General features: G+C 45.4%; 1 long non-coding RNA gene across 1 annotated transcript; it reads left to right on the top strand.

The window, feature by feature from the left end:
- The first annotated feature begins 120,247 nt into the window (after positions 1-120,247).
- On the top strand, positions 120,248-254,221 carry LOC137570771 (uncharacterized). The gene is made up of 3 exons (XR_011031175.1): positions 120,248-120,482; positions 237,018-237,138; positions 253,690-254,221. It is a non-coding gene; the product is annotated as an uncharacterized lncRNA (long non-coding RNA).
- The last annotated feature ends 34,137 nt before the right edge of the window (positions 254,222-288,358 follow it).

Below are 288,358 nucleotides of genomic sequence, written 5' to 3'. Positions count from 1 at the left end.
AATTTGACCACCCAACCTTCTTCCAATCACCAGTGTCTACCTTCCCTACGCGTTACCGCTTTTTGACCTGTACTGTGCCCAATGGGCTTGCACTGGCTAGTTAGTAAAGAGTCATTTTCTGCTTGGAAGGTATACAACTTTGCCAGCTGCTTCTATTTGTGAGATGTAAAATTCCACTTTAGTCATAATCACTGTCCTTCTTCAGTTTCACTGAAATTCACTGTTTGTTAAAACAAATAAAATAAATTATATCTAATGAGTCATTTGTGTGTTATGTAAGGTGGATTTGCTCTAAATGCCCTAACTACTGACTTATGTAATCATGATCTGCGTGCTTCAAGTCAGGCCTTCCAGATAAACTCAGATGAAACTTAATGTCATTAGGTTACATCACTTCCACGGATGACTTCTGTGAAGATTAGGTGATACAGTTAGGTCTGTTTGTTGATCTATAATGTTTGTTTAGCTTATTGGAAGGTGTGCTGTACTGACTAGCAATGAAAGGTTAAATAAGGGCTACATAAAAAACTGCAACTATTTAAAGTGGCATAAAACTTTGATATAACATTCAATACAAATGTGTCTTCCTACTTTATTACCCATACAGTTATATTTGCTTTTGTGCACTAGTAATATTGTCTGTCTACAAATTGCAAATTCCTGAAGAACAGTTTATCTGCTCTGAAAGCTGCCATTGCATTTTATTGCATAGCTGCTGTATTTTTATATTAAAATCTATATAGTGATCACTTCTCAGCTCTTTTTGCTTCTCAGCTCAGTGCAGTTCAGTTTCAGCAGTTTGCTTTAGTGTTGGGCGAACACCTAGATGTTCGGGTTCGCGAACGTTCGCCGAACATCGCCGCGATGTTCGGGTGTTCGCGCCGAACTCCGAACATAATGGAAGTCAATGGGGACCCGAACTTTCGTGCTTTGTAAAGCTTCCTTACATGCTACATACCCCAAATTAGCAGGGTATGTGCACCTTGGGAGTGGGTACAAGAGGAAAAAAAATATTTAAAAAAGAGCTTATAGTTTTTGAGAAAATTGATTGTAAAGTTTCAAAGGAGAACTGTCTTTTAAATGTGGAAAATGTCATGTTTCTTTGCACAGGTAACATGCTTTTTTTCGCCATGCAGTCATAAATGTAATACAGAGAAGAGGTTCCACGAAAAGGGACCGGTAACGCTAACCCAGCACCAGCAGCAGCACACGTGATGGAACAGGAGGAGGCGCAGGAGGAGAAGGCCACGCTTTGAGACACAACAACCCAGGCCTTGCATGAGGACAAGAAGCGTGCGGATAGCATGCTTTGTACCGCCATGCAGTCATAAATGTAATAAAGATAAGTGGTTCAATAAACAGGGACCACGCGGCAACGCTAACCCAGCAGCAGCAGACATGATGGAACAGGAGGAGGCGCAGGAGGAGAAGGCCACGCTTTGTGAGACACAACAACCCAGGCCTTGCATGAGGACAAGAAGCGTGCGGATAGCATGCTTTGTACCGCCATGCAGTCATAAATGTAATAAAGATAAGTGGTTCAATAAACAGGGACCACGCGGCAACGCTAACCCAGCAGCAGCAGACGTGATGGAACAGGAGGAGGCGCAGGAGGAGAAGGCCACGCTTTGTGAGACACAACAACCCAGGCCTTGCATGAGGACAAGAAGCGTGCGGATAGCATGCTTTGTACCGCCATGCAGTCATAAATGTAATAAAGATAAGTGGTTCAATAAACAGGGACCACGCGGCAACGCTAACCCAGCAGCAGCAGACGTGATGGAACAGGAGGAGGCGCAGGAGGAGAAGGCCACGCTTTGTGAGACACAACAACCCAGGCCTTGCATGAGGACAAGAAGCGTGCGGATAGCATGCTTTGTACCGCCATGCAGTCATAAATGTAATAAAGATAAGAGGTTCAATAAACAGGGACCGGCAACGCTAACCCAGCAGCAGCAGCAGCACACGTGATGGAACAGGAGCAGGCGCAGGAGGAGAAGGCCATGCTTTTTGAGACACAAAAACCCAGGCCTTGCATGAGGACAAAAAGCGTGCGGATAGCATGCTTTGTACCGCCATGCAGTCATAAATGTAATAAAGATAAGTGGTTCAATAAACAGGGACCACGCGGCAACGCTAACCCAGCAGCAGCAGACGTGATGGAACAGGAGGCGGCGCAGGAGGAGAAGGCCACGCTTTGTGAGACACAACAACCCAGGCCTTGCATGAGGACAAGAAGCGTGCGGATAGCATGCTTTGTACCGCCATGCAGTCATAAATGTAATAAAGATAAGTGGTTCAATAAACAGGGACCACGCCGCAACGCTAACCCAGCAGCAGCAGACGTGATGGAACAGGAGGAGGCGCAGGAGGAGAAGGCCATGCTTTTTGAGACACAACAACCCAGGCCTTGCATGAGGACAAAAAGCGTGCGGATATAGCAGCAATGCTTTTTGCCGCCATGTAGTCATAAATGTAATACAGATGAGAGGTTCAATAAACAGGGACCGGAAACGCTACACCATCCCAGATGTTCATTGGTCATGTTACTTGGTTGGGGTCCTGGAGTGTTGCGTAGTCATTTCCAATCCAGGATTGATTCATTTTAATTTGAGTCAGACGGTCTGCATTTTCTGTGGAGAGGCGGATACGCCGATCTGTGACGATGCCTCCGGCAGCACTGAAACAGCGTTCCGACATAACGCTGGCTGCCGGGCAAGCCAGCACCTCTATTGCGTACATTGCCAGTTCGTGCCAGGTGTCTAGCTTCGATACCCAATAGTTGAAGGGTGCAGATGGATTGTTCGACACAGCTACGTCATCTGACATGTAGTCCTTGACCATCTTCTCCAGGCGATCGGTGTTGGATGTGGATCTGCACGCTTGCTGTTCAGTGGGCTGCTGCTGCATGGGTGTCAGAAAATTTTCCCACTCCAAGGACACTGCCGATACCATTCCCTTTTGGGCACTAGCTGCGGCTTGCGTTGTTTGCTGCCCTCCTGGTCGTCCTGGGTTTGCGGAAGTCAGTCTGTCGGCGTACAACTGGCTAGAGGAGGGGGAGGATGTCAATCTCCTCTCTAAAGTCTCCACAAGGGCCTGCTGGTATTCTTCCATTTTGACCTGTCTGACTCTTTCTTCAAGCAGTTTTGGAACATTGTGTTTGTACCGTGGATCCAGAAGGGTATAAACCCAGTAATTGGTGTTGTCCAGAATGCGCACAATGCGTGGGTCACGTTCAATGCAGTCTAGCATGAATTGAGCCATGTGTGCCAGAGTCCTACCAGAATCCTCATCATCCTCTTGTGAGCGTTGTGATAGTTGTTGTGATGCATCATAGTCGTCACCTTCCTCCTGGTCTGCTTCTGCTGACCATTCGCGCTGAATTGTGGAAGTCCAACGTGCACCACTCTGGCCCTCGTCAGTGGTGGCATGAAATTCCTGCTCCAACTCCAGCTGTTCCTCCTCCTCTTCTTCGTCATAGCTGCTGGGGCCAGCGTTCCCTGAGGCGGATGGCCTGATGTTGGTACCATCACGCTGATCGTTTTCTCCTTCAGATTCCCCCAGTTGCATCATGACAGCTGTTTCCTTGATTTTCAACATTGACCTCTTCAGTAAACACAGCAGTGGTATGATAATGCTGACTGAAGAGTTGTCACTGCTCACAAGCAACGTGGATTGCTCAAAATTTTGGAGGACTTGGCAGAGGTCCAACATGTTGGCCCAATCGGATCCACAGAAGCTTGGCAGCTGTCCGGATGCGCCTCGGTACTGCGCCGTCATGTACTGGACCACTGCACTCTTCTGCTCACAAAAGCGGGCTAGCATGTGCAGCGTAGAATTCCAGCGCGTAGGGACATCACACAGCAAGCGATGGGGGGGGAGATTGAAGCGCTCCTGCATCTTGGCGAGTGCCCCCGAAGCAGTACTGGAATTTCTACAATGTTTGGCCACTCGACGCACCTTCAACAGAAGATCGGCCACGCCTGGGTATGTCCTCAGGAACCGCTGAACTACTAGGTTCATCACGTGCGCCAGGCAAGGGATGTGTGTCAGCTTAGCCAACCTTAAAGCGCGAATGAGATTACTCCCATTATCACACACAACCATGCCCGGTTTCAGGTCCAGCGGTGCCAGCCACAAATCCGTCTGTTCCTTTATTCCCTTCCAAATTTCCTCCCCTGTGTGCTGCTTATCCCCAAGGCAGATCAGCTTCAGCAACGCTTGCTGACGCATGCCAACAGCTGTGCTGCACTGCTTCCACGATCCTACTGCTGCTGGGTTAGCGTTTCCGGATGAGGTACAGCTTTGAGATGCGTTGGAGGAGAAGGAGTCAGAGAGGTAGGTGCTGCTGTTGTGATCCAGTGGGAGGGACGGCGGTGCAGCTGTTTGCGGCGTGGGCAACACCCGCGCTGTAGCAGGTGAGGAATCGCTGCCAGGCTCACAAGGTTCACCCAGTGCGCGGTAAGGGAGATGTATCGACCCTGGCCGAACGCACTCGTCTAGGTGGTGAGGTGAACCTTGCAGGCAACGGCATTCTTCAAGCTTCGGGTTATTTTGCTGACCACGTGCTCATGCAACTCAGGCACTGCAGAGCGCGCAAAGTGGTAGCGGCTGGGAACCACGTAACGTGGGATGGCCACTGACATCATGCCCTTGAAGCTGTTTGTCTCCACCACTCGATATGGCAGCATTTCGCAGGCCAGAAGCTTGGCTATGCTGGCTGTTACTGCCACGGCCCGGGGGTCATTTGCTGGCAATTTCCTCTTGCGCTCAAACATCTCCGACACAGACAACTGAACCGTAGCGCTGCACACGGAAGGGCTGTTGGTTGTTGTGTTTGATGAACACTGGGAGACCTCAAGAGCACTACTCCGGAAAGTGACAGTGTCAGCGTCGTCTGATGTTTGTGAATGTTGTGAACCACGCAATGGCTGGGCTACTGCTGCTGCTGAGGCGGGTCTGGTGGTGAGTCTGGTGAACCCAAGGGAGGCAGTGTTGCTGGTACCCTGTCCTGCCGCGTTTGCCCACAGAGTGGGATGTTTGGATAGCATGTGGCGGCTCATGCTGGTGGTGGAGAGGTTGTTAATACTTTTCCCCCTGCTCAGGCGGGTCTTGCACACCTTGCAAATCGCCATGGTAACATCCTCAGTGCAGTCTTCAAAGAAAGCCCAGACTTTGGAGCACCTGCCTTGCTGGCGATTTCTGTTTGCTCCTCTTTTGCCTCTCACTTGAACTTCCACGCTTGTGGTGCCTGAAATTGTGCGCCGCCTACCTTGTGGCACAAGGCGAACTCGTGCAGCAGTGGGTTCTTCAACAGACTCATCTGTGCTGCTGCTACGACGGCGATGTTCTCGTTCACAAACAAAATCTGGGTCTCTGTCCACATTGTCCATACCCTCCTCTTCCATCTCCAGAAACTCGTCATATGTCATTGTGGGGGGCCGCCACCGTGGAGTAGAGCTCCCCAGAACAACCTCTGCGCAGCTCACTCCAACGTCGTCTTCCAGATCTTGTCGGCCGACCTCCTGCAATTGCAACCCCTCCTGCCCAACTTGCTCTGGGATTTGGGTTTCCGAGTCCTCCTCGGACTCGCCTTGTATTTCAGTGCGCGGTGCATTTCCCACAGTTAATGGTTGTGAATCCAGGCACAACATTTCTGGCTGTTCCTCCATTGACCTTTGAAAGGTGGAAGTTTGTTGGGCTGGGAATAGCTCCTGCGAATACCCCATTGTGTCCTGAGGTAATTCATCGGACTGGTTATCTGGCAGTTGTGTGCGTGGTGTCGCTGCCGGTTGTGTCAGCTTTGTGCCCACTGGCTCCTTGTAACTGGCTGAGGACTCGGACCTCGTGCGTGATGTGCTGGTGCTGCTTAACCCACTGCTGGACGCTTGAGAGGTCATCCAAGTAATTATCTGGTCCTGTTCTTTTGGATTTGTGAGGGTTGTTGTCCTGGACAACATGGGCGGTATTGAGTGGGTTTTCTTGGGTGCTCCCCTGTGGCCTGTACGTGAACCGTCAGGGGAAACACCTCTTCCCTTGCCCCTCCCTCTTTCACCGGATTTCTTCCTCATTTCACTTATCCTTACAGTACACGCTGACTGGCAGCAGTACAGTGGCAGTACAGAAATGCTATACAGTACCACTATTCCCAGCAGCGACACAGAGCACAATGCTATACAGTGGCGGGTGAGCGGTGTACCACTATTCCCAGCAGCGACACAGAGCACAATGCTATACAGTGGCGGGTGAGCGGTGTACCACTATTCCCAGCAGCGACACAGAGCACAATGCTATACAGTGGCGGGTGAGCGGTGTACTACTATTCCCAGCAGACACAGAGTGGCAGTAAACAGAATGCTATATAGTGTGGCTGAGCGAGGTACACAGAGTGGCAGTAAACAGAATGCTATATAGTGTGGCTGAGCGAGCGGTGTACTACTATTCCCAGCAGACACAGAACAGTAAACAGAATGCTATATAGTGTGGCTGAGCGGTGTACCACTATTCCCAGCAGCGACACAGAGCACAATGCTATACAGTGGCGGGTGAGCGGTGTACCACTATTCCCAGCAGCAACACAGAGCACAATGCTATACAGTGGCGGGTGAGCGGTGTACCACTATTCCCAGCAGCGACACAGAGCACAATGCTATACAGTGGCGGGTGAGCGGTGTACCACTATTCCCAGCAGCGACACAGAGCACAATGCTATACAGTGGCGGGTGAGCGGTGTACCACTATTCCCAGCAGCGACACAGAGCACAATGCTATACAGTGGCGGGTGAGCGGTGTACTACTATTCCCAGCAGACACAGAGTGGCAGTAAACAGAATGCTATATAGTGTGGCTGAGCGAGGTACACAGAGTGGCAGTAAACAGAATGCTATATAGTGTGGCTGAGCGAGCGGTGTACTACTATTCCCAGCAGACACAGAACAGTAAACAGAATGCTATATAGTGTGGCTGAGCGAGGTACACAGAGTGGCAGTAAACAGAATGCTATATAGTGTGGCTGAGCGAGCGGTGTACTACTATTCCCAGCAGACACAGAACAGTAAACAGAATGCTATATAGTGTGGCTGAGCGAGGTACACAGAGTGGCAGTAAACAGAATGCTGAGCGAGCGGTGTACTACTATTCCCAGCAGCGACACAATGACTGGGGGGACCCTGGCTAGCGTGGCTGGAGCGCGAACTACCCTGCCTGCCTACCCAAAGCTAAACCCACAGACAAATGGCGGAAATATGATGTGGTTCAGGTCAGGGGCGTCGCTAGCCCTGTTTTAGGGGGGCACGTGCCCCCAATCTTTCCTGGGGTGCCACGGATCTCCGCCTGCCACCCCCTATGTCAAGACTCAGCGGCTCCCTCCAGCCGCCGCGTCACTGACAGTCTCAGACCTCAGGATCAGGCGGCGAGCCGGCGACCAATCGTGCGGGCGCTAGGACCCAGCGCCCGCACTGATATGCGGAAGTGACATCACTTCCGCATATCGAGCGGGTGCGTCCAGCGCCCGCTCGTACATCTGGTCGGGCCGCCGCTGATCCTGAGGTCTGCTGAGAGGTAGGGGGGGGAGCGGCGGCGGCTAGAGGGGGGGCCTCCCTGTCACTCACTCACTCACTCACTAAAGGGGCTCCCTGGCACGCACTCACTCCCTAAAGGGGCTCCCTGGCACGCACTCACTCCCTAAAGGGGTTCCCTGTGACTCACTCACTGCCTAAAGGGGCTCCCTGTCACTCACTCACTCACTCCCTAAAGGGGCTCCCTGTCACTCACTCACTGCCTAAAGGGGCTCCCTGTCACTCACTCACTCCCTAAAGGGGCTACCTGTCACTCACTCACTCCCTAAAGGGGCTCCCTGTCACTCACTCACTCCCTAAAGGGGCTCCCCTGGCACTCACTCACTCCCTAAAGAGGCTCCCCTGGCACTCACTCACTCCCTAAAGGGGCTCCCTGGCACTCACTCACTCCCTAAAGGGGCTCCCTGGCACGCACTCACTCCCTAAAGGGGCTCCCTGGCACTCACTCACTCCCTAAAGGGGCTCCCTGTCACTCACTCACTCCCTAAAGGGGCTCCCTGGCACGCACCCACTCCCTAAAGGGGCTCCCTGGCACGCACTCACTCCCTAAAGGGGCTCCCTGTCACTCACTCACTCCCTAAAGGGGCTCCCTGGCACGCACCCACTCCCTAAAGGGGCTCCCTGGCACGCACCCACTCCCTAAAGGGGCTCCCTGGCACGCACCCACTCCCTAAAGGGGCTCCCTGGCACGCACTCACTCCCTAAAGGGGCTCCCTGTCACTCACTCACTCCCTAAAGGGGCTCCCTGTCACTCACTCACTCCCTAAAGGGGCTCCCTGGCACGCACCCACTCCCTAAAGGGGCTCCCTGGCACGCACCCACTCCCTAAAGGGGCTCCCTGGCACGCACTCACTCCCTAAAGGGGCTCCCTGTCACTCACTCACTCCCTAAAGGGGCTCCCTGTCACTCACTCCCTAAAGGGACTCCCTGTCACTCACTCACTCCCTAAAGGGGCTCCCTGTCACTCACTCCCTAAAGGGGCTCCCTGGCACGCACTCACTCCCTAAAGGGGCTCCCTGGCACGCACTCACTCCCTAAAGGGGCTCCCTGGCACGCACTCACTCACTAAAGGGGCTCCCTGGCACTCACTCACTTCCTAAAGGGGCTCCCTGGCACTCACTCACTCCCTAAAGGGCCTCCCTGTCACTCACTCACTCCCTAAAGGGCCTCCCTGTCACGCACTCACTCCCTAAAGGGGCTCCCTGTCACTCACTCACTCCCTAAAGGGGCTCCCTGTCACTCACTCACTGCCTAAAGGGGCTTCCTGTCACTCACTCACTGCCTAAAGGGGCTCCCTGTCACTCACTCACTGCCTAAAGGTGCTCCCTGTCACTCACTCACTGCCTAAAGGGGCTCCCTGGCACTCACTCACTACCTAAAGGTGCTCCCTGTCACTCACTATCGGGGTCCCTGTCACTCACTACCTAACTGGAGGCGCCTGTCACTCACTAGCTAACCTGGGGGTCCCTGTCACTCACTACCTAACTTGGGGGGGCTACCATATTAAGGGGGCATTCTGCCTATTTATGTGAAATGCTGTCAATTTATGTGCCTCATGACTGCTGAATGTGTCTTGTTGGGAGCCTTATGATTTGTTGGGGGCCTCATGATTGCTGAATTTGTCTTGTTGGGGGCCTCATGATTTGTTGGGGGCCTCATGATTGCTGAATTTGTCTTGTTGGGGACCTCATGATTGCTGAATTTGTCTTGTTGGGGGCCTCATGATTTGTTGGAGGCCTCATGATTGCTGAATTTGTCTTGTTGGGGGCCTCCTGATTTGTTGGGGGCCTCATGATTGCTGAATATGTCTTGTTGGGGGTCACATGATTGCTAACTGCGAGACTATGGGAAAAGCTGAATCCTTATCATATGAGACAATAGCATTAAACCTACTTTTTTAGCATTTTAAAACAGAAAATAAAACTGGGAGGTTCTAAAAAATTGAATACATTTTTCAGGAGTAGGATGGATGAAATTGTTTATCTTCACAGTTTATTTTCAACTTGGATTTTCCATAATGTTCATGTATGAGTTAAAACGTTTGTACAGTATTTAGTTTAAATTGCTGTTGCCACTTTGCGATAGATACCGGTAAGTGACTTTTGGGTTGCAGTTTGGGCACTCGGCCTCCAAAAGGTTCGCCACCACTGTCCTAATCTGATGTCCCACCATTGCTAGGTTCATGTAAATTTGTCTCCACCCGTTACCACACCTATATTCTGGTCCATGGCCCACCCATTTTTTGGTGCGGCGCGATAAGCACGCCGCACAACGTGATCGTCATATTTTTGGCACGCTAGCTGCAGTGTGCTGAATTCTGCTGCCTACAGTATGTACAGTATACGCTGTTCTCTAGTGCTTGCACTGTGTGCTGATTTACCTCCAGTGTGTACAGTGTAAGGTGTTACTCTGTGCCTTTATTGATTGTAAACCAGCTGTATTGTATGCTGATCCCTGCTACTTTCAGTATGTACAGTATTAGCTGTAAAGCTTGGTACACACATACAATTTTGATTAGCCAATTTTAGCTCTGTTCATAAAATTCATTGTCTGTTGGCCCACTTACTGCACGGGGGTGGGAAATTGGGGGTCAGTGATTGACCAATCAAAATTGTATGTGCGTATACATCTTTGATCTATGCCTATACAGATTGTAAATGATCGAAATAAAGGACAGGGGGCTCCGTCCAATATTTCGATGGGTAGGCCCGTTATCCGTAGCTTACACCGCTGCTAAGTTCATGTACATTTGGCCCCACCCATGGCCACGCCCACTCACCGCATGGCCACGCCCATTTTTTGCCACCTCCCCGCCTGGTGCCCACAGGTGCCACTGATCTCCAAGGACCCTAGAAACGCCCCTGGTTCGGGTATTTATTTACCCGAACCACGTGACAGTTCGGCCAATCAGAGCGCGTTCGGGTCCGAACCACGTGACCCGTTCGGCCAATCACAGCGCTAGCCGAACGTTCGGGGAACGTTCGGCCATGCGTTCTTAGTTCGGCCATGTTCCCGAACGGTTTGGCCGAACACCATCAGGTGTTCGACCGAACTCGAACTTTACCCGAACAGGGTGATGTTCTGCAGAACCCGAACAGTGGCGAACACTGTTCGCCCAACACTAGTTTGCTTATGTTTACTAAGGGCTGGGGCACACCGAGCAGCTTTCTGAGCGTTTTTGCAGCCGCTTGCGGCTGCGGATACGCTAGGGTAATGTATTTCTATGGGGGTGTGCACACCACAGCGGGAGGCGTTTTGAAGAAACGAATCCTCCCGGGGTGAGGCATTTTTTGGATTGCGGAGGCGTTTCTGCCTCAATGTTAAGTATAGGAAAAATGCAAACCGCTCTGAAAAACGGCAGATCAGAGCGGTTTGCCAGGCGGTTTTGTTACAGAAGCTGTTCAGTAACAGCTTTACTGTAACAATATATGAAATATGCTACACTGAAATCCACAGCAGCAATCCACAAAACGCTAGCAAAACGCCTCATAAAAATAAAAAAAAAGCGTTTAAAAATCTGCTAGTATTTTGCGGATCTGCCAGCGGGTTTTGGTGTGCATCGGGCCTATATGTATCTGACAAAGGAATGTAAAAAAAGATAATGTTATCACCTCTTTGGATGTGACCAGAAGCTGCTCACTGAAGCAAGGAGCTTTCCACTGAATAACAAAGTGCTGTGTTTAAATGTTTGAATGCTGTTCTGCTACATTTTTTTTTTCTTGTTGTACAGTTTGTTGTAAATAATCTTTTAGAGCAAAGATGAAATGCTGAGTTTCATATCACTTCAATGGTTTGTAGCATCAACTTAAATGGACCCCAACAAATCCCAAACATCTTTAAAGCCTACGTTCAGATTTCAATTTTTAAAGGAGCAGTATCGCGAAAAAAGTAGGCAATTAAAATCTGACAAAACTGACAGGTTTTGGACCAGTCCATCTCCTCATGGGGAATTCTCAGGGTTTCCTTTGTTTTCAACAGCTTTCCTGTACAGCAGTTTAACTGGCAAAATAGTAAGATACCAGACAGCCTCCCTAATCACTTGCACACAATTTTGTCAGTTAGACTTGGCAGCTGCTGTTCAGGAAATGCTATTGAATACAAAGAAAACCATGAGAATCCCCTATGAGGAGATGGACTGACCCAAAAACCTTTCAGTTCTGTCAGATTTTAACTGCCTACCTTTTTTGTGTGTGATAGTGGCCCTTTAAATGTGTATGATCATCCAATGATTTTTCATTGCTGACTTTAGATGGACTTTAATCTGAAAGATAATGGATACCTTTTGTATTTGATCGCATATAATTTTCTGTATATTTCTGCTACTATGGAGGTGCAGCTTTTCATTTAGTAGTTTTATATTAAACTGCGCTCAAGATAATGTATTTATTTAGTTCGGAAGCTAGCGATGGCGCATTCCAACTCATCAAGGGTAATGCGATCATTGAGTTTGGTTCTTTGGGCATCAGTCTTGGCATATTTCAGATAGTCTTGGCATGTCTATTTCTGTAAGGTAGATTTCAGAGTTTGATTGTGATGCCTCGGTCTTACTAGCCCTTGGACATGTGCCCCTATACCTTGGACATGTGTCCTAGTAAAGTGCCTGCTTTTTCAGCCTGTTTGTTATATAGTTGTTTGCTGAAGAACATTTTACTAAGGGTGAGTTATTTTAGTATGGATTTGTGCTCACGCTGGACTCTTTCCCATTTTTGTTTGGTTTCTGGGGTACGGTTCCTAATATAAGTAGATTCAGCCTTTGCAATTTGAGTTGACAGAAGCTGCTCTTGTGTCACCTTTGCATTTTGCCAACGCCAGTATCAGAACCCCCCGGAGTAATGCCTTATAGGTATGCCAAATAAGAGAGCAATCCTCATCATCATCTCTGTGTGTAAAAAAAAATCATTGATTTGTTTTGTTAGCTCGTCATCATTTTTTGAATGAATCTAGCCAGAATGGATTGAATTTACAGAATTTATTAGAACACACACCCCATTGGAGGAACAAGGAGAGCGTGAGTGGTCGGATACAAGGCGTGGCAAAATTGACATGTCCAGAACGCATCCATCTGAAAATGGTGCCTGTGAATAATGGCGCACAGTGTTGCCGCTAATCCATTTGCCGCTTATCGCTATTTAACGTTAAAGCCTTATTGTTATTTAGCGTTAAAGCCTTATCGTTATTTAGCGTTAACACACAGAACCCTCTCTGTACCTATCCCTAACCCCTAAACCCCCCCGGTGGTGCCTAACCCTAACCACCCCCCTGGTGGTGCCTAACCCTAACCACCCTCCTGGTGGTTTATATTGTACTGTAACTATACCTAACCCTACTCTCACACAGAACCCTCCCTGTACCTAACCCTAACCACCACCTTGGTGGTGCCTAACCCTAAGACCCTCCTGGTGGTGCCTAACCCTGAGACCCCCCCAGTGGTGCCTAACCCTAACCTTGACAGTGTTACATTAAATCCATTCACCGTTTTGCAGTTAAATAACGTCTGCAGTTTGGCTTATGTAGGGCGCTATTGATAAATAACGTTAGTGTGTGCCACTATTGATAAATAACGTTAGTGTGTGCTGTTTTTCTTCTTTTTTCCCTGTGCGCCATTATCATGCAGTACTAACGATAAATAGCGATAAGCGTATCTTTTTAATGCGGCGCTATTTAATGCATAGGCGCTGTGCGCCATTATTCACTGATCCCGTCCAGAACTTGCGGGATTAAATAACAGTATTTAACTCCTCTTTGCAATGTAGTTATAGAACAGTAACATTAATAGGTACTTATCCGTTAGCCGGGCGCATCCGGCAGGTGGCGCTAATTACTATTCCCCCTCCAGGCCGACATGGATAGTAGGGAAAGCTGTAACTCTGGTGGAGTTTTGTCGCCACCTAGAGGATGCGCCCGGCTAACGGATAAGTACCCATTAATACAGTATGTCAAAGAAACAAATTGCGCAAATTTTCCCTTTTTTTCCTTTAAAATGTGTAGAAATTAAGTAATTTGGGGGAAAACATACTGCCTTAAAAGGAAGGAACCTGAGATGAGAGACAAATGGAGGCCATATTTATTTCCTTTGCCTGGCTGTTCTGCACATCTTTCTGGTCAGTAGTGTCTGAATCACACACATGAAACAAGCATGCGGCTAATCCACTCAGACTTCAGTCAGAAACACCTGATCTGCATGCCTGTTCAGGGTCTACTGTATGACTTTGGAGTCAGAGGATCAGCAGAACAGCCAGGCAATGCATATTATTTAAAAGGAAAAAAGTATGTCAGCTTCCATATGTCTCTTATCTTGGGTTCTCTTTAATCTGAGAATACACGTCATGTTTTCAATTTGTTCCTCACAAATACGTGTCTTATGATAGAATCAGCTTTTATTTGCATTACAGAGAAATCTTCCCATTGATGTAATATGTGGTAATCATTTCCTAAAATGATAGCTGTCCGGACAAGTACTTTGAAATGACGAGTCTTGTTTGCATGTAGTGCGATGAATAAATGAGGTTTGGTTGATTAACATGATGGCATGCAAATTATCCTGATAACTCACTTCCCTCTTCCCCTTGTTTGTAAGATTAAAAGCATGTGTGCTTTTAAATATAGTAAAACAACCCCTACTGCCTAATGATTAACAACGCAATTATGACACAGTGCTGATTTTGTGAAACTGCTTTTTTTCTCCATGCCCAAAGTACACCCATTTAGGTTTCAGTAGTATCGTTGCTAAGTAGCCCAGGAAAGCTTGGTAGTGTGGGGAGATAGTAAATGGGTTGGGGGAGGTTGTTGTCAAACTTTAGTGCACAGTAATGGAAAAGATAAACTAAGGTCAGGGTTAACAGTTAGGGCTAAGTGAAACTGCATGTTAATGATGTATCCAGAAATAAGTTAAAGTTAGAAGCAGTTTAACCTCTCCACAACAACTAGAGGTTATTACGCACGCACGCACGCACGCACGCACACACACACACACACACTTTTATTCTTTCTATGCCTGAAAAAAAGTTAAAAATCAGGTATGGAAATAACAGTTTTTTGTCCGGGTCGGGACTGGGTCAGACTATAGCATAACCCTCACTGACAAGGCAGGTGACCAGGCAGCTTCTCTAGCAGGGGGAGGGTTCTGGGCAGCGGCAACCCCCAGCTGCAGGAGGGCCGGCTGTCATCCCTCCCCCCTCATGCTGAGACCCCCTTTGGACGCCACTGGTCTGGATTACATATCTGAAACAAGTATGCAGTTAATCTAGCCAGAAACATCTGATCTGCATGCTTGTTCAGGGTTTATGGCTAAAAGTGTTTGAGGAAGATGATCAGCAGCACTGCCAGGCAACTGGTATAGCAGCCACCATATTCACTCTCTGTTCAGTGTACGTTAAGGGGGAATAGAAAAAATACAATACTTAATAGGTTTAACCATTATAGCCATTCTAGTGAAAAGTGCTACTGTAGATAAAAGACAGTAATTATTTTTCTGGTGCAATGAATGGGGTACTTTTGCTGCATTGTGTTCTTTTCTTCTCCCTGAACTGTAACAACGTTAAACATTTTTTTGAATGGTACCAATGGGGAAGAGGAGGTTATTAAAGGGGGTAACTTACAGTGCTTCTATTACATGTCCTCATTCCAAGCTTTGCTCTTTTAGCTGCCTTCATTAAAGTGTCTTTCCATTACAGTGCCCCCCCCCATAGTATTTCCATAATAGCACCCCTCCCCCATAGTGCCTCCCTTATATTTCCTATGTATTTATTGCTCACTGTGCTGTGTCCCCTTGTAGTAGCCCCTGTGCCGAGCCCCCATTATAGTGGCTTCTCTGCTGTGCTCTACTTATGGTGTGCAGTTTAAACAGAATATTCTCCTGGAAATCTAGTCAGGGTTGCAACAATTGCCATAGCAGAGCCCATTTAGGTGTTAAAATTACCATTTACATCTTTCTTAATGGAACTAGCAAATGGCTATAAGAATTCTATAAAGTACAAGTACAGTGTGCTAAGACACCACAGCGGTGACGCCTCCTAAAGTTGTCACCCTAGGCATCTGCCTGGTTTGCTAATGCCTAAAATGGCCCTGCCCTCCAATGTCCCCTTACTGTCCCCTTGGGCCTCCTCTGCACCACCTCCTGTCCTTCTTTGCCTCCTTTGCCCTTCAGTGCCGTTGCCAACTCTGTGACTTCTTCAATTCTCCTGTGCATCCTCCTGTCCATCTGTGCCAAATTACACCCCCCTGTGCCCCTATGTGCATCATTTTTTTTCCTCCTGTCCCCCTCTGTGCCTCTTTCTATCCAATCATGCCTACATCGTGCGGCCTCCTTGCCGCAATAGCGGCATAGAGGGCGATATACAGGCTGGGAACGCGAACAATCACTCGCGTTCCCATGCCTGTCGGCCGGTGATGGCCAAACCGGAAGTGTTCGCCGGCGGGTGCAGAGGCATCGGAGCGGAGCTGCGAGGGCACCGATCGGCTGCAGGCGGCTGAGGGAAGCCCCAGGTGAGTTAATCTCATTTTTTTTGTATGGCTTTAGGTTCACTTTAAGTGCAATACATTCAATTCATTTCTTCCCAAACCGTTGCTTAAAGCAAACCTGCAGAGAAAGAAGAAACAAAAGTTACCTAAGCAATTAGAGAAGCCACTGGATGATCAAGGGGGCTTCCCATGTCCAGGGCCGGATTTGTGGAAAGGACACCAAGGCCCATGCCTTTGGTCGCTCCAGCCCATGGGGGCACCTGGACATGAAATAGGGGTGGCTACGTATGAAAGAAAGAAGCTTCAAATGGGGAGCAACACATGAAAAGGGAAGCTGATGTGCAAGAGAGCTGTGCATGAAGGAAAGGGTACAGGGATGATACACATGGAAGGGGGTGGGGGGTTTACATGGAGTGGGAGTAGAGCCGGCGCTACCATAGAGGCAAAAGGGGCAAATGCCCTGGGGCCTCTGACCTCTGCTGGGCCCCCCGGTGGTCTTTCAGACTGTTCCCATATGCCTGCATGTTCAGCTCAGCTGCAGTGGCAGGCAGACCCACACTGGCCAGGGGGAAGGGGGGCCATCTCCCCCCAGGCTTCATTCAGTGATTTAGGGCTGGTCTGGTGTCTGGTGTATTCAGGTTTGTTGTTGTAAGGCAATGTGAAACACAAGGCTAGCTGATAAAAGCAATTAGAGGGCAGGAAAGCTGGTAAATATACACAGCATGATGCAGAGCTTGCCTGGAGGGTCCGTGGGCAAATATCTGTCTAGTCTCTCCCCATTGTTATAATGACTAGATGTGTGGATAAGATGTTATACAAGTTGAAAAGTTTTTGACAGTCCCTAGACTCCAGGAAGGCTGCTTTCTGACTTGTGTGAGAGACTGGCAGGGACAGGAATCCTATTGCAGCCAAGTAGCCTCTGTGTGATGTGGGACTGCAATACAGATAAGCTCTCTGCTCCATCTCAGGCTATTCTCAATTTCTCTCCACTCCTCCTCTCTCTGGGATAGTACACGCCAAAATCGCAATAGCAATGGCTAGCAATTTGTGAGTGCGATTTTGTGAAACGATTTTCAGAGCGATTTTTGAATGAATCACTCAAAAAAATGCTACATGCAGTGTGTTTGTGATTTTGAAAAAATCACAACACTGCTGTGAGAACACTGTCATAGTGTAACATTAGCCAAGTGCTTTCCAAATCACTATTGATTTGAAAAACGCTCAGAAGCCCTCTTGGTTGGCACCTGCCCTCCCTCTTTCACCTTTGTTTCCTTCTTCCCCTAGTGCTGGCTGTGTCTTCTTGTCATACAGGACAGCTAAATAAAAAAAGTGCAATCCTGGTGATTTTTTTAAAATGTCTGAATAGTTGACTGAATAGCTTGTTGGAACATGGCATACGTAGCTTTGTGGGACATTCTTGGGCGACACTCTTATTTTCTTTACTGATTGATTCTGCTGGTATGTCTCTGTTCTCGTCCAAGGGGAGTGTCCACGAACAAATCTCTGCAGAGGGGCCTGATCTAGTTACATCCCTACCCATCTGCCTTGTAATAACTCACCTGTCCCTGCAGCAGCTCCATCCTGTACTCCCTCTTCATCCGCACTGCCTGCCTCTATGACCCTGTGCTTGTTATTTACACGTAACATGTGCCGGATGGAGGAGACACGGGCAGCAGGGCTGAAGGCAAAGCACAGGATGGAGCAGATGATACAGGCGAGTTATTACAAGGCAGCTGAGCTACACAATGTGCGGGGGCTATGGGAGAAGTCTATGCAAGACCACGAGGGTCAGCAGTCGGTTCGGGGGCTGACTTTGCTGGGGGGGGGATGTAGGGGGGCCCCAAGTTACTTTTGCCCCAGAGCCTACCGTGTGGCTTAACCCGGCCCTGAGTGGGAGAGGGTCTGTAGTACAGAGATAATACACATAGAAAAGGAAGCAGCACATGGAGTGGGAGGGTCTGCATAGGGTTACAAGTAAGTCAAAGGGGGCAATTGCCCCCTGATGCGAGGGGAGGGAGAGATCATACAAATCTGATCCCTGGCAGTTCTGGCTTCAATTGCTCACTCTCTGCTCTGTTTGGGGGTGGGGGGGGGAGGGGGGTTCACTTGAAACCTGGCAGGTAAATCCTAAGAGTGACAGGGATGGCTGGAAGGGGAGGAGGGATGGTTCAGACTTGTACATCCTAAAAGTAATTGGGGAGGGGGGAAGCCTGCTATATTAAACCCTAAAAGTGACCCTGTGGGTGGAGAAGGGGGCTGTGGCGAATATACATGACAGATGAACTTGCAGCCTGCTATGTAAATCATAAAAGTGACACTGTAGTGTGTGTAGGGGGTGGACTGGTTTAGTTAGGCTTCAAGTTCATATTGCATGCCTATCCCTAGTTCCCCACCCCAAATATAGGTTCACTTTTAGGGTTTTTAAATAGCAGGTTTCAAGTCCGTACATCCCCAGGGTTCAGGCGGCAGAATTCAAGTCCACCTTGCATGCATATTGCCAGTGCCCCCCGCCACTACAGGGTCACTTTAATTTTTGGTTCAGATGGTAGGCTTCACGTTCATCTTACACAGTTCACAATTCTCCCCCTAAACCCTAAAATAAACTGACCCAGTAGTGGAGGGGGAATTTGCATACAAGATGAACTTGAAGCCTATCTAAACCATAAATTAACCTTCTGCCGCCCGCGTCACGCCAGCAGGCGTGGCCGCGGCGGCAGCCCCAGGACCGCCTAACGCCAATTGGCGTAAAGTCCTGGGGCTCTGTTTTGCATGAGATCGTGCGCATGGTGCGCGCGCATCTCATGCTCGGAGGGCGGAGCTCCGCCCCGCCTTCAGTCTCCGAGCAGCTATTGCCGCTCGGGAGACTGTTAGACGGCGATCACGCCGTCTATTTACATGGTGCAGCGCTGCGATGAGCAGCAGCGCTGCACTGGGGACAGCCGTGTGACACGGCTGTCCCCATGGGGGACAAGAGAGCGATCGGCTCTCATAGGCAGAAGCCTATGACAGCCGATCGCCATAATTGGCTGGCTGTGGGGAGGGAGGGAGGGAGGGAATAAACTTAAAGAAACAGGGTTTTTTTTTTAAAAAAACAAAACAATAATATTTATTTTAAAAAAAATAAACATGGGGGAGCGATCAGACCCCACCAACAGAGAGCTCTGTTGGTGGGGAGAAAAGGGGGGGGGGGATCACTTGTGTGCTGAGTTGTGCGGCCCTGCAGCTTGGCCTTAAAGCTGCAGTGGCCAATTTAGCTAAAAATTGCCTGGTCACTAGGGGGGTTTAGCCCTGCAGTCCTCAAGTGCTTAAAGTGACGCTGTAGTTCGGGGGGGGGGGGGGGGGTCACTGGGGGTATGCAAGCAAGATGGACTTGATGTCTGCCATCTAAACCCTAAATTAAAGTGATCATGAGTTTGTTTTGGAAATGGCACGGTACATGGAATGGGAGGGTCTGCAGTACAGGGATGGCACACATAGAAGAGGGGGCGGCACATGGAATAGGAGCGTCTGCAATACAGGTATGGTACACATAGAAGAGGGGACAGCACATGGAATGGGAGGGTCTGCAGTACAGGGATGGCACACATAGAAGAGGGGACAGCACATGGGATAGGAGCGTCTGCAGTACAGGGATGGTACACATAGAAGAGGGGACAGCACATGGGATGAGAGGGTCTGCAGTACAGGGATGGTACACATAGAAGAGGGGACGGCACATGGGATGAGAGGGTCTGCAGTACAGGGATGGCACACATAGAAGAGGGGACAGCACATGGGATGAGAGGGTCTGCAGTACAGGGATGGTACACATAGAAGAGGGGACAGCACATGGAATGGGAAGCTCTGCAGTACAGGGATGGCACACATAGAAGAGGGGACAGCACATGGAATGAGAGGGTCTGCAGTACAGGGATGGTACACCAGAGGCGTAGCTATGGGGGGGCAAGGGGGGACACATGTCCCCGGGTGCAGCACTGTAAGGGGGCGCAGAGCATGACCACCACACCCCAAGTGAGTAAGAGGCGGCTCGCTGGCTGCCCAAAGTGCTCCTGCTTCTCTCCCTCCCTCTCCAGAGGAGTGCAGAACTGTCAATAGCAGCAGAACAAAGGGGGGCACATGTGGCTAATTATAGGGGTACATCTTGCTATCTAAACGAGGGGAAGGGAGGCACATCTGGCTATCTAAAGGTGGGCACATTTGGCTATCTAAATGGGGGCAAGGGGGGCACATCTGTCTATCTAAACAGCATTTGTACATTTGGCTCCACCCATGACCACACCCACATTCTGATGTGTGGCTATGCCCAATTTGTCCAGGGGGGAGGGGGGGGGGGCGCAAAAACTGTCTTTGTCCCCAGGCGATGAAAAGCCTAGCTCCGCCTCTGTGGTACACATAGAAGAGGGGACAGCACATGGAATGGGAGGATCTGCAGTACAGGGATGGTACACATAGAAGAGGGGACAGCACATGGAATGGGAGGATCTGCAATACAGGTATGGTACACATAGAAGAGGGGGCGGCACATGGAATGGGAGGGTCTGCAGTACAGGGATGGCACACATAGAAGAGGGGACAGCACATGGAATGGGAGGCTCTGCAGTACAGGGATGGTACACATAGAAGAGGGGACAGCACATGGAATGGGAGGGTCTGCAGTACAGGGATGGTACACATAGAAGAGGGGACAGCACATGGAATGGGAGGGTCTGCAGTACAGGGATGGCACACATAGAAGAGGGGACAGCACATGGAATGGGAGGGTCTGCAGTACAGGGATAGCACACATAGAAGAGGGGACGGCACATGGGATAAGAGGGTCTGCAGTACAGGGATGGTACACACACATAGCCGTAAATTCGACTTCAGTCACCGCCGCATTCCATGCCATGCTGTTAGCCAGAGTTAGGCTATATAATACACACATCGTACCCAAATTACTTTAACATTGCCATAGCTGCTATTTATATTGAGGGCACCCAAATCACCATGTGCGCCATGTGCAAACCATCCCCAGATTCCCTTGTTCATAAACTGGTAGGTAGGTTTGGGAAATACCCTTATGCAGCATATCTGTAATGTCCCACACGCAAGTTACAGGGTGACTGAGAGATTTCTTCCTTTTGCAGGACCTTTATGCATTCTGCACCCTCCACCCTCATCGATCTTCGTTCTGTTGTTGCAAAGTCATTCTAGGATTTTGCTTCTCTGTGATTCTGAGAAAAAAGCCACCAAAGCTGCTCTTCAACATACTGCCCTTTATTTCCACATCAGGGTGACCAGTTTTGGCTTGCTTTAGTTAGACTGTAAAGTCTGAATTCCTCCTACTCATTTAAGACTGGTTCAAGCTGCTTATATACATTAGTTTCTTAGCACGCCACATGAAGAGCACATTCTGCCCTTGAACACATATATAAAAAGCCAGTATGGACTGAACCTTTGACTCCTGTATAGGAGACATTTGTATAAGAGCCCATCATTTACAAACGTAAGAAAAGAGACACATTAGGCAGGCAACACACACTGATTTGCTCCCATTTTGTCAAATAAGGTAAATGTGCACCACTGCACTAGCAATTAAAGTCAATGGCCCGCTTGGAAATGTGAGATTTTTTGAGTTCTTCCGCAAACCGCTTGCACGTTTTTTTTCCACAGCAATTTATTGGAGAAACTTCCCCCCCCCCCTTTTTTTTCCTGCACATACCAAATATTCCAATTACAATGTATTTCACCACAAACGAAAAAAGTGCAAACTAACGCAAAAAATTAGCTTGATGAAAACATAATCATAAAGCACAAGAAAAACAAAACAAAAAAAAACTCCAGCAAAATCTCAAGGACAAGTGTGATCCCTGCCTTAGGGCTCTTTCACACTAGAGGCTGCAGTAGAAAAAGCTAAAACGCTGCATTTTGCTGTCAGCGTTTTGGTGCTTTTTGAAGGCGTTTTAACGCCAATACATGACTATCAATAGAAATGAGAAACACCATGGTCGGCCCTGAAAAAGCGCTGGGGAGCTTCAAAACGCAACGCTCAAAAACGCTGCGTTAAGTGTAAAAGGTCAAATGAAAGTCTATGGACTTTCATTTTACCATGCAAAACGCTAACTATGGCCGTGGCGGTAAAACGCCGAAAAAGGCCTCTAGTGTGAAAGAGCCCTGGAATTTCATTCTGCATGCTGATAAAATAAATTGACAGGTAACCATGCTTATTTCAAAGACAGCACAAGTACACTGACTCATAGCAACTGCCGTTGCCATCCAGATTTCACTTAATTGTAGGCAGGAGATGATCATACACCTTTCAAACAAAATGTAAAATTTTTGTTGATGATTGAAAATCTAAAATGTATAATTTTTTTTCGATCTGAAAAATTGATTTTTCTCAATTTTTTTGATAATTATCTATTGGCTGTGGTGGAAAATTTTGATTTTTAAAGGGAAGTTCAGGGAGTGTGAAAAAATAAAATAAAAATCCATATCCACTTACCTGGGGCTTCCTCCAGCCCGTGGCAGGCAGGAGGTGCCCTCGACGCCGCTCCGCAGGCTCCCGGTGGTATACGGTGGCCGACCCGACCTGGCCAGGCCGACTGCCAGGTCGGGCTCTTCTGCGCTCCAACGACGGGCTCTTCTGCGTCCCACGCGGGCGCGCTGATGTCATCGGACGTCCTGCGGGCTGTACTGTGCAGGCGCAGAACTACTGACGTCCTCCAGCCCTCCGGGCTGGAGGACGTCCGATGATGTCAGCGCGCCCCGTGAGGCACAGATTGGAGCGCAGAAGAGTCCGACCTGGCAGCTGGGCCTGACCAGGTCGGGTCGGCCACCGGAGTCCACCGGGAGCCTCTGGAGCGGCGGTGAGGGCACCTCCTGCCTGCCACGGGCTGGAGGAAGCCCCAGGTAAGTGGATATGGATTTTTATTTTTTCTTCACACTCCCTGAACCTTCCTTTTAAACAAAACTAAGTATTGTATGGTAGTAGATTGGTTTGATTTTTTCCAGCAGTACTGTCAATAACAAAAACTGATTGAATAAAAAAAATGTATGATATATAGCCACCTTTAGGGCTGAGACCCACTATGGGTACACCACGATAACAATGCTGCTAGTGGGACCACCCTCATAAGGATCCACTGGAGCAGCTTTGACAATTGCTGTTGATCGACAAGTGCTGCAAAAGCGTTCCTAGTGGGTCCCAGCCAGGGACGGATCTAGGGGGGGGGGGGGGGGGCAAGCGGGTCTTTTGCCCTAGGCGCAGTTTGTTCAACTCTTAAAAAGGCGGCAAAATGTGGATGGGAAATGGCAGATTAGGAACCAAAACCTGACCTTGCCCCAGGCGCAACTTAGGGCAACTTGGTCTAGATCCGTCCCTGGTCCCAGCCCTTAAGCTAGGTACCCATGTGAAGACTGCAGAAGATGGATTGGGGAACTTCTGGCTTCCTGCGATCTGATGAACGCTGCCCCAATTCTTAGATCTTGTCCTCCCACTTACCCATAAGCTGCCCTACTCCCTCTCCAGCCTGGAAGCCACTAGCAGTGCTTTTTTTAAGGGCTTGTGATATGAAAAGCTCTTGCTAACAATCACATCCCTCCCTCAAGTGGGATCACACACAGCATCATTACGTTAGCAAGAGCCTTAGAAAAGTGCTCCTAGTGGGTTTCCCGGCCTCAGTCTGGAGACATGGAGTCATTCAAGAGACTGAGGCATGGGACCCACTAGCATCTCTTTTCTAAGTGCTTGTGATTTGTAAAGCTCTTGCTAATATCATTTTTTTTAAAAATCACATCCCTCAAGTGGGATTACACACCTAGCATTATATTAGCAAGAGCTTTTCAGATCAAAAGCGCTCAGAAAAGGCTTAGGAGATTGCTACTAGTGGGTTCCAGGCCTGACAGCTGTTATGGTACATCAGGGAGGCTTTTAAATACATATAAAAAAACTGTATCAAGTGCAACTTTAATGGAGAAGTCACTTTGTTTTTATGAAAGCAAAGGTAAATAAGCGTTTAGGATTGTAAGTTTTCTTTATTGTATAGAAGAGACTAAGCACATCCTCCGCATTTCAAAGTGAGTTATCATTTTTATGTATAAATATTATGCATTTTTGTTACTCACTTCCAGCAAGTGAAAGTTTTGCCTGTATTGAGTGTTTATGGGTACAGCACAAAGTTAAAGCTCAGAGGAGCTCACAGTCTAAAGGTGGACCACACACGATACAATAAAATGATCCAGTTTTACAACAATTCTAAAAATCAGATTTTCTGAAAAGTCGAAAGCTTTTTTTATTCGAGCAAAAAATCCAATCAGATTCCTGTTTTTTATTTGATAAAAGTTGATTGGAAATGGTGGATTTTTTCTGATCATTTTTTTCTGAAAATTGAATGGTGTGTAATAGATTGTCAATTTATTAATATACACCCCAGCAATTTTCTTAGTTTCCAATCCATTTTTTATCATAATTAAGGAAAAGTTGAACATAGGCGTGTGGTACATTGGTCAGATTTGTGAAATGTTACAATCAGTCAGAAAAATTGATTGCTATTCTTGAATTTAACAGATATTTAAAAAATTGTATGGTGTGTGGCCACCTTTTTAACCCCACCAGTGTCACATGCCCCATGCCAACACTTATCAATCAGTTCCGACATTACTATGAGAATTACGCATTGTTGGCAAGGACATGTTTTGGTGGTTCCATCACGACAATCTGGAAATTTGAAACACTGAGCAAAATTTGACTTGGTGCCCCTGACTTACTGACAAGCAGCCTAGCCAGACAAGGAGCATTCTCAGTTGTGTTGCGCAGAAACCATAACAAATACAGAAAGGGAAAGTGTGTAAGTAGCACAGGTTTTTTTTTTTTTTTACAAGACCTCAGGACGTTTGTTGTGTTTTCAAGGTAAATGTAAAAAATGCAAAGAGTTCATGCTCTGAGAGTCAAGTTTAAAAGAGCGAGTTGTAAAAAGTATAAGCAGTCTAAGCAGACTAAGCAGTCTGTAAAATGTATGCATAGCAAATAGTAAAAGGAATGCGAAAACGACTGTAAACAATTTACATACAACGTGAATTATTTCTATTTTTTCTTTGTATTGTCAAGGGCAGCATTTTTTTGCATTGTTTTGACAACAGGGTGGGAGGGGGAGCTGGGAAAATAGACGAGATTACCTGCAATCAAGCTAATCTAAATTGCCTGGAGCTTGCTTCTCTGCTCACTATGGAAATCGGATATCAGCACCTGTATCACTAGCTTCTGCAACAGCAGACTGCCCTGCATTATTGATTAATTACTCTGATCAGGATAAATAATCAATAGTCTAGGGCACTCTGCAGTGGTGTAGCTATGGAGCTATGGGCCCCGGTGCGAGGTTTACATTTACCCTGCCCCCCCAGCACTCCATACATAATACTTGATACGGCGCAACAAACCCTGCCAAGGTCATCCACGGTATTAGAGGTGCCAGAAGGGGATGGGGAAAAGTTTGTTAATGATTGTTACCTCTGGCCCAAGGGCCCCGATGCAGTCGCTACCTCTGCAACCCCTATTGCTACGCCACTAGCACTCTGGTATTACAGCCGCCAGTGCTACTAATGACAGGCAACTTCTGAAGCACTAAACACATCCTGCCACCTCTCCCTGCTAATATCCCATCTGCAGCACAGAAATCATTCTCTCTACTCACCCTGCTGCTCTGCACATTCACTAACTGAAGAGAGCGAGGAGACACATTGCCCATGGGGCAGGAAGGGGGAGTGGTGCTACCTCTAGTTCAGGTAGTAGTACAGTCCCATGCACTGCCTGCTGCTATTTTCCTAAATGTTGCCCAAACTATGAAAAAAGGTCCAAGGTGGAAGAGCAAAGTGACTGAGCACCACAGCTAGCCATGCTTACACCCGGTGCTGTGAACGCCTGCAGCCTTATGGGTAGGTACACCACTGCAGAATTTGCATAATCTTGCATTAAATTGGAATTACTTGCATCTCATTGACTATGACCATCTTTGCTTTTCATATGATTGCTTGTTGGCTGCAACGCATGGTGCTTTCTCGAATTCACTTTTCTCCTACGTTTTCACCTAGGGGATGTTTCTCATCTTATTGATAATGCCTTTTAAGCCACCAGCAAGCAAGAATAATTTTTGACAGTACTTTTGCACCTGAAAAAAATCTCCTAGGAGAAAACTTGACTTAAATAAGGGCTCAAGAATCTAACCCAACTGCAAGCGCATGTGCACTTTCCTACTAACCTCTATAGCAATCTCGTGAATTTAACTCCTGACAAGTTAGGGTACCTCCTTGATGACCTGTTCTATTTTTCCTTTTTTCTTTTGTTAAAGTGACACTTAAGTCATCCAAAAAAAGAGTTCTACTCACCTGGGGCTTCTACCAGCCCCCTGGAGCCATTCTGTACCCTTGTAGTCTCGATCAGATGCTCTTGTCCCCTGCCGGCAGCCACTTCCATTTTCGGCGACAGGCCTGGGAACGCGAGTGATTCTTTGCGTTCCTGGCCACAATAGCAGTATGGAGAGCGCTATTGCGGTCATGAACGTGCATAATCGCTTGCGTTCCCAGGCCTGTCGGGCCTGTCGCCGAAAACAGAAGTGGCTGCTGGCGGGGGAAAGGAGCATCTGGTCGAGAGTACGAGGGCACACGATGGCTGCAGGGGGCTGATAGAAGCCCCAGGTGAGTAAAACTCATTTTTGGATGACTTAAGCATCCCTTTAAAGTTTGCCTGAAGTGACGTGACATGATGAGATCAACGTGATGAATCTCATTTTTTTTCACTGTGAGGCTAGGCTCGCATTGGCCATTGCTTTGTGTTTCCTGTGACAGCAGAAATGCAAGGCAATAGATCAGGAAAGTGGTGTCCCACGTTATCCTAGTGTTGCGTCGGATACAGTGAAGCATGCAGTCAATGAAAAGGAATGCTTCAATGTTACTGGTAAAGCACACGTTTTGCGGTAACACACTGCCTGCAGTGCGTTTCATCGGCGCATGCTGTTATAACACAATGCACCCGCAGCACTGTGAATGCCGCATAGGTGGTGCATTGCATTACAATGTGGTCATTCTGCTGCAACTGCAATGACCCACTGTGAACATGGCCTAAGAGCCAAAATTCCAGGGCTTTATATTTTCTTTCCAGAAGACCAGTATCATAAAACCTTAGGTCTGCTGCTTTTTCTGCAAGTCTCGCCTGGTAATGACTTTTGCAGTTCCTGACAATAATTCAGTTTCACTTGTCAACTTTTGCTGTTTCTGACACTCCTGTCTGCCTGGTTTTACCCAATGACTTTTGCTATTGCTGCAACTCGTCGCTGGATGAGTTTGGCCATTTTTGCCATAACTCATCAGATTCCACTTTTGCCCAGCCTCACCTCACCTATTGACTTTTATTGCTCCAACTGCTTCTGTTCAGCTTCATCAGATGACTTCTTTCACTCCCACCCATTCTTGCTAGTCACCAGATGACCTCTGCCCAGCCTCACCAGATTACTTCTGTTGCTCCTACTTCTCCTGCTAAGTCGCAGCAGATGACTTCTGCTTTTTTTGCCCAGCCTCACCAGAATGTCTCCTGAGCACTTGCTCCCATGTCCTCTATTTTACAAATTACTAGATCCAGATTCTCTAATCATCTAGCTTCCAGGCCTCTTCACCTTGACCCTGGGGATTCTGAGTTCCAGCAAGCTTCAGATGGCTTCTTTTTTTTTTACTGCCCAGCCTCTACCACCCAGGCTCGGCAATTGATATCCATCTTAATAAGGCCTTCTTTTGTCCATGTTAATAGGGCCACACTATTTCCTAAGGAGTTTGTGGTGACTGGGGTAGCTGTTCCCTGTTTGAAGACATAGCCATTCATGTCACCAGCTCTTTCAGCAATGTTGCCATTTGCCAGAGCTACTGGTTTTCACCCAGTTTGTATTGTACTGAGATGTCTGCTTTGGTGGCCTCTCAGGTGCACTGGGAGCTTGTGCCAGACTTTTCTCTCTTCTGACTGGAATTATTCCACTTCCAATGTATTTCTGGTTCCCTGGGGTACTAGTAGACAGCTGTAGTGGGTGGTACTGGTATGGCTCATGGCACCCTGGTAGTGCGATATTGCCTGTTTGAATTGCATTGGTCAGTTTTACAGTCAAGGTTCAGGTTAGTAGTAAACATATTTACTGTATAGCTGTGTTTCTTTAATGTATAAATAGTAATGTAACTTCTTAAAGTATAAATTGGCCACTGTAACTCAACTGTATGCAGAGTACACATTACATCTTTCTTTGTGGTCAGTTTAACCTGATGCTTGTGGGAAAAGAGTGAGGTTACTGAGGTTTACTGAACAGTCTTGCTTAATAAACATTAATGTTATCATCCTGTGCTGTACCAGCATTTTGCGAAACACTTGCCAATGGAAGGCTTGTTCTGCCTGCTTGATTTTGATTGGATAGCTTGTGTAACACACTGCCACACACCCTAATAAAGAGCAGCTTGTATTTTCCCTGCAGTCAGACAATATTGGCACATTTTGTCTGCTGTCAGTGCAAGGCGTTCCGCCCAGAAAAGTGATAGGACAATTTGGCCTATTGTCCACATGCCAGAGGATGAAAATAACTGCTGCAATCACACCTAGATATTACTAATAGTGTTTGTTTAGAAAGCATGTAAAGAACATTTTCTAAGGAAAAAAAAAAAGCAAGAAATCAGCTGATGAAACACACAGGCTAGATTTCATAAGTGTATTAATATAATTTAACTAAAAGTTCAGTTTTCTGCTTCACTGTATTTAAATGTTACAAGTGCTAAAACAGATTGAATAGGTAGAATAACCACATACCTGTCTGCATCTTCTGTTATGTACTAAACAATATAATAAAATTTAGTTTTGCTTTCCACTTTAAAGCTGAACTTCAGGAATCTTTTTAAAACCTCAAATAATATTTGATAAAACATTTTTTAAATACCTTATTTTGCCATCAACAGTGTGATTATGTGGCCTGTGTTCTTGTTGTTCAGACTCTGTTTAGTCATATCCAACTCTTTGTGACCCCACGGACCACAGCACGCCAGGCCCCTCTATTATCTACTGACTCTCGAAGCTTGTACAAGCTCATGTTTGTTGCTTCCATGATACTCTATAGCCACATCATTCTCTGCCGCCCCCTCCTCCTTTTCCCCTCAATCTTTCCCAGCATCACTGTCTTCTCCAATGAGTCCCGCCTTCTCATTGCATATCCAAATTATTGCATCTTTATCTTTAGCATTTTTTCCTTCCAATGAACAATCAGGGTTAATTAAATTAAGGCTAGACCAATAGTATCTTCTCGCAGTCAAGCACCCCAATTCAAAGGCGTTGATTCTTTGGCGCTCAGCCTTCTTTAAGGTCCTGTTATCACAACCATGCATTACTACTGGAAAAATAATAGCTTTGACTGTATGGACATCTTTGTTTTATTACATTGTACAAGTTTGTCATTGCTTTCTTCCCAAGGAGGAAACGTCTTTTAACTTCATGGCTACATTCTTCATCTGCAGTGATCTTTGAGCCCAAGAACACAAAGTCTGATACTGCTTCCATTTCTTCCCCATCTATATGCTAGGGGAGATGGGACTTGACGACATGATCTTATTTTTTTTAATTGTTTTAATATTGAGACTTTAGGCCAACATTTGCACTCTTCTTTTTCACCCTCATCAAGAGGTTTCTTAATTATTCTTCACTTTCTGCCATTAATTATATCATCTCTGTTGTTTCTTCCAGCAATCTTTAAGTGGTCTGAAAGTCATCATTTCTACTTAGCTCTAAAAGATTCCTTACAGCTTTAAAGCTACTATCCCAGAAAAAAATTCTAGCAGAACATCACTGAAATGGTTAAACAAAGCATTTTGTCCTGCTATTCGGCTTCATGTCCACATCCAAACTGGAGATAACAGTATCTTTTTTACTTGTTAAACTCAAATGTATCAACGCTGGAATGTAAACAAACACTCTCTGAAAATCTGTCTATGCTTCAGGGACACACAGAGTTCAGAATAGCTCATTAAAAGATTTTCATGTATTATAAAAAGCAGTTATAATACAAAAAAAATAAAATAAAATGCAATGGCAGCTTTCAGGGCAAGATAAACTACACTTTGGAAACTTGTAATTTGTAGGCAGACAATATTACTTGTGCACAAAAGCAAATATAATAACTGTATGAGTAAAAAAAAGTAGGAAAACACATTTTTGTTGAATGTTATGTCAGAGTTGCAGACCACTTTAATTCCTGCTTTTGCTTCATCCAATGAAGAATTTCAAATGATACACTCTGCATATAAGTTAAATAGGGTGACAATATACAGCCTTAATGATCTCCTTTTTTCCAAAACTGATCAGTTGTTCCATGTTCAGTTCTCACAGTTGCTTCTTTTTTTTTTCTTTCCTGATTAGCTGAGTCTAGACACAGTTTATGAAGGCCCAATCATATTGATAGGCTTCATCACCACGCTCTTGGTGTTGGGCATAAAGTCTCATCATTGGAGTACAAGAAAAAGTATGTGCACCCTCCGTCCGTTGCTGTGGTTCTTTATTGGCAGTGGCTTACATCCATTACAGTAGATACCTTACGTCTTGGTCATGATGTGACATTGACCTGTGTGGCGTCAGTGGTGGAGGAGGTGGGTGGCGGATGAGAACGGGGGACAAGCGATGGCAGTTTCGTGTCAAACTGACACTTGGTCGCGCTGCGTTCCACCTGATCAGACCAAAGGGAGAAGGAAGAGCTGCTTTTAGAGAAGGAGAAAGAACCGTATTCTCTGGCGTACGTCACAGTTTCTTGTTGACCTGCATACAAGTTTCTCATGAGACATGTTGGGTGATCCGGTACTCCCATCTCTTTAAAACTTGCCATAATTTACTGTGATCCACACAGTCAATGGCTTTGGCATACAGCACTACCTAGACATTACATCTAGCTCGTCCTCTACAAACGATATTTTTTACCACCTGTGTTCTTACTTGGTGGTAAACCCTCCTTTTGTAGATAACGAGCTAGAGGTAATGTGTTCTCTGGCTGATATTGGCACACTAATCTAAAGGTTGGCCAAAGAACCACTATTTAAACATGTGGTAAAATCTCCTTTCCTCAATGTGTAGTTCATGTCCTCTTGTCCTTTATACAGACCTAATGATAAAAAGCACATTGGTCAAACTTTTATATTGCTGCTTGAGGTATTTATACACATATTAATGAAGTTGGCTCTAAGTTGCATATTTTCCAAGCTAAATAAGCCTATTTTTTAAATGTCTTTGGTAAGTGAGACCTTCCATCTTTTAAATTCATTTAGTTGTCTGTATTTGTTCAATGTCATTCATGCAATGTGGTACTCAATAATTGCATCCCACAAAAAATATTGGTAGAAATAGCAAAAACTGTTACAGCTGACAATCATATCCCAGATTTTTTCAAAGCCAACACAATGGTATTGAAAGGCTACCTATATATGACCTATGGCTGCAAAAATTGTTGGAATTGATAGTGTCGTTTTTGCTTTTTCCTTCTTTCTTTAGCAGTTCTTCTTGATGTAAGTGTGCCCATTGCCTAGTCATAGAAGATTATAAACAAGAATCCCAGGAGAGCTGTAGCAATGACCATTCACAGATACCTTAGATTTATTATATTGTGGTGATTGTGATACATCTAGGATCATAAAATTCTGTAGTCTTCTCAATAACAGTTCCTCTGAGAGGTTCACAATCTAATCCCTACCATAGTATTATATCCAATGTAGTCTAGGGTCAATTTATGGTCAAGCCAAGTAACTTACCTTATCTGTACATTTTTTGGGATATGGTAGGAAACCGGAGCAACTGGAGAAAACACATTCAGACATTGGGAGAATGTACAAACGCCATGCAGGTAGTGCTATCAACTACCCAACTATGCTGCATGATTACTTTGTAACTTTGCCTATATTCCATTATTGCTTTCCTTCCATGTGCAGCAACCCTCTCCAATTCCAAGCCCCTCCCTTCCATGTGTAACATCCTGTGCTGTTGCCTTCTCTTTCAAATACAGCTCCCTTGGGCAGTAGCTCCCCTCTTTCATCCACATACAACTCCAACTGAAAAAGTGAATTGAATATGGGGTCAGGTCCACTGTGGCCAGTGGAGGTTGTTGGGCAAAACGTCATCTGAATTGGGGAATACCTCCTTGTGCCAGCTCTGTGCCAGATAAATAATCGTAAAGCCCACTCTAATTTTGTAAACGCATATATTGTCACATTCGCTATATTAAATAAAAACGGAATCGCACTATACACACGCTTTCTCTTCCCCTTTGTTACATCATAATGCTGCCTATTTTTTGCTATTTGCCTGCATTTCCCCTTTCAATCTCACCCCTAAAGGCTTATTGCAATTGTATTGTGTTCAGATCACGGAGAACTTGGCAGGTACAACCAATGCCAAATTATTATTTTTTAACTACAACTGAATTGGAAGTGCTGAAAAGTGATAGATACTGTAAGTGAAACTAGAATATGAGTATGTAAAATCAAATGCCGGAGAGAAAAAAGACAGCCACTAGTGATGAATAACTGCTTTGGCACAGAAACTGTCATAACCTTGCCCAAAGTCCAATTCAGCAAGATAGGAATTCACAGGGAGCCAGAAACAGAAATCTGTTCATGCCAAGAAGCTTGATTTCCAAGGTACACCAGCCTAGAGAATAAATGTAGCTCGACTGCAATACATGAAAATACCTTGTTTTATCACTGCACAAATAGAACAGCATACAGAAATAGTAGGCTTTCAATGAACATTTAATAGTTGAAATGTGGGATTGCAATTGTTGACTTTTAAAAGCTGTTAGTTCTTTGGGTGTCATGATCCTCCTATGGCTTCACTATCAATGAACTGTATACCTCTAGCTTCCTATGAATGCGTACATCAAAAAAAGGCACTCAGAAATGTGGGTGTCCAGTAATACCAATAGTAACATATTGATATTTAATACCGATATTTTACTATTAACCACTTGAGGACCACAGTGGTAAACCCCCCTAAAGACCAGGCACATTTTTACTAAAATGGCCACTGTAGCTTTAAGGCCAAGCTGCAGGGCCGCACAACACAGCACACGAGTGATTCCCCCTCCCCTTTTCCCCCCACCAACACAGCTCTCTGTTGGTGGGGTCTGATCGCCCCCAAGTTGTTTATTTTTTTAAATAAATATTTATATCTTTTTTTTTTTGGTATTTTTTTTTATTTTTTATTTTTTTAATCCAAGCCCTCCCACCCCCCCAGCTGGCCAATCCTGGCTTCTGCCTATGAGAGCCGATCGCTCTCTTGTCCCCCAGGGGGACAGCCGTGTCCCCAGTACAGCGCTGCTGCTGATCCCAGCACTGTACATGTAATTAGATTACGCCGTCTAACAGTCTCCCGAGTGGCAATCGCCGCTCGGAGACTGAAGGCGGGGCGGAGCTCCGCCCCCCGAGCAGGAGATGCGCGTGCAGCCTGCGCGCGGATCGCCTGCAAACTGCAGCCCCAGGACTTGATGCCAATTGGCGTTAAGCGGTCCTGGGGCTGCCGCAGCAGTCCCGCCCATTGGCGTGGGGCGGTCCTAGAGAGGTTAAAGTGTAAAAATGATAGTAAAATAGCAGTATTAAATACCAATATTTCACTATAGCTAAACCTAAGCCTATTCTCACACAGAACCCTTCCCTCCAATGCCTAACCCTAACTGTTCCCCCTTGGAACTAACACTTCCTGATGCCTAAGCCTACCCCCCCCCCTGCTGCACAAACACTCTTCCTGATGCCTAACCCCTCCCCCAACACTGTTCCTAATGTCTAACCATCCCCCCCATTGCACAAAACACCCACCCTGACGTCTACCCCTAACTGCCCCCCCCCCCCGGACACCCTTCCTGATGCCTAACCCTAACCCCCCTTCCCACACAAACACCCTTCCTGATGCATAACCATAACTGCCCCCCCACAGAAACCCTTCCTGATGTCTAACCCCCCTCCCGCAGAAACACCCTTCCTGATGCCTAACCCTAACCCCCCTCCCGCAGAAACACCCTTCCTGATGCCTGACCCTAACTGCCCCCCTACACAAACACCCTTCCTGATGCCTGACCCTAACTTCCCCCCTACACAAACACCTTTCCTGATGCCTAACCCTAACCCCCCTCCCGCAGAAACACACTTCCTGATGTCTAACCCTAACCCCCCTCCCGCAGAAACACCCTTCCTGATGCCTGACCCTAACTGCCCCCTACACAAACACCCTTCCTGATGCCTGACCCTAACTGCCCCCTACACAAACACCCTTCCTGATGCCTGACCCTAACTGCCCCCCTACACAAACACCCTTCCTGATGCCTGACCCTAACTGCCCCCCTACACAAACACCCTTCCTGATGCCTGACCCTAACTGCCCCCTACACAAACACCCTTCCTGATGCCTAACCTTAACCTCCCCGCCCCATTGAATACCCCCTAATCCCCCCCCCCCCACACACACACACACTGCTTAACCTTAAAACTCTGTCCACTGTCGCCCAACCTTAACCCTCCCCCACAATTCCGCCATACATTTTTAATTTGTTTTAAAGATAACCATCTGGCAGCCCTATAGGCTTCCATTGTAAATATAGGCATGTGTAACAAAATGTGGTCGCCCTCGATGCCCAATTTTCACACGCATGCCGATATTTACAATGGGCACCTATGGGGCACCCAAATCTCTGCCGTAATGCGATGCCCTAATTTCCTGCTTCACCTATGTATTATAGGTCATTCATTTATTAAGCTGGTGGTTTTTATACCCTTCAACTTCAGAACTGCCTTTGTGGTTTAGAAATACCAAACTGTGTTTGCAAACATATAAAATATATGCAACCACACAGTAATTAACTAGTAAATAATAATAAAACTAATTAAAAAAGAATACAAAAATAACAATTTCCAGCATGACCAAAGCTACAACAAAAGGACTGTTTCCAGAGCTGTGATGCTGGTAGTTGTCATAGGGCCGGAGAGAAAGCAGCAAAGTATGATTTTTAAGGAATAAAGTGAAAAAATAAAATAAAATAAAATGGAAATGTATGGAACTCTTTAAGGGCACTAGAGATGTTTTCGGCCTTTTTTCAACGCTTGTGCAAGTCGGAGAAGGTACATATCAGCGCAGTCCGTGCACTGTGCGTTCTGCAAAGCGGTGCCTGGACCATTTTTGGGGCGATTTTGCTATAATGGAGGGTATAGGAAGAGCGCTAAACGCTCACAAGATCGCTTTGTGGGGCAATTGCGTTCATGTTTTAAAGAATAAAAACATTGTATTAATTATTTTCCAAGTCAAAGAGTTAACTTCCTGACTTGCGTCAGGGAGTGAATTTAAAAACCGCTCAGGAAAAGCGCTTAAAAAAGCGTTTTTCACAAAAAAAAAGTGGGGGACCCAAGCACAGGGAATCTAAAAAAAAAATTTACTACAAAAAAACCCCAACGTGAATGCTAACACGAGCGGAACACAATGTGAACGAGCCCTCAGGGCCCATTCACACTAGAGCGTTTTGCCGGCGATTTTGGCAAAACGCTCATGTGCTAGCGCTTTTTAAAGCGCTAGTGCTACAATACCCTATGGGCCCATTCTCACTTTGGCGATTTGCGTTAATCGCCGATGATTAACACAAATCGCCAAACGCAAATGTGTAGCCTGCACCATTTTCAGGCGATTTCCCGGGGATTGCGTTTCAGTGCTATAGAAGCGCTAAACGCGATCGCGGAAAAATCGCTGCAGTGTCCAGTGAAAAATCACTCCCGCAAAACGCGGGCGACAATCGCCGACATTTTGCGCTTTTAAGTGTGAATGGGCCCTAAAACCTTTTATTGACATAAAATCCAGGAATGGATTTTCGAGTGATCTTGGGTCTTGCAGGTAGTCTGCTGCAATAATGACCAGGCTAGGCTTGGATACTTTCTTGTTAACCAATCTTTATTGGCATACTTTAATAAACGTATGCCAGAATACAGATAAAAATGCATATAATATAGAGCAGAGAAAGCTGCAGAGGGGGAGGATGAATGAACATGGATTTGATCCAAGCACTGAGAAAGGTAACTTGGAAGAAGGTAAAGGAGTGAAAATGAAACATAAAAAGGGACCTTCTGAACAGTGGCCAGCCTGATAAGAGCACAGATTCCACACGGAATATATCCTAAGGGCTCTTTCACATCAGAGAACATGTGCAGGAGCCGATTTCCTGCACGCGTTAATGGCCTGCGGCGTGACATCGGGAAGTTGCGGTGTGACGCTGATTAGCGGCAACAGGTTTCATTAACCCAATGAGAAAATGCAGCGGCTGGATGTTACGAAGCTCCCAGATGCGTTTGTAACACAACTCTCTGGAACGCTTAGTCTAATGTGAAAGTTAACATGAAAGTCAAATAGACTTTGCGATCCGTCAAAGCACTCGGATCAGCTCCTAGTGTGAAAGAAGCCTAAACCCTTGTATATGTGGCCAAATGCATTAGTACAACAAACAGTTTACGAAATCGGAATGTTACATGCTCTTCCTAGACAACACTAAATCTTATACTGAAACCATCCTAGTACTGTCTAGTGTTGGGCGAACATCTAGATGTTCGGGTTCGGGCCGAACAGGCCGAACATGGCCGCGATGTTCAGGTGTTCGACCCGAACTCCGAACATAATGGAAGTCAATGGGGACCCGAACTTTTGTGGTTTGTAAAGCCTCCTTACATGCTACATACCCCAAATTTACAGGGTATGTGCACCTTGGGAGTGGGTACAAGAGGAAAAAAAAAATTAGCAAAAAGAGCTTATAGTTTTTGAGAAAATCGATTTTAAAGTTTCAAAGGGAAAACTGTCTTTTAAATGCGGGAAATGTCTGTTTTCTTTGCACAGGTAACATGTTTTTTGTCGGCATGCAGTCATAAATGTAATACATATAAGAGGTTCCAGGAAAAGGGACCGGTAACGCTAACCCAGCAGCAGCACACGTGATGGAACAGGAGGAGGCGCAGGAGGAGAAGGCCACGCTTTGTGAGACACAACAACCCAGGCCTTGCATGAGGACAAGAAGCGTGCGGATAGCATGCTTTGTACCGCCATGCAGTCATAAATGTAATAAAGATAAGAGGTTCCATAAACAGGGACCGGCAACGCTAACCCAGCAGCAGCAGCAGCAGCACACGTGATGGAACAGGAGGAGGCGCAGGAGGAGAAGGCCACGCTTTGTGAGACACAACAACCCAGGCCTTGCATGAGGACAAAAAGCGTGCGGATAGCATGCTTTTTACCGCCATGCATGCAGTCATAAATGTAATAAAGATAAGAGGTTCTATAAACAGGGACCGGCAACGCTAACCCAGCAGCAGCAGCACACGTGATGGAACAGGAGGAGGCGCAGGAGGAGAAGGCCACGCTTTGTGAGACACAACAACCCAGGCCTTGCATGAGGACAAGAAGCGTGCGGATAGCATGCTTTGTACCGCCATGCAGTCATAAATGTAATACAGATGAGAGGTTCAATAAACAGGGACCGGAAACGCTAAACCATCCCAGATGTTCATTGGTCATGTTACTTGGTTGGGGTCCTGGAGTGTTGCGTAGTCGTTTCCAATCCAGGATTGATTCATTTTAATTTGAGTCAGACGGTCTGCATTTTCTGTGGAGAGGCGGATACGCCGATCTGTGACGATGCCTCCGGCAGCACTGAAACAGCGTTCCGACATAACGCTGGCTGCCGGGCAAGCCAGCACCTCTATTGCGTACATTGCCAGTTCGTGCCAGGTGTCTAGCTTCATGCCCGGTTTCAGGTCCAGCGGTGCCAGCCACAAATCTGTCTGTTCCTTTATTCCCCTCCAAATTTCCTCCCCTGTGTTCTGCTTATCCCCAAGGCAGATCAGCTTCAGCAACGCTTGCTGACGCATGCCAACAGCTGTGCTGCACTGCTTCCACGATCCTACTGCTGCTGGTGCTGGGTTAGCGTTTCCGGATGAGGTACAGCTTTGAAATGCGTTGGAGGAGAAGGAGTCAGAGAGGTAGGTGCTGCTGTTGTTATCCAGTGGGAGGGACGGCGGTGCAGCTGTTTGCGGCGTGGGCAACACCCGCGCCGTAGCAGGTGAGGAATCGCTGCCAGGCTCCACAAGGTTCACCCAGTGCGCGGTAAGGGAGATGTATCGACCCTGGCCGAACGCACTCGTCCAGGTGTCAGTGGTGAGGTGAACCTTGCAGGCAACGGCATTCTTCAAGCTTCGGGTTATTTAGCTGACCACGTGCTCATGCAACTCAGGCACTGCAGAGCGCGCAAAGTGGTAGCGGCTGGGAACCACGTAACGTGGGATGGCCACTGACATCATGCCCTTGAAGCTGTTTGTCTCCACCACTCGATATGGCAGCATTTCGCAGGCCAGAACCTTGGCTATGCTGGCTGGCTGTTACTGCCACGGCCCGGGGGTCATTTGCTGGCAATTTCCTCTTGCGCTCAAACATCTCAGAGACAGACAACTCAACCGTAGGGCTGCACACCGAAGGGCTGTTGGTTGTTGTGTTTGATGAACACTGGGAGACCTCAAGAGCACTAGTCCGGAAAGTGACAGTGTCAGCATCGTCTGATGTTTGTGAATGTTGTGAACCACGCAATGGCTGGACTACTGCTGCTGCTGAGGCGGGTCTGGTGGTGAGTCTGGTGAACCCAAGGGAGGCAGTGTTGCTGGTGGTACCCTGTCCTGCCGCGTTTGCCCACAGTGTGGGATGTTTGGATAGAATGTGGCGGCTCATGCTGGTGGTGGAGAGGTTGTTAATACTTTTCCCCCTGCTCAGGCGGGTCTTGCACACCTTGCAAATCGCCATGGTAACATCCTCAGTGCAGTCTTCAAAGAAAGCCCAGACTTTGGAGCACCTGCCTTGCTGGCGATTTCTGTTTGCGCCTCTTTTGCCTCTCACTTGAACCATGCTTGCGGTGCCTGAAATTGCGCGCCGCCTACCTTGTGGCACAAGGCGAACTCGTGCAGCAGTGGGTTCCTCAACAGACTCATCTGTGCTGCTGCTACGACGGCGATGTTCTCGTTCACAAACAAAATCTGGGTCTATGTCCACATTGTCCATACCCTCCTCTTCCATCTCCTCAAACTCGTCATATGTCATTGTGGGGGGCCGCCGCCGTGGAGTAGAGCTCCCCAGAACAACCTCTGCGCAGCTCACTCCAACGTCGTCTGGTTATCTGGCAGTTGTGTGCGTGGTGTCGCTGCCGGTTGTGTCAGCTTTGTGCCCACTGGCTCCTTGTAACTGGCTGAGGACTCGGACCTCGTGCGTGATGTGCTGGTGCTGCTTAACCCACTGCTGGACGCTTGAGAGGTCATCCAAGTAATTATCTGGTCCTGTTCTTTTGGATCTGTGAGGGTTGTTGTCCTGGACAACATGGGCGGTATTGAGTGGGTTTTCTTGGGTGCTCCCCTGTGGCCTGTACGTGAACCGTCAGGGGAAACACCTCTTCCCTTGCCCCTCCCTCTTTCACCGGATTTCTTCCTCATTTCACTTATCCTTAAAGTACACGCTGACTGGCAGCAGTACAGTGGCAGTACAGAAATGCTATACAGTGGTGGGTGAGCGGTGTACCACTTTTGTCAGCAGCGACACAGAGCACAATGCTATACAGTGGCGGGTGAGCGGTGTACTACTGTTCCCAGCAGACACAGAGTGGAAGTAAACACAATGCTATATAGTGTGGCTGAGCCGTGTACACAGAGTGGCATTAAACACAATGCTATATAGTCTGCTATATAGTCACCCCGAACAGGGTGATGTTCTGCAGAACCCGAACAGTGGCAAACACTGTTCGCCCAACACTACTGGGAGGGAACGCAGATTTTAGTACCTAAACACACGATACAACATGTTTTCCGGGGTCAGACTCTGAGGCACATACAGATGGTCCCGATCATCATCCTCATCATACAACTCTTCTCCTGAGTCTGACCCACCCACCACCTCTGCCACCCCAACATCCCCAGACATAGACCCCTCATCGTCCTCAACATTAACTTGGGATGCTGGCCTGAGCCAGACCTCCTCCTCCACATCAGGCCCCATCATCTCCTCAATGGCAGCCCTCATTAATCGCTCTGGCGCCGGACCGATGGACACAACGTTCTCCTCCGGGGAGGGCTGCTGCTGACCACTGGCTGCTGGGGTGGATGTTATAGCTTGCGTGGGGCGTTGGCTGTTGCTGTTGTTGGGAGTGCTGCTCACAGCGGAGGTCTCTGGGGAACTCATGTTGAGCTCATATAGTGGTTGACGGTGAGTGGAGTATTACTGATCCCAGCAATATACACACTGACTGGCAGAGTACGCAATGCTATATAGTGTGGCTGAGCGGTGTACACAGAGTGGCAGTAAACACAATGCCATATAGTCTGGCTGAGCGAGCGGTGTACTACTGTTCCCAGCAGAATCAGAGTGGCAGTAAACAATGGTATATAGTCTGGCTGAGCAGTGTACACAGAGTGTCAGTAAACAATGGTATATAGTCTGGCTGAGCGGTGTACACAGAGTGTCAGTAAACAATGGTATATAGTCTGGCTGAGCGGTGTACACAGAGTGTCAGTAAGCAATGGTATATAGTCTGGCTGAGCGGTGTACAGAGAGTGTCAGTAAACAATGCAATATAGTCTGGCTGAGAGGTGTACACAGAGTGTCAGTAAACAATGGTATATAGTCTGGCTGAGCGGTGTACACAGAGTGTCAGTAAACAATGGTATATAGTCTGGCTGAGCGGTGTACACAGAGTGTCAGTAAACAATGGTATATAGTCTGGCTGAGCGGTGTACACAGAGTGTCAGTAAACAATGGTATATAGTCTGGCTGAGCGGTGTACACAGAGTGTCAGTAAACAATGGTATATAGTCTGGCTGAGCGGTGTACACAGAGTGTCAGTAAACAATGCAATATAGTCTGGCTGAGAGGTGTACACAGAGTGTCAGTAAACAATGGTATATAGTCTGGCTGAGCGGTGCACACAGAGTGTCAGTAAACAATGGTATATAGTCTGGCTGAGCGGTGTACACAGAGTGTCAGTAAACAATGGTATATAGTCTGGCTGAGCGGTGTACACAGAGTGTCAGTAAACAATGGTATATAGTCTGGCTGAGCGGTGTACACAGAGTGTCAGTAAACAATGGTATATAGTCTGGCTGAGCGGTGTACACAGAGTGTCAGTAAACAATGCAATATAGTCTGGCTGAGAGGTGTACACAGAGTGTCAGTAAACAATGGTATATAGTCTGGCTGAGCGGTGTACACAGAGTGTCAGTAAACAATGGTATATAGTCTGGCTGAGCGGTGTACACAGAGTGTCAGTAAACAATGGTATATAGTCTGGCTGAGCGGTGTACACAGAGTGTCAGTAAACAATGGTATATAGTCTGGCTGAGCGGTGTACACAGAGTGTCAGTAAACAATGGTATATAGTCTGGCTGAGCGGTGTACACAGAGTGTCAGTAAACAATGGTATATAGTCTGGCTGAGCGGTGTACACAGAGTGTCAGTAAACAACGGTATATAGTCTGGCTGAGCGGTGTACACAGAGTGGCAGTAAACACAATGCTATATATAGCGTGGCTGAGCGAGGTGCACAGTGGCAGTACACACAATGCTATATTAGTCAGGCTAAGCCGTGTACACAGAGTGTCAGAAAACACAATGCTATATATAGCGTGGCTGAGCGAGGTGCACAGTGGCAGTACACACAATGCTATATATAGCGTGGCTGAGCGAGGTGCACAGTGGCAGTACACACAATGCTATATTAGTCAGGCTAAGCCGTGTACACAGAGTGTCAGAAAACACAATGCTATATATATAGCGTGGCTGAGCGAGGTGCACAGTGGCAGTACACACAATGCTATATATAGCGTGGCTGAGCGAGGTGCACAGTGGCAGTACACACAATGCTATATATAGCGTGGCTGAGCGAGGTGCACAGTGGCAGTACACACAATGCTATATATAGCGTGGCTGAGCGAGGTGCACAGTGGCAGTACACACAATGCTATATTAGTCAGGCTAAGCCGTGTACACAGAGTGTCAGAAAACACAATGCTATATATATAGCGTGGCTGAGCGAGGTACACAGTGGCAGTAAACAATGCTATATATAGTGTGGCTGAGCGAGCGGTGTACTACTGTTCCCAGCAGCGACACACAATGACTGGGGGGGACCCTGGCTAGCGTGGCTGGAGAGCGAACTACCCTGCCTGCCTACCCAAAGCTAAACCCACAGACAAATGGCGGAGATATGACGTGGTTCGGGTATTTATTTACCCGAACCACGTGACCGTTCGGCCAATCAGAGCGCGTTCGGGCCCGAACCACGTGACCCGTTCGGCCAATCACAGCGCTAGCCGAACGTTCGGGGAACGTTCGGCCATGCGCTCTTAGTTCGGCCATGTGGCCGAACGGTTTGGCCGAGCACCGTCAGGTGTTCGGCCGAACTCGAACATCACCCGAACAGGGTGATGTTCTGCAGAACCCGAACAGTGGCGAACACTGTTCGCCCAACACTAGCTACTGTCCATGCTCCCATCTATGTACGAGCACAGCCATGCTGCGCATGTGTGAGTACAGACAGCGTCTGAGCAGTAGCACACAGCTGCTTGTGGACATAGATAAAGCTGAGAAATAGCATCTTTGTGCTACTGTGCAGACATGGACTGTATTCCCACATACACAGTACCGCCACACTCGTACTCAGATGGCAGCACAGCCACAAAAACATACTTGACTCGCATCGAATATATTCAGAGGGTTGCAGCCCTAGATAGGTGGAGTTGAGGAGAATGGGGATTCCTCTGGAAACAATGATAGTTGTTTGAAAGACCTTTGTGTGCCTGGCCAATACAAGGAGTTTCTGTCTTGTGACACCTGTGTATGCATAAGTAAGATAATACCTCAAAATTAGATACACACAAGCCCACAGTGACTTATCATTTTAAACAGGTTTACAGTAGTGGGATTAACTTTACACAAATCCTTTTCATGTTAAAAACAGACCATGAACTTTAAATGGTAATCCGTGGGCACTTTACAGTTCTATAAACAGCAGCAATATCATTAACCAGCAGTTGGAAGGTGGATTACTAACTTTTCCACTGGAAAAATTGTGGGTAGAACAGCTAAGATGACAGATTGTAATAGCATGTCTACAGTTTATGTTACAGTTGTTTTGCATTATGTAGAAGTTAGAACCAGTCTGAAGAGGCAGAACAGATTGTAAGCTTGCAAGGTCAGGGCTCTCTCCCGTAACTTGCTGTACATTTTCATAGTCATAATTAGTCTCTGTAATATTTATATTATCTTCCAGTTCTGTATTGTGTAGCAATGTCTGTATTTTTATGTACCCGTGTTTGTCTAAAAGTGGCCACACACCATACAATTAAAAGATCAAATATTACACCAATTCAATAAATACGATTGGTTGTCCCAAAAAATCGAAAGCTTTTTTTGTTTTCTATCAAGAAATCCGTTTGAATTTCACATTTTTAGCATTTTTTTTTTGAGATTGGACATATTGGAAAATTCAGACCAATTTTATCAAGAATTGTATGGTGTGTGATGGATTGTGAAATTGTATTCAACTAGAAAAAATTTGTATATAACTATTTACTACATTTTTCTGTCGATTTTTCTAACCAACCAATTTTTTCAGACTTTAGGCAGGGAACGCACTTGACTGTTCTCTTGCGAGTTTTCTGCACAGAAAAACTGATGAGAACTCGTGTAATCAACAATGATCAAAGTTCACTCTTCATGTGTTTTTCACGTGCAGAAAAAAAACTGACACTATGCATGATAATTCTGCACATTTTGTCAGTTTTCTCTGTCAATTACATTAGCTGCTGTGAAAAATCGCACACATTTTTCTGCATAGAAACACACTTGGTGTGCAGAAAACGCATGCAGAGAAATGGAAGCAGAAAACTGAGAGACATTGAAAGTGTGTTCTCCTGCCTTACGATCTTTTATCCCGAAATTGCGGCAGTCTTGAAATTATGTGTGTGATACCTTTCCAATTCGAAGTTTTAGAATCTTCAATCGGAAAATTGGATCAAAATGCTCAAATCGAATCATAATAAAAACATTGTATGGTGTGTGGTCACCTTAAAGGAATCAAACACAACGGGGGTTGTCCACAGACCTCAGGAATCACTCTGTTAATCTCGGGGAGTCACAGATCATCGTAGGAGGTCCATCAAGCCTCCAAAAGCACAACGTTTTGGGCTACATGCCCTTTCTCAAGCACTTGAGAAAGGGCATGTAGCCCGAAACGTTGTGCTTTTTTGTCTGCTGTATAACCGCATACATTATTACAACAAATTCTGAAGATTATTCGTGCAAGGGTTGAGTCCGGAATCGATTGATTGTGTATACACCTTAAAGGAATCATCAGCCAAATTACCTGAAAACCCATGTACTTACCTGGGGCTTTCTCCAGCCCCTTGAAGCTGACATGTCCCACGCCGCACCTCTGCTCTCCGCCGCCAGCCTGGGGTCCTCGCACGGTGTCTCGCCAGGCATCTTGTAGTGCGCCTGCGCGAGCGCTGCTGCCAATCAAGGCCAAGTTGTCCACGGCTTTCTGTACAGGCGCAGAACTACTGCGCCTGCGCAATATGCCGAATACAACGTGGGCTTGATTGACAGTGGTACTTTACGCAGACGCAGGAAGGACGACATCTAGGTCGGCCTCTGCACCGTGCGAGGACCCGCGGGCGGCTGCGAATGGAGCGGTCAGTGTAGGACAGTCGACTGCAAGGGGCTGGAGAACTTTCTCATAGAGAGTCATTGCACAACCGTTTTGTGCGCAATTTTGAAAATTGTCTGCGCTTGAAAAAAGGCCGAAAATGCCCTAGGGGTTTGATTCACTAAACTGTGATAACTCATATCACGCTCGTTTTCACGCGCAATTTGTGCATGCAATCACGAATTTTCGCACAAAAACAGCCACGTTTTCACACGAAAATTTGCAATCATACGTGAAAATTCGAGATCGTGCGCGCAAATTCGCAATAGTGTGCAAACGTGAAAACACGCACGAAAATGGTTGTGATATGAGTTATCACGGTTTAGTGAATCAAGTCCTAGGTGTGAACGAGCCCTAACTCTGTACAGCACCATATATCATTCATAATAACAATGCAATATGTTATTATTATTGTTAATACTACCCAGGAAAGGTGTCTTTATTATTATTATTATTGATTTATAAAGCTCCAGTATATTCCGTGGCTCTACAAAGTAAGAAACAAACACGGGGTACATAATACAGACAATGGTATACACCAATATACAATATATAGAACTGGTAAAACAATACCTGTACAGAATCGATACAAAATACAGTGACAAAAGTAACATGATGAATAAAATGTATACTGAATGAAGGGGAAACGAGGTTGTTATATGATCTAATCTAACCAAACAGCATTCACCATTTTTCTAGAGTAAAAATAGAGACATAAAAAAAGTTATCGAATACGGGGACAGGACTTGAGTGAGGGTTAGGCCCCGTTCACACTTACAATCGCAAACCGCTAGTGATTATCGCTAGTGTTTTGCTGCTGCAGTTTTTTTCACGATACATGCTAAAAACCCACTGTACATTTTTGCAATTTTTCAGCAATCGCGATTCGTGGTTTAAATGCAACACAAATGCTCAAAATCACAAAAAAAATGCTTCATGTAGTGTGTTTGCAGGCGAATCCCCTGCAATCGTGGTAGTGAGAACACTGCCATGTACTTTTAATTGCACTAGCGCTTTTAAAAGTGCTAGCGATCGGTGGTGATTATCTGTAAATGCCAGCTATTTGCCCAAGTGTGAATGGGCCCTAAATCACCTTAGTCAGGGTAAGAACATATGTAAAAGCCTGGTCAATGAAAATTGAGTTTCACTTACCTGGGGCTTCTACCAGCCCCATGCAGCCATCCTGTGCCCTGGTAGTCACTCACTGCTGCTCTGGTCCCCCTCCGTCAGCTAGTTTTGTTTTTTGCCGACCTCGGGGTCAGAGTACATTTTTACGCATTTCCGCTGGTGCAGGAACATGAACACATACATTTTTACGCATTGCTCCACTAACGTGTAAAAATGTATGTGTTAATGTTCCTGCACCAGCGGCAATGCGTAAAAATGTACTCTGACCTCGAGGTCGACAAAAACCAAACTAGCTGCCAGTGGGGGACTGGAGCAGCAGTGAGTGACTAAGAGGACACAGGATGGCTGCATGGGGCTGGTAGAAGCCCCCCGGTAAGTGAAACTCAATTATTTTTTTTTTGCCTGACTTTTTTTGCGATTCCTTTAATGCTAACTAATTTTAGTAGAATAAAAATAAACTAATTTGGCTTGTTTTACTTTAGTGCCCATTTTCAGGGGCATTTATAAAAATACCGTCTGATAGCTTAGTAAGCTGGGTGACCAAATGTTACTGGCAAGATATGTGATGATTCATATGCCTTTATATAGCTTATCCTCTGATCTAGATTCATGTGACAATCAGAAAATCAGGAAAAAATGATCGAATATTAAGATTTTTCCAACAGGTCCGATCAGATTTTTATTGAAAAAATGGCATAATCATTGTTTTTTGCTTGATCGAAAAAATGATTCTTTTTGACTTTCATTTAATTTGATCATTATAGTCAAATACTTGGGAAATCAAATGTTTTTATTGTACCGTGTATAAGCACCATTAGCAGGAGATCTATACCACCATAATATTATTGTAGGTAGTGATTCCTAAGGATGAAATGACAAATGAAAATGATTGACATAGAATTATGGTAAATGTTTTTTATTTCATAGGAAAATGTCTTTTGTTGAATCTTGCATCCCAAAGCAATATGTGTCAGTGACACAAGCTGAAAGGTTTGCCTCAGGAGGGGGATTATGTAACACCATGCAGGACCAGTGTTGAAAGATACAACATCCCCTAGGTCACCGGCAAACCTTTTGTTTTGGATGTTATTGTTAAACTACTAATTATAGTGAAAGTATTGGGGCATGTATGTAATTCTTGGAAATACCGGTATGCGGTCAAGGTGACTCCATAATAACCCAGTGCACTGGATTTTACTTTTGTTTTGAAAATAGAAATTATTGTTTTATTTAATACCAGTGCCAGATGGATGTGCATGCTGGGGCTGCCTGGGCTGGTTGTGGCAGCATGATAAAGGCATGATTTTACTGTGACTTCCCAAAATGGTACAGGAGACAGTACAGCTTTCTTAAAATAAATTATTTTAGCAGCTTCTTTAAGCTAAAATAGAGCTAATTTTAAAAGTTAGCACTTTTGGGGGGCAGCCCTATTCATGTTATTATCATTATACATCTTGCTCCATTCCATTACTCATTTATTTATTGTAATTATAAAGCGCCAACATATTACGCAATGCTGGACATTAGTTAATGTCATAGACAATATTAGGGGTGACATACAGCGATAAGACAATACAGGAATACATGCAAACCAGATCACACAGCACAGTATGAGTACAAGGTAATGCTTAGACAGTCACTGGATGGGAGCATGGAGATTAGGCAAGTCGAGTTGACTGGAAAGTAGGATGGATGTACGGTGATGGAGGTGCGTGAGCTGGTAGGAGACTCAAGGAGGAGGACCCTGTCTGAAGGTTTACAATCTAGAGGAATGTTGTAAAATGCACATATGAACAATGTTGTAGAAATGCAGGATGCAGGAGATGCAACTGCACCAGGGCCTCTGGACCAGAGGGGCCGACCAGGAACCCTCCTTCAATTGCTACATTGGCTCTTCATGAGTTCTGTGCTGCTACTGGTCACCTCTCTTTGTGCTTTGACCAGCGGTTATCTTTAACAAACTGTTCTGCTCCTCTGCTTGCACTTCTCTGACACTGCCGCTGCCCTTGGAAGGTTTCGTACAGAGTTCTTGAGGGTGCCTAATGTGAAACTTGCACTGGGACCCATAGCTACTTAGCCAAATCACCACATATCCATTAACACATAAAATTACATACATATGTAGCCTGAGTCCCAATGTCTCCTTACAGCAGCACTATCAAGATAAATAAAGCTTCAGTCCTTCTTGGTAGAATAGGTATGCGGCTTGCCAAGTATAGCAGTCTTTCTGGCAAGTGGAGGTACACCTGAACCAGAAACTGTGGAAAGGTGGCATCCGGGATGGCAGTAAAATGTTGGTTTCTAAATGACAAAGTGCTTGCACAGTACTTGGAGAGACTTTAACCTGCCATAAGCTGCAGCAATTATGGGCACATTTCCTACTATCTTACTTCAGCAATTATTCCTCTTGACTTCTTCCAGTTCTGCAGAAGAGGTTAGAAATGACAGACTGCCCAGGATGCCCATTTCCATAGATCAGACTATATATGTATTGTGGCGCCACCACCTGACTAGGGCGCCGGGTGGTGCTGATGGTAGAAATATTGGTAATTTAAATTCCCTATATATTATTATTCAAACAAATGCATTCACAGATTTACTCATCCAGGCACAACTGTTATCCCTACAGCTAAATTAAAAGCCAGGGTTTTAGTTCACAGAAGAATGCATTCTTATGCTTAGTCACCTATACTGCGTAGAAGTACCCAGGTAAATATAGGTGTCCTAACTCTGGCCCTGTAACATGCATAGTGCAAACATGTAAACACATTCATTGCATCAAACCTATCAATGGATTAGGAGCACACATCCTAACTTCCTCTCCTGGGAAAGACAGTGCATCTTACCAATCGCACAAGGGAGCTAACGTTGTATGTCCTAACTAGAGGCGATGTGCCTGGATATATGTATGTTTATTCTTATCATTGACCCCTGTGGCTAGGGTCCAATTCTGTGCACTCCCCCTTCCCCTGTATGTTTGTCAGCATGCAGACAGCTTATGCTGGTGTATGCGCATGGTGCACATGGACACGCAACGTTAGCTCCCTTGTGCGATTGGTAAGATGCACAGTCTTTCCCAGGAGAGGAAGTTAGGATGTGTGCTCCTAATCCATTGATAGGTTTGATGCAATGAATGTGTTTGCATGTCTGCACTATGCATGTTACAGGGCCAGAGTTAGGACACCTATGTTTACCTGGGTACTTCTACGCAGTATAGGTGACTAAGCATAAGAATGCATTCTTCTGTGAACTAAAACCCTGGCTTTTAATTTAGCTGTAGGGATAACAGTTGTGCCTGGATGAGTAAATCTGTGAACGCATTTGTTTGAACATTTGCATGTGAGAGTGCGAAGGGTTAATTGATTTTTGCTGTTTCTAGCCACACCCCCTTCAGCACCTCCCTTTCCCTAATAATGTATTTAATGTCCTAACTAGAGGCGATGTGCCTGGATATATGTATGTTTATTCTTATCATTGGCCCCTGTGGCTAGGGTCCAATTCTGTGCACTCCCCCTTCCCCTGTATGTTTGTCAGCATGCAGACAGCTTATGCTGGTGTATGCACATGGTGCACATGGACACACAACGTTAGCTCCCTTGTGCGATTGGTAAGATGCACTGTCTTTCCCAGGAGAGGAAGTTAGGATGTGTGCTCCTAATCTATTGATAGGTTTGATGCAATGAATGTGTTTGCATGTCTGCACTATGCATGTTACAGGGCCAGAGTTAGGACACCTATGTTTACCTGGGTACTTCTACGCAGTATAGGTGACTAAGCATAAGAATGCATTCTTCTGTGAACTAAAACCCTGGCTTTTAATTTAGCTGTAGGGATAACAGTTGTGCCTGGATGAGTAAATCTGTGAATGCATTTGTTTGAACATTTGCATGTGAGAGTGCGAAGGGTTAATTGATTTTTGCTGTTTCTAGCCACACCCCCTTCAGCACCTCCCTTTCCCTAATAATGTATTTAATGTCCTAACTAGAGGCGATGTGCCTGGATATATGTATGTTTATATATATTATTATTGACTTCTACAGTAAAATATACAGGTTACAATTGATTGTCTGAACCATAGGCAGGGCAGTGCAGAGGGTCCTTAAGTGGGGGGTGCTCAAATTTAAAAAAAGGGGCCTCACCCCCCCCCCCCCCCCCCCAAATCCACAGTAGTACCTACAAGTGGTGGAGGACCTCTCTCCCCCCCCCCCCCCCCCCCTCCCAACCTCCTTGCCCTGCAGTAACATGTGAATTTCACCCCCACAACACTCAAAATGTCCCAAACCATACTGCTGAGCACCTCCGCTTGACACGTGCATCCAGTCACAGAAGCACAAGCTGCATTCAATGGTGTGGAGTCGGACCTGTCACCGGTGGCTGTACGTTCCCCCTTCTCGTTTCTGGCTAGGGTGTACTGGTTGTCATGTGGGAGCTGAATGCTGATGCTGAGTGCTATGTGGGTTTTGGGTGTCGGTACAGGGTGTCATGTGGGTTCTGGCTATGGGTGGGTATCGAGTGTCATGCGAGTGTTGATTGCAGGTACTTAGTGCCATGTGAGATCTGGGTGCATGTACTTGATGTCATGTGGGTTCTGGGTGCAGGTACTGGGTGTGACATGGGTATGAATACTTGGTGCCATGCCTGTACTGGCTGCTGGCTATGGGTGGGCATTGGGAGTCATGTGGGTTTTAAATGCAGGTACTTTGTGCGTGGGTACTGGTTAAGTGGGTGCTTGGTGCAGAGATAATGGGTGCCATGTGGAGGCTGTATGCAGGTGTGAGTACTGGGTGCAATGTTAGGCTGGGTGCAGGTACTTGGTTTTATGAGTACTGGGTGCCCACTATGGGGGAAATTGGTGTGGGTGGATGTTGGGAGGAGTAGAGATCGGTAGACGTCAGTGTGCGTGCTGCAGGAAGGGAAAGTAATTGAGGGCACTGGGGGAGGGAGAGGTCAGTTTAGGTGCTGAGGGAGGTCACTATGGGTGTTGCTCGGGACAAGAAGGGTGCCATTGGGGGAGGGAGAGGTCACTGTGGGTACTAGGGAAGGCAGGATCACTACAGTGCTAATGCTGGGGAGGGTGTAGTCAGTATGGGCCTTAGGTGAAGGGAGAGGTCACTGTGAATGCTGGAGGAGGGGAGCGGTCACTGCTGTCAGGGAGACACCATCTTTGATCCCAAACAGCTGCAGAGATAGTTACACTAGGAATCCTGTATGGGACCTCTTTACTCCAAAGTGTTCTAGACGGGTGTGGAGTTTCCAAGGGTGTTGGGTGGGGTTTCCCGCATGAGATGGGTAGAGCTAATCACGGCTGGGGGGGGGGGGGGACGCTTATTTTTCACAGCAAAGGAGCCTTTTAATGATGCCTGACCATAGGACATGACCATAGGAAAACATAGATAGGCTGGATATGGGTAAGTACTGTATTTTTCGGGCCATAAGACGCACCTGACCATAAGACGCACCTAGGTTTTAAGGACAAAAATCAGGAAAAAAGTATAACGTCACCTAGGTGCATCTACGGTGCAGGGGTGTCTTATGGAGCTTCGCCTTCCCCCAAGCTAGCGCTATCTACTAAGCTACACTGCCCATCTAAAGTAACCCCTGCTGCCTTCCCCAGCTACAATAATCCCAACTGCTTCCCAGAACTTTTTTTATTAGAATTAGATTCAAGAGCCATTATTTTAATAAAACTGATGCTATTAAACAGTCGTAGTGTTGCTATTGCTGTTTGGGTCAAAGTTACATATTGTACCAAATATCAAGCTATTCTGTTCAATTTGGCAAGAGCCAAATAGCCTGTCCAGGTGGGCCCTGAGAGGTAAACAAAGGCCCTGATTAGTTTGCTTGTCACTGGCAATCAGAGGTTTTATTCATGCTGGAGTCTGCAGCAGATTGGGTAGTCAGACAACGAAGGAGTCTGCAGCAGATTGGGTAGTCAGACAATGAAGGAGTCTGCAGCAGACTTGGGTAGTTAAGGTCCATACCCACGACAAGATTCCATCGCTTGTTTTCTGTGACAATCGTTTGTTCTGTGCGATATTGTGGGACCATTGTTTAACATAAATTTGTTGAATGATGGTTAAAGAAGGCTTGAGCCCTTCATATTAAATCCCCCATTTTACCAAACTGTAACCATTCCATGTGGGAGAGGGCAGAAGGAGAAAAAAAGATTCTGAATTCCCTGGGTAAGACCAGACAAATAACATTTATATCATGCTTTTCTCCTGGTGGACTCAAAGCACTTCAGGTCTGAAGTCTGGTCACTAAGGGCACACTCCACGGGCAACCAGAATCATTAGGGAGTCTTGCCAAAAACTCCTTACTGTTTTACATACTGACTTGAGTCCAGGACATTATCCAGCGGACACAGTAAAGGTGGCCATACACTGATCGATTTGCCATCAGATTCGACCAACAGATAGATCCCTCTCTGATCGCATCTGCTCAGAGAGGGATCGTATGGCCACCTTTGCTGCAAACAGATTGTGAACCGATTTCAGCCTGAAACCGTTCACAATCTGTGGTGGTGGTGGTACTGCTGCCGCTCCCCCCCCCTGCATACATTACCTGCTCCGCCGGCGCGAGTCCCCGCTGTCACTGCTGTCTTCTCCGCTCTGGTCTGGTCTCTGGCATGCTTCACTTCTTCCTGCCCGGCAGAAAGTTTAAACAGTAGTAGAGCGCCCTCTACTGTTTAAACTTCCAGCCGGGCAGGAAGAAGTGAAGCATGCCGGAGACCAGACCAGAGCGGAGAAGACAGCAGAGACCAGGGGACTCCCACCGGCCGGAACAGGTAATGTATACCCGCTGTATTGCGTCGGTCGTCGGGCATTTGAACGCCGCTATCGACGCACTCACGACCCACCGGCGACTGAGGGAAATCTTCCGCACGGATGGGTCGACGAGAATCGACGGTAACGATCGATTTCGGACGGAAATCGATCGTTCTGTCAGCGGTGTGCGCGGCGATTTCACAGCCGTTTCGATCACTGTGATCGAAACGGCTGTATATCGGCGGTAAAATCATTAGGTGTATGGGCCCCTTAAGGGAGTTACACATCTTTAGAAGGGATATCCCATGCTGTATTTTTCTACCTTCTTTGGCTTGATTGTTTTAAGGTCAATTATGTCAGCCAGAGTAAGATAACATTTAAAAATCAAAGGTTCAGTACACAGTTAGGGCTGGTGCACACCAAAACCCGCTAGCAGATCCGCAAAATGCTAGCAGATTTTTAAACGCTTTTTTTTATTTTTATGAGGCGTTTTGCTAGCGTTTTGCGGATTGCTGCTGCGGTTTTCAGTATAGTAGATTTCATATATTGTTACAGTAAAGCTGTTACTGAACAGCTTCTGTAACAAAACCGCCGGCAAAACCGCTCTGAACAGGCGTTTTTCAGAGCGGTTTGCGTTTTTCCTATACTTAACATTGAGACAGAAATGCATCCGAAATCCAAAAAATGCCTCACCCAGGCATTTTTCGTTTCTGCAAAACGCCTGCCGCTCTGGTGTGCACCACCCCATTGAGATACATTGACCAAGCAGATCCGCAGCCGCAAGCGGATCTGAAAACGCCCAAAAAGCCGCTCGGTGTGCACCAGCCCTAAGTGGTTGAAAATAAAACAGCATAGTATTTCCCCCCAAGAACTTTTAGCCCTCAACCCAAATGCAGGTTGCTGTTCCCCAGGGAATTAGGAGTCTGTGAACAGCGGGCTCTGCCCTTGAGCAATTTGAATCCACTTTGGCAAAAACAATGTGGAGTACCTTGCAATATTTACAATATTGATTAAAGAGCATGTTGCATGGTCTTAAGATACACATGCTACCCTACAAAGTGGTTAGCAAACTACCTACCAGGGGCGTAGCTAGAAATGACTGGGCCCCATAGCAAAAATAATTATGCCCCCCCCCCCCCCGACCTTCCAACCCCTCGGACCTCCCACCCAAACATTTTGTGGGGAAATCTGATTTCCCCACAAAACGCAACCAGATTGTCGGCAGATTTCCACACAATATGCAACCAGATTGTCGGCAGATTTCCCCACAAAATGCAACCAGATTGTCGGCAGATTTCCCCACAAAATGCAACCAGATTGTCGGCAGATTTTCCCACAAAATGCAACCAGATTGTCGGCAGATTTCCCCACAAAATGCAACCAGATTGTCGGCAGATTTCCACACAATATGCAACCAGATTGTTGGCAGATTTCCCCACAAATTGCAACCAGATTGTTGGCAGATTTCCCAACAAAATGCAACCAGATTGTGGGCAGATTTCCCCCCCAAAAATGCAACCAAATTGGCAGCAGATTTCCCAAAATAATGCAACCAGATTGTCAGCAGATTTCCCCACAAAATGCAACCAGATTGTTGGCAGATTTCCCCACAAATTGCAACCAGATTGTTGGCAGATTTCAACACAAATTGCAACCAGATTGTGGGCAGATTTCCTCAAAAAATTCAACCAGATTGTGGGCAGATTTCCCCAAAAAATGCAACCAGATTGTAGCATATTTCCCCACAAATTGCAACCAGATTGTCGGCAGATTTTCCCACAAAATGCAACCAGATTGTCTGCAGATTTCCCCATAAAATGCAATCAGATTATCGCCAGATTTCCTGACAAAATGCAGTATATGTAGCCAGGTCTATAGTGGGCTAACATTAATTACCTGGAGGGAGGGTGGTTGGGTAGGCTGGCACGCTATTTGCGGTGCAGGCACTGCACTGGGTAGGCAGTTAGTAGCTGGGTGGGAGGGTAGGCAGTTAGGTAGCTGGGTAGGCAGATAGGTAGCTAGGTGGCAGGGTAGGCAGATAGGTAGCTAGGTGGCAGGGTAGGCAGATAGGTAGACGGTAGGAAGTTAGGTAGCAGGGTAGGCAGATAGGTAGCTGGGTGGCAGGGTATGCAGATGGCTAGCTGGGTGGCAGGGTAGGCAGTTAGGTAGCTGGGTGGGAGGGTAGGCAGTTAGGTAGCTGGGTGGGAGGGTGGACAGTTAGGTAGCTGGGTGGGAGGGTGGGCAGTTAGGGTGGGCGGTTAGGAAGCCGGGCGGGCCGATAGGTATCTGGGTGGGCAGTTAGGTATCCAGGTGGGTGGGTGGGCAGCTAGGTATCCGGGTAGGAGGGTGGGCGGTTAGGTAGCCGGGTGGGAGGGTGAGCAGTTTTGTAGCCGTGTGGGCAGGCGGGCAGTTTTGTAGCCAAGTGGGAGGGTGGGCGGGCAGTTAGGCAGCTGGGTGGGTCGGCGGGTGGGCGGGCAGTTAGGCAGGCGGGGTGGGCCGGCGGCCAGTTAGGCAGCCAGGTGGGCGGGCGGGCAGTTAGGCAGCCGGGTCGGCGGGCAGTTAGGCAGCCGGGTTTCGGGCGGCCAGTTAGGCAGCCGGGTGGGTGTGTGTGCGGGCGGCCAGTTAGGCAGCCGGGTGGGTGGGCGGGCAGTTAGGCAGCTGGGTGGGTGGCAGCTTTAGTTAGGCAGCCGGGTGGGTGGGCAGCTTTAGTTAGGCAGCCGGGTGGGTGGGCGGGCAGTTAGGCAGCCGGGCGGGCGGGGGTTGCAGTTAGGCGGGCGGGGGTTGCAGTTAGGCGGGCGGGCAGTTAGGCAGCCGGGTGGGCGGGCGGGCAGTTAGGTGGGTGGGTGGATGGGCGGGCGGGCAGTTTGGCGGGCGGGCAGTTTTGGGCGGGCAGGCAGTTAGGCAGCTGGGTGGGCGGGCAGTTAGGCAACCGGGTAGTTTAGTGGGGTAGGGGCCCGACTCCTATCCTCCCCTGCCTCACCTGGCATCCGGGGTCCCCCCTCCTTTTACGAGCGGCGGGAGGTGCGGCATATTCAGCAGGCTCCGGCGGGGTAATCAGAAGCTAGAGGTTCAGCTGCCTCCCGGGCTACGGTGTCTTCTCTGTATGCCGCGCGCAATAAACCAGGAAGCAGTGCGCGCGGCATACAGAGGAGACAGCGTAGCCCGGGAGGCAGCTGAATCTCTAGCTTCTGATTACCCCGCCGGAGCCTGCTGAATATGCTGCACCTCCCGCCGTTCGTAAAAAGAGGGGGCCCCGCCGAGGTGAGGGAGGGGGCAGGGGGGCCCGGGCCAGCAGTATAATTAAAAATTTTTTAAAAAGTCCTTCTCAGGCAGCTGCGGGCCCCCTGTGACGTAGGGCTGCCGTTGGGCCCCATAGCAACGGCTATGGCTGCTATCCCCATTGCTACGCCTCTGCTACCTACCCTTTTGTGCAGCAAACTTGTCCAATGTTAGGACAATAGCACCCATTCTTAGTTCTGTGTAAAAACTCTTAGTAGTGAATTGGAGTAGCGATGAAATCTGGAAGCCCCCTTTCATAGTGGCACTTTAAGATATTTAACTCTCCGAGCCAAAGGTGTAGCTAGAGATTATGGGGCCCCTTAGCAACACTTTGATGGAGCCATCAGATGCAGGCAGGCTTGGGCTTCCCAGTAGCTCTGTGTGTGTTAAGCATTCCACTTCACTACTGTAGTAGTGCTGTAGTGATGTGGAATGCTTTACACTTGTTGCAAATGAAGCACATATGATCACACAGACTTCTGAGTAAGTTAACCTCCCTGTCTCCCGCAGTCACAGCTGTATCATTACCATTTCAAATCAGAGTAGCTACGAACTCGTAGCTACTCGTAAGCCCATCCCTGGATGCAGGTTTTCTTGAGCAATGCCACCTTCACCTACCCTATGGATATGAATTAATTGGGCAATTTACATTCTGATGCAATCAGTCTACACTGCATGTAGTCCATGCGCACTGAGATAAAGTCAGATGGGGGAGAAAAACAAGTTAATAGTGAATACATCAAGTAAAACCTGGGCCCCCTCTGCTCCAGGGCCCCATAGCAGCTGCTGTGGATGCTATGGGTATTGCTATACCCTTGCTCTGAGCTTTAGGGCCCTTTTCCACTAGCGCGTTTGCGCTAGCTGAATCGCAAAACCGCAAACCGCTAGCGATTTTACAATCGCTACGGTTTGCTTTTTAACATAGGAATCGCGGTAGGTCATTTCCACTACCGCGATTCGTTTTTTACTTGATCGGGATCGCGCCGCGGAGCGACTTTTGCCGCGATTTTGCTATGCAGTGCATAGCATAGCAAAATCACGGCCGCAAACGTCGGGAAAACGGCGGAATTGCGATTCAGCAATCGCTAGCGTTCAGCGCAAACGCTAGCGACTGCTAGTGGAAAAGGGCCCTTAATGTGTATAGGGGTTCATCCAATCTTAAACAGGGTTAAAAGAAAACTACCAGTACAAAAATAGGTAGATGAACCACCATCAAGGATACATTAAGGTACAAGGTACAAGGTACAAGGATAACTTTGCTCTGCACCCGAACAGCAGCACTTCCCATGAACCGAACATGAACATTTCTAGGTCTGTTTTTGTCTAAATTTGGGGGAAATCTCAGATATATTGGTTGCTGCAGACACAGCTGTCCTGTGTTACCATTATACTGTCTCTTGTGCCAATACATGGTACCATTTTTTTTCGATTAGATAATTTTGTTCGATTATTCCGTTAGATCGAATATAAAGATTTTTCCAACATGTCCGATCGGATTTATATTGAAAAAACGGGATAATCGTTTATTTTTTTTCTTGATCAAAAAAGATTCTTTTAACCACTTCAGCTCTCAGTTGTTTTTTCCCTTTTGCATCTGAGCAATTTTCACCACCCATTAATTCGCCAATAACTTTATCACTAATTATCACAATGAATTGATCTATCTATTGTTTTTTCCACCACTAATTAGGCTTTCTTTGGGTGGTACATTTTTGCTAATAATTTTTTTCTAAATGCAGTTTAATGGGAATATTAAGAAATCATTATTTCTCAGTTTTCGGCCATTATAGCTTTAAAATAATACATGCTACCACAATTAAAACCCACATATTTTATTTGCCCATCTGTCCTGGTTATTACACAATTTAAATTATGTCCCTATCACAATGTATGGCGCCAATATTTTATTTGGAATAAAGGTGCATTTTTACAGTTTTGTGTCCATCACTATTTACAAGCTTATAATTTGAAAAATAATAGAAATATTTCCTCTTCCCATGCATATTAAAAAAGTTCTTGTAATTTTTTTTTTTTTATTAAAACATTTATTTAGGTATTTTTGGGAGTGTGGTGGGTAAATAGTTAATTTTAAATGTAATAAATTGTATTTATTTAACAAAAAAAAAAAAGGTATGTAGATGCAGTTTTACTATTTCGCCACAAGATGGCCACAGTCCCCCCAAAATTTTTAAGTGCTGTAAGCAAGCTCTCTCGCTTACAGGAAGTGAAGGGAGGACGGGAAACTTTTTTTTTTCTTTAGAAAGATCGCGGCTTCTGAAAGAAGCCTGTCGGTCTTTCTAACGGGGACTTTGATCAATGAATGGGAACTGTGTTCCAATTTCCCATTCATTGAACTCTGGGAAACCAAGCGGCGGCACGGGAGCACGCAGGCGCGAGCGAAAGCGCGCAGCCGCGCGCAACAGCATTAGCAGCCATTTGGACGAAATAGCAATATCCAAATGGCAAAAGTTTTAATTCGATTCGATCATTTTGGTCAAATAAATGGGAACATTTAAAGTTTTTATTGTACCATGTGTGGGTACATTGTTTGCAAATAGCGTCAACTGCAAGTGTTAATAGCCTTCACAGGCCTCCAACATTTTATAACGGTTTAGAGACATGAGATGATATTCATGCAACCTGACCATTTACAAACTGACGTGACAACTATCTGATGACCTTGTGGCATCCCCTGAGCTTCTGTAATCTAGATTCTAGAAGCTATTTCTCAGATCAGCATGTGGCATCATTGTTCTTAATAAAATTATTAAGTGGGTTGGATTTGCTAAGACAATCACTGTTGATTTTCCTTAAACAGTTTGGTGTGGGGGAACCCCTCTTCCATAGCAGTGAACCTGTTTGGCTGTGGTCAGTTTGTACATTTAGGCTATGTTCACATTATAAATCGCCAGCACTATTGCAAGGGCTGAGCGATTTATTAAGAGTTTTGTCATCGCTTTTCCCTGCGCTTTGAGCTTAGAAAAGTGCTTTTCTAAGTGCTTTTCTAAGCGCTTTTGCAGAGCAATTCATTTTTTCACTTCCTGACGTCAGTACAATGTATTTCTTCATAGAAGTGCACGGGAAATCACTATACAAAGCGATTTTTCAAGTGATTTGCGATTTCCGTATACCTTACATTAAGCCAAAACGCTTAGGCAGCGCTTTTGAAAGCGGATCGCAATCTAACTGCTCATACTGTATGTGATCACTCTCAAAGGGAATAATTGCACAAGCGCTTTTAGAGCGATTTCTAACATCGCCAGTGCTTAAAAAAAACGCAAACGCTCATAGTGTGATAAAACCCTTATAGTTCAGTCACTGAGATGTTTCTCTGTCTGCACATTCACCTAATAGTTCAGCCAATCTTTTCATGTATGCCACACATCTCTTTAGGAAACCTAAAAAATAAAACCTTTTCTTTCTATAAAATAAAAAAAGCTAGTTTTACTGACCACCACTCCAATCCACTGTATGTAATAGTTTGCAAAATTAATATGCAGATCAGTGGATCTAAAGGTCCATATACATGCAAGATGAGTCGGCTCGGCACACACAAACATGTTGCGCAAACACCATTACCTGGGAAAAAGAAACCAAAAGTAGTTTAGACAATGTTGTTCACATATACCAATATTCCAAAAGATTATGTCGTTCAATAACTGCACATGCAAGCTGAAGTGAGATTTCACGTGACATGCGCTTACACTGGAACAATGTTGTTTGAATGACTACAATTACATTCTGAATACACCATTAGGCAGACTACCCAATATCACTTGTCATTTTGCTACATTTTTTACTGCGATTGTCGTCTGAAACATCTGATGAACATTGAACAACAGATTTTGCCGTTTCAAACAACTTTTATCTAATGTGTGTACAAAGCCATTATCAAAATTACCATTTTCAAAATTAGAGCTAGCAATGCTACACTCCATCTCAGTCCATATTTATCCAAAACACGTTTCCTTTAACCACCTCTGTGCATAAACCCCCACCACTCAAAGCCTACTCTGTCTTCATACTCTCCTAGGAACACATTTGTGTGCTGTAATATTTTTTGTATAAAGTACTTGTTTTGTGCTGTCTAGTAGCTGATATATGGCATATTCTACAATAAAGATAGTTAAAATGAAAGCGGATAATTTATTGATGTCTGGTTCTAGCTTTATTATGAGAATATTAGTGGGAGAGTCTGAACGTTCAAGGTTATCTATGAAAAGAAATATATTCTCAAAACAGACTACTGTGCTGTATGACCTTCTGCACTGCAAGGTAACAAACTAGAACATTAGACTGCTTTACAGAACAATTACTGTTGTCTTTACTGTTCAGTGAAAAGTTGAAATTAGAAGGTTTATTATCCCCAAATAGACCAATGAGGTTACTTACCTTGGAAGTATGTCAACAATTTTGCCTGAAAAGCCAACCACAACTGGTGGAAACCTGATTGCTCATTGGTGCTATCTACATGATCAGTTTGTGTTTAAAGGGCTTCTCAGATAGCTAGAAAATGTGGGCGTGGAAGAGAGCTATAGATATACAGATATACAGAACCGAAAAATAAACACCAGGCCTTTTAGTGCTCACTCTAGCATATCTTTCAGTAAAATCAAATTATTAAAATACTCTTTTACGGCTGTCTTTCCAGCCTGCAAAGAATGTGGTTATTTTAAGTCAAAGCCAGTTTAATATTATTTATGGAACTCAATCTGGGTTAAGTGAGATGAACTTTGTGGGAAAAACAAATGCATATCGACTTGAATTCTGAGAACATGGTAAATTTCGACATGGACGTTCACCTACTGATCATGCACCATGACTACCAAGGCTGTGACTTGATTAAATATGATAGAACAGGGGCATTACTAGAGCTTAGTGCCCCTACTCCCCCGGGTAACTGAGGCGGCCGGGCCCCCAGAAAAATCTTACCACCCCCGCACCAGGATCAAAAATCTATCAGTCTTCCTGCACCCCCAAACCCCCTGAGTGAGGAGAGCATGGCAGAAGACTTGTCATTGGAGCTAGCAATACATCCCCTTCTCCTGCACTGCCATACAGTGTAACTACTTGCGGCACTCTGATGCACGTCACATGACATGCAGTAACGGGAGCTGCAAGGAGTTACACTGTACAGTGCGGCTGAAGAGAAGAGTGAAAAGGACATGCCGCAGCTCTGTTGACAGGTAATGTATGACCCTTCAGCTGCCATGCTTGCTCTGCATCTCCGTCATGATAGCCAGGCGCCCTTATTCCCTGGGTTAGCTGGCTCTACAGTGTACAACTCTATATACAGTGGCTTGCAAAAGTATTCGGCCCCCTTGAAGTTTTCCACATTTTGTCACATTACTGCCACAAACATGAATCAATTTTATTAAAATTCCACGTGAAAGACCAATACAAAGTGGTGTACACGTGAGAAGTGGAACAAAAATCATACATGATTCCAAACATTTTTTACATATAAATAACTGCAAAGTGGGGTTTGCATAATTATTCAGCCCCCTGAGTCAATACTTTGTAGAACCACCTTTTGCTGCAATTACAGCTGCCAGTCTTTTAGGGTATGTCTCTACCAGCTTTGCACATCTAGAGACTGAAATCCTTGCCCATTCTTCTTTGCAAAACAGCTCCAGCTCAGTCAGATTAGATGGACAGCGTTTGTGAACAGCAGTTTTCAGATCTTGCCACAGATTTTCGATTGGATTTAGATCTGGTCTTTGACTGGGCCATTCTAAAACATGGATATGTTTTGTTTTAAACCATTCCATTGTTGCCCTGGCTTTGTTTATGGTCGTTGTCCTGCTGGAAGGTGAACCCCCGCCCCAGTCTCAAGTCTTTTGCAGACTCCAAAAGGTTTTCTTCCAAGATTGTCCTGTATTTGGCTCCATCCACCTTCCTATCAACTTTGACCAGCTTCCCTGTCCCTGCTGAAGAGAAGCAACCCCAGAGCATGATGCTGCCACCTTCATATTTGACAGTGGGGATGGCGTGTTCTGAGTGATGTGCAGTGTTAGTTTTCTGCCACACATAGCGTTTTGCGTTTTGGCCAAAAAGTTCCATTTTGGTCTCATCCGACCAGAGCACCTTCTTCCACATGTTTGCTGTGTTCCTCACATGGCTTGTGGCAAACTGCAAACGGGACTTATTATGCTTTTCTGTTAACAATGGCTTTCTTCTTGTCACTCTTCCATAAGAGCCAAGTTTGTGCAGTGCACAACTAATAGTTGTCCTATGGACAGATTCCCCCACCTGAGCTGTAGATCTCTGCAGCTCGTCCAGAGTCACCATGGGCCTCTTGACTGCATTTCTGATTAACGCTCATCTTGTTTGGCCTGTGAGTTTAGGTGGACGGCCTTGTCTTGGTAGGTTTACAGTTGTGCCATACTCCTTCCATTTCTGAATAATCGCTTGAACAGTGCTCCGTGGGATGTTCAAGGCTTTGGAAATCTTTTTGTAGCCTAAGCCTGCTTTAAATTTCTCAATAACTTTATCCCTGACCTGTCTGGTGTGTTCTTTGGAATTCATGGTGTTGTTGCTCCCAAGATTCTCTTAGACAACCTCTGAGGCCGTCACAGAGCAGCTGTATTTGTACTGGCATTAGATTACACACAGGTGCACTCTATTTAGTCATTAGCACTCATCAGGCAATGTCAATGTCTATGGGCAACTGACTGCACTCAGACCAAAGGGGGCTGAATAATTACGCACACCCCACTTTGACGCACACCCCACTTTGCAGTTATTGATTTGTAAAAAATGTTTGGAATCATGTATGATTTTCGTTCCACTTCTCACGTGTACACCACTTTGTACTGGTCTTTCATGTGAAATTCCAATAAAATTGATTCATGTTTGTGGCAGTAATGTGACAAAATGTGGAAAACTTCAAGGGGGCCGAATACTTTTGCAAGCCACTGTAACTGTGGAGAGGGAAAGTGGATTGTAAATCTTTTTGGAGGGCGGGGATTGATATGAAAGAATAATTCAGTGTCATCTCTTAAGCTTCATACGTACAATCTTCATTGCGAAAAACCCATGGGCGTCCGCAGCATAGGGTAAGAGGGGTTAGGCGCCCCCATCCCGGGCTTCAGATTGCCTCCACCTCTCCCTCCTCCCCCCCCACCCCCCCGGCAGGGGCAGACATATGTTGCTCGCTGCCTGGATAGTCTAAGCACCTGCTTATGGCTCATGCCATAATCGTCAGAGGGCCTGCTACCCCTAAGCAGTTATGAGATTAACTTGTCCCGGAGTGTCAGTAAACCGGCGGTACCATCCGTTAATACAGCACCGGCACCTGTTGCTATGGCACTTGATGCTGCTCACTTCAGCCAGGATTGCAGATGTCACCCTCACCCAGCATGCAATCAGCTTGTGTTACATCCTTTTCCTCTTTTCTGTTTCTGCCTCTGTTGCACCACCATGACTGCACTTCAGGAGGCTCAGGCTGCATGGTGCATATACTGTATTCAAAACAGTTCCAGCTCAACCGCTGGATTGGGCAGTCAGGGAGCCGCTACTGCCATCTTTGAGGCAGAAGAAGATGTCATGCCAGCTGGACACGGAAATAGCTCGGAGCTGTGTCAGTGCAGGTCAGGGAGCCGCTACTGCCATCTTTGAGGCAGAAGAAGATGTCATGCCAGCTGGACACGGAAATAGCTCGGAGCTGTGTCAGTGCAGGTCTGTTGTCCCTGGAGCTGCAGAGCAGAGGGTGAGTGGAAACAAGTAAGGTGGTGAGTATAACTACACTTGTATTGCCCTCACAGTGTACTACTCCAGGAACCTACTACAACTCTTCCCAGCATGCTGTTTAGTGCATGGGGCTTCTAAGCTCTCACAGGTGGTCTGCCCTGCCCCTGTTGATTAGCTCCTGCTTGCTACACACACCATCCTTCCTTGACAGACGTGCACACACACCATTCTTGACGCACACCAATATGTACATCCTACACACACACACACACACACACACACACACACACACACACACACACACACACACACACACACCCCCTCCCTCGCCTGGGTCCCCCGTCCTCCGCTCCCCTCCAGCCTTAAATAGAAGCAGCCGCTATGTGTAAGAGGAACGGGCGGGGAGGACTCACCTCTTCCTCGATCCAGCGTGCGCTCCACTGACGTCACTTCCTGCAACGCTGCAGGAAGTGACGTCAGTGGAGCGCACGCTGGGAAGAGGTGAGTGTCCTCCCCGCCCGTTCCTCTTACACATAGCGGCTGCTTCTATTTAAGGCTGGAGGGGAGCGGAGGACGGGGGACCCAGGCGAGGGAGGGGGGGTCCGACCCCCCTCCCCGCCGCTGGCCCAATACCCCCGTCCTGCCAGCTACCCCTCCAGCTCGGCGCCCCCCCCCCCCACGGGGGGAGGGGGGGGCGGCGGCGGCAATTTTTTAAAAATTTGCCTCAGGCGGCAAAAAGTCTAGGGCCGGCCCTGCACACACACACACACACACACACACACACACACACACACACACACACACACACACACACACACACACACACACACACACACACCCCATCCTTGTCTCACACAAACACACACACACGTGCTTTTGGAACATACAATAAGGGAAGGGGTCTACAGAGAACAAGCGTTTTTGTGCAGAGTTTTTGAATGCTTTTTGTGGCACAATTTCAGCCTGCAATTTCTTAGTTTTTTTTTTAAATCTTTCTACATTTTCTAAATCTTAATAGGACACAAAGGCATGTTCTGCACAATGATAAGCCTCTGTGTCGTTCTGGTGCCACTGCCAGTCCCCCCCATAGGGTAAATAATAGTACAGACGATGGTGTACACCAATATACAAAATACAGAATCGATAAAAAAAATACAGAATTAGTAATTACAGTGGGGGGGGTAAAGGCTAGGTCCTCAAGTGGTTAATAAAATGTATAATGAATTCCAAGACACAAAAGGGTGCGAGAGCCCTGCTCTTGTGAGCTTACAATCTGTAGTTTGCAAATCATTGTATTAACTTTCATTTACACTTTACTGTGTTAAAACTTGTTGGTTGAAAGGATTTTCTGTGATTAAGGCTGGGAACACACTTGCCAAAATCGCATTTCAACTGAAAGCCAATGTCAGTCAATGGGGTGGTTCACAGTTGAATGCAATTTTCGCATACAGGAAAAAGATTTTTTTTGTTTCAAAATATTGCCCATCATATGCATATTTTCCATTGAAAAACATCAGTTGCTGCTGAAAAATGTGTGCATTTAAATGCACAGAAACACGCAATGTGCAAAAAAGGCGTGTGGAAAAATGTGTGCGTTTTCCGCATGGACAAGTGTGTTCCCAGCCTAAATAGTGAGGTGACCTCGTCTGATAAATATTGCAGCTATGTGTCTGTAGAAACCTGCCAGTCAGTGCTTCTGTGTTTTCATACAATATAAGTGTCTTGAAGCATGTTAAGTAGCTACTTTTTCTGTAAACCGCCCTTCATTGCGCTCAAATTGTTTTAAAGTACCTAGTTCTCCCCAAACTTCTTGGCTGCATCTGTGATATGTATCAAAGTAATATTGTTTATTTATATCTACTGCTTAGCAACCAGCAGCAATGAACTGTGGTTTTCTAAATGATACTTAACTTATTTAACTTCCGGGTCTCATTAAATACAGCTCAAACCAGAGCAGACTAGCTCTTTCTAGCGGGTAAAGATAGGTGCTCCAGGTTGTCCGACAGGTTCTTAGCAGCGGACTAGTTCTGAGCGGAAACTCAGCACTGAGCTTTTCCTTGAAAATGCAGAACATTCAAAACAATTATTGATGAGGATGACCTTAGAAAGAGTTCATCTAAGATCTCTAGAAGCATTTGGGGTCAGATTATGACAGATATAAATAAACATATTATTAATACAAAGAAGTTATTATGAACAGTAATTGCAGCCTACATTGCCTTTTTCATTTATGGTAACTTCCAACCAAAGCTGAACCTGAGAAAAAGTGAACATTGGGGACAAGGCTTAGGCTATCATTCATAAAGCTTTATCGCATGCGGTAATGCTAATAAACAGCTGACTTTACCGAGCACTTAGCAAAATGTAAATTCATAAAAGTTGTTACCGCGTGAAAAGCTCAAATTACCGAGCAGTAAGGTAAATTACCGCCTTGTGCGGTGATTATCTCAACACATGTCACTAAATGTCAATTCATAAAAATTAGAGCAGGCGGTATTGGGACGGAGAATACCGCTTGCTTGGAGGAGGCGATAAGCATGCGGATAAGATCAAAGTAGGCTGTGCAGGGAGCCGAAGACTCTGCGAGTCTGTGCAGGGAGCCAAAGTCTGTGTGAGTCAGTCTGTTCGAGTCTGTGCAGGGAGCTGAAGTTTGTGTGAGTCATCTGTGCAGGAAACCATAATTACAGCTTGTAACAAAAGAGAGATATCGCCACATTTCTGCTGTACTGCTCAATGGGCTACGGTAATTTACCGAACTTCAAAGGCAGCTGTAAAAATGTTTATGAATTGGCACACAAAGTCTAAAATACCGAATGCGGTATTTTCCCACCCAGATTTTTTTTACCGAACACATTTCTATGAATGATAGCCTATGTCTCAAATGGCAACTATGGTGTGCCTGTAGCAGGGAGTGCTATTGTTCCAGCACTGTCATCTGTGTGTATCCTACAATCCCAGCACCTGCAGTAGTGACTCGCAGCTTTGTAGTACCCCGTAGTGTGTTCTGACAGCCTAGTGCCTCCCTCCAGCTTTGTGCTTCTATTTTCTAGTGTGCCCTGCATTGTGTTCTGGTTTATTTAAAGAAATCTGTAGTGCCCCACTCTTGTATTGTGTTAGTCTTTGGCACCAGTTTTCCAAAGCCTTCAGTAGTAAACTCCACCTTTTCAGCACCCCCTGTAGTGGGTGCCAAATTTGCAGTGCTCTCCCATGTTTTTTACTGGCTTTTCAGTTACCCAAAACCCTAGCAGTGGGTCTTAGCATATGCGTTCCTCATGTATGTATGTCTCAGCTTTTCATAGCCCCTATGATATTTCCCAACTTTTTCTTTGCTACCAGTAGTGTGTCCCTAGCCACGTGTGCTAGGATAGTGGTGCCTCACAAGTGTATATGACCAGCTACCACGATGTGTCCCAGATAGTGATGCTCATGTCCAGGAGAACTCATGAGTCATGGAGAAGCATGTGATCAGTTTGGTCAGGCGAAAGACATATAAGTCTCTGATTTGCTAAATGTGATCATGTGCTAAAACAGGACCTGATCACAACAAATTAGAGCTTTGCAAATCTATAAGCTGATCAAACAAATCACATGCTTCTCCAAGAGTTCTCCTAGACATGACTATAACTAGTCCCAGCTTCCCATTGCTCGTAAGTAGTGTGTACCAAGCAGTGTGCTAGAATAGTAGTGCCCCATATGTATCTCCCGTGATGTGTCCCAGATTTCCATTGCCCCAGTGAACCCAGTTTGCTGTCCCTAGCATTGAGCCTTAGAAAAATTCAGCTGCCAAAATTCATTCTATAGTACTACAATGTTTTGCTTTGTTTCTTGTTTTATATTTACAGCTTTAAAACTCGGAGCATTTGTGCATTAAATAACAGTGGGAATTGGGGCAGATTAGTAGAAGCAGAGGATTTGCCTTTTACCCACAGAGTACATATGGGATTCTATTGTTACATGGGTTTCATCATGTTAATAATATTTATTATGTTAAACAGGTTTATAAATTGGTCTAATGATGGCCACTCCCATCATGATGAATTTCTCACAGTAGGTAAAGCTATTCCATGTCAGATATACCTATGTTGCACTGACAGCCAATCAGCTGCAGGCATGGAATATATCACATCTTGCACAGTAAGGGCAGGGACCCACTAGCAATTGCAAACGCGAAGCTTTTCTGATTTGTTAAACATTTTCTTAGCGATTCTTGTTACAGTTTGAAGGAATGCGATTTTTTTCCCCTGCATTTCTTCAATTGCGCTCACTCTGAAAATGCTACATGCGGCATGTTTTCAATTTTATACAAATCACAAGCGCTGTAGTGGGATTACCTTCATAGGGTTCCACTGTCCTAGCGCATTGCCGATCGCTGCCAAACAGCAAGCGCACAGGGAGCTCTGCTAGGGGGTCCTGGCACTAACACCGAAGGAAAGTTCTGCATGGTATGGAACAGAGTATGGTGTTATGGTATGTGAAGCAAAGGGCTGCTGGTTTCTTTGTTGACTACATTTATACCACCAGGTGCAACTACATGGTTCAGAAGTCCGCTCTGTTCTCTCGGTAGCCAGTTTAGCCACATGCGCCTGTGCTATGTGCTGGTAGCATACAAAAAAATTGTAGACAGGAGTCCTATTATATGATTATTTATGTATTGTTATGAAATATGAGTGTCATAATATACATGTTATGCATACATGCATATAACTATGAAACCTGAAAGTATCAATACTTTAAGATTTCACAACTGGCTATGAAGTCTGTTTGCATAAATAATTCATAATTCCAAGGTTTATAACTATTTGTACATATTGTACCCTGACCAAATACTTGAACCGTAAGTCATCACTATCAGTATGATGAAAGCAAGCAGGACAGACACATGTGCGTAAAGCTATGATTGCTTCAAGCAGGATTGTACTGAGAGTTCGTGAAAGCTGCCTGATTCTAAAAAGGGGCTAATTGCCTGTCAGTCATTCTGACCTCATGGCTTGAGTCATACACCTGGAACAAGCTAGCTGTCAGCTGCGGAAGTATAGAGTCCTCACACCTGAAAGACGTATAACTGCCAATGCAATCCCCTGTAGCCAGATGGATTTGGTAGCATAAACAGTTACATCCCTTTAGTAAGTCTAACTCCAAAAACATTTCACATAATCGGATGTCTTAATCTTTCACTTCTTGACTACTTTGCTGTATAAAAAGTAAAGATCGAATCTGTAAAACCCTTTTTGGCAGTAAGAAATCAGTGTAGATAATCTCAATACAAGAAATGTTTCTGGGATGGAAGAAAGAGAGTTTTGTTTTTTTTTGATGTGACAGCAGATTTTTTTTTTTTAATTTTCACCCTTGATAATTAATAATTAGTGGGAAAGTTAGGGTTAGGTTATGAAAGGGGACACGAGAGCAGAAGATGGTTATTATAGTGAGCTAAAAATACAAATCTGTTCCAATTCACTCCTTTAGGGCTAGTTCTCACCAAAAATTGCTAAGTGTAATCGCAAACGCTTAACATTTATTGTAGCGTTTTGCAGTAGCAATTACCGGCATGTACCTATTTTTATGCCTAGAGATTTTGGAGCATTGGCATTTAGCGGTTGTAGTTCTTGTGGCAAAATGGGAAGCACACTTTGACCTGGAAGTGAACAGCTTTTGACAAAAAATACTTTGAAAATTGCTCTGTTCATCGATTTTTAAAGAGATTTTACAGTTTTTCTATACTTTCCATTGAGGCATAATCGCCTCCAAAATGTTGCAGGACCCACATTTGCGTTTGGGCAGAAATCACATCACTCTGGTGTGAACTATCCCATACACACACAATAGCCAAGCGCTTTTCGATTTGCTGGCACTTTTTAAAGCGCACCAAAAATGCTCTTGGTGTGAACCAGATCTCATAGATACTTTATCGTAAGTGTTGCCAGTAGGGCAGTTTACAGTGAATAACAGTATTTATTATTGCTCAGTGAATGCAAGTGGAATGACCAGACTTTAAAGGTGCCCATTTAACGATACAATCCAGCTACAGATTATTCATTTCTGATTGCCATGGTAATCAATCAGAAACAATCAATCATGCCTATTAACGATCAAATTGTTTTTTTCATTAATGATTGAATTCGTTATTGTTTCTGAACGATTACTGTGGCGATTAGAAGTGATTGATCGGCTTCTGGATCGTATCAATAGGCTAACCACAGATTTGTCATTTGTAATCGTCATGTGTCTCTGCGTCTTTGGGGGTACACCACTTGGGGGACATAGAGTTAATAACAGGCCAATATAAACTATCATTTCATCTCTCTATAGGTGCCCAATAACGGTACACGTTTTTTCATCAGATATGATGTTTGGACGCGATTTGAGCGATCGTAACTAACGATCGTAACTAATCACAATTATGGCAATTGTCGATTGTTCCGATTAACGGAACGATTTAAGAAGGTTTTACATTCCAATTCATCATAAAATCCAACTTTTGGATTGATAATTTTTCCTTTTCCGATTGACCAAAGAACCGTATCACATCAATTTGCACCACAACGGTGCAGTTTTCCATACAATTCGATCATAAAAAGTGTGTCAAAAGATCAAATCATTTGTGATTCCATGTTAATTATAGGAGCGTTGCAAAACTGCTTTGCAATTGAAGTACAAAAGAGATTTTGCATCGATTTTACTACCTGAACCACAAAAAAATAAAATAAAATAGAAATTGCAAATTGCTCTACAAATCTCTAGAACTAATATAAAATCGCCTCTAAAGGCGCGTACACATGCCGGTTGGATTCCTGCAAACGACGGGTCATCCGGCCCGCCCGCGGGGTAGCCTTTCTACCGACAGTTTGCCAGTGTGTACATTCTGTCGGCAGGCTGATAAGGCTGGTTATGACTGATCTGCTCGGCGGATCTGTCAAAACCATCCTTAACCAGCCTGCCGACAGACTGTACACACTGGCAAACTGTCGGCAGAACAGCCACCCCGCGGGCAGGTCTGACGACCCATCATTTTCAGGAATCCGTCGTATGTATGCACCTTAAAAGCGCTGGAAAAGCAAAACCGCTGAGCAATTGCAACAGCAATTAGCTATCTGTAGTGACCCTGGCGTAACTATGGTGAAGTTATTTGTTTAAACTCCTTACAAAGTTAACATTCTTTACCCCAATGTATGAATATTTTTCTTGGATATTAAACCCATGCGATTGATGATGCTATCTTGACTCCTAAACTTCCTAATCAACCAGTAACAGCTGGATTAGATACAATCACGGAGTCTTGGAAACTGCTCAGGAGATGTTATACTCAAATTCCAACATTTCCTGACTCTGACACATCATACATACATAAATGACAATTCTGTAAGCCCCAGAAAGCAGAATGGAGTCTTTGCTGGAAACTTGACCTTTTAACTTATCCTGCCTGACCTGGGAACCTTTCAGGATTGACCAGTAAGGCTAAGTATTGTCCCCTATGCTTCTAGTTGCAGCAATAGCAGACAAATCATTCCGCTGTCAGATAAGCATCCTTTTGGAATGTCAACAGGCTCTACAGCCTGTTGCAGATACTTCTGGTTTGGGCCAGTTTTTTTCAGTTTGGTTACAAAGGGAAGTTCTCATTTTTTTTTTGTTTTGTTTACCACTAAGGGGTTTTGCCATTTATCTACACTCCAGCTAATTAACAGCTGTCTTTAGAACATCAAAGAACAACTAAGCAGAAGAAATGGCTGAGGGCAAGGTCCATTTGAGTAAAACATATAGGATTACGGTAATAAAACAAATTAAACACCTAGAGGAGATTGTCAGTAGCTATAAACGTTACTAAAGTTCAGTCCAAACTGAACTAGCTTTTGAATCCTAAATAAATATGTCCTACTAAGTATCTAGATAATGTTGTGCGATTGCCAACATTGCATGTTTAGACAAGTGGAGAGCTGCCCTTTGTGTTCACCAATCAATGTTCTGACCTTTTTTTTTGGGGGGGGGGGGATGATCCAGTTAGATTGAATGAACTATTATCCAGCTGTTAAAGCAAACCTGTAATGTTCAAATGCCAAGATGTGGTGCGCGAATCAATCACAAACTGTCAGTATTGCAAAAGTTATCACTTCAAAAATGACCACGCTCATAGGTCAGTAGAATTATGAGAAAAAGTCACACATTACCAAATGAGTACACTCCTGGACAGTCCAAGTCACGGGAGAAGTTTATGATGAGATCCATGATCAAGACCAATCTCCTTATCCAGACCAACACGTTACACATGTAAGAGAGTAGAAGAAAAGGCACATAGCGTAATCAACTCTAATCACTTTGTCCGTCACCACTCCAGTGTAAACCAAATACCTCCGCAATCACCTCCGTGTGTGGGTGCCCCCCGTTTGACCCACACTCACCTTAAATGGCCTCCACGAATCCAGAGGTCAGGTTCAAAGGCGTATGGGGGCGAATGAGGCACTGTGTAGATAGACCGATCGCAGCAACCACTATGCAGCTTGAAAGTCAAACAGGCACTAGGATTAAAAAGCTCCACATAGCATAACACCCTGTAATAAATCCTCTTAAAAAATTCACAAATGCACTCACAAGAGTAGAAGATCGCAGCACATTGTACAGGCGGTATTCTAGTCCCGGGTACCACTCACACGCTCACACGCATGCCGCTTCAGCAGGGCCGGCCGTAGACTTTTTGCCGCCTGAGACAAATGTAAAAAAAAATTGACGTCGCCCCCCCCCTCGGGGCCGCCGAGCTGGAGGGGTAGCAGGCAGGACGGGGGTATTGGGCCTAGCGGTGGGGAGGGGGTTGGACCCCCCCTCCCTCGCCTGGGTCCCCCGATCGGCGCTCCCCTCCAGCTGTAAATAGGAAACAGCCGATGCCCGATAGTAAGAGGCACGGGCGGGGAGGACTCACCTTTTCCGCGTTCCATCATGCGCTCCACTGATGTCACTTCCTGCAACGCCGGCCACTGTATTGTAAGTGGACGGCGTTGCAGGAAGTGACGTCAGTGGAGCGCACGCTGGAACGCGGAAAAGGTGCCGCCCCTAGAAGTTTGCCGCCTGAGACAAAAGTTTCACCCCGCCTCATGACCGGGCCGGCCCTGCGCTTCAGATCCACACGTCCTGCGTGCTGATTCCTGTCGGCCGGTCACGTGAGATGTAGCTCCGCTGGTCACTCATTCGCCCCCATATGCCTTTGAACCCGACCTTCGGATTTGTGGAGGCCATTTAGGGGGGAGTGTGGGTCAAACGGGGGCACCCACACACAGAGGTGATTGCGGAGGTGTTTGGTTTACACTGGAGTGGTGATGGGCAAAGTGATTAGAGTTGATTACGCTATGTGCCTTTTCTTCTACTCTCTTACATGTGTAACGCGTTGGTCTGGATAAGAAGATCTTGGATCTCATCATAAACTTCTCCCGTGACTTAGACTGGCCAGGAGTGTACTCATTTGGTGACTTTTTCTCCTAATTCTACTGAACTATGAGCGTGGCCATTTTTGGAGAGAAGGTTCTTATTTTGCTGTGATGACTTACTGGTTTAATGCATGATTATGACTAGCAGACCATAGCCTTAAGGTACCCATACACTTATAGAATTTCAGCAGATTCGACCATCAGATTCCTGTCAGATGCCTGTCAGGTTGAATCTGACATGAATCTATCTGATGTGTGCCACACACACTAGGAATAGATTTCCAATAGATTTCAGTATGACATCTATTGAAAATCCATTGAAATGCAGCGTTGCACTATTCGATCCAATGAAACGCGATGGGCCATTTATCTGCCGCCCGCATCCAATCGACCTAGAAATCTATCATTCAATCGATCATGCTGCCTGCTGCATTGATTTCTAGCTGATTCAATCAGAGCAGTCGCATCGGTCGTATATCAATGGCAGAAATCGATGAGTGTATTGGGTACCTTTACACATTTATCAGCTGATCAAACTGATCACATGCTTCTCCATAGGTTCTCCTAGCCTAGGCAGAGCCATCCCTAATAGGGACTGGTGTGTATGGTTTCATGTTCTATGTACTCTGTGCAGCATTGCATAACATGGTTTGTATCATATAAACAGAAAAGGATGAAGACAAAATGGAGCCCTAGGCAAGCTAGCAGTATTTGCCCACCGCTGATGATCACCTGTTTTTTTTTTTTTTGTGTGTAAAATTTGGTGGAGGCTAGCGTCCACCAGGCCCCTAGACTCTCTCCAGGCCCTAGGCAACTGCCTAGGTTTGCCTTGTGGATGACCCGGCTCTGCATATAAATGCAGTAGATAAACATACAGTATATGTATATGTGTGTGTTAGAATATCTGAGAATATAGAGGTCTTATAAAATGTGCATGAGCCGGTATGGTCATCAGTTAGGTAAATCCCTAGAGATGCGGAGAAGACCAGTTCTGACCACATTGTCTAATTTGTTTGCCCATTAACTGACGCAGGAAGACAATGCCACTTAACATGTTGTCTTACTATTAAATAAACTGCTAAATAAACTCAGAGACAGTAATCTATGTTTTAGTGAGAGGTTATTTTTAGTGGTGCTTATGGATTGTAAATTCGCTGTCTTCAGTAAATGTATGACATTACCTGATTCTAAATTGCCGTTAGATAATAGGTTATTGTTGATATAATTATGATTTATTGTTAACATGTATCTGTAAATCACTAAAATGAAGTAAGGGGGTAGATTACAGACTTGTAGCCAACAAGTGCAAACACTGAAAGAGGAGGTGATGAACACTAGACAATTTGAAGGCTCGTACACACCTTTGACTGTTGTTGCCCGTTGGGGGTTGTATGACATTGCTGGGCCAGCCTGTACAGAGCCATGTAGCTGACAACACATTATGTTGCTATGCAGGGTAGGGGACAGGAGGAACAGAGGGGAACGTATGTAATGTCACGCGGAGAGGAGGGGGGCTGGGCGGCATACACAAAGGGGTTGGCTCGTCGCTCGACCAAGTTGATCTGCCACGTGGATTAGTTGCGGGAGCAGTGGTCAGGAGCTACTGCACACATGCCTGACTATCGGCTAAGTCGGTCGTTATTGGCTGCCTGAGCCGACTTTAGTAGTGTGTATATGTATGGAGCTTTAGACCTACATACTGTTTTTTTTTGTGTGAGATTATGAAAATTATGGTTGGGTACAGGACCGGATTTGTACTCTTTACCGCCCAAGGCCAATGTCACCAGCCGCCCCCCTTCAGTATAGGTAGCAAGATGAGCCCTTCCCTCCAGTATAGGTAGCCTGATGACCCCCCCCCCTCCAGTATAGGTAGCCAGATGACCCCTCCCCTCTTTCCCTCTAGTATAGGTAGTCTGATGACCCTTCCCCTCTTTCCCTCTAGTATAGGTAGTCTGATGACCCTTCCCCTCTTTCCCTCTAGTATAGGTAGTCTGATGGCACTTCCCCTCTTTCCCTCTAGTATAGGTAGCCAGATGACCCCTCCCCTCTTTCCCTCTAGTATAGGTAGTCTGATGACCTTTCCCCTCTTTCCCTCTAGTATAGGTAGTCTGATGACCCTTCCCCTCTTTCCCTCTAGTATAGGTAGTCTGATGACCCTTCCCCTCTTTCCCTCTAGTATAGGTAGTCTGATGACCCTTCCCCTCTTTCCCTCTAGTATAGGTAGTCTGATGACCCTTCCCCTCTTTCCCTCTAGTATAGGTAGTCTGATGACCCTTCCCCTCTTTCCCTCTAGTATAGGTAGTCTGATGACCTTTCCCCTCTTTCCCTCTAGTATAGGTAGTCTGATGACCCTTCCCCTCTTTCCCTCTAGTATAGGTAGTCTGATGGCCCTTCCCCTCTTTCCCTCTAGTATAGGTAGCCAGATGACCCCTCCCCTCTTTCCCTCTAGTATAGGTAGTCTGATGACCTTTCCCCTCTTTCCCTTTAGTATAGGTAGTCTGATGACCCTTCCCCTCTTTCCCTCTAGTATAGGACCCCTTCTTCACCCCCTCCAATATAGGTAGCCTGATGAGTTGACCCCCCCCTCCAGTATAGGTAGCCAGATGACCCCTCCCCTCTTTCCCTCTAGTATAGGTAGCCTTATGACCCCTTCTTCACCCCGTCCAGTATAGGTAGCCCACGTGGAGGGAGGTTTAGAATTATGTTGACCCCCCCCTCCCCGCTGCTTCCCTGGGGACATTTTGCAAACTAACGTACGGCGTACGTTGTTGGCAGTTAAAGCCCTTCCCTGCCAAAACGTACGCCGTACTTGCACTGGCACTGATAGCTCCTCAGCTACACCACTGCACTTTAACATGAGTTGTGCAGTGCCTTTTCTACTTAACTGGAACAGTATAATTTATTTACTAAATCTAACCTGAGTTTGAGGTCATTGAGGAAAGTAATGCTGAATATAATTTTTGCCTTTTTAAAACAGAGAGTATTTGCAATAATTCAGCCTTAAATGACCACAATGCATCACTCCTCAATAAGTGATGTTGAAATATTATTTGTTGAAAAGTCAATTTGGGTAGATTACAAACTTTTACGGGTGTAATAGCAATTTCTCATAAATCCGATATGGATTTTAAGGTTATCCTATGCTCTACAATTTTGATAACCACTTCAATAAATGAGGCCCTATGCCATTTTCAGAGCGATTGTCCAGAATCACCAAAGCCAAGAGGAGATGTAAGATCGTATTTTTTGTATTTATGAAACGTAATATTTGTCTATTCCATTTAGCACCGTATTTCAGATTCATTTTGCTATAAGGAGAAAAGGTGAGCGATTTAAATACGTTTTAACTGTACAATTCAGACATTAGCAATAAAAGCTTTGGAGTTTATAAAGTTTATCATTACATGAGGTGAAAAATGGGAAAAGTCAATTAAGCTAAAAGTTTGGCAATACCAGCGTCAGCCAGGAGAGGGTGTAGAGGCTTGCATTCAAGCTGTAATTACTACTGTGCAAGTTGAAAAAAAATGGTTCAGTCGCATCATGTTTTGGTACCTTGAGTCTGAAGCCATTTTTGACCAAATTATTCCAACCATCCATATATTTAACCACTTGAGGACCCACCCTTTACCCCCCCTTAAGGACCAGCGCTGTTTGTTTGGATCTGTGCTGGGTGGGCTCTGCAGCCCCCAGCACAGATCCGTGGCCACACAGAGCGATCAGATCGCCCCCCTTTTTTCCCCCCTATGGGGATGATGTGCAGGGGGGGTCTGATCGCTCCTACTTGCAGGCATTTTGCGGGGGGGGGCACCTCAAAGCCCCCCCCCGCGGCGACATTCTCCCCCCTCCCTCTCCTACCTGCTCCCCCGGGAGATCTGGGCTGCACAGGACGCTATCCGTCCTGTGCAGCCAGTGACAGGCTGTCTTCTGTCACATGGCGGCGATCCCCGGCCGCTGATTGGCCGGGGATCGCCGATCTGCTTTACGGCGCTGCTGCGCAGCAGCGCCGTACAAATGTAAACAAAGCGGATTATTTCCGCTTGTGTTTACATTTAGCTTGCGAGCCGCCATCGGCGGCCCGCAGGCTATTCACGGAGCCCCCCGCCGTGATTTGACAGGAAGCAGCCGCTCGCACGAGCGGCTGCTTCCTGATTAATCAGCCTGCAGCTGGCGACGCAGTACTGCGTCGCTGGTCCTGCAGCTGCCACTTTGCCGACGCACGGTATAAGCGTGCGGTCGGCAAGTGGTTAAACTCTATAAAATAGAATTGTTATTTCTTTATGTCAATAATTGTTTTCTCAGCATCTGCTGACTGTACTCATAATAGAAAATGCCAGTTCTAATGCCAATTTGTGTTATTTACTTTGTTTGAGCACTATTTTTAGTAGTATTAATTTAAAGATCGCAAATAGGTTGTGGCAGGGGACACACTTTTCTTTCAGTTTTCTGGACGCTTTTTTCTGCGTACGTTTTCTGCACACTTTTTTTGTGCGTACGTTTTCTGCACACTAAGTGTGTTTCTATGCAGGAAAACGTGTGCGTTTTTTCACAGCAGTTAATGTAATTGACACAAAAAAACTGACAAAATGTGCAGAGTCATCATGCAGAATGTCAGTTTTTTTTCTGCGAACGAAAACCATGTTAAAGAGAAACTCCAACCAAGAATTGAACTTTATCCCAATCAGTAGCTGATACCCCCTTTTACATGAGAAATATAATGCTTTTCACAAACAGACCATCAGGGGGTGCTGTGTGACTGATTTTGTGCTGAAACCCCTCCCACAAGAAGCTCTGAGTACCGCGGTACTTTTGGCAGTTTGTTACAATGTAACAAGGCTCACAGAGAGGAATTAGCTGTTCACAGCTGTCTCTAACAGCCAAAACAGCTAGGAGCAGCTACATAACCTGCCCACAGTAAAAATGTCACCATGTAATACATGTCAGAATGTAAATCGGGGAGAGGAAAGATTTTACAATGGCCAAACACTGACTAAATCATTTATACATAATTATTGTAAAAATGAAGCACTTTTTTTTATTACATTATTTTCACTGGAGTTCCTCTTTAAGTGTGAACTAGCCCATCAACATGAATTCTCAGTTTTTCTGTGCAGAAAACACGCACGAAAACAGTCAAGTGTGTTCCCTGCTTGTATGTTAGTGCCCAATGGAGCATGTTGATACACATTACAGTATTGTCCCCTTCAATGTACAGTAAAGACAAATAACATTTATATTGTGCTTTTCTCCTGGCGGATGCAAAGCACCAGAGCTGCAGCCACTAGGATGTGCTCTATAGGCACTAGCAGTATTAGGGAGCCTTGCCCAAGGTCCCCCTCACTGAATATGTGATGGCTTACTGAATAGAAAGAGCCGAGATTCAAACCCAGGTCTTCTGTGTCAGAGGCAGAGCCCTTAACCAGTACACTATACAGCAAGTAATATTAACCACTTCAGCCCTCAGTCGTTTTCACTTTATGCATCCGAGCAATGTTCACCTCCCATTCATTAGCCTATAACTTTATCACTACTTATCACAATGAACTGATCTACATCTTGTTTTTTCCGCCACCAATTAGGCTTTCTTTGGGTGGTACATTTTGCTAAGAGCTACCTTACTGTAAATGCATTTTAACAGTAAGAATAAAAAAAAACAACAGAAAAAAATCATTAATTCTCAGTTTTTGGCCATTGTAGTTTTAAAATAATGCATTCCTCCATAATTAAAACCCACGTATTGTATTTGCCCATTTGTCTCGGTTATTACACCATTTAAATTATGTCCCTATCACAATGTATGGTGACAATATTTTATTTGGAAATAAAAGTGAATTTTTTCCGTTTTTTGCATCCATCACTATTTACAAGCTTATAATAATAAAAAAAAGAAATATTTCATCTTTACATAGATATTTAAAAAGTTTAGACCCTTAGGTAAATATTTATGTGTTTTTTTTTTAATTGTAATGTTTTTTTTTTATTATTAAACATTTTATTTGGGTATTTTTGGGAGAGTGGGATGTAAATAGTATTTTTTTTAATGTAAATATGTTTATTTTTATTTTTTTTAATGTAGATGTAGTTTTACTTTTTGGCCACAAGATGGCAACCTTAGGTTTGTTTACATGAAGTAACTCTAAGCGTAACATGTACACTTAGAGGGACGTAGGAGGACGTAGGAGGCAAAAAAAGCAAGGCTCCCAAGAGAAGCTGTCGCTTTTTCTGCGGCGGAGAGGAATCAGTTATCGGGCACAATGGCCCGATTCATTGATTCCTGGGCTAACGATCCGCGGCCGGGAGCGCGCGTGCATGCACACGATCAGCCGCGGGAGCGCGCGGAGCGCACATGGCCTCCTGGACGTAGCTCTACGTCCAGGAAGAGAAAGTGGTTAAGTAGCCATGTGTGTGTTCCCCACTTAATGATATTAGGGACCCATGTGGGTCCCTCAAACAATACTAACAACAGATTAAGAACAACAGGTATCCGGCAATGCTGATAATGTTACTTTAATTGATCACACTTAGAAATGAAATGCAGCAGGTAACATGGTGACAAACCACAGTATTGCAAGTTCAATCCTACCGTGCAAGAAAGGGTGCTGTGGGTGCTGGGCAGTGAACACTGGCCTGGCGGCTGTTTTGCACTTCTTCCGAGGACAATCCATTGTAATGTAATGTGCTGATGAGGCAGCAAGAGTTTGTCAGCTGGACAGTTGAGTATTCTATCAGCATGCTCCACTGTACAATCTGCATGTCCTAACATTTCCATATCTCTTTTCTCCTGTTGGACTCAAAGCGCTCAAGAGATGCAGCCACTAAAGGAGCCACCCTGCAATGTTAGGAAGTCTTGCCCAAGGACTTCTTACTGAATAGGTACATACCCTAGCCAAGATTCAAACCCTGGTCTCCCATGTCAAAGGAAGAGCCCTTAACCAGTACAACATGCTGGCGAGGGTGTAGCAAGGGTTACATTCTTTATTTCACACTGAGCTGGGGGAAAAAGAAGGAAGAGAGTGCAGAGCTGTAGTCCTGGCCACAAAGAGATAATCTTTCTGAGCAGAGAAAGGTGGGTGAAAGTCCCAATATGATGTAATCACTGGAGCTTTTGGAGGTCCTGATGAGCATAAGAGAGTGTTGTGGAGGTATGGGAGACAATGTTTTAGAAAGGTAGGAAAGCAAATCTTTTTTTAAAATTGTAGACTTCAAGTGGAGTTGAGCAACAGTAAGACTTTAGATGTGATTGGCTGTGAAGTAACCTGGCAATATGGTCTCATTTCAGGAAGTATGAGTTATTTCAACATTTTGTCCTCTGGGAAAATAGCAATACAGAAGTTTTAATCATGTTGAAAATGTTATGCTTAAATTTCAGCACACTATGTACTGGATTTTTTTTCCAGAAATTGTTCCAATTTTGTTCTCTGCAGAATTATTTAAGAACATTTCCACAGCTTGATGCTGCTACTGTATCTCTGCTATGCCTGGCTACCTATACTGGGGGGGGGGGGGGGGGAACCTATCGCTGGCTAACTATACTGGGGGCAACTAGACCTGGCTAACCTATACTTTTGGCACCTATACCTGGCTCCACAGGGAGGCACAATTTTTACACTCTCGCCCTGGGTGCAATTTAGCCTATAAACTGCCCTGACCAGCACCCAGAGAAAAACTTGTTCAAAGTAACAAATCTAGCAAGTTGCAGGAAGAGATTCAGAGGCATGAGACTGTTTTGGGAAAGAAAGAACAAAACACAAAGACACCAAAAGCCCCATATGGTGAAGTAGAGGCGCAAGCTCGGCACCCACAGTAATGCACTTGTGAAGGTTGTGAAGATGGTGGTCTTCAGGGTGTGGATATGGTCACTCTCCAAAAACAAAAAAAATGAACTACTGCAACCCTCCATGGGTGTGTGCAGAGTGCAGGAGGGAGGAGGCACCTCTTAAGAAATACAATATTTGGAAACGGTTTAAAAATGGTAAGAAATAGCTTTGCTCATAGATGTACAACCAACTGGGTAATTCAAAGTATATTTTATTAGTACTACTTATAAAGTAAATTAAATATTTTTTATCCCCACTTTAATGGTTGGCACCAACATCTCCCTACCTGGCTGATTGGTTGAAAAGTGTCTGTCAATGTTGGTTTACCGCTTATTAAATTGGTATATACGCAGAGAGGTTGCCTTCAGAAATGCACCAAGTGGCAGAATTCACTACTTACTTCAAAAGATACTGCTCTTATATACAGTAGTATTAGGATAGACTATTGATAATGGCTAGGTCATTCAAGTAGAGCCTAAAATCTTGTTCAATGAAATCTCATAATGTGCTGTGTTGGCATTAGACTTGTTCTTCCTTAAGTGTATATAGTTGATATTGTTAAATTTTGATACTATTGCTCTCCCAATGCATACAACAATCGGATCTAAGTTGTTCTTTATGCTATGTGACTATAACAAGATATTATATCTCAACTGGACAAATTATATCTGTCGATATTACTGTGGACGTGTGAGCTCATAGCTGAATAGATTTATACCTCTGTAAGCAACACATTCCGGCGCCAACAGGGCAGCCATGGCAACTACTGTTCCGCTCCTTTTGCGTTTATTTTACTACTTTTTTATTTCCTTTTTTAATTATGCTTAATTCTTCACTCTACACTACTCTACTTTTTTGCCTTCCTGAACTCGGTCTTCTCTGGCACTTTGACAGACAGCAAGGCACTTTACTGTTACCTGCTCCGCCCATGTGGTGAGGTCCTCCACATCTTTGGCCCTGCCGGGCCACCTCCGCAGCGCTGACACCACCAAGACTACTGAAGTATGGGCTGCTCCTTTGACAGCCTCAACAGATCTCACATCCTCTGCAGCTGCAGCCTTAAAGAGACTCAGTAACAAAAATGTCATCCTGTTTTCTACCATTCTACAAGTTCCAAAACCTATCCTAATGTGCTCTGGCTTACTGCAGCACTTTCTACTATCACCATCTCTGTAAGAAATCAGCTTACCTTTCCCCTTTCGGACTTGTCACCCTGTGTCTGGAAGGCTGCCAAGTTCTTCAGTGTTGTGGTTCTGTGATGCATCTTCCCCCTCCAGGCCCCTCTATACACACTGCCTGTGTGTTATTTAGATTAGGGCAGCTTCTCTCGGCTCTATTATCTTTTACAAGCTGGATAAATCATCCTCTGAGCTGGCTGGGCTTTCACATACTGAGGAATTACAGACGGGTAGAGCTGTCTGCACTCTGCAGGAAGAAACAGCCTGTCACTATTCAGTGGAAGATAGCTGCAGGGGGAAAGAAACACACAAATGATCTCTTGAGATTCAAAAGGAAGGCTGTATACAGCCTGCTTGTGTATGGATGTATTTTCTATGTGTGGACATACTGTACATCAACCTACTTCCTGTTTTGGTGGCCATTTTGTTTGTTTATAAACAAACTTTTAAAAACTGTTTTTAACCACTTTTAATGCGGCGGGGAGCAGCGAAATGTATTTTGTGCGATTTTAACAATACAGATTCTCTTTAAAGAGAATCTGTACTCTAATATTCTTACAATAAAAAGCATACCATTCTATTCATTATTTTCTCCTGTGCCCCTCTGTGCTGTTTCTGCCACTCTCTGCTGCTTACACGCCTGGCTTGTAATTAACAGTTTTAGGCAGTGTTTACAAACAAACTAACCAGCTTCTAATAGGCTCAGCTAAGCATAGTGTGTGAGTCATTCATAGTATGCAGGGGGCCTGCAGAGGGTGTGTATCGCTTCTACCAATCACAAGCAGCCCTGCACATTCCACACAATCAAGCTTTAGCCCGACAAACAGGACAGAGGAAAGATACATTGATTTATTACAGAGACAGTGCAGTTAGGAAAGACTGCAGTAAGCCAGAGCAGATTAGAACAGGCATAGGAACTTATAGGATAGAAGAACTAAGGCTGAAAAATTTGTTACAGAGTCTCTTTAAGGTGGCCACTAACTGTCCAATTTCTAGTGAAAATTTGTTCGAGCGATCAGAAATTCTGATCGGATGAAAAATCGTTCACTACACCATCAACTAACCAATCTTTGCTTCCTATCTATCACGACCACCAAGAAAATCCAAATTTTCATTCGACAAAAATTCATTCGGGCGACATTTTTTCACTCGTTCATAATCGATTGTGTCCACCACTGGAGATTATTTACAACTAATCCGATCAGAATTTCTGATTGCTCGAACAATTTTTCGCTAGAAATTGGACCGTTAGTGGCCAGCTTTACGCTGTCAGGTCCATCGCCATCACACAGTCGCGGCTGCTCATCAGACTGCTGCTGCGGCTGCTCCTCTTACTGCTGCCAGTGCCACAATAGTTCCGGCTTTCCTGAGGTCCCCCACAGCTCCAGCTCACCTGCAGCCAGATCAGTGGTGCCTCGCTGCGATCCGTTATCTGCAGCGCTGATCTTCTGCCTCGGGAGTCCCATGCCGCCTCAGCTACATAATCTCAGCCAGTGTGGTCTGACAACACCACCCACGTGGGATCATCCTTCCGGCATGCAGCACACTGCATTCCACCACCTGAGCCTGCTGCAGGAGCCCTGGACTTGCTACAATCCGCTGCTGGCCAGCTCCCCTGGTAACCAGCGGCCTGCTCTGGCCCCTGGACTGTGACCCGACCAGAAGAGCACCCATCTTCTCAGGCCCAGCAACAGCCACACAACATGCCTCATCCACTGAAGCGAAGATAAGCAATCCACCATATTCTGCCACTCTTGTGCCTTAGCATGCTATCTGCCCTGATGCTCTGCCTGCCCACATGTACAACCCTGCACTCTCTCTGCTACATTGCCACCTTGAATGCCCATATGCTGCCTCTCTGTGCCTAGCCTGCCACACTAACCTGATGCTCTGTCTGCCTGCGCATGAAACTCTGGTCACCCACTCAGTCACAAACTTGCCACCGAAATTGGCCCTTCACCATTGCTGTGCCACTCCAGGACAACGGCATATCTGTGATGTTCCCCTGAGGTCACATGCTGCTGCTTGAGGACTGTTCTGAGATCTTATGCTCCATTGTTGTTGTTTTTTTTAATTTCAAAGTTTTATTGAAATTTTTGACAAACAAACAGTGCATAAAAGAAAAAACATCATGGCAAGAACAAGGGAAACGCCTGATAAGCTCATCATACAAACATTGCATAGTAGGAGGGGGGGGGGTGGGGTCATACTCCTAATAATTATTGACCAACTTGCTTGTAGAAAACGAGGTATCACTGCCTGGAGGTTATACTGAGCCCTCAGGGGATTTAGTCCAGCTACCTGGGGCTTGCTGAAGGAAATGTAGGGGCATGGGGAGACCCAAGTCAATATTGGGTCTTTCTAATTTCGGTCCTGGGAGCCTGCCGTCTAGTGATAGGCAAGCAAGACAGGAAGGATTATAGCCAGTAGCATCATTACAGGGGTGGTGAAGATATGGGGAGGGGGAAAAAAAAAAAAACAAAAGGAAAGAGAAAGGGGGGGAAAGATAAGTGAGAAGGAAGAGGAGGTAAGAGCAGAAGGAAGAAGAAGAAGAGGAGGGGTCCACCCTACAGCCTAGAGATAAGAGATGCCTCTAGATTTGGATGTTCCAAGCGAATCCAAGGATCCCAGATTTTTTCAAACTTTTTGTGGGTGTCTTTAAGAATACTGGCTAACTTCTCGTTCACCATTATCATATTGATTCTAGATTTCACTTCAGTGATTGAGACCGAGGGCTTTTTCCAATTTCGTGCAATTGTCATGGTAGCTGCTGAGAGAACTATGGAGGCTAGTTTGTTTTGTGTTAAAGTTAAACCTTCTATCTTTTCATGTAGTAAGGCTTGCCATGGGTTTCTAGAGATAGGTTTATGGAAAAGGGAGGAGAGTATCTTATATACTTGGCACCAAAATCTCATAAGTCGTGGACAAGTCCACCAAGTGTGCAACATGTCACCAAGTACCCTGCAGCCCCGGAAGCAGTACGGGTTGGCGGATGGGAATACCTTAGCTATGCGTGCTGGGACCAGGTACCAGCGGGTCATAACTTTATAAGCAGCTTCTACTATATGTAGTTGCAAGAGCAGTTGGAGACTCTGCTCCATATATCAAGCCAATCTTCCCTGTCCTTAGGGTCACCCAGGTCTGCTTCCCACCTAGAGGTGTAGAGGTGTGTTACAGGTGGGGATGGGCGGGTTAAAAGGGCATATATCTGGGAGATTAGCCCTTTGGCCATAGGGCGGTAGCGACAGATGTTTTCGTAAGGCGTTACGGTATAGGGGGGATCTATGCTTTGAGTGAGGGATTTGACCCAGTGTCGGATTTGCAGGTAGCGAAAGTATTTTCTGGGGGGAGCCTGAAATTTCTCTTGAATATCTGGCCAGGAGAGAATACCCCTAGGCGTAAGGAAGTGTGTCACATGGGTGAGGCCTTTCGTGCTCCACCATGAGAATGCTGTTGGGTCCTCGAGTCCTGGCAGAAATAAAGGATTGTTAATCAGGGGAAGCAATGGTAAAAATGGGGATTGTAGGTGTGCTGAATAGCGAATGGAGTCCCATACTTGGAGGCAGTGGGTCAAAGGGGGGCTAAGTGAGGGAGGCCTCACCTTCAATGGAAGCCATAGTAAGGTACTAGGGAGCAAGGGAGCACAGTTAGGTATTTCCAGGAAAACCCAGAGGGGAGTATCTTATATTTGAAATAAACGAGCAAGTTGGGCTATGGTTGCCGCGCGATAATATGACGAGATTTGTGGGACTCCTAGGCCTCCATCAAATCTGTGAGCAAAGAGAGTAGTTTTGCGGACTCTGGGACATTTACGTCCCCAAATGAATCCCATGATTTTATTTTGAAAGATGCGTATGTAATGGTTTGGGACTTGGACTGGAAGGGTGCGGAAGTAATAAAGGAGTTTGGGCAGGAATGACATCTTGATGGCGTTGATCTTCCCTAGCCATGATAGGGGGGAGTGGGACCACCGGTCGGTTAGGGCTGAGAGTGATTTTAATAAGGGGGGGGGGGTAATTGGCTGAAAAGAGGGAGGCATAATTGGGGGTAAGAGTGATGCCTAAATAAGGTAAGGACTGGACCCATTGAAAGGGACAGAGGTCTTTGATTCGCTCAAGGTCTTGGGGGGGTAAAGAGATGCCTAAGGCCTTGGATTTCTCAACATTAATTTGTAGGCCCGACACCTGGGCAAAGCGAGCAAAGGCTGAAAGGGCATTCGGGATTGAGATGTGGGGCTGTGTTAAAAATAGTAGGGTGTCGTCTGCAAACATAAGAAGCTTGTGAGATAGGCCAGCGCAGTCTACCCCTTTAATGTCTGTAGCATTGCGTAAATAGCATGCAAAGGGTTCGAGGGCTAAAATAAAAAGCAGTGGGGATAGTGGGCAGCCTTGTCTCGTACCTCGTTTGATAGCGAAGGTTGGAGAACTATGGCCAGAAAGTTTTACTGAGGCTGTTGGATCTGTGTACATCCCTTGAATCCAATTTAAAAAGTGGGCATCCAGGCCCCATTTATTCAGGGTGAGCTTTAGGTAAGACCAGGAGAGGGTATCAAAGGCCTTAAAGATGTCTAAGGATAAGGCTACCCCTGGGGTTTTATGTGAATTGAGATAGTGAGTTAAAAGGATAGCTCTTCTGGTGCTGTCTTCAGCTTGCCTTCCCGGAACAAATCCAACTTGATCACGGTGGATCAAAGCTGGGAGGAGTTTATTTAATCTCAGGGCCAGGATTTTACCTAGTATTTTGAAGTCTACATTGAGGAGGGATATGGGGCGAAATTGGTGGACTGCGTGGTGTTCTTGGTCTGTTTTGGGGATCATCGAGATGTGAGCTACAAGCATAGATCTCGGAGGAGATTTACCTTCTCAGAGTTCGTTGTAACATTTCGCTAATGCTCCATTGTTGTTTTTTTTCCCTTACTGAATGGACTTAAAATGCATGGACTGTAAATGATGCTAGCCGGGTGCTCGACGGCTTATGCTCAACATACCCCTGTATGGACTGCAAACCTATGGACTGTTAATGTATTGTGTATCTGCCCCGTTGTATGGACTGTAAATGCACCATGCATCTGCCACGCTCCCCGTGGGCCTTTGGGAAACTCCAGGCCGGTTTTTGGGTCATCACCCCAGATTGTGCTGCAACTCTCCATCCCCACTTTCTCCTTCTCACCAGCAGCCTGCGCCTCACTGTTTCTCACATGTATCTGGTCCACCCATGCCACCCCATTCCCATTACATCACTTAGTCCTGGGCAGTGGCCTACCTACCATAAGGCTTCAGGTGCTCACAGCACCGGGTATAGCCATGGCTTGGGGTGCCGCTGTGTTGCTCAGTCACTGTGTTCTTTCCCCTGGGACCTTTTTCATAGTACGGGCAACATTTGAGAAAATAGCAGCAGACAGTACAGGGGCCTGTACTACTTCCTGCAGTAGATGGAGCACCCCTTCCCCTTCCTGTCCCGTGGGCAATGTGCCTCCACGCTCTCTACACACAGCTTACCGTGAGTGAATATGCAGAGCAGCAGGGTGAGTTGAGAGAATGAATGCTGTGCTGAAGCTGGGACATTAGCAGGGAGAGGTGGCAGGATGTGTTTAGTGCTTCAGAAGTTACCTGTCATTAGTAGCTATGTGCACTGGCTGCTGTAATACCAGAGTGCCCTAGACTATTAATTATTTAGCCTGATCAGACTAATTAATCAATAATGCAGGGCAGTCTGCTGTTGCAGAAGCCAGTGACAGCCAACTTCTTTAGTGAGCAGAAAAAGCAATATCCAGGCAATTTAGATTAGCTTGATTGCAGGTAATCTTATCTCTTTTCCCAGCTCCCCCTCCCACCCTGTTGTCTTCCTCCATGACCCTTTACTCTTTTCAGATTTCAGCAGCTTCTTTTAACAGCATGTCCCTGCCAAACTGCAGTCCTTCCTGCCATTTCTCCTCTTCCATCAGGCTCTCTGTCTTGTTCCTCTACCTCTTTACTCACCCCCCCTTCTTATGCATCCCCCGACTGTCCTCAGAGGAGCACGCAATCTAATCGTACCATAGTCATAGTCTAAATAGTCTAATGTCCTACCATATTATTATTGTGTATTCATGTAGCACTGACATATTCTGCAGCACTGTATCACTGTATAGAGTACAGAGTTTCATAACAAATAGCTCCGTCCACATCCTAAAGACCCCCTTTCCCCAAAAATCCCCTAAAATAAGCAGCAACATGCTCGGCGCCCCAACCCGTCAACCCTCCCATCAAAAAAATTGGCTGTTGGGGGGGGGGGTTCTGTAAATAATCATCACCGGATGTCAAATCCCGTAGGTACGCCACTTTTCCTGGGCACAGCTGAGTAAGTGGGAACTGTTCAGCGCCCCTCACTTTGAGGGTGGGCGCCTATACGACTCTGTCTGGCACCACATTCTAAAACATCGCTGGCACTGCCTCAGGGGTATGGACACAACAACGGCGGAGGGGAAAATGAGAGCGGGGGCCGTGATGAGGCTAAAGAGAAAAGGACTGCGTTCTGAAATTCCCTCATCCTTCCTCGCAAATGTCCACTCCCTCCCCAACAAGCTAGATGAACTGCACTTGCTCTGTAACAAGAGGGAGATAAGCAACAACACCCCGGTCCTATGCTTTACAGAAACATGGAGAACATGATGGCATCCCAGATAATGCCCTCCATCTCCCTGACTTCAACCTCACAAGGGCGGATCGTGACACTGCTCTCTGGGAAAAGCAAAGGTGGGGACATTTGCTTCTACATCAGCTACACATGGTGTCCTAGCATGACAGTACTAGCTAAGAAATGCACCCCCTACATCGAACTCCTACTTATCAACTGCAGGCCGAGATACTTGCCCAGAGAGTTCTCTTCTTACGTCCTCGCAGGAGTGTACATCCTGCCTAATGCGGATGTGAAACAGGCTCATTGGGATCTCAGCGGCACCATCATGCAGTGGGAGGCGGCCCTTCCGGACTCCCTGTTCATCGTAATGAGAGACTTCAATAAAGCCAACCTCCGCCAATAACTGCCACGTTACCACCAGCACATTGCCTGCACCACCAGAAACTCTAACACCCTGGACCACTGCTACACAGACCTGAAGGATGCGCACAAGCCTGTCCCTTGGGCAGCTCTGGGTTCCTCCAACCACTGCCTCACTCACCTGATTCCCACCTAAAGGAGACTACTGGAATCAGCTAAGCCAGTCCTCAAAACCACCAAAGTGTGGTCGAGTGAGGCCAAGCTCAAACTCCAGGTCTGCTTTGACTGTACGGACTGGAATACCCTTGAAGCGCAAGATGTGAACAAGTGGGCCAACATTCTCACCTCCTTCATTAGCTTCTGTGAGGACTTCTGTGTACCAACAAGAACTTCAAAGTGTATCCAAATAATAAACCGTGGTTCACAAACTAACTACTGAATGTGCAAAGAAGTGGCATTCAAGTCTGGCACCCAGGAGGACTACAGAGAAGCAAGATAGAACCTCAAACGCGAATGGAGATCTGCAAAAAAGGCATATGCAAACAGGATAAGTAACAACCTCTACTCGAACGACCCACGAGCTGTCCGGAAGGGGCTCAAGGCTGCCACCAACACAAGCCTAATGCTGGGAATACACGGTACGTTTATTCCCGCATAATCGAGCTGCTGATGGCTTGATTGATAATTTCCGCCGTGTCCGCCGGATTGATTCCGCGCTCGATACCGGGGGGCAGGACAAAAGAACAAACGAGCAGAAGATAAGGAAGCGCCCGCGGGGACGAGTGGGAATCGATCCGGGTGCCCGCGGGGATGAGCGGGGACACGCTGGAATCGAGCCAGCGGCTCAATTATGCGGGTATAAACGTACCGTGTATTCCCAGCATAATGCTGGGAATGCACCATACAATTTTCTGTTAGATTTACCTGCCAGATAGATAAAGTTCAACATGTTGGAAATGTATCTATTTTACCATCTATCTGCCGAGCAATTAGGCATTGTTCTACTCAGCAGGAGATAAACAGAAGACAATGCACCAGAGATAATGACCATTCTCTACAGAAAATAATCTAATTATGCATTCTAATGCTGGGAATACACGGTTCGTTTTTGCCTTCGTTTAAACCTTCGTTTCGATTGTGCCTTTTGTCCTTTTCGATCCCGAAATAATCGGTCATACGGTTAATATCACCACCCACGGTTTCGTTTTTTTTTTCGATTCTGATGGTTTCGTTTTTCCAATGATCGAAGGCTGCAAAGAAACGAAACGAAAATCCCTTTTTACAGGGACGGACTAGCATAAACGAATATATAATCGATCTGAACAGCCATCAAGCCTACCAATGGTTCGATTAGATGGATAAAGAGAGATAATATCAAACATGTTCGATCACTAGTCGTTCGTTTTTGGGGTCTATTAATCGAAACTATAATGAGATTATGACTATTTTCACATACGTTTTCAACACTCGATTCGTTTACCGAACGAATCGAAGGTTTAAACGAAGGCAAAAACGAACCGTGTATTCCCAGTTTAACAGAAAATGTAACAGAAAAATCTAACAGAAGAATCTAACAGAAAATTGAATGGTGTATTCCCAGCATAACTCTCTAAATGCAATACCAAGCATTGGGTTCACCAAGGAACTTAGTATCTTCTACTGCAGGTTTGAGAACTTAACGGCCCCTGCAGGGAACTTGCCACCACGCCTCCTGACCCACAGCTCACGGCTCCCGATCCAAGGCTGAGTAAACCTCTACTGACTGTGTGTGGGGTCGATGTGCTGCGCAATCTGTCAGTGCTGAATGCAAGAAAAGCCCCTGGCCCTGATGGCGTATCATCAGCCTGCCTGAAAGCCTGCTCACAGCAGTTGGCTCCAGTCCTCACATCCATCTTCACTAAGTCCCTCAGTGAAGGCACATGCTTCAAGAAATCCATCATCATCCCTGTCCCCAAAAAGGTGTTTGCGACCTCAATAACTACAGGCCTGTGGCACTCACTTCCATTATCATGAAAACATTTGAGTAGTCCTGTCTTTTCTCAAGTACTCTACATTGGTTCTCCTGGACCAATTCCAGTTCACATACAGAGCTAACAGGTCCACCGATGATGCCATAAACATCTGCCTGGAGCTCATTTGCGACCACTTGGACATACCTGATACGTATGCTAGGATTCTTCTTCTTGACTTTGGCTCAGCATACAACACCATCTGCCTCCACAGACTAAATGACAACCACACAGAGCTGGGCGTCCATCCCACCCTCCGCCTCTGGATCACCAACTTTCTTACAGGTCACAAGTAGTGTTGGGCGAACACCTAGATGTTCGGGTTCGCGAACGTTCGCCGAACATCGCTGCGATGTTCGGGTGTTCGCGCCGAACTCCGAACATAATGGAAGTCAATGGGGACCCGAACTTTCGTGCTTTGTAAAGCTTCCTTACATGCTACATACCCCAAATTTGCAGGGTATGTGCACCTTGGGAGTGGGTACAAGAGGAAAAAAAATATTTGAAAAAGAGCTTATAGTTTTTGAGAAAATTGATTGTAAAGTTTCAAAGGAAAAACTGTCTTTTAAATGCGGAAAATGTCATGTTTCTTTGCACAGGTAACATGCTTTTTGTCGCCATGCAGTCATAAATGTAATACAGAGAAGAGGTCCCAGGAAAAGGGACCGGTAACCGTAACGCTAACCCAGCAGCAGCACACGTGATGGAACAGGAGGAGGGCGGCGCAGGAGGAGAAGGCCACGCTTTGAGACACAACCCAGGCCTTGCATGAGGACAAGAAGCGTGCGGATAGCAATGCTTTTTGCCGCCATGCAGTCATAAATGTAATAAAGATGAGAGGTTCAATAAACAGGGACCGGAAACGCTAACCCAGCAGCAGCAGCACACGTGATGGAACAGGAGGAGGCGCAGGAGGAGAAGGCCACGCTTTTTGAGACACAGCATCCCAGGCCTTGCATGAGGACAAATAGCGTGCGGATATAGCAATGTTTTTTGCCGCCATGCAGTCATAAATGTAATAAAGATGAGAGGTTCAATAAACAGGGACCGGAAACGCTAACCCAGCAGCAGCAGCAGCAGCACACGTGAGGGAACAGGAGGAGCCGCAGGAGGAGAAGGCCACGCTTTTTGAGACACAACATCCCAGGCCTTGCATGAGGACAAATAGCGTGCGGATAGAGCAATGCTTTTTGCCGCCATGCAGTCATAAATGTAATAAAGATGAGAGGTTCAATAAACAGGGACCGGAAACGCTAACCCAGCAGCAGCAACAGCAGCACACGTGAGGGAACAGGAGGAGCCGCAGGAGGAGAAGGCCACGCTTTTTGAGACACAACATCCCAGGCCTTGCATGAGGACAAATAGCGTGCGGATATAGCAATGCTTTTTGCCGCCATGCAGTCATAAATGTAATAAAGATGAGAGGTTCAATAAACAGGGACCGGAAACGCTAACCCAGCAGCAGCAGCAGCAGCACACGTGATGGAACAGGAGGAGGCGCAGGAGGAGAAGGCCACGCTTTTTGAGACACAGCATCCCAGGCCTTGCATGAGGACAAATAGCGTGCGGATATAGCAATGCTTTTTGCTGCCATGCAGTCATAAATGTAATAAAGATGAGAGGTTCAATAAACAGGGACCGGAAACGCTAACCCAGCAGCAGCAGCAGCAGCACACGTGATGGAACAGGAGGAGGCGCAGGAGGAGAAGGCCACGCTTTTTGAGACACAGCATCCCAGGCCTTGTATGAGGACAAATAGCGTGCGGATATAGCAATGCTTTTTGCCGCCATGCAGTCATAAATGTAATAAAGATGAGAGGTTCAATAAACAGGGGCCGGAAACGCTAACCCATCACAGATGGTCATTGTTCATGTTACTTGGTTGGGGTCCAGGAGTGTTGCGTAGTCGTTTCCAATCCAGGATTGATTCATTTTAATTTGAGTCAGACGGTCTGCATTTTCTGTGGAGAGGCGGATACGCCGATCTGTGACGATGCCTCCGGCAGCACTGAAACAGCGTTCCGACATAACGCTGGCTGCCGGGCAAGCCAGCACCTCTATTGCGTACATTGCCAGTTCGTGCCAGGTGTCTAGCTTCGATACCCAATAGTTGAAGGGTGCAGATGGATTGTTCAACACAGCTACGCCATCTGACATGTAGTCCTTGACCATCTTCTCCAGGCGATCGGTGTTGGAGGTGGATCTGCACGCTTGCTGTTCTGTGGGCTGCTGCTGCATGGGTGTCAGAAAATTTTCCCACTCCAAGGACACTGCCGATACCATTCCCTTTTGGGCACTAGCTGCGGCTTGTGTTGTTTGCTGCCCTCCTGGTCGTCCTGGGTTTGCGGAAGTCAGTCTGTCGGCGTACAACTGGCTAGAGGAGGGGGAGGATGTCAATCTCCTCTCTAAAGTCTCCACAAGGGCCTGCTGGTATTCTTCCATTTTGACCTGTCTGACTCTTTCTTCAAGCAGTTTTGGAACATTGTGTTTGTACCGTGGATCCAGAAGGGTATAAACCCAGTAATTGGTGTTGTCCAGAATGCGCACAATGCGTGGGTCGCGTTCAATGCAGTCTAGCATGAATTGAGCCATGTGTGCCAGAGTCCTGCCAGAATCCTCATCATCCTCTTGTGAGCGTTGTGATAGTTGTTGTGATGCATCATAGTCGTCACCTTCTTCCTGGTCTGCTTCTGCTGACCATTCGCGCTGAATTGTGGAAGTCCAACGTGCACCGCTCTGGCCCTCGTCAGTGGTGGCAGGAAATTCCTGCTCCAACTCCAGCTGTTCCTGCTCCTCTTCTTCGTCATAGCTGCTGGGGCCAGCGTTTCCTGATGCGGATGGCCTGATGTTGGTACCATCACGCTGATCGTTTTCCCCTTCAGATTCCCCCAGTTGCATCATGACAGCTGTTTCCTTGATTTTCAACATTGACCTTTTCAGTAAACACAGCAGTGGTATGGTAATGCTGACTGAAGAGTTGTCACTGCTCACAAGCAACGTGGATTGCTCAAAATTTTGGAGGACTTGGCAGAGGTCCAACATGTTGGCCCAATCGGATCCACAGAAGCTTGGCAGCTGTCCGGATGCGCCTCGGTACTGCGCCGTCATGTACTGGACCACTGCACTCTTCTGCTCGCAAAAGCGGGCTAGCATGTGCAGCGTAGAATTCCAGCGCGTAGGGACATCACACAGCAAGCGATGGTGGGGGAGATTGAAGCGCTCCTGCATCTTGGCGAGTGCCCCCGAAGCAGTACTGGAATTTCTGCAATGTTTGGCCACTCGTCGCACCTTCAACAGAAGATCGGCCACGCCTGGGTATGTCCTCAGGAACCGCTGAACTACTAGGTTCATCACGTGCGCCAGGCAAGGGATGTGTGTCAGCTTAGCCAACCTTAAAGCGCGAATGAGATTACTCCCATTATCACACACAACCATGCCCGGTTTCAGGTCCAGCGGTGCCAGCCACAAATCCGTCTGTTCCTTTATTCCCCTCCAAATTTCCTCCCCTGTGTGCTGCTTATCCCCAAGGCAGATCAGCTTCAGCAACGCTTGCTGACGCATGCCAACAGCTGTGCTGCACTGCTTCCACGATCCTACTGCTGCTGGGTTAGCGTTTCCGGATGAGGTACAGCTTTGAGATGCGTTGGAGGAGAAGGAGTCAGAGAGGTAGGTGCTGCTGTTGTTATCCAGTGGGAGGGACGGCGGTGCAGCTGTTTGCGGCGTGGGCAACACCCGCGCCGTAGCAGGTGAGGAATCGCTGCCAGGCTCCACAAGGTTCACCCAGTGCGCGGTAAGGGAGGTTATCTGGCAGTTGTGTGCGTGGTGTTGCTGCCGGTTGTGTCAGCTTTGTGCCCACTGGCTCCTTGTAACTGGCTGAGGACTCGGACCTCGTGCGTGATGTGCTGGTGCTGCTTAACCCACTGCTGGACGCTTGAGAGGTCATCCAAGTAATTATCTGGTCCTGTTCTTTTGGATTTGTGAGGGTTGTTGTCCTGGACAACATGGGCGGTATTGAGTGGGTTTTCTTGGGTGCTCCCCTGTGGCCTGTACGTGAACCGTCAGGGGAAACACCTCTTCCCTTGCCCCTCCCTCTTTCACCGGATTTCTTCCTCATTTCACTTATCCTTAAAGTACACGCTGACTGGCAGCAGTACAGTGGCAGTACAGAAATGCTATACAGTGGTGGGTGAGCGGTGTACCACTATTCCCAGTAGCGACACAGAGCACAATGCTATACAGTGGCGGGTGAGCGGTGTACCACTATTCCCAGCAGCGACACAGAGCACAATGCTATACAGTGGCGGGTGAGCGGTGTACTACTGTTCCCAGCAGACACAGAGTGGCAGTAAACACAATGCTATATAGTGTGGCTGAGCAAGGTACACAGAGTGGCAGTAAACACAATGCTATATAGTGTGGCTGAGCGAGCGGTGTACTACTATTCCCAGCAGACACAGAGTGGCAGTAAACACAATGCTATATAGTGTGGCTGAGCGAGGTACACAGAGTGGCAGTAAACACAATGCTATATAGTGTGGCTGAGCGAGCGGTGTACTACTATTCCCAGCAGACACAAAGTGGCAGTAAACACAATGCTATATACTGTGGCTGAGCGAGGTACACAGAGTGGCAGTAAACAGAATGCTATATAGTGTGGCTGAGCGAGCGGTGTACTACTGTTCCCAGCAGACACAGAGTGGCAGTAAACAGAATGCTATATAGTGTGGCTGAGCGAGGTACACAGAGTGGCAGTAAACAGAATGCTATATAGTGTGGCTGAGCGAGGTACACAGAGTGGCAGTAAACACAATGCTATATAGTGTGGCTGAGCGAGCGGTTTACTACTATTCCCAGCAGACACAGAGTGGCAGTAAACAGAATGCTAAATAGTGTGGCTGAGCGAGGTACACAGAGTGGCACTAAACAGAATGCTATATAGTGTGGCTGAGCGAGCGGTGTACTACTATTCCCAGCAGACACAGAACAGTAAACAGAATGCTATATAGTGTGGCTGAGCAGTGTACCACTATTCCCAGCAGCGACACAGAGCACAATGCTATACAGTGGCGGGTGAGCGGTGTACCACTATTCCCAGCAGCGACACAGAGCACAATGCTATACAGTGGCGGGTGAGCGGTGTACTACTATTCCCAGCAGACACAGAGTGGCAGTAAACAGAATGCTATATAGTGTGGCTGAGCGAGGTACACAGAGTGGCAGTAAACAGAATGCTATATAGTGTGGCTGAGCGAGCGGTGTACTACTATTCCCAGCAGACACAGAACAGTAAACAGAATGCTATATAGTGTGGCTGAGCGGTGTACCACTATTCCCAGCAGCGACACAGAGCACAATGCTATACAGTGGCGGGTGAGCGGTGTACCACTATTCCCAGCAGCGACACAGAGCACAATGCTATACAGTGGCGGGTGAGCGGTGTACTTCTATTCCCAGCAGACACAGAGTGGCAGTAAACAGAATGCTATATAGTGTGGCTGAGCGAGGTACACAGAGTGGCAGTAAACAGAATGCTATATAGTGTGGCTGAGCGAGCGGTGTACTACTATTCCCAGCAGCGACACAATGACTGGGGGGACCCTGGCTAGCGTGGCTGGAGCGCGAACTACCCTGCCTGCCTACCCAAAGCTAAACCCACAGACAAATGGCGGAGATATGACGTGGTTCGGGTATTTATTTACCCGAACCACGTGACAGTTCGGCCAATCAGAGCGCGTTCGGGTCCGAACCACGTGACCCGTTCGGCCAATCACAGCGCTAGCCGAACGTTCGGGGAACGTTCGGCCATGCGCTCTTAGTTCGGCCATGTGGCCGAACGGTTTGGCCGAACACCATCAGGTGTTCGGCCGAACTCGAACATCACCCGAACAGGGTGATGTTCTGCAGAACCCGAACGGTGGTGAACACTGTTCGCCCAACACTAGTCACAAGTCATTCTCCAGCTTAAGGGTCACCAGCACCGGTGCCACACAAGGCTATGTCCTGTCACCTATCTTGTTCTTCCTCTATACGAATAACTGCACATCCATGGCGAACTCTGCAAAAACCATCAAATTTGCAGATGACACCACCATCGTTGGCCAAAAACAATGAGGCAGCCTACCGTCGGGAGGTACACAGAATATGCCTCTGGTGTAGAGAGAACAAGTTGGTACTCAACACTGTCAAAACTGTAGAGTCAATCATTGATTTTAGGAAGCATGCCCCCAATCCTATCCTCCTCCGATCCCCATCGATGGAGTCGAGGTTGCAAGAATTAAGCGTACTACTCCTGGGAACAAGCATTTCTGAGGACTTGAGCTGGAAGGTAAACAACATCCCCATCCAGAAGAAGGCACAGCAGAGACTATTTTTTCATCACCAACTCAAGAAGTTTGGCATGGCACAGGAGCTACTAAGGTACTTCTATTCTGCAAACCATTGAATCTGTCCTCTGTTCCTCCATCCTGGTCTGGCTCGCCGGAGTTCCATGGCCAGTGACAGCTATAGACTTCAGAGGACCATTAAATTGGCGTAGAGGTTAATTGGTATGCCCCTGCCCACTCTGGAACTCCTTCACAACACTAGATTGCACTTGAGAGCAATAAGGATTGCTAACGACCCCTCCCACCCAGGCTCTCGTTACCTCAGACAACTCCCATTAGGCCGGAGACTCCAGGCCATCTCCACCAAGACTGCTAGATACACAAATAACTTGTTCCCCATGGCTGTCAATCTTTTAAACTCTCTCCACATCCTAACTCCATCAGTTAACACTCTTCCTTCTCCTCCCATCATGGCAGCAGCCATGCCACTGCCAGTGGTGCTGCCATATATCCAGTGTGTATTTTTGCTGCCGCTTCATGGCAGCTGCTTGCCGACATCGTTATGATTGACGAAATAAAAACAAAAATGATTCCAATTTGAGCGCACTGTTGTATGTGTTTTACACATTCTGCCAATGAGGAGTTTAAAAACAAATATTATATATCCGTTGAGGCACCTCCCCCCTCCCGCAACTCTAGCAAGTGTGTACATATTTTAGGCTAGGTTCACACTCTCACACCAGTGTTCCAGACACTTATAGTGCAGCCAGGCCCAGATTTACATCCCCACCAAACTGCACCACAAGTGTGCTGGCTGGCCCAGCTGTCACTTCTCCCTTAGTCACCTTGCCTGTCATAGGTAGCTACAGATGCCCCTCAGTATTAGGTAGCCAGAGCTATCCTCAGTATTAAGGTGAGCACCTCTAGTATTAGTTAGCTAGAGGTGCCCCCGATTGAAGGTAGCCCCTTTCAGTGGAATGCTGAGACCTGGGCAAGTAACCACTCATTTACACTCCACTCGGGACTCTGTATAGGCAAGGCAGGAAGGAGGCACTTGGAGAGGGGAGTGAGCCATCACTTGCCCACAGTGCCTTGTGGTAAATCTGGTCCTGCTTCCTGCCTCAAATCATGTAATGAGATGTTGTTTTCTTACAGACTGCTATCATAGTATTGACTATGATCAGAACACAAACAGCTTGTCAAGAAATAAACAGTCCTGTTACCATTAGAAGCAGAATTATTATTTTTCAATTTATACCACTTACACATTGGCTAAACATCCTTTTGCGATTCTGATCATTTCTGTTTAATATCTGTGATATCAGAGTAAATATGTCTCATGGTGCATCCATGACTAAATGCTTGTATTCCTTAGCAGCAATCTGTGACACAGTGTTTGAATACTGGAATAAATGCCATGCATTAGCCAGGCTGTCATTCATCGAGAGCAGCTGTACGGTGATGATAACACTGACATCATAGTAACATGATTTATTGTATTTTCCCTTCTATCCTCAGCATTAGTGTATCCATTATCATAGAGTAAATGAAGGCAATATCTACTAGTGTCCCTGTTTAGTAACTCCAAATGGTTTTTCAATGGAAGGCATCATTGTACATCAATATTTTATGTACAAGAAAACAAATGGAAAAGTCTGAATCATATAGATAATTATTCTGGTTTCATATTACATTTATTTACACAAAGTGATAATCAACAGATTTGCACTGCCTTACAACAGAGACAATTATAGCCAGAACAAATGCTGAAAAGACCAGCACTCTAGATATTTGCATTACTGTTGGTGTTGGCCTGAGCTGTTCTCAGAATTCACTTCTTGTATTATGTCAAAACCTTACAAATAAGTTAGTTTCCTCTCTAATTAGTCCTAGACTATGATGGACATCTACGGTAACTATAGAAGGGATTAGATTGTGAGACAAAACTACAGTTAGGTTCATAAATATTCAGACAGAGACGACCCTTTTCTAATGTTGGTTCTGTACGCTACCACAATTAATTTTAAATGTAAAAACTCAGATGCAATTGAAGTGCAGACTTTCAGCTTTAATTCAGTGGGGTGAACAAAACGATTGCATGAAAATGTATAAGGCACAAAAGCATTTGTTGTGGTAATGTACAGAACCAAAATTAGAAAAATGTTGTCTCTGTCCAAATATTTATGAACCTAACTGTATATAATACTATGTGTGTACAGTGTTCAGAGATTCAGAAAACAGTTAGCTTATATTTTGTAGTGTAATGAAGATTATTTATCCTTCACATACCATATCACACAGATCATTCCGGCTTTCCAGAAACCTGTTGGGCCATATCCTATTCCAGGTGATAAGTAGCTTGCACATGCGAGCACTTGGCCATTGTACGAGGACTACCGACAAATCCAAGTGCTGCTTTCACCCATGAAATGACTGAGCGATAGAGAGCATTACTCTGGCAAAAGCTCCTCTACGCAATGCTGCAATTTGCATTTCCGCAAGCTCCTGCTGCCTGCGATTCTATATGGTACCTCCAGGCACCAAAATGTACCTTGTCTAGAGCTATTCGGCACCAAAATCTACCTTCCTTGCCGCATATTGCGGCAAAGAAGGTACATTGAGGCACCCAATAGCAAGCGCTGTCGTGCACCCAAATTTCTGTCCTTTGCCGCAAATTGTGCCTTTCATAATAGCTGCCTATGCAGCACAGTTTTTTTCTGTAAGGGCTTCTGCTCCCTTTTTTCCGATTTTTTTGGTTGCTGTCCTGCAGCACTATGGCATTGCTGCCTCCCCAAAGGTTTGCGCGCACCAGACAACTACCATGAGAGCCAACAGTCTCACAAACACTTACAACATCCATGCTGTATGCCAGGCATTGCTGGCACGTCACTCTCGTCATTTTGTGCCACCCCCATGGGACCCGCCGTGACTGCCTCTGCTGCTGTCCTTTTCTTCCTTTCATGCAGTCCCAGCAGAAGTATCTTTGAATGTCCCCCTGGGAAATTCCATTCGTCCACCGAGGAGAATCAAGACGATTCTCATTGGGCCACCTATTGGAGGTGGGCAGCGAGCAGCTGGGAACAATGTGCCAGCAGTGCTTGGCATATAGCAGCATGGGTACTGGCAGGCAGGTGGCGGGAACGGTGGGTGAGGACCCTTCAATCAGCATTGAAAAGAGAAGAAAGAAGTAAAAGGAGAGTTAAAGGTGAAGAAAGGAAGAAGAAGAAAGGAGTAAAAGAAGAAAGAGGTAATAGATGAAAAACCGAAGATTAAAGAAGAGTTTTTTTTCTCCCTTATAAAGTTGATTTGTACTTTTATTCAATAAATAAGTATAGGGTCAAATTTGACCCTCTACATATTTGCTTGAAAAGGGCAGGACATATGGGGTTCACCTTATTAAAAGGGGCTCCCAGATATCGCATAAGCCCACCAGGGTGTACGCACCCTCCACCTCCTCCTGGGCACTGGAGGTGGAAAAGAGCTCCCTGTCCATGATATGAACTCATATCATCTCATACAAAGCTCCCTATATTATGAACCATGTGGGCTGGTTTGGCTACTATAGCGGAGCTCCACGCAGGTTGACTAAGCCATCAAGGCTATTTCAGCCTGCACGGGTGACAAGGGGTTAATAAAATCTATGTGTTGCTTATTATTTTATTCTAAATGCATTTTAATGGGAATAATAAGAAAAAATGTTTCAGTTAAAACAGTTTTCAGTTAAAACCTGCACATTTTATTTGCCCATTTGTCCCGTTTATTGCAATGTTTAAAATATGTCCCTAGTACAATGTTTGATGGCAATATTTAATTTGGAAAGAAAGGCAGCCCTTATTTGCAAAAGTAACATTAACTCCTTCCTGACCACCTAATTGGGTGGCAGGCTGTAAATTAAAAGGCTGCAAATACTTGTATAGCGCTGCAATCTAGTGCATTGCTGTACGGGGGGCAGCTCTGTCACTGAGCTGTCTCCAGGAAAGGGTCACAAACAGATCGCTCTTATAGGCTGATGCTTATGAGAGACGATCACACTGATGGGGGGGGGGGGGAGGCAGCATGAGAAAACAAAAAAGTCATTTTTATTGAAAAAATAAAAATATTCAAATGAATAATAAAAATAAGGTTGCAGCAGCAATCAGTTGCCACCAACAGAAAGCTCTGCATACATATTAAAAAGTTGAGTCCTTAAATGAGTCATCAGGGAAAAAAAAAAAAATCAACCTTACTCACCTGCGGTTTTCTTCAGCCCCACGCTGACCGCTCCGCTATCCGCCGCCGTCCCAGGCTCCCCGCACGCTGTTCAGGCCAACCTCGAGGTCGACCTTACTGCGCCTGCGTGAAGCCGGGACGGTGGTGGAGAGTGGAGCGGTCAGTGTGGGACAGTTTGCTGCAAGGGGCTGGAGAAAGCCCCTGGTGAGTAATACTGATCTTTTTTATTTTTCCCTGATGATTCCTTTAAGGTAACCAGTTATAATTTTTTTTCAAATGTCACTTTCTTTTTTTTTTTTTTTTTTTAATTACAAGTGTTTTATTTTAGTAATTATGGGGGGCGGGAGGCGTTAATTAATGGGTTATTTTATTTATTTTTATTTAATTTTATGTATGTAGGTGTAATTTTACTATTTGGCCACTAGATGTTGCCCATCTTATATTCCTGTGTACTGTGTGAACAGTACACAGGAAAAGCTTTGTGTGTGGTTTTACTTTCATTTTGTCAACAGGCACCGGCATCTCATTGATGCTAATGATCATTGATCACAGACACTTTGATCAAAGAATGGGACATGCACTCCTATTCACCACTCAGTCTAGTAAGGTGGTGTCATGAATGTGCGCTGGAGCATGGTCAATGAGGATCGTGGCGAGGTACGTATATCTACGCCCCTGAAGCTAAAATAAAGTCATAGATATACTGTACTATATGCATTAACTGGTTACATTTTCATTGACCCTTTGTCAAGCAATGCCTTCTAATACTGCCATCAGTCTGATCTTAGAAAAGTAGGTGCTGTTTCACTGTACTCTGATGATTTCAGACACCTTTTCAGGGTGACCTCAGCAACTCTTCCATAGTTTTTCCTACAAAGAGATCTGCACTGTAGTCAGCCATCTGTTCTCCTGGAACATTTACAAAGTAGTATTTTCAAATGACTGCTAATGTTACTGGGGAATGGGTCTAAAATATATACTTAGAGCAATTTCTCCAGAACAAGGTCTGGGGTTCTGGAGTTTACATTGTATGGAGACCCTATATTCACTCTGCATGTGGCCTGGGAAACTGTAATGGTGTCACTCACAGCTGATAAATGTGTGGGGAAAGGTAGGGCAGCGGATCTGTGCAAACATATTTTCTCAATCTGACCAGCCTTCATAAAGGAAACAATAAACATTCAGTTTGTGGTTGATCCGCGACAAAGAAAATAAATACATACTGGTAGTCAAAATATTAATTTACTAGGAACGTGACATCCAACAGAACATTATTAGCTGAATTTAGTTTCCATTTATTGTGGAACATGTAACCTATAGTCTCTCTTAAATCTCTTAGGTCAGGGTAATCTTTCAACAAAAAAAAGATAAGCTGAATATGCTCAGTCTGATTCTCAGAACCTAAAAGCATCTTCCACAGTTTAATGTAAAATAATCACTTCAAAGAATACTGTGTGAGTTCTAAGATAAAGAGCTTACATGAAACAGATTCTGTTAGTGGAAGGCTGCTAGGATGAATCTGAATATGTGTAGAAGTGGGACAAAGATATCATAGTATTAATTTGCGCTGTTTTGATTACTCCAATCTTAGATGACATAATCATCACGACTCATACCTTCCAAAAAAACCTGAACTGATATGCAATGAAAAATTGCTTACAGCTCACCTTTCTTACAAAGCAGGAAAACAGTGTTCAGCTTCAGTAAGGAATATTAGAACTGAAGTCGAAATAGACTTATGAGATAATGATTTATGTGTGTAGTACGCATAATAAACAAAACATTAGTAGGTCATATTTTATTTTCAGTTTTATAACTTTATTTATAACATTGCATCATACTGTCACAGCTGCAGTTTAGAATCCACACTCTGCCTTTTTAGCTGTAAAACAAGCATAACTAAGGACTCTTAGAACTTTCCTGCTGTAAATCCTTGTGCCCAGCTGTCTTTCACTGTTTCTTGGCTGCTTAAAGGGACCCTGACCTCTGAAAATAATCAAAATTGGTACTTACCTGGGGCTTTCTGCAGTCCACCGCAGGTCGGGAGGTCCCACGTCGGCGTCCTGGCTCCTCTCCCAGTCTCTCCACACAAATGGCTCCCAGCGAGTGTCGGGCCCTCTCTTCCTGGAAAATGACGTTAGTCGTCATCAGGCCGGCCACCTCACGTCATCATGCCGGCCGGTGTGACTGTATTATTTTTAGAGCCCGGAGTCCCTTTAAGCTCTTCGGAAAAGGGGACTGACTTTGACAAGCTGTCAACAAGCTCTGAGAAGATCTTTTGCATAGATACCAAATTAAGTTGAGGGGTTTTTTTTTGTACTCTTCCTGTACTGGAAAACAAAGAGGGACTCCTATGCATATATGTTTGTCTCATCATGTCGTTTTGGTTAACTATAAGCACGGCCGAATGTTAGACTTTTGTTGCCTGAGGCAAACTTGGGAGGATGCCCCCCCATCCCCCCGAATTGGAATGATCGCACAGCACCTGACAATTTGCACTGCACATTATAGCTGTGGTGAGCCCCCCAAAAAACACCCTCAGTATAGGTAGGTAGCCAGTTATAGGTGCCTGGAAGCAGTAAAAAAGGACGCATATGGCTAATGGACAAAAAGGGCGCCGCCATAGACTGCAATGCAAAATATTGGCTATTGGGCGCCTGACAGGAAATTAGGGTGCCCTAGAAATAGCGGTTGCAGGGATCGTGTTAACAAAAGTTTTCGTTTACAGAATAAGGTTTATTACAAATATCGTTTACAAATTCGTTTTGACTTTGTGTTTTACTTATTTTTTAAATTTCGCTTTCAGGAGGTTTTACTTATTTTTCCATTTTTAAATTTCGCTTTCAGGACTGTAACAAGTAAATTTTCGTTTACACTTATTTTATCATTTTAAAATTTGTTTTCATACGTATAATGCTTAACCACTTCACCACTGAGGGGTTTTACCCCCTGACCACCAGAGCAATTTTCACCTTTCAGCGCTCCTTCCATTCATTCGTCTATAACTTTATTATTACTTATCCCAATGAAATGAACTATATCTTGTTTTTTTTTTGCCACCAATTAGGCTTTCTTTAGGTGGGACATTATGCCAAGAATTATTTTATTCTAAATGTGTTTTAATGGGGAAATAGGAAAAAATGTGGGAAAAAATTATTATTTTTCAGTTTTCGGCCATTATAGTTTTTAAATAAAGCATGTTACTGTAATTAAAACCCATGAAATGTATTAACCCATATGTCCCGGTTATAAAACCATTTAAATTATGTCCCTATCACAATGTTTGGCGACAATATTTTATTTGGAAATAAAGGTGCATTTTTTTCAGTTTTGCATCCATCCCTAATTACAAGCCCGCAGTTTATAAAGTAACAGTGTTATACCCTCTTGACATAAATATTTAAAAAGTTCAGTCCCTAAGGTAACTATTTATGTTTTTTTTTTATTGTATTTTTTTTTTTTTTTAATTACAAAAAAAAAATAATAATTGGGGAGTGTGGGAGGTAATGAGTTAATTTATTGTGTAAATGTAATGTTTGTATATGTAAAATGCTTTTAGGGTGTAGTTTACTATTTGGCCACAAGATGGCCACAGAGTGTTTGTTTACATGCGACCTGTAAGCGTCCGGAAGGCGCTTACAGGAAGCAGTAGGAGGCTGGGAGACGCACAATGATCTCGCTGTTTCTGAAAGAAGCAGCAGATCATTGCGGGGGCTAGATCAACGAACGGGAATGGATTTTCCCGTTCATTGATCTCCGGGCGAGCGGGCGGCGACGTGCACGAGCGGCGGGTGCGCGCGCACGAGCGGCGGGAGCGCGGACAGCGGCGGTAGCGCGGAAGGTACGGATTTCTCCGTCCCTGGTTTTTTAGGAGGGAAAAAAGGGGCGGAGAAATTCGTACCGCTGGGGGTAAAGTGGTTAAATATCGTTTTCAATCTTATTCTTTTAGAAATGCATCACTTTTGGTATGGTAACGTTTTCTATTTATAATATTATTAATGTGCACGTGATTTTAAGGCTATTTATTCTATTACAATTCATGTTATTTATAGTGAAGTATTTTAAGGATTACATATATTATTGTTTATATGTGTGTGAGGGTGTTTGTGGAGTGGAGATGGTTAGGGTTAGGCACCACCAGGGGGATGGTTAGGTTTAGGCACCACCAGGTGGGTGGTTAGGGCTAGGCACCACCAGGGGAGATTTAGGGCCCGTTCAGATCAGAAATGCGGATGGCCATGCGTGCGGAACACGTGCGGACCGCAACGCGTACGAACGCATGGCCATCCGCGTTTGTGTGCGTTGCGTGGCTGATCCCATCACTGAAAAGTGAATGGGACAGCCACGCGTTTTTGCAAAATCTGCGTGCAGCATGCGTTCCCGGACCGCACAGGTCCGGAACGCATGCAGTGTGAACATCAGACATTGCACTCTATGCAATGTCTGATGTCGTGCGTTTTGGCCACCTGCACGCGTTTCCAAAACGCGGCTGGAAACGCGTGCAGTGTGAACGGGCCCTTAGGGTTAGGCACCACCGGGGTGGTTAGGGTTAGGCACCACCAGGGGGGTGGTTAGGGTTAGGCACCACCAGGGGGGTGGTTAGGGTTAGGCACCACCAGGGGCATGGTTAGGGTTAGGCACCACCAGGGGGGTGGTTAGGGTTAGGCACCACCAGGGGGATGGTTAGGGTTAGGCACCACCATGGGGGTGGTTAGGGTTAGTAATATATACCATTTATTAAATTATACATACATACACAAAGGGGGGGGGGGGTCTAGGGGTTAGGGATAGGGAGAGATCTGTGTGAGCCTACAGTTAGGTATAATTGCAGTAAAATACCTGTAAAATCTACCATTGTATTACTATGCTTGACCTCCCTGGAGTTCAGTTTCTGAAGGATTTCTGTGCAAAAAGTGTTCCAATTAATTTTCATAACCCTTTTTCCTGTAACTTACCAAAATGTGTCAAGCAAGGGTCTAGTAAACATTTTGAGTATAATAAAAGCTTGAAACACAAAATAAAATCAAAACTAAAATTTTAAAATTACTCCCCAAAATCTCTGATCATTTACACTTCTGAGCTGCAGCTGCTCAACCTACACTAATTCAAATGTAAAGGTAACCATACACGTAGCGATGATGGGCAGATTCAACCAAGAGACAAATCTCTCTCTGATCAAATCTGATTAGAGAGATCTGTCGTCTGCCCATACACCACAGGCCGATTCACGAATGATTTCAGCATGAAATCTCTTGGGAATTGGCCTAAGTCTGCCACATCCGCCACCTCGCCGCTGCCCCCCCAGTGTATAAATGTACCCCCCGTGTGTGCATTTATACATTATCTGTCCTGCGTCACCCACTGTGCAGTGCTCACCCGTCTTCAGAATTCTTGCAGGTTACTGTAGTGAATTCAATGTAACAACAAATTTGTTTGCCGCCTGATGTTGTTGACGGTGCGTGACCCTGGCGTCATCAATATTGATCGCCAGGGAACATGTCACTATCGGAGGCAGACAACAAGGGATCAGCATGCCAATGAGTATAAGTGCCCCCAGTATAGGCAGCTAAGTATAGGTGCCCCGGTATAGGTGCACCCCTCACTGATTCCCCCCTCCTCCCTCCCTCCCTCTCCAGTGATAGTGGGTGGCTGATCTGCCCACCCCCCCCATCTCTCTCTCTTCCCGCATCCATCTCTCCCTAAGGGCCTGTTTCTACTAGAAGCGGTGCGATGCGGCTACATAGCCGCATCTCACCGCAGGTGTCCTGAAACCAATGCATGGCAATAAAACAGTTTATATTACGTGCGGAGCGATCTGAGAATCTGCAGCATGCTGCAGATTCTCGCATGGCCGCATCCATCCGCTGTCCCCTCCATACACTTCCACTTCTGGACATGCGGAAGTGACGCAGACGTCAGCAGAAGAGATGCGATGTGGCTAGGTAGTCACACACTCATCACTTCTTAGTGGAAGAGGGCCCTAAAGCTGCGTACTCTCCACCCACGGGTCCTGCGACGCCTCTTCCTGTCAGCGGTTGCACACGACATCACAAGGCGCTACACGCCGGGAACAAACAAGACTTCAAGTGATCGCGATACTTTGTGGGGGAATCATCGGGGATCTTAGCGATCCGATCTGCTGTGACAGTTGTTATTGCGACGCGATGCTAAGTGATGTTACGCGGTCGTGCGCCTGTACCCACATCACAATACCGCAGAAACGACCGCTCGGCGCTCAAAAACATTTTTGGTCTTCGGGAAAATTGCAACGTGGGTACTTACCTTACCTCTCTCTCTGCAGCTCTGGCTGACCACCTCCCCCATCTCTCTCTCCCCCCCCCCCCCCGCCCCTGCCTCCGTTCCTTCCTCCTACCTCCCTTCCCCTCCCTCCCCTCCCTGGCCGATCCCTATCCCCCCAGAATAAGTTAGCTAGCTAGAAGTGACCCATATAGCTATAGCTTAGCTAACTATATGAGACCTATTATATAGCCCCCCTCTGATATTCACCTCCCCTCCGAGTGATTCTCCCAGGGCAGTTTCTAGGCTAAAATCCACCCAGGGCAAGGTTGTAAAAATTGTGCCTCCCAACCCCCCCCCCCCCCCCCACGGAGCCAGGTATAGGTGCCTGCAGTATAGGTTAGCCAGGTCTAGTTGCACTCAGTATAGGTAACCAGTTATAGGTCCCTCCAGTATAGGTAGCCAGGCATAGGTACCCCAGTATAGGTAACCAGTTATAGGTCCCTCCAGTATAGGTAGCCAGGCATAGGTACCCCAGTATAGGTGGCCAGCTATAGGTCCCCCCAGTATAGGTAGCCAGGCATAGGTCCCCCAGTATAGTTGCCCCCAGAATAGGTTAGCCAGGTAGGTGTCTCCAGTATAGGTAGCCGATTTAATTGCCCTCAGTATAGGCTAGATGGGCAGGTGCCCCTGGTATAGGTTAGATAGGTAGGTGCCCCCAATACAGGTTAGCTAGGTGGGTGCCTCTAGTATAGGTAGCCAGAATACTTGCCCCAGCATAGGTTAGATAGGTAGGTGCCCCCAGTATGGTTAGTTAGGTAGGTGCCTCCAATATAGGTAACCAGTATAGTTGCCACCAGTATACGCTAGGTTAGATAAGCTACAGGTTAGATAAGTAGGTCCCCCCAGTATAGGTTAGATAGGTAGCTGCCCCCAAGTATAGGTTAGATTAGGTAGCTGCCCCCAGTATAGGTTAGATTAGGTAGCTGCCCCCAGTATAGGTTAGATAGGTAGCTGCCCCCCAGGATAGGTTAGATTAGGTAGGTGCCCTCCAGTATAGGTTGGATAGGTAGGCGCCCCCCAGTATAGGTTAGATAGGTAACTGCCCCCTAGTATAGGTTAGGTAGGTAGGTGCCTCCCCCCCTAATGAATGGGGGAGTCAGCCGCAGGGGGGAGGGGGGGGAGTCAGCCGCGCGGAGGGCAGCCCGACCTCTCCCTCCCTTCCTCTCCCGGGCCGCCCTCCGTGCTCCCCCCTCCGACTGCAGAGTTAGCACAGGGAAGCACTGTATACAGACAGCAACTCACCTGCCTGCGTTCCAATCGCCGCTCACTTGCCGCTGGTCTCCTCCTCTGCATAGACTATAAAATTTGCATCGGAGCCCATAGCTCCTTAGCTACGCCTCTGCCGACACAGATCATTCGAATTGATACTGCACTGTCCACTCGGGGTGGTCGTTGCAGATCAGATTAATGTGTGTGACTAAGCCTTACAATGTTTGTTTGTTTGTTTTTTGTTTTTTTTTTTGCAATTTTAGGGAAAATCATTATTTCTTGATTGTTGCTTCCCAAAAATCAGCAGAAAGTGGTATTTCACATTTCCCCACCTCTCAGGCCCGGATTTACATCACATGAGCCTATAGGCACAGATGTCATGGCACCCTCGACTTCACCCACCAAACCCCCACCTAACTGCACCTCCCTTACTCCCTTGACTGGCATAGGAAGCTACAGGTGCCATCTAGTATTAGGTAGACAAGAGGTAGCCTCAGTACTAATTAGCTAGAAGTGACCCAAAGTATTAGGTAGCTAGAGGTGCCCCCAGTAGAAGGTAGATCTCATCATCGAAATGCTAAGAGTAGGGTGAGTAGCCTCTCATTTTCGCTCCATTCGAGTCTCTGCATAGGTAAGAGAGGGAGGCACTCATAGAGGGGAGTGAGCCGCCTTTCCATCATCAGGCGCCTGTAGGCACAAGCCTACAGTGCCTTATGGTAAATCTGGCCCTGCCCTTGCTTCTGACCACCCAAAACACATTTAAATATCAATGTATGGCATAGAAAGAAAATTATTGGAAACTGAAAGAAGCAAAACAAAAAGAAAAACAAAAAAAGTCCATTTAAGTTTTGATTCGGTACTCTACAAGACTTTTTCATCCCTAGCCCACTGCTTTTTGTTAGATATACCGTAACATGAATACATAACTGAGAATGTTAATATACATAAAAAAAAGCTCATTATCCACCCCTCCATTCGATATATTTGTGTTATAAAGCCTCATAAAAAATAAAGCCTTAAAATGTTTCTATTTTTAAATTATTCTCTAGGCTAGTAAACCATGTTCATTAGACCCATAATGGTAAAACTGATCTAGGTAGAAAAAGTATTCAGAGCATTTGCTGCAAGGAAGCAGATGACATTCTAAATTGGGCACACAATTTATCACTTTTTTTGAGCAGTCATTTGTTTCTTTTCTTGAAAACTGGCTGTTCTGCGGGACCCGCTGTCTCCAGTGTCCATCCCATGTATCCTGCTGGAGGAAGACCTGTTTCCTGCAACCAGAACACTGATTACATTTCAAACTATTCCTGGCTAGAATTAAGGGCTATGTAATAACTTGCTTATGTGGGTGGGATGTAGCAGTGGTGGACACTAGGCCAAATTACGTTATTACATTTTGACAACCAAAAAAAAACATCTGGTCTCTATTTAAAATATAACATGAGCTGAAGACATGCAAGAAAATGTCTTGCCCAAAATTATATTAATACATTTTGTCATGTTTGGAAGAATACTCAATGTTTTAACTCCATTATAATTGGTTTCCTATAAACAGTTATGGAGCAGGTTTTGTCCATATAAGAAAAGAATAAAACTGAAAGTACACAGGTTAAAAATAAATGCAGCTACCCAAACGATTACTGGAGACTCTTCACTTTTCTATTGGTTCCTGTTTGGGCAAGGGTTATCCAGATGTAACAGATGTTTGGTTTTATCTGCCTTGTAATGTATTCTTTCAGAGTAATTTAACGTGGACCTGTCAGGTTAACCTCTTCTTTCCCTGCACTGCTTGTCACATGACTGCACGACGCTGGTAACTGTTTGTTCAGAAGAATTTCAGTGTACCTGAGACGAGTGGGGGTAAAGGATTTTAACTTTACTGGGGACTTCTTCCAACCCCCTGTAGGTTGTCAGCTTCAGTGTTCATCCGGTTTCTTCCATTCTACCGCAGTCAGTCCCGGTAAAGTCCCCAACTAAGCCAGATGGGTACAACTGCATCTCCTTGGTTGTGATTCCATGGATTGGGAGTGTTCTGTGCCTGTGTTGTTACAAGCCTTAACTACGCTGGGCAGAATGCTCCCGGCCGCAGGAGCATGATCGAGGAGGCACCCGACCGGGGTCACACATATGCAGTAATCAGCGGCTACCAGGGCTGACAGCAAGAGAACGGAGGAGACCGAATGGACATCAAGGGAACGGACGGACTACAGGGGACTGAAAGAAGCCCCAGGTTACCACTAACTGACTCTCTGATCCCCTGCACCCACCATCACCTGTCCGCACAATAACTGTAAACCATAATGTGTTTGTACATATTTCAAGTGGACTCATAATACAATAAAACCAAGTGGAGTAAGGAGACACATTGCATGTCTTCCATTTGTATACAATTGCAGACTGATCCAGTGAGAACTCAGAGAAAACCTATACTTGGTCTCCATTCTTCCCCCACTGCAACCTGGAAGGGTCTCTTTCCAGCAGCTCAGATTGGTATTAAGTGTGGTGCTGCTGACTAGTGACCAGTAACCAACCACACACAACTCTTTTACTTGTTAAGCAAGAGTTGAATAGGAGTTTGTACTTCACGTGCAGAGGATATACAGGCAGAGAAGGAATCCTCCCAACAGCCTGTGGTTTTCAACCAGGAAGTTTCTTTAAGGAATAAATGAAAACATTTAGGTGTTTAAATTAAAAACAAAAATATTTTTATATAAATATTTGTAGCCAGGCTAGGAAAGTAGATCTAAGGGCCCGTTCAGACTGCAAAACGCGGACGGCCACGCATGCGGACCGCAACGCGTTTGTATGCGTTGCGTGGCTGATCCCATCACTGAAAAGTGAATGGGACAGCCGCACGTTTTTGCTAAATCTGCGTGCAGCATGCATTCCCGGACCGCACAGGTCCGGAACGCATGCAGTGTGAACATCAGACAGTGCACTCTATGCACTGTCCGATGTCGTGCGTGTCGGCCTCCTGCACGCGTTTCCAAAACGCGGCTGGAAATGCGTGAGGTCTGAACGGGCCCTATTGTTGGAAGTATCAACAAGATTACCTAAATTGCAGTATAAGTAAAACAACCACAAGATATCACTGTGTGCAAATGCGATTAATATCTTGATGGGATTGTTATTTCCTGTATTCTCTGTGTGTTTCCCTCTGTTCTAAGTAAGCTGCATTTCCTGATGGTGGTGTATGATTGATGCCTGTTTTTCTTAAGTAAAGAGTTCTAACTTTTTTTTTTTCTAACTTAGTGTAACGATCGGTGTAACACAGAGAGGGTCTGATTATTGGTGATCTGCAATATCACCAAGAATACATATATATACTCGATTATTGATGATCTGCAGTATCACCGATAATCAGATATATCACTAACCTCTGGACACCGGAGAGATATGAGTGTTTAGGTGCAACAGTAAATACTTTGAGAGCAATACCTGGAGAACAGGTATCAGAGCAGTAGGCTATACTGCAAAAGAGAACAAGTGCCTTTCAGTAACCTGAGAATCTCCCGAAGGGAGGAGCCAGGCCAGGAGATGGAAGGACCAGAGCATTAGTGACACCAATAGGAGAGTGTCACTAATGATCTGTGAACTATCTCTAAGGTAGGGAGATAGCTCTCGAGGTCGGGCAAGCCAGGTCGGCAACACACGGACAGATAAGTACAAAGACAGGAGACAGATTCAGTAATCCTAAAACATGCAGAGTTTGGCAACAGAATATCAGATATAGTGAAGTACCTAATCAGTAATCAGAAGAGTGGTCAGGAAAGCAGAAGGTCATAACAGATAATAAACAATGCCTAGTCTTGGTGTGAGCTCCGTGATCATCAACACCCTGGAACTAGTCTGAAGTATAACAGAATGATAATACAATTCCCTAGTCTGGGTGTGAGGTCCGTGATCATCAACACCCTGGAACTAGTCTGAAGTATAACAGAATGGTAATACAAGTCCCTAATCTGGGTGTGAGGTCCTTGATCATCAACACCCTGGAACTAGTCTGAATATAACAACTAGTAACACAGAATCTAACAAAAGGTCTGAGTGCTTCTACGTAGTGATCGCAACGGCAGACAACCAGTGAATGACCAGCACCCAGTATATATAGGACAGCGCTCTCCAGCGCCTCCCCTAAGTGCTGGACCAATGGGAACTGGTTGAATTGTCAGCTGACCGGCTTGGTCAGCTGACTCCCTTCTGGCTGTCATAAAAGTTCTGCCTCTCAGCGCGCGTGTGCGTCCTTCTGAACCTGTGTGGACTATCAGTCCCAGCCACACCAGCCTTGTGTTGTGTACCACCCGCCGTGCTGGACGCGGAACCAGCCGCACTGCTATCAGGGCATGCGACAGTTTCTCCGCGTTCAGCCATAATGGTAGATGTAGGCCTACGCGTGCAAACCGCCGCGTTGGACGCGGAATCAGCCGCCTTGTTCTGAACACACGCGGTGGCTTTTCCGCGTTTTCTCACACTTAGCAGGTGAGATGCCTCTGGAAAGACTCATAACTACAGGTGGTCAAAGAAATGCTAATAATCCCAAATTATGCAAGCAAATTTAATTCCATTTGTATGCTACTAGAAATTTGGCCACTTTAAGGTGTAACCCTGTGTGTGTGTCATTGCAACAGACACACACACCAAGGGTTACAGATGCATTTACTTTTTGTGAAAGTGCTGCTGTAAAGGGAACCTGCAGGTGCTGTCAGGTGGAGCCCATGAGCAGGAAAGAAGAGAGAGAAGCTGGGCATGTGCAGGGAGGAAGTAACAGTTGAGTTTTACAGTTGAAGGCTAGTGAGGGGGAGGAGTCAAGTAGCCATGGAGACTGAGGTGATGAGGCAGCAAGAAATAAAGTGTGTCACGATACTATACTGTACTGCAGCAAGAAATACGCTTGATTTGTGAGGAAATAGAGTAGAGACACGGGAAGAGACCAGCCATTGGTGAGACGGTCTGAGCAAGGCAGAGGCACAGACAAGTAAGCACTTACCGGAAACTGAACTAAGGAAGAGAAAAAGAGCTGCAGACATTACATGAGAGGAGAGAGACCACTCACAGCTACAGGCCAGTAAAGAGCAGCAATACTGGAGAGATAAGCCAGAAGAGAAACAGTAAGCAATAAGAAAGAAAGACAAGGATATTAAAATGTACCTGTAACAGAGAGAGATAACAGAAAACAGCAGAGACATTACAGTGACACAGAGACAACAGGACAGCAATGCATACAAGAGTGACACAGAGCAACAAGTGACAGGATTACAGAAAAGGAGTGAAGACTGCAGTGCAGTGTCTGAAGAGATTGTGTGACAACAGCTGGCAGACAAAATACAGAGAATACAGCGGTGCTTCTTATACATTAAGTGATCATTCACAATTATCAATTCAACATATTTGTCTCATCCTGGATGTTGCTAGGTAACCACCAGACATTTCTCTACTTTCCCTTCTGTCCTATGCAAGAATTCAGATCCACTTTAAAAAGACAGCAGTGAAGAAGTGACAAATAGCAGAGTGCTGTGTATGGAAAATTCTGGCAAGTAAATGCTAATAAACTGAATTACTTATATGGTTCCTGAACTAGCCCTGATCCTAACAGGCTGAAGATAAGAAGTTTATGAATGTTTTGTCACTAAACTTTTTTTTTATCCATATCATTTAATACAAATATTTCTTAAAAAGAACTTGATTGGTGTCTGGAGGATTTCTTTACAGTTAAAGCATTATAGAGGTGTTACAAAGGTACTTCCTGACCATATTGATTGGCCCGCTTCCAAGCTTTATACAATTTGCCTTAAATTTACGCAGAAGCTGTAATTTTAGCATCTCATTGACCATCTCTACTTGGAACTAGGGAATTTCACCTCTCTGTATTAACCGCCTGTAAGGATGGTTTTAGGTAAAATGGGACCCTGGACAAAGCAAATTTGGTCCCTCTTACATTTTAGTCAGGGGTTTAGTCCTGAGAAAAGAGGTGAGTGGACTCACCCCAAAACCCTGTGTGCTGAAAAAGGGACGTAGTCACACAGCAGAATGTGGGCGTGTTCATGGGTGGGGCCAGATATACATGACTTTAGCAGTGGTGTAAAAGGTCTACCGGGGTAGTTTGAGTTCTGCCGTCGTGCATCCTCCAAAAACAGATGTAATCTGACAGCATTTCACCAAAAATACACATAATCTGGCAGCAGCGGTTCCCCAAAAATACAGATCTGACAGCAGTTCCCCCAAAATAGCCCAGTATAGCTAGCCAGATCTATAGGTGTCCCCAGTATAAGTAGCCAAGTGTATAGTTGTCCCCAGAATAGGTAGCCAGGTGTAAAATGTCCACAGAATAGTTAGCCAGATCTATAGGTGTCCCCAGAATATGTAGCCAGGTCTATAGGTGTCCCCAGTATAGCCAGGTGTATAGGTGTCCCCAGTATAGCCAGGTGTATAGCTGCCTCCAGTATAGCCAGGTGTATAGCTGTCACCAATATATGCAGCCAGGTCTATAGGTGCCCCCAGTATATGTAGCCAGGTGTCCCCAGAAGGAGGTAGGCAGCGCAGTGGAGGGGGAGTAGTGGGCTCAGCGGTGGGGAACGGGGGACATCTCCCCCCCTTCCCTCACCTTGGGTCTCTCCCTCCCTCGCTCTCCCCTCCAGAACTAAACATTTGCAGAGGCTGCCAGAGGGCGGGGACTTACTTCCTCCTCCTTCCGGCGGGAGTTGAAGCTCGGCATTGGCGCTTGTCTGGTCTGGTCTAAACCAGAGCAGCGGCACGCAGAACTTCTCCCGACGCTTGGAACGAGGAGGAGGTAAGTCCTCGCTCACTGATGCCCACTACTAGTCGCCGCAAATGTTTAGTTCTGGAGGGGAGAGCAAGGGAGGGGGAGCCCTAAGGTGAGGGAAGGGGGGGAGACGCCCCCCCCCCTTCCCCACCGCTGTGCCCACTACTCCCCCACTGCGCTGCCTACCTTCCACTGTCTCCATGCTAGGGTGGACGACGTCCACTCTCCGGAAAAAAGTAGGTGGAAGTCGTCCACCCGCGTTCACGCAGGACTTGACCCCTGATTTTAGTATTGTACTAGTAAGAAAATTATTGTGATTCCTGCAGCCCCTAACATGAAAAGCCCTAAGGAGCTCAGGGCCTTGAGTGGTTACTCAGTTTGCTATTATGGAAGCAGGTTCCCTGTCTGGAACATTCCTTACTATTTGTTTCCCGGGGATCCACTCCGCTGATGGCCCCTTGGCCCTAGTGGGTTGTGCAGCACTTCTGCAGGCGTACGGCAAATAAGTGCCTGTAAATTTGGGCGCCCAGTAATGCCGATAGTAAAATATCAATATTAAATACCGATTTATTACTACGGCCAAACCTAACCCTACTCTCACAAAAAACATCCCACCCAATGCCTGACCTTAACTCCCCCCCCTCCCCCCCCTGCACAAACTACCTCCCTAATACCAAAATCCTCCTCCCCCGAACACACTACCTACCTACAGTCTAAACATAAACTCACCCCCCCCCCGCACACACTACCTACCTATCGGGGAACCCCCCCCCCCACACACACACTAGCCGCGGTGTGATGCGATCATCACATTGCATCTGCGGCAAAAAAAACCCCTAAAAATCTTGGGTGCCTCAAAATATTGGCAATCGGGTGCCCACGGTGCCCGATGTACAGCAAAATTTCCACTCCGACACCCAATATTTTGTATTGGTGGCTATGGCAGCACCCAATTAGGCCCTGTTCACATTACAAACGTGGATGGCCGTGCGTTTGGAATGCAACTCATACGAACGCACGCCATCCGCGTTTGTATGCGTTGCGTGGCTGATCCCATTTACTCAAGTGAATGGGTCAGCCATGCGTTTCTGTAAAAAAATGCGTGCAGCATGTGTTCCTGGACCGCACTGGTCCGGAACGCATGCAGTGTGAACATCAGACAGTGCACTCTATGCACTGTCTGATGTCGTGCGTGTCGGTCTCCTGCAGGCGTTCCCAAAACGCGGCTGGAAACGTGTGCAGTGTGAGCGGGGCCTTAGTCCCCTAGCCACATGCGCCCTTTTTTACTGTTTTGCTTCTGCAGCACATGCTATGGCTTTCTGTGGTCAGGGAACCCTTTTTTCTAAGCTACACTAGTAGTACACAAAGTAGCACTACTATGCCTTGACAAACAGGTCTGTCATCTGCCCACCAAAACAGAGGTAACAACTGCTAGGCACTCCAGGCCTCTAGTGTGGACCTCGGTAAATCCATATTAATTAGCGAATATATAAAATTATTTTAAAGATAGAAAGTAGAGAACTTGTTTCATGTCTGACTTACTTTTTTATTCCATAATGTTATCAGTCTTTTCAGAGTGAAAATGAAATCTACACACTAAGCAAATGTTTATATTATGGAATGGCAAACACCATTATCTTTAAAAAGTGGAAAATTGTTTCATTCAGTTTAGACCTATCTACGCATGCAAGTTGGCAACAATGATTTTCAGAGTGCAAAAGAAATATACAAGGAGAATGCAATGATATCTAAGCTATGCAACAAAGGGTGTGTAGACACGGACAATGAATGTTGTCCAAAGAGATCGGACTCAGGAGCTGTAACCATGTTCCCTATGTTCCACTTTCCCATACACTGAATTCTCCACTGAATGCCAGCGATCAGCAAAGCGCTGAAGCGGTGCCACCGTATGAGGATTTTCTCACTGCAGCGTTTCCACCTTCATTGGAATAATGAAGAATATAGGGTATAATTCTGTTCATTTCTTATTTAGGGTGTAGAAATGCCTGAATCCTGACTTATAGACTTAGCCTTACTATATTGGGCTCTGCATTTTCTGAGGGGTGGTCGGTCTCCCCTATGTAGATCTTTGCACTGCTCACTGCACTAGACTAGGCACATACCCGCTGGCTTTGTATGTGCTTATGCTTAGATTAATATGTTTCCGTCTCTTTCTGTTTGGGGTTTCTGTGGAGAAAACTGTGAAAATGTTACCACAAGAATCAAAAACTAGAATTGTAGAAGAATAACAGATTCTCATATACAGTATTTTACATTTTAAACCGCTTGTACATAAAATAAGTTAAAAATGGTTACAGCATATGGCCACTCAGGAAGGACACTGGGCATAGATGAATGACTGCAAGCCTCTTCTAAATAGCATTGTCACAACTCTTACACTGTAACGAAAGGGAATATATATATATATATATATATATATTATGACCGGTTCTATTAGCCTCTGACTGGCTGGTTGAACTCATGGGTCTCAGTTATTCTAATTCAAAAATAACTTATTTTGGTTGTGCAGGAATGTTTGTCTGAAATCGAGCAGCTACAGAAATCCCTACAGTAATAGCATTTAACAAAAATGGTTAAAGATTGTAAAAAATGCATCTTTAGTTCTATCATCTCTAGTAAATGACTAGGGGGTTAATTCAAGTCAGTAAATTATGTTTACAGATCACACATGGCAATTTTAGCGTAACACACACCAGTAGGTTGGTGCCTCTTGCACAATTAGCGCTACCCCTAATACCTAGCTAACCTGCGTTGCTATGGTAACACGCTGCACAAATAATGAACACTACATTAGCAGCATGTACGTTACTCATGTGCTGTGGGGTGTTCTATTTGCACAACATGCTGCTCTGCCATAAGTACTGGTAAAATTGTTGTGGGTTTCTAAGCATGACATCTTTACAGGCTTATTGAATCAACCCTTAGAAAAAAGGCAGTTAAAGAGAAACTCCAACCTAGAATTGAACTTTATCCCAATCAGTAGCTGATACCCCCTTTTACATGAGAAATATAATGATTTTCACAAACAGACCATCAGGGGGCGCTGTATGACTGATTTTGTGCTGAAACCCCTCCCACAAGAGGCTCTGAGTACCGCGGTACTCTGGGCAAACTGCCACAATGTAACAATGTTCACAGACAGGAATTAGCGGTTTACAGCTGTCTCTAACAGCCAAAACAGCTAGGAGCAGCTACATAACCTGCCCACAATAACAATGTCACCATGTAATACATGTCAGAATGTGAATCTCGGAGAGGAAAGATTTTACAATGAGCAAACACTGACTAAATCATTTATACATAATTATGGTAAAAAATGAAGCACTGTTTTTACTACATTATTTTCACTGGAGTTCCTCTTTAAGCTCCAAGTCATAAAACATTTATTATAATGACAATAGGCATATAAGGCTCGTTTAAAAATGGGCAGTAGGCTATGGCCGCGACCGCCCGCACCGGCTCTCCTTGAAAAAACCCGCACTGAGTGCGAACGTGTGCGCGCATGTCTGTGGACGCCGTGTACGCACACGCCTCCCCTGGCCCTGTCCTCCTTCTTATTATTTTTAAATCAATGCGCATCATGTCCCCAGCTCTGCGCATTGTGTCCCTGTTGCCCTAGCAACCACAGGGACATGTGCAGAACTGTTAGAGTTAGCTGAACTGCATGCACATGCGCAGATGGTTTTCTGCACGGACACAGGGCCATGGGATGCAGATACACAGGGATATTATTATATACGATGAACTGACTTATAAGTTACAGAAATTTTAAATTTTTTTTTTTGCTCTTGTGAGCTTTCACCTTCATAATGAATTTTCTGCAGACAAATGTGTCACCAAGACACCTTGAACTTGTACTCATTGAATTGCCTGTGTTAGTTTACTGTCCTACTGCACTGGTTCTCATAACATTAAAATCTGCCTCTGGCACCCAGCCACAATTCTGTTAACGTCATTTATCGGAGACTGGATTCCTTCCAGAGAGTAATGTAAAGATAGTGCACAGTGGATGAAAGCGTGAGTCAAGTGCTAACGTAAGCCCTTATCATTCACATCCAGAGATGTATAGCTCCACCGTAGCAAATGTCTTTGCCGAATCATTTCAAGGTCTTGCTAAAATAAAAAAAAAGGAATTAATCATTGCTCCAATGATTAAACTTCCTAAACTGAAACTTGGTTTAAAGAATGACTTGGTGTCAGGAGAATTTATATAAAACTCATTTAAAAAAATGATTGAGGCTAAAACTGTGCATGCAAGTGAATTTTAGCTTTAAAATGTAACTGAATTTTTATGAAGTATTTCATCAATGATGCATCCTCTGACATTCCATTTTCTCTCACCTGTAGGCATACACAGGGCTGCCATCAGAAATTTCGGGGCCCTTCACACATCATCAGGCCTGGGCCCCCCTGGTTGCTGTGCCCGCCCACTAGCCAACCCACCCATGTGTCCGTGCGTGAAGTGCTCTAAAGCAAAAAAAATGTGCATGGCTCCGACACTGAAGAATAAATGCACAGCGTGATGCAGCAAAAAGTGTGCGTGAACATGACATGTTGTGGGTGGAGCCAAATACTAGCAAAATACAGGTAGGCCCGATTAACAAATGAGATAGGGACTTGTAGGTCCGTTCTTATCATTTATCCGTTATTTTTTGTCCCCCTCTTTTCTTCCTGTGCCTCTTTTGTCCCCCTCTGTCTCACCTCAGTTTGTGCCTCTTTTGTGTCCCTCTGTGTGACCTCATGTTCCCATCTCATCTCTTTTCTCCCTGTGCCTCTTTTTTCCACCTCTGTTCCCCCTCTGCCTCTTTTATCCCCCTGTGTTACCTCTTGTCCCTTTCTGTCTCAGCTCATCCCCCTTCCCTAGCCAGGTATAGGTTCCCCCAGTATAGGTTGCCAGGTATAGGTTCCCCCAGCATAAGTAGCCAGATATCAGTGGTGCCCCAGTATAGGTTGCCTGGTGTAGATGCCCCCAGTATAGGTAGCCTGGTATAGCTGGTGCCCCAGTATAGGTATCCTGGTATGGGTGGTGCACCAGTACAGGTTAGCCAGATTCAGGTGCCCCCAGTATAGGTAGCAAGCTATAGGCGCCCCAGTATAAGTAGCCAAGTATAGGTGATTCCATCCCCAGTATAGGTAGCCAGGTTTAGGTGGTGGCCCAGTATAGGTAGCCTGTAGCCAGATATAGGTGGTGCCCCAGTATAGAAAGTCCGCTATAGCAGGCTCACTCATCTGCTCCCAACGTTCAAGCACTGATGTAACCAGTGCAGTTTCTAGGCTAAAATGCACCCAGGGCGAGTGTGGAAAAATTGCGCCTCCCCCCCAAGCAAGGTATGGGTGCCCGCAGTATAGGTTAGCCAGGTCTAGTTGCACTTAGTATAGGTCCCCCCAGTATAGGTAGCCAAGAATAGGTACCCCATTATAGGTAGCCAGGCATAGGTGAGCCAGTATAGTTGCCCCCGCTATAGGTTAGCCAGGTAGGTGCCTCCAGTATAGGTAGCCAGTATAGTTGCCCCCAGTATAGGTTAGATAGGCAGGTGCCCCCAGTATAAGTTAGATAGGTAGGTGCCCCAGTACAGGTTAGCTAGGTGGGTGCCTCTAATATAGGTAGCCAGAATAGTTACCCCCAGCATAGGTTAGATAGGTAGGTGCCCCCCAGTATAGGTTAGATGGGTAGCTGCCCCCCAGTATAGGTTAGATTAGGTAGGTGCCCCCCAGTATAGGTTAGATTAGGTAGCTGCCCCCCAGTATAGGTTAGATTAGGTAGCTGCCCCCCAGTATAGGTTAGATTAGGTAGCTGCCCCCCAGCGTAGGTTAGATTAAGTAGGTGACCCCCAGTGTAGGTTAGATTAGGTAGGTGCCCCCCAGTATAGGTTAGATAGGTAGCTGCCCCCCAGCGTAGGTTAGATTAGGTAGCTGTCCCCCAGTATAGGTCAGATTAGGTAGGTGCCCCCCAGGGTAGGTTAGATTACGTAGGTGCCCCCCAGTGTAGGTTAGATTAGGTAGGTGCCCCCCAGTATAGGTTAGATAGGTAGCTGCCCCCCAGCGTAGGTTAGATTAGGTAGGTGCCCCCCAGCGTAGGTTAGATTAGGTAGCTGCCCCCCAGCGTAGGTTAGATTAGGTAGGTGTCCCCCAGTGTAGGTTAGATAGGTAGGTGCCCCCCAGCGTAGGTTAGATTAGGTAGCTGCCCCCCAGTATAAATTAGATTAGGTAGGTGCCCCCAGGGTAGGTTAGATTAGGTAGGTGCCCCCCAGTGTAGGTTAGATTAGGTAGGTGCCCCCCAGTATAGGTTAGATAGGTAGCTGCCCCCCAGCATAGGTTAGATTAGGTAGCTGCCCCCCAGCGTAGGTTAGATTAGGTAGGTGCCCCCCAGCGTAGGTTAGATTAGGTAGCTGCCCCCCAGTATAGGTTAGATTAGGTAGGTGCCCCCCAGGGTAGGTTAGATTAGGTAGGTGCCCCCCAGTGTAGGTTAGATTAGGTAGGTGCCCCCCAGTGTAGGTTAGATTAGGTAGGTGCCCCCCAGTGTAGGTTAGATTAGGTAGGTGCCCCCCAGTGTAGGTTAGATTAGGTAGGTGCCCCCCAGTATAGGTTAGATAGGTAGCTGCCCCCCAGCGTAGGTTAGATTAGGTAGCTGTCCCCCAGTGTAGGTTAGATTAGGTAGGTGCCCCGCAGTGTAGGTTAGATTAGGTAGGTGCCCCCCAGGGTAGGTTAGATAGGTAGCTGTCCCCCATAATGGAGGGGGGAGCCGGTGTGCCGGAGCCGCGGGGAGGGCAGCCCTCCCTCTCCCTCCCTCTCCTGGGCCGCCCTCCGTGCTCCCCCCTCAGATGCAGAGCGCAGCAGCAGCCAGGGAGGGAGCGCTGAATACAACATACCTCCCTGCTTTCCAAGCGCTGCTCTCTCGCCGCCGGTCTCTTCCTCTCTGCCTATACGATGATACACACACTGGTTCCGGCTAAACAGGAACCAGCGTGTGTATCATCGTATAGGCAGAGAGGAGCGCTTGGAACGCAGGGAGGTATGTTGTATACAGCACTCCCTCCCTGGCTGCTGCTGCGCTCTGCATCTGAGGGGGGAGCACGGAGGGCGGCCCAGGAGAGGGAGGGAGAGGTCGGGCTGCCCTCCCCGCGGCTCTGGCTCCCCCCTCCATTTCAGCGCCCACCTCCCAACAGTTCCCAACAGCGCCCCGGGCGGCGGCACGGGCCGCACGGCCCTAGAAACGGGCGTGGATGTAACTCTTCTCTCAGTGCTGGAACGCGGTGTGCTGGTTAGTGAGCCACAGGCCTGCAGCCAGCACATACAGCCCTTTCAGTGCTTTGGGGGAAGGGGGGAGGCAGGATCCCCAGAAGCCCTGGGCCCAGGGCCGGCCCGCTCATGAGGCGGGGTGAAACATTTGCCTCAGGCCGCAAACTTCAAAGGGCGGCACCCGTCCGGGGGGGCCGGCCGCCGAGCCGGAGGGGTAGCGGGCAGGTCGGGGGTATTGTGCCTAGCGGTGGGGAGAGGGGTTGGACCCCCCCCTCCCTCGCCTGGGTCCCCCGATCTGCGCTCCCCTCCAGCCTGTAATTAGTAAGCTGCTGCCAGATGGTAAGAGGCACGGGCGGGGAGGACTCACCTTTTCCACGTTCCAGCGAGCGCTCCACTGACGTCACTTCCTGCATCGCCGCCCACTGTATTGTAAGTGGACGGCGATGCAGGAAGTGACGTCAATGGAGCGCACGATGGAACGCGGCGGGGGGGGGGGGGGGGGGGCGTAATTAGCAGCTCTGCCACATTTGCCTCAGGCGGCAAAAAGTGACGGGCCGGCCCTGCCTGGGCCCCTCACTACAGTGTAAATTGTCCCCCCCTGATGGCTGCCCTGGGCATACAGGGCCCTGCTGTCTGTTGGCTTTCCTCTTATTTCATGAGAAGGACTTTTAGCATCGTCAATTAAAGGGAAAAAAAAATCTCTTCTCTTTTTTTGCTGACGTCTTTTCTTCTCCATCTGTATTTCTCTATCTTATTAGCTATTTTTGCTTTCAGTAGCATTTAGATGTGGAAGAAAGAACTAGTGTCGTCTATCTGCATAGTTTGTATGCTCTCATCGTGTCTGCGTGGATTTTCTCTAGGCTCTTTGGTTTGCTCCCACATCCCCAAAAAATACAGATAAGTTAATTGGCTTCCCCACCACACTGACCCTAGACGACAATGGACATTGCACTATAGTAGGATTAGATTGTAAGCTCTTCTGGGGGACATTTACTGACCTAACTTTGTACTCTGTAAAGAGCTGCGGTAGATGTCAGAGCTATATAAATACTAAATAATATTAATAAAAGAAGCAAGAAATAGTGAGTATACAAACATGCAAAAGAGCAAAGGAGGCAAGGTGTGATGTGATCTAAGAATTACCTCACCTTGGCCAGACACTACGACTTCCACGACTTAAGTATTTCAGAAAGACCATCCTCCCCTCATATTCCCTGTAAGAAATCTTGAGAGGTCAGCACTGCTTTGTATGACCATACATGACTTTCTTCTCTAATTATGGACTTGAGCTCAATGAGACTGGACTTATTCACCTTGTATTCTTGCAACTGGCTTTTTTTGTGGACCACATTTGTGGATGATACCCTCATCTGTGGCTCTAATGGTCACAAAATGATTTACGCCTAGAGAGAAGATCAGATTGTTACTGTATTGTATTTATATACTGCCACCATCCATGGCCATACAATAATAGAAGGTACGTAGTAAGTATATACAGTATAGTTTCATAAACAATAATGGGATGCAGCTAATACACAAACAACTAGACTGGCTAATTAATTGCAAACTGATGTAGAAAATATGTACCCACATTATACAGCTGTAATAAAATACACTAGATGGGAGAGCCTTGTCCATTTGAGCTTACAGTCTATATGGAATATAAATGGCCTCCTTTATCCTCACTGGGTCCTCCTGTGAGAAAAATGATGCTCCAAGGCAAGGTCACAGCATCCTTCAACCAACAGTAAACAGTAGCTAGGATCAGTCTTAGCAATTGCCATGCTGGTAATCTGAAAAAGAAATAAGGCAAAGCCAGCATCAGCATCACAGCCATAAATGTTGATTTCCCCACCTAGAATGTTCACCAGGGAATGGTTAGGACAGTGAATATAGGAGGTGGTTAGTGAGTTTAGGGTTAGGCCTCTGCGGGATGTTAACTGTTAGACACCACTCTGGCAAGTTAGGTTTAGGCATCAGGTTGGGGTGGTTTAAGCTAGGCATTGGGTAAAGAAAGTTTAGTACTAGGCAACAGGTGGATGGTTAAGGGTAGGCATTGGGAAAACAGAGGTTAAGGTTAGACAGCACTGCAGCACATGTTTTTTTTTCTTTTTACTATTAACCATTGTTTGCTTATTAAACATGCATACACTACTATTGCTCAGGTTCTGGTTGTATGATAAGCACATTTGAAAGGTTTAAAACCTACTTGATTGGTTTTGCCTTTAAAGAGAACTCGAGGTGGTTCATGGGGGGCAGATGGGATACAGAGGCATGTTCTCTGCCTCATGATATGCCTCTGTGTCCCCACACTGCCACTCTCTGCCCCCCCCCCCCCCCCCACCGCCGCACTATGGTCCCCAAGATTATATTTGTCCCTGTCTCGGAGGTAAACATCGAGGAGAGGGATTCCCTGTTTAAAACGCCCGGCAGGGGTGTTGCTGCAGGGTTTCCAGAGCAGCTCTCTCTCTCTCCCTGGCCGCTCCCCACCTCCCTGCACGCTGAGAATGAGAGACAGTCACTCATTCCAACGTCGTGACCCGGAGGTAACAAAAGTGAAAGTGGGCCAGTGTGGCCCACAGGAGCAGCGGGGAGTGGCAATTTTTGCGGCTACCTGATTCGCTCAGCCCCCTGCATCAGGTAGCCTAGAGTTTTTGTTTTATGAGCCCACCTTTGGAACATGGAACTAACCACTAGGGTTTGGGGAATTTTCACAAAACAACTCTTTAATTGCAATGCTGATTAAAAGCAAAGTTTGCAGTAAACTGGTCTGATTTAATTTCCATTTGATCTCCTGGATTTTCTAGTTCACTAAAATATTCTGCTGAGTTCGAATCTCGGCTCTGCCTGTTCAGTAAGCCAGCACCTATGCAGTAGGAGACCTTGGGCAAGACTCCCTAACACTGCTACTGCCCATAGAGCGTGTCCTAGTGGCTGCAGCTCTGGCGCTTTGAGTCTGCCAGGAGAAAAGCGCAATATAAATGTTCTGTGTCTGTAGTTGAACCCAACACTAGTTCACAAATAAGAGTGGACATGGATATCTTAAGTAAGTTAAAACTTAAAGACCAACTATCAAAGAAACTGTTCTTCTGTAAACCCCACAAACATATAGAGATTTTAGCCAGTAACACTAGAAAGCTTTTTAGAGGTCTCTCATCACAGCCTGTGTGAAAAAATGCATATACCTGATGATACTGCACCATTGGGCTCCCGGTCTCTCCCTACTTCTAACCTAGGTGTTCTTGGCCCTTACAAGAATCACCAAAGAAAAAACAAGAATCACCAAAGAAAAAACTATTCACAGAGGAATCATTTACTGTTTGTTTCCACCCTGCCTGCTTTCTCATAGATCATTTGAGAACAGCTGAGGGATAGTTAGATACAGAGAAGGATCTGAAAAGAAGGACCTGTACTTTTTCCTTACTTGAATGCCCTCCCCCCCATTCAGAATGAGATCTCCCTGTCTGTAAACTGTTTACTTTACACTGCAAGGCAGAAAGAGAGACACACAGGACCAGGCACACAGAGCTGCAGCTGATGATTATTTACACACATTTGAAGCTATGTTTCTGCTTTCTATCATTCCGAACACATTTTACTCACAGTATTACAGCCAGTGAACATTGTTTCTGTATGCTGGATGTGCTGAACACAGTCCTCCATAGTAATGTAACTTTCTTCCCAAAAACATGAAAAGATAAAAAAAAGTATTTGTATTGCTATTTGCTAGTAATTACTGGAAACATATGTGGCATTTACAATTTTAGTTAACTTTGATAGTTGTCCTTTAAGGTCAGTGTAAAGGTGGCGACACACGATACAATAAAATGATCTGATTTTATGGCAATTCGATAAATATGATCAGATCTCCCCAAAAAAATCGAAAGCTTTTTTGTAATTCGACTGAAAAATCTGATCGAATTTCTCGTTTCTTCTTTTTTCGATTTTCATCAATCCGGATTGCTGGAAATTTTTCTTAAATTTTTCTAAAGATTGTATGGTGTGTGTTAGATTGTCAATTTAATAATATACACACCCTAGCAATTTTATCAGAGTTTCCAATCATTTTGATCATAATTGGGGAAAAATTGAACATACGTGTGTGGTACATTGGTTATATTTTTGAAATGTTACAATTAGTCAGAAAAAGTGATTGCAGTTCTTGAATTGAACAGATATTTTAAAAATTGTATGGTGTGTGGCCACCTTTAGGAGTAACAGGATAGGTGTACTTTATGTAAGCAGAGTTAAAGTGGGTTCTTTTTTCCAGAATTGTTGAATGATTACAACTGACCAATTAATGAAAATGTGTCCCCGGTTTACGAACGCCCGACTTACGAACGACCCGCCGATACGAATGCCCGCCGACTCACTGCAATGCCGTCACGCCGCTGGGAACTACCTCTTCTGCTGCCGTTTTTAATGCAGAGTAGGCGCAGCAGAAGGTAGATAGAGGACATCTCACCTGTTCCACGGCGGTAGAAGGTCCCATCGTGCTGCCCGGAAGCTGCGCGGCCGGTCATCTCTATCCGTCCACTGTTCCCCGGCGGCTTTTTATGCATCGCATAATGACGCAATCAGGAAAAGCCCCCTAGTGGCGGCGCCTCCTAATGCGTCATTATGCGACGCATGTGAAGCCGCCGGGGGGGGGGGGGGGGGACGGGACAGTGGACGAAGAGATGGGCCGCGCAGCTTCCGGGCAGCACGATGGGACCTTCTACCGCCGTGGAACAGGTGAGATGTCCTCTATCTACCTTCCCCTGCGCTTACTCTGCATTAAAAACAGGGGCAAAGGTGGCTGTCCCGACTTAAGGACAGATTCAGGTTAAGAACGAGCCGACAGTCCCTATCTCGTTAGTTAACCAAGGACTACATGTATACAATCAATGAGTGAGGCTGGTTCTTCTCAGTCCTGCTTCTTTCTCAGTTCAGACACTGCCATGTTATTTCAATTACTCTCCTCAGTTGTACGGTTATAAGTACACATAGGTGAGGGTGAATTGTTACTCTGATTCGTGTTGTTTAATGTTAATTAAGTTTGGCTTGTGGGGAGTGTAAACTGCCAGTGGTGGGTATACAGTGAGTTATAAATAGCTGTTGGAGGGTGTGAATATCTTTTTTGAGCATTGTAAATAGCTACCAGATGGTGTTTTCTCTTGTTCCAAATTTACTATGTCACTGTAAATGGAAATGGTCACTCAGGCTCTGTAAATGACAGCTGTCACTCAGTCTACTGTAAAATTTTAGTGTTTGCTCACATTAGTTAGCTGTAGCATGGTACCCATCAGGGATGAAAGCTGGTTTCTAATATTACTGCAGATAGAAACTCTGCATAAACCATTTTAGCATCGTTGTAAAGGGCATGAAGATTAAGGTTTGGCTTGGGAGGGGTGTGGTATGGGTGGAGCTTGAGGTGGGATAGGGGTGTGTCAATGTGGACCATTTTTCACACTTTGAAATTCCCACTTTAACTTTTCTGGAATACATAAACAGGGATGTCTGTATAGCTGATATTGTGGTGAAACCCCTCAAACAGTGTAATGTCGGTGCCATGGCACTGACCGTTTCCTGGCTGTAAACCTCATTGCATTGTGAGAAATAATGCATGCTTCCAACTGCCAAGCAAGCTGTATCTCCATCTGTGCGCACACACACACACACACACACACACACACACACACACACACACACACACACACACACACACACACACACACACACACACACACACACACACACACACACACACACACACACACACACACACACACACACACACACACCTATTACCCTATCACATGGATCAAACATGAATGAATTACACAGTGAATATCAATGATTTCTTGAACTATATTCTAGGGCATAGGGCAGTTGGTCATCGGTGAAGCTACTAGCGCTTTATAAATGTTGGGAGATATAAATGCCAAAATAAAATGTGTTCTTCATCTTTCCTGACCAAATACAGAAATAAGTTTTCGCGAAGATAAATGCTAATGTTTTACCCCATTTGTATGAGTTATCCATTGACCTAGTTATGTGTTACTCGAGTCCTGACATTGTCTCGGTCTTGTGAAATATTAACATGATTCACATCTATTCTGGTATACAATGTTGAAATATTAGTAACTGGTTCCAGATCAACATTCCATGGTTTTACAGGCTGAGGTGATGGACAGAGGAAAGGTCTGCTTTTTTTATTATCCATGGAACCAGGACTACTTAAGGGGAGATGTTTTTTTCTTTGCATAATTCAGATCCCATTATCCTGACACGTTCATTGACATTTCTGTTGTTTATTAAAGCAGAATTATAGTCATAGTTTTCCCCTCTGCTCTAACAGATTTCCCACACTTGAACAGAAACTTGTTTAGAAATGGTTACAAATATTAACTTTCACTTTGCTTGGAATATAGAGGAATAGATCCGACAGTATATATAATGGGATGGAAAGAGGGATTGAGCAAAACTTGTTATGGGAGAAGTGTGGAGATACTTGTAGTTGATGTAGCCATACTTGTCATTGGGTAGGTGAACATAGACTAACTTAACCCAAATGGTATGCATCTGCAATTATGGTCAGTTGTTGGGAGGAAGTGCGTTTGATTGATTTGGCTCACCAATCTCCTCTATTTAACATCCCTGTAAGTTGTGCTTTCAATCCTCATGTCCCTAAAATTGGTCATAGGCATATTTGGCAGACTGATTTAATTGGTTCAGTTGAAATTTTCTTAAAGTAAATGTGAAGTGAGAAAGGCAGATACTTACCCATGGACTGGTGGTAGGTTTGTGAACAACTGTAAATCTCTACATCTAGATAGTGGGTGGTGCAGGATTGTGGTAGTGTGTGTGTGTGTGTGTGGGGGGGGGGGGGGGGGGAGGGGAGTTATTATATAGAAAATCCTAGAAATCTGCTTTAAATCAAACCATCAGATGGCATATGAGAAGTCTTTTTCTGTCTCCACTCTGACTGAGTGGGACCATTTTTAAATCGCCCCAAAGTTAAATAAAAAATTGAAAACTCAAAACAGGTAAACAACATGGCCTGATCAGTACAGCGGGGAATGGGTTACGCATTAGAAGACTATTGCAAGTGTAGAAGAAGTCAAACTATGATGCAAACTGGAGACCCATTTAGGAGGGCCTCGGCGATGATATGTCCACATATCTAGGTCACAAAGCAGCTGAGTTTGACTAATGTTAACAAGCCTGTGTGCTCCATTTCTTCCCCACACATCCTGTGTGTCCATAGCACCGTTCAGAATCATCGGCCCTCCCACACCCCCTGTTGGGCGCACTCATTGGTTTTTTTTCATGTTTGACATTCAGCTTGTTGAACACTGCAAAGAGGAAGAGGAGTCGGGAACTCTCATGCATGACACTTGCGGCGTGTGCACATATTATGTGCTGCTTCGGGTAATACTGTATGTTTAATTTGTACTGCTTTTGAACTCATATGCTTGCTTTAAAGAACATCTAAAGTGAAAATAAACTAATTAAATAAACAACTGTATCTATCATTCTCCTTCTAAAAATGACTTTTTTTTTTAGTTATCCCACAGTTTTATTTTATAGTTAAACCTACTTTTTAAGTTTTTAGTGTTTCATGGCTTCTTCTCAATGACACATTCATTGAAGTATGCCAGAGCTAAAATCTATGAACTATTGACCCACTTCATCTCTTTCATGCTCTCAGAAGCCATTTACTGCCAGCAAAAGGGTTTTGTGGCTGCAATTCCTTATCAGTGAGGGTTACGTTATAGTCAGACCCGGTCCCAACCCAGACAGAAACTCTCACTTGCATATCTGATTTGTAACTCTTTCAGATGGACAAAGAAAAAAATGAACACAGTATAGTTATTTATGTACTTGGCACTGTACATACAGGTCTATCTCATCATGTCACATGGCACCTCGGATGTCCTTTAAGGATAAGAGTGGGATGAAAACCCACATGCACATCTTGCTAAAAAATTAAGTGTAGTAAAAAATGATCTATCCATTTTAATGTGCATACAGATGTGAATTTGTAAAATGACAGGAAGTTCAAATGTCACTGCTTTGCAAACTTGGCAGTAGTGCACTGTGTGGTGCACTTTTTAGAATACATAATTTCTTCTTGTATGAGTAGTTAGCTATGCAGAGAAGGATTGCTTCCCTCTCTTTGCACTCATTTTATCAGGCTGACAGTAGCATTTTCTGTTTGGAGTTATTTGCCGAGGCTGATGTTTGACAATGCACATAAAAGCATGGTAAAAAGCTGAAATAGTTCTTGTTAAAATCATTACCATATATTATTATTTTGTATTTATATAGCACTGACATGTTCCGCAGCGCTTTACAGAGTATATGTGTTTAGTCTTGTCACTAACTGTCCCTCAGAGGAACTCATCTAATCCCTATTATAGTTATATGTTCATTGTAGTCTAGAGCCAATTTATGTGTGTTTTTGGGATGTGTGAGGAAACCAGAAGGCCCGGAGGAAACCCAGAGAAGGGAGAACATACAAATCCGGTGAAGATAGTGCTATCCACTACGCCACTGTGCTGACCTGGAGAGACCTTGTTTGTTTCTCAGCACAAAGTAGAATTGTCTTTTCAGCCCAAAATTAAATGTAATGATTGTTTAGTGGGTACCTGGCAGTTATTTGCAATTATGGAGAGCCCTCAATAATGGGTCAGCATCTGGCATAGACCACCACACAAGTAGGCAGCAAACCCCTGCTCTGATTGCACAATATGTTGTGAGTTCCCTTTAGGATAAAATTGATTCTGCTGTCCTTTTTACTTCATATATAAATCCAGAAGGATAAAAGAATCCATTCAAATATTACCGAAAGCTCAACAAATGTAATAAAAACGAGAACCACAAAATGCATTATTTGCGAGCATGAAGAAGGAGCATAACAGTTTTTTTTCCTGGTAATCTGCAGCCATGTGCGGCGTCTGGAAGAGGATGTTCTAGCAGTCACATGTACTCTCAGACTGTGCATCCTCGTGCAGGGAGCTCAGCCTAATTCTCCTCTGCTTTCCTCTCATCAGCAGCAGCCTGATAAATCCACGAGGGTTTACAGCTAATGCCAGCGTGCCTCTATAAAACCAGGTACCACATACAGCCTTGCCAGTTCAGGGTTATCAAAGCCCAGCGACATTATTCTCAAATGAGCAAATGTGACAGCGGGTGATAATGTAGGATAACAGTAGTGCTGTAACACTCATGCAGAGCGGCAATAATAAGCATTCACGTTAATGGCAGGGAATTATAACAGACTATGGCCTTTTCAATAATAGCCAGTGACCTTCAACGTGAACGTGTATTTTTTCCCCCCATTCGTTTTACATCTTTTTCTGGCAGAGCTTCCTTATTATTTCTTAAACGTGATACTCTATAAAAGGAGCAGGGTCAGTAATTAGTAAATGCTTCAATCTCGAGTGCTCTTTCTTTCTCCCACAAACATCAGTGGGTGGCAAATTAGTCCACCGCTAAGAAGAGACTGAATCACCTGAATCACTCAATAGCATAGGTTAAAGCTGCCAATTAGTTTAGTCTTCAGGGGACGATGCCACGTGGACTGGTTGCCACATTGTGCTTTCTGTAAAGGAGAACTCTAGCACAAACGTTAAAACATTTTTTTATTTAAGTGGGGCATTGGATCACTTTCTGTGCCTGTACCTATAGAGAAAAGTCATTTGTCACTAAAAATAACTCATCACTACATAAAGCTATTCTTGCCAAAGTGGAGATACTTGTCATAATCCGCAAATTATTTCTGGTAGCTGGCAACTCGGGATTCCCAGGCACCTGTCATAATCCTTACATAATGTCTTCTTACCAGGGAACTGTGGATGCCCTGGTCTCTGTCATAATCCCCACATCATTTCTGCATGCCTGGGAACTGTGGATCCCCAGGCACCTGTCATAATCCCAACATCATTTCTGCATGCCTGGGAACTGTGGATCCCCAGGCACCTGTCATAATCCCCACATCATTTCTGCATGCCTGGGAACTGTGGATCCCCAGGCACCTGTCATAATCCTTAGATAATGTCTCCTTGGCAGGGAACTGTGGATCCCTTAGCACCTGTTCTAATCCTGACACCATTTCTGCATGCCTAGAAACTCTGGATCCCCAGGTAATCATCACAATCCTTACATAATTTTTGCATGCCTGAGAACCATCCGCGTTGCTAGGGGAATAGATTTGAGGCAAGTGCCGCGGACCTCCTCACAAGTGCCCTGAACCGCGAGTGTCCTAATTATTGCGGTGTCTCCTGTTCCCAAGGCTACCTGGGAACTCTGGATCCCCCCTGGTACCTGTCATAATCCTTACATAATTTCTGCATGCCTGGAAACTGTGGATCACCATAATTTCTGCATGCCTCGGACACATGCACTTTGCTAAGGCAATAGATCCCTGGCAAGTGCCACAGACCTCCTCACAAGTGCCCTGAACAGGGAGTACTGGGGTGTCCACCGTGCACTGAACAGTGGCAATACCCTGAACATTGTGGCATCCCATGTTCCCATGGCTACTGCAGCGCCCACTGAAAACAAGCAGTATGGAGTACAGGGGGGTGGACAGTCACTGAGAGAGGAGTGAGCCTTACTCCTTCCTCACTGGCTGCCCGGCCCAATGTGATCCCCAGCCATACTAAGTGCATCTGTACCTTCGCCCCCTGAACACAGCACACCTCACTCCTCATCTTCTGTGCATGTCGCTGCATCTTCAGTGTCCCCCAACATTCTCTCCACTGCTCTTGTGCACCCTGGGACCCCAGCACGCTGGTCCACCACCATAGACTGCCTGGAGCCAGCAAAGCCAAGCATACCAGCACTGCACAGCATGCCAGACAGCGATGCCAGCATCATTACAGCATAACTGCCAGCCAGGGTAGCTAAAGGTGACCCCCAGTACATGTAGCCAAGGTGCCCCCCACCAGTACTGGTAGCCACCCCCAGTATAGGTAGCCAAAGGTGTCTCCACCATATAGGGCATTGGTATTAGTGGTAGTATATACTGTAGCTACCTGCTGCCTCCCCATCTACAACACTCACAGGCCTGCAGGTCAGTGGGGACCCAAAGAGAGGAGAGCAGTGTACAATAACTATGCGTCACACTTCAAAAGCAGGAAGTAAGCAATGACCTCAATTCTGCAACTGAAGGGTACTCTACTGTCACTGTACTGCTCACTGCTCTTCCTTCTTTTCATGTTGCTGCTGACCTGTGGTCTGTGTGGGAGTGACAGGTAGGCCGTGGCGGCCATACAAATCACAAATATGGGAGGCCCCTGCTGTGGGTGAGGCCCCAAATGGCTGCTTGGTATGCTTGGGCCAAGCAGCACCCCTGGCAAACATGGACATTACCTTGCACATCAGTTTGTCCTTTCAGTTTTACTTACAGCAACTGAGCAGTTGGCTGATGGTGTAATGGCTAAGGGCTCTGCCTCTGCCACAGGAGACCAGGGTTCGAATCTCGGCTCTGCCTGTTCAGTAAGCCAGCACTAATTCAGTAGGAGACCTTTGGCAAGTCTCCCTTACACTGCTACTGCCAATAGAGCGCGCCCTAGTGGCTGCTGCTCTGGCGCTTTGAGTCCGCAAGGAGAAAAGGGTCGGACCCCCCCTCCCTCGCCTGGGTCCCCCAATCTGCGCTTCCCTCCAGCCTGTAGTTAGGAAGCCGCTGCCAGATCGTAAGAGGTACGGGCGGGGAGGACTCACCTTTTCCGCGTTCCAGCGAGCGCTCCACTGACGTCAGTTCCTGCATCGCCGCCCACTGTATTGTAAGTGGACGGCGATGCAGGAAGTGACGTCAGTGGAGCGCACGATGGAACGCGGATAAGGTGAGTCCTCCCCGCCCGTGCCTCTTACGATCTGGCAGCGGCTTCCTAATTACAGGCTGGAGGGGAGCGCAGATCGGGGGACCCAGGAGAGGGAGGGGGGGGTCCGACCCCCCTCCCCACCGCTATGCCCAATACCCCCGACCTGCCCACTACCCCTCCGGCTCGGCGGCCGGCCCCCCCGCACCCACGGACGCTAAAAGGCAAAAAAGTCTAGGGCCGGCCCTGGGTACAAGATACATGATCATGTGATTTTGGGCTTGATAGGTAGGTCCAGAAATACAAGCATGAGGCCGTCATAGGATAGGAGCACCTGATCATGTAGCATACACTAGGGAGGGGAGGACTCTGCCAAAGGCTTACACACGAAGGGAGGGGGGGAGACACTAGGTAGGAATTATACTGTCTCAATGCAAAAAAAATGATTTTAGCTTATCCACAGGTACTTACAATCATTGTAAAGTATCTCTGTGTTGTCAGTATTCTTATTCATATGTTTTGTGATGTGACAACTACATTATAAGACCTTGTAATGTAAAGTGAATCTAAGAGGTAAGAAATATGGGACCCCACTGCTGAATTATCCACCTTATTGGCCTCGATTCATGAAGTGTTACCGCACGCTTACCGCACGCTTAAATTAAATTATGCCCTTTTAATTTAAATTTGCAAGTGCAGGGGATATTTAGCTCGGTATTTAGCGCACAGAAACAACCACTTTCAGGTTCATGAATACAACTTTCAGTAAATACACCGAAAGAACACCGCATTCATACCGACTGAATACCGCACTGTCGAGAGTCTTCATGAATACAAACATTCAGAATATGGATGCGCTATTTTACCGAACGATCAATATCGTTCGGTAAGCGCTCGGTAATGCTTAATGAATCAAGGCCATTATTGTGTGGCAAATTCCATATTTTTAACTTTGCAGGCTGATATGAAGTATATATAGCATACCTTCCTTGTTATCTACTTAAAGAGGACCTCCAGTGTAAATACTAAAATTTGGCAGCCTGCAAGTAAAACAAAGCTATACTTACCCGAGAAGCCTTGTCCCACGATGCTGTCCCAAAGTCCCTGCATCATCCAACTTCTGGCGCCTGGCCCCACCTCCTCTTCTCCACAGCGAAAAAGACCAAGCTGTTTACTACAGTAAATAGCTTGGCGTTTTTCTCCAGTGAGAGAGAAGAGGCAGGGCCAGGCGCCGGAAGTCAGGTGATGCAGGGACTTCGGTATCAGTAGCTGATACCCCTTTCCCATGAGAAATCTTTTTCTTTTCACAAACTGATTCTCATCAGGGGGCTCTGTATGGCTGATATTGTGGTGAAATCCCCCCCCCCCCCACAGTGTGATGTCAGGACCATGGTTCTGACATCACACTATGGGAACCTTGTTGCATTGTGGGAAATAACAGCTGTTTCTAACTGCCATAAAATCAAGCAGCATCTCCTTCCACTGACATCACCTGCCAGCAGTAAAAATGTCGCCATGTGATAAATGTCAGAATGTAAATCAGGAAGAGGAAAGAATTTAACACTGACTAAATCATTTATACATAATTATTGTAAAAATGAAGCACTTTTTTTTATTACATTATTTTCACTGGAGTTCCTCTTTAACGCTGAGTGCCAACTAATCGTACCTGACCCAGTAATAGCATTTGCCTAAATCACCAAATTCTTTAAAAATGGGGTAAAATAGTACTGTAGTCATCTTGCTCCAAATTCAGTGATAAACTGATAATAATTAAAAGGGCTAAGGGGGGAATGTAAGAAGAATGTCTGGTCTGTGTGATATAGATCATGCAGCATAGGCATAAGGAAGCTGCGCTAGCTTTGCTGGCTGTATATTCTCTGTTTCCACCTGGATTTAATTAATCCAGAAAGCTGCTGAGCACACAGTCTGTCTTTCTCAGCCCCAGACAGACTACGGGAGCATCTTAGTAATATAGCCTTACATCTGCATCTATGTGACTCACCTACAGATTTCACTGCTGGTAAGGTGTATGGACAGCATTCACACCCAGGAGTATTTTCTATACTGGCTGTAGTTAAAATAAAAATCCTGTCCTAAGTAGGGCAGGACTGGATGTGTTAGACTGTGTGCCCTACTGCTAGCATACGTCCCCCGAACTCAGATTTACTTATGAAGGCCACAGAAGTCTACAGATATCTTTCTACAGGGTAAAGTGTATTGGTGTTAACCAGAGAAATAAGGGATGCCAAATGTGTTGATTTGTTCTGCAAGTCACTTTCCATGTCAGCCTCTGTACCTTATAAAAACATGCGTGAGAGAGAAATTAAAGGATTAAAATCCCCTCCTCCCACCTTGGCCCTCTGTTTTTTAGGCCTGGGAGGAGGGCTGGCTCAAAGGCCACTCGCCCCCCCCCCTCTCCCCCAAGCAAATTGGGAGATAAAGAGGAAGCACAAGTACCCCATAGATGGAAAAGGATGGAGAGAAGAAGACTGAGCTAGAGCCCCATGAAAACTGTACCGGCTGCTACTCATTTACACATTTGTGGCGCGTGGCACTTGGTGCTGTATGCCAGGTAGGTCCACCCAGCATTTGGCATTGGCAACTGGCAGCAGACAGCAGCAGCTGTGTGTTATGACACATATAAGCAGTGCCATACGATACAGGACAGTGGGTTGGTGCAGTCATACCTGTCCTGCAGCCAAGCAGCAGCACTGAGGATAGGGCAATTACGAGTAGTAGTCACGGGAGAACACCTGGTGGGGTCAGGTGGCATTGGGGCCCCTGCACTGGTCAGCGGCTCTTGGGGAAATTGTCCCCTGGCCTTTGCCTAAATGGAATTACCGAACCTGCCTGGGACCTACTAGCAGCACTTTTTTTAAGCGCTTGTGATTTGAAAAGCTCTTGCTAATGTAATGCTATGGGTGATTTTTAACAAATCACATCCCTCAAGTGGGATCACACCCATAGCATTTCATTAGCAAGAGCTTTTCAAATCACAAGCGCTTAATAAAGCAATGCTAGTGGGGCCCAGGCCTTATACTGTTTTTCTTCCACAGGAACCAACCATTTCACATGATTTTTTAATTTTTTTTGAAAAGTGCCTACTAGGCTGCAGAGGTCCCCTGTATTCCCCTCCTCTGTCCTACTGTTTGCTTAACTTGTCTGGTTTTCTGTTGTGTACTGACATTTGAAGAGTACCTATTTTATTATTGTATCCATCCTGCCAACATGGCTATTCAGTACCTGTACAAAGTATATTCTCTGTGTAATAGTATTGCTGGAATTTGTGGTTCTATGAAACAAGCTCTCAAACAGTAACCGTTAATTGCCAAATAGTTTGCATAATTTGCTGTATTTGCAATTTCCCCTCCTACATCTAGGTGGAAGCAGTAGAGTGTTGTACCGTGTTAGCCATGAGTAAAAGCAAGGAGTTTTGAATCAGGATGATACCATTTATTGGCTAACTTAGAGATGGATAAACAGTGAGCTTTCAGCTTATAAAAAGCCTTCGTCGGACTGGTTCCTGACAAACACTGAAAAACACAGCTTATATACACTGACATACAGAGGAGAAACATTCTTTAGCAAACATAAATGTAATTAAATGCCTCAACTGTTACTGAGGAGGCTTTCCCAAGCATCCTGGCTAAATTGATAACATCAATAGTTCCCTCAACATGACATGAGGCAGACTCTGGTGATGGGGAGATATCGTAGGTGGAGAATTCTTCTCACCCATAGGAGAGCAGCTTTTATACTGTTTTTGTAGCCAATGAGAGAAAGTCTTCGCTCTAAAAGGAGGGGGCTACAAAGTTCGGGAGAGAGAAAGGAGAGAGCCTAATTGAGATCTGAAGAGCCGAGATGATCCTTTCTCCACAGTGCATCCTTTTTGAAGAGGAGAGTTCCACACACAGAGCTGAGTTATCTGTGAGGTGAAATCTCTTGCTCTAGTGACATGTGACTGCATCCTAGCTGAACATGAGCGTTACAAATCAGTACTTTATTCTTTTTTCTTCCTGCATCATCTAAAAGAACTGTAAACAGCATGTGAGTATTATTACTACAGTAATCAGTTGATAGTGAATCCAGTTTATTGGTATGTTTATCTGCCTGCATAGCAGCTCCTGCAGATTCACAGAGCCAGCTTTGAGTGAGTGATTCCTGTTGGATTGTGATTTTCACATGGTCAGGCCTCCCAGGGTCTTATGCAACACAGTTCTAGTAAGGACTAGAGACCAAAACTGTCTTATTGGCGTAACAATCTGCTCTGGGGTGTCTAGGTCTATCAGAAGAGGATCATTCATATATTTCTAATAATCCAACTTGTGTCATCTTCCTGCTGCTGCTCTCCTGGGTAAAGCTTCTTGTGGATTACAAAAACTATTTTATGTATGAGCTCCAACTGCCAGCCTACTACTTAGATTAACACTGGCCAGTGTTTGGGGAAATTTGCTTAAATGTTTATCTGAGTTTGATTAAAGCAGACTCAGTGGCACAGCTAGAGATCATGGGGCCCTATAGCAAAACTTTCATGGGGCCCTAAAATGTAGGCACTCTTAAGCAATGCCACCTGCCTCTACCCTATGGGTATGACTTGATTGGGCAACTTACATTTTCATGCAATCCAATCAACACTGCAAATAGTTTATGGGCACTGAGACAAAGTCATCGGGTGAAGAAACACAAGAAAGTTAATGGTGAATACATTAAGTACCACCTGGGCCCCGTATGCTCCATAGCAGCTGCTATGGCTATTGCTATGCCCCTGAACAGACTGTTAATACATGTGTCATTTAGCTACTTAATAAGGACCAAGGTGATCGCCCTGTTTTTGTGGTTACCTGGCTGGCAGGGCGTAGATTTCAATCACCGCCGCAGTGCTTATCCGCTGTTTTGGTCTGCCGATCTCACCGCTGAATCACCGCAGTGTCGCAGCTCACTTGCTCTGCCAGTCTCTATGATGACAGAGCCCTGTGAGCCAGTCAGGAGCTGATTTTATTGGCTCCTGGCCGTGTCTAGCAATGTAAGCACCTCCCATAGGCTTACATTCATAGACCTGGTCAGGAGCCAATGAAATCGGCTCCTGACCAGCTCACATGACTCTGCCATCATAGAGACGGCAGAGTGGATGTCCTGAGGATCCCGGCATGCGGCGGGTGATTCATTGGGATTCTGTCATTATTGTACCAGCGGTCTCTGGTCCTTAAAGGGTCAGAGACCTCTGGTACTTCAGTGGTTAAAGTGCACTTAATACATTCTGCTGTGATTTTGGGATTTGACAGCTCTGGATTTTCTGGTGCTTCTCTGGGCTAAACCCTTCCCAGAGGCTTTGGAGGTGTCCTTCTCTATTGCATTCCTTTGCAAGCAACTGTTGGTATTCCATTATTGCCATTACTGTGAGTTCAGATGGTATGACCTACCTGTTAGAACATATTGCTAGAAGGTAAATTGTTAATTTTACCTTTATTACTGGGTCTCCGGATCCAATAAAATTGCTTAGCATTATACTGCTGGTTTATCTGTATCACTGGAGGTTATGGGTGTCATCAGAGTTAGACAAGAGCTGGACCCATCTAAAACAGCTACACCTACGGGTGCGCTACATCGTGTATAAAACTTTTAATGTAAAGCTCTGCCTTGGGGCTGCAAGGATCAGCGGGTGTTTGCTGCAGCCAGTAACTCACCTGCTTGTCTGGCGCATGTAAATTATCAGAGCTCTGATACTTTACTCCACCCCTTTCAGCAAAACCACTATGGCAGTTTTTTTCCAACCTTATCTGAAGCTCTTTGACCAAAGAGCTTTGGATAAAAATGGCCGCAGAGTTTCAGATCTCTAAACTCTTGAAATCACCTCAGCTTGATTTCCTTACTAGTGATTACCCCTTATCTGATCTGCAAAGTTAAGCTTCCAAGCAGACATAAAAAGTATCAAAAAGGTTTCCTTTAAATAATCATGTACACCAAGGGTTCCCAAACGTTTTCACTCAAGTGCCAGGTCAACATACGTCAGACTGCTGGGGGGCTGGAGTACACATGAAATGATGTAGAAAACCAGAACATTGAGCCTAGGTATTGTAGACCACGCCTATATTAACATGGGCAGCCCTCATGTCTCCTATTTAACCAGAGCAGATGTTATGCCCCCAACACAGCATGTGCAGATAGTATCCCCCCCACACAGTATGTGCAGGTAGTATGCCACCAACACAGTGCATATATCGTGACCCTAACATAGCAAGTCATATGTGAGCCATGGCCTGCCAAAGCCTTAAGAACAATCTCATCCATACACACACACAACCTCTGTAGAAACATATGCAGTGCAACCCTCCATTTCCCCTTCGCAAAGAAACCATAACATTCCTGCACAGCACTGGCCAAAATATATGTGATTATGCTTGCTACAAGTCATCCCCTCCATCCAGTAACCCAAAAGCTAGCAAATTATTGCTTTCTGGCTTCCATGTGAAAGGATGGTGCCAAAACTGCTATTCATTATGCGGGCCACCAATATTTAAAGATGTAGCAGACCGCATCTATAAGTAATACATTTTGTGTGTGGCAGGCCAGTAATAATGCCACAGGGGGCCGCATTCGGCCCGCGGGCCTTAGTTTGAGGACCTCTGATGTACACTATGCATCAAACTCACTATAACACAATTAAATACTTAAAAATAAAATAGCCTGTAAAGTTCCATGCCTTCTTGGGTGTTGAGTGGCTGGTGTGGATTAAAGTTGGGAGCAGTTCTAAGGAGGACACTGTGCCCAGGGAGAGCTGGCTCAATGCAAAAATGAAGCAGATTTTCTGAAAACAAACATCCTTAATTTTAACAGCTGTAGTGGTTTTTATCAGATTTGTGCATCCTTAAGATCATCCATAAGAGTCACTATCTTGAATTTCCTTTATCCTTGCTGAAAGAAATAATTATAGCAGTCCCACAAAACAAGGAATTTCCCATGGTTTACTTCCCATTGGGAAAACTTAGCTTGATCATGTTCTTAACAAAAATTATATAAAAAAATATACTGAACAAATTTGTGTGTGTAAAAAGATTACTTATTCAGCACAACGACTACTTTTCTATGAAGCATTTAGAGCCAATGTGAAACTACAAGATGCTTATCCATATTTCCAGAGCACCATATGTTCCTCAGGGCTTTTTCACGCTAGAAAATGCATGCACAAACATGATTTCATGCACACCTTTCCGATTCATTCAGCATGAACATTTGTGGCTCCAACACAATTACCTGATTGGAAAAAGTGTTCCTGTGTGCATTACATCATAACGCACGAGGTAACGCTTTTTGTACTGTGAAAGTCAATAGGCTTTCCTGTTACCATATATGTTGCACCCAATGTGCGGTGCATCATAACTGACAACACAGCACATAAGTGCAGAAGTTCCCTCATAAAGAATAAGAGGACATTTTACATTTCCAATATCTGCCATTACCTTCGGGGCTTTGCCGAACCAGTGGCAAGCCTCCATCTCAGAAACATTTACATTATACTATACAGTGTTTGAACAATTGACTGCACAGGTACTGCAAAAAGATTTGGTAACTGTGAGACAAGTCCTTTTTGATTTAGACTGGTTTAACAATGAAGGAAGGTATGCAAAACCTTAGTTTTCATTTCAATATATTTTCAATTATTAGACACAAGCATTGGCAAGACCAAGTGTACTGTCTTTCATTTCAAGAAATGTTTCCACTACTGGCAGCTTGCCAAGGCCAAAGAAGTATCATCTCAGGGATAGTAGGGTCCACAAATTTCACCTCATAAACTTGGGCAACAGATGGTAGCATGGGTTGCAGAAAGCAGCAGCACCCCTGGAAGACTAGGCTGGGCCTCACCACAGTAACCAAATTGAATTGTTTAACAGTTAGCAGCAATATAGGGACAAAATATGACACATATGGGGTTACCAGATTAATAGAATTAAATTATACTCCACTTTTCTTGAGGCACAGTTGTTTCCAGAGAAGGATCAATTGTTCAGTCAAGAAGACCATAACCTCATACCTTCATTGGATGACATTTGTCAGCAGCCACAGCTTTTGCCAAAATATGGGCACAGAAGTTCACTTACAGAGTCAGAGAGATTGAGGCAGCTAGAATGCTGTGGAGGTTTTTGTGACTGTTTGCATCATGCCCGCTCTACAGCCACAGTGTTTTGGCTTTCTGTTTGCTTCTCATGGTTCTTAGAAGTGACGTCATTGACCTGACAAGACCACTAATGGAATTGCAGGGTTATAAAGGGATTAAACTGAAAAACGATCCTATTATCTTTGCAAAAAAATATTGAAAAAATAAATTTGACAGTTTTAAGACAATTAAAAGTACACGTGTTTTACTCATTCCTAGTTGTGCCGTGAATGGTAAAGTGCTTGCCACAACGCACTTTAGTTTATCTTTTAACTCAGTATCCCATTAATGAAATATAAAATGAAGAGAAAACTTTGATAGGGCGCACAAAAAAATAAAGCCACAGTAAAAATATAAACCTCTGCCACTAAGCATGGAGCTGAAGTGAGTTTAAAATGTCTAGGCCTTTGATGGAGCCATTTCCTCTGACATCCTAACTTGCTGACATGACAGGAAGTGAGAAAAATCTTTCCAGCAACTCACACAACAGATCTCTAAACCATCCTCATTTCTGTCCAGAATATTTTTAAATGGTTTTTCTGGGGTTCAAACATAAATACAATTGCTATTTTACTTTCATACTGGAATTTCCATGTTATCACTTGCCTTTTGAAAACTTTAAACATGATTTCAAAGGCGTTCACCATGGAAAACGAATGGCTTGTGGCAGTATGAGGATAATGAATTCTCATTAAAATATCATCCTAGCATCCAATTATATAACTGCCTTCAAAGGCTTGTTCAGATTGTATTAATCAGATTGTATTAATATCAGAAATTGCTACATGGATTAATTGCATAGTTTACTAGAGACAAGACCTAAGAGAATATTTAACATAAGTGCTGTATAAAACAAAACATTCTAGAAAAATCTCCCAAAGTTCAGTCACATCAGAGTACAACGGGTTGTACTGAGTCCCTACATTTCTGAGATGTGAAAACTTAGGGAAAATATTCACCACATGTTTGCTTTTGATTGTACCAAGTCTCTTTTCAGCAGCTAGCCATAAAGTTAGCCGTACACAATAAAACCTGATTGTACAATCCTTACTTACAATCTTAACAACATCTGAGTAGCATTGAGGGTCAATAGTTTAAATGTAATTTGGATATTTAGTATAGTTCAGGTAGGTAGGCCTTTACACAACATAAAACTGGTAGGACTGGATAAAGACTGTATAAACGCAAGTGGATGTATGAATAAAATAATAGATAGGTGCCTGAAACTTAAAAAAGCAGCACCTTGTCTGTGAAAGTTTTCCTCAGGCTATCTTAATGTTTTTGTTGCATCATTGCTACTACATTTTTCCTGCCTGGCTGTCCTGCTGATCCTCTGTCTCTAATACTTTTAGCCACAGACCCTGAACAAGCATGCAGCCGTCAGGTGTTTCCAACATTAACGTGCACCTAGGGAATGTCAGTTTTGAAACCACGATAAATGAAGGTATAGACTTAATTGCCTTGAAATTGTAATTGTTCTTTTCTTGCAATCAGCAAAGCAATGAAAGCCCTGTTATTGTAAGCTGAGATATTCTGAATGATTTCTACATGACAAGAAGGGGCAACAGCACAATGCTCTACGTCAAAGATAGGGCACCAATTTGGTGAGAACCATAATATAAAGGGCTTCCAAAAGAACCTTTTGTGAGGCAAGGTTCACACATAAAAAAGTAAACATGAGACCAGTGGGCAAATGCACATGTGATTGAGAATGGATTCAATGTTATAAAGAGGACCCATTCACCAAAGTCCATTTGAAATGTATCCTTTGTCTCAGGTTTAAAAAATGAATCGCAGAGTCCCGACTTGCATATTTTTTATGGTCTCCAGACAGAAGACGTAAATTGCCATTGTGTCATATCCAATGCCACAGACATGTCCTGATCTGTGGACAGTGACCAGTGGTGAGCGAAAATGTCAATATTCTTTTCACCTTATTTTCACAAAAATAAGTCCAATTTTTGCTTCGACAAGCAAAAATTCGCTCAAATATTTGAGCTATTTTTTTGCTGTTAATAGCAAAGCCCCCTTACTAGGTAGAATCACCAAATTTGCAGGGTATGTTAAGGAGAAAAGTGGGTTTTCAAAAAAACCTTATAGCTTTGGAGAAAATCGATTTAAAATTTACAATAGAAAAAAAAGATACATTTAAATACGGTACATGACAGATAATGTAGCAACCTAATGGTAATGTAAATTTACATATATCAAAAGAAAGATAACGACAGGGTTTCCGAGGGGGTCCATACGCAGTGTGTACAGCCCCCACAGAAACCCAGTGGAAGTGGCAACGCTTTTCCAGGGATCACTATACAGCCGCAATAAGGCTGTATAAGGATCCCTGGCAACTTTACCTATGTTTTAAAACATTTTTTGTTTTGTTCAGAATGTGGGAAATGAAAAAACAAAAAAAAACAAAAAGGGGTCCCCCCAAGCCTCTTTAATCCCTTGTCCTCAATGCAGCCTGGGATAGCCACAATGTGGAGTGTGGGGCTTTGCACCCCGAGCTATACCAGCCTGCATAGCCCATGGTATGGTATGGCAAAGCTTCCCCCTCTCCCCTGGAGCAATTGTCCAATCCATGGACAACGGACTATTCCCCACCTCCGTGCCCCAAGAGGAGGTGGGAGTGACGACACCCTGGGGGGGGGGGTTCATAGTGGCATCTGGGAGTCCCCTTTAAGAAGGGGACCCCCAATTGCCTGCCCCTCCCCAGGGGAAATGAATATAGGGGTACATAGTATCACTTACCCTTTTCCACAGAGGGTTAAGTGAAATAAAAACGCAACCCCAAAAAAAGTCCTTTAATATTCTTAATTAACCAGAAATACTTATCTTGTACCTTTAAAAAAAATGTTTCCACTTCAATAACCTCGGAATTGTCCTACGCCAATATCCTCTAATGTTCCAATCGTGATTGAAGATTACCGTGTACTCGCTGCCACACACGCCACTCCCCGTGCAGCTCTAGCTATACTTAGTATAGCTAGAGCTCCATATGACCTTCCTGCATAGCTTTTCGCTCTCCTCTCCACTCACTTCACCTATCGCGCTCACCCATGCCGGCACCCTAAATGACGCCAATAACAGGGTGTTATGGGTGCTCCAGGGTGCCAGTGTGGGTGGGAGTGATATGTGCAGTGGGCGGGGAGAAGAGCGTGAGCCACAGCGGACAGAGCTGTAGCTATACTAAGTGTAGCTAGAGCCAAAGCATCTTTGGATTTGGTTCCAAGGCTCCCCATCAGTCTATTAATACACCAATGGGGAGCTTTGGAGCCAAATTCAAAGATGCTTCGGCTCTAGCTACACTTTGCATAGCTAGAGCTGTGCTGGGAGTGGCAGTGTGTGGCGGCAGGTGTGTGTAGATCTTCAAGACATTTCCAAGGATATTGACATGGGAACATTTTTTTTAAAGGTAGAGGTAAATATTTATGGTTAATTAAGAATAATAAAGGACTTTTCTCATCGTCCTGTTTTTATTTCATTTAACCCTTTGTGAAAATGGTTAAGGGCTACTATGTACCCCTATACTAATTTCTCCTGGGGAGGGGGTTGGTATCTGGGGGTCCCCTTCCTAAAGGGTACTCCCAGATGCCACCATGACCCCCCCCCAAGGCGTTGTTGCCCCATCTCCTCTTGGGGCACTGGAGGCTGGGAAGAGCCCCTTGTCCATGGATTGGACAAGGGATCTGGGGGAGAGGGGGAGGCTTAGCTACCCCTCTTCTCCAGAACCCCCCTCATGCCATGGACCATGCGGGCTGGTATAGATCAGGGTGCGAAGCCCCATGTAGCTGGGGCTATGCATCCTGGCTACCCCAGCCTGCATGGGGGACAAGGGGTTAAAGAGGCATGGGAGGGGAACACCATGTCATTTTTTTTTTAATTTCCCACACTCTGAACAAAAAAAGTTAAATAAAAATAGACAAAGTTGCCAGGAATCATTACACAGCCTTATTGCAGCTGTATAGCGATCCCTGGCCGGACCCCATGAAATTCATTGCTCTTTCTTTTATGTATATATGTAAATGTACACTACCGTTAGGTTGCTACATTATCTGTCATTTACCGCATTTAAATGTATACTTTTTTCCTCCTGTAAATGTAATTTTTTGAAAAAAATGTTTCCTCTTATACCTGCTTTTCTCCTTAACATACTCTGTAAATTTCGTGTTTTTAACCGGTAAGGAGGCTTTGCTTTGCCTTGAAAGTCGGTGAACAGTAGGCGAAAACACAAAAATGTAAAATCTCAAAAGCGAAAACGCAAAAAATGTAAGCGTATTTTCGGGAAAATATCTCAAACAAAAATGGCATTTTCGATGTGAAATGCCTTTGGTGAAAATTTGCAAGCAACACTGACGGTGACAGCATATCCGTTGTCACTGTTTACGTCAATGCACAGGTTTATGTGGGACCTAGCCTGAGTCATTATGATACAGTGAACAAGGATGGCAACATGATGGGATCAACATTTTTCACCTAAACATTAGAATATTATAATATGTGGTACAAGCGGTTCCAAATTCGTGGTTTGCTAAAATATACAAGTTAAATTCCAAACGCAGTGCATCAGGTTATTCATTTCTGCACTCATTGCGAATGGTAAGTACAGTTCTGAAGCTCTCTGCATAATGTTTCAGTTTAAAGTGAACCTAAAGTCAGGCTTCCCTCAGCCCCCTGAAGCTGATCGGTGCCCACGCTGACTCCATCAGATGTCCCTGGACCGGCTGGCGGCGACTTCCGGTTTCGCCGTCACCGGCCGACAGGCTGGGAACGCGAGTGATTCTTCGCGTTCCCAGCCAGAAAAGCGCCCCCTATGCTGCTATTGCGGCCTCCCTATGCTGCAATAGCAGCATAGGAGACGATATTCTGGCTGGGAACGCGAAGAATCACTCGCGTTCCTAGCCTGTCGGCCAGTGACGGCGAAACCAGAAGTCACCGCCGGCCGGTCCAGGGACATCTGATGGAGTCAGCTTGGGCACCGATCAGCTTCAGGGGGCTGAGGGAAGCCCCAGGTGAGTTAAACTCATTTTTTCATCCTGACTTTAGGTTCACTTTAAGGCAACATAAGATAAAATGTAATGATGATTTCTCTTGACAACACTGCTGCAATATTAACAAGACATTGAAGGCCATGTACACTGCTCCAGTTACAAGTTCATATGTCTTGATTACCTCAGTGAAAGCATCTTGCAAGTTGTGAGAAACTGCAGTGAAATGCTCTACCTCATTTCCATGCGACATAGAGCAATATTGGCAAACGCATTTCACTGTATATAAATATACTGTATATATAGCTTTGAAGTAATGCATATAAAGTATGGATGTTCTTGGCCCACTTTTCACAGTCATTATGTCAGCTAATCAAAACTGATATCCACCAGAGGTATCAAAGGAACATCCTGCGCTTTTATAGATCAAACCACATAATTAATTCCATCCTTTCCATATACATTTTGCAGCAAAACAAGAACAGGCTGCTCAGAATCAACTAAAATAAAACAAAATATCTCTATCATGATAAAAAGTAATAGTTCTATCTTCACCTATTAATTAGCATAGTTGAAAGATAATTGTATTTGTAATAATTGTAATGGTCTAGCGGGGGTGGAGCCAACTTCTAATGCAAAGTTAAATTGGCAATCAAAAGTCTAACACACTGTATCCAGCGCAGGAGATTTGGGTGCAGCCGGTGTCACCATAGACTGTAATAGGAAATCCGGCTATAGCGGCGCACAGTTAGTAACTTTGGCACCGTCAGAAGACGGAACTGAGGTTACTTTTAAAATACTGTAATTCTGCCTCCAGCAATAGCTGGCAGCCGAATTACATCATTCCCTACCATCCACCTGGACCTGTAGGGAGAAAATAGTAATTAAAGCCAGGGTAAGCCATATATAGGCTGTATCCTGCCCCCAAGTCTCCCACCATCGATTTCACTCATACTCATCAAAAGTGGCCTTTCACTTTAGCTAGGTATACAACTTTGCACTTGCTAGTTTTTATAATTCACAAAATATACATGGCTATAGGTGTCTGTCTGATTAGTTAGCAATTCATAAGAACTGCCCTTCAAATTGTAGGGTGTCTGCTATGGTTTGTAAATGTCCACAACAAAGCCAGCCTATATGGGCTGTGGCCCAGGACTTTTATTCTGTCTTGCAGCATCTGATGGCAAAGCAGTAGGATCTGAAGACTGATAATAGGGATCGGATTCATTTCAGGACCTGATATCACCATTAGTTGTGTCAATGTGACACAATATAAGTGTGTGTATAGTTTTGGAGGTTAGAGTGGTTAGAGTAGGCTAGAGCCTTACAGAGTGTAAAAATAATGTTGCACTGCTGTGGAAGTAATTTGAGGGCAGAAGTTAGGAAGTGCTTAAAGTCAGTATTAAAGAGACTCTGTAACAACATTTTCAGCCTTATTTGTTCTATCCTGTTCTAATGTGGTCTGTCTTACTGCAGTCTTTCCTAGTTGCACAGTGGCTGTATTATCTCTGTTATATAATCTAATCTTCTTTCCTTTGTCAGCTTTGTCGGGCTCAGGCACTCAGGCAGTAATGTGCTACTCTGCTTGTGATAGGATAGAAGTTATACACACCCTCTCCACGCCTCCTGCAGGCTCTGTATGAGTCACACACTGAGCTCCTCTCAGCCTATCACATGCCATATCTTTTGTTTGTAAACACTGCCTAAAACTGGCAATTACAAGCCGGGATTGCAGCAGGGAGTGGCAGAAACAGCACAGAGGGGCCCAGGAGAACATAATGAATAGAATGGTATGCTTTTTATTGTAAGAATTTTAGAGTATAGATTCTCTTTAAAGTGTACCTGAGATGAAAAAAAATTATACATACCTGGGGCATCCTCCAGCCCTCTCCAGGCTGATCGCTTCCTCGACGTCCTCCTCTGCCACTTGGATTGTCCACAATTTGCCCCGAAAGTCTGGTCTGGGGCATTCTGCAGAGGCAGAATGCTCCTGGTGATGGGAACATGACAGGGGAGTGCATGTGCCAGGACTGGACCTGTGCCGACAGGCCTCGACTGAAGGACTTTCCGGGGTGAATTTCGCATGATCCAGGCAGTGAAAGAGGACGGTGAGGGAGCAATCAACCTGGAGAGGCTTGGAGGAAGCCCCAGGTATGTATACTTTTTTCTATCCAGCCCATCTCAGCTTTACTTTAAGGGGGGAGAATTAACGTTGTGGACAAGGCGAGGTAGAGGTTTATCAAACAAGGATCTCAAACTACTTTAATTTTATTTCTTGAGCCGAATAGCAGTTTATTGCTAAGTGCGCAGTACATAGAATGTGCTCAAATTATTACAGTGTCCTCAATACAGTCCTCTCCAGTATAGAACTGCCTAGAATATTCAGTCTCATGTCCTTCAAGTGAATTAGTTAAAGGTTAACTACCTAGAAACTAAGAATTGAAGTTACAGGACAGGATCTTAATTAATTCCTGACTAGAGTTAATTTTAACCTGTATGCCTGCTGAAAGTGTACACATGCTGTACATAAAAATTCACTTCATTATGACTTCACATGACTACTACTTCTAACTAATCTGCACTTACTTGTAGATTACAAACATTGATACACATAGGCATAACAGAAAAAGTTTAATAACTCAAAGTTCAGAGGAAAGACTGAGCATATAGCATACAGGTCACCTTCAGGTTACCAGATAGAAATGTTATTTACAAGTCCACAGACATTTAATATCTTTGTTACTCGCTCATAATGTATTTGTCATTCATATTACTTTTCCCCAGGTTAGAGTTTTGCTTGGAGGAAGGGTCAACAATAGAGAGATATAGTCCGTGGCTGCGAATACATCTCTGTACTCACATCCACGTACTACTGCCATGCATTGTGACAGGTGCATGCGCACATCTTTCCTAGGAAAATGAAAAGGCAGCACACTGCAGGCTCTGCGTGAAGAAGATGGCAGGTCCCATATGAATGAGAGGCCAGAGGAGAAGCCCTTCTGCAGGTACTGTATGTAATGATGTTCACCCCACCCCTGCCACCCCAATGGCACACTATTACGAAACTCCCTTATGGGGAGGCTCATTTAAAAAAAAATGACAGGTACTCAGTTCGCTTTAATGTACACCTGAAGTGCGAATAGGAATATGGAGGAAGAGATATGGAGGCTGCCATATTTATTATCTTTTAAACAATACCAGTTGCCTAGCAACCTGCTGATCTTTCATGCATCAACGTTGTCTGGGTTTGCTGGATACTTCTTTTAGGTGTGTAATTGTTGAGGGTATGCGGCTAAAAGTATTAAAGGCAGAGGCTCAGCAGGGCAGTAAATTTGCATTGTTTAAAAGTAAATAAATATGCCTTAAATATGTCAGTGTAAGGATCCCTCCTGTAGCATGTCCTGTCGGTTGCAGTGGAGCTGCAACCGAGCAGTTCTGATTTCTCTGCTTGCATTTGGTTGCTTAGTTTTGATTGCATTCACAATAAGTCTCATTGCCATCTGCAATCACTCTGCAGTTCAGAGCAGCTCAGGATGTTGTCATGAATCCGCCTATGGCGTGCTGCAGTTGAACTGCAGCCAGACAGCTATGGATTTCTTACATGCATAATTTGGCATGCATTTGTAATGAGAGTCCTTTCCATTCACAGTCAGCTTGCAGCCTTCAGTCAGCCCAACAGGATTGCATGATTACCATTCAGCTGTGTGGGAATTTGCATATCTGCTCTCATTGGCTGATGTCCATAGAAAAGCCTGCTCCTCTTCTCACACCTTGCCCGTCATTGCGTTCAGCTTTGTCTTAGTTGACTTCTGGGTTCCTTGTGTGAAGTTTAAATTGAATTATATTGCATTACCTTGCCTTGCCTGCTTGGACATTTACTGCACCCACGGGGGTACAGTGAAGTCTTTCCTATCCTGATAGCTTGGAGACTGCCTTCACCACGTTGGTAACTGGTAATGTTCCTGCTAGTTCTGTTCCTGTTGACTTAACTATAGCTGTGGTTGCTATTAGTTACGTTCCTAGCACGACCATGCTATGAGTTAGCACGGCTTTGTCAATCAAACCCCTTATCTCATAAGTTTAGAGGGCTTCAAAAGATCCAACCTGTGCAGCCTACAAAACCATCACAGCATTTGACTTATCTGACCGCAGCCACCAGTTGGTGTTAACAAAATGACTAGCAAGAAAATACTTATATAAATGTGAGACGACTAACCCTCCCTCAATCCTTTGTAGTTTTCTAAGGCTTATTCTGGGGACCTCATTGTACCATATAAAACTAACCAAAATAGACTTAATTTGTGCAAAAAAAGTATTTTAGAATCTACGTATATAGGACTGTAAACACGTATAATATTCAGGGCAGTACCTTCTTTTTGATCAGGTTTATTCTCCCAACCAGGGAAAGTAGTAATAAGTACCTTCTAACCTATCTTTTATCATTTGTGGAAGTGGCAGAAGATTATCAGCAAAGAAGTTAGAGACATTCCCGTCAATCCAGATACCCAAGAATTTTGTTTTCTCAACTTATTCCAAAGGAATCAGAGTGGTGTCAAAATAACCTAAGGGAGGTAAGAAGCTTGGATATCGATCATTTAGGCCAGACCGAAATAGTGTAATTATATCTGGAACCCCGAATAGATCTGCCTGGATTACTAAAATAAATTACCAAATTGTCAGCATATCCTCTCCTCCCGCTTGGGACTTTAAGTGGCACATATACAAAATAAATGCAAAACTGAAAGAACAACTCACAAACCATATTTGGATTAAAATTGGCCGGAGGCGGTTTTTTTATTGTGGTTTTAATAAAATTAATATTTATATTATTCACTTAAATAAACCAGAATAATGTTAATGAAACTTTATTAACAAAATATCATCAATTAAATCATCATCATAAGTCATCATAAAACTTAAAGGTCAAAACTTAGCCCGCCCACCAACTTTTACCGCCAATAAAGACAGTAGCCTCCGACAGTTCAAAATCCGAAACAGAGGGCGGGTGGGAGGGAATCGCAGCTTGTCCTGACTAAAAGTGACGAGAAATTGACAGCATCACTCAGGCTGTGAGAGAAAGTCACTGCTCATTGGCTGCCGATTCCCCACTCCCTCTGACAGCTGCCAATTAGGGCAGATTAACTGTCAAACTTCTGCCCAGAGATGACAGCCTCAGTAACATCCCAGGACCCTGAAAGAAAAGGAGGGAAAGCCAGTACCACAGAAACACAAACATAGACCAATACATGACTAGAATAAAGCTGAACTGAATATATATATATTTTGTATGGGCACAAAGTCCCAAGAGGCCCTCACTCAATGCTATCGTTCAGGCCTTACACCTCCACTGCAAATCCACTGATATCACCACTTTGGCAAAGTTTAATTTACATAATCCAGCAGACAACAACTTCATTCAGAAAATGCTTTTAATGCAATCCTGAGCTAAAAATACACAAATATGGCCAAAGCAGCCATTCATGGCATTGATTCCCTTACCCTTCCTACTGGAAGATGCTATGTTGTGGTAGCATAGAGAGACATCTGTGCAGCACTGAGGTCCTGAGCTGTCACCAGAGGGATCGAGTCCCAAATTCATTGTTCCACAACCACTGAGCGTGTGCACACACCAATTACTTTCATGGATGCTATTACAATGTGGATTGTAAACAGCAGCAATGAGAGTGTGAGATACAATATGATTCATCAAGCTTCCAGGAAAGAGAATTAATTACCATTGAAAGTTTTAAGGTGGGCACACACATCAGATAAAAGTCTTTAGAAAATGAAAGATCACAGACCAATTTTACCCCCTTGCATGTAGTATGAGAGCATACTCTGCACAGTCTATTCTATGGAGCTGAACTCCCCATCAGCAGTGGCGTAGCTAAGGAGCTGTGGGCCCTGATGCAAGTTTTACAATGGGGCCCCCCAAGCACTCTATACAGAACAATTAATACGCCGCACCAAAACCTTCCAATGGCAACTACAGTGTCAGAGGTGCTAGAATGGGATGGGGAACAGTTTGTTAATGATTACCACTATACAAAGTATCTTTAGAAGTGATTTTTATGAGCACAGGACCAATAGAGAGCTAATACTGTAGTTGAGAGAGGGCCCTTCAGGGCCCCTCTGGCCCAAGGGTCCAGATGCGGTCGCTACCTCTGCATCCCCTATTGCTACGCCCCTGCCCATCAGATAAAAATCTTTGCAAGATGCTGCACACAAAGATGCTGAACACATGCAACAGATCAGTATCTGCAAAAGATCTGTTCCTGCAAAATGCATTCATAGTCTATGATATCTGCAGATCCTCATACACACCTTGTTTAACTGACTTTCATCTGCAGATCAGACAATCATCTGCAGATCCATCCTGGTGGATCTGATCTGCAGATGATTGTCCGTTAAACAAGGTGTATATGAGATCTGCAGATATCATAGACTATGAATGCATTTTGCAAGAACGGATCTTTTGCAGGAACTGATCTTTTGCAGATACTGATCTTTTGCATCTGTACAGCATCTTTGTGTGCAGCATCTTGCAAAGATTTTTATCTGATGGGGGAGTTCAGCTCAATAGAATAGACTGTGTAGAGTATGGCTCTCATACTACATGGAATGGGGTAAAATTGGTCTGTGATTTTTGATTTTCCAAACAGGGGCGTAACTAGACATCTCTGGGCCCTCCTGCAAAACTTTGGATGGGGCCCCCCACCCCCCTCGCTTTCTGCACAGGAAGACTGAGGACCAATGTTTTCCCCATGCAGATAAAAACACTTAGACGTAAAGGAAATGTCAGGCAATCTACGCTACCCCCAGATCTACTTACCCGGGGCTTCCTCCAGCCCCTTGCATCTGACAAGTCCCTTGTTGCAGCCCTGTTCCCAGTACATACATACACACACAGCCGTATTATTTTACTATAAGAGTACATGCTATATGGAGGAACAACAATGACATGCTGAACATAAGATATAGTATTCACTGTAATGCTGGGTTTACACCATACAATTTTCTGTTAGATTTTCCTGCCAGATAGATAAAGTTCAACATGTTGGAAATGTATCTATCTTATGCTGGATACACACCATGCGTTTCCGCGTTCGATGCGTCCGTCGATACGCGTAAATTCGATTGTTTCCGACATGTCCGATTCGATGGATCGTTAGGTCGATTTGCCATACTTTACATGGCATTCGACCTAAAAATAATCGAAATGCACTCGGAAATGCTCGGAAATAATCGAATCGACGCGTATCGACGAACGCGTGCGACGCGGAAACTCATGGTGTGTATCCAGCATAACGATCTACTGTATCTGCTGAGCAATTAGGCATTGTTGTACTCAGCAGGAGATAAACAGAAGGCAATGCACCAGAGATAATGACCATTCTGTACAGAAAATAATCTAATTATGCATTCTAACAGAAAATCTAAAGCCCAATCTACACGATACGATTCTATTTACGATTCAATTACGATTCTATTTACGATCCGATTAAATCTGACATGTCCGATCGGGATTCGATTCGATTCAATTCGATTTGCCATTGTTTTGCAATGGCAAATCGAATTGAAACGAATCGAATCCCGATTGGACATGTCGGATTTAATCGGATCGTAAATAGAATCGTATCGTGTAGATTAGGCTTAACAGAAGAAACTAAAATTGTATGGTGTAAACCCAGCATTTGGCAAAACATTCAGAATGTCACTAATTGATACTGTTATTACAAGATCTTGGACTTCATTAACAAGCTCTCAATAAAGCAGCAACAGTAAAGACATCAATCTCCACTCCATTGTGTTGTAAAAGTAATCCAAGGGCATAAGGTCATTAGCCTGCATGATCACTGATAAGAATCTAGGAGTCCTTTCAGAGTGTAAAAGGGAACGTCTGCAACTTTTTTTCAAAATGTGACTCCTTTGTTTGTAAGGTCCTATAAGAACTCATCCATGCTTTGCAGCATTGAGAGACAGATGTTTTTACGAACCCTAGTTAGCAGGGACAGAGTAAAAATTCCAAAGTGTGTATAAGTCCTTATCTGTGTGGTGGACACATGCAGTCAATATAACAATGGTGCGAGAGCAGAATACGTTTTTTATCTCTACGCCCTTAGCTGCCAGTCTCTCAAACTTTTCCCCCCACGGGCCCCCTGTGGCTTCTGGCCCCCCCTGATGAGGCATCCCTTGCAGGGTCTATTGTTACACCCCTGTTTCCAAATACTTTTATCTGATGTGTGTACCCACCTTTAACCACTATGGGCCATATTCTATCTTAACTTAGGCGATGGGGGCATCGCCTAATCTTCTAAAACTTTAGACCCCCCAGGTGGAAAAAACTCGCTTGGGCGATATAATCGCCCAGCGAGTTATTAACACGTTATCCAGTTACCCTTATCATGCCTCTGGGAAGCGATACTTCCCGGCAGACATGAGCGTTAGCTTAGACCTGCAAAAAGCAGGTCTAAACCGCTAACACACGTCGCCGCCGCAGCATCTGGGGGTCTCCTTTAATAAGGAGACCCCCGGAGCTCCCCGTCGGGTCGCCGCACACTGTAGAAGCCCCCCATGTATCTGCACCGGCACCCCTGTTGGCATAAATACCGCCGCAGATCACCCGACGCCTCTCGCCGCAAAATCCGTCGTGTAATTACAGTGTATCTGACACTGTAATTACTGTGCGCATAGAAGGAGCCCGGGCAAAGCATCTTTGAATCTGCAGCCTGGGCTCCCCATTGCTTCGCTGTGTGAGCCATTTTATTGGTTCAGACAGCGAACCAATGAGGAGCCCCGGCTGCAGATTCAAAGATGCTTTGCCCGGGCTCCTTCTATGCGCACAGAAATTACAGTGTCAGATACACTGTAATCACACGACTGATTTTGCGGGGAGAGGCGTCGGGTGATCTGCGGCGGTATGTATGCCAACAGGGGTGCCGGTGCAGATTCATGGGGGGCTTCTACAGTGTGCGGCGACCCGACGGGGAGCTCTGGGCGTCTCCTTATTAAAGGAGACCCCCAGATGCTGCGGCAGAAGATGTCGGCGATGTTCGGCAGGCGAGTGCGCATGTGTGGGGAGTAAGGCCGTGGTGCTGATGGACAGCACCACAGCGTAAACCTCACTCCCCATCGCTCGGTAAAAGGGAGCATCACTCAGGCTTTCACCTGAGTAATGCTCCTTAACGGTCGGCCATCGCGCGAAGGATATGGGCAATAGGATTTGCCGGTAATCCTCGCGCGATGGCAAGGCGATAAGTAGCTCGCATCTGCAAGCTACTTATCACCTGGAATAGGATAAGGCCCTGTGTCCTTATCGGGAATTAGGGATGATCAATTAGATGCAGAGATTTCTGAGTTCATGCAGGATTATGTAAATTTGTATGCAAATGTACACAGCTTGAAAATAGACCAATCAAGTCCCACCAAGGTTTTAAATGGTTGTTCCATTTTCAAGCTACATAAATGTGCATACAAAATTACGTAAGTCACTGATCATCCCTATCGGAAATCTGTATAAAAGTGTGTTCTCTTTTCTTTACTTTTTAGGAGAGCCAGGCTGTATTTGATTGCTGTTAGACTGCCTCATTTGCAAAGTTAAAAGTATTGTATTTGTTCTACTCTTGCAATGTAAAAATATAGAGAGTGAATTCTAAGTAAACTTGATGGTATGTGTATCCATGTTTATGCCATTATGTCACATGTCAGTTCAGATATGCTTACACTATACTCAATGTAAAATGTTAGTTCAGAGGCCTACTTCACTTTTTTTAAATTCCTCCTGCATGTCGGGAACGTCCGCTCCAGTGAGCGGAACGCAGGGAGCGCAACGCAGCAATGTGAACTTTCCCATCGGGAAAGCATTGCTTCCGCTGCTGCGTTCCGCTCATCGGAGCGGAACGTAAGCTCAATGTGAACCGAGCCTTACTGCATATCATTTTCTCTGTCAAGTCCCTTTAATTGGCAATGAATGTGTCAATAGCAGCCAGATTATACAAATAATCAGTTACCTCAGTCAATGGCCTCAATTCACTAAGCTTATCTCCTGTCTTAAATAACTCTTCTGAGCTGTTTTACAGTTATCACCATGGTGATATAATGGTGATAACTGTAGAAACAGCTCAGAAGAGTTATTAAAGACAGGAGATAAGCTTAGTGAATTGAGGCCAATGTGTAACCCTCTCTTTCTTACACCATCTGCGACACTTCCAGCTTTCACACTCACTCGGCCACCAGCTCCTCCAGCATAAACTCCAAGTGGACTGAAAGGGATGACACTCCGGCCTTCTGTGTTGTAAAGCTTTATTGAGGTGGAGTGCACTTGGCTGGAGCCTGTAAGACAATAGGGAAACACTGTCACTATCTGGGATACTGTCAGGCCACCAGCCCACCTATATCATAACAGGCAGTCATTATATTACATCCCCACATACAGGTTACAGGATATATATATAAATAAGCATACATGAAAATGAACAAGAGAAAACATTTTACAGAGATTCTGCAGCAGGGTGATGTGAAACACTGCATGTCTTACATACAGCAGCCATTTCAGAAAGAGCACATGGCTTTCTAACATCATCTACTCAGCTTAGCATGTGCTGCAGGCCCTACAGGTTGCTAAAAAGCACACATATAACTCTTTACATTCTACAGAACTAGTATAGCTGTATAGATCATAACTTTTTACAGCAGATAGATTAACTTTAGCTTCAGAGAACATAGACAGAGATCCTACCTCTTCCACAGTCAATCTTTGCACTGATGAGACCAAACCAACAGGTGGAATACACAGGGGGCTTTCTGGAAGAGTCCATTGCTAAGATTCAGCCTGTTAACACTTTCCTCAGTTTTAGCTAAAGACACATTTAAAGAGGTTTATTTTGCCTGTCCTGACACTCTGTTAACAGCTTTTGAACATATTAAACTATATTCAACAAGTGTACATTTCTGAAGCTCCTGTATGTTGGTATGACCCTCTTGCAAACCTGCAGACTGGATATTTGGTGAAACTTCATATGCCTAAAAATCACTGTGCTACAAATGCATCATAGGGCAAGGCTCAATTTCAGTCAGGTTTCTGCAGAAATCCAGGACATCCTGCTTGCAGAGGCATAGCTAAAGAGCTGTGGGCCCCGATGCAAGTTTTACAATGGGGCCCCCCAAGCGCTCTATACATATCAATTCATACGGCGCATCAAAACCTGCCAATGGCAGCTACAGTGTCTGAGGTGCAAGAAGGGGATGGGGAACAGTTTGTTAATCATTGCCACTATTCAAAGTATCTATAGAAGTGATTATTATGAGCACAGGACCAATAGAGAGCTAATACTGCAGTTGAGGGAGGGCCCGTTGGGGCCCCGATGCGGTCGCTACCTCTGCAACCCCTATTGCTATGCCCCTGCCTGCTAGTCTTGTATTGCTCAGTGCAGTACAGATCTATGCAGTCACAGGCTAGCCTGCAGCTCCATCAAGATCTTTTACATTGTCTGCTTCTAACTGGCAATCTGCCAAAACTGATCTGAAGTATATGGCTCGGCAAGGTGCCGGTAACTGTAAATTACTGCTGGAAAAACTGACGTGTATATAAATACGTGCTTACTTTCACCTTACTTTGTCCATTTTTTCTCTGTTGACAGCTTTTCCCTTTCCTATATTATACATATGTAATAGATTGAATAACTTATTAAAATAATTAAATGGTAAACAGAATTCATTGCAAGTACATTCTATGGGAACAACAGCAAAAATAGAAACTCTACAGTATATTATGAACGCTGTAATTGGTTTCATGAGGCTTGTTTGTGGTTAATGTTTTGTAATGTCTAATAAAAATGAATGTGCATATTTTTAAAATCAAATGACCTATTTCATTATGCTTTAAATCCCTCCTATATATGATATACCACCTTTCTATGTTTTCACCTTAAAAATCCCAAGCAACCCCTTTTTCGCCAGCGTACATTACGGGATGTGAGGCCTCATTCAGTAAAACCTTGGATTGCAAGTAACTTGGAATAAGGGCGCTTTGCTAGACAAGCAAAAATGTTTATGAAATGTTGATTTGATAAGCAAGCAATGCCTTGATACACAAGCACAGAACATACATGTGCGTTATGTCATCACAGGCAATGGCTCTTCTCACTTTGAGGCTGCAGGGTGGTACTTAATCTGAGTGAAGGGACTGTACAATGTCACATTCTGTGAAATCCTCAAAAGTAGGCAAATGTACACAAAAGGTTGGGCCAAGCCAACAGATTGCAATGATTCTGTTAGTTAACCTCCTTGCCGGTCTAAAAAATCCGGCAAGGAGGCAGCGGCGCACATTTTTTTAATTTTTTTTTTTTTAAATCATGTAGCGAGCCAAGGGCTCGCTACATGATAGCCGCTAAGCGGCGGCATCCCCCCACCCACTCCGATCGCCTTCGGCGATCAGAGTATGCAGGGAATCCCGTTGAGAACGGGATTTCCTGCAGGGCTTCCCCGGTCGCCATGGCGACGGGGCGGGATGACGTCACCGACGTCATGGACGTCGGGACGTCATAGGGAATCCCGATCCGCCCCTCAACGCTGCCTGGCACTGATTGGCCAGGCAGCGCAGGGCTCTGGGGCGGGGGGGAGCGACTCGGCGCGGCGGATTGCGGCGGATCGGCGGCGAGCGGCGGTGATCGGAAGTTACAAGCAGCTAGCAAAGTGCTAGCTGCTTGTAACAAAAAAAAAATTATGCAAATCGGCCCAGCGGGGCCTGAGATATCCTCCTGCGCAGGTTACCCCGAGCTGAGCTCGGGATAACCGGCAAGGAGGTTAAAGAGAAAGTCCTTTTTTACATTTTTACTTTATGCAGTAAAGTTAGGGGCGTAGAAATAGCCATAGCAATTGCTATGCGGCCCTGGAGCACAGGGAGCCCAAGTAGTAATTGATGTTAACTATACATTTTTCTGTGTTTCTCCACCTTCTGACTTTACCTTGGTACCCATGGACTTTTTGCATTGTAACTTGCATAGGAATGTACATTGCCCAGTCAACTCAAATCCTATTGGGTCCGGGCAGGTGGCATTGCTCAAGAGTGCTTAGGTCTAATGGCCCCATCAAGATTCCGCTATAAATAAATGAATAAAGTGTATGCAGGCGGTGTATGCATACCTTCCGTGCATTCCACGGATGTTCCTCTCTCTAGCTTCTGATGCGACTTCCTGTATAAACAGGAAGTCGCGTCAGACACTAGAGGGAGAAACATTCGCACTGGAGCGCACGGAAGGTATGTATCTGCCGCTGCCCCCATACACTTTATTCAATGCTGGAGGGGAGCGCAGAGGGGAGAGCCCGAGATGAGGGAGGGGGGGCGTCCCCCCTCCCCACCGACGTGCCACCAAGCTCTCCCCTCATGCTGCGACCCCTCCAGCCCCCCAAAATGGCCCTGAGCGGGCCCCAGGGGTGCCCGGGCCCCCCTGCGAGAGCATGGGCTGCAACCCCTATTGTTACGCCCGTGAGCATGTTTCCAGAATGAATTATGCTTGCAAACCAACGTCCCACTGTTATTGTTTTATTCTTAATGTCATGGGAATGGTGCATGATTGGTTGTTAGAAGAAGATCTATATTTTAACCTGTATTTTTTGGGACTATCATATTCAAGGCTCTGTTTAAATAATAAACATTAACACGTAAGCAAGTCATTTACGTGGACCACATCCTTGTATCCCATCCCATTCCATGTCATAAGCTAAATGACGTTAAACATAGCAACAACATCTATTAGGGCCCTTTCACACCAGAGGGATTTTTCGGCGTTTTAACGCCACGGCTGAAGTTGGCGTTTTGCTAGGTAAAAGAAAGTCCATAGACTTTCATTTTACCTTTCACATCTAACTCGGCGTTTTGAAGCGTTGCGTTTCAACGCTCCCAGGAGCTTTTTCAGGGCTGTTAACAGCCAAAGTTGGCTGTTGGCGTTTCAATGATAGTCAATGGAAAACGCCAACTTCAGCGTTTTCAAAGCCTTTTCAAAGCGTTTTACAGCTATCTTGTTCACTTATTTTTATAGAAGAAAAAAAAAGGACGTTTTCATATGGGCTGTAAAACTCTTTCAAAAGGCTTTGAAAACGCTTTGAAAACGCTATGTATTGGCGTTAAGCAAAAGGCTGACTTTCAGCCTTTTCTACCGCAGCCTCTAGTGTGAAAGAGCCCTTAGTGTATAAACTGCTAGGGGATTTTTCTCTACCTGCCAGCATAAAACAATGTAGCTCACTTAGGATGTCAGTAGGTGATGAAAACCATGCAGAATATGCAGTATCTCACAAACTCGAGTACACATTTTAGTTAATACTTTATTATAGCTTTTCATGGGACAACACTGAAGATATATCACTTTGATACAATGTAAAGTAGTCAGTGTACACCTTGTATAATAGTGTACACTTGCTGTCCTATCAAAGTAACTCGACACTCAGCTATTAATGTCTAAACCGCAACAAAAGTGAGTGAATGAATGTCAAAATTCTGCCCAGAGTGTCAGTATTTTTTGTGTCTACTATTATTTTCTAGAACTGCCTTAAAGGGAAGATTTGCGCAGACTATAAAAAACAAACTGCACTTACCTGGGGCTTCTTCCAGCTCCTGGCAGTTGATCGGTGCCCTCGCCGCAGCTCCTCTCCCTCCCGGTGTCCAGCGGTGAAGAAGCCGACCTCGCCAATTCACTAAGATAATGCTGGAGATAATAAGGCAAGATATAACTTGCCTCCACACAGTGAGAGAGTTATCTTATCTCTTCATTCCTTAAGTTACCTCCTCTGTAGTTATTTTCACACACAGTTAATTAACAGCCTGTCTTTAACTTTAGCATTCTGGAGTTATTTTAAGGATTGAAGAGTTAACTTAAAGACAGAAGAGTTAACTCTAGATTTGCCTGAGGTAAAATGTTTCCTGAATACTACATGCCTTATCACCATGGTGATAACTCTAGAAACATTATTAAAGACAGGAGATAAGATTAGAGGAATACTGTAGGGGGGTTGGGGGAAAATGAGTTGAACTTACCCTGGGCTTCTAATGGTCCCCCACATGACATCCAGTGCCCACGCAGCAACTCACCGATGGTCCGGCCCCGCCTCCGGATCACTTCTGGAATTTCAGACTTTAAAGTCAGAAAACCACTGCACCTGCGTGGCCGTGGCCATACTCCCGCTGATGTCACCAGGAGTGTATAGCACAAGCCCAGTATGGGCTGTACCTGTGCATTACACTCCTGGTGACATCAGCGGGAGCGTGGACACGGCAGCGCAAGCGCAGTGGTTTTCAGACTTTAAAGTCTGAAATTCCAGAAGTGAACCGGAGGCGGGGCCGGAGCATCGGTGAGTGGCTGCACAGGCACAGGATGTCTGCGGGGGACCATTAGAAGCCCCGGGTAAGTTCAACTCCTTTTTTTCTTTAATGAATTGAAGCCATTGTCTGATTGTCCTTTGTAAATTTTTTCCTCACCCTGACTTACATTCTTAAATTTATCACAGTTGATGACCTCTTGACCTCTACGTCAAACAAAATGCATCACTGTGAAGTTTTTGTTCATTGTCTGTAACAAAGTGAGCAGAAACAACACCTGTGCAATTCACTTTTTCTCCTGGTTGGACGGTAACCGGTTTCTTCAGCTTTTCCTCCCCTGTGCAGAACCTCCCCCAGTTACGATAGTTGTGCAGCAGAGCAGGTCTTCCCATGTGCACTGGGGTACATGCAGAGGTGACTGACAGCAGGCAGCAGCACTGAAGAGAAGTAGATTCAGGGCCAGAATGGCCAACTTACATTGCACCAGGGTGCTGCTCTGCACGAGGAGATACATTTTTGTGCTGGGTGAGAGTGAGCATTATCACTGATTTGCTTGATATGGGGGAATAATGGTGGCTGCACTTGGCATGGCGGGGGTAGGGGAGAGAAGGAGATGGCAGCCATGCTTCTCATGGAAATTGAGGACTTATCCTGGAAGCACTTTTTGGGATGATGGTGGTGTGTCATGTGTGTGGTGGTGGCGGCGCAGAGTGAGCTTGTTAGGAGTAGCGTTGGCTTCTCCTATTTTGGGGAAAGTTGTGGCAGTACTTGTCATAATTAATGATGGACACACTTGCTATGGAAGAGCTCAGGGATCACTATCAAATTTTGCTGGAGGCTCTGTAATGGCTAGTTACATCCACCATTGTAGCATTTTAATATGTGGTTCGTTTTTAATTTTTCCACATTGTACATATTCCCACTTCTTGTTTGATTGCAGTACTGTGGCATTTATTGTGAGTTTTTCCCCCCTTTATTTCATATCTCACGAGTACGATACAGATGATGGGTGGAGGTAACTGGACTAAGGTTTTCATGTTGTGTGAACTCAGGATATTCCTATACCGAAATATGAGAGGGAGGTCAGTGCAGATCAAAAGAATTAGTGAGTAATTTTGAGCAATATTGTTCCTGACATTTCAAATTAATAAAAAAAGTGGAGCTAATCTGGAAATCCTCAAAATGAAAGGAATCTCCTGGCGTGCGCTGCAAAGCATGGGAGATTATCACATTCATGTGAGTGGTAGGTAAAGTACATTTGCAAAACAATTGTAAGGTGGTTTGAAATGTTAGAAGTTTAGATACTGGCTAGTAGCTACTTGGAAAGCTGGATAACGCAAGTCAGTTCTGGTTAGCCCTGCACATAAAAATGTGGGATTAAAGGAACTCTTTCATAATGGCATTTAAACTGTACTAGAAAATATGTGCATGTTGGACACCGCACACGTCACACGGAGGGAATAGGTAGAGCAAGTAGACAGCAAGCATAGTGGGATAGGTGGGGGAAAGGGGGGAATCATTGTAAGGGTAGACAAACTGACTGAGGAGTTTAAGAGTGGATATGTGCTACGCAAAATTAAGGAAATAGTGTCCTATACCATCATGGCCCAGGCTGGCAATAACATAGTAAAGACCAGGGATCTGGTTAATGAGGAGCATATTATTGATAGAAATTGTCGGACCATTTTGGCAAGTTTCTAGATATGGGGATAAGCAGCAGAGATAAGTAGGGTGGTTTACAAGGTGAGGTTGTAGGTTGGATGAGAAATATGGGTATGTAGGCAATGGTGGGGTTGGGTAGGCATTGGACAGAAGTAGTGACTAAAGAATTTAAGCTGAAAGACAGTAACAGTAATATAGAAGTCATAAACAATGGTGTGTGTGTGTGTGTGTGTGTGTGTGTGTGTGTGTGTGTGTGTGTGTGTGTGTGTGTGTGTGTGTGTGTGTGTGTGTGTGGAAAGGGGGGGGGGGATGGCAGCATGTGTGTAAAGGATAGATGAGAGGAGGAATGTAATCAAATATTTAAACTGGAATTAGTGCGGGCTGTACTGGAGCTTTGCACGGGGATAAGGATGGGCAGGTAGGTTTGAAATGGGAGTGACATGAAATGGGTGGTAAGATGGGGGTAGGTGGGTATTTGAGAGTTGGGAGAAATGACCAGGTGCAGGAGAACTGCGAAACGGGAACTCTGTTGACAACATTGATCATATGATGCATAATGCCTTTATGAAGAAGGATATATCGAAATAATTCATTTACTAGTTTTCATTTTAAAACACTGGTATGGCATGGAACCTCCCAGCCCTAACTAATCATCATGAATCATTAGTCATCTCAAATCTAACCCGTTTATCAAAAACTAGAGGTCACACTGTGATGGCTGTGGTGCCACATTATTGCTCATTATCTTACACATATTCTAACACTGCCTATATACACATAGCGCCCATGCCATCCCCAACATCTCACAGCTAGGACAGACTGGCTGGATAACACAAGACAGTGTTATTTGTGCAGCAGGGCACATAAAAGTGATCACGTCACATTCAGCTAGAAAATAGCTGCACTCACCAATGTATGGCCTCCCCAATGCAGCCAGCTGAAATATTCTTCAGTTGCAGTCTTCCAGCCTCCCTGTAAAGTTTGTAATTGTTGTCTTTATTTATCAGTTGACTGTCCCTGTGCTCCCTCCAGGCTCCCTGTGTGCCTCCTTCTCTCTCCCTGTCCCCATCTGTTCCTCTTTCCTTCCACACCTTCGTGCTCCCTCTGTGCATCCTTGCGCTTCCCTGGTCTTCCTCTCTGCCTCCTTTTTTCCTCCCTGCACCCTCTTAGCAGTCTTCGTCACCTTCGCATTGTCACAGGAATTAAGTCATACGGCTGGCAGCCTGTGTTCATAACAGCGGGTCAATTGGACATTGGACGTTCGCAACCTGGAGACTACCTGTACTTTTTCATCTACTTTTTTGTACTTTTTCACCTACTTTGAGGTACCTTTTTAATTGCAGAGTGCTAAAAAACTGTTTAAAGAGATGAAAAATGACCTCCTAGGAGGAAAACTTAGGAGAAAAAGTGTTTTGAATAAGGGCCAGGGTCTGTGTGCTAAAGCCTGACATTTGGCACAGAGGAACCTCCAGGAAAGTTTAGTTGTGTAATAAGCAGCCTCCATTATTTCATGGATTCCATACATTTCACTCCAGTGAAATGTAGTATAAAACAGCAGATGTTTGTCTTTGAATGACATTAAATATTTTGTATTGCAAGGAACTGGAACCTGTCCAGCTAAAGATTTATGCACATAAAGTGTAAAAAGAGCTATATATACATATGCTTCAATATGATTTATGCAGCTGTATGCGGAGGCCTCAAACAATGAAGCACAATATATATGGTATTTGTTTTGGTAAAAAGCAGTCTTCTCATTCATGTGAAAAGTAATTGTAAACTGTATGCACTGAAAGGCGGCTTCCATTCTGTGTATAACGATCCTGAGGATACCCAGTGAGCTTATAGCACTCCATTGGAATGTGTTGTGGTTAACTAAAATGGACCTGAAGTCTGAATGCACATTTGTCATGGATTCAGGAAACATTTCCAGTATTATTACTAAAATCTTATCTGGGCTATGTTACTAAGGCATGAAGGGGCGCCTTTAACCATTTCGTCACTCCAGGCGAGAAAACCTGTGCCGCCCCCCCCCCCCCCCCATGAAAATAATCGTAATGCGTCAGTGTTTCACCAGCAAATAATCCTAATGCGCCAGAGTTTCACCAGAAAATAACCGTAATGCGACAGCGTTTTATCAGAAAATACACTTATTGCGGACATATAGGCTCCTCTTTTTGTCCCCCCACCCCCATTCATTAGTGCCCTGGTGCATTGCTAGTGATATAGCTCTATCTATCTATAGAGATGGCCCGAACGGTTCGCATGCAAACGTATTCGCGCGAACATATCAATACAATGTGCAGCTGTCACACACACAGGTACCGTGAACAGGTATGCAGTGACTGGTATATAATATAACACTGAGTGCGGTCACGTAGGTGCACTGAACAGGTATGCAGTGACTGGTATCAATACAATGTGCAGCTGTCACACACAGGTACCGTGAACATGTATGCAGTGACTAGTATGCACTTTGAGTCCTATGGGAGAAAAGCACTTTACAAATGTTATTTGTTGTTGTTGTAGTATTACAAATGTGCAGCTGTCACATACACAGGTACCGTGAACAGGCATGCAGTGACTAGTATTACAAATGTGCAGCTGTCACACACACAAGTACCGTGAACAGGTATGCAGTGACTGGTATATAATATAACACTGTGTGCTGTCATGCAGGTGCACTGAACAAGTATGCAGTGACTGGTGTCAATACAATGTGCAACTGCCTGTCACACCGCAGTTGAAGATACCAGGCCACAATTATTTCTCAAAAAAGGCGATACCCAAACTGTACCATGAAGTTGAAAGGCAAGTGGTGTCATTTCTGGCACACAGCGTTGGGTCAAGGGTCCAACTTTCCACGGATGCCTGGTCTGCAAGGCACAGTCAGGGCAGGTACATTACTTACACAGCCCATTGGGTCAACCTGGTGACCGCTGGCAAGCAGGGAGTACGTGGCTGTGCAGTGGACCTAGTTGTGACACCTCCACGGCTTGCAAGCAGGCCTCCTGCCACCTCCTCTTCTTCTCCTCCTGCTCCTTCTGCTACATCCTCTTCACTGTTGTCCTCCTCCTCCTCGGCTGAGTGGAAAGTGCTACACTACTGGTGCTGCGATCTCCTCTCCAGCCACACAGCCCCAGCTCCCCAGGGCCTATGCTGCATGCCAGGTACTATGGTGTCACGCCATCTTAGACATGTCTTGCCTCAAAGCGGAGAGTCACACTGGAGCAGCTCTCCTGTCTGCTCTTATCAAACAGGTGGATCAGTGGCTGACCCCGCACCAACTGGAGATCGGCAACGTGGTGTGTGACAACGGCAGCAATCTCATTTCGGATTTGAATTTGGGAAAGTTGATACATGTACCCTGCATGGCACATGTGCTGAATCTAATAATTCAGAGATTTGTGAGTAAGTACCCAGGCTTACAGGATGTCCTGAAGCAGTCCAGGAAGGTGTGTGGGCATTTCAGGCCGTCTTACACGGCCATGGCACGCTTGGCCGATATTCAGCGGGGAAACAACTTAACGGTAAGGTGCTTGATTTGCAATAGCCCGACTCGCTGGAAATCAACGCTCCTGATGTTTGACCGCCTGCTACAACAGGAGAAAGCCATGAACCAGAATCTCTACAACTACAGTAAAAGGACATGCTTTGGGGAGACGGGGATGTTCTGGCCGAAGTACTGGACACTCATGCGAAATGCCTGCAGTCTCATGCAGCCGTTTGAGGAGGTGACAAACATGGTGAGTCCAGTGGCGTAACTACCGTCAAGCGGCAGGGGCGGCCCGCACCGGGTGTCTTCATGGTAGGGGGTGACACCCGGAGTCCTGTGTTGCCACCCCTGCCGCTCTGCCCTGTGCTGCCGCTGCACGTTGTGCAAATTGGGTTTTACACCCGTCGCCTGCTGCCCCCCCCCCCGCGTCCGTCCCCGACTCCCCGCTGACACCTCCCCCCCCCCCAGCCGTTCCCGTTGTCAGGCAGGAGCAGCCCAGCTTCAGACCTCCGACCAGCCGGCGACCACTATGCGGGCGCTAGGACCTAGCGGACACCGCACTGATATGCGGAAGTGACATCACTTCCGCATATACAGCGTGGTGTTCACCGAGATCGGTGCACCCGCTCTAACTGGTCGCCGGCTGATACTGAGGTCTGAAGCTGGGCTGTCCCTGTCACTATCTAACCTGGGGGCCCCTCCCTGTCACTATCTAAACTGGGGGGGTGCCTGTCACTATCTAACCTGGGGGGTCCCTGTCACTATCTAACCTGGGGGTCACTGTCCCTATCTAACCTGAGGGGTGCCTGTCACTATCTAACCTGGGGGAGGGGGGGTGGTGCCTGTCACTATCTAACCTGGGATTTTTATGGAATGTCAAGATTATGAATTTATCTAGTGAGAGTAGGAGTTAGAAGTTCATCCAGTGTATCTTGGGCTGTGAGTTCATTTCGTTTATCTATCCAGCAGGCCCAGGTCTCAAGATATTTGTCATTTTTGTTTTGGGAAGAATGGACTATTTCTTCCATTTGCATTATATGATTAATTGTCTTTATCAGTTCAGGTAATTGTGGGGCATTGTTTGATTTCCAGTGTTTTGCAATCAATTGTCTGGCAGCAATCAGAATATGACCAATGCTGGGAATACACGGTTCATTTTGAACCGTGTAATCGAGCCGCTGATGGCTCGATTGATAATTTCCGACCTTTCCGATACCCCGCCGGATCGATTCCCCGCTCGATTACCGCGGGCAGGACAATAGTAAAAAACGAAAAGAAGATAAGAAGCCGCCCACGGGGACGAGCGGGAATCGATCCGGGGGCCCGTGGGGACGCGTCGGAATCTATCGAGCGGCTCGATACAAGGTTCAAAACGAACTGTGTATTCCCAGCATTAGGAAGGATTTTTTAGCTACTGCTATAGATCCTGGAATACTGGTACAAACATGATAGTAATGCAATTTTCGGAGTTGGAGTTTTGGGGGTACCTGTGATTTTGGGATATAGCCTGAAAGTCAGAAACCAAAAGTCTTTTATTACTTTGCAGTCCCACCACATATGCAAGTACGTGCCTTGTGCAGTGTGGCATCTCCAGCAAAGATTCGAGATTTCTGGATTAAATTTGTGAAGTAGAGCTGGATATCTATACCACCTGGCGAAGATTTTATTGTTCCTTTCTTGTGCTAGTGAGGCAAGAGACGTGTTATGTGTTAGAGTACAGATTTTATCCCAATCGGGTCTGTATTGTTGTTTTTTGTCACTACCTCCCTGAGTCAGGACTTGCGTGCCGTGCCTGCTGCCTTCCTTGGATGTGTGGTGGTAGCCGTTCCTGCTCCTTTGCCCAGCAGCAGCCAGGTGTCCATTAAGGAAATATTTGAGCAGAAGAAGCCAGTGTCTGCCAGTCACCCCCTTGCCCGGCGTCTGACAGCCGGCTTGGCAGAACTGTTAGCTCGCCAGCTGTTACCATACCAGCTGGTGGACTGGTGTTAACAGCAGGGATGAGCAGGAACGACGCCAGTGCGAATTTACGCATCGTAGTTCGCATCTACGCATCGTAGTTCGTAGGTGCAGTTTCAAAACTACGCTTACGAATTTACGTGTACCGAAGTACCGCTACGCGTAGCTCACGCCCACTATGCATAGTTAACATGTGTATTGTGTAGTGAACTACAAATGCGTTACTCGCGTCTAATTTTCCGCGTGCGATTGTATGCTTACAAATTTACGTGTTGGAAAGGGGAATGTACGCAGAGAAGAGTTTCCAGTATAAGCATTTAAAGAGGAATTAATGAGTAAAATGTTCTGCATGCGGGCATAAGCATCCGCATACACTACGCTTCACACTACGCATAATTGCGTATTTTAAGGCGTAGTCTACGAAATGCATACGAAGCGAATATTTGATTTTGAAGCCATAGTATGGCGAAGCGTAATTGCGTAAAACTATGCGTAGTTCCAGCGTAACGAAGTTGACTGACTAAGACCATCCCTGGTTGAAAGGCAAGTGGTGTCATCTCTGGCACACAACGTTGGGTCAAGGGTCCATCTGACCATGGATAGGATTAATGGACTTGCCTTCAGCTTTTCTATTTACAAATCTCAGCGCTGAGACCCATAGACAGGGGGGCTATGGTATGATAGGTGTGAGTGATGTGTGCTGATTGTATGGCCGGCCATGAACAATGCTATTTATGACTCCGCAACATTCCTTCCTTAAATTTTTATCCCTGTTTTATCTTCCCTATGTTTGACCAAATAAAGTATTTGTATTTTTATACTACACTTGAGACCAAATCTATCTACTTTGATTTAAGTTATCACTAACTGGTTGTGTTATAGGCAGATTGATGGGACTGTATTTTTTGCATTGGAACTGGAGGCCTCTTGAAGACCCCATATCCATGTATACCTAACCTACTCTCTGCATGTAATATCCGTTTAATTCTTCCATCTGACCATGGATGCCTGGTCTGCAAAGCACGATCAGGGCAGGTACATTACTTATACGCAGGGCCGGGCCGAGGCATAGGCTGGAGAGGCTCCAGCCTCAGGGCGCAGTGTAGGAGGGGGCGCAGAATTCATTCAGCTGTCATTCCTAATTGTGTATGAAGCAGAAAGAAATAAAAGGGGATACATAGCAGTGACTGCAAGCCAGATAACTAGATATTAAGGTGTTGGGGAGGTTGTGGGCCCTGTGGCACCTCTTAGTCTAATAGCAATCAGTGTGTGACAGCTGGGTAGGAGGGATGGAGGGGCGCATTTTGGTGTCTCAGCCTTGGGTGCTGGAGGACCTTGTCCCGGCTCTGCTTATACGGCACATTTGGGTCCTCTCTTGGATGTGTGGTGGTAGCCATTTCTCAGGCTCCCACTCCGGACCGTAATTGAACCCTGGTTCCCCGGCCATTACCCGTAGTCACCATGGTACTGAGAAAGTAATATGGAAAGTTTATCAATCACACAGTTGAATGAATGGCAGACTTGCCCTCCATTGCTAAAGGTACTGAACAGCCAGCAGAAAAAGTAATAAAAAAAAAAAAAGATGTAAGCTTTAGCAATGGTAGAGAAAGAACCATCGAAAGTTCATAAGGCAGTCAGACATTACCTGACATCACTGAGGAAGAGCAATCTTGCCATGGTACGCACAGAGGCGTAGCTAGGGTTTTCAGCGCCCGGGGACAAAGACTATTAATGCGCCCCCTAAGGTGAAGGGTCGTGACCAAATGTGGGCGTGGTTATGGGTGCTCCACATTTGGTCAAGCCCCTTCAAATGTACATGGAGGTTAGCAGGCTCACGCTCACCCACCCTCCCTCAGTATGTACCTTCCAGCATGTTCCAAGACAAATTCAGCAATCATGAGCCCCCCCGATCAAGACAAATTCCACAATCATGAGCAAACATGAGGCCCCCAACATGACCAACTCAGCAATCATGAGGCCCCCAACTAGACAAATTTAGCAATCCTGAGGCCCCCAACAAGACAAATTCAGCAATCATGAGGCCCCCAACAAGACAAATTCAGCGATCTTGAGGCCCCCAACAAATCATGAGGCCCCCAACAAGACAAATTCAGTAACCATGAAGCCCCCAACAAGACAAATTCAGCAGTCATGAGGCACATAAATAGACAGCATTTTACATAAATAGGCAGAATGCCCCCTTAATATGGTAGACACCTCTCACCTGGTAGCAGTTCCCCAAAATACACTCAATCTGACAGCAGTGCTTCCCCAAAAATAGGTAGCCCCAGGTCTATAGATGTCCCCAGAACAGGTAGCCAGGGGTAGAGATGTCCACAGAACAGGTAGCCAGGGGTATATGTGCCCAGTATATGTAGGCAGGGGTATGTGTCCCCAGTATATGTAGCCAGAGGTATATGTGCCCAGTATATGTAGCCAGGGGTATATGTGCCCAGTATATATAGTCAGGGGTATATGTGCCCAGTATATGTAGTCAGGGTTATATGTGCCCAGTATATGTAGCCAGGGGTATAATATGTGCCCAGTATATGTAGCCAGGGGTATAATATGTGCCCAGTATATGTAGCCAGGGGTATATATGCCTAGTATATGTAGCCAGGGGTATATGTAGCAAGGGGTATATATTCCCAGTATATGTAGCCAGGGGTATATGTACCCAGTATATGTAGTTAGAGGTATATGTGCCCAGTATATGTAGGCAGGGGTATATGTGCCCAGAGTAGGTAGCCAGGGATATATGTGCCCAGAGTAGGTAGCCAGGAGTATATGCCCTGTATATGTAGTTAGGGGTATATGTGCCCAATATATGTAGGCAGGGGTATATGTGCCCAGAGTAGGCAGCCAGGTGTATATGTGCCCAGAGTAGGTAGCCAGGAGTATATGCCCTGTATATGTAGTTAGGGGTATATGTGCCCAATATATGTAGGCAGGGGTATATGTGCCCAGAGTAGGTAGCCAGGTGTATATGTGCCCAGAGTAGGTAGCCAGGGGTATATGCCCAGTATATGTAGTTAGGGGTATATGTGCCCAATATATGTAGGCAGGGGTATATGTGCCCAGAGTAGGTAGCCAGGGGTATATGTGCCCAGAGTAGGTAGCCAGGGGTATATGTGCCCAGAGTAGGTAGCCAGGGGTATATGCCCAATATATGTAGTTAGGGGTATATGTGCCCAATATATGTAGGCAGGGGTATATGTGCCCAGAGTAGGTAGCCAGGGGTATATGTGCCCAGAGTAGGTAGCCAGGGGTATATGTGCCCAGAGTAGGTAGCCAGGGGTATATGTGCCCAGAGTAGGTAGCCAGGGGTATATGTGCCCAGAGTAGGTAGCCAGGGGTATATGTGCCCAGAGTAGGTAGCCAGGGGTATATGCCCAGTATATGTAGTTAGGGGAATATGTGCCCAATATATGTAGGCAGGGGTATATGTGCCCAGAGTAGGTAGCCAGGGGTATATGTGCCCAGAGTAGGTAGCCAGGGGTATATGTGCCCAGAGTAGGTAGCCAGGGGTATATGTGCCCAGAGTAGGTAGCCAGGGGTATATGTGCCCAGAATAGGTAGCCAGGGGTATATGTGCCCAGAGTAGGTAGCCAGGGGTATATGTGCCCAGAGTAGGTAGCCAGGGGTATATGCCCAATATATGTAGTTAGGGGTATATGTGCCCAATATATGTAGGCAGGGGTATATGTGCCCAGAGTAGGTAGCCAGGGGTATATGCCCAGTATATGTAGTTAGGGGTATATGTGCCCAATATATGTAGGCAGGGGTATATGTGCCCAGAGTAGGTAGCCAGGGGTATATGTGCCCAGAGTAGGTAGCCAGGGGTATATGTGCCCAGAGTAGGTAGCCAGGGGTATATGCCCAGTATATGTAGTTAGGGGTATATGTGCCCAATATATGTAGGCAGGGGTATATGTGCCCAGAGTAGGTAGCCAGGGGTATATGTTCCCAGAGTAGGTAGCCAGGGGTATATGTGCCCAGAGTAGGTAGCCAGGGGTATATGTGCCCAGAGTAGGTAGCCAGGGGTATATGTGCCCAGAGTAGGTAGCCAGGGGTATATGTGCCCAGAGTAGGTAGCCAGGGGTATATGTGCCCAGAGTAGGTAGCCAGGGGTATATGTGCCCAGAGTAGGTAGCCAGGGGTATATGTGCCCAGAGTAGGTAGCCAGGGGTATATGTGCCCAGAGTAGGTAGCCAGGGGTATATGTGCCCAGAGTAGGTAGCCAGGGGTATATGTGCCCAGAGTAGGTAGCCAGGGGTATATGTGCCCAGAGTAGGTAGCCAGGGGTATATGTGCCCAGAGTAGGTAGCCAGGGGTATATGCCCAGTATATGTAGTTAGGGGTATATGTGCCCAATATATGTAGGCAGGGGTATATGTGCCCAGAGTAGGTAGCCAGGGGTATATGTGCCCAGAGTAGGTAGCCAGGGGTATATGTGCCCAGAGTAGGTAGCCAGGGGTATATGTGCCCATAGTAGGTAGCCAGGGGTATATGTGCCCAGAGTAGGTAGCCAGGGGTATATGTGCCCAGAGTAGGTAGCCAGGGGTATATGCCCAGTATATGTAGTTAGGGGTATATGTGCCCAATATATGTAGGCAGGGGTATATGTGCCCAGAGTAGGTAGCCAGGGGTATATGTGCCCAGAGTAGGTAGCCAGGGGTATATGTGCCCAGAGTAGGTAGCCAGGTCAGGTGTCCCCCTCCCCAGCCCAGCAGGAGGGGAACAGCGCAGAGAAGAGGAAGAGCTGCTCTCCCTCCCTCGCATGTCCGGGTGGCTGGCAGCGGCGGGCGGAACTTACCTCCATCTCTCGCAGCGCCGGCTGGATCTGCCGCTACTCTGGTCTGGTCCAGACCAGAGCAGCGGCTGCGCACCCGAACTTCCGGCCGGCGCTGGAGCGAGACGGAGGTGAGTTCCGCCCGCCGCTGCCAGCCACCCGGACATTGGAGGGGACAGCGAGGGAGGAGAGCACCTAAGGTGAGGGAAGGAGGGGGGAGATGGCCCCCCTTCCCCACCGTCCGCACAGCTCTCCCTCTTCTCTGCGCTGCTCCTGCTCCCCCCGCAAAAAAATAAAAAATAAAAACTCCGGAGCTCAGCTGGGCGCCCTTGGGGACCAGGCGCCCCGGGGCACTTGTCCTACCCCAACCCCCCCTAGCTCCGCGCCTGGGTATGCACCAGTCCAGCACGGCCATCACTACAGCTGTTTGCGGTGCATTACACAGTGAGTTTGGTCTGTCAGTGTGAAGCAGTACACTAATTACACTACCTGATTGATGTAACACATGCAAGATGTTTTAAAGCACTTTAGGCCTCCAATTTAGCAATAAAATGTGCGTAAAATCTGGATTTTTCCCCGGGTCTTTTGGCGTGTATCCCAATCCGCCATGCCCCCCTCCAGGTGTTAGACCACTTGAAACATCTTTTCCATCACTTTTGTGGCCAGCATAAATGTTTGTAATTTTCAAAGTTCGCCTCCCCATTGAAGTCTATTGCGTTTTGCGAAGTTCGCGCAAACCCGAACTTTTGCGGAAGTTCACGTTCGAGGTTCGCAATCCTAAAATCGGAGGTTCGAGCCATATCTATCTATCTATCTATCTATCTATCTATCTATCTATCTATCTATCTATCTATCTATCTGTAGCTATAATCGCCCTGGTGCTAGTGAGGAACCTATAAAGTAAAACATTTACTCACCAGACAGAAGACTCCTACGGACGCAGCTCCTCGATTATCTTCAGTGCAGCAAGTCCAGCTGCACAACTCCCATGCTCCCAAGTACAGCAGGGCTACAGTAAGATGGCTCCCGAACCACTGTGCTGGAGACACAAATCGTCTCCAGTGCAGGGCTTCGGACACCATTTTCCCATAGCCCTCTTCTGCCTGCCTCAAACCACAGACTTCACAGGCTGAGGTGGGCTGAGGTATGCTGCGGCTGGTGAACTGGCGCGACGTCTATTAGACGCCGCAAGCCAGTTCACCACCTGGGGGATCCCACAATCTGGGGTTTTGGCCACGCCCCCTCCCCCACGTTGCAGGTGACCGCCTGGTCTGCCTGGTGCACCAGGTACCAGTGAAGGCATGCCCTGCAATCCTTTAAAACATGGCTGTCCAACTCCAGTCCTCGAGGGCCATGTCCATGCCAGTGTTGAGGGTGGACAGAGAAATGGAGAAATGTGCTCTGCTTGATGAACCACACCCTTCCTAATTCAGGCCCATCAAGTATTATGAGCTGTTCCAAAAATGTGTGAGGACCTCAGCTCTCAAGGACTGGTGTTGGACAGCACTGATTTAAAGGGAACTTGGAGTGAGAGGGATATCGAGGATGCCCTGCATATTCCCTTTTAAACAATACAACTTACCTCGCAGTCCTGCTGATCTTTCTGGTATCAGGAGTGTCTGAATCAAACACCTGAAACGAACATGCAACTAATCTAGTCAGATATCAGTCTGAAATACCTAATCTGCATGCTTGTTTAGGGTCTATGGCTACAATTATTAGAGGCAGAGGATAAGCAAGACAGCCAGGCAATGTGCATTGTTTAAAAATAAATATATCAGTCTGTTTATCCCTCTAACCTCATGTTCTCGTCAAGCACCTCCATTAGGAATATCACATGCGATTCAGCAAACCTGGACTGGATTTTTTTTTTTTAGGCAAAGGTCTGGGGCTTTTTAGAATATAATGGAGGTTGCTGAAAGATTGGCAAATTAAAATGTTGATAGCAGTCTCATGCAGGCACACAGGAAGGATATTTTATGCCATCTTAGATTAGTGAAAAAAAAACCTCTCTGTGATTCTGCATGCAACTACAGTCACAGTGTCACTGAGGGCTCGTTTCCACTATTGCGGTGCGGAATCGCCTAGATTCCACCGCTGATGAAATCGCATGCGGATGCGATTCCGCATGCATTTTTTGCAGCGATTTCGCATAGGTGAGGGTATATGCGATTTTAACCATGTCACTGCCTGTGTGAATTTACATTGGTACCTATGCGAATTCGCAGCAAAAAAACGCATGGGGAAAACGCATGCGATTACCCTATTAAATACATTGTGTGCGATTCGCCTGCATTCCACACGCAGGCGAATTCTGCAGGGTGTTCCGTGCAGATTTTCTTCGCACAATAAAACGCTCACGCAGACGCATAAGTGGAAACAGGCCCATTCACTTATATTGTCTATGCGAATCCGCATACGCAAGACGCATGCGGATTCGCGATAGTGGAAACGAGGCCTGATTCCCATACCTCTCTGCAACCTTGGTTGCCGTCTGATAGGTGAGAGCAGAAAATCACAACCATGTAATAGACAGATATACCCGTTTCCTGGTGCAGATATAGAAATTAAACTAAAGCTACGTCTACACGTAGCGATCCGGCGGTGATTTGGCTTATCAATCGAGCTGCTGATGCGGCTCGATTGATAAGATCCGACAGGTCGGATCTCGCCACCGCCGATTCCCTGCTCGTTCCCCACGAGGGGACAATGGCAGGGAATCGAGCGGAAGATAAGCGGCGCCGGCGGGGTTGAGGACAGGGACGAGGGTGGGTCGAACCAGACGCACAAGTGGGCGAGCGGGTACGCGGCGAGTACGCGCGGGAATGCGGAAGAGGCGATCCGGCGGCTAATCGAGCCGCCGGATCGCTCCGTCTAGATGAGGCATGTAAAAGAAAATTTAGAAGGCACAAGGGCTAACAATGAATATACTGAGAGTGTGAATTTAAAAGGAGTCAGAGAGAGAAAGGAATAAACAATAACCTTGTAAACTCTTTACTGCAGCCCTAATGAGACTGAGTGTAGCATGGCAGTAGACTGATCTTGCTACAATCCCAGAATGGGAGTAAAGCAATGATAATAGAAGAAAATACAAGTGATTATCATTGCAAGCTTCAGAGCTTAGCCAGGTTGTAGACAAAGAATAAAATGTTTATTTCAGGCCTAATTTAAAAACCTGGAAATAGCTACAAGTAAGGTTCCATGCAGAACAATGTGGGTCAGTTCCACCGAGATGACAATGGGGAGACACAGTAGTAAGAGGTCTGTCTCATTCTGTGCTTCCTATCGCCTCTAGTCAGAACAAACAGCACATTGCTGACGTTATCTCTTTTGTTAATTATCCACAGTGGTGTATTGGAAAAGACGCTATGGAAAATACAGAGGATGACGATACAAATGTAATTGCCTGTGGTAATGATGATCAGGGGTATTGATAGATAGGCTCAGCAGTGCATGGACAGTGTAATTGTCCTGAAATGTCCAGTGGCTGTACAGAACATTACAATCTCTGAGCCTACCTGTCACATGGTCACATGGGATTTCTGTGTCAAGGCCTGTAATGGATTGAAGTACTAAATATTTGACTGACATGAGAAATGTCTGTTTATTTTACTGTAACATTTTATAATTCTATGGTAAAATGAATTTTATAAATAGTTTTTCTTTAAATTAAAGTAAATAAGTAACACAATTCAAAGAAGACTTGTTAATACATTCAAACAATGCCATTGAGGTACATTATTGCAATTACGGCACAATTTTCATTTTAAAGGGACTCCGAGAAGTGCAGTAACTATGGAAAGATGCAAACCATTTTGAAGCTCTCTTTCTCCTTTTTCCAATGATATATAAACTGCCACCCTACGCCTTTTAGTTTTCGTTATTTTCGCGATCGAAATCACGGCGGCCATCTTGGATTCCTTATTCAGCATTGTATTATGCAGGACGACACTTTCCCCAGTGTCGGCAGCTCCATTCAGTGCAATGCAATGAAATCCAAGGAACCCAGGGGGATATAATTACAAAGATCATGCTGGTAGGTGTGAGTATATAATTAATTAGTTCAGTTGTGGGTATGCTTAAAGGCATACCCACAGGCACTGCTCGGAGTCCCTTTAAGTTTTTATTCGTAGCAGTTGCAGGAGTAATGCATTACCGGGGATGTTTTCAATGTGATATAAATTAATATGTATACATTTAGGCTTCTTGCACACAGGGACGTTACAGGCGCACGTTAGTGCAGCCTGTAACGCTCCCCCAACGCACAGCAATGTAACACAAGTGGGCTGTTCACACTGCCCACGTTGCGTTACATTGTAATGCAGCAAAGTGCTGCATGCTGTGCGTTCTTCGCGGCTAAGCCGCGTTAGACTTTTTGCACATGCTCAGTCATGTTGGGGAGGAGGGGAGAGCGGCCGGGCACATGGCTAATTAATATACACTGCACTCAGTGACGTGCAGTGTTCACTTCCTGGAGCGGCCGCTCTGTGCGGCGATTGGCCGGGCGGGACTACATGATGCCGCATGCGTCCAAGAGTACGCATCACGGCATCACGGACGCCAGAGTTAGCTGCACAACGCGGCTCAGTCCGACGTCCACACCAGAGAACACCAGGCGTTGCGTTAGGGGCACGTTATGTGCCCTATAACGTCCCCTAAATGCAACGTCCTGGTGTATAACCAGCCTTACCCTACATTATGTTGCTGGCATATTACCCAGACCTTTACAGGCTACATGGAACCCAAGTGGGGGATGTGCCACTATCACAGTAACAACGTACTACAGAATACCCAAATAGCTCATGGTGACCCAGAATTGCTAGGAAAGTGTAAGCGGCTAATAGAGACAGAAAAGCCCTCCTACTAAAAAGCAACACTCTGGCCCATATGCAATTAACTTTCTCTCCCTAGTTTTCCCTCAGGAGATTATTTTTCATCTTCTATTTAAAACAACTTCTTAGCAAATTGCAACTTAAAAAGTACCAAAAAGTAGGTGAAAAGGTACTATCAAAATTATTTTGAGTATTTACATGCTTGCTGGTGGCTTAACCACTTCACCTCCAAGGGTTTTTCCCCTTAAAGTGCAACTATTAGCCATACTATGCCTGGGAAAAAACCACATATTTAAGTAGATACTTACTTGCTGTACTTGCATAACAGATGTATTGCACTGTCCACGTTTTGATTTCAGTGTATTTTATATAGTGAAATGGCCCGAATGCTGTCCATGGCAGGGGCCATCTTGGATCCCACAGGCTTCGGCATTCACCTCCCCCGCACCCCCCCCCCCCTCGCATCTCCTCTCCTCCTCGAACTATTACAGAGCTTAGCGGGGAGGAAGGCAGTGGGCGCAGACTCATCTGCTCATGGTGGCACTGGAGTTCCTGTCTATACACTCTGCAGTACCGCCGGCGGTACTGCAGAGTGTATAAACAGGAACTCCAGCACATGGAACCATATGGAGGTGAGTCAGTGCGCACTGCTTTTATACCTCCCCGCTTCGCTGCGTAATAGTGCGGGGAGGAGAGGAGATGCGAGGGAGGATGCAGCAGGAGTGCGTAGAGGGGAACGCAACAGGAGGGGAGCCGAGGACAGTGACAGAGGACAGTTTATGGCCCACCTCCCTGCGTCCTAGCAGCTGCAAGTGACCAAAAACAGGTGGCCAATCTGAGAAGAACAGAGGTGAGGGACAGAGGTTTCAGCCAATCAGGCTTAATTAGCATGCATTACAACTTATCTTCTGCGATAAGCGTACGAGAAAAGAGCCTGGGGGTATGGGGACTAATAATCTATTGAAAAAAAAAAAGTGAAATTGATTTTAAACTTTTCAGTTGCCCTGTTAGGCCCTGTTTACACTTAGGGCACGTTTCCACTAGGAGCGGTGCGATGCAGCTACATAGCCGCATCGCACCGCAGGTGTGCTGAAACTCATGCACGGCAATGGAGTTTCAGTTTCCACTGCGTGCATGTTGTGCGGAGCGATCCGAGAATCTGCAGCATGCTGCAGATTCTTGCACGGCCGCATCCGCGTCCCATCTCCTCCATTGACTTTCGCGGAAGTGATGCGATGGGGCTAGCTAGCCGCATTCACATCATTTAGTAGTGGAAACTGGCCCTTAATCAGTTGCACTTAGTTATAACTAAAAGGTCAACTGACTTTCAAAGTAAGTCCCATGTTTTCCTATGGCACCTTTCACACTTAAAGAGACACTGAAGCGAAAACAAAACTATGATATTATGATTTATATGTGTAGTACAGCTAAGAAATAAAACATTAAGATCAGATACATCAGTCTAATTGTTTCCAGTACAGGAAGAGTTAAGAAACTCCAGTTGTTATCTCTATACAAAAAAGCCATTATCTCTACGACTTTCAAAAGTCGTGGAGAGGGCTGTTTTCTGACTTTTATTATCTCAACTGTTAGTTAACTATTTACTTTTCCTCTGGCAGAGGAGAGTTCATTAGTTCACAGACTGCTCTGAAAGAATCATTTTGAATGCTGAGTGTTGTGTAATCTGCACATATTAGAGAATGATGCAATGTTAGAAAAAACACTATATACTTGAAAATAAAAATATGAGAATATTTTCTTTGCTGCTAATCTTCTAGTAATTATTCATAGTACACAACCAATTCATTATATCATATATTTTTTTTCGCTTCAGTGTCTCTTTAATGTATTTTAACTGAAATCTTTTTCACAATGCACTGCTATGGAGAAGAAAAAAAACGTGTACCAACTGATTAAGTGTAAACGGGGCCTTTTAGCATATTTTTACTTACTTAACAGTTTGTAATAGAGAATTGATTATGGATTTTATGCCTGAGCGTTACTCTTTAAGGCCTGGAACCCACTGAAACCAGCAAACGCGAAACGCAACCGCTAGCGTTTTGTCTGAGCAGTTTGCAAGCGGATTCATGTACGTTTTCTGGCGCATTTTGCAACATTGTATTTTTTTGCTCAGCGGTTGCGTAGCGTTTTGCGTTTTTATCCTGATTGGTCCTGTGAAGTATTTTTCATTTTGTTACAGTGTGCTGAACCGCAAAACGCTAGCAAAACCGCTCAGTTTAGGTTTTGCTGAGCGTTTCCGCTAGCGTTTCAATACTTTACATTGAAGCGCTAACGCTCCCAAAATGCTGCACGTCCTGCGTTTGCGTTTCTGGGAAACACAAACGCTCCTGTGGAATTTGCCCCATCCATTAACATTGGCCCAGCGTTTTGGCAAAGTGCTAGCATATCGCAACGCTGCCAAAACGCTGCCAAAAGCGCTCCTGTGGGTTCCAGCCCTAAAAAGACACAGCAATTTTCCTGTCAGCACTCCTTCCATTCATTTACATATAACTTTATTACTACTTCTTATAACGAAACAATCTACATCTTGTTTTTTTTCCATCAATTAGGCTTTCTTTGAGGGGTACTTTTTGCTAAGAATTATTTTATTTGAACAGGAAAAATAAGAAAAAAAATGAAAAAAATGCATTATTTCTCAGTTTTTGTCCATTATAGTTTTAAAATAATACATGCTACCATAGTTAAAACCCACACATTTTATTTGCCCATTTGTCCAGGTTATTGCAACATTTAAAATATTTCCCTAGTACAATGCATGACGCCAATATTTTATTTGGAAATAAAGGTGCGTTTTTTCAGTTTTGCGTCCGTCGCTATTTACAAGCCCATAGTTTCAAAATTAACATCAATTTACCATCTGACATGCAAATTAAAAAAAGTTGAGTCCCTAAGGTAAATATTTATGTCATTTTTTTTTTATACTAAAAAATTGAGTAATTATGGGATAGTGTGGGAGGTAATGTGTTAATTTAAAGTGTATTTGTGGGTATTCTTTAAAATTGAATGCGTGTAGGTGTAATTTTACTATTTGGCCACAAGATGTGCTCACGCATTACTTCCTATTGAGTCTCTATAGTATGCTAAAAAGGAAGTAATGCTTACATGGGTTCCGTTGTCGGAAGTAAACAAATGAACGCAGCATTTCTTTAACGGCGGTGTTCATTCCTACGGGGACAGAGATTAATGAATGGGAACTGCATTCCCATTCATTCATCTCCCATCTAGCAATCGGCGGTGATAACTAGCATGGCAGCTCGTGGGAGGCAAGTGGGAGTGCGCGGCGGGAAGGGACGTAATAGCTACGTCCCTGCAAGGAAAGGAGGGAATTTGCAGGGACAAAGGAGGGGGGGGGGGGGGGGGAACTCGTTAAAATTCATTTTATTGACAATTCTAAAAATATTACCTAGGAGAAAACTAAGGAGAAAAAGTTCATTGCTTAAGGGCCTCAGTATAAGTGAACAACTGTGGTTTTCCAGGGCGCATCACTCCTAAATAAGCAAATGATCTCTTTATGCCCCTGAAAGCCTGACTCACATCTAGAACAGCTGGTGTATAATGTTACAGAGCCAAACCGATCCAACATACATCTAGTCTGTTTCAGACTTTCTGGTTCTCATCAGTGCATGTCAGGTATTCAATATTTATGTGGGATAGGCTTGGCCCAGTACTTGCCCCAAGCTGGCAGGCTCTTGGCTCGCTGGTAACTTCAAGTCTGTATTGGGGGACAATGAGTTGAAAGTGCTTGAAGTTGTGACCTCACACTGTCTTTTAAAATGGGATTTAAAATCTGTCCTTTTTCTTTAAAGTTTCAAAGTTTAACCAAATAAATGTTTTTGTTGTAATGTGAAGCACGAGGGTGCAGCTTAGATCAAAATGCAGGCTAAGTTATGTTATTCAATGTTTATTTTTTCATCTTTTTTATTTTTTACAATGGTAGCAAAGGATAGAGCCTCTTTATAACTGAGCAGACTTTGTGAACATAACTGTACACACATTAAGTTATGCACAATAACTTGTTTGCTTCAGATTTTTCCAACAACGCTTACACAAAGTTGTATTGCAGCAGTAGTAGAATAAGCCCACAGTACGGAGAAATGATAGTGATTATAACCAAAGGTAGTTTAGGGCAACACTTTGCAGTCAGTGCTGCTCAATGCCTGGTCTAATATGCTGCAATAGTCAGGGCCGGATTTGTACTCTTTACCGCCCAAGGCCGCTGTCACCAGCCGCCCCCCTTCAGTATAGGTAGCCAGATTACCCCTCCCCCTTCCCTCTAGTATAGGTAACCTGATACCCCCCTCCCCCATACCGGTATAGGTAGCCAGTTGACCCCTTTCCCTCTAGTATAGGTAGCCAGATGACTCCCATAATCCCTCCTTTTCCCACCCCCCTTTCAGTATAGGTAGCCAGCTCGCCTTCACACCGCAGCAGCCATCAGTGTCACTCATTTCTCTGCTCGTCTCCAGTGCAGAAGCTTCCTCTTCCCCAATGCTGCCCAAGTCCATAGCCGCCCGCCATAATGCAAACATGCACAGAGAGCAAGGTGGTCGTTGAACAGGCTGTTGGCAGCAGAGTATCGCAGTCAGGTGCTCGCCTGATCTCCCTGCATTGCAGCATTTGCAAGTTTAGCCTGCTGCTTTGGTGCCCTTGCTCCTGTGGTGCCCTAGGCCATGGCCTAGGTGGCCTTGCCTGAAATCCGGCCCTGGCAATAGTAGATATAGGGCTTTATTCACTAACCGGCGCTAAGTGTTAGCCAGTGTGAAAAGCCCTTTTTGGCCGCTAGTGTGCGCAAACCTACTTTGCGCACGGCCCTGTGCACTGCGCGCAGCACGAGTGCGCCGATATTAGTGCGCGGTGCAACGATAACGTTGCACCCGCTGGCCCTTAAAAGTTGCACCCAATGCGACGACAATGACGCATCGGTTGTCCCCGAAGTAGCGCATCATAACGCTGCTTAAAAGGCACCCGATGCGTCATTTTCGTCGCATCGGGTGCGACTTTTAAGGGCCAGCAATGCGCACTATTATCCACGCTGCGTGCTGCGCGCATGGTGAGCGGGATTATTTTAACTGTGTGGGTGCACAGCACCTAACGCCGTGGTTTGCGCACACTAACACTTAGGGCACACTAACCTCGCTTAGCGCCGTTTAGTGAATCAAGCCCATAGTGTTAAGCCCCTTAAAGAGACTCCGTAACAAAAATTGCATCCTGTTTTTTATCATCCTACAAGTTCCAAAAGCTATTCTAATGTGTTCTGGCTTACTGCAGCACTTTGTACTATCACAGTCTCTGTAATAAATCAACTTATCTCTCTCTTGTCAGACTTGTCAGCCTGTGTCTGGAAGGCTGCCAAGTTCTTCAGTGTTGTGGTTCTGCTATGAACTTCCCCTTCCAGGCCCCTATATGCACACTGCCTGTGTGTTATTTAGATTAGAGCAGCTTCTCTCTTCTCTCTTATCTTTTACAAGCTGGATAAATCGTCCTCTGAGCTGGCTGGGCTTTCACATAGTGAGGAATTACAGACAAGGGCAAAGCTGTTTGCAGGAAGAAAAGAGCAGCCTGAAACTTCAGTGCATGAGAGATGCAGGGGGAAAGAAACACACAAATGATCTCTTGAGATTCAAAAGGAAGGCTGTATACAGCCTGCTTGTGTATGGATGTATTCTCTATGTGTGGACATACTGTACATCAACCTACTTCCTGTTTTGGTGGCCATTTTGTTTGTTTATAAACAAACTTTTTAAAACTGTTTTTAACCACTTTTAATGCGGCGGGGAGCGGCGAAATTGTGACAGAGGGTAATAGGAGATGTCCCCTAACGCACTGGTATGTTTACTTTTGTGTGATTTTAACAATACAGATTCTCTTTAACACAAAAACAATGATGATGATAAACAGTCAAAGGTAGATGCCTGGTCTAACATGCTGCCATTGCAAATGCAGCAAATGGAAATGTAGTTCATGCCTCTACTATCTCTAACCATAAAACTCACACAGTGAATATTCTCTAGATGTAAAATGGTAGCTACAGTATCTAGAGGGCCTACATGGGGTTATATACAAAGTGAATACAAATCCCAGAATGCAACATGACCCTGCCTCGTGATGCCCAAGGGAGGCTTCAACTTGCCATTAGTTTATTTTTTTTTTGCAAATTGTATCACTTTTGTCTCACCTCTTCAATACTTCGTAAGTAAAAATATTTTTCAGATGAGGTGAAAAAATAATATAAAACTAAATTTGAGAAAATGTACCGTATTGTGAGAGACTTTTTTTTTTACTTGCTATGTGCTGAAAGATAATTAAATGAATGAAATAGATGTGGTGAGATAACAGAGATGAGATAAGTTTGGTGTGCCTGGGCCCATTTTCCATAACTGAAGATAACACAAACCCCTTAATACTGGATTTATTGTGGAGAGTTCCTTTGAAGTAGTATTTTTAAGCCTTAAAGCCCCATCTACACGATACGATTCTTTATAGGATTCGATTACGATTCTATTTACGATCTGATTAAATCCAACATGTCCGATCGGGATTCGATTCGATTCAATTCGATTTGCCATTGTTTTGCAATGGCAAATCGAATTGAATCGAATCGAATCCCGATCGGACATGTTGGATTTAATCGGATCGTAAATAGAATCGTAATCGAATCGTATAAAGAATCGTAACGTGTAGATTGGGCTTTAAACTAACAGCAGTTTCCTAGCTTTGGGCATTCCTGTACAGCAGACTGTAATATAAGCGCACGTGATTGTGGAATGATTAGCTGTCCCTCATTTGCAGCAGTGTGCCAGGGAAGGAGCCTGCCAATTAACACAGCAATGCATCAGCGGCTTCACAGCAGAGAGAAGCTGACTTTCAGAAATTATTGACTAATTATGCTTTCATTATATTTTATTTGACTTGTGCTCTTGATATGAAAAAAAAACAACAACAAGCAGTATGAATTCAAAGTAAGGAATTTCATGAGAAAGTGTAATGAGAATTAATCAAGGAATTGTTTGCATGTGAAACATGAGATCACTTTATGAAAGTTATATTTTATACATTGCGGTTATGCCAGATTGCTCAGTCTATAGTCTTCCTTCTGATTTGGACTAGTCATACTTGCTTTCCCTGTACAGTACATGCTTGACCCTCTAGAGGTGGCTTTTTACTGTAGTTTACTTAGCAATAGTCTATTACAGCCTTTTTTCACGGCAAATTGTGATGACGATCGCAAATGCACTGCGATCTGATCGCACTTTGCAACTAATGATTTTCTGTGGGTTTATCACAATTGTCCATATCCACAGTACAGTTAGTTATGATTTCCAGAAGATGAGGGGAGGAGTTTCATGCAACATAGGGAATTACCAAGAAAATTGCATAGTACTGCTTGCTATGAGATGTTCTTGTTCTTCCATAGACTGATGCTACGTACACACATGCGACAACGATCGTTCGTTGAGAACGACGAACGAACTTTTAATTGATAAAAGAACGACCTAAGTAAAGTTAGTTTTTAAATGTGTGTAACGATCTGATCGTTAGAACGAACGTTACATTACGTAAAGCAACTATTGCGCTTGCGCATAAAAATGAGAAGTTTCATGGAGAAATAGCGAAATGCGCATGTCAAGCCTAGTACGAACGACCGTTTCCAACAATGTACTACTTTTGCAAATGATCGTCGTTGGAAAAAATCCGCCAAGCTAGATCGTTCGTTTTTAACGATCTAGCTCGTCCGTCGTTAGACTTAATGATCGTTGGTTGCTTTTTTTTAAACGATCGTCGTTTGAAACGATCGGGGAACGATCGTTTTAAACGACTATAGTCGCATGTGTGTACGCACCTTGAGGCCTCTTTCACAGTGGGATGGTGCATTTGATGCAACGTTATAACGTGCCCCTAATGCAACGCATTGAAAGACTATAACTTGGATGTTATAGTACATTCTTTAGCCCTGCGTTTGGTGCGCCGTTTTCGTTGCACAGTGATGGAAAGAAAAAGGTGCATGCGTCACATTTAAAAAAAAAAAAAAACTTACTGTGCATGTGCAACACACATAACGCAGCAAATGTATTGCTAAATGCACAGCTTGCAGCACTTACTAAATATTGCTACGCGTTACACACAACGCAACATGTGTACTGTGAATGTCGCACAGACTTAATATTACTGTGCGTTAGGCTGCGTTAAAACATTTTCTAATGTGCAACTTTAACGTCGCACTGTGAAAGAGGCCTTAATCTAGACATAAATGCAGAAAAACTGCATTGTCCACTAGATGTGCAGTAAGATTAAAATTGAATTGCAGCAAATCACTGATGTGGGAATGGGGCATCACAATAACATTAAATATCACATTGCCCTTACAATTTTCTTTGGGGTTGATTCACTATCACTATAGCTCCCCTTATTGCATGCTTAGCGTGCCTTATCAGCGCTAACGTGCCTTATCAGAGTTAGCGTGCCTTATCAGAGTTGCATAGCAAGCACTACAAACGTATGCCTGCTAATTGGCAATAACGAGAGCTCCACTCGCCCTGCCCTGAGCCCCTGCAGGTCCAATCAGGACATTATTCTTGCACTTTGATTGGCCCAATAGGCTGCCTGTAACTTGACAGGCAGCCTATTGGGCCAATCGAAGTTCGGGGATAATGTCCTTTAAAGTTATTGGATCCAGAGGGGCTCAGGGCAGGACGAGTGGAGCTCTCGTCATTGCCAATCAGCAGGCATAAGTTTGTAGCGCTTGCTATGCTAACTCTGATAAGGCATGCTAACTCTGATAAGACATGTTAACTCTGACAAGGCATGTTAACTCTGATAAGGCACGCTAAGCATGCAGTAAGGGCCAAGGGCAGCTATAGTGATAGTAAATCAACCCCTTTAGTTGCAGTCATTGGCGTTGTTAGGGTCATATATTCATGTCCCGTGCCATGAATATATGTTTGGGGTGCCCCTTACGTTTCCTCTGGGGTGCACAGCCCGAATTATTTAATATTGCGGTGGCTGAGCGCTGTACACGGAAACCGCCATCTTGTGGGTGGAGCTTGCCATCTATAAACATTACCAGGCAGCCTGGCTTAGCCTGCAGCTATTGGCTGAGGCTAAGCTGCCTGTGTAAGCAACACCGCCCCCTGTCCATTCATGAGCATTTGGCAGGGGCAGTAATTTGAAGTCAAAAGGCAGGGGGATGGAGAGAGTGTGAGTAGCTCCGCCCCTGCACGTGTGGATGCAGAGCCATTTGTCCGCCGGACACATGGCATCCTCAGCCTTGCTCTAGTTCTCTAGCTGTTTCTGCCACCATCAGCCAGCAAGTTTCGGGCATTGGAGACAAGCCCACCACCTCTACCTGCCTGCTTCCAGCCCAGTGCCTCATTCTTCAGAAAGTAAGTGCAATGGGACAGTGCACTGCAGTGTGTGTGGTGTGTGTGTGTCTGTTTTTAGGTGGTGCAGCACCTGTGCTTTAGTGGTAAGACGTGTGGTAGCAGGAGGGGGAGAAAGGTGTTGAAGGCGAGGTTGGGGGTGTTTGAAGCAGTTGTGTGGGCTGGGAAGCCCCTGTGTGGTGGGGGGTGGTATAAGTTTTTTTTGTTAACGGTCTATGCTTTCCAACTTTGTGGCATTGCGTTTTATGCACTCCAAATCTGTGCCGTACCGTTTTATACAATCCAAATCTGTGCTGTACTGTTTTATGCATTCCAAATCTGTGGCGTACTGTTTTATGCAATCCAAATCTGTGGAGTACCGTTTTATGCAATCTAAATCTGTGCCGTACTGTTTTATGCATTCCAAATCTGTGGAGTACCGTTTTATGCAATCCAAATCTGTGCCGTACTGTTTTATGCATTCCAAATCTGTGGCGTACTGTTTTATGCAATCCAAATCCGTGGAGTACCGTTTTATGCAATCCAAATCTGTGCCGTACTGTTTTATGCATTCCAAATCTGTGCCGTACTGTTTATGCATTCCAAATCTGTGGTGTTACGTTTTATGCATTCCAAATTTGTGCCGTACTGTTTTATGGTTGTGCCGTACTGTTTTTGGTATGTGTATATTTTTCGCAGAGGGAATGCTGCCTAATACAGTATGTGTGCTTTTGGAGGGAAATGTTTTTGTCTAATCGCCTTAAGGGCCCGTTTCCACTAGGAGCGGTGCAATGCGGTTACATAGCCGCATCGCACCGCAGGTGTCCTGAAACACATGCACGGCAATGGAAGAGTTTCCACTGCGTGCATGTTGTGCGGAGCGATCCGAGAATCTGCAGCATGCTGCAGATTCTCGCACGGCCGCATCCGCCCGCAACCATATTCCATCTCTTCAATTGACTTCCGCATCAGGAGATGCGGAAGTGATGCGGCCAGCGGCGGAAGTGATGCGATGCGGCTAGGTACTTTGCATTCGCATCACTAAGAAGTGGAAATGGCCCTTAGGGTCACTTCGCTTAACTGTGTTTTGGGAAAAAACTCCGGGCCCTGTTACATTAGTTGACTATGCCCGTGTCCTAGCCATGCCCGATTTTCCGGCCATGACCACGCCCATTTTTTCTCTACCTTTGGTGCCCCAGGGTTCCTCGTATTTTTTAGGATCCTAGCAATGCCCCTGGTTACAGTTCTGATGTTGGCAGTTCGGTGTCCACCAGATCTGCTGTCTACATGAACTTCATATGTATTTATTTGCCTGTTCGTGCATTCCCTCCTACAACCCCAAGACAATATATAAATAAATAGTCACAATCTCACCATATCTATCCCACATGCATGCTTGTATAACTTGGATGTTTTGCTGAAGGGTTTTGGAGGAGAAATGTAATATAAATTCACATGAGGTTGCTCTGCTTTCCCCAGATCAGCTACTGAAGTTTGTGTGAAGCTGAACATGACTGACTTGTTGTCAATTTGGTTTAGTATGTAATTATCTAAATAAATCTGCTATTCAGAGGTACAGACATTTACTGCATCATACCTTGTACGTGGGTGTGGTTAAAAACAGCAACAACAATTAACAGCTGAGATGATAGTGAATCACGCAGCCTGGTGGTGGTAATCTCCACACCACCTAAAAACAAATGACAAAATGTCAGGACTATCAAGGCATATTTCTATGCACCATTGGTATTTCAACAGATAGCTAATGATAAGTTTCAGAGTATGCTCAAATAGCTATTGATAAGTTACAGAGTATGCTCACATACAGCTATTGGCTGCAGTACTGATAACACGCACCAGGCTTTCCTGATCACACACTTGTTTCTTTTTGCATGTGTGCTTTTACTTCCTGATACTCTGTGTACTTGGCAGAGTCTGTTACATTAGCCTCTAACATATATAACATGAGTTTTCATGGACTTGATTTTGCAGATTGCAGCTAGCGAATGTAGGCCCTTTCTGATGTAAGGGTGCATTTTTCATTGGTATAGAACTCCTCCATGGTAAGCAGTGATTGCTTTGCCCATTGTAATGTAATGTTTAGCCACTGGCACAAACACTATATCAATGTCCACATTGGGAGTGGACTGGGGGAATATACAGGCAGGCCCCTTGTATCGCTTGCCTATAGGGAATAAACAGAATGTACTTGGATTCAGGAGAGTAACCAAGAGGCAAAAGGAACCAGGTGAGTGTTTAGGAACTAGAAGTAAGGATGATTTAAAGCAGAAATGAGGAGACCAGCAGAAGAAATTACAGGGCGTCCCCGTCTTATGGACACACAACCTATGAATGACTGCAACTATACAATCGCTCCGCACACCTGCTGTGATGACATGGACTCCTTGTCCTGTGCCCTCCTAGTGGCAGGGCTTCTCTCACCTGCTTCAGGCACCTCCATTGATGAGTGGACCTCTTCTCATCCTCCTGGCTCCTTCTAGTGCCAGCTTCTCCTGCATGTAGCACGTAATGACACTTCCCCTGCACATACTTTGCACTGGGCTGAGGAAGCAGAAAACAACTGGGGACAGAGGGAGACACAAGGGGGAAAGCAAGCGGCATAAGGGCAGAGAGGCAGAAAGGGGACAGCACAAGGCTCAAGGGGGCAGAGAGAAGCACAGTGAGGGCAGAGAGAGGCATAGGGGACAGATAGAGGCACACGAGGGACAGAAAGAGGTACCAGGAGGACAGAAAGACGTACACAGGGAACAGAGAGAGGAACTGGGGACAGGAAGAGGCAAAAGGGGGACAGAGAGTGGCACAAGGGGAGCAGAGAGAGGCACAAGGAGGACAGAGAGGAACTTTAGGCATTGTACAACCCCTGAACCCCCCCCTCCCCACCCCACCACCACCACCACCCAAAATATAATTAGACAGAATCTCCCCACTAGTAATTAAGCAGCATGAGCCTACCATCAGAAATTTAAATAAGTTGCCCAGAAACAGCTAAGTGGGGGATGCATAGAAGAAAGACGGGTAGTCATAGTGGCACCCCCCAGCTTTGCCTCTGATCTGTGGGTGGGCCAATGTTTTCAGGAGGCAGGCACAGAACACAGGAGCCAATTGTGCGGTCACAGAGTTCGGCTGCTGGGACATTCGTCAGTCCACCTGGTACATATTTGTGTCTGGGACAGGGGACCCTAATTCTGGAACATGTCCCAGGAAAACTGGGATATTGGCCTCCATATCCCTCTCACCTGAAGTGAGAGGGATATGGAGGCTGACATATTTATTTCCTTTTACACAATGCAAATTGCCGGACTGTCCTGTTGATCCTTTGCCTCTAACATCTTAAGCCATAGATTGTGAACAAGCATGCAGATCAGATGTTTGACTGGATTCGCTGCATGCTTGTTTTAGGTGTGTGATTCAGACACTACTGACACTACAGACAACTGGCATTCTTTAAAAAGAAATAAATATGTCATCTTGCATATCCCTCTCACTTCATGTGTCCTTTAAACCTGAACTTGGCTGCAAGTTTGTGTGGCTCTGGCACTAGGAATAGGTCATTTCACTACATTTGTGTACATTTTTCTAGTTGGTGTGATGCTATATAACCAACCTATTTTTAAATTATTAATAAATAACAGAGATCTAAATACCATGCAATTTCCATCATGATGTGTATATTACATACCACTGCTGTGTTACACCATTGTCAGTTTAACATTTCTATTATCCAGCATAGCAAAGACACCCCTGGAAAACAAATAATTGTAGCCTTAATTTTTTACATATTTTAATTTAGATTTTGTTTAATCACAGAAAAAAATAATTCAACATGAGCTTTTTCCACAACTGTTAGTACAGTAGAATCTCGTTATAGTAAACTCTAATATAGTAAACCTCTGGATATAGTAAACTCAGCCCTCAGGTGGTCCCAGCAATTGCGTCTGTATAAATATACAATGTATGACAAATTCTGATATAGTAAACTACTTTTCCCGGTTCCCTGGGTTTACTATAAAGAGATTCTGTATACTATTATTATGTAACCATGTTGTTGGAATACACTATTCAGTTTCACAAAGGTGTAGTAATATTATATAAGACACAAATAAATAGACGCAAGTTTCTTTGTGTATTATAGTCCTGTAATAGAAATAAACCATTGCCAAGCAAACTAATAAAGTCTGTCCCTCCATGACTTTACCTGTGGTTTACCTTGTGAACAGGGCTTACCAGCAGAAGGAACTAGATGTTCTTGGCATCCTAGCAGATGACTAAATGTCTTACTCAAGGGTGTAACTGTAGACTGAGAAATCTGGAGATATCTGGATTGGGCTTTCATTAGTTCACGGTAATAAACGAAAGAACACGCACATTATGCCATAGATTATACAGTTGAAAATACAACAACAAGATTTTATGTAAGCAAATCTGTCATTACTCCATCTGCTACAAACACAGTGCTGTGAAAACCTTGCGTGGATAGTTGTGTGCCTCTGCTACTGTTAAAATGTTTTTGGGCTCCTTTTTTAATGTCTTAATATGCTGTTTTAGTAGCCCTATTAATCACTAATGTACTATGTTAAATCATCACAAGAATCAGGGGTGCATGGCTGTATTGAGGGCACTCTAGATACTGTACTAATCAGTACCATTGGATGAGGCATGCATCCTCCGTAAGGATTGAGAAATCCTGGTAGAGGAGATGACTTACCTTATCAGGACCAGGGATAAAAAGTCAACCTAGGCAGGTGCCTAAGGCCTGATGAGAGTCCAGCATACTGGCTGCCTTTTCCTCTAGGTCCTGCTCATACCTCATGTCACTTAAGTGGTCAGGTGGAAGGTACAAGAGTCAAAACTGCTACCTTGTTTATTGCCTATTTCACCTTAACTGCTTGAGGACCACAGGCTTACACCCCCCTAGTGACCAGGCCATTTTTTTTACAATTCAGGCCACTGCAGCTTTAACAGTTTATTTCACGGCCATACAACTTATCACACAAATGCATCTTGCCTCCTTTTCTTGCCACCAACAGAGCTTTCTGAATTTTTAAAAAAATTCATTTTAATGTTCTTTTTTTTTAATTAAATAGTGCCTTTTTTAAATTATCCCTTCCTCCCCCCGAGAACCAATCCCTGCGATCGCCTCTCATAGGCATCAGCCTTTGAAAGGGATCGCTTTGTGAGCCTCTCCTGGGGGACAGCTCAGTGACAGAGCTATCCCCCATACAGCGCTGCACTAGATCACAGCGCTGTGCAAGTAATAGCAACCATTTTTTTTACAGCCTGCCAGCTCCGATCATGGCTGGCAGGCTGTTTGTGGAGCAGAGCTCCGTAACTCAGCAGGGATGGGCGTGCATTCCCCGCTAATCTCCACCCCCAGGCCTTGACTGCTGGGGGAGCCACTCTGCAGTCGCCAATCGACATTAGGCAGTCACAGAGTGGTTAATCTATCTCTGTCAGGACCAGGGTGTAATGTTCTCTCTGGCTTCTTACAATTCTTTGGCCTATTAGTCCCAAAATCAGCACATGGAAAAACAGTGTGCCATAATTAGTTTAACAAGAGTGAATGTTTTCAAACCCTCTTCCTAAGCCAATTTCATATTTTGGTTCTTTGGTGCTAAGAAACCATTGACCAGCCATTGAAACCATTGAAACCATTCCAATCTGCGTACAGTGTATATACAGTTTGCATGGTGGTTTCTGGCCTCAATGCTGTAAAGTTTTAATTGCAAACTTCCACAGCCCAGTTTGAATGCTCCTAGTGCAACAGGTGTGGACCGTGGTGCTAATTTGCCTTGTTCCAGAAAGGAAATGCTTTTCATATTAAAAATACAGAAAAAGCAGAACGTTGTGTCTCCTGTCTCCTGTAATTTTCAAAGACTTTGCACAGCAGGCATTACACATTTTTTTTCATGACCTCAACACTGAAACATTTTGCATCCTGTCACACATTCTGATGGACATTGTAACTAATGCAAGATGAAGTCAAAATGAGTTTGTTTTATAATTATTAGTATAAAAAAGTCACCTAATTGGGGATGTGGCATTTTCAGAGTGTGAGCTGCTTAAAACCAACACACGTCAGCCTAACCAGATATTCACCACCCAGAATGGAATATAAATCGGCAAAAGGAATCAATACAGTTTTTTTTCAACCTGATTTTATTGCTCATCACCAGTGCAAAAATTAATCAAATATTGGCATTATAATTTATGGCCAAAAGTGCTGCAGATTCTGTCATTAGAGTCCAGAAGCATAGTGCGGTGCATCTGAACATATAGCTTTGTTGTGACTTGGGTGTTCATGGATCATAGTAAATGAACATGTACACATAATTGGGGGTGAGAAGCCCAATTCCAGAGAACTGATTCCAGCATAAAACATATGTCCATGTGTCATCTTCCACAAAAGCCTCCTTAAATCCTTGGGTCCATAAGCAATTCATGTTCATCTTCTCTTTAAAGTAAGGTCTTGCATGCTGGAGGTGTCAATAACATAGTACCACATAAACCAAAGGAGATACAGTTAGGGACATTGGACTTAGAGAAAGACTTTTGAATATTGGTCTATAATAAATGAAGCAACTGTATGCCAAGCACCAGAGTAGCTAAAACAATTAAAAACACTGAAATCAAGGGATAGAAGGCCCTGATATAAATACTTCCCCTATAAACCACTGGTGATTCCAAATCTAGAGTATACAGTTTGGGGCACCACACTATAGGAAAAACATCCACATTTTAAAACTAGCACAAAAACTGTCAACTAAATTAATCAGAGATGGAAGGTCTAACTTACTGAGAAAGGTTAGACCAATTAGGTTTATTTAGCTTGGAAAAAAGATGGCTTAGAGCAGTGTTTCTCAAACCTGTCCTTGTGAATCCCCAATGGTGCATGTTTTGCAGGCAACCTCACCTATGCACAAGTGGGGTAATTAGTGTCTCAGCTAGGTGGATTCCATGTAGCTGAGACACTAATTATCCCACCCGTTGCACCATTGGGGAATCATGAGGACAGTTTGAGAAACACTGCCTAAGGGCTGGAACCCACAGGAGCGCTTTTGGCAGCATTTTGGCAGCACTGCGATATGCTAGCAGTTTGCCAAAACGCTGGGCTAATGTTAATGGATGGGGCAACTTCCACAGGAGCGTTTGCGTTTCTCAGAAACGCAAACGCAGGACATGCAGCATTTTGGGAGCGTTAGCGCTTCAATGTAAAGTATTGAACCGCTAGCGGAAACGCTCAGCAAAACCTAAACTGAGCGGTTTTGCTAGCGTTTTGCGGTTCAGCACACTGTAACAAAATGAAAAATAATTCACAGGACCAATCAGGATAAAAACGCAAAACGCAAAACGCTAGGCACCCGCTGGGGAAAAAAATACAATGTTGCAAAACACGACCAAAAACGCGCATGAATCCGCTTGCAAACCGCTCAGACAAAACGCTAGCGGTTGCGTTTTGCGTTTGCGGTTTTCAGTGGGTTCCAGGCCTTAGAGATTACCTAATTTGGTTGAGCTGCGCACTTGGCACACAGTTCAGCTTCCGATCTGACGGCATCTGAGCACCTTCCACCTGCAATGTAATCCTTTGCAGTAGAATGGCAATGGTCATAATCACACCTGCATCCTGCACCTCAAAAACCACCTTATAGATGGACGCCTTTCTACTACACGTTTCCAGAGCTTACAATTATCCAGTTGATGCATGGGAGCAGCTGACAGGCGCTTAAAGTGATCCCGACCTGAAGCTCAGGATCAAAATTGGAGCCATACCTTAAAAGGGAAGCCCCAGGATCCTATTGAGGCTTCCTTTGCTGATTTGAAGTCCCCCATTGTTGAGAGTGCCCCCCCCTCCACATCACGTGCCGCATGCCCCATGCGAGTCCAACCGCACATGCGCGGTAGCACAGACCACATGGCTCCAGCTTACTGTGCATGGGAGGGCTGGATCAGCTATTGCACGGCCACGCTTTAGGAAGAAGAGCTGCGCAGCCCCGAGCAGGAAAGGAAACCTCAATCGGATCCCTCTCTTTAGGTAAGTCACTGGCGCACCGAAGGGGTTGTTCCGGGTGCCTGTACTTAGACCGGAAGTGGGGCTGCCGTGTATGCAGCCATGGGGCATCGCCTCCCAGGGCAGACAAACGGCTGTGCAGCAAGATCATTTTGTAAAGGGGCCCATGAAGTATGACCAGAAGGTCATGTCACAGTCATCGCAGCCAGAGCACAGCACAGCACAGCTCTGTTCTAATTCCTCCTCTTCGTGTGACGCCCCTCCCCCGTCTGGCTGCAGAGCGGCAAGTTTGGATTTCTCTGAGAGACAGCCACTGGCTCCTCCAGCAATGGATCTGCAGAGCAGAAGGGTTAGAGATGGTCGGGAGTGCTGTGCTGCAGCTGGGAGCGTCTCTAGCAGGGAGAGGTGACAGCCGAGCAGAGCCCGCTGTGTAAGCTGGATCATTAACTGTTTATTTGCAGTCTGACTTTAATCTGTTATCTCTGCCTGTGTCCACCTGACCCCCTCCCTCTCTTTCATGTCTTATGGCCCATACTCACGAGGGACTTTTGTCGCCTCAACACGCGGCGCGCGCGTGTTGCGGCGACAGGTCGCCCGTGAGTATGGGCCGTCGCACGCGCGCGCGCCCCCGAACTGTCGCCCGTCGCTATGTCGCCATGCGATTGAAACTTTCAATCGCATGGCGACAGTCGCCGCTGCCCCCCCGCCGCAACTGTCGCTAGTCCGCGTGAGTACGCGGACTAGCGACAGCAACCTCCATGTAGGTACATGGAGCTTCCGGCGGGGGGAGGAGGAACGTCAGCGACAGCTTCCGCCTTGCCGCTGGTCCCTCTTCCGCGTGTGTACGCGGAGGGACCTGGCGAGAAGCTGTCGCCGGCCTGTCGCCCACACGCTCACGTGTGCTGGCGACAGGCAACATTTCTCGCCCGTGAGTATGGGCCATTAATTAGCTTCCTCTGCATGTCCCAGCCAAACAGAGAGGTGAAGACTGGAGCCTGGTTAGAAATCGCCCTGCCATTATTCATCTCCCCCTCAAGCCCTCTTGTGTCTCTTCAACTTTATCTTCCCCTCTCTCTTAGGGCCCTTTTCCACTAGCAATCGCTAGCGTTCACGCTGAACGCTAGCGATTGCTGAATCGCAATTACCGCCGATTCCCCGACGTTCGCGGCCGTGATTTTGCTATGCTATGCACTGCATAGCAAAATCGCGGCAAAAGTCGCTCCGCGGCACGATCGCGATCAAGTAAAAAACGAATCGCGGTAGTGGAAATTACCTACCGCGATTCCTATGTTAAAAAGCAAACCGTAGCGATTGTAAAATCGCTAGCGGTTTGCGTTTTTGCGATTCAGCCAGCGCAAACGCGCTGGTGGAAAAGGGCCCTTATGCCCCCCTTTTATCTTTTCCACATTTATCTCCCTCCCAATTCTCATATCTCTTTACTTTCACACAGTCCCTATTATTGTTATTGAGGTGCCAATATATGGGCAGAGCGGCCAAGACAAGAGACAGATCTCTCTCTGATCGGAGAAAGATCTGTTATCTGCCCACACACCACAGGCCAAAATTCTGATCGATTTCAGTATGAAATCTCTTAGGAATCGTCCTCGTGACGCCGCATCCGCCACCTCATCGTTGTCCCCCCCTTGAGGTAAAATGTGCCCCCCCTCTGGGCCCCATGCTGTATACTTTACTTGTGGTTTTCTGCCGATGGCTCTGTCTGCCTCCAAAACACACGCCCCACGTGGTTGCCGGCATATATGTGGGCGCGTGTAATGTCACAAATATGCCAGCAACAACGCGGGTTGTGTGTCTGAGGACAAAACCCGGAGCCAGCGGCGGACACTGCCAAGTAAAGTATACTGCAGGGGGGGGGAATGGGGTGGGCACTTTTTACATTAGGGGGGTTTTGTTGCTCATCCCGATATTGCATACCGTTACACACCTGATCGAGTATGTCAGCCCTACGTCATGCAGCATGTCCGACCGATAGATGCAACCAATTTGGGACAGAAATTGGACACATCGTCCGTCGATCGAACACGCTCTTGATTTTTATCTGAGTATAATAATCTAATTGGATGGTCGATCGACAGGTTGCCTGATGTATGGCTACCTTTACTGTCTTCCTCTACTCTGTCCATTTCTTTTTATCTCTCTTATACCCTCCTCAATCCTCCTCCCTTTGCCCCCCCCCCCCCCCCCCCACCTTGAAAAAAGTAATCAGCAATGGCTCATTGTAAATGCATCTAAACAAGCACATGTCCCTAGCACTTTGCAGTGTACATAACTGTGTTACTAGTCTAATATGAAACCATATAATTAATATGTATTTATATAGCATTGACATTTTCAGCAGCACTTCACAGAGTACATAGTCATGTCCCTGCCATAGTCATATATGGTATCCTACCATATTAATATTATGTATTTATATAGCACTGGCATCTTCAGCAGCACTTTACAGTGTACATATTCAAGTCACTGACTGTCCTCAGAGGAGCTCACAATCTAATCCCACCATAACCATAGTCTAATGTCCTACCATATTATTATGTATTTATATAGCACTGACATCTTCTGCAGCACATTACAGAGTACATAGTCATGTCACTGACTGTCCTCAGAGGAGCTCACACTCTAAGCCTACCATAGTCCTAGTCAAATGTCCTTCCATATTATTATTATTATGTATTTATATAGCACTGACATCTCCTGCAGCACATTACAGAATACATAGTGTCACGGACGATTGCGGGGACGCAGGCGCGTCCTGGAACCGCCCGTGAAGAAAAGCGATCGCACTCGATTCTCTGCGTCGATTGCGCTTCAAATCGATAGAATCTGGATTGAGTGTGTAGGAGGTCTGCAGTCCTTTCTTAGCAGAGGAATAGCATCACCTTAACTGCAGGATGGCTCTTTTGATATGCTAATGAGCCTGGGCCCAGAGAGTCCCTGGCTTCAAGCTGTGCTGATGGCCCATCCATCAGGTATAAGGTGACAAGCAGCTGGCAGGAAGACTGGCCCTGTGACTGCTGATCAAGCCAGAGGTGTAAACTCAAAGTTGTCTAAGCAGATTTCACATTCAGATGTTAATTGAAGGAGCCAACAGGGCCTTTTCATAGACAAGAAGCAGACACAGCTGGACTCCAGTCAGGCTGACTCCGGCCTTAGCAGGAAGAAATGAATGTACAATATAATCTTTTGCCCATTTACAGAATACAATAAATAGGGTGGTTATGAGAGCGGTATCTTTGGATCCGTAGGGTCATGCTGGATCTCTTGATACCAGTCGAGAGGGGCCCGGGGCCCCTACCACCCAGGTATGAATCTACTCAGGACCCTGATCTGATGCACTAGCCATGTCAGGTATCATATTAATCTGTATTTTCCTCCAAGTATGAAGCTGTTACCCCCCTAAATGTAACGTGTATGGTTCAGGAGTTACAGCAATTCATAAGTTTAGCTCTAAAATCTCTCAGAGGGAATGAACTGTCATTTGCTGGTAGCTCAGAGGGGGCTGGCATTGCCACACCCCCAAACCAGCTTCATCAAAAGCACAGAGCCAGCAGGCGGGCTGGGTCCTCCACACTGAACCATCTTGCACTCATCAGATGCCAGCTTGAGGATATGCTGGCATCCACCTGGTCTGAACTCTGAACTCTGGACTTTGAAACCAAGGACTTTATGATTCTTCCCACAATAAGGACATCTTTCCAGGAACTAAGTATTTTTTCTCCCTTCTTTTATTTTTCATACTGGCTATTACTGTTTTCATAATTGTTGATTTTCATAATTGTCTGTATATATTAATTATTTATATTGCGTGAATAAACGACTTCCCCAAGTCATTCACTGTTTCGCTACCCTGCTTATCAGCACACACAGAAATGATCCCGGGTCTCTGAAGATACGCTACTGTTTGTTTGTTGTTGGCTAGACAGGATATCGTGTGTTTAACCGTTTTATTCGCAGGATTAGTCAGTCAGTTAGTGGGCCCCACGGTCCCATAGTAACCGCGGTGGTGGCAGTTTACTCTGAACCAGTGGGTGACGTTGTAATCACCCGTGTCTCACAGGCTCCCTTCTGAGCTGTCTGCGGCTAATTCTTAACGGTTCCTGCGCATTGACTGCGACCAGAGTTCGCACGATCTGTGCGCTGGCATCGTTTAGAAGGCTAAGTGCGGTCAGCCACAAGGGCACTTGTGACAGTGTTAGGCAGCGGTTGGGACCTGTGTTGTGCTGAAAGTATCTGCGATAGCGCTAGCGCTATCGAGAAACGAACTAATTCGTTGGTGTAGCTGGAAGGCAATATATTTTTTATATATACAGAGAGACTGTGTAGCCAGTACCCCTTCCCCAAAGTTTTATTTTATTTGGCATGGAAATGTCCGGGAACTACCAGAACATGTGCCTAGCAGACCTGGAAAATCTTTGCGAAGAGAGGGGCATTGGCATCCTCCGCAAGACAAAACGGGACCTGATAGCAGACTTGTCCAGATGGGATGCCCAGCAACTGCGGGAGCCGGGAGTGTCCGCTGAGGTGGATACCAGCCCATCTGACAATCAAGGGGAACCAGAGGCTGAAGATCTTAGGCGTACAGAGGTTGAGCATCCTGCGGGCCCTGTTGCAACAGTTACGCCAGAGAATGTCAGTGTGGACCCCAACCCCAGAGTTTCTGAAAGTACTCGCCTGGAACCGGCCAGTACTGGACTGTCCATGGGTGCTGACCCGGTAATGCAGCAGGCATTACAAAAGCTGATGGACACTGACCTGGACAAGTACCTGCAGTACATGCGTGAAGAGCGCCAAATGCGTGAGGAACGGGAGCGGCAAGCTGCTGCTGCTGCTGCTGCTGCTGCTGAACGCCACGCAGAGAGGGATGCCGCTGAGCGGGAGCGCCAACGACAGCATGAGCTCAACATGGCAAAGGTTCAACAGGCCAGCCGGAGTTCACCGCCCAGCCTCCCTGCTGAAGGAGCTGCAGCACCCGTAAGTGCAAAATTTAAGTTTGCTAATATTGAAAAAGACACAGACATTGACTTGTTTTTGCGGTCTTTTGAAAAAGCATGCCGTCAGTATCGTCTGTCCCAAGACCAGTGGGCCAGACATCTGACACCTTTGCTGCGCTACAAAGCGCTTGATGCCTTTGCAGAATTGCCTGCGGAGAAGGATAATGATTATGCTGCTATAAAAGACGCTATCATTACTAAGTACCAGCTGACGCCAGAAGCCTATCGCAAAAAGTTCAGGGCCTGGCAGAAAAAGTCGTCTGATTCGTACCGAGATGTGGTCAGCAGCTTGCTCACCACACTCCGTCAGTGGACTCTAGGCCTCACCAAAGGGTCTTATGGCGTCCTGGAGGACTTGATAGTCCTCGAGCAATTTCTGAACATTTGCCCTGCTGATGTACGACAATTTGTGTTAGAACGCAAGCCGACTTCAGCAACTGTCGCTGCAGACCTTGCTGAGACTTTTGCAACTACCCGGGTGGCTGATACACGCAGAACTGTCCCATCCAGCTGGAGAGGAGGTCAGCCCAATACCTCGGCAGACCCTCCTGCCCCTGTGAGCCGTCCGCCACAGAGGCCACCCAGCGCAGCTGCTGCACCCAGGCCTGCAGCGCCTGGAGAGGTCACCTGTCACTACTGCCGCCAGCCCGGACACATGAAATTCGACTGTCCGGAGCGGAGACAGACACCACCAGCACCTGGATCATCTGCATCACCTGCACCTCACCCACAGCAGAGGCAACCCGCCAGCGAACCACAGCCTGGATCATCCGATTTTGTCCTGTTTGCCCGCGGAAAGGAAATCCGCGACCGAACCGACCAGCAGCAACTTGTTAGAGTGAACGGCAAAGTTGTCACCGGATTCCGAGACACCGGAGCTGACATCACGTTAGTTCACTCACACCTTGTGCCAAAGGAGAGCATCAGCTCCAGCCGATCCCTTGCCCTTACTGGAGTAGAAGGCACCCTTTTTCACATAGCCCACGCCAGAGTGAAGCTGGATTGGGGAGTGGGAGGGGTCCAAGAAAGGGTTGTTGGGGTTATGAAGGATCTCCCAGTCCCTGTGTTGCTAGGGACTGATTTGGGCAAGCTTGTGTCCTACTATGAACCTGCCACGACCGCCTTGTCGCTCACGGAAGGAGACGGACTCTCCACCCACCACCAGGTACTTTATACACTTGGGGGAGCACCAGGGGGAGGTGGGTTGAATGTGCCCAGTTCAAGGGTACCAGGTTCAATAGTGCCTGCTTCAAAGGCACCTGAGTTTGAGGTACAGACTGTCTGTTGTGATGATGCTGTAACTGTACCTGAGTCTCCTGTACAACCTGTCTGTAATGAAAAAATGTCTATACCTGTCAATGTCATTACTGCATGCAATGATGATCTGAGTAATGTCCGTCTGTGCCATTCTGACAGTGTACCTGTGCTAGCAATACCGCGCAGCTGCACTGCTCAGAACCCGAGCTCAGAACAGGTGGAGGGGGTTCCGGCCTCCTCCCCCTCCTCTGACCGCAGGGATGAGACCTTTCAGCCGCTGGCCTCGTGTGACATGAGCCAGTTGGCTGAAACTGACAGCGCCGTATTCTCGGCCGCACTACAAAGTGACCCAAGCCTGGAGGTGCTCAGGAAGCAAGCCGCTGAGCCCCTCGCAGACGGGGCCGCTTTCAAGGTGTACTGGGAAGGTGGGAGACTGTACAGTGAGTCTGTACAGCCCCCTACAGGTAGATCCCACGCGAATACCAAATGGCTTGTGGTCCCGAGTGCGTTCAGGGGACATGTGCTGAAATCCGCACATGGTAATCCTCTGACCGGGCACTCGGGTGTCCGCAAGACACTCGCCGGTATTCGGAAACAGTTTTATTGGCCCCGGATGAACAGGGATGTAGCCAACTACTGCAGGGCATGTGCCGTCTGTCAGGAGCTGGGAAGGTCCAGGGATTCCCGCGGGGTTCCCTTAGGTCCACAGCCACTCAGCAGGGGAACCCTGCGTGGGCTGGCTGTTGACCTAACCAACCCACTGCCCGTTGTCCGCAGTCCCGGCAGACACCACGTCCGACTGCAGTGGCGCAAACGCCCTGTCCAGAACGGTCCATGTTGGGTCAACCCTGAGGGTAGCCGACCGCGACCGGTCCAGGGGAACCGAGCCACAGGCTCCAATAGGTTTTCCCGCCGTACCGGCAACTCGAGGCCCGTCCGCCAGGTTAGCGGCGCCGCCACACATTTAGCGGATGAGTGGCTAAGCCACGGACAAGGGGGGGGGCTGTCACGGACGATTGCGGGGACGCAGGCGCGTCCTGGAACCGCCCGTGAAGAAAAGCGATCGCACTCGATTCTCTGCGTCGATTGCGCTTCAAATCGATAGAATCTGGATTGAGTGTGTAGGAGGTCTGCAGTCCTTTCTTAGCAGAGGAATAGCATCACCTTAACTGCAGGATTGCTCTTTTGATATGCTAATGAGCCTGGGCCCAGAGAGTCCCTGGCTTCAAGCTGTGCTGATGGCCCATCCATCAGGTATAAGGTGACAAGCAGCTGGCAGGAAGACTGGCCCTGTGACTGCTGATCAAGCCAGAGGTGTAAACTCAAAGTTGTCTAAGCAGATTTCACATTCAGATGTTAATTGAAGGAGCCAACAGGGCCTTTTCATAGACAAGAAGCAGACACAGCTGGACTCCAGTCAGGCTGACTCCGGCCTTAGCAGGAAGAAATGAATGTACAATATAATCTTTTGCCCATTTACAGAATACAATAAATAGGGTGGTTATGAGAGCGGTATCTTTGGATCCGTAGGGTCATGCTGGATCTCTTGATACCAGTCGAGAGGGGCCCGGGGCCCCTACCACCCAGGTATGAATCTACTCAGGACCCTGATCTGATGCACTAGCCATGTCAGGTATCATATTAATCTGTATTTTCCTCCAAGTATGAAGCTGTTACCCCCCTAAATGTAACGTGTATGGTTCAGGAGTTACAGCAATTCATAAGTTTAGCTCTAAAATCTCTCAGAGGGAATGAACTGTCATTTGCTGGTAGCTCAGAGGGGGCTGGCATTGCCACACCCCCAAACCAGCTTCATCAAAAGCACAGAGCCAGCAGGCGGGCTGGGTCCTCCACACTGAACCATCTTGCACTCATCAGATGCCAGCTTGAGGATATGCTGGCATCCACCTGGTCTGAACTCTGAACTCTGGACTTTGAAACCAAGGACTTTATGATTCTTCCCACAATAAGGACATCTTTCCAGGAACTAAGTATTTTTTCTCCCTTCTTTTATTTTTCATACTGGCTATTACTGTTTTCATAATTGTTGATTTTCATAATTGTCTGTATATATTAATTATTTATATTGCGTGAATAAACGACTTCCCCAAGTCATTCACTGTTTCGCTACCCTGCTTATCAGCACACACAGAAATGATCCCGGGTCTCTGAAGATACGCTACTGTTTGTTTGTTGTTGGCTAGACAGGATATCGTGTGTTTAACCGTTTTATTCGCAGGATTAGTCAGTCAGTTAGTGGGCCCCACGGTCCCATAGTAACCGCGGTGGTGGCAGTTTACTCTGAACCAGTGGGTGACGTTGTAATCACCCGTGTCTCACAGGCTCCCTTCTGAGCTGTCTGCGGCTAATTCTTAACGGTTCCTGCGCATTGACTGCGACCAGAGTTCGCACGATCTGTGCGCTGGCATCGTTTAGAAGGCTAAGTGCGGTCAGCCACAAGGGCACTTGTGACACATAGTCATGTCACTGACTGTCCTCAGAGGAGCTCACGATCTAAGCCTACCATAGTCATAGTCTAATGTCCTACCATATTATTATTATTATGTATTTATATAGCACTGACATCTCCTGCAGCACATTACAGAGTACATAGTCATGTCACTGACTGTCCTCAGAGGAGCTCACAATCTAATCCTACCATAGTCATAGTCTAATGTCCTACCATATTATTATTGCTATTATGTATTTATATAGCACTGACATCTTCTGCAGCACATTACAGAGTACATATTCAATTCACTGACTGTCCTCAAAAGAGCTCACACTCTAATCCTACCATAGTCATAATCTAATGTCCTACCATATTATTATGTATTTATATAGCACTGACATCTTCTGCAGCACATTACAGAATACATAGTCATGTCACTGACTGTCCTCAGAGGAGCTCACAATCTAATCCTACCATAGTCATAGCCTAATGTCCTACCATATTATTATTATGTATTTATATAGCACTGACATATTCTGCAGCACATTACAGAGTACATAGTCATGTCACTGACTGTTCTCAGAGGAGCTCACTATCTAATCCTACCATAGTCATAGTGTAATGTCCTACCATATTATTATGCATTTATATAGCCCTAAAAGTGACCCTGTAGTGTGTGGGAGTGGGGAGACACACACACACACACACACACACACACTACAGGTTTACTTTTAGGATTTAGATACTGGGCTGCAAGTTCATCTTTCATGCATATCCCCACATGCCCCTCCCCCACCAGTCACTTTTATGGTTCAGATGTCCGCCTTGCGTGCAGATCCTCAATGCCTACCAACACTCCACCACAGGGTTACTTTAATTTAGGGTTTAGGTGGCAGGTTATATATATTTCGGCAAAATACTACTCCATCGTGTGTATTTTGTAAGGAAACACTGCCCATTGTGTGTATTTTGTGGGGAAATGCTGTGCATCATGTGTATTTTGTAGGAAAACGCATGCGCTGTAGTGCACAGCTTGCCAAAAGAGACCTTTCAGGAACCCCCCCCCCCCCCCCCCCTTGAAAATCCTGGGTTTGCCCCTGTAAGTATCTAACCGAGCTTTGGCTGCTTGTGTAAAAGATTCCTGCATTGAAAGGAAATATAAAAACTTGGCAATTGATCTTATGTCCAGGTCTGAAGAATGGACTAAAGGACATGAACTACGCAGGAAAGGAGAGTTCTTATTCTGGGTGGGAATATGTTACCACAGGAATTAGTTATGGCTCTATATTTGCATTTAAGATGGGCATGGATGATTTCCTCACCTTTTATCCACAGCTATAATTATCAGGTACATAATGGTGATACCTTGATCTAGTCAAGCAGATTATTTTTATTCTTGAGGCTTTTACTTCCTCTGGACCGAGGTGTAGTGAGGTTCAAAGAGCTGAACTTGATTTCAGAATCTGTACGCATCACTGTTATTTATAGTAGCAGTATAATGATGTGCATCTGTAGTTCTGCTGATTCAGTGAAAATAACTCTTAATTCTTAAGGACGGTCATGCTTTTTGCATAACTTGATTCCATGTTGAATGTAGCCTTTTTGCAGCTGCAATCCAGTGCATATGTGTCGCTGGTTAGCAAGTGTCCAGAGGCATGATTCACCATGGGAATCTCCCTGATTTGAATATGCCCATTGCCTGATTATTATTATTTTTTGTTATTATTTAGTACTAATATAGTTAATTCTGTGGACAGATTTGGCTTAAACCAATTATTGCCTTGAGACCTATGAGATCTCAAAATGATGGAGAAAGCCAGTAATCATTTTATTGGTGTATACCAGGAGAAGTGGCTTATGTACTTATCTGTCCCTGTTTCCAAAGGAACTCACAATCTAATACCCCTGCCAAAGTCTTAAGCATCTATGTACACACACACACGAATGAACCTGTTAGTATGGAAGGCAAGCAAATAAATACATAGAGAAAATACAAACTCCACGAAGACAGCATCTTTGGTGGTTTTCAAACACAAAACCAAGATTGCCAACCACTTAGCCATGTTATGTAGCTATCCTTTATTAGCTTATTTATAAAGCTTATTTGCAGAATCATGTATTTGGGCTCATGACTTAACTGAACTAGTAAAAATATCCTCAAGTTATACTACATCTAACCATTTTTATCATACTTTATGTAGAAATCAGATAAGAAAAGAATTTTAAAGGACAAATAATGATCCTTACACTAATATTACGTCAATTCTACAGTGTATCACATAAATTATGTATCAAAATGAACAATCTTACTTTTGCCAGTTACGCTGATGCTATGCCTGACTGGTTAGAACTTACACTGATGGTGAGCGTAATTTTCCTTGCAATTGCCATTCACTTTTATAAGTCCAGGCTCACAGCAGAGACATACATGGCGGGTGGCCATTATGGAGCTGTGCCAATCTAAGCTCATCTAGGTAGATGGTGGAACAAATGTGATGTCATTGTACAATCTCCTAATGCCATACTCCATTGCCTGTGCACTGCAGCAACCAAAAATGTAGTAGATCACTGGGAGGCATAGTAGCGTAGACTACATAGTGATAGCACTCTCACCTTGAAGCGTGGGGTCCTCAGTTTGTATATCAACCAAAGCACTATCTGCACAGAGTTCGCCCTGTGTCTGCATTGGTTTCCATTAGGCTCTCTAGTTTTCTCCCAGCTACAGTTACCTTAACTGGCTTAACCTTAAAATTGGCCCTATACTGCAATAATCATGTCAATGGTAAAGATTACATTGTGAGCCCTCTAATGCTAGGTATGCAATGTCCCGTCCGATCAACGGATGAACTGATCTTTTTGATTTGCTCCCAATTGATAATGGGAACCATTTTCAGATCACTACTGCACAATACCGATGTGGTTATCAATCAGGAACAGACATATTGGAAATTATCGGTGCAGGGAAATTGTTTACAAAGTATAAGGGACAGTTAGTAACAGTAAGAATGTACATACACTCGGTAAAAGTACTGCGGAAGATGTCCGTGCTATATTAACACTATTTCCCGAAAATAAGATGGGATCTTTTTTATTTTTTGTGTAAAAGATTTTTATGTTGGGGCTTATTTTCAGGGGATGTCTTATTTTTCCATGAACAATCTACTGTACATTTATTCTTGAACGAAAAAAAAAATCAACATTTATTCAAATACAGTATATTCATGTCATCATGTCATGTCATCATATTCTGGAACATAATCATCACTCCCCAAAGCCTGAATTCCATTCTGAATTTAATGTCTTGTGACTTCACTCCTTTTTTCGATGTACAACAGTCTACATTTACCAAGAGTCCAGGACTTGCCAACCCTTATGTGGTCTTTTGAGTGTAATACTTTTGGGGATGTCTGCTTTCCTTGGTGAAGGGCCTATCTGTCCTGCTGCATGCTATTGCCAATTTTTTTATATGTATACTGCAGCTGCCTGGACACTATTTCAACTTAGTTTTTTATGAGCTGTAAATAGGACTTATTTTTGGAGTAGGGCTTACCTACATTTCGAGCATCCTCAAAAATCATGAAAAAAATCCTGCTAGGGCTTATTTTCAGGTAAACTGGGTACTAAATATTTATAATCATTATTGAGCAACAGCAAGAAGTTTTAAATCAGTATGATACCATTTATTGGCTAACTTAAAAAAATAACAGTAAGCTTTCAGCTGTGCAGCCTTCTTCAGACTTCAGACTTTTTTGATGCCTTAAATGAAATACAACATCTAAAGGGGCCCATACACCTATACTATTTCCCACCGATATACAGCAGATTCGATCACTGTGATCGAATCTGCTGTGAAATCATTGCGCAAACGCTGACCAAACGATCGATTTCCGTCCGAAATCGATCATTCCCGTCGATCTATCCACGTGGAAGATTTCGCTCGATCGCCAGCGGGTTGGGAGTGCGTCGATAGCATCGTTCAAATGTCCGACGACTGACGCTAGCGTCAATACATTACCTGCTCCGCAGTCACCGCTGTTCCTTCTCCGCTGGGCTCCAGCAAGCTTCACTTCTTCCTGTCCGGGGAAGTTTAAACAGTAGAGGGCGCTCTACTGTTTAAACTTCCTGTTGGGACAGGAAGTACAGTGAAGCTGGAGCCCAGAGCGCAGAAGAAGACAGAGGAGACCGGGGGACTCGCGCCGGCCGGATCAGGTAATGTATGCAGGGGGGCGGCGGCAGCAGCAGCTCCACAGATTATGAATCAGTTTCATAGTGAAATCGATTCAACATCTGTTTGCAGTGTAGGCAGCCAATAGATCCCTCTTTGATCAGATTCGATCACAGAGGAATCTATCTGCTGGTCGATCTGGTGGCAATCGACCAGTGTATGGTAGCCTTAAATGGGGTCTTGAGAGATTGTTAGCTGATTTGTGACTAAAGGTACATACACACGTTGAATTTTCGCAAACGACCCATTGTTTGGATTGTGCAAATCGGCCCAGCGGGGCCTGAGAAATCCTCCTGCGCAGGTTACCCCGAGCTGAGCTCGGGATAACCGGCAAGGAGGTTAAAGGAGAACTGTAGTAGAGGTATATGGAGGCTGCCATATTGATTTCCTTTTAAGCAATACCAGTTGTCTGGCAGCCCTGCTGAGCTATTTGCCTGCAGTAGTGTCTGAATAACACCAGAAACAAGCATGCAGCTAATCTTGTCAGATCTGACAAAAATGTGAAAAACACCTGATCTGCTGCAAGCTTGTTCAGGGTATAGGGCTAAAAGTATTAGAGGCAGAGGACCTGCAGGTTAGCCAGGCAACTGGTATTGCTTAAAAGGAATTAAATATGGCAGCCTCCATATACCTCTCACTACAGTTCTCCTTTAAGCTGTGTCCACTGAAACAAAAGTGTGTAGCGACTGGGAGATCAGATTTGGGATTGTTAATAGTGTGCTGAGTCGGTTAAAGTTCCTGCAAACTTATTGCATTTTGTTAATATGCAGTATAAAGTAAAACAAAAATTTACAAAATGCATCAGGAACACTGACATCTAATCACAAAGCAACAATTTATTATTTTTGCTCTAATCTTCAATTGCATGGTGTGTACCTAGCATTAATAACAGTGACTGCTGAGGGCATTTTTCTCCTCCCTCGCCCATTGTGCTCTGCCCTTCCTCCTCCGATCTCATAGAGACCGTATACATATCTCAGATACACCTAATTCATGCATATTTTATTTTTGTTTTGTTTTTTTACTTTTGCCATTGTGCATGCCAAGAGTAGAGATGGCCCGAACGGTTCACCAGCAAACGGTTCCCAGCGAACTTCCGTGGTTCGCATTCACAGAGAACCGCAAACTTTTCCGGAAGTTCGATTCACCCCCATAGTGCATCATTAGGGTCAACTTTGACCCTCTACATCACAGTCAGCAGGCACATTGTAGCCAATTAGGCTACACTCCCTCCTGGAACCCCTCCACCTTATAAATTGCAGGCAGCGTCGGGCATTGAACTCACTCGTGTGCCTGCAGTAATTAGTGAAGGGATAGCTGCTGCAGACTCTTATAGGGAAAGCTTAGTTAGGCTCTTGTAGGCTTCTTAGCTTGCTCCTTGCTGATTCTTATTGCTAAAAAATCACCCCACAACAGCTCTTTTGAGAGCTAATCTTGTTCTTGTGATCTATTTTTGTGTGTGTGTGTGTGTGTGTGTGTGTGTCGCACTGACACTTTTCATAGACAGCCTTGGTAATTCCTACTGTGTGTGCCACTGCCAGGCCCAGCACATTCAGTGACTACCTGTGTGTGTGACAGGTGCACATTACCCATCACTGCATATACCTACCTGTTGTTCACTGTGCACCCACCCACCTACATGAGTGCACACAGTGTCACTGTGCCTGTCCGGTACCTGTCTGTGTGTGACAGGTGCACATTGTAATACCCATCACTGCATATACCTACTACTACCTGTTGTTCACTTCAGTGCACTCACCCACCTACGTGAGCGCACGCAGTGTCACTGTGCTTGTCTGGTACCTGTCTGTGTGTAACAGGTGCGCATTGTAATACCCATCACTGCATATACCTACTACTACCTGGTGTTCAGTGCACCCACCCACCTACGTGAGCGCACGCAGTGTCACTGTGCCTGTCCGGTACCTGTCTGTGTGTGACAGGTGCACCTTGTAATACCCATCACTGCATATACCTACCTGTTGTGTTCAGGGCACCCACCTACCTACGTGAGTGCTCGCAGTGTGATATACCACTTTGTACATACCTGTTAACTGCACCTGTGTGACTGCACATTGTATTACTCAAGTCAGTGCATACCTTTCACTTCATCCCTCCCAATATGGACAAAACGGACAAAACAGGTGAAGGCAGAGGTAGAGGCAGACCCAAAGGAAGGCCACCCGGCAGGTCTCTGCGAGGTCATGGTGATGTGATTTTGTGCGGCCCTGGACCAAAGTACAGTGCTCAGAAGAAGGCATGTCCCATCAACTCCGAAGATTGTCAGGACGTGGTTGACTATTTAACACAGAACACCTCATCTTCTGCAGCCACCAGCACTACTCCAAGTACCACATCCGCTACATTTGACAGTTCGCAGGAGTTATTTGGTGGGGAAATCACTGATGCTCAGCCATTATTGTTACAACCAGATGAAGGCGCTAAGCAAGTTACACCACCTCATATGTCTGAGTTAGGCGACACTATGGACGTAACGTGTGCGGAGGGGGATGATGAAGTACCTGCTGTTGGTGCAGTTTTGGAGGTGTCTGAGGCAAACAAAGCTGGGCAGCATGATTATGATGATGACGATAATATGGATCTCACGTATGTTCCCAATAGAGGAGATGAACAGGGGGACAGTTCAGAGGGGGAGTCAGAGAGGAGTAGGAGGAGACGAGTTCCTGAAGAAGCAAGGGTAGCTCGTCATCAGAAACAGCTGGTGGCAGTGTCCGGCGCCATTTTTCACCACCTATGTACAGCCAGCCAACATGCCCTTCAACGTCAGCTGCTGATTTGTTTATTTAAGTTTATTTATTTAAGTATTTATATACAGAGTATATTGTCTTGTCACTAACTGTCCCTCAGAGGGGCTCACAATCTAGTCCCTACCATAGTCATATGTATGTATCGTGTAGTGCATGTATGGTCTAGGGCCAATTTTTTGGGGGGAAGCCAATTAACTTATCTGTATGTTTTTGGGATGTGGGAGGAAACCGGAGTGCCCAGAGGAAACCCACACAGACACGGGGAGAACATACAAACTCCTTGCAGATGTTGACCTGGCTGGGATTTGAACCGGGAACCCAGCACTTGCAAGGCGAGAATGCTAACCACTATGCCACCATAGTGCCATCACCCCAGGGGGGCTCAGTAGTTTGGAAATTTTTTAATGTGTCTACCTCAGATTGGAGCAATGCCATCTGTTCTCTCTGACTCCAAAAATTGAGCCGTGGAAAGGCCAACACCCACGTAGGGACAAGTGCCTTACGAAGGCACATGGAGAAAAGGCAAAAACTGCATATGGGAAGAGCACCTGAGCAAAAGCAGCACACAAAAGAAAAGCCACCCTCCTTCTACTCTTCCTCCTTCAGGTGCATCACCTTCAGCTGCTTTCTCCCTTGCACCTTCACAGCCACCCTCCTCCACTCCGCCTCTCACCTTGAGCGGTTCCTGCTCCTCTGCCCACAGCAGCCAGGTGTCTGTGAAGAAAATCTTTGAGCGGAAGAAGCCAATTTCTGCCAGTCACCCCCTTGCCCGGCGTCTGACAGCTGGGTTGGCGAAACTGCTAGCTCGCCAGCTGTTACCATACCAGCTGGTGGACTTTGAGGCCTTCCGTAAATTTGTGGCGATTGGGACACCGCAGTGGAAGATGCCAGGTTGCAATTATTTATCTAAAAAGGTGATACCCAAACTGTACCGTGAAGTTGAGAGGCAAATGGTGTCATCTCTGGCACACAGCGTTGGGTCAAGGGTCCACCTGACCACGGATGCCTGGTCTGCCAAGCATGGTCAGGGCAGGTACATTACTTACACAGCCCATTGGGTCAACCTGGGGACCGATGGCAAGCAGTAAGTACGTGGCTGTGCAGCGGACCAACTTGTGACACCTCCACGGCTTGCAGGCAGGCCTCCTGCCACCTCCTCTTCTCCTGCTACATCCTCTTCGCTGTCGTCATCCTCCTCCTCCTTGGCTGAGTGGCAGTTCAACTCTACTGGTGCTGCGATCTCCTCTCCTGCTACACAGCCCCAGCTCCCCAGGGCCTATGCTGCATGCCACGACGGTGTCACGCCATCTTAGACATGTCTTGCCTCAAAGCGGAGAGTCACACTGGAGCAGCTCTCCTGACTGCTCTTAACAAACAGGTGGATCAGTGGCTTACCCCGCACCAGCTGGAGATCGGCAACGTGGTGTGTGACAACGGCAGCAATCTCATTTCCGCTTTGAATTTGGGAAAGCTGACACTTGTACCCTGCATTGCACATGTGCAGAATCTAGTCATGCAAAGATTTGTGTCAAAGTACCCAGGCTTAGAGGACGTCCTGAAGCAGGCCAGGAAGTTGTGTAGGCATTTCAGGCGGTCTTACACGGCCATGGCACACTTTGCCAAGATTCAGCGGAGAAACAAGTTGCCGGTGAGACGCCTCAGTTGCAATAGCCTGACTCACTGGAATTCGACCCTCCTTATGTTCTCTCGCCTGCTGGAACAGGAGAAAGCCGTCACCCAGTACCGCTACAATTTCAGTAGAAGGACACAATCTGGGGAGATGGGGATGTTCTGGCCAACAACTGGACACTCATGCAAAATGCATGCAGGCTCATGCGGCTGTTTGAGGAGGTGACCATCCTGATGAGTCGCAGTGAATGCACCATCAGCGACTTGATCCCGTACGCTTACTTCCTGGAGCGTGCCGTGCGTAGAGTGGTGGATCAAGCTGTGGAGGAGCGTGAAGAGGAACGGGAGGAAGCGTTGTGGGATCAATTTGCATCAGAACCAGATGTTTCCTCAACACCTGCGGCAGCACAGAGGGGGAGGAGGAGGAAGAGCCGTGTGGGGAAGAGGAGTCAGACTTGGATGATGAGGAAGGTGTTTCTTTGGAGGAGGAGGAGGAGGCGGCAGAAGAACAACCGCAGCAGGCGTTGCAGGGGGCTTGTGCTGCTTAACGTTCCCGTGGTATTGTTCGTGGCTGGGGGGAGGAGGAGGACTTACCTGACGTCACTGAGGAAGAGCAAGAGGAGATGGATAGTACATCTGCATCCAACTTTGTGCAGATGGCATCTTTCATGCTGTCCAGCCTGTTGAGGGACCCCCGTATAAAAAAACTCAAGGGGAATGAGCTGAACTGGGTGGCCACGCTACTAGATCCTCAGTGGCGGACAGGTTACCAACTCACCTGAAGGCAGAAAGGATGCAGCACATGCAGAACAAGCTGTCAACTATGCTTTACAATGCATTTAAGGGTGATGTCACAGGACAACGCAATAAAGGTACCACTGCCAGTAATCTTTCTCCCATGTCCACGCAGGCAAGGACAGGACGCTCCAGCAATCTCATGGTGATGTCGGACATGCGGACATTCTTTAGTCCAATGCCTCGCCTTAGCACTTCCAGATCCACCCTCCACCAACGCCTGGACCGGCAGGTAGCCGACTACCTAGCTTTAAGTGTGGATGTAGACACTGTGAGCAGCGATGAACCCCTGGACTACTGGGTGCGCAGGCTTGACCTGTGGCCAGAGCAGTCCCAATTTGCCATCCAACTTCTGTCTTGCCCTGCCTCACGTGTCCTATCAGAAAGGACCTTCAGCGCAGATGGAGGCATTTTCACTGAGAAGAGAAGTCGCCTAAGTCACAAAAGTGTTCAGTACCTAGAGATGAGCGTAATGACATAATTACGATTTCGCGAAATTTCGCATAATTAGGGTAATTACGATTATGGCCGTAAGTACATAATCGTAATGAAGAAGGATTTCACGAAATTTCGCATAAGCCAGTGCTGGGCGTAATGGAAAAAGCTACGCTTACGGATCATTACGCGTAATTTTACGCTATTACGCATTACGGAATTACGCTTACGGCGTAGACATTCAATTACGGTACATGTCTGTAATTACGCATAGACCTTACGCAATTACGCGTAAGAATACCGTAATTCAGGTTGTTACGTTATAGGCTTACGCGTAGAATCCTACTAGCAATTAATGCGTAAGGTCATGCTGCCAAGCGGAAAAGTTGACGCATGGATAAATGTTCGGTAGCCGCCGACTTTAAGTGTTAATAGCAAAGCCCCCTTAATTGTAAGAGCCTCAAATTTGGAGAATATATTAAGGAGATCAGAAGGAATAAGAGGAACATTTTTTTTTTCAAAAAGACCTTATAGTTTTTGAGAAAATCGATGTTAAAGTTTCAAAGGAAAAATATATACATTTAAAAACCCACCGACTTTAACGGTTAATAGCAAAGCCTGCTTAAAATGTAGAAACACCAAATTCACAGGATATATTAAGGGGATCAGTGGGAATAAGAGGAAATTTTTTTTTTCAAAAAGACCTTATAGTTTTTGAGAAAATCGATTTTTAAGTTTCAAGGGCAAAAATGTCTTTTAAATGCGGAAAATGTCAGTTTTTTTTGCACAGGTAACAATAGTGTTTTATTTTCATAGAGTCCCCCAAGTGGGAAGAGTTTTACTTACTTCGTTCTGAGTGTGGGAAATATTAAAAAAAAATAACGTGGGGTCCCCCCTCCCAGACCTCTTTAACCCCTTGTCCCCCATGCAGACTGGGATAGCCAGAATGCGGAGCACCGGCCGCGTGGGGCTCCGCACCCTGACTATACCAGCCCGCATGGTCCATGGATTGGGGGGTCTCGGAAGGGGAGGGGCAGCCAAGCTTTCCCCTCCCCCTCCGAGCCCTTGTCCAATCCAAGGACAAGGGGCTCTTCTCCACCTCCGATGGGCGGTGGAGGTGGAGGCCGCGATTTCCTGGGGGGGGGGGTTCATGGTGGCATCTGGGAGTCCCCTTTAAAAAGGGGTCCCCCAGATGCCCACCCCCCCTCCCAGGAGAAATGAGTATAGAGGTACTTGTACCCCTTACCCATTTCCTTTAAGAGTTAAAAGTAAATAAACACACAAACACATAGAAAAAGTATTTTAATTGAACAAAAAACATAACCACGAAAAAAGTCCTTTAATATTCTTAATTAACCATTAATACTTACCTGTCCCTTTAAAAAGCAGTTCCCACGCAATATCCTCGGAAATATACTAATCAGTTACAATGTAACAAAGTTGTTACAATGTAACTACTTTGTTGCTTTGTAACACCACCGCACCCGACGTCACTCGCCGCTCACCCGCAGGCCGCCGCATACACTCTAAGTCCCCGCCGGCTCCCGCCGTCCACTCCGCCCACACCTGTCACCCATATACATGCTGGCACCCATGGGTGCCAGCAAGTATATAGGTGACATGTGGGAGAGGCGGGGAGGGCAGCGGAGCCGGCGAGGACTTAGCGTCCTAAACCCGACAGAGCTCTGAGCTATATAGCTCAGAGCTCTCGAAAGCATCTTTGTATTTGGGCTCCAAGGAGCCCCATTGGTCCTTAGCAGACCAATGGGGTTCCTTCTGATTTGAAGGAACCCCATTGGTCTGCTAAGGACCAATGGGGCTCCTTGGAGCCCAAATTCAAAGATGCTTAGAGAGCTCTGAGCTATATAGCTCAGAGCTCTGTCGGGTCTGTGCAGCGGAGACGCGTATGCGGCGGCTGAGCGGCAAGTGACATCGGGTGCGGCGTAGTTACAATGTAACAAATTTGTTACATTGTAATAACTTTGTTACATTGTAACTGATAGAACATTTCCGAGGCTATTTCGAGGGATCATTTATTTAAAGGGACAGGTAAGTATTAATGGTTAATTAAGAATATTAAAGGACTTTTTTCGTGGTTATGTTTTTTGTTCAATTAAAATACTTTTTCTAAGTGTTTGTGTGTTTATTTACTTTTAACTCTTAAAGGAAATGGGTAAGGGGTACAAGTACCTCTATACTCATTTCTCCTGGGAGGGGGGGTGGGCATCTGGGGGACCCCTTTTTAAAGGGGACTCCCAGATGCCACCATGAACCCCCCCCCCCCCCCCCCAGGAAATCGCGGCCTCCACCTCCACCGCCCATCGGAGGTGGAGAAGAGCCCCTTGTCCTTGGATTGGACAAGGGCTCGGAGGGGGAGGGGAAAGCTTGGCTGCCCCTCCCCTTCCGAGACCCCCCAATCCATGGACCATGTGGGCTGGTATAGTCAGGGTGCGGAGCCCCACGCGGCCGGTGCTCCGCATTCTGGCTATCCCAGTCTGCATGGGGACAAGGGGTTAAAGAGGTCTGGGAGGGGGGACCCCACGTTATTTTTTTTTAATATTTCCCACACTCAGAACGAAGTAAGTAAAACTCTTCCCACTTGGGGGAATCTATGAAAATAAAACACTATTGTTACCTGTGCAAAAAAACCTGACATTTTCCGCATTTAAAAGACATTTTTGCCCTTGAAACTTAAAAATCGATTTTCTCAAAAACTATAAGGTCTTTTTGAAAAAAAAATTGTCCTCTTATTCCCACTGATCCCCTTAATATATCCTGTGAATTTGGTGTTCCTAAATTTTAAGCAGGCTTTGCTATTAACCGTTAAAGTCGGCGGGTTTTTAAATGTATATATTTTTCCTTTGAAACTTTAACATCGATTTTCTCAAAAACTATAAGGTCTTTTTGAAAAAAAAAATTTCCTCTTATTCCCTCTGATCTCCTTAATATATTCTCCAAATTTGAGGCTCTTAGCACTTAAGGGGGCTTTGCGATTAACCCTTAAAGTCGGCGGCTTTTTTATATTATACGGGAGCGTAATATTACGCGATTACGGCAGACTGTGTAATTTCAATGGGAGTTTACTGTCTTACGCGTAATTTGTTACGCGTAATAACGTAACCTACGGTCTACGCGTAATTAATTACGCGTAATACCGTAACCTTACACGTAACGCTTACGGTGCATTTGTAGTGAATTACGATGCGTAATTACGCTAATGCGTAATTTCGGCCCAGCACTGGCATAAGCGTAATTTTCGCGTAATTTTCGCATTACAGTGGGTATTACGAAATTAATGCGTATGGCCATGCTCCCAAGCGGAAAAGTTGACGCATGGATCAATGTTAGGTAGCCGCCGACTTTAAGGGTTAATAGCAAAGCCCCCTTAAATGCTAAGAGCCTCAAATTTGGAGAGTATATTAAGGAGATCAGAAGGAATAAGACGAAATTTTTTTTTTTCAAAAAGACCTTATAGTTTTTCAGAAAATCGATGTTAAAGTATCAAAGGAAAAATGTATACATTTAAAAACCTGCCGACTTTAACGGTTAATAGCAAAGCCTGCTTAAAGTTTAGGAACACCAAATTCCCAGGGTATATTAAGGGGATCAGTGGGAATAAGAGGAAATTTTTTTTTTCAAAAAGACCTTATAGTTTTTGAGAAAATCGATTTTTAAGTTTCAAGGGGGAAAATGTCTTTCAAATGCGGAAAATGTCAGTTTTTTTTGCACAGGTAACAATAGTGTATTATTTTCATAGATTCCCCCAAGTGGGAAGAGTTTTACTTACTTCGTTCTGAGTGTGGGAAATATAAAAAAAAAACGACGTGGGGTCCCCCCTCCCAGACCTCTTTAAAGGGAAGGTTCAAGCAAAATAAAAAAAATGAGTTTCACTTACCTGGGGCTTCTACCAGCCCCATGCAGCCATCCTGTGCCCTCGTAGTCACTCACTGCTGTTCCAGTCCCCCGCTGGCAGCTTGCCGACCTCGGAGGTCGGCGGCTGCATTGCGTACATTTTTACGCATTCCCGCTAGTGCAGGAACATTAATGCATACATTTTTACGCATAACTGGATCAATGCATAAAAAGTTACGCATTGAACCAGTAATGCATAAAAATGTATGTGTTAATGTTCCTGCACTAGTGGGAATGCGTAAAAATGTACGCAATGCGGCCCGCCGACCTCCGAGGTCGGCAAGCTGCCAGTGGGGGATTGGAGCAGCAGTGAGTGACTACGAGGGCACAGGATGGCTGCATGGGGCTGGTAGAAGCTCCAGGTAAGTGAAACTCATTTTTTTATTTTGCTTGAACCTTCCCTTTAACCCCTTGTCCCCCATGCAGGCTGGGATAGCCAGAATGTGGAGCACCGGCCGCGTGGGGCTCCGCACCCTGACTATACCAGCCCGCATGGTCCATGGATTGGGGGGTCTCGGAAGGGGAGGGGCAGCCAAGCTTTCCCCTCCCCCTCCGAGCCCTTGTCCAATCCAAGGACAAGGGGCTCTTCTCCACCTCCGATGGGCGGTGGAGGTCGCGATTTCCTGGGGGGGGGGGTTTCATGGTGGCACCTGGGAGTCCCCTTTAAAAAGGGGTCCCCCAGATGCCCACCCCCCCTCCCAGGAGAAATGAGTATAGAGGTACTTGTACCCCTTACCCATTTCCTTTAAGAGTTAAAAGTAAATAAACACACAAGCACTTAGAAAAAGTATTTTAATTGAACAAAAAAACATAACCACGAAAAAAGTCCTTTAATATTCTTAATGAACCATTAATACTTACCTGTCCCTTTAAATAAATGATCCCTCGCAATAACCTGGGAAATTTTCTATCAGTTACAATGTAACAAAGTTATTACAATGTAAGAACTTTGTTACATTGTAACTACGCCGCACCCGACGTCACTCGCCGCTCAGCCGCCGCATACACTTACGCGTCCTTGCAGGACGCTAAGTCCCCGCCGGCTCCCGCTGTCCACCCCGCCCACATCTGTCACCCACATGTGGGTGACATGTGGGAGAGGCGGGGAGGGCAGCGGGAGCCGGCGGAACTTAGCGTCCTGCACGGACCCGACAGAGCTCTGAGCTATATAGCTCAGAGCTCTCTAAGCATCTTTGTATTTGGGCTCCAAGGAGCCCCATTGGTCCTTAGCAGACCAATGGAGTTCCTTTAATTCAGAAGGTTTAATGCGAAATTACGGTATGAACGAAACGCGAAATTACGCGTTGAAAATTACGCTTACGGTATTTTCAATTACGATTTTAATGGCAATTACGCTACCGAAAATTTCGGCTCAACTCTATCAGTACCTCACCTTTATCAAAATTAGTGAGGCATGGATCCCGGAGGGCTACTGCCCGCCCCAAGACTAAGTCCGTCCCCACACACAGCATCTCAGCCTGCACGCCGTGTGACTGCCTGTCCCAAGACTAAGTCGCTCCCCACACAGCACCTCTGCCCGCAGGCCGCTTGACTGCCTTCTCTGCCACCGCCAACAGGGTCCAGGACTCCAGGTGGATTCCTGAATTTTAAGGCCGCTATAATAATTTTTCTGGTGCGTGTACATGCCTGCCTAATTTTTCTGCCTGCACTGCAGCTGCAACAACAAAACGTGGTCACTCACAATGGCAGTCTTGCCCTCCATAACAGATTCTCGTTGCAGGTACTGAACAGCCAGCAGAAAACGTAATTTAAAAAAAATAGATGTAAGCTTTAACAATGGTAGAGAAAGAAACATCGAAGGCAGTGAGACATTACCTGATATCACTGAGGAAGAGCAATCTCGCCATGGTGCGCACCAGTCCAGCACGGCCGTCACAACACAAAAAGCTGTTTGCGGTGCGTTACACAGTGAGTTTGGTGTGTCAGTGTGAGGCAGTACGCTAATTACACTCCCTGATTGATGTATACAGATGCAAGATGTTTTAAAGCACTTTAGGCCTGCAATTTAGTATTGAATGTGATTTCCGCCCTTAAAACGCTGCTTTGCGTCACATCCAGATTTTTCCCCGGGACTTTTGGCGTTTATCTCACTCCGCCATGCCCCCCTCCAGGTGTTAGACCCCTTGAAACATCTTTTATATCACCTTGTGGCCAGCATAAGTGTTTCTAGTTTTCAAAGTTCGCCTCCCCATTGAAGTCTATTGCGGTTCGTGAAAGTTCGCACGAACCGAACTTTTGCGGAAGTTCGCGAACCCGGATCGCGAACCGAAAATCGGAGGTTCGGGCCATCTCTAGCCAAGAGATACATATTATCCAACTATAGTTGTATTTGGAGAGGGACACAGTTTCAGTGCTTGGCATAGGCCCAATTTTTTCCTACATAGATTGATGCCACTAATAGCTGTTCTGGTGGATTTGTCCCGACCAAAACTGTAGTTTCATTTTAACAGGTGCTTTAAAGAACACTTGTAAATCTGTAACAACCACAATTCCCTGAGCAGATCTTCTTCAGTGCTATATTAATCATTTAGTGTGAACAATCTGAAAATGAATACAAATAATGAGACTTCAGATAAAAGAGAATTAATTAGCAACTGCTTGAAGTCTAATCCGTATACAATGGCATCTTGTAGCCATTCAAGTGTTTCAAGACGAATGGGAAATATTATTTCTTTGTCTGTTGCATCTTTTTCAACCTAGACCTTTTAGTATATTTAGTTGACACAACAACACTAGATCAAATTGAAACTCTGAGTGGACAACTGAAAATTATAAAAAATAAATAAATATAATTTTATTTTTGTTTCTCTCTCTCTCTCTCTTTCCATAGATAGTGAGGTGATGAAGTGCCCCCCTCCCCACACACACCTACCTACCTACCATTACAATCTGCTGCTGCATTGTTATTTATCCCATGTCAAAACTTTCTTGAGGTTTACTAGATTGGGTATATTTATATGGAGGCAAGACATGGCTGTTCTATAGCAGGGGTGCCCATTGTGAGCAGGGGTGCCCATTCAGTGGGGGGGTTTGGAGAGAGCAGAGAAGCAAAGTCCTTCCGCACTGGAATCAGGTGAGTTACAAAGACACATTGTGCTGATCTGCTGGTCTGCAATTGAAGAGATGAAGTGACTGCATTATTGCAGCTGGGGCACGGCCACTGTTTGGGCCCCAGACTGTGGGCCATCCTCAGACTGCAGTACTGGCTGTACCACCCTGATGGCAGCCCTCTCTACCGGTAGAGCTCAAAGTACTTGTGGGTAGAACCCACACTGCCACACAACACTGAATGACGTACACTTCAAAGTCTGTCTCTTTGACTTGGATGAGCTTAGTGGGATATGCTGTCCTGAAGTTTTGCACAGCAGTGTAGAAGATTATGATGTTGCAAGGTGAGGGGCCATACATTTAGAAACATTATTGTGCTACTGCTGATTACAATTTTGCCGGACATTGAGCATGATATTGTACAGTGTCGGACTGGGAGGTGGAAAAACTGAGGAAATCCACCTGCTGGCCAAGCAGCAGTAACCCTGTGTTATCACTCCCAATAGAAACCTGCAGGAAGTCTTCACTGGGAGCAGCAACATCTGATTACTGCTGCTTGGCCAGCAAGTGGATTTCCTCAGCTTTACCACCTCCTAGTCCAACACTAATATTGTAAGCAAGATATTGTGACTCTGTTTGGTCAAGCATTTATGCATTTAACTGACTGGCGTCTTGTGTTAATGAACTGCTGCTGTGCATGTGCTGTAGTTTTGGCTTGTGGTAATGGACTGCTGCTGTGCATGTGCTGCAGTTGTGGCTTGTGGTAATGGACTTTTACTGTGCATGTGCTGTAATTGTGGCTTGTGGTAATGGACTGCTGCTGTGCATGTGCTGCATAAAGATGTCGCGAACCTCCGATTTTCGGTTCGCGAACCTTCGCGGAAGGTTCGGTTCGCGGAAAAGTTTGCGAACCGCAATAGACTTCAATGGGGATGTGAACTTTGAAAAATAGAAAAATTTATGCTGGCCACAAAAGTGATGGAAAAGATGTTTCAAGGGGTCTAACACCTGGAGGTGGGCATGGCGGAGTGGGATACATGCCCAAAGTCTCGGGGAAAAATCTGGATGTGACGCAAAGCAGCGTTTTAAGGGCAGAAATGACATTGAATGCTAAATTGCAGGCCTAAAGTGCTTAAAAACATCTTGCATGTGTATACATCAATCAGGGAGTGTAATTAGAGTTCTGCTTCACACTGACGCACCAAACTCACTGTGTAACACACCGCAAACAGCTGTTTGCGTAGTGACGGCCGTGCTGGACTGGTGCGCACCATGGCGAGAGTGTAGGCCGTGGCGGTTTTCAAGCCCATATGGTCGCCGGGCTGTGGTAGCTCAATCATAGAACAACAGTGACTGTCCAGCTGATCAAATTTGGTCTGTCCACAATGAAGCAACAACCTTATTATCTTCTTGTATGTAGGTAGGCGTAGGTAGGAGTCCCAGTATAGGTAGGTAGGCATAGGTAGGTGTCCCAGTAGTTAGCTAGGCATAGGTAGGAGTCCCAGTATAGGTAGGTAGACATAGGTAGGTGCCTCAGTAGTTAGCTAGTCAGTCCACGCAATTCCCACAAGGAACTCAACCCTTAGCGTTTCGGGCGAGGTGCCCTTTGTCAAGAGCACTTGACAAAGGGCACCTCGCCCGAAACGTTGTGCTGGATGTGATATGCTGTGTATACTCGTGTAACACTTCAATAAATGGACATCGTTGAATAAGTATCCGCTAAGGGTTGAGTTCCTTGTGGGAATTGCGTGGACTGACTGGATGTTTGGGAGGATTGGTGACCCCTCCTGCCATAGGAACTCCCCACAATATTAATCATTGCCTGAAGCCCGCAGACACCCCTGTGCATACTGTTGACTCAGTAGTTAGCTAGACATAGGTAGGAGACCCAGTAGTTAGCTAGGCATAGGTAGGAGACCCAGTATAGGTAGGTAGGCATAGGTAGGTGTCCCAGTAGTTAGCTAGGCATAGGTAGGAGTCCCAGTATAGCTGGTAGACATAGGTAGGTGCCTCAGTAGTTAGCTAGACATAGGTAGGAGACCCAGTAGTTAGCTAGGCATAGGTAGGACCCAGTATAGGTAGGTAGGCATAGGTAGGTGTCCCAGTAGTTAGCTAGACATAGGTAGGAGACCCAGTAGTTAGCTAGGCATAGGTAGGACCCAGTATAGGTAGGTAGGCATAGGTAGGTGCCTCAGTAGTTAGCTAGGAATAGGTAGGAGACCCAGTATAGTTAGGTAGGCATAGGTAGGTCCCCTAGTATAGGTAGGTAGGTAGGTGTCCCCGTATAGGTAAGTAGGTGCCCCAGTAGTTAGGTAGGCATAGGTAGGTGTGAAATGGTACAAAAAAAGGATTGACTCTTGGGTGCATGTGAAAAAATAGAAAAAATCTTTAATACAACCAATTTCTATAAATACAAATACATACACATATTAAAATTAATACGAAAACGTTGGTAGTCTTGTGCATCAATAGAGAGAGTACCAAGGGGCTGCAGTCCCCTAAGTCCAGTATAGTAATTTGCCTCCTGGCCCAACAATCATGGATTACTGTATAGGGTGCTCCCAAAGATCATAAAGGGACCACAGATATGGGTAATGATGATCCAATCATGATCATCATTACCCATATCTGTGGCTCCTTTATGATCTTATATACTGGACTTAGGGGACTGCAGCCCCTTGGTACTCTCTCTATATAGTCAGTGAGATATAGTGACCTAACAAATTGATGCACGAGACTACCAACGTTTTCGTATTAATTTTAATATGTGTATGTATTTGTATTTATAGAAATTAGTTGTATTAAAGATTTTTTCTATTTTTTCACATGCACCCAAGAGTCAATCCTTTTTTTGTACCATTTCATAATTATTTGTTGACATGGTGCATGTGATATAGTATTTTGTATTTTCTAAAAATATACATACCCTGGGAGGGTGTGATCAGTTTTGTATTCATGTATGTTGGCCTGAATCAGACATCAAGCCACCGCATTAAGCACTTTTTCAATATAAATAGGCATAGGTAGGTGTCCCAGTATAGATAGTTAGGCAGGGCCTGGCTGTACCAGTAATAACAATTACCAAGGTCCAGCTGCAACAGATAGGGCTGTATAATGTCAGTGAGCAACACACACACAAAAAAAAAACCACATCTGGAAAACATTATCTCTCAAAAGAGCTGTTGAGGGGTGCTATTTTAGCAATAACAATCAGCCAGGAGCAAGCCAAGACCAAGAGCCTAACTAATCTTTCCCTAGGAGAACAAGTCTGCAACAGCTGTCCCTAGTCTGTCTCTAGCAGGCACACGAGTGAGTGTAATGGCCGGCAAACCTGCCCTAAATAAGGGGGGGGGGGCTCCAGGACTTAGTGTAGCCTGAATGGCTACAATGTGCCTGCTGACTGTGATGCAGAGGGTCAAAGTTGACCCTCATAGTGCATTATGGGGCGAATCGAACTTCCGCAAAAGTTCGCTTGGTCCAGGCGAACGCGAACCCCCAAAGTTCGCCTGGAACCGTTCGCTGGCAAACCATTCGCTACATCTCTAGTGCTGCAGTTGTGGCTTGTGGTAATGGACCGTTACTGTGCATGTGCTGTAGTTGTGACTTGTGGTAATGGACCGTTACTGTGCATGTGCTGTAGTTGTGGCTTGTGGTAATGGACTGCTGCTGTGCATGTGCTGTAGTTGTGGCTTGTGGTAATGGACAAGCCACAACTGGCTGTGCATGTGCTGCAGTTGTGGCTTGTGGTAATGGACTGCTGCTGTGCATGTGCTGCAGTTGTGGCTTGCGGTAATGGACCGTTACTGTGCATGTGCTGTAATTGTGGCTTGTGGTAATGGACTGCTGCTGTGCATGTGCTGTAGTTGTGGCTTGTGGTAATGGACCTTTACTGTGCAGGTGCTGCAGTTGTGGCTTGTGGTAATGGACCTTTACTGTGCATGTGCTGCAGTTGTAGCTTGTGGTAATGGACCTTTACTGTGCATGTGCTGCAGTTGTGGCTTGTGGTAATGGACTGCTGCTGTGCATGTGCTGCAGTTGTGGCTTGCGGTAATGGACCGTTACTGTGCATGTGCTGTAGTTGTGGCTTGTGGTAATGGACCTTTACTGTGCAGGTGCTGCAGTTGTGGCTTGTGGTAATAGACCGTTACTGTGCATGTGCTGCAGTTGTGGCTTGTGGTAATGGACTGCTGCTGTGCATGTGCTGTAATTGTGGCTTGTGGTAATGGACTGCTGCTGTGCATGTGCTGTAATTGTGGCTTGTGGTAATGGACTGCTTCTGTGCATGTGCTGTAGTTGTGGCTTGTGGTAATGGACCTTTACTGTGCATGTGCTGCAGTTGTGGCTTGTGGTAATGGACTGCTGCTGTGCATGTGCTGCAGTTGTGGCTTGTGGTAATGGACTGCTGCTGTGCATGTGCTGTAATTGTGGCTTGTGGTAATGGACTGCTGCTGTGCATGTGCTGTAATTGTGGCTTGTGGTAATGGACTGCTGCTGTGCATGTGCTGTAGTTGTGGCTTGTGGTAATGGACCTTTACTGTGCATGTGCTGCAGTTGTGGCTTGTGGTAATGGACTGCTGCTGTGCATGTGCTGCAGTTGTGGCTTGTGGTAATGGACTGCTGCTGTGCATGTGCTGTAATTGTGGCTTGTGGTAATGGACTGCTGCTGTGCATGTGCTGTAGTTGTGGCTTGTGGTAATGGACTGTTACTGTGCATGTGCTGTAGTTGTGGCTTGTGGTAATGGACCGTTACTGTGCATGTGCTGTAGTTGTGGCTTGTGGTAATGGACCTTTACTGTGCATGTGCTGCAGTTGTGGCTTGTGGTAATGGACTGCTGCTGTGCATGTGCTGCAGTTGTGGCTTGTGGTAATGGACTGCTGCTGTGCATGTGCTGCAGTTGTGGCTTGTGGTAATGGACTGCTGCTGTGCATGTGCTGCAGTTGTGGCTTGTGGTAATGGACTGCTGCTGTGCATGTGCTGCAGTTGTGACTTGTGGTAATGCAGTGGTGTAGCTAGAGATTATGGGGCCCCATAGCAAAACTTTTATGGGGCCCTCAGATGTAGGCATTCTTTAGCTATGCCACCTGCCCCTACCCTATGGATATGAGTTAACTGGCAATTTACATTATGGGGTAATGTACACTGCATATAGTCCATTGGCACTGAGGGTGGAAGAATACAAGAAAGTTAATAGTGATAGTGAACACAGCAAGTATCACCCTCTGCTCCAGGGCTCCATAGCAGCTGCTATGGCTCCTATAGCTATTGCTACGCCACTGTGGTAATGGACTGCTTCTGTGCATGTGCTGCAGTTGTGACTTGTGGTAATGCAGTGGTGTAGCTTGCAGCTGTAGGTAGATTCTACCTGGTAGATCATTTTCAATTCAAAATCTGCTAAGTAGATCGCAAGCTGTAAAAGTGTGGGAACCTCTGTTATATAAAAAAAACTTGTAATACCTTTCTTGCATCATCAAGGCTCCAGTAAGGATATTCCAGATCTTGAGTTCACCCCAGGGTCATGTGGAAGACATTTCGGGCCTCTCCCTTTTTCCAGCCCCATGTAACACAGAATCTGATTCAACTGTACACATCACACAGACAAAAGATATGCATATGGAACTCACTTGCATGTATGGAAAGGCTAGATCCATTTCCTATTTATAGGAAGATTAAAAGGAGGAGACAAACATGATTTTTATTATTTGATTTCTGCAATATAGTGCTCTCTGTTATAGTGCCCTTGGTTAGTGTTCCTCCATACAATGCTCACCCTTACTATTCCTCCTGTTATAGTGTCAATTTTCCGACCCACTTTGGTCCTCAGTTGGTGGCTGTCTAATGAAGCCTCTGTATTACTGTGCTCTCCTTACAGAAACATTGGAGAGTGCTGCAATAATGATATTTACTTCCCTGGCCATTGCTGATTGTAGCTTCTACCTCTATTGGCCATCTTATAAGTCTCAGGTCTCTTGCTTCTTCCATTTTCTCAAATGTTCCTGCCCCAGGCATCACATGACCATTACACCGAAGCCAGAGAGCTAAGTAGACATGTCAGCAGGGCAGCCATCAGGGGGGTACAAGAGGGACAGTGGTATGGGGCCCAGGAAGGGTCTGGGGCCCAAACAGTGGAAGTGCCACTCGAGCCTCTGCTGGCAATTATTCTACCGTGGCATAACAGGAGTTGTGTGGTCATCTTCCTCTTCCCTGGTGTGTGATTGGTGAACACGCATCAATGCGGGGGGGGGGGGGGGGTTATGGGTGACAGGCAAGCTACTTTGACTCTACCCCACATACCGTGGCTCCACCCCCACCCAATCTGCCTATCACCTGCAGCTATAATCTACCTATCAGATTGTTATTTGGCGTGAGGGGGGCTCTTTAGATTTGCCAAGTATGGGGCCCAGAAAGTTCTGATGGCAGCCCTGCATGTCAGTACTAGGACCTGAAATATAATGGCTGTGCGTAGGGATAGTGTGGATTAATGTACTTCCAGGGATGCTCCGCACAGTATGGGGAAAGAGATTGAGGGTATATCGTATTTGTGCGATATCAAGTAGCCTAGCAAAGCCACTGTGAGGCCCCACGACACCCACATCACCATCGCTCTTCAAATTTAATCTATTTATTACTGTTATTACTTGACAACAGCTGCAGTTATTTACAAATGAGATGTTCTTGCTTTCATTTCTCAGTGCAGGTCAGTGAAAGAAGCAGCATTCTACCCTGATATCAATGCATTTTCACAGATTTTCATCACTTTATTGCCATTGTTTTGTATAAAGTGGTTTACAATGAAGAGGATTATATAAGTAATTTGCCCCTGTTTAACTCTCTAGTAAGGCCACATCTGGAATATGGAATTCAGTTCTGGGCACCACATTACAAAAAAGATATTGCCGTTTTAGAGCAGGTGCAGAGACGAGCAACAAAATTGATATGTGGGATGGAAGGTCTCACTTATCAAGAAAGGTTAGATAAACTGGGTTTATTTAGTCTAGAGAAAAGACGCCTTAGAGGAGATCTAATTAACATGTATAAATACATCCGAGGGCAATATAAAAGCTTGGCGGATGAGCTTTTTTTCCCTAGGCCTTCTCAAGGGACTAGAGGACATGATCTGCTCATGGAGGAAAATTGTTTTAGCCATTTATTTAGGAAAGGGTTCTTTACAGTAAGAGTGATTAGGATGTGGAATGCATTGCCACAGGAAGTAGTTATGGCAAATTCTATACCTACATTTAAAGGGGGCTTAGATGCTTTCCTTGCGTTGAAAGACATCCATGGCTACAATTACTAGGTAATGCTCAATGATGTTGATCCAGGGATTTTATCTGATTGCAATCTGAAGTCGGGAAGGATTTTTTTCCCTTCTGGGGCTAATTGGACCATGCCTTGCAGGCTGGTGTTGTACTTCGTTCTCTGGTTGAACTCGATGGACGTTTGCCTTTCTTCAACCGAAATAACTATGTATCTATGTAAGTAGAATTACTAAGGCAGGGGACACACTAGTCTTTCAGTTTTCTGTGCATGTTTTTCTGTATGCGTTTTCTGCTCACCATGTGTGTTTGTATGCATAAAAACGCATGTGTTTTTTCACAGCAGCTAATGTAATTGATAGAAAAAAATGACAAAATGGGCAGAAATATGATGCAGAATATCAGTTTTTTTTCTGCGCGTGAAAAACACATTAAGTGTGAACTAGTCCATTCATTAACATGAGTTCTCAATTTCTCTGTGCAGAAAATGCACATGAAAACAGACAAGTGTGTCCCCTGCCTAATGCATTTGTTTTCCATCATTTATACTATTTCCTATGTCTTTGAATATACCTTTAGCTATAATGATCCTTCAAAGGCCTCATTCACACTTGGGTGCTTTTTGCCCACGATTCGTGCTTTTCTGATCGCCAGCGATCATCAGCAAAGCACCGCTGCACAAATAATCCTATATTATTACTCACACTGTAGCAATTGCAACGTGTTTGCGATTTCTGACAATTGCAAATGTGCTGCATGTAGCAATTTCCTTGGAGATTGTGTTTCGATCCTCATTCACTGGAATAAGAACCGCAAACTGCAATAAATGAAAAATCGTGGGGCACCGCAATGCAAAATCGGTTTGCGGGGTCGAGTGTGAATGGGGTCTTTTATTCTACAGACTACTATTCTGTACAGTGTGCCATGAGTTCCAGAAAGCAGCACAATTTCATGTCAGACCTTGAAGTTTCTCATTATCTTTCACTTCACTGGCTTGAGAGGAACTCTGTTTCAAAACAGAAATAAAAGGACAACATTGCTGATTCTGCAGTTATCCTCTGATGCATTTTGTGACCTAATTGAAGGCTCTCAGTGGACGACACACACCCTTAGTCAGCTGTCAGAGTGTTGATGTAAAGATGTTCAAGCTCTGTGTTTTGCTGATGTTATGTAATGTAGCTGGTGACTACTTTTTATTGCTTGCATAGGATAATTCATAATGTAAAGGATGCAATTTACCTGTGTGGGGAGAATGCAAAGAATCTTTTGAAATTGCAGACTATGGTGTCTTTGTGAGGCCCCACTAGTATTTAACAACTGACAATGGGCTTGATTCACAAACGAGCGCTGCTTAAACAATTAGCGGATGCTATGCAAGCTCCTTGCAGCATAGCGTGCCTAACCTAGTTACGCGAGTTGCTTCCATGCGCGCTCCTTTAAATACTGACCGCTGCTGTAAAGTATTGCGACCATGATACTTCACTAGCGCTGCCGCTACTATGTTAATTAACATAGGTACTATGCTAATTACATAGTAACTATGTTAATTAACATAGTAGCAGCCGTGCTAGTGAAGTATCATGGTCGTGATACTTTACAACACCGGCCGGTATTTAAAGAAGCGTGCGTTGCTATGGAAGCAACGCGTGTAACTAAGTAAGGCACGCTACGCTGCAAGGAGCGAGCGTAGCATGCATAGCGTCCGCTAATTGGTTTGTGAATCAAGCCCATTGTGCTAAAGTGGATGCAGGCATATCTGGCTAGACCCAAGATGCCTTCACTCCTAGGTTTAAAAACGCTAAGATATGATTTAGGCAGGGTTCACACTAGTCCTATTTGAAAATGCATGTGATATTTTGTGCATGTGTTTTCATGTTTCCAATTTTTCTCTTAGTTTCTTTAATGTGTAATGTGTTTTTGTGCAATTATATTGTATATTGTCTTGTCACTTTACTAACCTTCAGAGGGGCTCACAATCTAATCCATACCATGGTCTATAGGTCTATATCGCGTAGTGTATGCATCATAGTTTAGGGACAGTTTAGGGGGAAGCCAATTAACTTATATGCATGTTTTTGGAATGTGGGAGGAAACTGGAGTGCCAGGAGGAAACCCACACAGACACGGGGAGAACATACAAACTCAGTGCAGATAATGCCCTGGCTGGGATTCAAGCAGGGGACCCAGTGCTGCAAGGCGAGATTGCTAATCACTATGCCACCATACTGCCCACATCATCTTACCATGTACATAAAAAATGTACAGCAGGATGAATTCAGAAGTGTTTCGGGCAATATTATCTGCTCATATTCAGACAAATGTTTCAGAACTCATTGGACGGCACAGTGCAGATGGACAATGACCCAAAGCATACTGCAAAAGCAGCCAAAGAGTTTTTGAAGGGAAAGAAGTGGAATGTTACGCAATGGCCAAGTCAATCAGCTGACCTGAATCTGACTGAGCATGCATTTCACTTGCTGAAGACAAAGCTGAAGGGAAATGCCCCAAAAACAAGCATGAGCTGAAGACAGTTGCAGTAGAAGCCTGGTAGAGCATCACCAGGTATAAAACCCAGCATCTGGTGATGTCTCTGCGTTCCAGGCTTCAGGCTGTAATTGACTGCAAAGGATATGCAACCAAAAGTGAAAGTTTGATTTATGATGATTATTCTGTCCCATTACTTTTGGTCCCTTAACAAGTGGGAGGCACATAGGGAAACTGTTGTAATTCCTACACTGTTCACCTGATTTGGGTGTAAATACCCTCAAATTAAAGCTGACAGTCTGCAGTTAAAGCACATTGTGTTCATTTCATTGCAAATCCATTGTGGTTGTGTACAGAGCCAAAAATGCTAGAATTGTGTCGATGTCCCAATATTTATTGACCTGACTGTATATTGCATCTACAGTTAGGCCAGAAACGCACTAGGAGCATTTTTCTGAGCCCTCTGTGATTTGAAAAGCTTTTGCTAATGTAATGCTATGGGTGTGATACCACTTGAACAATGTGATTTAATAAAAATCCCCCATAGCATTGCATTAGCAAGAGCTTTTTCAAATCACTAGCAATTAGAAATCACTCCTTTCAATTCACACTTTCTTCTAAGTTTTCTCCTAGGAGATATTTTTTCCTCTTCTGTTTAAAATAACTTTTCAGCGCTCTGCAAATGGAAAAATACCAAAAAGTAGACTGTCAAAATTATTCTGAACATTTTCTTGCTTCCTGATGGCTTAAAATTCATTTTAATGATTAGGTATTAAAATATCACCTAAGTGAAAATTTAGGAGAAAAAGTGAATGGCATATGGACCATTATATTTCTTTATAAATATTCCAGTTGCTTGGGTACAATTTTGTAACTTTTGAGTCACACATCTACTTCAAGTACTAGGCAACTGGAGTCAGCAATAGTGTTGACTCTGTTTCTCTCAGGTTTCCTTTAATGGAGTTGCAGATTCTGCAGACACTGTATCTCGCTTTGCTCTCCCTCCCAAACAGCACCCTCAGTCATCCATCTTTTACCCACTGACTATAAACACTCCTAGTAAATCCTCGTTCTCTGCCAATCTCCGAGCTCCCTCCACCAAACCTCCTTCACTCTCAACCACTCACATTACAAAAGGTCCTACAGTACTTGGGACATAGAAGAGGAGACTGGAAAGCTAGTATACATTGAGGATATAATAGGTAAAATATTCCGCCTGCATGGGGGATGTGTATTCTGTCACCAGAATGCATGTCAATAAGGAGATCTGTCCCTGGTGATAGTTCACTAAGATGTGTGTCCGTAAGGAGCAAGTTAAGGAAACACAGATTGCCTTGACTTCACAGTGCATGGAAGCTATAAGTTTCAGAAGATTTGTATGTTTTTCATACTTATATTAACTAAGTGCTACATGATTTCTTGCAAACTTACAAAGGCACATCCATACTTGTTTGTTTAATTATTTTCAGTCCAAATCTGTACAAACATGTATATACTGTACTTTCTCAAGAACTAAATGAAACAATAAGACACAGCAATGAGTAAAGAAGATTTATTAACAAGAAGTTTAAAAAAAAAGCAGATCAATAAAGTTGTTTTTTTCATCCATAGTAAAAGAAATAAGCACATTAGCAAATAAGTAGCTGTTAGAATGAAACACAATGTCCAAAATCTGGGCAAATGAATGTAAACTCAACAGATTTGAATGACCAGATGTACAATATATTGCCAAAAGAATTTGGATGCCTGCCTTTACATACACATGAACTCTAACGACATCCTAATCATAATCCATAGGCTCTAATATGATGTTGACCTAACCTTAGCAGCTATAACAGCTTCAGATGTTCTGGGCAGGCTTTCCACAAGGTTTTGGAGTGTGTTTATGGGAATGTTGACCATTCTTCCAGAAGTGAACTTGTGTGTTCAGGCACTGATGTTGGATGAGAAGTCCGTCCTTGCAGTCTCTGCTCTAAATTATCTGTTTTATGCAGTTGAGGTCAGGGCTCTGTGCAGGTCAGTCAAGTTCTTCCACACCAAACTACTCAGCCATGTCTGTATAGACCTTTCTTTGTGTACTAGTGTGCAGTCATGATGAAACAAGAAGGGGGCACCCTCAAACTGTCAAAAAGTACAACTCTCAAGAAGTAGTTGGGGGCATGAAATCATTCCATGTCTTGGAATTTAGGGGCCAAGCTCAATCCCTGAAAAAACAACCTCACACCACAATTTCCTCTCCACCTGACAACACAGTACAGTCGGGCAACAGCTGTTTCCCCAGCATCCACCAAACCCAGACATCAAATTTCCAGACTGAGATGGGTAGTTGGTCATTTCAGAGAACATGTCTCTACTGCTATAGAGCCCAGTGCTGTGTAATTTAGACCACTGCATAACTATAACTGCAGCACGGTGGTGTAGTGGTTAGCGCTTTCGCCTTGCAGCGCTGTGTCCCCGGTTCGAATTCCAGCCAGGTCAACATCTGCAAGGAGTTTGTATGTTCTCCCCGTGTTTGCGTGGGTTTCCTCTGGGCACTCCGGGTTCCTCCCACATCCCAAAAACATACAGATAAGTTAATTGGCTTCCCCCTAAAAAATTGGCCCTGGACTACAATACATACACTACACGATACATACACATGGGATATATAACTATGGTAGGGACTAGATTGTGAGCTCCTCTGAGGGACAGTTAGTGAAAAGACAATATACTATGTACAGCGCTGCGGAAGATGTCGGCGGTATATAAATTTGCACTGCACTTGGTGATATAAAGCTTGAATGCAGCTGCTTGGCTTTGGAAACCCATTCCATGAACCTTTCTACCTTCTGTCCTTGAGCTTATCTGAAGTCCTAGCAAAGTATGGGGGACTGTGGCTATTGACTTTGCAGAAAGTTGCTGACTTCTGTGTAATGTGATCTCTAGTATGCGCTGCTGCTGACCCCATCATTATGTGGCCTGTAGAGGTATTGGGTGAAAAAACAAGAGGCGTCCGGGAGCCCAATATGGTGTAGTACGTTAGTGGGTATGGACAGATTGAGTAAATACAAATTTTATACTCACAAAGGTAGGTTGCTGTATGAGGCAGCCACTCGTTCGCGCCAGTGGGGAAGCACCGTCCCCACTCGGTCTTTGTTCTTGGTCGCAGCTCCAAAAAGTTAGATTTATCGGAACACTCCGATAGTGATCTTCCCCTGAGATAAGGGGTTGGGTAGAAATATGAAGGAAGTAGGAGGCGCCCGGTAACAAGGAAGTATATATTCACTCTAAAGTAGACACGCCTATCCCTTCCCAAGCTCCCCTATGCCAGCCTATCATACAGGGAGATGACGTCGAGCGGCGAATCACTCGAGATTTCGCCTGCTCTAACAGCCCAGCGTAGATTATATTTAAACCTCCGGCAGCCGCGGCTCGGAAACGGCGCCCGGACACCCAGTAACTATCCGATAAAGGTAAGCACTCCTCTCCCTTATTTAGGAATGGATACAAATAACGCCAGTGTACTCCCCCACACAGGAGAGAGGATTAAGAGTGAGGAAGGGAAGGAGGTTAGAATACCATTGCCATACAACCGAGACTTTGTCCAACCCCTTCCCTGGAGCTTTTTTAGCAAACAAGGTTTCCTAGAGGCTATAGATAATAAATTCAGTGTGGCCTATGGGCATTTCTTGCAGTTTCCCCTTTTTTTATATATATGTGTACATATATTATTTTTTATACTTATAGAGTTAACTAGAAGTTAAGTGCATATAATAACCTCCTGCAAGTATAAGGGACAAAAAAATATGTTTTCTATAAAAGCAATTTTTCCTTAGAGCAATATGGTAGGTATGTATATGGATTTTTAATGTGTATACATATGCTTTTTATATATATATATAGTATCCAGTGGGCCATCACCAGACGGTTTGCCCTCACTCTGGTAGAGGTATAAGTAGTCACCAGTCTACCTGATTTTTATATGCAATTCACTATGCACCTTATTAATAATATTTATTTATTTATTTTTATTATCATGTATTATATTGTTATATTTCATATGGCCCTGTACTGACTGTTCAACCAATTAGGCAATGCTTAATGAATTTATTATATTTTATTATAATTGATATATGATAAAATGTCATGTTTTAACAATTAACTTTCGAACTGCTTGTTTCTGAGCGCTGTTTTTTATGACTTTTAAGGCACTGCTATTGACCTGAGGAAGCGGTTTTTACGGTGAAACGCGTTGTCTTGTGCAAAATAAAATCGTTATATAAAAGAAAACCCCAGTTTGTATACTTACCGAAAGGGGACACCTAGAAGGTATGACCACACCATTTAAATATTGAATGCTGTATTTACTTTAGAGTGAATATATACTTCCTTGTTACCGGGCGCCTCCTACTCTCTTCACATTATGTGGCCTACCACTTTGAGACTGAATTGCTGTTGTTCCCAATTGTTAAATGTTACATATTTACAGTCCATGTATAATGAAGTATATCAATGCCTCATTGTTGTATATAATTGTATTTGTAATGTAAGTGTATTTCTAATTGAATTTGTAGCATGTGACCTTACGTCAAGAGTTTTTGCGTTGTCATTTCTTCATTCGGTTCCATATCACTTCTATATATTACAAACAGAAATAAAGCCTAGTAAAATGTAATCTTTTGCCAAATGAAATGACCTCCTGTAAAGATTGTATCAAGCAGCCATTATGGAACAATCTCCACCCAAGCAGGCTGTACAAGTCTGGGATGAGTAGCGAGTTCTGCACTATTGAGAAGGGAGGGGGATAAGTAGTAAATAACAATAGTTACCAGGCATTGATTTGCAGCATGTCTGATTGCTAATAGGTTATTGACAGACACCAAAGTACAAGTGATCACTTCAGGTGACCTAAACTGAATGTATGTACAGGCCTTAAAGAGGAACATTACTGTATATAACGCATTAAAATAGCTTGTTTTTACAATATTCATTTGAAAATGATTTGGTCAATGTTTGCCTATTGTAAAATCCAGTGGCATAGCTAGGGAGCTTTGGGCCCCACTGCGAGTTTTACATTGGTTCCCTCCAGCACCCTATACATAACAATTCATATGGAGCACCAAAACCTGCCAAGGACCTCTGCAGTGTCAGAGAGGTGCAAAAAGGAAAGGAGAACAGGTTGTTAGTGGTTTACCACTATTCAAAGCACATGTAGCAGTGGGAGTACTGTAAAAACAGCGTAGGAGATTTGGGCGCAGCCAGCATCACCATAGGCTGTAATAGGAATTACGGCTATAGCGGCGCTCAGTGAGTTATTTGGGCATTGTCAGAAGATAGTTACATAGTTATTTGGGTTGAAAAAAGACACATGTCCATCTAGTTCAACCAGAGAACAAAGTACAACACCAGCCCGCACAAATTACTACAAAAGCACTGTAGCAATAGCTGGAAGCCGAATTACATTTTTCCACCACTATCCATGGCGGCCTGGAGGGGGAATAGTAATTAACGATACGATGCCAGGACTTGTGCAGGAGCAGGGTGAGACATTTATCTGCTTTACCCTGTGCCCAAATCTCCCAGTGGCTGTATAATAGGTACACATGTAGCAGTGATCATTACCAGCATAGCACCAAATGGAGAGCTAATATAGCAGTTAGAGGGTCCCAGCCAGACCCCTCAGGTTCAGGGGCAGTCACTCCCTGTGCATCCACCCTCCTATGCCACTGATAAAATATTACCTGATCTTAATTTACATTCTTGCATTAATCAGAGACCCCGGCATCTTTACTGCTGGCAAGGTGAATCATTGACTCTGAACATCACATTATCTCCCAGAGTTCCACGGGGGAGAAGACTCCAGGGTTACATAGTGCTATATATCCTTAGAGTTCCTCTTTAAGCTCCAACATGGACTGAGATGAAAAAACTGACCCATGAATATGCCTATTGAAAAATATGCATGTGGAACTTTTCCAGACACTTAGCAAATTCCACAATAATTCAGTGGAATGTTATGAGAAAACCGGGCATTGTAAAATAGGCACTCATTTAGTCTCATGAATGTTGTTAGACCCTGGAAAACATTCCCTCATTTGCATTTTAAACGATTAAAGAGGTAAATTTCCCTCTGGGATTTATTTTACGTATTTAGCTGAACTGACTGTTTATGTTTATATGGGAGTCTTTAAAGTCTGTTGGGAACAGTTCATTACTTTCATTACATAACTCTTTTCCTTCCTCAGTAAAGTTAAGGAGAGCAATTTATTCTTCCCTCTGCTGCCATTCAAAACTGAATTATGTAACAAAATTTGGCAGTCATCCATCTTGTCCATACTGTGGGTATTCTACACAGATTCACGTGCCTAGGGGCTTAAGAGGGGCAGTCAGGTTCTGGAAACTGTCTTCCCAAAGCATGCCACAACCACATGACTGAGCAGATAGAGGAACACTATCCTGACATTTCTCCGAGTTCTCATTAGCTAAATAATCCTCTTTTGTTATGTCCACAGCAATTCTATCTTTGGTTGCACTAAGATATTAATACCAGTTTTATTAACAGCTACGTTTAACGGTTAGAGGCAGCTATGCTATAATGACATAGCATTACATGTTTATTAAATTGTTTACATAGTATAGAATAACTATAAGATTATGGGTCTCGCTAAGGGACAGTAAAATGATTTTTCTATGCTGTCTACAAGGCTCTGCTAAAAATGTCATCCAATATAATAAAACCGCAGGTGTCCCTGCGTCATCCTGTCCCTGTGTCTGTGTGTTGCGCTACTGCGCATGTGCAGGACGGACAGCCATTGGAACAGGAGGATGTGGGCCAGGGAACCGCGCATGTGCACTGACTGACTGGCGGCAGTGGTGGCATGAAAAGACCTAGAGCCCGTTTTTAAACGGGCTTAGGTCAACTAGTCACTATATAAAAGTATAATAATAATGGGTATCATTATAATAATGCATCCTCATCTTTTCTAGCATTATGTTACCTTCAATCATGTATTGCCCTGTAGAGTTCTCAAACTAGGAGGCAGAGGGCCAGAACTGTAAGAACATGACAACGAGTATGTGCGGACATCTGGTTCCTACACTCCCCCAAAATTGGTTTCTAAAGCAAAAACAAAAACTATAAATTAGCCCCACCAATTTTTAAGCCATACTAAGTACTGCAGAAAATAGATTTCCTTGACCACCTCAGTGTTTAGATGATCTGCAACCTACCAAACAGAATTTTGCCTTTTTAAAACAGGAGTCATTTGTGATTATTCAGGTTGGAGTGAGCATTTGAGGTGTCCCCCCAGTACATCACTGCTGAATATGCCAATCATCCCTTTGTTGCCCCTGATAGCTAAAAACACCTTCAAAACTGCTGGAATGCAATGATGTTTCAGCTTGTTAATATTACAAATCCACACTAATCCAGCATGCATACATGTTTCGGATTGGTTGATCCTTATCAGTGCATGGCATTGATAATTATGGCTCTTTGGGATAGGATTTAAAACACCCAGTTACTAATTGCCCAGTAGGCTCATGGTGAGCCAGTACTCATAGGAGTGTGTAAGGTGCTGAATATTCCGCAGTGATGCACTATGGGGCACCTCAAATGCTCACCAGGGCCGGTTCTAGACTTCTTGCTGCCTGAGGCAAAGTTGTGAGGATGCCGCCCACCAGCCCATAGGTAACCTGGAGGGGGTATCAGCTAAGAAGGGGGAGCAGCGGGCACAGCAGGGGGAGGGGTTTCCGACCCCCTCCTTCGCCTGGGGCTCCCCGTCCGTGCCCCCCTCCAGTTCATTTTGCTACATTTAAATTAGCCAGCAGCTATTACCTACTTCCTTACTTCAGAGGGCAGCAGGAAGTGACACGACGAGCGGTGGAACGCAAATAAGGAAGTAGGTAATTGTTTCCTCGCTCGCTGCTGGTTAATTTAAATGTAGCGAAAATAGCTGGAGGGGAAGCGCAGACCCTTCCTGGCTGCTACCCCCTCCAGCTCAGCAGCCCCCCACCCACGGCCCGGCGGTCCCCCCCCCCCACTTCTGCCGCCTGAGGAACCTGTCTCACCCCGGCCGTCTCATGGAAGGCTTGCCTATAAATCTGTGCACAAAACCTGCCCTATCTACATCTGGGAAGTGGGAACTTGTTTACAGGTATACACCAGTCTGCCCTCTCCAGTACTCTAATGACCTTCGCCTAACTGCCCTGTGCATTTGCCCCTCCAATATGTGCACACAGGATTTCTCAAAAGTCCCACCCTTTGGAACTCTCTTCACCCGCCCTTCAGACTAGCCCCCTCTTTTAACACATTCAAACAAGCCCTCAAAACCCACCTCTTTGAGATGGCCTACCCTCCCCCTACCACACAGAAACTCTACTGAATACTTATTCTACAGCCATACCTAGTGTGTCCATCTACCCTCCCCTGGAGATCTGAAACAGCACTGGAGCAGCAGGTAAACATTGAACTTCTCCACAGCACTACTCTGCAAAAGAGGATGAGCAGGCCACCACGGTCACTAAAGTTACATCAGTTTGAGATTGTTCAATAAATGTTAAATATTAATAAACAATTTGGCCAGTGACTTAGACTGTTGTCGATTTTGGCCCCTTTTGTGATTAAGTTTGACACCCCTGTTCAAGAGTAGAGATGTCGGCGAACGGTTCCCGAACCATTCGCCGGAGAACACCTCACCCTGTACTACTTGCGGGTCGCTATGACCCGTAGTAGTATGGCTGCGCTGGGCCGGCGGTGCGCGTCCTTGATCGCGCGCCTGTTGCCAGGCACTTTCTGCGCATGTGTGTGACATCATGAGTGACGTCATGCTCATGCACAGAGAGTGCCCGGCAACAGGCGCGCGATCAAAGACACGCACTGCCGGCCCAGCGCAGCCGTACTACTATGGGTCATAGCGACCTGGAAGTAGTAGCGGCCCATAGAGATTCGCTGGCGAACGGTACGCCAACATCTCTATTCAAGAGCAAGTTAGAGTAGGAACCAATTTTAAGTAGTAAAACCATGAAGGGGTAAATTGCCCACCACAAAAGATACTGCAGAATTTTGGGGGAAACCAAGATCCTCCACACTGACAACTCTCAAGTTGCTTTTATTGCTCTCAGTATTCAAGACAGCTGTAAGCATGTGTTTTGAGTGCAGAGAGTTAATGATTGTTTACAAAGGGTCTACAGGGTTTTCCTATGTTTACTGCTATGCAAAACTTAAGAGGACTAATAGTGCACCTCAAATACTGTATACTACAATCCAAATGTAGTAACTGTAGAAGAGAATAGTCATCTAGTCATATGCAAATTCTTAGTTTTCTTGCATATCAGGACATCACGTCACCCCCTACTTTTGGGTAAGACCGTATGCTGGAGCTGCAGGACCCAAATTTACTGATGCCTGAATTTGCCACACATGTTGGGCATAACAGGAGTACCATCCAGCAATGTGTGACATGATAGCATGCAGGAAGTGGAACATCAAATAACATGCCAAAAGAGTTAGTGGATCGGACAGGAGCAAGTCAGAGCGTACCAACTGTCATATTTGCTGAACAGCTCATCAGGACCCATTTGCAATGGCAAGTTACATCCAAAACTGCTTTACACCAACAATGGTTGCATCATTACAGATCTAGGGGTGCTTCAGCATGGCCTGAATCAGACAAATGTGTATTTTCAAAGTGCGCATGAATCGAGCATCAAGGTTATCCTACAAAAAACATTTGCTTCCTTCTGCTAAGACTATGTTTCTCAAGTCAGAGGATTGGTATTTCCAGCAGGACGATGCTCCATGCCACACAGCCATGGGAAGGTCTGGATGTAGAGTTACCAATTTAAGAGTCATTCTTGGCCACCCCAAGGTTTGATCCATAATGAAAACCTTTGGAAAGGCGGATGGTCACAAACAATCAAGCAAAGCTGAGCTATTTTATATTTAAAGCAAAGCTGTTCAGTTCAGTATTTGCACCTATAAACCTGAGGAACTTATTATTTTAGCAGTGGTCTTGTATTTTATTTTCTAGAGCTGTTTACAGGTAACTTCCTGCTATGGGGTCCAAGTTTATGCTTTAACAGCAAAGTCCAGTACTGGAACCTCCATGGCTGTTGTTTGTTATAATATTGTTATTAAAGTATCTTCTACATTTATACAAACGTATAGTTCAAATGATAGGCCTGCTTTAACAAACCACAGAAGTTGAAATTACTCACCACCCCCAAATTCAAGAAATAATATCAACTGATTCAGAGCAAGTGAGCAAAAGTATGTGCAGTAAATGTATATTTCAGCCCAATTTATTGCTTTGCACAGAATGATACTTGCTACTGCATAGCCAGAGCTAAAGTTTGCAGCTACTTAGAGAACCTTGATGACATGTTACAACTGGAAGCAGGCTCATGTAACCTTCAAATATATGATTTACATGAGCAAACACAGACACAAAACACTATCCATTATGGTCTGATCTTGCAGGAAAGGCTTGGATTATAAACAGAGACCCAGCAATTTTATGTAATCCATTGCCACTGAGGAGGTATAATTATCTGTAATCATGCTTATTATATAATGGGAGTCTTTTTCATGGTTGAAAATGATTTAGTTTTCTTATAAAACAGCTTGTAAAACGTGTAGCCATAGAATTCTCACTTTGTTTGAATTCTTCTAGGTTACATTGAATAGACTTTAAATTGACTGGAATTTGTATACACCTTTATATACATTTCACTGGTACATTCATTTGTATATTACACCTTGTAAATGGAAATGTTGATAGAAAAAATTAAATTGGCATTGCAATGTAGACAGCATAGCAGCAGAAAGAACTATACTATATATATATATTTCAATACTAAATTGTGCCCTAATAAAATTTGAGAAGCTTTTACCACTACCTTACGTGTGAGTCTCACTCCTATGATGTAGGAATATCAGTATCTTACTTTATTTGTTAGACTTAGCCAAACCATAAGATGTACAGATATATGTCTACAGGGGCCTCCTACCCTTTCCCATGATTTAATAGCTTTTAATAACTTTTTATAAATGGAGGAACTTTGGTCCACTTGTCTTTACCATATTTTTTCCCTTTTGGGGCTAATTGGACCATGCCTTGTAAGGGTTTTTCCCCTTCCTCTGGATCAACAGGGTGAGGGAGCAGGCTGGTGAGGGAGCAGGCTGGTGTTGTACTTTGTTTTCTGGTTGAACTCGATGGACGTATGTCTTTTTTCAACCCAAATAACTAACTAACTAAGTAACTAACTGACTAACATTGCTTCAGACAGTTCATTGAGGTTAGCATTTGTTTATACATGACTCTCTAAGATCCTGCCTTAGCATTTTAATTGGGTTGAGGCCTGGACATTAAGCCATTGCAACAACTTTAGCCATTCTGATGTAGATTTGCTATTGTGCTTGGGATTAGAGAGCCTGTATCAGAAGGACAGAAGGAGGGGAGCAGATGTTCCCCCAAAACCACAGGCCTACCTTGTAAGGAATGAAGTATGGCAAAAGGTCAGTGTACATATGCACCCCCTAAATAACAATTCGGCTATCCAAAAAATGACCTTACAAAAATTGTAGCCAGGCAGCAGAATGCAGAATATCCCCCAGATTATAACTAGGCAGCATAATAACTAATTGATGCAGGCACCCCCCCACGCACAAATATCACCTTCTTCCTTCAGTTACAGCTGCCCACGACAGACCCCTCATCATAAACCTCCAATAGAACACTTCCCCCAGAACAGACCTCCAGCTACAGACTGCCCACCCACCGATGACAGACATGATCCCCAGTTATGACACTCATGACAGATTGTATAAAGAACCCCCCCCCCAGTAACAGACAGACCCTTCTTGTTCGGTCTTCAACCTCCAGTTAGTACAAACAAGTTGCCCGAAATTAACTTTAGTTTGCTATTATTTTTTACAAGCTAGATTCTGAAAAAAAATATGGTAAAGATAAGATGAAAAAACATTTCTTGGCAGAGAACTCAGAAGGAATTGTAACTAGTGTAGGCGTATGACGGAATAGATGCTCTCAAATTTGGCACAGGATATTAACAATAATCACAATAACAGATAATATCTACACAAACTACTATCTCCAGTCCTAACACTAAACTCTCTCTCCAATCCTAACAATGACCTTCATCCTCTTCCAAGCGTCCAATGCATGCGGATTCGCACATGGTATGCAAGTGGATGGGCCTGTTTCCACTGTTGCGTTGGTGATGTGCGTTTTTTTCAGCGGTGAAAAAACGCACAAAAGAGCCAACGATTTCGCCTGAGAGTGGAATGCATGCGAATCGCATGCAATGTATTTAATAGGGAAATCGCATGCGTTTTCCCCATGCGTTTTTTGCCGCGAATTCGCATGCGAATTCGCATAGGTACGATGTAAATTCACACAGGCAGTGACATGGTTAAAATCGCATATACCCTCACCTATGCGAATTTGCATGCGAATTCGCGGCAAAAAACGCATGTGGAATCGCATCCGCATGCGATTTCATCAGCGGTGGAATCCAGGCGAATCTGCACCGCAATAGTGGAAACGAGCCCTAACATTTACCTTCCTCTCCACGCCTAATACTAACCTCTCTCTCCACTACCTTATCGGCTAACTGGTCCAGCCATTATCTGAGTATAGCTACAATGTAGCCAAACTCATTACTGTTTCCTTTGCCCATCCCACTGCTGAGTTCAGTTACAGTATAACCAAACTCATAATTAATTTGCTTGGCATTCCTCATGCCAGTATTCATGCCAAAAAGAATTACCCCGCACCTCTATAGCCGCAAATTTGCATTGTGGTCTATGAAGGTGCAGAACTAGTCTATGACAAGCGTCCATATGCCAAAAGCTCTTGCTAGTGTGGTTCTATATGACTGCCATGTTTTCTTCACACGAAACTTCAGGTGATTCAGACAACACTATTCTTCTTAAAAAGCCGTTGCTTTAAAAAAAAATTCAGGCTGAGTTTCATGATTTATGGAATACAGCTTTAATACTGGGTGAATTAATGCACTACAAAATGAGATGATTACGTGTAGAAATTATTTGAATAACAATGATAAATCTTTCTAAAGCAAGCAATTATTCTTGTTAATTTGCTGCAGATTACAAGGTAGAGATTGTCAGAAATATATTACTAGTGGCAATTCAACTTGTATTATGTAACTTTCATTAGCTCATATTTAAATACTCAGCATATGGCAAAACCTAGTAGGAAAAGTATAGCTAGTCTACGTTAAAACCCTATTTTGGGAGGTAGGTGGCTAGCCTTTATTATACTAGGCTATCATTATATAGGGATGTCAGTTGGGAGGCATATCAATAGAAAGTACGGGAAGGGAAGAAGTACAGGATTCCAGCACTCCAAGGTACTGCAGCAGGAGACTGGACTCATCGTCTGTGGAGATATTCTGACTGTAAGGAATCTGGTCCCTTTAAATGGTGTGCTCAAGCTGAGTGCAAGTAGCAAATGTTTTGTAGAGAGGAGAGGCAGGGCTGGCACTGCGATTAGGGATATATTATTAGCAAATACGTTTAAAAATTTACAGTCAGTAGATGCAGATAAAGGCTATAGCGGGCTAAGTGGGCGCCAGGTCAGAATCCCCCTGCGGACGTCCGCTTCGCGTCGCTGGCGCTTGTTCAATGCAATGGAGAGCGAAACGGACGTCCGCAGGAGGATTCTGACCTGGCGTGAAACGGGCATCCGGCCATCCGCAGAGGGATTCTAACCTCGCACCCACTTAGTCCACTATAGCCTTTATCTGCATCTGGTGACTGTAAGTGTTTTAGTGCCAGTCCTGCCTCTCCTCCTCTCTATATATCAATAGAAAGGCTTGTACAGGGGGCAGAACCTTGTTCCCAGCCAAACTCTGCTGCTACATGGGCTATGTCATTGTGATAACCATGTGACCTAAGGGAGTGTAGTTCCAACTGCCTACAAGGATAAGGAATGCACAGGAGTACATCTGTCATAGACTGGACCGGATTTTTGTAAAGGCCACAAAGGCTGCAGCACAAGGGGACACCTGAACATGAAAGAGGCATTGTAACATATGAAAGAAAAGGCTGAAAATGGGAGCAACACATAAAAAAGGGAGTCTGATGACCGAAGTAGCTGTTCATGAGCAAGAGGGGCTACAGTACATGGATGTTACACATGGAAGAGGGGGCTGCACAAGGAGCTCTGTTGTACATGAAAGGGGACCCATAACATAGTTGGCCTAGGGGCATAAAAAGTATAAATCCGGCATTGGTTATAGAAGAGTTTAGGGGCATCTAATAATCTGTGCTGCAGGCATTTTTTTTAATATTCCTTTAGCATAAAGTGCATTCATTTCAAGTGACCTTTAACTTTCCTTAATTACATGGAACCTTAACTGAGAGGAATATGGATGTGTCCTTTTAAACAATACCAGTTGCTTGTTAGTCCCGCCGTTCTCTTTGGCTGCAGTAGTGGCTGAATCACACACCTGAAACTAGCATGCAGCCAATTTCAGTCTGACTTCAGACAGAGCACCTGATCTGCATGCTGGTTGAGGGACTGTGGCTAAAAGTATTAAAGACACAGGATCAGCAGGAGAGTCAGGCAACTGGTATTATTTTAAAAGGAAAAATCCATATCCTTCTCAGTTTAGGTTCCCTTTAAGATTTATAGGGGTGTATGCAGTAAATTGCATTAAGCAGAATTATGTGTGTAGTGCATTGCATGTAATGTAATGTATTGCATTCTGCTCTACTCATTGTACTGGTAGACTTTACGCATGTTATTCTGTTCAACACAGTTTATTGCTCACACCGCATAGTGAACAAGGCCTGGGATTGGTAGTGACCATTGCAGACTTTTAAGGCGCATACACATGCCTGATTTATTCAAACGACGGGTAATCAGACCCACACACGGGGCGGTCGTTCTAGCGACTGTTTCCCCGTGTGTGCAGTCTGTCAGCAGGCTGATAAGGCTGGTTTTGACAGATCCACCGACCGGATCAGTCAAATCCAGCTTCATCAGCCTGCCGACAGACTGCACACACGGGAAAACTGTTGGCAGAACGGCCGTCCCGCTGGCTGGTCTGACGACCCGTCATTTGCAGGAATCCGGCGTGTGTATGCGCCTTTAGTTGTAGCAATTTTTTCAGATGGTATTAACTTGGGTGCCACTTAAACTCATTTACTTATATGAAATTGAAGGATTATGTGGACATTAGTTATTTATTTGGAAGAGATCATTGTAAGATAAACTGGGATTAATTCCTTTATCAGGTGTCACCTTTGTATTCATTGTATGAGGATGATAGTTGATACCTCCCGTTATTTAGTAAGCTGGGGTGAGCTGTAGGGTTCCCTCCATGTGTATATAAGCAGTTATGTTAGAACACCTCATTTATTTGAATACTTGACTGAGAACAGAGTCATCTCACAATTAATTAAAAAGTTTTAACACTGTATGAAACTGCAGAAGTTGCTTACTTCCAAGTTCCAAACTAAGCAATTACCTGTAGGCCACAAAACCACTTTTTTATTTTGGCACGCTAGTACAACATGCTGACATTAGCACATCTGAGATATTTGATGGTCCCAGACCCACAGAATGTACTTGTAACGATTGTGGAACTATTTCCGTGGTCAGCGCACAAAATGCGCGCTGACACTGCGGAAATCCTCCACAAACGTATCATTAAACAGAACCCAGCTATTGTGCTATGCACCTGTAGAGGGAAATTCCTAACGGCAGATGGGGCTGTGGAGTGCAGACAAACACAACCTCTGCCCTGCCACAGATGCCAGATGGGAATTGCACGAGTTGAAGCAATGCAGGGCAAGATAGCCCTTAAGCTCAACACACACCATACAATCTTGGTTGTACAGATTTACCAAATCTATGTAGTATAAGGGCCAACAGATTGAAAATACCTTGAATGATTGATTGGATAATCTCTTATACTACATGAAAGTGGTAAGATTGAACAACCAAGATTGTATGGTGTGTGTTCAGCCTTAGAGAGAGAGAGCACAGAGACAGAATGTATGTTTGTCCACCAATCTAGTCGCCACCCAGCGATGGTGAACATACAACAGCGGAAACGAAGTGGGAACGCAATCGCAAGAGTGGCGATTGCCAATAGTGACACAAGACCGAGTTAGACAAAGCACAAGTGTAGCAAGAAAGACATAGCAAATAACAATGATCAGAACGTCAAAGAAAATAACAAACGCTAGCTAAACGCGAACTCCGCACTCATTCGCAACAGCAAACGCGTTAAAGACACGATCACCGCGCGTTAGGCGCCCAGTGATAAGCGTGCCACCCTAACTAACCAATGTAACACAAACACGAAATAGAGAACACGAACGCTTGCTAAACGGTTACCTCACCGAGCCTATAGCAAGCGTTCGTACTAGACAAGACAGACAGAAAGAGTAGCGAGCAGCAACCGCAGCTCTGGCCTACACTCCCAGACAGAGCACAGAAGGAATCACCGCCACTACCGCTAGAGCGGATGCGATCCAGACAGACAAACAGATGGAGCAACCAGTAGCAACCGCTGCTCTGGCTTGCACCCCTACAGACAGAACGATTTCCTGTCGACCGCCGCCGGCGACAAGACAATCGCAACAGATAGACAGTTACAAGGCAAAACAGATAATACAACCTGACAATGCTAGAAGGGATGCCTAGTGCAGTCCGAAGGAATTACTCTAAGATAATCTTAGCAAACAATAGCAAAGGCTGATACTCCAGGTGAGTTAGCAGGAACAAACCATCATGACCAGCAGGGAATTCTGGGAAGAAATGGTTTTTATATTGCAAGCCATCAGAGGAAGCAGCTAAGCAATTTGCATGACAAGTGGATGCAAATTCCTCCCCAGAACAGCAACTCTGCAGCTTGCAGAGTGGAGACAGGTCTCTTTTCCAGGGACCTGCCACACTCAGATTTACAAAATGGTCAAACAGCTGTCTGCCTGTGCAGACAGCAGAGCAGATCATTACAGTACTTCAGAGTGTGACCAGAACAGAGGGCTTTCCTATATTGGCTATCTGAATGTGAGTGTGGGTCTCTCTACTAATATACAACACCTTCACACCCAGTTGGGTCACTTTTCTTTGTCTTTTCTGAGGTTTCCTCACCCCAGGTCTAATCTCAATGCTTATTTTGGGTAAGTATGTCAGAAAGTTTGTGAGTCAGAGAATCAGTATGACAGCTAAGCAAATTACTTTTTTTTTTTTTTAGAAAAGTGTACAATAATGGCAACCTCCATTCATTCCCTTACAATAGTTGTCTTTAATACGTATGCTTTTTATACACAGTCTGCAGTTAACAATTAAGGTAGGGTCTGTAGGTTCGTTCTTAACCTGATTCCTTTCTTAAGTCCGAACACTGTGCCATCTCTGTACCCTGGGCCTTCAGTGTCCCCATTGTGCCACCGCTGCCCCCTTCCCAACTAACCCACCCCTTCCCCCACCCCCCCCCGTCTCCGTCTGTCCTCCTGTTCCATCAGTGTCCATCTCTGTGCCATCTCTGCCTCCACTGTGCCCCTTTGCCTTCATTGTGTACCCTGTACCCTCTGCCCCATCTCCCTTTTTGGCCTCGTTCTGTCCCCCTTTGTGCCATCTTCTTTCCTAGTGATGATCATAGATCATAGTGTGTTCATTTCACTTACACAAAATTTTATATTTTAAAATGTAATTATGATTTTGAAATTGGATTGATTTCACATAATCCACACAAACTTACAGAGGGTTCCAGTGCTGGATCACAGGTTTGCTCTAAAATATTGGAAATGTGTATGCAGAACTCGGAGCTCGCTATATAGTGTAGTGTACCGCAGCAAAATGTCACTTTACCGAGTTTAGAAAAAAAATGTGACTTTTTTAAAAATATTTTTCTAGAAAACTACAAGGACTTTTTGTACATTTTTTAACTTATTCCCTTTTTCGGGCAGTTTGTATTGGTGGGATGTTTGTAAATCGGAGGATCATAAGTCAAGGGCCACCAGTTTTCAGAAGAAATCTATTTGTTAAAGTGAATATAAGACTGACATAAGGAAGTTGGTCAGACCATCTGCCATTACGGCCTTGTTTACAGGGCCGGCGCTACCATAGAGGCAAAGGAGGCAATTTCCCCAGGGCCTCAGAGCCTGTAGGGGCCCCCAAGGTGTCTCCCCATCTTAACTCTTGCTCCCCGGGGGCCTCTGCAGAGTTTTTGGCAGAGTAGCGTATCACCTGTGCTGGCAGGCAGGTGAGACACTATACTGCCAAAGACTCTGCAGGGGCCCCAGGAAGCACAGTTAAGCTAGGAGAGAATGGGAGGGAGGGTCAGCAGCCTTCTCATGGGCCCAGGATGGAATTTTTGCTGCAACAAAGGGCCCCTAAATCCGCTTTTTGTTTGGGGGGTGTTTGTTGGGGGCCCCCCAGACTAGTTTTGCCCTGGGGCCCCATTGTCACTAGAACCGGCCCTGCTTGTTTATCAACTGCACCCATCCCCCCCCCCCACACACACACACACACAATAGATGGATAGTGACATTGTGTTGTGGCACTGGACTTCACCATCCCATTCTGGATGCATTCTGGATGCATTGAGAGTGGGTGAGTAGCAGATAATGAGATTGAGGAGAACATTGGGGGCACCAGGTTAATTGTACTAACGTTTTAAGTGTCGGCTGAATAGAGTACTGGTTAAGGGCTCTGCCTTTGACATGGGAGACCAGGGTTCGAATCCTGGCTAGGTCAAGTACCTATTCAGTAAGGAGTTCAAGGCAAGACTCCCTAACACTGCAGGGTGGCCTCCTGAGCGCGTCCCAGTGGCTGCAGCTCTTGAGCGCTTTGAGTCCGACAGGAGAAAAGCGCTATATAAATGTTCGGATTATTATTATTATTATTATAGATATCTTTTCAGCCTTTAAGCTTCAGCGTTTTCTTTCTGACCCCAGCTTCAGTATCTAGCAAGTCACTGACCTGGATTTAGAATGCATATTGACAGTGCAGTCTTATAGGTTAAACAGGCTGCATGCCTGTTCAAGGCCAGGGATCAAACATGGAACTACTATTCCGTGTCCTCCTCTCTCTGTCTTCATTAGTCTCTTTCTGGTCCAGCTCTATCCTGTATGTACTGTACCTACAAATGGTGCCTCATGTACAAATGGAACTCTAGGGGCTTGATTCACAAAGCGGTGCTAACTGTTAGCACGCCTTTGAAAACCCCCTTACCACGTCTAAACAAGCTTTTCGCGCGCAAAAATTTATGCGCGTAAAATTTTACGCGCGTACTGCACAGAGCGCAGGGAAGTGGCCATTAAAGCCTATGGGACTTAGCGCGCGTAAAACTTTGCGCGTGTAAAAACTTTGCGCGCGCAAAGTTAGCGTGCGATCTGATTGAGAAATCCGGTGCTAACCTACTTAGCACCCTGGTTAGCGCGTCTAAAAGACTTTAGACGTGCTAAGTAGGTTAGCACCGCTTTGTGAATCAAGCCCTAGATCTTTTAGGATTTAGAATGAAGAGTGCTGAAATGTAATTCCATTAGAAACCAATAACCATAGGGCACTGTACACTAATGAATATGACTTGCTTGACCAATAAGAAAGTGGAGTGGGTGGAGCTAAAGATAAAAATTTAGTTTTTAATTGGTAATACATATTACTCGAGCTGGCATAATAACTTTTCTATAAATATCCTGAGTTCAGGTTCACTTTAAAGTGTAACTGTCGGGCATAAAATCAAAAATCAATTCTTTATTTTTATCTGGTAAACAAGTAATAAGGATGCTAACCAGGCAATCTAAAAGTTAAAAATCACTCTTATTTTTCTTCTCCATAAAACATCATTCCCCAGTTTCCCTTGCTCTTATTTGGTACATCTGCTGCCGCACAAAGGAATTTGCAGGGCATACTGGATTTTCTTTTTATCTTCTTTACTTTCCCCTCAGACTTAACTAATGCAGCCTGATTGGCTGAAGCCTTTCCCTCCTGTTTTCCTCTCCCACACCTTTGATCCTCTCTGATTGGCCAATATTTCTAAATGCACCTTTTAATAAAGACCCTGGTGGGAGTGTCAGAAGACCGGGAGAGGGGCGGGCAATGATACACAGACAGAGTAAGTAAGGAAATGATGTCAGGATTGGCTTCAAGATAGACACAGACAAAATGGAAAATTGTAAGAATGATTTTCTCTTTGTTTACTATGGAAAAATCACTAAAATCATATGTTACATAGGTAGAGCAAGTATTTTTTTTACTGGTATGTTGTTTTTTTCTGAGATAGAATGGATGACAGCTCCTCTTTAACTACTTTACCACCAGCAGATAGAGTATCTACAGCCCTATGTTTACACAAATATAAACAAATAATAAACACTTGGTTCTGTTTCTATTTTTAGAACACACTAACTCTGTATCTCCATCTTGTGTCCAAAAAGTAAAACTACATCCAAATACCCTATTATACACCTTCCCATAGAAAAATGAAATACATTTTCATTATTTTTAAAAACCCTTGGAGGTCAAGTGGTTAAGCCAGAGACTGGAGGATCACAGGCTCCTCAGATTAGGGCACGTCAGACTTCTGTTATGATGCATATTTATCTGATATAATATATACTGTATGTAAAATGTGAGTTTATACAGACGTCTCTAGAGCTAACAGCTAGCTGAACATTTACGTGGATATATCATAATCACAAAAGTTTCTATCCTTTGCTTCCTTCCTCTTAAATGAAGCGGAGCCTCATCTAGGAGTTATAGCTAGAAAGGGAGGAAGCAAAGTGACAGAAAACTATTACAATCTAATATCTTGCCATAGCTCAGCTTGTCAGATTATGATTGCTTAGCGAGTGCTGTTGTCTTTTCCCTGTCGTTATAGGAGCCAGATGGGGCAGCCATAGAAGGTGAAAACAAATCCAAGGGGAAATGTCCAGAATCTCTATGAAAATTTCCACAAGGCAGAGAACACAATGGAGTAACCCTGACCTTGGTGAGGCGCCAGAAGTCTTATAACACTGGCCATTGTGTGGAAGCAGCTGACTCCTGCACAGGAAACAATCATTGTTGATAGTAAATGGTAGTCAGCCCTAGACAGGCCTCATCATCTACCTAGCAAGAGCAGCACTGGCTCCAGTGTATATTAATAACCTTTCTGGCAGCAGTAAAGTATTTCTGAAATTGGTGAAAGGGAAATGCGAAGGAAAAAAAATATTTTAGTCCTTATTAGGGCTTTATGCTTTTCTTCCGAGGACATTTTTCAACTGTAGAGGCTACATGAAAGGAGAGTAAAAATGTGTATTGTTGAGTAGTCCCTTTATGTCAGAAGGTTTATTTACTCATGCAAGTGCTACAGATAAGAATGTTATGCATTTTATGAATTAAATTACCTGGTGACAGTTTATCCCTACTATTTAAAGTGAATTTTGAGTTTGTTTCAAACTGCGTTAGCTTGTATTTCTAATGCGCATGGAATACACAATGTTCATTTAAATAAATAAAAATGAAAAAAAAACATGTACCAACTTACTGGTATGGGGCAGGAAATAGCAGGACACTGTTGAAACCTTTCCCAACATTTGGTTGGTTTATTGATGAGCCTGATTTACTAACTTTCTCCTGAACTACAGGACATTGAAGAATAGTGGAAACTATATGTGATCCTAGAAACATGGCCTGGAGAAGTTTTTTTTATTTTATTTTCATTTGCCCTTAAAAAGGCAACTGTTTCCATCCATGCAGGGGAGTAACAAGAACCACAACTCCCCTGGGCCCATTCCACTATTGTGGGGGCTATTGTTTCGCCCCTGCATCCTGTGTCATATAGTACAAGAGCGTGGTCTGCCATAGTGGCTGGATAATGTACAGATCCGCCTTTGACATGGGAGACAAGGGTTGGAATTCTGGCTAGGAATCGGTACCTAATCAGTATGAAGTCCTTGGGCAAAACTTCCTAACACTGCAGGGTGGCTTCTTGAGTGCGTCCTTAGTGGCTGCAGCTCTTGAGCACTTTGAGGCCAACAGGAGAAAAGAGATATACAAATATTAGGATTATTTTTATTATAAAAGAACAGTTACCAATTGTGTGATTGCAGTAGGCACTCCTGAACTAAAATCTTTTTCATAAATCCCATCTGTCTTAGATATTTTTCTCTTCTAGTGGGTTTATCATGCACATTCCTGCTAGAGATGGCCCAAAACTCCAATTTTTGGTTCGCAAACCGCGAACGCGAACTTCTGAAAAAGTTTGCGAACATGCGAACTTTCGAGAACCGCATAGACTTCAATGGGGAGGCAAACTTTAAAAACTAGAAACATTTATGCTGGCCACAAAAGTGATGGAAAAGTTGTTTCTAACACCTGGAGGGGGGCATGTTGGAGTGGGATACACGCCAAAAGTCCCAGGGAAAAATCTGGATTTGACGCACAGCAGCGTTTCAAGGGCAGAAATCACATTTTATTGCTAAATTGGAGGCCTAAAGTGCTTTAAAACATCTTGCATGTGTATACATCAATCAGGGAGTGTAATTAGAGTACTGCTTCACACTGACAGACCAAACTCACTGTGTAACGCACCGCAAACAGCTGTTTGTGTAGTGATGGCCGTGCTGGACTGGTGCACACCATGGCCAGAGTGTAGGTGATAGCGGTTTTCAAGCCCATATGGTCGGGCTGAGGTAGCTGAATGACAGAACAACAGTGACTGAGTGTCCAGCAGATCGAATTTGGTCTGTCCACAATGAAGCAAAGACCTTATTGTCTATCTTATTGGGTCAGGTGTGCCCCCCAACCCCAACACACTCATATAGCCGGCGGTCATTGTTTCATTGTGATACGCAAGCCCCTTCACCGTGGCAAGGTAACGATCACAAAGGGGAATTGACAAATGTACATGCCCTTTGTTTTGTTGTTGCAGCTGCAGTGCAGCCAGAAAAATTGGGCATGTATGTACACGCACCAGAAAAATTATTATGGCGGCCGCTGTTAGCAGGGGCCTTAAAAATTCAGGAATCTGCCTGGAGTCCTGGACCCTGTTGGTAGTGGCGGAGAAGGCAGTCAAGTGGCCTGCAGGCAGAGATCCTGTGTGGGTAGCAACTTAGTCTTGGGGCAGGCAGCTAGTCACACGGCATGCAGACAGAGATGCTGTGTGTGGGGACTGACTTAGTCTTCGGGCGGGCAGTAACCCTCTCGGATCCATGCCTCATTCATTTTGATAAAGGTGAGGTACTGAACACTTTTGTGACTTAGGCGACTTCTCTTTGTTATAAACTGTTATAAATCACCTTTTCCTCCGGCACCAGCTAACTCATTGGCGAGAGTTGCACACACGACTCATCACAGCAAGCAGGAGATAGACTTTCTCAGGCTTCTTCAAAGTTTGATGGAGTTTATTAAGTACACAGCTATACCGATACAGTATGTCATATCCTAGCAAAGCAAAGTTCCATGTTGCGTTACAGCGGCGTGATTATCTTCCTGCTGAGGGTAATCAGGTCTTTTTATATCTACTCTGTTACATCTAGACTAACTATGTACAGCATACATTATATCAGATTACATAAAGAAGGAAATTATTAGGTGTTCCAGTCAGCAGATAGAAGAGCATGAAAGTAGGATTCAGAGTGAGCTCCGTCAGCCCCTCCGGCCCTTTAATACCGACTAGGAAAGAGTTAAATGTGACCTCATCTTAGCCATCCCCCAGACCCGACTATTGGCTTAGACCCCTTGTGGTGTCCTAATACACACCTACTCGATTAATATTTAATGACCACTTTTCACTTACTTACAAGAATGTGGCATTTTGTAAATATGGCCTATGTTGATTGTTCTCGTAGTCCATTTGTCTGGGGCAGTGTAGGCCTGTGGCCTTCCTTCAGAAACATGTTCTCAGTGAGGATTTAGTGAGGAAGCCTGCTGGCTCAATTACACAGAGTGCACAGCTGCCATTCAAAAGATCCCTCCTAAGGCCAAACCGGTGGCTGAAGGAAAAGTTTTTTAAACATGAAGTCTAATGACACATTCATGGTACATTTTCATAATTGTTCCGATAGAGTTGATCTTTCAAGGGGAACATATTGTGTGAGCGGAGATCCCATACGGATCAAGTCATCCAGGTTTGACTACGTTATCCCTCAAATTGTTAGGAGAACTCTAAAGTTCAAAGCTCCACAGGAAGTACCCATCCTGAGGGATAACACGCCATGGGACAAGTGGGTACAGGTTTTGACACAAGATCACACTTTGTTAAAACGGTTAAACAAACAGAACACTAAATTAGAGGTGATATTTCATCATGATCAAGGTGATCTTAAAGAGGTTGAACACAAATATAATCAGGTGAGTTCCAGTCTGACCTGGTGGAAACGGTTTCTGGCGATATTCCAGGGACATTTGGACTGGGCCTCTGCAATTCAGAATTGCAGAGGCCGGAAAAGGTGATTTATAACAGTTTATAACACTCTTCTCAGTGACAATGCCTCCAGCTGCGCAGAAGGTCCTTTATGACAGGACGCTTGAGGCAGGGCAAGACAAAAGTTGGATAGCAAATTTTGACAGCTCTGGCCACAGGTCAAGCCTGTGCACCCAGTAGTCCAGGGGTTCATCGCTGCTCAGAGTGTCTACATCCACACTTAAGGCCAGGTAGTCGGCTACCTGCCGGTCCAGGCGTTGGTGGAGGGTGGATCCAGAAGCGCTAAGTGAGGAGTTGGACTAAAGAATGTCAACATGTCTGACATCACTATGAGATCGCTAGAGCATCCTGTCCTTGCCTGCGTGGACATGGGAGAAGGCTTACTGGCAGTGGTACCTTTATTGCGTTGTGCTGTGACATCACCCTTAAATGCACTGTAAAGCATAATTGCCATCTTGTTCTGCATGTGCAGCATCCTTTCTGCCTTCAGGTAAGTTGGTAACATGTCCGCCACTTTGTGCCTATACCGAGGGTCTAGTAGCGTGGCCACCCAGTACAGCTCATTCCCCTTGAGTTTTTTTATACGGGGGTCCCTCAACAGGCTGGACAGCATGAAAGATGCCATCTGCACAAAGTTGGATCCAGACATACTATCCAACTTTTCTTGTTCTACCTCAGTGATGTCAGGTAAGTACTCCTCCTCCCCCCAGCCACAAACAATACCGTGGGAGCGATGAGCAACATAAGTGGAGGTGTCACAAGTTGGTTCGCTGCACAGCCACGTACTCCCTGCTTGCCGTCGGTCCCCAGGTTGACCCAATGGGCTGTGTAAGTAATGTACATGCCCTGACCGTGTTTGGCAGACCAGGCATCCATGGTCAGATGGACTCTTGACCCAAAGCTGTGTGCCAGAGATGACACCACTTGCCGAACATCTACTTCCCGGTACAGTTTGGGCATCGCCTTTTTTGAGAAATAATTGGGGCCTCATTTCTTCCACTGTGGTGTCCCAATGGCCACAAATTTTCAGAAGGCCTCAGAGTCCACCAGCTGGTATGGTAACAGCTGGCAGGATAACAGTTCCGCTAAGCCAACTGTCAGACGCCGGGCAAGGGGTTGACTGGCAGACATTTGCTTCTTCTGCTCAAAGATTTCCCCCACGGACACCTGGCTGCTGCTGTGGGCAGAGGAGCAGGAGCCGCTCAAGGTGAGAGGCGGAGAAGAGGAGGGTAGCTGTGATTGTGAAGGTGCAAGGGAGAAAGCGGCTGAAGATGATGCACCTGAAGGAGGAGGAGGAGAAGGAGGGTGACTTTGCTTTTGTGTGCTGCTTTTGCTCAGGTGGTCTTCCCATTGCAGTTTGTGCCTTTTCTGCATGTGCCTTCGTAAGGCAGTTGTCCCTACGTGGCTGTTGGCCTTTCCACGGCTCAATTTTTGGTGGCAGAGAGTACAGATGGAATTGCTCTAAACTTTGGCATACACACTAAAAAAATTCCACACCACTGAGCCATCCTGGGGTGTGGTCACTATGGTGGCGTCAGCAGCTGACGTTGAAGGACATGTTGGCTGGATGTCCATAGGTGGTGATACATGGCGCCGGACACTGCCACCAGCTGTTTCTGACGACAAGCTCCCCCTGCTTCTTTCAGCAACTCGTCTCCTCCTACTCCTCTCTGATTCCCCCTCTGAACTGTCCCCCTGTTCATCTCCTCTATTGGGAACCCACGTGGCATCCGTATCATCGTAATCATCATAATCATCCTCCACAGCTTCGCTTGTATTAAACACCTCCAAAACTGCACCAACAGCAGGTACTTTATTATCCTCCTCCTCACATGTTACGTCCATAATGTCGCCTAACTTAGACATATGAGGTGGTGTAACTTGCTTAGCACCTTCATCTTTTTGTAACAATAATGGCTGTGAATCAGCGATTTCCCCACCAAATAACTCCTGCAAAGTGTCAAATGTAGCGGATGTGGTACTTGGATTAGCGCTGGTGGCTGCGGAAGATGAGGTGTTCTGTATTAAATAGTCAACCACGTCCTGACAATCTTGGGAGTTGATGGGGCGTGCCTTCAGAGCACTGTACTTTGGTCTAGGGCCGCACAAAATCACATCAGCACGACCTCGAACAGACCTGCCGGGTTGGCCCTACCTCTGGGTCTGCCTCTGCCTGTTGTTTTGTCCATATCGGGGGGGGGGGGGGGGGAATGATGTGAAAGGTATGCACTGACTTGACTAATACAATGTGCAGTCACAGAGGTGCAGTGAAAGGTATGCAGTGACTGGTATTACAATACAATGTGCAGCTGTCACACAGGTGCAGTTAACAGGTATGCACGGACTGGTATACTAAACAGTGTGCAGTCACACAGGTGCAGTGAACAGGTATGCAGGAAGTGGTATTACAAATGTGCAGCTGTCACACACAGTAACGTAAACAGGTGCAGTGACTGGTGGGATATTACACTGCTTGCGGTCACGTAGGTGCACTGAACAGGTTACAGGTATGCACTGCAGTGATTGGTATTACAAATGTGCAGCTGTCAAACACAGGTACCGTGAACAGGTGCAGTGACTGGTGGTTTATTACACTGCTTGCGCTCACGTAGGTTCACTGAACAGGTTACAGGTATGCACTGCAGTGATTGGTATTACAAATGTGCAGCTGTCACATACATACACATACATACACACACACACACAGGTACCGTGAACAGGTGCAATTACTGGTGGTAGTAACAATGCGTGCACTCACGTAGGTAGGTAGATAGGTGCACTGAACAGTGAACAGGTGCAGTGATTGGGATTACAAATGTGCAGCTGCCTGTCACACACACAGGTAGTCACTGAATGTGCTGGGCTTGGCAGTGGCACAGTAGGAATTACCACCAAGGGGCCAAAGGCCAGCTGTGACTGACTGACAGGGCTGTATATAATGCAAGTGGGCCACAAAAAAAATAGAACATAAGAACAAGATTAGCTCTCAAAAGAGCTGTTGAGGGGTGCTTTTTTTAGCAATAAGAATCAGCAAGGAGCAAGCTAACAAGCCTACAAGAGCCTAGCTAAGCTTCCCCTATAGCTCTCCCTGCAGCAGCAGCAGCAGCTCTCCCTTCTCTAATTACTGCAGGCACATGAGTGAGTGAAATGCCTGACGCTGCCTGCCTTTTATAAGGGGGGGGCTCCAGGAGGGAGTGTAGCCTGATTGGCTACAATGTGCCTGCTGACTGTGATGTAGAGGGTCAAAGTTGACCCTAATAATGTAGTATAGGGGCGAACCTCACTTCCGAAAAAGTTTGCGGTTCTCCGCGATCGCAAACCAGGGAAGTTCGCCGGTTCCCGTTCGCTGGCAAACAAGTCACAGCTTCATCTGAATCCCTTGCTTTCCAGGATACTATCCAACGCTGAAAGAAAATATGAGGTTGGATATTGAGAACCTTTACCTATCAGCCTTGGAACAGTGGAGATACTTCACTGAAGGAGCCATACATCCTATTCTTATTTAAGTCCGAAACAGGCTGTCTACATGTGGGTTGATGTGGCCAGTGGCGGCCTTAGAGTACGCGGGACCTGGGGCGAGTGTCATATGCGGGGACTAGAGCTATAAGTGTAGGCCATATACCGTATCACCACACTCACAGGCTTGTCTGACTCTAATCCAGTACGCCTTATTATTGTTTAAAAACTTGTTAAAGGCCACCAAACCAACCAATATTGGAACAATTACAATACATAATGTAATCAAATGGCCTATGGTACTACTAACCTCCATTTGATTACATTATGTATTGTAATTATTCTTATATTGGTTTAGTGGCCTTTAACCAACTGATGGGTTCTAGGCTGGCCTGGGATGGATGCTAGGCTGAACGGGGCATCAAAAGTTTGTATTTCTATCCAGACACACTCCCCAGCCAGCCTAGCACCATCCCCAACTCTTCAACAAGCCTTGTTCCCATCTCCAGCTCCTCAGCCAGCTTAGAACCCATTCCTTGCTTCCCAACCAGCCTAACACCAATCCCCAGCTCTCCACGGCAGCCCAGTACCCATCCCCAGCTCCCCAACCAGCCTTGCAACAATCGCCAGCTCCCCAGCCAGCCTAGTACCCATCCCCAGCTCCCCAGCCAGCCTAGCACCCATCCACAGCTCTCCAGTCAGCCTAGTACCTATCCCCAGCTCCCCAGCCAGTGGAATACCCATCCCCAGCACTTCATCCAGCTTAGAACCCATCTGTTGCTCCCCAGCCAGCCTAGCAACAATCTCCAGCTCTCCAAGGTAGCCTGGCACCCATTTCCAGCTCCCCAGCCGGCCTAGCACCCAGCCACAGTTTTCCATCCAGTCTAACACCCATCCTTAACCAGTCTGGTACACACCCCAAGCTCCCCAGCCAGCCTCTACCTATCCCTAGCTTCCCAGCCAGCCTCTACCTATACCTAGCTCCCCATCAAACCTAGAACCAATCCCCAGCCAGTCTGGAGGCTCCAGTCCATGCTCGACTGACCTAAATTCCCCTGGGGCCCAAAGGCTGAGGCTCTTGCACGTTACCATAATCTGACATTTGGCAAGCTTCATGTCAGTGCAGAAATTCATAACAAAAAAGCAAATGGCATAGTACAGTAAAGCATGCTGAAGACGCAAAACCCTAAGCAATAAAAGGGGGGTGGGTGCAAAATACAGTGGGATGCGAAAATTTGGGCAACCTTGTTAATCGTAATAGCAAGGAAATGAGCAGCGCTACTTAAAAACAGACTAGTGCCTACCTGCAAAAGAGTGCAAGCCCCACTTGTGGGGTCGAATACACACCGAGCATACACATGACCTGTCTACCACTAGAGGAGGATGTTGGTTTCCATTAACAGCTTGCATGCAACCTATTAAGTACTCGTCCCTCCCACTGCGAAGAAGTCAATCCTCCATGGGAGGGGCCTAACACTAACTAAATCCTAACCTATGTATATGCATAGCCTGGGTGCGCTACCAAATAAAATTGAAAAATCGAAAATTGCGCAAAAAGTGGATCAGCGCAACACCAGGCCGCCTCCGAATGGCCTCCAATCAGAGATGCGCTGAGCCCCCCCAGGAACTACAAACGCACCTTGAACCCAAACAGAAGCTCTGCATATACACCAAAAGCATGGCTGTTAAGTGGGAGCAGCTGACCAAAAAAACGAATTAAATTAGTACATAGCAAGGAAATGAGCAGCGCTACTTAAAAACAGACTAGTGCCTACCTGAAAAAGAGTGCAAGCCCCACTTGTGGGGTCGAATACACACCGAGCATACACATGACCTGTCTACCACTAGAGGAGGATGTTGGTTTCCATTAACAGCTTGCATGCAACCTATTAAGTACTCGTCCCTCCCACTGCAAAGAAGTCAATCCTCCATGGGAGGGGCCTAACACTAACTAAATCCTAACCTATGTATATGCATAGCCTGGGTGCGCTACCAAATAAAATTGAAAAATCGAAAATTGCGCAAAAAGTGGATCAGCGCAACACCAGGCCGCCTCCGAATGGCCTCCAATCAGAGATGCGCTGAGCCCCCCCAGGAACTACAAACGCACCTTGAACCCAAACAGAAGCTCTGCATATACACCAAAAGCATGGCTGTTAAGTAGGAGCAGCTGACCAAAAAAACGAATTAAATTAGTACATAGCAAGGAAATGAGCAGCGCTACTTAAAAACAAACTAGTGCCTACCTGCAAAAGAGTGCAAGCCCCACTTGTGGGGTCGAATACACACCGAGCATACACTGATTGGAGGCCATTCGGAGGCGGCCTGGTGTTGCGCTGATCCACTTTTTGCGCAATTTTCGATTTTTCAATTTTATTTGGTAGCGCACCCAGGCTATGCATATACATAGGTTAGGATTTAGTTAGTGTTAGGCCCCTCCCATGGAGGATTGACTTCTTCGCAGTGGGAGGGACGAGTACTTAATAGGTTGCATGCAAGCTGTTAATGGAAACCAACATCCTCCTCTAGTGGTAGACAGGTCATGTGTATGCTCGGTGTGTATACCTAGCTCCCCATCAAACCTAGAACCAATCCCCAGCCAGTCTGGAGGCTCCAGTCCATGCTCGACTGACCTAAATTCCCCTGGGGCCCAAAGGCTGAGGCTCTTGCACGTTACCGTAATCTGACATTTGGCAAGCTTCATGTCAGTGCAGAAATTCATAACAAAAAAGCAAATGGCATAGTACAGTAAAGCATGCTGAAGACGCAAAACCCTAAGCAATAAAAGGGGGGTGGGTGCAAAATACAGTGGGATGCGAAAATTTGGGCAACCTTGTTAATCGTAATAGCAAGGAAATGAGCAGCGCTACTTAAAAACAGACTAGTGCCTACCTGCAAAAGAGTGCAAGCCCCACTTGTGGGGTCGAATACACACCGAGCATACACATGACCTGTCTACCACTAGAGGAGGATGTTGGTTTCCATTAACAGCTTGCATGCAACCTATTAAGTACTCGTCCCTCCCACTGCGAAGAAGTCAATCCTCCATGGGAGGGGCCTAACACTAACTAAATCCTAACCTATGTATATGCATAGCCTGGGTGCGCTACCAAATAAAATTGAAAAATCGAAAATTGCGCAAAAAGTGGATCAGCGCAACACCAGGCCGCCTCCGAATGGCCTCCAATCAGAGATGCGCTGAGCCCCCCCAGGAACTACAAACGCACCTTGAACCCAAACAGAAGGTCTGCATATACACCAAAAGCATGGCTGTTAAGTGGGAGCAGCTGACCAAAAAAACGAATTAAATTAGTACATAGCAAGGAAATGAGCAGCGCTACTTAAAAACAGACTAGTGCCTACCTGAAAAAGAGTGCAAGCCCCACTTGTGGGGTCGAATACACACCGAGCATACACATGACCTGTCTACCACTAGAGGAGGATGTTGGTTTCCATTAACAGCTTGCATGCAACCTATTAAGTACTCGTCCCTCCCACTGCAAAGAAGTCAATCCTCCATGGGAGGGGCCTAACACTAACTAAATCCTAACCTATGTATATGCATAGCCTGGGTGCGCTACCAAATAAAATTGAAAAATCAAAAATTGCGCAAAAAGTGGATCAGCGCAACACCAGGCCGCCTCCGAATGGCCTCCAATCAGAGATGCGCTGAGCCCCCCCAGGAACTACAAATGCACCTTGAACCCAAACAGAAGCTCTGCATATACACCAAAAGCATGGCTGTTAAGTAGGAGCAGCTGACCAAAAAAACGAATTAAATTAGTACATAGCAAGGAAATGAGCAGCGCTACTTAAAAACAGACTAGTGCCTACCTGCAAAAGAGTGCAAGCCCCACTTGTGGGGTCGAATACACACCGAGCATACACTGATTGGAGGCCATTCGGAGGCGGCCTGGTGTTGCGCTGATCCACTTTTTGCGCAATTTTCGATTTTTCAATTTTATTTGGTAGCGCACCCAGGCTATGCATATACATAGGTTAGGATTTAGTTAGTGTTAGGCCCCTCCCATGGAGGATTGACTTCTTCGCAGTGGGAGGGACGAGTACTTAATAGGTTGCATGCAAGCTGTTAATGGAAACCAACATCCTCCTCTAGTGGTAGACAGGTCATGTGTATGCTCGGTGTGTATTCGACCCCACAAGTGGGGCTTGCACTCTTTTGCAGGTAGGCACTAGTCTGTTTTTAAGTAGCGCTGCTTATTTCCTTGCTATGTACTAATTTAATTCGTTTTTTTGGTCAGCTGCTCCTACTTAACAGCCATGCTTTTGGTGTATATGCAGAGCTTCTGTTTGGGTTCAAGGTGCGTTTGTAGTTCCTGAAGGGGCTCAGCGCATCTCTGATTGGAGGCCATTCGGAGGCGGCCTGGTGTTGCGCTGATCCACTTTTTGCGCAATTTTCGATTTTTCAATTTCATTTGGTAGCGCACCCAGGCTATGCATATACATAGGTTAGGATTTAGTTAGTGTTAGGCCCCTCCCATGGAGGATTGACTTCTTCGCAGTGGGAGGGACGAGTACTTAATAGGTTGCATGCAAGCTGTTAATGGAAACCAACATCCTCCTCTAGTGGTAGACAGGTCATGTGTATGCTCGGTGTGTATTCGACCCCACAAGTGCGACTTGCACTCTTTTGCAGGTAGGCACTAGTCTGTTTTTAAGTAGCGCTGCTCATTTCCTTGCTATGTACTAATTTAATTCGTTTTTTGGTCAGCTGCTCCCACTTAACAGCCATGCTTTTGGTGTATATGCAGAGCTTCTGTTTGGGTTCAAGGTGCGTTTGTAGTTCCTGGGGGGGCTCAGCGCATCTCTGATTGGAGGCCATTCGGAGGCGGCCTGGTGTTGCGCTGATCCACTTTTTGTGCAATTGTTAATCGTCATGATTTTCCTGTATAAATCGTTGGTTGTTAAGATACAAAAGTCAGTTAAATATATCATATAGGAGACACACACACTGATATTTGAAAAGTGAAATTAAGTTTATTGCATTTGCAGAAAGTGTGAAATAATTATTTAAATAAAATTAGGCCGGTGCATAAATTTGGGCACTGTTGTCATTTTATTGATACCAAAACCTTTAGAACAAATTTTTGGAACTCAAATTGGCTTGGTAAGCTCAGTGACCCCAGACCTACATACACAGGTGAATCCAGTTATAAGAAAGAGTATTTAAGGGGGTCAGGTGTACGTTTTCCTCCTGTTTTAAATTTCTCTGAAGAGTAGCAACAAGGGGGTCTAAAAACAACTCTTAAATGACCTGAAGACAAAGATTGTTCATCATCATGGTTTAGGGGAAGGATACAGAAAGCTGTCTCAGAGATTTCAGCTGTCTGTTTCCACAGTTAGGAACATATTGAGGAAATGGAAGACCACAGGCTCAGTTCAAGTTAAGGCTCGAAGTGGCAGACCAAGAAAAATCTTGGTTAAACAGAAGTGACGAATGGTGAGAACAGTCAGAGTCAACCCACAGACCAGCACCAAAGACCTACAATATCATCTTGCTGCAGATGGAGTTGCTGTGCATCGTTCAACCATTTGACGCACTTTACACAAGGAGATGCTGTATGCAGAGGAAGCCTTATCTCGCCCACAGCACAAACAGAGCCGCTTAAGGTATGCTAAAGCACATTTGGACAAGCCAGCTTCATTTTGGAATAAGGTGCTGTGGACTGATGAAACTAAAATTAAGTTATTTGGGCATAACAAGGGGCGTTATGCATGGAGGAAAAACAACACAGCATTTCAAGAAAACACCTGCTACCTACAGTAAAAAATGGTTGTGGTTCCATCATGCTGTGGGGCTGTGTGGCCAGTGCAGGGACTGGGAATCTTGTCAAAGTTGAGGGACGCATGGATTCCACTCAGTATCAGCAGATTCTGGAGACCAGTGTCCAGGAATCAGTGACAAAGCTGAAGCTGTGTCGGGGCTGGATCTTTCAACAAGACAACGACCCTAAACACTGCTCAAAATCCACTAAGGCATTCATGCAGAGGACCAAGTACAATGTTCTGGAATGACAATCTCAGTCCCCAGACCTGAATATAATTGAAAATCAGTTGTGTGAGTTAAAGAGAGCTGTCCATGCTCGGAAGCCATCAAACCTAAATGAACTAGAAATGTTTTGTAAAGAAGAATAGTCCAAAATACCTTCAAACAGAATCCAGACTCATTGGAACCTACAGGAAGCGTTTAGAGGCTGTAATTTCTGCAAAAGGAGGATCTACTAAATATTGATTTCATTTCTTTCAAATGTATGCACCTACCTAATTTTGTTTAAACAATTATTGCACACTTTCTGTAAATCCAATAAACATAATTTCACTTCTCAAATCTGTGTGTGTCTCCTATATGATAGATTTAACTGACATTTTTTATCGTAAAAACTAACAATTTATACAGGAAGATCATGACTATTAACAACGTTGCCCAAACTTTCGCATCCCACTGTATAAGGTGCATAAAACAATATAGGAAGATCTGAGTATTTGTAAATGACACACTGCACAGAACAGAAACAGCTAGACTTCTGTAGACCTTTCTTTCACCAGCACCAAAATAAGCATGGTATGGTGGGCATGACATGCGGGGCCCTCTTCAGGCGCGGGGACTGGGGCGATCGCCCCACTTGCCCCCCCCCCAAAGGCCACCTCTGGATGTGGCTGTGTAAAATTTAAAGCTATAGGCTTGCTATACACCAGCAGTTCTGGAGGCTAGCCTGGCTTACAGGGGCAAAAAGAGATAATTTGCATATTCAGTAGTGGTGCATTGTGGGTAACCACAAATGTTCACTTATAGCTCAATTATTGCAAGTTTCCTTCTGTTTAAAGAAGGCAAATTACACTAAGCAAAGAACCTAAAGCATAGTAAAAACAGCCAAAAGTCTAAACCCTTGCCAAACTAGATGGGCGCTGTTCTTTTCATGGTTCACCTTCCACATGACCTACCAGCATGGAATTAAGAATACTAAGCCAGATGCTCTGTACTGCATGTTTATTAAATCCCACGCTGAAGTTGTTAGATATCCAGTTACATTTCTCTTCTGCTTACCACCCACAATCTAAAGGTCAGGCATGTTTTTTTGCTTGGTACACACCATGCAATTTTCTGTCAGATTGGCAGTTGAATCAATTATTTCCAACAGGTCCGATCTGATTTCTGATTGTTTTACTGATCGATTTTGTATAGAAGGAATCGGAAAAACAATCATAAAAACAATAATAATATCGGACCTGTCAGATATAATCGATTTAACCGTCAATCTGATTGAAAATATCATTGTGTGTACCAGGCATTACATCAGAAGGCGTTATGTGCTCCTAAAAATAGGTTGTATAAAGAACCTCACACATAGAATGCTGAGTCATGTGATTGTCACGCAGCTCATCTGGGACCTGCATGGGACTGACTGACATTTGTTTCCTGTAAAATGCAACTGAATAGTGCAAATCACAGCTATGACACATGTGACATCTAACAGGCAGCTTTTGCCTGTTTAGATGTACATGCATAGCACCAATACCAAACCACTACCTGTGCCAAACACTTGGATTTCAATGCCTACCATTTCCCCAAGCCCAGCTGACAACCACTGTCAGCTGACTATGTGGAAGTGCCCTTGGTATGTTTTGGGTCATGTGCCATACTTTGCGGATACATTTTTATGCTGTATAGCTTGATCTATATTTGTTGCATACAAGAGCTTTTTATCAGAGTGCATAAATATCACAGTTAGTTTACAGTTAATAAAAGAAGGATCGTGCTTTATCTTTGTCTCTTTGCAATGACATTGGGAAGTCTACTCTATACATTACTTCTCATGTTACCAGCAGCAACCCAACACATCCTCATTAGCAAAAACTTTCATTCGCAACAGATGAATTCTGCCCATTTGTGGGTGAGAGATTTATTCTGTATTACTCGTGTATTAATATAATGCTGCAACAAAGAGGCCTTTTTAAGGGGCATACGCTGAAGCCTTCAGGGCAAACATGTTGTGTCACTATAAAATCTTAATTAAAATACCTATTGTACAAAATGTTATAGACAATAATTATATGCTCTTCGTTAATGCAATATGGACAGAGATAGAAGCATCCTACCCCAGAAAAGTATGTGCTATTTACATAGAGAATGATGATGCTTTTATATAAATGCTGCACTCCACCACGCTACACTCCCCGCTTTACTGCTGACTCTTTCAAAGTGAAGTAAAAAGTAACACGAGGATGGTGCACAGTCCCACAAGATGTCACAGGTAAATAAACTCTCCCTGCCACAGCCCCCATCTCGGACAAAAGTGGGTGCAGTTTTGGTTCACATGAAACTGCTTGGTCATCCTTAATCCACAATTTCCCTATTCATTTCAAAGGATCCACACACAGCTCCGAACATGATATATTAGATGAGTAGATGATTGTGCAGCACTAGTATGAGGGAGCACATTGTGCAAGCCTTTGGCTTGGTAAATGACCTTCTCTATGTTTCAGATAAGAAGTGCAAGCATGTAAGTAATGGGTACCTTAACAATAAACATAGAGACAGCAGGAGCCTAAATGGTAAAGTATGTTCAGGCAATGCAGGGAGGTACTCGCAAAATGAGGTTGCTAAGACGCTCGTTCGGATTCTGCGGAAATGAAATTTCAGAATTTCCGATCGGAAATTGCATTTCCGCATCGAATTTCGGAAATCCGTAATGGAAGTGCGGTAGGCGGATTTTTGCCGAAATTGTTGCAGAAATCGTGGAAATTACCGTCGACTTTAACATCAATTTTCTCAAAAACTACAAGGTCTTTTTGAAAGATTTTTTTTGCTGAACATTCCCTAAACATTTGGTGTTTCGAGCACCTATGGGGGATTTGCTATTAACCTCTAAAGTCGGCATCATACCGCATAGCTGTTCCAATGCGGATTTTCGCTGTAATTTCTGCCGGTTTTAACATCGATTTTCTCAAAAACGACAAGGTCTTTTTTAAATATTATTTTTCCTCTTGTTTCCACTTTTCTGCTTAAAGCGGACCCAAACCAAACATTTTTTTAATTCAAAATATTTAGTTGCACCACTCTGATACATATAAAGATAAATAAACACTCCTTCAAGCCTATGAGCATTTCAGTGCATACTTTTCACCCTTCTCTTTGCATAACTAGAGTTACACAGGTGGCAGCCATTAGCAATTCCTCCTTTGCCAGACACCTGCTACTCACCAGTTTGCCAGATTCTGGCCCAGCAATATGAAAGGAAGGGAGGGGTTCCTCCAATAAATGTAAAATATTTTATATTTGTCATCATGCAGCTGAAAAAAGGCTGCTATTTATTATTATAATTTAGAAAATAGATTTTATTTCTGAAATCTTGTATTTTTAATTTGAGTCCACTTTAACATACCCTGAAATGTTGGTGTTTTATAACCTATGGGGGCTTTGCTATTAACCGCCAAAGTTGGCCGCTGTTGAGTATAAGGTAAAATGCAGAAAATTCGCATTACCAATATGCGGTATTATGCCAACTTTAGAAGTTAATAGCAAAGCCTCCATAAGAGCTAGAAACACCAAATTTTCAGGGGATATTAAGCAGACAAATAGAAACAAGAAGAAAAAAGTATTTTAAAAAGACTTTGTAGTTTTTGAGAAAAAATGTATGTTGAAATCGGCAGAAATTACCACGAAAATCCGCATTGGAACCACTATGTAAAATGTACTGTAAAAATCAATGCTCCATCTTAGAGGTTCTCCATAAGCTAAATGGGTACCGTGATTCATCCTTACCACTAGATCTGGCCACAGTACCAACCTGATTTACTATTAGTGTGAAAATGTCATTACTATGTAAAACTCTCAGTGGTACACTTGAAAGTCTCAATGTGATTTTGGGCCATCATTGTGCTGTTGGTGATGGTTGCAGTGATTTCCAGCTCATAGCTGGCAACAATGCTTATTCTACATGTAAAAACATGCAGGGATGTTTTATAAACATTATTGTTGGGACATTATGTTAAGTAAAATGTTTATATAACATTCCTGCAAGCTGAAATAAGTATATTAGTTATTATATTTAAAAAGCCACCTCTTTTTAGCTTAATTAACTTCTTAAGCAATCACGCAGACTTGGTGGTGTCATGTTCAGCAGTCAGATGCAGAATAAATGAAACTAGATTAATCTACAGGATTCACCAGTTCTCTACATAAGCAGTGTCTTCACTCCATGTTCCTTGCCAGAGCATAACAGAAACCAACAACCCACAACAGTCCTGATAATCTTATGCAGCAATACAAATAAAACAGCGCCATCTACAGGCCAGATGTATGAACACCACCACTGACCACACATGTCTTTTAACAATGTTGGGGTACTTTGCAAAAAGAGGTGGCAAAATCCCTTCTCCCTCTCTTGCCATGTCCCAGAGTTTAGAAGAAAGGGGCATCTCCACCTTAGTGTGCCCAAAAATCAAGAAGTATTAAAACGAGAGTGTAGTATGTTTCTGTCTGGTCACTCCTTTAATCTAGGGCAACAAAATGACAACAAAATTACCACATGCTCAAGTAAAAGACAAAAGTGGTATTCCAGCTAACGCCTTATCTTTTGTACCATAAAAGGTGAATGTGGAGTGAAAGACACGAGTATTGTCATGCTTGAAGTAATATGTGAGGTGTAACTTGAATGCATTATAAAAATCTAATATGATGAACGAGAGCTTATTGCAAAGTAGTGAGTTTCTATTTCATGGAGATAAAGTTGTGAGTGCTGTCCAGGTGTTTGTGAAAGGTATATATCGCCATGTCTGATTATGCAGTTTTATTCTTCAGCAAGTAGCATCATGACATTTTCAAGACATTTCTGTGAAAGTACAGCAGAGATGCTTGACTGAAAGAGGTGCGTGATTGAATTTTGCATTAAAGTGTACCTGAGCTGAAGCTCGAGTACAAGATTAAATACTTGTTTCAGAGATCCCTCTGTATTCTAATGTCCCCCCTCGCTGAACGCAACCCCCCCTTCTTTCTGTATTGTGGCTGTGCGATCCCGCGGTGCATGCGCAGTAAGCACGGCTCCATGCTACAGCGCATGTGGTGCTGTGCTCGTGTGTCTACTGTGCGGCTACATTGCAAGACTGGAAGGGGAGCTGCGCTCAGCAGCGGGGGACATCTGAGTAGTGGGGGAAGCCTCAATAGGATCCTGAGGTTTCCGAGATGAACTTTTACTCATTGCATAATTGTGTCCCTTTCCTATAGTTTATAGGGCATCCCTCAAGCCAAATACTCTTTTGTTTTTGTTTTAACACTTTAATTCCCTATAAACTAAACAAGCCTCGCCCACAGCCCTCAGAGTGCCAAGGCATTTTCAGACAATAGCAAGGGCTTACATGAGCTCAGTCTGGACAGGAGGAGGGGGAGGTGTTACTTGCGATTGATTTCAAAGGCAGAGGGGAGGATGGAGGAGGAGAGGGGGCTTAGTTTACACACAATAAAACTGATAGCATCTCCAGCCCTTAGCCTTTGACAATATGACAAAAAGAACATGGCTGCCCTCATTGTATCACAGGAATAAATAATCATACACTTTTTAAACTTTTGCAGCTAGATATGTACCTTAACAATAAACATAGAGACAGCAGGAGCCTAAATGGTAAAGTATGTTCAGGCAATGCAGGGAGGTACTCGCAAAATGAGGTTGCTAAGACGCTCGTTCGGATTCTGCGGAAATGAAATTTCAGAATTTCCGATCGGAAATTGCATTTCTGCATCGAAATTCGGAAATCAGTAATGGAAGTGCGGTAGGCGGATTTTTGCCGAAATTGTTGCAGAAATCGTGGAAATTACCTTTGACTTTAACATCAATTTTCTCAAAAATTACAAGGTCTTTTTGAAAGATCTATCTAAACTATTTAAACTTTAGTGTAAGATTATAAGGACAAGGAACGGGAAAAATATGTATAGTATAATGTGAGTATCAAAGTTCGGCGGCTAAGGTAGTGAGGAAAGGAAAAAAAGCATATATGTCTTTTAACCACCCTGGCGTTCTGATTAAATCGCCAGGGTGGCTGCGGGAGGGTTTTTTTTAAATAAAAAAAAAACTATTTCATGCAGCCAACTGAAAGTTGGCTGCATGAAAGCCCACTAGAGGGCCCTCCGGAGGCGTTCTTCCGATCGCCTCCGGCGCCCAGAATAAACAAGGAAGGCCGCAATGAGCGGCCTTCCTTGTTTTGCTTATATCGTCGCCATAGCGACGAGCGGAGTGACGTCATCGACGTCAGCCGACGTCGTGACGTCAGCCGCCTCCGATCCAGCCCTTAGCGCTGGCCGGAACTTTTTGTTCCGGCTGCGCAGGGCTCAGGCGGCTAGGGGGGCCCTCTTTCGCCGCTGCTCGCGGCGAATCGCCGCAGAGCGGCGGCGATCAGGCAGCACACGCGGCTGGCAAAGTGCCGGCTGCGTGTGCTGCTTTTTATTTCATCAAAATCGGCCCAGCAGGGCCTGAGCGGCAGCCGCTGGCGGTGTTGGACGAGCTGAGCTCGTCCAGACCGCTCAGCTGGTTAAGCATAAAAATGTGAACAAAAATTGGGTGGTCAAAAACTTACCAATATTAGGTCCAGATAACACCTGGCGCCTCTGTTCCTTGGTGTCATAAAGTGGCGGATTAAATAGTGCTGAAAGCCCACCCAGTGGCCAATTAGGGAGCGGGGTGGGCCGGTGGATTCCAGCCCGGAAGATGCTACCTTTACGTCGCGTCACAGGATATGAGCCGTAAGTATGGTGCGACCTTTACGTTGCATCCATGACATGGCTTATGGGCAAGGTGGTGCGACCATTACGTCACACTGTGGGCAATATTGGCTGTGAGGTGATGTGACCAAGACGTTGCATGGGTGATGTCATGCGTAGCTGTGGTGCATGCGCCGGAGGAACAATCCGCCATATTTAGCCAGGGAAATTTGCCCATTTTGGGCTAGAACACCTGTGTGGCCATGTTGTGACAGGGCATCAAGCCTTTATGGAAACGTGCAGTCCTACTACTAACATTAAAATATAAAAATACAACATGGGTTAATAAAAAAAGTGTGAACAATGAAATAAAATGAGAATCCTGGGTAATGATAGAAAAGTTAAGTATATATATGTTTGAAAGAGTAAAAATGTATTCATCGTGAAGGTTGCTGCTTTAACAATGAAAAATATAATGCCCTGAGCCTGCAATGTCATCTGATTCTGAAAACAGACATAAAATCCCCCTATTCTTCCATCGGCCCTCGTATGTGAACGTTGATGATGCTTCTATGTCTTTTAAAAGCTTTTTTGCTTTTGATCTTTAGATGTGGCCAATATTTTATTGTCATACAAAGCAAACTCTAAGGGGACCCTGCAAAATGGTATGGAAAACTTGTGCTTAGCATCTCCCCCATGCTTTAATGACAGCAGACTGAATGTCTAGTCAGGCTGCTGTCTTGTCTTCCTGCTCAAACAAATAGAGGAAATCTATAGTATAAAATGCATGCAGCTACCTACAGAAAGAACATGACCAAACCCTAACGACTACATGCTGAAATAAAGAAGATGAAAACCAGCTTAGCACATTGTGTTTCAGAGCTTGCTTCCTTTGTGGTCTTTGATGCTCAGGAAGGAACATCCCACGTAGGCCTGGGACACAAAGAACTGCTCTCCCTGGTAGATGTTATCGAGCCTTTGCTTGCATCAGAAACAAAAATTCACTTCTGCCTCTGAAGAATGACTTATTGTTCCAGGGACTGGCTGTCTCCTTTAGTAGAATTTCTACTATGTAATTCAGAATAGGTAGGAGGGAGTCTGGAAGTCATTATGGCAAAGTGATCTCCAACTCAATAGAAAAACACGGATAAAGGAAGTAAGCTACTAAATCTTGTAGTTTCTCTCATTGGATGCTCAACTATGATTTTTTTCTCCACAGCTTGTTAATATCCTTGTGTCACTAACATATCAACATTCAACAAATAATTTTGGCATTTTGTCTGGTGACCTTTTTTTTGGAATTCCAAAAATTGGAATGAAGCACATGCAATGGGAAAGGCCCTTATGATAGTTTTAGATCTAATGCAAGGTTTTAATGTGCTTTAGAATGAAGTAGGTTGAACATAAAAAGGCCAGCCTGTGTCTGCACTGTACTCTGCAATTCAAGATGAACGTGTTGTGGGTTTCCCTGGTCATGAATGTTACATTAAATCCTTCATAACAAAACAACAACTGCACCATTTCTATTCATTAAGCAGTATACAAGAACCAAGGCCTGAAATAATGTTTGACCTTTCAGCAAAATAGTAATTCTGCTTGGGATTAGCTGTTCTTCCAGGCAAGGGAAGTATCATGTACCAAGTTCTTCTTCGTGTTCCCCTACCCCCTCTTGTTAACTTAATTTTAGTTTTCAACTATTAACACATCAGGTCATGTTTGTTTTGCTAGCTTGTCTCTGAGGAACTGAGGGTCTAAAGTGAAAATTACAGCTCAGTGTTGAAACCATGCCAGGTATTTGTGGAGGGTCTTGCTGAATAACATACACCATGCATCATATTATTCATTCTTAGATAACAGCATTGCTAAGAAAATAGCATTTTTGTAATAAAAAAAAGCCTAGTATTTTAGATTCAGCTTTCTGAGAAAAGTTTGGCATCATGAACTAGCTAACTCCAGGATGGTCCAAAGAAATCTGATTTGATTGTACATGAGTCGTTTTTTCACTAAATTTAATTGCTGTTACTGGACCTGCGGATGATCTGTTGCACCCCACATATTAGTACAATTGGTATAATCTAATCTACGGTAATTTTGGACAGTCTATCACTCAAAAGTTTGATTAGGCATATTGATAACTTTTGTAAAATGGGGGGTGGGGAGGTATCTGTGCCTGACATGTCACTTGCTTTCAATTGACATCTGTCCAACACTTATCATCCCGAAGAAGGATAGTCCACGGGCCTCAGGATTGCATATATGTTTATGGGGAGTCCTAATGGGGTGAGAGGTCCATCACATCTCCCAATCTCACCAAGTTCCAAATTGCACCGCAATTCCCATAAGACTCAACCCTCTTTGGATGTTATATCCAGTACATATTTATTTTATATTGCCAGGTAGATGTACAGCGTACAGACAGCACGTGCTGTCTGTATGCTGTACATCTACCTGGCAATATAAAATAAATATGTACTGCATATAACATCCAAAGAGGTTTGAGTCTTATGGGAATTGCGATGCAATTTTCAACACTTATCATCAGCAATGTCTCTATAGCAATGACCAATAGAAACCAATAGTACTTGTGGTTTCTACCAAAGTCCCTGATTCAGTAATGCTTTCTCACTAATTCTCTTTATCACAATTATACAACAGCTATAGGAAAAATGCTCAAGAAAGCTCAAGTCGCTCTGGTTTTCACATTATTTTTAGTTCTTTATCGCTGGCTAGGGCCAACAGGGCATCATGAACATATACTGTATATACTCGAGTATAAGCCAATCCGAGTATAAGCGACCCCACAACTTTCACCCAAAAAATCCTGGAAAAATTGATCGACTCGAATATAAGCCGAGGGCAGGAAATTTAGTTGCAAGTAAAAGTATCCCAGTATTAGGTGCACTACACATTCACATAGGCTTACTGCTACTATAACACTAACAACATAAAGTGAATGCAGTTACAAGCCATCTGTCATGCATAGCATGAGTTGGGAACAGATTGATAGGCTGCCTCAACCAAGGCTCTCACCCTCAGTAGTTCCACCACCGTATAATACTGTGTGTCCTGCTTTGGGCTGTATCCCATTTGTGCATCTCCCAAGCAGTGTTGTATCCTCTTTGGCAACCTTTTTCATTAACAGCTCGCCGCCAGGATGTCTATGTCTTGCCTGAGTGTCCCTGTTTAGATGTGCAGAACTGCATGCTTAAGTTTGCCGCTGGGACATCTATGTCCCTCCCTCCTTGAGTATCCCCGTGACAATGTGCAGAGCCATGCGGGCTTACCAATCCAGCACCGAGATGTCTATGTCCTGCCTGTTAGCATGTGCAGAGCTGTGCACGCTTAGATGTTTGTCGCCGGGACATACCACCCTCTTGAGTGTCTCTGTGAGCATGTACAGAGCCACTAGAAGGCATGATAGCAATGAGACTACTGCTGACTTCAGCTGTAGAGACTTCACGGCGGAGAACTGGTGAGCGCACATGGCTCTGAAGATCCGAACAGGTACACTCCGGTGGGACATAGACATCCCCGGCCATCCACCACTGGTAGGCTCGCATGGCTGTGTCCATCCTTACCAAGACCCTAGGGAGGGAGGGGTTGTTGTTCAGGGATGACATAGATGCAGATCTTGAAGAGGCAACACATGCTGACACCTCATAAGCAGCCACACATGTCTTGGAGACGCAGCCATCAGGAAGTAGCTTTTTTTTGTAGGGGTTCACAAATGACTCGAGTATAGGCCAAGACCCCCCCTTTTGGGGCACTTTTTTGCCCTCAAAAACTCGGCCTATACTCGAGTATATACGGTACATGAAAACAGGCCCTAATACATGAAAGTGTGCTTACTATTTCACAATTTATCTATAAATTTTCAGGTGGATGCAGCCACTTGGTTAGTGGTGATATGTCCTGTAGATTAGAAAAGAACAGAAATGGGAAATGTTCATTTCTAACTACTTTATTATCCTGCTTTCATCTAGTAGGAATTTGGTAACTACTGTGTAATGTTTTCAAAAGTAGACTACAGTATTTCAGTTGCTTGAAATGTTTTTATAGTATTGTTTTTAACTTCTATTGAGCTAGAATTACAAAATGAAAGGACAGCAAACAAGATCACAAACCTGAGCCAGGGGCGGCACAGCCATTGAGGAAAATGCCCCCCTCACGCCACTGTACCCCCAGGTGGTTTCCCCCATCATAATGTCAGGGTCACCCACCGCTGACACCTCCATAGCACCATCCATCGCTGCATCTTGCAGGCGGTACCTCTATGGTTTGCACAGCCTCTGTATGAGTGTGGGTGGGATCACGTGACATGGCTTTCAGCAAGGGGGGCTTGGTATCTTTTCCCAGGGAGGCAGCAGATGACTTTATTGATCCCCTCATAATCATACCCTGGGGTTTCTGGGATGCTGCTGCTGCACACAGGAGGGGTAAGGAGAGGACTAGATGCTTGGGGGGGTAGCTAGCTCCAGTACCCGGGAGGCTGACTTTGCTGGGGGAGAGGGGGGCCCAAATTACCTTTGCCCCAGGGCCCCCATGCTACTTTAACCGACCCTGACCTGTGAAAAAAAATACCAGGGAGCTGTGAATATTGGCATACATTTGAATTATGATCATTATCATCTCTAACAGCTAGCTTTAAGAATAATATTCTGCAACCATAGGTTACACTTAAACATGTTAATATAAACATAGCTCAGGGCCGGATTACCGACCAGGCAACAAAAGCAATTGCTTGGGGCCCCCATTCAGAGTCAAAGGGGCCCCATCAGCACATAAACCAGCCCTTGCCATCCTGTCAGCGGTGGCTGGATGGTAGAATGGTTAAAGGGACTCTGAGCAGTGCAGTAACTATGGAAAGATGCATATCATTTTAAAGCTCAAACGAAGAAAGACCGGGTCTCGACCTGGATTTTAGGCCAATTGGCCAATTTTTATTTGCAGAACCACAGTGCTAGAGCACAACGTTTCGACCAGATCATTTTAAAGCTCTCTTTCTCCTCTTTCCAATGATATATAAACCGCTGCCCTATGCCTTTTAGTTTTCAATATTTCCGTGATTGACATTGTGGCCACGGCAATTCCGATCGCATAAATAGCGAAACCTAAAAGGCGGAGGGTGGCACTTTATCAATCATTGGAAAGAGGAGAGAGAGAGCTTCAAAATGATATGCAGCTTTCCATAGTTACATTGTATTACACAGGACGACTTTTCTCCAAAGTCGGCAGCTCGATTCAGCACAATGCAATGAAATATAAGGAACCCAGGGGGATATAATTACAAACATCATGCTGGTTAGGTGTGAGGATGTAATTAGTTGTGGGTATGCTTAAAGTCATACCCACAGGCACTGCCCGGAGTCCCTTTATGGGCTCTGCCTTTGACACAGGGGACCAGGGTTCGAATCTCGGCCCTGTTCAGTAAGCCAGCACCTATTCAGTAGGAGACCTTAGGCAAGTCTCTCTAACACTTCTACTGCTTATAGGGCGTGTCCTAGTTGCTGCATCTCTGGCGCTTTGAGTCCGCCAGGAGAAAAGCGTGATATAAATGTTATTTGTCTTGTCTTGTCAAATGATGCCGTGCGCTGCTGATTGTCTTCAGAGCCAGGCTCTCCTCCTAGGTCCCGCTCCTGCTACTGTGCGCTCTGCCGCTACCCACTCCTCTCTCCCTTCCCACAGAGAACCACAGCTGCAGCAAGAATGATAGCAGCAGATGGCAAACGCTCACTCACCTATCCATGATCCAAGCGATAGAGATCCCGTCATCTGAAACCCATCTGTCTCTTCTACAGTGCAGCCGCTCACTCTGAACTTCCTGATTCTCAGATCAGACAGGAAGTAGGAAGTAGTAACAGTAGTAGTAGCAGAGCGGCAGCACTCTAGAGGGGACAGATGGGCTCTGGATGACGGGACCTCTATTACTTGGATCGCAATAGGTGAATGTGAGTCATCTGGTGCTGTCATTCTCCCCCGCAGCGGCTGCCTTCTCTGCTGGACTATCATATTCACTGGGATGGAGACTGCATGGTGGCTGTCTAGTTTGGGAGGGAATCGGTTGTTTGGTGGTGGGGGTGGTTATATAATTCTGTCTGGGGAACGGCTTCCGGTTTGGCGGTGTCCAGAGCTTTCTGCTATTGCCAGGCTGGAGATGCAGGGGGAAAGTGCTGCTGCTGTGATATCTGGCGCCCTCTTCACAGGGGTGCACCAGCCCCTAAGTGCAAATGTCCCAGCCATTCATCTCTCACTTTGCATTTTGCCGCTGCTATTCCCTGCATTGTTCACCCACAGGGGAAAGCGGGCTGTTGCCCATAGCAACCAGTATCTCGGCTGCCCCGATGTGTGCGGCATGTTGCTGTGCAGCTGCATCTTCTATATCTATTCCGACATGATGGGGGGGCCCAAATTAGTTACTTTGCTTAGGGCCACATTTAGCCTTAATCCGGCTCTGACATAGCTAAGAGAATGCCCGACATTATGCACATTTATCAACTCTGGAGCGATTGGATTGATCTCTAGTAAGAATCCACCTCTAACCTTGCTTCAGGGCTGCAAAATGATCTGCTTTCTGGGTTGCAGAAGAAACTAACTTGCTTGCCTTTTGCAGCTATTGAAATACATTAGAGCTAGGAATGGCAACTTTTGGCAAAGGGCAAGCTCAGAGCAGGATTAACCTGTATACTGTACACTTTTCCTTGCAATGGTATGGAATGGAGAATACAAACTTGGCAAGGAAAAGAAAGTACCTTGTAGGAAAGCAGGAAATTTGGGCGCCCAGCGGCTAATGGACGATTTGGGAGCCCTATAGGCGCTAATGCAAATATCAGCTATTAAGCGTCCAAAGCAGTGAGCCGCGGACAAAGTGGCCATGATTGACATCTGCGCTTCACGCAGGTGCGGGGAGCCAGGGACGGCGGCAGAGAGCGGAACGGTCGGCGTGGGACAGTCGGCTGCAAGGGGCTGGAGAAAGCCCCAGGTGAGTAACGCTAATTTTTTATTTTTTGCCTGACGATTCCCTTAAGGGCCACACAGGCCTCATTCATGTTAACCTTTCTCCCTATATTTCCTTTGTTTTTGTATTTTTCACCAGGAATCCACTTTAAGATTTATTAGCTGCAATTTGCTCAGCTTTCAATTTCTTCACAGACTACAGGGATTCTGATTTTTCTATCTGCCTATCTGTAGGAGAACATGTGTAAATATTAAGTCCTTTCAGTAGATATCTTCAGGATTTATTACCTAAGCAAATTCTGATTACTGTGAATAGGGTCTCATTTTCTAACGCATGCTGTGGTCAAAATATGCAAAAAAATGGCCAGTAAGTCCATGTACCCAGCAAGCTAAAAAAATAAATCATGGAACCATTAGGGATAGTGTACTAAGGTTGGTGAACGGTGAAGTAAACAGGCTAGAAGCCATTTATTAATATTACTGAGATGTGTTGTTGATTGATTTGTTCTTGTTTTTGTCTGAATAGTGCTGCAGACGTGTCCTATGGCAGTGTTTATCAATGACTGAGCTGCCAGAGTACCCCCTAGGGTGGCTAACATCATTTCAAGTGTTCCTTGAGGCATGCATATTTGTTTGGAGTACTTTATAATTGTGTATAAGTGATTACACATTCCTTGGTGCTTCTAATTCACTGTAAAGCCTTATTCATGTTTGTTTATATAGGATTTATCATTTTTTTTAAATCTTAAAACTTACCAATAATGGATTAACTATTACGAGTTCAACTACCGCCAGAGCCCCACTAAACTGGGGTAGGAAAGCCATGTGTTGAGAACATAGGTCCCACAGTATACATGCTGACATCAAATTACAGCTTCCACTGCATATAAAGGTGCAAGTCAGAAAAGCAACCCCCCCCCCCACACACACACACACACAATGATTGTTGGGATTTGATTTGGCGACAGTGAACCATTTGAGGACCACAGGCTTGCACCCCCTAGTGACCAGGCTATTTTTTACAATTCAGTGCTCTGCAGCTTTAAAGTACCCCTGAACTGGGCAGTAAACAATATACTTGTTACACTATTTGATGTCTGGTGCCGTGACATACCTCACAGAACCGCCCTCCCCCTTCAGCGAACCCCCTCCCCGCTGTCACCTGTTCTGCTCAGCCGAATTCTTTGATGGAACATGGATGATGGGCGGGGAGGAAGTGTCAGTACTTACTCCTCTCTGCCCGTCATTAGCTCCGCCCCCTGAACCTCATATTTTACAGTTCCGGTCTCACACTGCATACAGCGCACAGGGGAACTGCGCTGTGTGCAGGCTTGTGATAATTGAGATCAGAGCGATAGTGTACTAATATACACTATCGCTCTGATCTCAATTATCACAAGCCTGCTCACAGCACAGTTTTGCTGCACACTGTGTGCAGTCTGAGATCAGAATTGTAAGCTACGAGGTGCAGGGGATGGAGCTAAGGACGGGCAGAGGGGAGGAAGTGCTGATACTTCCTCCTCGCCCATCATCAATGGCTGTGGAGAGCGGGGGTTAGAGGGGGAGCTAGAGGGAGAGGAGAATTGTGCTGTGATATGTCACAGCAAAAGAAATAAAAAAAAAATATAAAAAGTATATTGTTTAAGGCTGCTTTCACAGTGGGACGTTACAGGCTGACGTTACAGCAGCCTGTAACACAGCCCAACTCACAGTAATGAAAAATCAATGGGCTGTTCACAGTGCCCACGTTGCGTTACAGTGTAACGCTGGACGTTGTATGAAAGTGCAGCATGCTGTGCATTCTAAGCGGTTTTAGCCGCGTTAGATTGTTTGCACATGCTCAGTAATTTGTTTTTTTTTTCTTTCTTGTTTTGTGCAGGAGAGGAGGAGGGGAGAGTCCGCTATTGCGGCCAGCCACATGGCTAATTATTATTCACTGCACTGCAGTGTTTACTTCCTGGAGCGGCCGCTGATTGGCTGGCGGGACCACGTGATGCGAAGTGTTCCGATCACGTGGTCTCTGCAGTCTGTAGGACAAAAAAGGCGCACCAAGAGCCGCTTATTGCAGCTCTATGTAGCGTCCTCTTAAATAACATCACCAGGCGTTGCGTTAGGGGACGTTATGCGACCTTAACGTCCCCTAAAACGCAACGTCCAAATGTGAAAGAGGCCTAAAACCCTGCTCAGGGGTACTTTAACAGCTTGCTGCAGAGCCATTCAACTTAGCACACAAATAATTTTTGCCTCATTTTGTTGCCACCAACAGAGATTTCTGTTGGCGGCATTAGATTGCTGCTGTGATTTGTACTTTTTTTTTTGTATTTTATTTTGAAATAAAAACGTCTATTTTATTTATAGTTTATCCGTCCCGCCCCCCCCCCCCCCCCCGACAGCCAATCCCTGCGATCGTCTCTCATAGTCTTCAGCCTATGAGAGTGATTGCTTTGTCTGTGTCTCCAGGGGACAGCCAAGTGCGGTAGGTTGCAGCGCTGTACAATCAAAGCTAGTGGCCATTTCTGTTATTTACAGTCTGTCAGAAACGATCACCGCTGGCAAACTGTTTACAGAGCTCTGCTCCGTCACACAAATGGAGATCTGTGCCTGTGATCCCCGCTAATCTCCTCCCCCAGGACTTGACGCCAACCAGCGCTAGGTGGTCCTGGGGGAGCCACTTTGCAACCGCCAATTGGCGTTAGGAGGTTGCAAGGACGTTAAAGGCAAAGCGCTGTACAGACAGGTTTCTAGGCAGCCCAGCGGGCAGGGTAAGGAGGGGAACAATGAGCTCAGCTGAGACAATACAGCACTCTGGATCCTTTGGTGATGCATCAGGGAGGCTGTACACATGCTAGATTCTAAGCAGAGATGGCCCTGATAGCTTCTGCTAAGTTTAATATTCAGGGTGTTGGCAGCTTAAGTAGAGATGAACCTGATCTGACTTTATGTTCCTTATAATGCTTAAATAGATGGAGTAACAGAGCAGCTCACAAAGCTAAGGCACGTTTTCATTAAGTTAAACTTAATCCGTTTTGGAAACAAGGACATGGGACATGTGACAAGCATTTAGCAGTTTGCAAACAGTTCCTTGAAGATGATTTATTTCCTCTAGTGGCTAGATATTGTTCTGTACTCTGACACAGGAGACCTGGGTTCAAATCTCGGCTATTCATGTTCAGTAAGCCAACACCTATTCAGCGAGGAGACCTTAGGGAAGACTCCCTAAAACTGCTACTGCCTACTGAGTACACCCTAGTAGCTGCAACTCTGGTGTTTTAAGTCCGCCAAGTGAAAGGCGCAATGTAAATGTTATTTGTCTTGTCTCTAATGTGAGGCAGCTAACTCGTGCAGTTAGTGTGGGAACACATTTCTGGAATATATTGTGCAATGTCCATAAGCTTAAAAAATGTTTGTGATCAGGGACCTGGTCCAGTTACATTAATTACTACCATCAAACACTAGGATAAAGTGACAGGCAAAATCTACCTCACCTGGCCATTAGTGACAGTCGTGTCTAGGAGAACTCATGGAGAAGCATGTGATTTGTTTGCTAAGCTGATAGATTTGTAAAGCTTTGATTTGCTGAGAGCACACCCTGCTTTAGCACATGATTATGATAAGCAAATCAGAGACTTCTATCACCTGACCATGCTTCTCCATGAGTTCTCTTACCGTAGACATGACCATAACAACTGGCCATGTGAAAAAAACAAAACTTCCTAGTGACAAATGAACATATTTTTTTTTATCTTCCCATGTTTTTTTCTTCTGATACCATGAGTGATTTTAGCAGGGGTGAGCCTGGAGTGCCTGGCACCTGGGTGCAAGATTTCCTCTGGCGCCTATGGGAGTGGTTAAATTAACCGCGCCCAACCACATAACCACACCCATGTCCTGCCTAATCACACCCACACCTTCCATCTCTTTACGCATGCATGTGATACCCCATTCCTACCCCTCTTCCATGGGCTTGCTCCTGGCTGGCTTTGGCTTCCTGCGAGTCTGCTAGTCTCTGGACTGACTCAGGCTGAGAGGCTCTGCGAGTGCGACGCAGTCACACACTGCGTATTTATGGCTGCCTGCGGCCACCCTACTCTCGCTCGCTGACGTCGGCTCCTCCCCCCTGCCAAGCCCAAGGTGGGCTGCCTGTATCTTTCCCGTTGTGCCACGCAGCCTGCCAGGGTTGCCACCCTTTCACGTTATTTTTACTGACAAATACCTAAAAATTTACTGACAAAAGATTATTTTTACTGACAAAATTCCCCCACTAAATGCACATAAGAGACAGCCTTTCCCAATGTAAATGCACATAACAAGAGACCGCTTTTCCTAATGTAAATGCACATAACAAGAGACCGCTTTTCCCCATGTAAATGCACATAACAAGAGACCGCTTTTCCCCATGTAAATGCACATAACAAGAGACCGCTTTTCCCCATGTAAATGCACATAACAAGAGACCGCTTTTCCCCATGTAAATGCACATAACAAGAGACCGCTTTTCCCCATGTAAATGCACATAACAAGAGACCGCTTTTCCCCATGTAAATGCACATAACAAGAGACCGCTTTTCACCAGTAAGTGCACATAACAAGAGACCGCTTTTCACCAGCAAATGCACAGAAGAGACAGCTTTTCACCAGCAAATGCACAGAAGAGACAGCTTTTCACCAGCAAATGCACAGAAGACACAGCTTTTCACCAGCAAATGCACATAATAAGAGACAGATTTTCACCAGTAAATGCACATAATGACAAACAGCCAGTGTCGCCAGAATATATAGCCAGGGATATATGTCCCCAGTATATGTAGGCAGGGGTATATGTCCCCAGTATATGTAGGCAGGGGTATATGTCCCCAGTATATGTAGGCAGGGGTATATGTCCCCAGTATATGTAGGCAGGGGTATATGTCCCCAGTATATGTAGGCAGGGGTATATGTCCCAGCATATGAAGGCAGGGGTATATGTGCCCAGCATATGTAGCCAGGGGGTACATGTGTCCAGCATAGGTAGCCAGGGGGTATATGTGCCCAGCATAGGTAGCCAGGGGGTATATGTGCCCAGCATAGGTAGCCAGGGGGTATATGTGCCCAGCATAGGTAGCCAGGGGGTATATGTGCCCAGCATAGGTAGCCAGGGGGTATATGTGCCCAGCATAGGTAGCCAGGGGGTATATGTGCCCAGCATAGGTAGCCAGGGGGTATATGTGCCCAGCATAGGTAGCCAGGGGGTATATGTGCCCAGCATAGGTAGCCAGGGGGTATATGTGCCCAGCATAGGTAGCCAGGGGGTATATGTGCCCAGCATAGGTAGCCAGGGGGTATATGTGCCCAGCATAGGTAGCCAGGGGGTATATGTGCCCAGCATAGGTAGCCAGGGGGTATATGTGCCCAGCATATGTAGCCAGGGGGTATATGTGCCCAGCATATGTAGCCAGGGGGTATATGTGCCCAGTCTAGGTAGCCAGGGGGTATATGTGCCCAGTCTAGGTAGCCAGGGGGTATATGTGCCCAGTTTAGGTAGCCAGGGGGTATATGTGCCCAGTTTAGGTAGCCAGGGGGTATATGTGCCCAGTCTAGGTAGCCAGGGGGGTATATGTGCCCAGTCTAGGTAGCCAGGGGGTATATGTGCCCAGTCTAGGTAGCCAGGGGGGTATATGTGCCCAGTCTAGGTAGCCAGGGGGTATATGTGGAAAGTCTAGGTAGCCAGGGGGTATATGTGCCCAGTTTAGGTAGCCAGGGGGTATATGTGGACAGTCTAGGTAGCCAGGGGGGTATATGTGCCCAGTCTAGGTAGCCAGGGGGGTATATGTGCCCAGTCTAGGTAGCCAGGGGGGTATATGTGCCCAGTCTAGGTAGCCAGGGGGGTATATGTGCCCAGTCTAGGTAGCCAGGGGGGTATATGTGCCCAGTCTAGGTAGCCATGTGCCCAGTCTAGGTAGCCAGGGGGGTATATGTGCCCAGTCTAGGTAGCCATGTGCCCAGTCTAGGTAGCCAGGGGGGTATATGTGCCCAGTCTAGGTAGCCAGGGGGGTATATGTGCCCAGTCTAGGTAGCCAGGGGGGTATATGTGCCCAGTCTAGGTAGCCAGGGGGGTATATGTGCCCAGTCTAGGTAGCCAGTGGGGTATATGTGCCCAGTCTAGGTAGCCAGGGGGGTATATGTGCCCAGTCTAGGTAGCCATGTGCCCAGTCTAGGTAGCCAGGGGGGTATATGTGCCCAGTCTAGGTAGCCAGGGGGGTATATGTGCCCAGTCTAGGTAGCCAGGGGGGTATATGTGCCCAGTCTAGGTAGCCAGGGGGGTATATGTGCCCAGTCTAGGTAGCCAGGGGGTATAGGGTCCCCGTTTAGGTAGTTAGTGACAGGAGCACTGCGCTGCGCTCCGCTCCGCTCCCCTCTAGCCGCCGCCGCCACTCCCCCCTCACCTTTCCGCAGCTTCAGACCTCAATCAGCGGGCGACCCGACCAGTGAGAGGGCGCTGGACGCACCCGCTCTATATGCGGAAGTGATGTCACTTCCGCATATCAGTGCGGCGTGCTAGGTCCTAGCGCCCGCCCGCCTGATCGAGGTCTGACGCGGCGGCGCCGGCGGCTAGAGGGAGCGAGCAAGCTTCGGCCACGGGGAGAGCGGCGGCCGGGCGGCGCCTCTCAGAGGCAGGCGCCTGGGTGCCTTGCACCCGCAGCACCCGCCCAGGCTCGGCCCTGGATTTTAGAAGAGGGAGGTATTCTTTAATGTAAAAAATAAAAACCCCACTGATTTTTTCACCTGTCCTGTCCCTGGTGCGCAGCTCACAATGGTGCGCCTTTTTGTACCAAAGTGTGTTTATAGTTAAATATTTATATTGAAACCACAATGGACTGCATAGCAAAGGACATTCAGTGGAAATGTGCAGTGGCGTACCTACCATAGAGCAGGTGCTCACAGCACCGGGTGTAACCATGGCTAGGGGTGCCACTGTGGTGCTCGGCCACTGTTTTCTTCCACCTGGAACCTTTTTTCATAGTTCGGGCAACATTCAGGAAAATAGCAGCAGGCAGTGCAGGGGACTGTACTACTTCCTGCACTAGATGTAGCTCCCCTTCCCCTTCCTGTCCCGTCGGCAATGTGTCTCCTCGCTCTCTACACACAGCTTGCAGTGAGTGAATGTGCAGAGCAATAGGGTGAGTAGAGAGAATGATTGCTGTGCTGCAGCTGGGGCATTAGCAGGAAGAGGTGGCAGGATGTGTTTAGTGCTTCAGAGGTTGCCTGTCCTTAGTAGCCATGTGCACTGGTTCCTGTAATACCAGAGTGCCCTGGACTATTGATTATTTATCCTGATTAAAGTAATTAATCAATAATGCAGGGCAGTCTGTTGTTGCAGAAGCCAGTGAGCCAGTGATACAGGGGCTGACAGCCGACTTCTGTAGTGAGCAGAGAGGCAAGCTCCAGGCAATTTAGATTAGCTTGATTGCAGATAATCTCTTTTCACAGCTCCCTCTCCCACCCTGTTGTTTTCCCCATGACGCTTTCCTTTCTTCAGATTTTAGTGGCTTCTTTTAACAGCACTGGTGATGTCTTCAGTCCTGGTGAGAGGTCTTCCTACCATGTCTTCTCTCCCACCAGGCTCTCTGTCTTGTGCCTCGACCTCTTTATCTTCCCACTCCTATACACCCCCCCTTTTTCATATGTCCCCCTTTTCTAAATGACCTCAGAAGAGCTCACAATCTAATTGTACCATATTCATAGTCTAATGTCCTACCCATGGGCGTCCGCAGAAAATTTTCCAGGGGGGGGGCAAAAAGTGGGGAGCAAAAAGGGCAAATTTGGGTTGGTGTTGCGTGGCGCGCTAAAAAATGGAGCTACGTCATGCGGCACGCTACGCGCGCCGCGCCGAGAAATGGGTGTGGTCATGAACCAGAATGTGGGTGTGGTCGTGGGGTGGAGACAAGTTTACATGAACTAAGCAATGGTGGGACATTAGATTAGGACAGTGGTGGCGAACCTTTTGGAGGTCGAGTGCAGTGCTGGGCCGAAATTACGCAT

This window comes from Hyperolius riggenbachi, chromosome 4, assembly GCF_040937935.1.
Source record: "Hyperolius riggenbachi isolate aHypRig1 chromosome 4, aHypRig1.pri, whole genome shotgun sequence".
Classification (NCBI taxonomy): domain Eukaryota; kingdom Metazoa; phylum Chordata; class Amphibia; order Anura; family Hyperoliidae; genus Hyperolius; species Hyperolius riggenbachi.
Note: the sequence above shows the minus strand (reverse complement) of the source record. Positions and strands in the feature narration are given on the sequence as shown.